Source organism: Heloderma suspectum, chromosome 1 (assembly GCF_057233095.1).
Source record: "Heloderma suspectum isolate Gila_16-S chromosome 1, 16-S_ref, whole genome shotgun sequence".
Classification (NCBI taxonomy): domain Eukaryota; kingdom Metazoa; phylum Chordata; class Lepidosauria; order Squamata; family Helodermatidae; genus Heloderma; species Heloderma suspectum.
In genome coordinates this window covers 287,429,479-287,673,271 of record NC_139458.1, presented here as the reverse complement: position 1 = coordinate 287,673,271, position 243,793 = coordinate 287,429,479, and the positions used below count along the sequence as shown (strand labels likewise).

Genomic DNA, 243,793 nt, shown 5'->3' with positions numbered 1-243,793 from the left:
ACTTGTGGGAATATGTTGTAGCCTATGAACCACAGGTACATAATTTACATAACTGGAGAACAGGGAGCACAGACTCTGCAAACTAAGTCTCCAGTGTCTCGGGCACCTGGGAGTACAGCTGCATCCAAGGAGTTTGTGTATGCGGTGCTGGCTATACTGGCTGCGGATGATGGGAAGTGTAGTCCAACTTCATCTGGGGACCCAAGATTGCCTTAAGCAAAAACAAGGCATCTGTCTTTGGGGAAAGATCTGATTAGGATGATAGGCCATCATATGCTATCCTGAAACAGTAACCTCAACAGATTGATACTCAACCTCACTGTAAATCAGTTTAGCCAGTTCTGAGAATATTCTCATCTCTAGGAGGATGACGAGAACACAAACCAGATAGTGCAGCAAGTTATCCTCACCAAGCAAATGCTGCCCCTGCTGGTCAATCATTCTGCTTCGCCAGCTCCTACGCTACGTCAAAAATAAAACCAGCCGACTCCTAGGCCGAATCTACACATAGCAGTTTTACCGTTAGCAAACTCCAATGATAGCTACTGGTGCTTGTGACACCAATGGGCCCCAATAGTTATTGCTGCAGTATGATATCGGTAAAACCGCTGTGTGTAGATTCCGCCCTAGATGTATCTCTCAGTTGCATCTCAGGCTGTGTGCGCGCGCAAACAGCATTCTTATTCCAAAGTCTAAGGTTCTCATTGAGTGTGCCTAGGCTGTACCACTTTAGACTACGTGTGTGTGTGTGGGGGGGGGGGTTTCACTTCCATGCCAAAGTCTCCTCCACATGGAAACTAGATATCAGAGAGAGCTTTCTCGCTTTCTCCCTGACTTATAGGGACTTGAACGCATTTATTTATTTCTGAACACAGGAGCATTCAATTATGTGAACTCCCACCTGAAATGGTACAGCCCAGAGACTTCATGAAGAACTAGACATGTGTGAAACCAAAAATCCACCGAAGCACCTATCCTGGTGGACAGTGGTTCTCCAGGTGCTTCCCAGGTCTATTACCTTCACTGTTTTAACAGGTGATTACCAAAGACTGAACTTTGAACTATAGACATACAAAGATTGTATAGATATACAAAGACTGAACCATGATCTATCAGAGGAAATGAATAATTTTTCTTTTTTAATAATTTTTCTTTTTTTAAAGGTTTGATTAATTTTTCAAATACAAAGACTAACATAAAAAAACCCAGAAAAAATACATCAAGTTTAAATGTAGTTATTGACAGAAGGTAGTATGTTTAACATGTCGCTCCCCACCCCACCCCCCACCCCCCACCCCCGCCACTTATTTTACAGGCAAAAATATGCATAGAATCCATTGATTGCTTGGAGATTTTTAAATGATTCTTCATAATAGTGAATTGTATTTTGCTTCCTTTCCACAGTCTGAGGAAAGGTTTTGATAAATATTGCTGAATACATCCCTGATTTCTATGTATGAATCATTTGTCTTATAAATATTTTACATCATCAGTGGTTAATTTCTAAGAAGAAAAGTGCCAAAGTTCAGCATGGCTAGAAGTATCATCTAGCCAGGAAGCAATTTTTCATGATCCTGGAAGTACTGCACATGGCAGTGGTTGGCTAGTAGATAAATGCACTCTGAACATGCTCAGAGACCCTTTTCCTTTATCATTATATGGTATGGTGCAGGCATTAAAAATATGTTCCAGAGCAGAGGCCTGGCGCTCCCTTGGCTGAAACTAAGTTCTACAAATTTCACTACACGCAGTTTGCCTGCTGTTATCATCAGAGATCTTACCTTTCAGTGGACATGGAATCTGAGGATGAGGGGGGAGTTAATCTTGTGAGGGATCATAGTCCACATTCCGAAAGCAGCAACTGCTGCTGTCACTCTTTTGACAATACTGCTTGCGTTGTAAATGCCAGAGAACAGAGTGAGATAACAAGGCACAGGGAATGAAAAGACATTACACACAGCATTGCATGCCTTATACTGCAGCTGCCTCTCGAGGAAGAGAATGACACGAACCTTGAGTGCTAAATATTCGCAATATGTCCGCCCCCCCGCCCCCGAAAGGAACCACTTGACACTGGCGTTTACGCTAAGCCTTGTTCTGACTTGAGCATAGAGGATGAAAGGTTCCCAGTATGAAATATGCATGTATTTTGTTACCACTTTGTGGCAAAAAGGCAGAATCATGTGTCAATGAAGTAAGCAGAAGTCGGAGTATGTTTCAGCGCTGGAGGATATGCCAGGAGATGAGGCCAGGTTGAGGCCTTTAAAAATAAAAGCTTAGCTTTGCATGCCTGGGGTGTCTCAATGCTTTGCAGGTGTAGCTGATAAAGTAAAAAAAAAAATGGAATAAAACGCAGTGCCAGCTCTGGGCTTCTGTGGGTCCTCGGGCAAGACACCCTCAATGGCCTCCTCCCTCAGTGAGTCACTACCATTGCCACCACCTGCTATTGCTCCTCCTCATCCTCATTTCTACCACTTGCCTGCTTGACGGGCAGAGAGCCAGTGAGCAAGCAGGCAGGGGCATCTGCTGCTCCTCCTTCTCACCACCACTGTCGTCTGGGCCAGAGCAAGAGGCAGGTGAACAAGCAGGCTGCGATGGTGAAGATGACAGGCAGCTCCAGGGGGCTCTTGTCAGTGAGCCCCTGCTGGGGTGGTGCCCTCAGCAGGTGCCCAACCATACCTACCGTTGAGGTTGGCCCTGACCAAAATTCTGGCCCCCACATCTCAAGAGACTGATAGTGGCTCGCCGTCTTTCATCAGTGATCACACTACCACATGGCAGAATTGGTAGAAGACAGTGGTGCAAAGAAGAATAGAAGAGCATAAATTAACCCATGCTCCAACGCAGGATAACACTTTATATATATTAGCACATGCATCACATTCTGATTTAGAACCAACAATGCAGACCGTGTCCGATGCCACCGCAAATACCTGTGGAGAATTTTGCAAGATGGGAGCGGGTGAAAGCAAGAGCTAGGGGATGGCATCATTGTGAAGAAAAGCTAGAACTAGTTCCAACTTCCCTGCAAGGTAGGACAGGCCACTTCTTGCCTTAAGTTCCCCAAAAGCACCCAGGAGCCAGCCACCCCGGCCAGAAGGCACTGAAAGTAGCACTGAGGTTACCTAGAAGAAAGTTCACAAACTTGAAATGTGTAAATGTTTATTTAAAAAGGAAAGGGTAGAGGGAAAGGGAAGGTGCGCGGTAGTAGATTGTACAGAGGTTTACAAGGCTCAAATAACCCAAAGGAAACCCCTTGAGAACAGAGAGCCTTTTAACAGAACACCCAAGCAAAATAGCAAAGCTGGCTATCCTATCCTTATATGTTACCAAGGTAAGGGCCCTCTGGGATAGAGACAAGCAATCCAAACAGGTCCAAAGACCGCCACAACGAGGGGAGACAACCCCACCTTTTCTCCAGCTCCTTTTAAGGCTTAGCCCTGGCAACCCAAGGCAGATTTCACCCAGCCAATCATCAACTCTGCCCCTGGGCTTGCCACCCTCACCCCAGGAGGAGGCAGGATCTTGCCACCAAGTCCAGCAGTTATCACTTTCCCAGTTAACGAAGGCTGAGCCTGGCTTTGAGCACCAGGACCAAGGAGCTGCACAGGTAACACACCCACAGGCGGTTATATCACACATGAGAGCAGGGCCTAGCTTCATGGTGGAAAAAGCTGGCCTGTGTTCTTGACATCCTGTAAAAACAGGAGAAGTCATGGGTACTGGTGAACATACACCTCTGTCCACCACCTTTGGCTTCTGCTTCTGCAGCTCAGCTGCCAATTCATCAGCTAGGGAGTATTTGGATGTAAACGTCTTTGGCACAGAGCGGCCTGGTGCTGGTGAGGGGTCTTAAGAAGCAAGTACCAGCAGTGGTACCAGCAGTGGGTAACGCTGATGGGGCAGTTGGAACCAATAGTCAAGACCAAGGTGAACAAGGATGGTACAGAAGCCGACGCCAGAGCCATTCTGAGAGATGGCTTAGAACCAATCTGGATTGGGCGCTTCACTGAATCCTCTGTTTGTAGAGCACATTCCCACAAGACCACATGAAGGTAGGAAGAACTGTTCCACAGTGCTTGTTGAGTAAACCCTTAACAATGTGTACATGACTCTACACATGCCTTTCACCCAAGCAGAACAGGCAGAGGTTGTGTCTGTCTATTGGTGGTAGCTTACTCCCACACATTTATGGAAAGGAACCATAAGCCACTGAAAAGGGGAACCACAAAGGTGGCAACATGCTACAAGAAAGAAAGACACCAAAATGTTGTAAAGGGTGAAAATGAAGAGAGAGAGGAAGGCGAAAATAACACTAGAGTAGAACAAGCTCAGCTCAATCACCAGAAGATAAGCAATTTAGGCTGCAATCCTATGCGTATTTAGACAGAAGAACGTTCTACAACTCCCAGTACTCCCTAGCCAGCATGGCTGGCTGGGGAATGCTGGGAGTTGTAGGACTTTCTTCTGTCTAAACATGCATAGGATTGAGCCCTTAGTTGACGAAGGCTCTCAGTGATGTTGCTCCTGCATCAGTTGAAGAGAAACTGAGGGGAAAGGCAAGAACACTGCCCCTAGGCGTGGGCAGGAGTGGGCTAGGGCGGGCTTCCCACCTAAAAGTCTCTACTCTAGAAGGTTCTGACGGAAGCTCTGTGCTAGTGCAGAACCCATGTGTGTGATGCACAAAGACCACAAAGAAGAACAGAAAAGTATTAACTAACCCATGCTCCAGTGGAGGACAACTCTTTATATTCAGCGCATGCATCACTTGGAAATACTTGATAGCATTGTGCACTTGTTCCACTCACTTCCAACACTTCAAAAGAAAGAGAAGTAGAACAACCATCTTACACCAACAGCAAATACTTCAAAATATACATCTCTGACCCTTTTAAGGGTGAAAACATAGATGCAGAGACCCTCGAGTGCTGCTGTCGTCACATGACAGAAGTTCCTTGTTCAGGTCCGTGGTGGTGACAGTTCTGCACAGACAAAAGTGTTCCTGCAATTTAAGGGCCAAAACAGACATTACTTTAAATCTGTGTCTAGCAGCTATGTATTTTGTTTATTTTTTATCCTAGAATAGTCACAGGAAGCCCAATCCAGATTGGGTCACTAGCTGTGGGCTAAGGGCCCCTGTAGAGTAAAGATGGGATGGGGAGACGTAGCTGCTAGACACAGATTTAAAGTAATGTCTGTTCTGGCCGTCCCTAAGTGAATAGTGAAAGCCTCGAGGGAACTAAAGCATATGCTTGCACCTAGGGGTGTCTGTTGCTGTGAAATCCAGCTCTTTGGGGGCTTGCTGGCTTGGCTTGCACCTGACTTGGCTTGCTTTTGTGAGCTGAGCCGCACGGTTTCCCCAAGTTCCTGGGACTTTTAACACATTTTGTTTTGGTCTTGGCTGTAATTTGTGGAAATAGAGGTTTGCGCACATTTTGGCTGCAAATGTTGGCCACATATTTGCACAATTTGCACAAATATCAGCTGTAAATTGCAAGAATTTGCGCAAACTATAACTTTTGCACAACTTGCAGCTGAAATTTGCGCAAATGTTCTTTTATGCAAAAATGATGGTAATAATTTACAGAGATTCCACCAGTTGGCCCAACTCATTGTGTGCCAAGTCGGGCCAGCTGTCAGAAGATGGAACGAAGTCCGGGGAGCCAAGCCAAGAAAAGCTCATAGAGTTTCACTCCGCAACCAGATTCCTCCAACATCCCTACTTGCACCTTCAGTTTCATCCCACTTCATTCCCTGAGAACATCATGGAATCAAACTTCTCTCCCCTCACTCCCCAGTTTTGTTTAAAAATACCCCAAACATTAGCATTCTTGTTTTTAAGTCCAGTATGGTGTAATTTAATTAAGATTACTGGCTTCCAAATAAATAAAATAAAATTCAGGGGAGCTCGGATCCGACCTGTCTTCTCATTTCTTTCTATGGTGAACCATCTGAAATCAGCTGAAAAGATGGGGAGAGGTGGGGCGAAGGGATGGGGCTCATGGACTTGTGCCCCCTGGACACTGTTCGGTATTGGTGGGGATATTTTCCGGCAGCATGAGTGGAGCGCATGCACACAAGCTTCGCTTATGGTGGTTTGGGGAGGAGCTGGTGGGGTGGCCACTGATCAATCACCACAAAAGAGGAAATGCATAAAAAAGAGGATGTCAATTTGCATAAAAATTGCATAAGCTTTTTTATGTTTAGATGCAAATTCAGAAATTCTTATAGTTTAAATAGAAATAAAGTACATCTCACCATAGTGCGGAAGACTGTGACCAGGTGACCTCCTGTGTGCCTTGCTCAGTCTGCTGTCCAGGTGCTCTTGATGGGCAGCTTCTAGGTCCTGCTCTCCCTTCTGATGTTTCTTTACGTTTGTTTGTTTATTTATTACATTTCTATCTCAACATTTTTTTCTGCCTTAAGGAACCCAAGGTGGCATACATACTCCTCCTCCTCCTCCTCCTCTCTATTTTATCCTCACAACAACAATCCTGTGAGGTAGGTTGGGCTGAGAGTCAGTGACTGGCCCAAAGTCACCCAGTGACCTTCCATGGCTAAGTGGGGACTAGAACCCAGATCTCCTGATTTCCTGTCCAACACTTTAGCCAATACACCAGACTGGCTGTCTTTTAAACTGGACTTAAATTGGACAGTCTTTCAAATAGAGGACTGTCTTCTGTAAAAGAGGACATGTGGCCACCCTCTGATCCCCAGAATTTTCCCACAAAGCTATAAAGGCCATCTCCTAACTTGGCTACTTCCCCAGTTTGCCACTATCAGTATCCAACACCAGTTTGCAACCCTCACCAGAGTTCTGTACTTTACAGATAGTTTCTTAGGCCTACACCACTGTTTGTTAACACAAGCATTCATCGTAGGTGCACATCTACAAAGGAACCCTGATTAATGCCTGTGAAATAACTTGCAATATGTTCAAACGTCAAAATGCTACAATATTTAGGAGAAAGAGCATTTTACTGCAGTGGAGCTTACTCCCAGGTAACTCTAACTACGCATAGAATTGCAGTCATGCCTTGTAACCATACATTTAGTTGTGAGATTTATTTTAGTGGTTTGTTTGTTTTGGATGTCTGTGGGCTAAACTACATGCTGCATTAAATGCTTAACATGAGGCTGACCCTAACCTTTTTTTCTTTTTTTTTAACTTTAATGCAAGCACATAAGGCCCCAATCTGGATTGGAACCACCACATGCAGGAAAGGGGTTTAAACCTTCCTACCCAATTATTTACTGATTCTCCCCTTGCTCTGCAGCATCCAGCATCACCTCCCCAATGACCCAGAAGGTCCTGCAAGCATCCAGAACAGATTTTTGGCGGGGAGTTAGGGGACTACTCGGATGAGAAGCCTTCCATCCATGGAAGTAGCCCTTCCGTCCACAGAAGGAAGATTCTGGATCCAAGCCACTTCAAGTAAACTTTCAAATCTCTTCATTGATAAATTTCTCAAAGTAACTTGTTTACAGTTGAGTATTTCAGGTTTTAAATCCTAACCACATAAAGGTCAAGGCACATGGTTTGGAATATACCAGTAGATTTTTGACAGCTGAAATTCAACTCCATTCTATTGATTGTGACTGTCCAGATGTTTTGGCCTACAGATCCCATCATGCCTCAACCATCGGCTATGCTTGCTAGGGTTGATGGGAGTTGTAGGCCAAAACATCTGAAGGGCCACAAATTGCCCACCCCTGGTTTAAACTATGAATAGGGCAGGCCAGTTCATGAACTACATTCAATGTAACAGAAAAGCAGCAAGAAATACCATGAGATTGGGTTTTGTTTTCCTATAAATAATATTTTATTAAGGAGGATAAAAAGCATTGTTTAAACAGTCTGAATAGAGATGAGTTTCTGTCTCTTCAGGCTCAGAATCATCAGGGTCTTCTGTTAACTGGTCAATATCTTCATCTGAAGTGGAAGGGTGTGTTAGGATGATTCGAGGTATCTTGGGTACAATAGAGGCATGCAGAGGGAAAAAAGGGAAGTAAATGGCATGAGTGGATCTAGAAAGCAAAGCTAAAATGTGCTCCTTTGCCAAATGGCTAATTGTGCATATATGTGGAAGTTACCAATTAAAGATTTCATTTTACTTTTGCTCAGGTCAGCATTCATGGGACTCCCCACACATACACAGCTTTTCATACTCAACGACAACCCTTTGAGGTAGGTTAGACTGAGAGAGAATGACTGGTCCTACCCAGTGACATTCATTGCTGAGTAAGGATTTGAACGTAGTCGCCCCAGTCCTAGTATGACACTGTCACCACTACATTGGCTCCTATTAAATACCACATTCAGTTTTAATTGTGATTTAATATTTCTAATGTCATGCAAAAGGTTACACATTTATAGCCTTCTGTTTACAAATTTAAGGATTAAGTGAGGCCTAGAGCCCATCCTGGAAGATGAACCTACTCTCAGAGACATAATAGGAGGCACCCCCATGCTAGGCACAAAACATCATCACTGGACTCAGATCAAGGTATTAGACCTTGCAACAGACCTAAATGCCAACTGTGATCATTAATAAACACCAGTGACAAAGTCAGTGGACCCAATGGGGCTATCCACCACACTCAGGGCAAATATACCTGCGCATATTTTGGCCATAGAGGACTGTCTTTAAGACAAAGATTAAATGGGCATAAATCAGACAGCAAACATAAAAACATCAATAAGCCTGTCAGTGAACACCATAACCTCCCTGGACATATCATCAAGGACTTCAGGGTAGGGATGTCAGAGAAATGGGGGGGGGGGTGGAGTTCAATGTGTTTTCCTAGGCTTGCTTCCCCTGGACTTCATTTCAGTTCCCACTGTGGCGCCTTACTCGATCTGTAGTAAGCCAGGCCAGTTCACAGATTTTCTGGGAATTTTGGACTCTTTTGGAAAGTTCTGCAATTTGGGTAAATTTAGAGGAATTTGCACAAATTACAGCTGAATTTTCACAAATGTACTTTTGGCTGTAATATGCATAAATTTGGCTGTAATTTTTGCAGATTTAGCCGTAATTTGTGCAAATTGCTAAGAAATTTGCTCACATTACAGAACCTTCCAAAGAAAATGCGGAAAAAAGATCCCAGAGTTCAGGGAATAGCTTGCAGACACAAAGCAAGTTGTACACACCGTGAAACTTCATTGAGCTAAAAAAGAACCAGATTTCCCAGCAATGGACATCCCTACCTTATGTTGACAGTTTTAAAGAAATTGAAATCCGGGGCTCGCTTGGAATGTGAGATTGCAGAAGAAGAGATGACAAAGAAATTTGATTGTGTTAATCAGGGACTCAGTAGGGATTATGGTTTCTATCAACATTATAAAGACTGTTCATGCACCTTGTGGTTTATAACAGTTGCTTTAAGGGAATTGAATACTTGCTGCAGATCTACCTATTTAACTGTTTTTTGAGACTCAAAGCATCCAGTTCCACTTACAGGATCGGATGAAGTGGGTTGCAACCTACGAAAGCTCGTGCTAATTTATTGAAATATCTGAACAACTAAAATACCATCTATATGTGTTCTACACTGAACCCTTGAATACACAAAAGGTTGTTAGAGCAAATGTCACATAACGGTATATGTGGTTGACTTCATGCACAAGGCATGTAGCTTACCCTCAGCAGCAGCAAAGGGAACCAGTGTATTCACCCTGCTTTCTTTGTACACAACAGACAGTTTTGTACTTGAACACGACCAAGAAACAGAAGTGATACACTAGCCTTGGTGAGGCACTCAAGCCTCTAGCAATGAGATGAGCCTGTTTGTCCTGTCTCCTCCATTGCTTTCCTGCCACTGGCTCCTTCACCTTCCCCACTGCAGAAGTTCAGCCCCCAATGTGCAGATGGTGATAAAGCCAGCAATGGTGATGCAAGGGACGGGCGGGACCAGGACGCATGCCCTGGTTGTTATCCCTCATTCGCTTGGAATTCTTTTCCTCGTCCCACCTGGAGAACCCGGGGATCGAATGTGGCACCTTCTGCATGCAAAGCATGTGCTCTATCACACTGAGCTATTGCCCCTCCCATATTTGTTACTTGTCATCACATTTTATAGCCCCGCAATGGAACCGTACCCATGAAGCCACTAAGAGCTGTTCTTCTCCTTTCCTTATTTCGCTGAAGCATGGGATCCTCTTTTCCTCATTGTTTGTTTTCCAGATCTCACACTTCTTTAATATATGAGTGTGTTGATGTACTGGAGGTTTATCAGACTGAACCTGAGTCATACTGGTAAGATGTTTCTGGCTTGCGCTGTCTACACCAGCCTTCCCAGCCCGGTACCCTCGAGACGATGTGGACTTCAACACCCATCAGCCCGAACTGGCATGGACAATGGTCAGGAGTCCTGGGAGTTGTAGTCTGAGGGCACCAGATTGGGAAAGGCTGGAATACATTGATCATGTGTGTGAGCCAACGCAAGCATGGGATCATTATTTTGGAGATGGGACTAGTATGAACAGGAGCCAGCGTCCCTGCTTTGGTGTGTTGGGTTCCAAAGAAGGTACTATAATTATCTACTGTGCGTGGAGCCACTAATTCAGAGGTGGGGAACCTGTGGCCCTCCAGATGTTGTAGGACTCCAATCCCCATCAGCCCCAGCCAGCATGGCAAGTGGCTGGGGATGATTTGAGTTGAAGTCCAACAACATCTGGAGGGCCACAGGTTCTTCACTACCACACTAACTACTTGTTCACATCCTCCATTTCGAAACACAATATTCGTGTTTATGATTACAATAGGAAAGCGTCAGATAAAGGGGACAGTAGCAGAAAAAGCCACAGACAGCAATTTAATAACCTCATTTTAAATTCATTTGTTCATTCAATATGTGGGGAGCTGTGGGGAAGAGGACCAGCTGCACCAGGTGGACCCTGAGCCTGTTTCTGCCCCTGCCAAACAGGTACTTAGGCGGGGCTGCCAGAGCCAGCACCTCGGCGTTGCGCCAAGTGCGACACTAAGCGCACACTTAGCGTCGCACTTGGAGACGCATGGAGGAGCATATGAAGACCTACCCACTGCCTCTCCAGAGATACCAGCAACCAGAGATACCAGCAGCAAATAGCAGCAGCAGAGGGCAGCAGCTTTAAAGACCAGGAAGGAAGGGGCAAACACAGATCTGATCTGCTCCTTCTTAGCTGCTGCTCTCTTTTATATTCTTTTATAGTGTTTTATATTTTACATCTTGACATTTTAATATGTGCCTGGGAAGTCCATCAAGCAACTCAGGGGGTAGGGAAGGTGCCACCATAACTGTGGTCATGGGTAGGGGGAGGTATGGCATTGGGGGATTAACAGGCCAGCTGAGGAGAAGAGGAGCTAGACACCTTATGGCTATCCCCTCTTCTGGTTCTCCTCTCACCCTGATGGTTCCTGGCGGCCTTACCAGTTTGCCCTTGGGTCTGGTGCTGCTGATTGCCAGGTCCGTCCAAAATAAAATCTCCCTCATCCATGACTTGATTGTGGATGAGGGGGCTGACCTGATATATATTACTGAGACCTGGGTGGGGGAATTGAGAGGGGTCACTCTCTCCCCGCTGTGCCCTCCTGGGTACTCAGTGCAGCACCAACACCAACTTTAGGGTCGGGGATGGGCGTTGCCATGGTCTATAGGAATTCAATCCCTCTCTCCAGGCTTCCTGCTCATTCAAGTGCAGATCTTGAGTGCTTGAACCTTGTGTTGGGTACCCGGGACAGATTAGGGATTCTAATCTGCCCACCTCGCTGCCCATCAGACTCCCTGCCTGAGCTGACAGAGGTGGTCATGGACTTGGTGTTGAGAACCCCTAGGATGATGGTCCTGGGGGATCTCAACTTCCATGCCGAGGCCGCTGTATCCAGGGCGGCTCAGGACTTCATGGCCGCCATGACAACCATGGGGCTGTCCCAACATGTCATCAGCCCAACACATATAAAAGGACACACGCTTGATCTGGTTTTCTCAGCTGAGCAGGAGGATGGTGATCTGAAAGTGGAGGAATTGACATCTGTCCCTTTGTCATGGTCAGATCACTTCCTGCTGAGGTTTAGACTTCTGGCAGCCTTTCCCCTCTGCAAGGGTGGGGGACCTATTAAAATGGTCCGCCCCCGGAGGCTAATGGATTCCGATGGATTCCAGAGGGCTCTGGGGGATTTTCCTGCTGGTATGGCTGGTGCTCCTGTCGAAGCCCAGGTCACTCTGTGGAATGCAGAGATGACTCAGGCGATTGACATGATCGCACCCAAGCACCCTCTCCCTCTGAGCAGAGCCCAGCCAGTGTCTTGGTATACACCTGAGCTGAGGTCAGTGAAGCAAGAGGGGAGACGGCTAGAACGCAGGTGGAGGAACACTCGTGCTGAGTCTGACCAAACACAGGTAAGAGCTCACTATTGAGCCTACTGTGTGGCAGTGAGGGTGGAAAAGAGACAGTTCTTTTCCACCAGCATTGCATCTTCCCGGTGTCATTCAGCGGAGCTTTTCCGACTGGTTCACAGGCTGTTACATTCTGGGCCAGGGAGAGAGACTGTGGAACCCTCAGTTGCACATTGTGATGAGTTTGCACAGCCCTCTGAAGACAAAGTTGCTCAGATTCGACATGAATTGGACACCTCGATTAATGCAGTTCCATTGGAAGGGGCGTTCAGAGCACTGTCTGCTCCAGTTTTATTGGATGAGTTTCAGTTATTGAGGCCTGAGGATGCGGACAAGGTGCTTGGCCAAGTCCAATTGACCATTTCTGTGCTTGACCCTTGCTCTTCATGGCTTATTAAATCAAACAAGGAGGGGACATCTGGCTGGGTCCAGGAGGTTGTAAATTCCTCCTTGAGTGGTGCAGGCCACTTTAAAAAAGGTGGTAATCAGACCACTCCGGAAAAAGCCTAACCTGGACCTGGAGGACATTAACAATTATAGGCCAGTGGCCAACATCCCCTTCCTGGGCAAGATGCTTGAGCGGGTGGTTGCAAGACAGCTCCAGGCACTCTTGAATGAAATGGATTATTTAGATGCATTTCAGTCGGGCTTCAGGTCTGGTTTTGGAACGGAAACTGCCTTGGTCGCCCTGTGGGATGACCTCTGCCGGGAGAGGGACAAGGGGAGTGCGACCCTGTTGATTCTCCTGGATCTCTCAGTGGCTTTCAATACCATTGACCGTGGTATCCTTGGGGATAGGTTGTCTGGGTTGGGAGCTGGAGGCACTGCATCGCAGTGGTTCCACTCCTACTTGGATAGCTGATCCCAGAAGGTGGTGCTGGGGGATTATTGCTCTGTGCCATGGCAATTATGCCATGGGGTTCCATAGGGCTCTATCTCCCATGCTGTTTAACATCTACATGAAACTGCTGGGGGAGGTTATCTGGAGGAGTGGACTGAGGTGCCATCGATATGCGGATGACCCCCAGCTCTACCTCTCTTTCTCATCAAACCCAGGTGAGGCAGCGGCTGTTCTGAATCAGGGACTGGGCACGGTAATGGACTGGATGGGGGCCAATAAACTGAAACTCAATCCAGACAAGACGGAGGTACTGTTCGCAGGTGGTTCGTCTGCCCGGCTAGGTGATATTCAACCTGTTCTGGAGGGGGTTGGACTCCCCCTAAAGGATCACGTTTGTAGTTTGCGGTGCTCTTAGATCCAGAACTGTCACTTGAGGCACAGGTGGACTCAGTGGCATGGAGCACTTTTTATCAGCTTAGGCTGGTATACCAACTACGCCCTTATCTGGACAGAGATAGCCTAGCTACAGTTACCCATGCTCTGATAACTGCAATGTGTTATATGTGGGGGCTGCCTTTGAAAACGGTCCGGAAACTTCAGCTGGTCCAAAATAGGGTGGCAATATTGTTAACAGGGACTGGCCAATGAGCTCATATTACACCAGTACTTTTCCAGCTGCACTGGCTGCCAGTCCATTTCTGGGCCCAATTCAAAGTGCTGGTAAAAGCCTTAAATGGCTTGGGGCCAGGTTATCTGAAGGATTGCCTCCTCCCATATGTGCCTGCCCAGACCTTAAGATCATCCTCAGTGGCCCTTCTCCATGAGCCCCTGCCAAAGGAAGTGAGGTGGGCGGCTACTAGGAGGAGGACCTTTTCTGCTGTGGCACCCCGGCTGTGGAATGAGCTTCCTAGTGAGGTTCACCTGGCACCTACATGTATTATTTCTGGCGCCAGGTGAAGACCTTTTTATTTTCCCAGGCATTTTAGCATTTTAGTTTCTAGACTTTTAGCTTTGTTGTTTTAAATCTGTATTTTAAATCCCTGCATTGCTGCTAGGTTTCATTCTGGTTGTATTGTTATACTGTGGTTTTAATGTTTTATATATTTCACATTGTTTTATTGCGTGCTCTTTGGTTTTAATTTTTGTGAACCGCCCAGAGAGCTTCAGCTATTGGGCGGTATAGAAATGAAAAGAATGAATGAATAAATGAATGAATGAATGAATGAATGAATAAATAAATAAATGTGAATCAGATGCCAGGAGACAAACATAGAAAAGCCAGGGGAGGGATTTAACTATATTTTACAAAAATTCAGATGGTAGCAATCCATCTTCAGACCCTATTGTTAATGCATTGTTAACTTCATCTTCCATTACTTACTGTTCTAACATGATTTATTGTCTGGAATGGGCCACTTTTAGATGGTGTCTCAGCAGGACCAGAATTGGGTGTGCTGGGTTCTGAAATAAGGGCATCCTTAAGAAGGAAAGAAAAGAAAAGAAAAGAAAAGCTAATTTAACTTTTCAGGCATTATTAAAACAAGTAACAATATTTGTAACTGTAACCTTCCCCCTGCGAGAGGGGATTTTTACTGAAGAAAATGTTCAAATTAAGGGGGAAAGGTAGCAGGAGGGTGGCCATTTATACATCTTCCCCCAAAAGGACACGCATCACCCAAATAGAGGGCAAAATAGGACATCAATTTGCATAAATACTTCACACCTTCGTTATAGAGATCCTGGGCAGCATTGGGTTAGAAAGGAGGCTAGTTTCCCATCCCTGTGTTCTCCCCCTCCCCCCGATTCCCAGCACAAGCATATGTGTGTCTGCTCAGAAGTAACTCCCATTGTGCTCAATGAGGTTTGTCCCCTGAATGCCCATATCAGAATTTACAGACATCCCGCTCAATTGAAATGGCACAGTTTGAAGCCCAATTCCCTAAGTGCTGTAAAGCACAATCTCGAGGCTCTGATTCTCCATTGTTTGGTTTATTGCCTTAGGAAGTAACTACTTCGACCCTTCGTTATAGAGATCCTGTGCAGCATTGGGTTATCATGGGGGCTGGTTCCTTGTCTTTCTGCTTACTGCTCTCTTTCTCACAACAAACCCATTAGTATCTCCTCAGAAGTAACTCCCATTGTGCGCAATGAGGCTTGCCCTCTGAATGCCCATAACAGAATTTACAGTGATCCCCCTGAATTGAATACAGAGTTTAAAGCACTGATTCCCTGAAGCCTGTAAAACGCTTTACTGAACCTGCAATTATCCGTTGTTTGGTTTATTGCCTTAGAAAGTAACTACTTCACACCTTTGTTATAGAGATCCTGCACATAGAAAGGGGGCTGGTTTCCCATCCTGGTGCCCCCCCTTTCCCAGCACAAGCATATGTGTGTCTACTCCAAAGTAACTCCCACTGTGCTCAATGAGGCTTGCTCCTGAAATGCAGGTGCATCTGGAGTTTCAGGGGAAAGGAAAAAGTGGGGGAGAGGGGGGAAGCCTCTCTTATTGGTTGAGCAGCCCCTGCCAGTCAGGCAACATTCACTCCAACCCCCACCCCCACCAGGAAGTATGTTCTATGAAGCGATTTTTACTGCTGTGGAGCGCTTGCTCATGGAGCCCTGCATGGACCAAAGAGCAGCAAAGCTGATGCCTTAAAAAAAAAAATCAAAATCAGCACTCCTCCATTCGCTTCTCCTTCCGTTGTTGCGGAGACACACTCCCAGTTGTCAGACATAAACCACTTCTTAAAAACCAGTGGATTAGAGGAGATGCCTTCTACTACATCAGACCATCAGTTTATCTAACCTAAAAATTTTTCCAATCCCACTACCAAGAATCGTTAACCGGATATGCCAGGAATGGAATCAAGGGCTTTACATACACATGGGCATGAGCTCTGTCACTAAGCTGTGGATCCCTCCCCAGGTTGCTTCAAAACAAATGCTTTTGTCCCGTGTTCATGTTGATCATATTTGTCTTGCATATTTATCTTGCTTATGTTTTGTTTCCACTTCAGAAAAATATACTACTACTGCTAACAGTGCCACCTCATGGAACTAAAGAAAATGCAATCATTTATAGAGTGAATGCTGAAGGCCATTGAAATCAGTGGTGCCTAAGGCTGCAATCCTATACCCACTTACCTGGGAGTGAGCTCCATTGAATTCAATGTGACTTAGTTCTGAGTAGGCATGCACTGTACCTTGACCTGTTGATTTGAATGGGACTTAGCGAGAGCCTTTTTCTGGATAGTCTTTGAAGTGGTATCCTAAATCGCATCGCTTTTTTCTAGGGGTGTACGAACCCCAGTCACCCGAGTCTGCTGGGGGGTCTGCAGGGGGGGAGGCGATCCGTTCCTGCCCTTGGAATCCTCCCCGACCAGCTCCACTCCACGGCGAGTCCGCAGAGCTGCCAGCCAGGTCCGCCCACTGCCGGACTTCTGTCCAGTGCCGGTCTGTGGACCCAAAAGGCGTCCAGCATAGCAGACGCCATTTGCATCCCTGCTCTTTGCCATGATAGGCTACGTAAATCTTTACGTAGCCTATCACGGCAAAGAGCAGGGACGCAAATGGCGTAGCGAACCCCACTTGCGTCCCTGTCCCTTCGTGCAATAGGCTACATAAAGATTTACATAACGTATCACGGCAAAGAGCAGGGACGCAAATGGTGTCCACTATGCCGGACTCCATCTGGGTCCGCAGACCGGCAGTGGACGGCAGCGGAGTGAGCGGATGGACCTGGACCCAGCCAGCGACAGGTAGGATCCGACTGGTGTGAACTTCGCGGGGTGGCGGAGGTGAGTGGTCCGTTCCGCCACGGACTCCAGAGGGCCAGATTCTTTAGAATCCAGCCTCATTGGAGTCCGTGGTGGAATTCTCCGCCATCCCTACTTTTTTCTAGTCACTTTTACATACTCCCAATCAGCTCAAAACACTTGTTCATGCTCTACACGAAATGTTGTTTACCTTTTACAACGGGAGTTGTTCCACTAAACTTTAGTGACTAAGGGTGCAATGCTAGGGATGTTTAGACAGAAAAAAAAGTCTTACAACTTCCAGCATACTGAGAGTTGTGGGACTTCTTTCTGTCTAAAGATGCATAGGATTGTGCCCTAAAGGATGGAGTGACGTGATTTTAAAAAACGATATTTATAAATAATGTGTTTTTAAACAACCTGCAATTAAACACACAGTTGGACCCCTGTTATAAGACATGCACAGTCCAATCTAATGAATGTTTACTTCATGGGCCACAGGTCTGAAAAAAGAGCAATCATTACTATCTGGAATGAATAAACGGGGAAGCTTTTTTTTATAGCCTATGATGCTAGTAAAATTATTAGCCATGATGGCCATCGGTAATGAGTAGCTTTTACTGAAAAAACACCTTAATTGTGTAAAAAGCCAAAAATGCATAATATTTGTTTGGGGCCCTTCCCGCTCATGGACTGTACTCAGAACCATGTCCACCTACTCACAAGTCGGCAGCATAGTACTGCTATCCATAATCACCAGGTAAATGAGATCCCTGTTGCTGTTTTGAATTCTCAAGGGCACTATCTAGATAGGCAGCCGCTTCCGAACTCAGAGGCAACCACCTATCCAAAGCAGGGCAGGAGAAGCATGGAGGGGATCATTCCCGCCGTGCTCTTCCTGCTCTGCTTCTTCGGCTAGGCAGCTGATTGCGGCTATCTAGCCACAGGAGCACAGAGCAGGGAAGGAGGCTGCTGTACGACACATTGGATGTGTCGTACAGGCAGCTACGATCTCCCCACCCCAGAATGCCCCCAGCCATGCCCCTTTTCCAGCCCCTCCGTGCTCCTCTTGCGAGCATGGAGGATGGGGCTCTTCTGCACTGCCTCGGAGGCAGCGCGGAAGTGGGGGGAGATCAGTTTTCCAGGAACCGACCTCGGAGTGTGGGATCCAAGAACAGTTCCCAGAAAACAGCATATCCTATGGCTGGCTAGCCGCTAACTAGCGGCCATAGGATTGCTCCCTCCATAACTAAAAGCCCTCCTCTATCTTATTTACATTTGATTTTTTTTTGTTCCAAGTTACTATTTAGTTTTAATCTTTTTTTAAAAAAAATGCAAAATCTAAATGGTCAGATGGCAACCCATAATTTATACAAATCAATATGCGGAATTAAATTTTGTGAACATAGTTTAGTAAGTTGAATACAGTACACTCTCGCAGGCAGATTCTTCCCTACACCAGTCTTTGCAGATAGTTTTCTGGGAGAAATTCCACTGAAAATATTATCATAAAAAGAGATAGGCATTTTCTTTCAGTATAGACCACCTGCTAGAATACAGTGCTGGAAGAAGGTAGACCAGGACTACAGCCAAGGATACCCTGATTATTCAGACGATGATGTTTTCTGTCTCTCCCAGTGTTCTTTCAGACCCAGGTCCAATACTGAGTGGCCTTCAATGATAACAATTCACAATGCGAAATATGAAACCAAAGACTCTTATACCCCCAACTCTTTGTCTTCAGACTGCACCCCAGCCAAACCAACTGGACCATCTTTGGACACATGTGCCATTAAGGTTTCCTGGGGAGAAAGAAGGCAACACTTCAGACCTAAGAGGTTACTGTGTTAGCTAGAAGTTACAAAGTGCATAGGAAGAAATGGCCTCAAATGACATGGCAACCAATTATTTGGTTGGCACATAAACAGGCAAACAAAATGAACCCAACCTCCATGGATTAATAAGATCAAGCGATAAATGCAACAGCAGATTACCCTGCATGTGGAAAGGAGGGACATGATTTGAGAATACGAATAGACATGTTCTGTGGTATAATCTCTCCCTCTCCCTCTCTCTCTCTCTCTCTCTCACACACACACACACACACACTGCCATAAAGAGGAAGGGACAACTGTAAAGTGAACAGATGGGATAGAAAGTAGTTGCATTAGTATGTTAGCCTCAAATGGAGTCACCTTCAATTTAGCCAGAAAGCGACAAATAACAACAACAACAACAACAACAACAACATGGCTTTAAGCTTTCCTATTTTATATAGTTTTATGCTGCACTTTGTAGTTTAAATTTTTGTGAACCTCCCTGAGAGCTTTGGCTATTGGGCGGTATAGAAATAAATACATACATACATACATACATACATAATCTTTTAGCCATCTAACAAAAAGCTGCAACCAATTTGATTATCCTGGGGTTCAGCACAAGCCAAGCTTGTTAAGGCTACCATAAGACACCACTAATGACTTCCAAAGAGACGAAGGCAGGATAGGACAAGCTTCCACAAATGACTGTTTTGGTCTCTCACAAAAACGATTAGCTGAGAAATGTGTGAATAATGAAATGCACCTCATCATTTTCTTTACATGAAGATGAGCCCTTTCCACCAGCAATGCTAATACCAAGACTCCCCATTTGAGTGCACACTGTAATCGTTATCTGGAAGAGAATTATAGTTAATATTGAATGGCCAGTTTCAAGGAAACACAGCAGCTTATTCATTCCTATTAGACAGGTAACAGTTAATGAAAACCATGTAGAAGAACACACATGTGCAATGAATGAACTAACCACAGAGACTGCGCTGCAGTCATTAGGAAAGAACACACACACACACACATAGAACCAGAAGGATAACTTCTACAATATGAATGGTAGGCCAACTAAATTAATCCTAAACACATATCTGGTTATGATTACAATGGCACTGAAGTCATGGAAGCAGTGTCAAGGAATCAGAGATAGCCCATCAGCAGTTATGCTCAGCCCAACACCTCCCCGCCTCCTGCCCCCAAGTTGGCCCTCTCTCCTGTTCTCCCTCCACTTTCCTACATCTTGTGAACTGTGATGCAGTGCAATGGAACGTTTGTCAACTCCTCCTCCTCGGCTGGCAGACTCACTGATCTGTCAACACAAAGATATAGATGACAATTGTACAGGTTTGGTTTAGGATGGCATGAGGACAAGGACCGTATATATCAGGGGTGGGGAACATGTGGCCCTCTAAAATAAGGCATCCACCGGCATGATCACATCACTCTGGTGCTGAAGGAGTTGCACTGGTTACCAGTTGTTTTCCAGGCCAAATTTAAGGTGTTGGTTTTGACCTTTAAAACCCTATATGGTTCCGGCCCAGCCTATCTCAAGGAGCGCCTCCAGCAACACCAGACAGGCCGCTCAACAAGATCAGCCTTGGATGGCCTTCTCTCTGTCCCATCAGCCAAGACAGCTATGCTGGTGAGGGAAAGGGCCTTCTCTGTGGTGGCCCCCACTCTGTGGAACTCCCTCCCTAGGGAACTCCACCATGCCCCCTCTTTAATGAGCTTCCGCCACACATTGAAAACTTGGTTGTTCAGGCAGGCATTTGGGGTGGGTTAAGGTATTTTTAAATGATGTCTTAATGTGTAATTTTACTGTTTTAAATTGTACTGTTGTACATCACCCAGAATGGCTGGGTGACCGGCCAGATGGGCGATTAAGAAATTTAATTAATAATTAAAAAATAAATAAATACAATATAGAGTCTAGATATTGTTGGACTACAGCTCCCATCATCCCAGACAATTGGCCATGCTGGCCAGGGGTAATGGGAATTGAAGTCCAACAGCATCCTAGGCATCACAGGTTCCTCATCCCTGCTATGTATGATTATATTGATGTATTATTGAATAAACTGCCATGAGATGGCAACTTGTTCTAATTCAAATGTACTGAAAATGTGTAGATGGTAAACTACGCTTGATTTATATAAAAGCAATGAAATTCAGAGTTAATAGTGGCATTCTAAATTTAAACCCATTCTTCATCAATGTAACACAAATGTCCGCTGCAGCTACTCAACCGCCATCTGAATTTAAATTTTCTGAAACACAGACCCTGTGAAGTTAGCTTAGACAAAATAAGGACCCTGAAAGAAAAGATGGAATGGAATATTTTTATCCTAGGTATTTGGATATACATATATTAGTGGAACTTTATATATACAGTATATATTAGTGGAACTTTCAGTTCCACTAATATTCAAAAGAAGCAGCCTGGAGCACCATTTTGTTTTTTTCAGCCACATTGGAGGCCTTTGGGTCAAAAAGCAGCCTATAGCATAAAACATAATAATAATTTAGGGAGGACAAAAAATGGAGAGTCCATTTTTTAGACCACATGCAACAATTCCTCAAAAACATCTCTTTGACCAACTCACTAGTTCTACATCCAGAGCAATTAAATGGTGGTGTGTACTAGCTTATGCAAGCCAAAGGGATAAAACTGCTCTGCTAAAACACATGTGTGACTGTTTCCCCTGTTTTAATAGCATTGCTAGACCAATTATAAACTTTTTTAAAGCAAATACAAACATATTTTCAATATACAGTGTTGTTGGTTGGTTGGTTTTGTTTGGGGTGGGGTGCAATTTAATGTTTAGTATTTACAAGAGCAAGTTTTTTTCAAACCTCGCTGAGAATCAATACTGAAATCACCACCCCACCACCACCAAAAAAAGAATTGAAAAAAGGAGCACCTTTCAGAATGAAAGCTGGCTTTAATTTTTAAAAAGATGCATAGTTTGACCAAGACATTTAAAGCACGGGTCTCTAGTACTCTTTTCTATAAGGGTAATAATAGGACTTCCACTACATCTGTGTCCTATACTTAGGCAATGCTTAATGCAAGTTACAATTTCTGGTAAATTAATCCATGCATATTTTTCCTGAATTTAATCTAATGAAAATAAACTAGGAAGATATGTATGCCCAAGGTTATGTCTCCCTGCCTATGTTCGGACAATCTGCATCTAAGCCCAGTTGTGCTGAGGCACTCCCTCAAGATGAACAGTCTGGTTTTTGTCTGGTGATGCCAGCTATTAGGAAGCAACATAAACACACTTAACTTCCATCCTATATTTGTTATATTTTAGACTTGCAACTTCATACAAAAATGTAGTTATAAAATGGGTTGTTGTCTGAAGCAGCCTGGGATTCTATGTTTATGTGGGAAAGTGTTACCTCAGAACAGTAACACGGGAATAAGCAGCTCTAAATCTTGGGTGTGTAATCCATGCCTTCCCTAGCCTGGTGCCCACCAGACAAGCTGTAGCCCAACACATCTGGAGGGCACCAAATTTGGGGTGATTGCTCTAGGCCAATATGTAGTATGATGGGTGCAATAAATGACCCCTGGAAATAGTGTGATCCGGGCTTCCTAATCTAAGATTTTCTAACTATTCCTAATTTATAAAGCAATACTTAGGCTTGAACAGCTACAAGAACAGAAGCAGAAATGAGTTAGGTTAACCCCTGACCAAAAAAAAAGAAAAGAAAAAAGGAGAGGTCTGCCTTGATCCTTGAGTCCCAGTATTGGGAAAAAGGCGGGATATAAATATAATAATAATAATAATAATAATAATAATAATAATAATAATAATAATTGATCCTATGCATTTTTTCAGACATAAGCAGGATAAATAACACCGCCACACCATGAAGAGCTACATCTTCTAATTCATGCAGTTCAAACTACTCCTAAAATGAGGGAGGTACATCAGCTAATTCAGATGCTGGAAACTTTAGAACAGCTTCCCCAAGATGCTGTGTTATGATAGCGCTCTTCAAGTACTTGAGAGGCTGTCACAGAGAAGAAGGCCAGGATCTCTTCTCGATCATCCCAGAGTGCAGGACATGGAATAATGGGCTCGAGTTACAGGAATCCAGATTCCAGCTGAACATCAGGAAAAACTTCCTGACTGTTAGAGCCACACGACAATGAGACCAATTACCTAGGGAGGTGGTGGGCTCTCCCCACTGGAGACATTCAAGATGAAGCTGGACAGCCACTTGTCAGGGATGCTTTGACTTGGATTCCTGCACTGAGCAAGGGGTTGGACTCAATGGTCTTATAGGCCCCTTCCAACCCTACTATTCTGTGATTCTATGTCTTGGACAACAACTCCCATCACTGGCCCTGCTGGCTGGGAGATGATGGCAGTTGTAATCCAACACATCTGGGGAGTGCCAGTTTGGGAAAGGCTGGCTGCAGTATCCTCCAAACTTCTCTGTCTTCCCCATCAGCACAGGAAGGCACAAAAGCTCATCCAGGATTATTCCCCAACCTTAGTTGTCAAATCCATTTTTAAAAAAATTGCCCCCATTGCCTTAAAGAAAACGGTGCTTGGCTTTGTCAAATTGCCTTGTAAGTCATTGAGAACCTGATTGGGCATGCTTTGTGGGCCTGGTAATCAGGAGTGGACTTTGTATACGTGAATTTTCCTCCTATGAACATGCACTTCTAGAAAGTGAAGATGCAGCCGCTTCTTCATCCTAATGAGTTACCTTCAAGGGGGGCTGGGATACATCTGCAGCTCCTGAGATCTGGTCTTTGTTTTCATTTGAAAACCTGCTCGCATCTGTTGGGAAGCTCTTCGTGGCCACAGCTGGAACCTGCGCCTTATTGTTGCCCACTGGAAAGGGTTTCCCCTTCATTGCAACTTTCTGTCTCTCCTTTTGAAGAGTGACCCTAAGATTTCTTGGATCTCGAACATTATCACTGGAATCAAAGAGACTCCCAGAGAATTTGGATACAGGCTCCTGTTTTGTTTAGGAAAACAAAGAACAGCAGAAAAAATAATTGTTAAAGGCAGCAAATAAATACCCCGGAATTGGAAGCGAAGCGCTTCAAATAAAATGGGGAGGGGTGGAATCTTGAATCATGTTGAGCATGCCTGAAAAATACCATTGGCGCACCAAGTTCCATCCGCCTCCCCAAATTACAGTTGGCTCATATTAAAAAGCAAACTGTATTTCTGTATAGGGTGGCCACTTACACATCACCACAAAATGCATTGAGAGAAAAAAAAAAGACAAAGGGGGATACAGATTTTCATAACATTTGCCTAATTTAATTTACATGTTTAGGCACAAATAAAAACTATTAGTGTAATTCAAATAGAAATACAGTACATCTCATCATAGTGGGGAAGACCATGACCAGGTGACCTGTGTGCCTTGCTCAGTCTGCTGTCCAGGTGCTCACTGCTGATGGGTGACTTCAAGGCCCCTGAGCTCCCACTTCTTCTGGTTCTTTATCTTTAAACTGAACTTGGCCTGGACAGCTCTTTAAAAAGAGGACTATCCTCTGACAGTCCTTCAAATAGAGGACAGTCCTCTGTAAAGTAGGGCACATGGCCACCCTATAACTATATACGTTGGCTGTATTCCCATGTAATGCAAAACCATGATTTAGCTTTATGAGCACAAGCCACAGTGAACCTCAGGCTTGTACACTCCCTCTCCTTTCCTGGTGCAGGTGTGAGAAGGACTTCAGAAATGTTCACTTCTGTTTCAGAGTAACCACAGCTTGCCATGACATATTATCCCAGACAAACTACAGCTAGTCTTAACTATGGTTCATGGAAACAGGCCAACTTCAAACCATAGTTTATGAAGCTGGCTTATTTTCAATAACCCTAGTTGAACATAACCAGAATGTAGAGTTCAGACACCATGCTAAACAGTAGTTAATCTAAAACTGAAGCATATAGCCAGGAATGTATGTATTCCACAAATCCTGCAAAGCTGGAGGATGAGCTATTTCCTTCAGAAACTCAGGTATATTTGCATTACTGTGTGGAAGTCACAAGTGAGTGTTGGCATTTTCGTATTCCTCCATCTGAACTGAAAACAAAACTATATTTTCTGGAAATACACATGTCAAAATGGCTCCTCAACACACATCAGAATGGGCTGGTGGATGTTGCAAACATAAGCTCCTACATCAAAAGTCAACAGTCCAATCTCAGAATCAGCCTGTGAATGCCTTGGGGGTGGCGGGGGCGGGGGGATATACTGATTTCCAGATTTCCTAAGACACTGCAGAGGTATTGTCAGTCACCAAAATGTGCAGTAATACAGTAGTGACAGAACAACTGGCCTTTCAGGCAGCACTTGACTGAGACATGCCAAGGCACCTCAAGAACACAGTTGTCACAGCTGAGAATGTTTGCAACACTACCAGGCTGGTGGGAGGATGGGGGCATGGAGGAGACACTCTGAGTGGCAGAAAAGCAGCGTGTAAGTCTTGTTATTATTGCTATCTTGATTTCATCAAGCCTGAATATAGATGCAGGAGGGCACAGAACACCCTGGACCAGCTTGGCACTTACATCCTCATTAGGATCCTCCAACTCCTCAGCTTCTTGTTCAGGACTGATTCGGCCTTCCTTCCATTTTTCAGTGGCGGAGCTGAATTTGTACAGACTGCAACCTTGGGCACTCTCCTTTCCTTTCAGAGAAGCCCAGTGAGAGCCCTGCACATTCCAGTTATGACTGCCATGTAGCTTAGGAGATTTGGGAAGCCACTTAACCGAGTCCTGAAAGGAATGCAAACACAGAAGATTTAATTCAGCACACAAATAAACACAGGAGCACAGGAAGCTGCCTCTACTGAGTCAGACATCAGCCTATCTAGCCCAGTACTGTTGACCCTGACTGGCAGCAGCTCTCCAGGGTTTCATCTAGGAATTTTCCAACCCTACCTGGAGATGCCAAGGATTGAACTTGGAATCTTCTGCATGTGCTCTACCACTGAGCTATGGCCCTTCAAAATCAGTGCCTACCGAGTGGACATAAGCTAGAATGGATGACTTCCTACGCAGGCTAGCCTGTGGCCCAGCCAAGCAATAGGTTTGTCTGACTTGTTGAGGAGCCAGCCAATCACCAACTGTGGCAACTGAATGGGATCACTAACGACTAAACATTTGGCCAAGTGAGCAAAAATGGAAGACGCTAAAGCCTACTGGACTGAAAGGACCACAAAAACAGGAAAGATTGGCACACTTTCATCTGTCGTTATTGGTAATCCCATTTTGTGGGACAGAGAGGTGCCGGTTACAAGCCCAGCTATCAAGGCCAGCTATCAAGCCCACCTCATGCTTGGTTTCCATCATCCTGCCCCAGCCCCTCTGCCCTAAAGTTCCACCACTGGCACAACCCATATATGAGAATAGCAGTCTGGATGCTGCTTTGTGGTTTCTCCACCCCAATATGAGTTGTGAAAAAGGCGGCTTGCAATTGCATGGCATGGATGAATTCACTGGAACCACCTGGGCTTGTTACATCCTCCCAAGAGCAACCTGCCAGTTTTCCTGGCTCTGAGTTAAGTTGACTATGTGCCCTACTAGAGGACACTTCTCTATTTGAAGGGCTGTCGGAGGGCAGTCCTCTGTCTGAATGCATTCCCATATTTGCCCAGTCCAAGTTGGGTTTAAAGAGAATTATTTTGTTGTTGTTGCTGTTGTTATTATTATTATCATCATCATTTCTATACCACCCAACTGCCAAAGCACTCTGGGCAGTTCACAAAAGTTGCCAACCACAAATACAAGATAATAAAAACATAATATAAAATCCCATCATATGCTGTCAAATGCCTGGGAGTAGAGAACCAGTCTTAACCTGGTGCCAAAAAGATGACAATGTTGGCTCCAGGTAGACCTCAGTGAGGAGAGCATTCCTTCATGGGGGGGGCACCACTGAGAAGGCGCTCTCCCTTGTTGCCAGCTTGTTGCCACTTTCTGAGCCTCCCTGAGAGGAGGCACTTGGAGGAAGTGCTGGCTGCCAATTTTGCACAAGCTGCAGCTTCTGAACAGTTTTCAAGGGGAGCCCTGCATAGAGCATATTGGAGTACTCTGACTTAGAAGTTACCAGAGCATAGACTACTGAAGCCAAGTTATCCCTGTCCAGATAGGGGTGTAGCTGGGCCACCAGCCAAAGCTGGTGGAAGGCACTCCGTGCCTTTGCATGGAGTGCATCCAACAACTCTACTGCCTGTTGCTCTTGTTTAAATACAGGGGAGTGGCTTCTGAAGATTGCTATCAGACCTTCGATCCTAGAAAGGAAGCCTAGTTTGCAGACACACTAGGTCTCACCAGATGCCTTTTCCCCGCCCTCTTAAGCTGACGTCGCATGTCGCATCCTAGGATAAACTGCAGAAGCACCTTCCCCTGCAGAGTCTTCCCCCTGCTGCTCCATTCCCATGGAAGACGTCCCTTGTGAAGAAGAAGCAGCCTCTGTCAAGGTCAGGTCTCCTAGCTGTGGAAGATAGGTCGTATGTATCCCCATCCTGAGACTCATCCCCTCCCAGCTCATAACCAGGTGGGAGGCCTGGGAGAACTGAATTGTCAGGCATCTGGCTTCCCACAGCTGAGTTTGGTTCCACAACATTCCCCCTCTGACTCAGAATTGGTGTCACAGGGTATATATGTCCCCCCTGGGACATATATACCCTGCCTGACAATGGGGGACAAGCCTGACAATGGGGGAGTTAATGAACAAATATGACAGACTATTTGTTCGATATCTTCAGATTAGAATGTAAGCCTTTGGGGTGTTTTATTCTGTACAGTACCATGTGCATTGATGGCACAATAATAATAATAATAATGAAAAACAGCTAAATATAGTTCATTAAAGGACTGCACTAAGTTTGAAATGGTAATTACAAGTAATTTATCCAAAGGAACCCTATGTCAATATTATAAAATATTGGCTAATCTAAATGTAAGAAAGAATCCTTATCAGGATAAATGGGGAAAGGATCTAGTATTGCTCAGGAAGTATGGCAGTAGATACCATACTTTTGGGAAGTTTAATCCCAAAAGCTCACTTTGTATGATGATTAAGGATTTTGTTTATATAAGCTAGTTTTAGCGGGTATATTATTTAACACCATCAGACTCAGTAAAATCTACACCCAATGGATAAAAGTTAGGGTGGCCGGTTGTCCTACCTTACAGGGGACAGCCCTCTATTTTGGAGAGCTGGCAGAGGACAGTTCTCTATTTGAACGTGTCCTCTGATGAGCTCGTTTAAAATCAAAGAATCATAAGGAGGGAGCACAGTGGCCTTGAATTTTCCCATCAATACTTAGCACGTGGGCAGTGGACTGAACAAGCACCCAGGCCACCTGGGCGGTCTTCTCAACTATGGTGAGATGTATTTCTATTTAAATTATAGTAATTATTTATACATTTACACCTACAGATATAAATGTGCATATGCAAATGTCATGCAAATTAGCATCTTCTTTTGTCCTCTTTTTTTTGGTAATAAGTGGGCACCCTATGGAAGAGTGGCTTTGGTAGGGCAAAGAGTTTTCGTATCTTCTGGCCTTGCCCTAAAATAATGAGATTTGGGATTCTAGCATTAGATGAGCTTGAATTAATTTAGGACCATGTGCTCCCTAGAGATTCAGTAGTTGTTCTTTTTGGATGACCACTGACCCGCCCACCGACCCGGCCTATAAAGCTCTATTTTTGTATTTATTATTCAAATGTATATACCATTTTCCACAAAGATATCAAAGCAGTGAACAGAAAATACAATGATGTAAAAACAGCAATAAATATAACCTTAAAAACAACACAATACAAATTAATCAGCAATAAAAACACACACTCTACTGTGTACTACAAACCAGAGTTGGCTAGGGCTAGATCTATACTACTGCTTTATAGCGGTATCGAAGTGCACTGATAACCGTTCAGGCACTTTATACATTTGATATACTGCTTTTGTAGTGTTATTTCCTGCTTTTTATTCCACATTATCCAATATACCACAACAAATGTCATTGTGTGTCCTATGAGGTATAAACGCGCAAGAGGGATATAGCGTTACCATGATGGGATTGTAGTGATATGACACAAGGTGTAGATCTGGCCCGGGTCATACTTCAGGGAAAGCCTGTGTAAGGAGATGAGTTTTAAGTCAGAACTGTGGTGGCCGGTCTGTCAATTGGTAAAATATTCCAGGCTGTGGATGCTGCAACACTAAATGCTTTACTGCTAGTGCTCCTGAGGAAAACCTCAGGAGCATGTTGCACTCTCAGAAGTGTTCCCTCTGATGATCGTAAATATTGGGCAGAGATATAAGGGGTGAGGTTGCTAAGGTAATAGGGAAACTATGGTCCCAAGTTGTTTAGGGCTTTGTATGTTACAACAAGCTTGGGCCCCTACCTTGTGTTCCATCTTGTCCTCCCAAGATGGAGTAAAAACATCCTCGTAACAATACTTCATGTGTTCCATCCATGTTCAGACAGCAAAAGGTATCTGGGAAGGGTTATGAGTAGGGTTGGCGGAGAATTTCCCCCCGAAACTTCGGGGGGCCGAGCGCCAACGTGTTCGGCCCCCCGAAGAAGTTTCGGGGAGAAATTCTCTGCACCCCCCTGCCCCCCGCACCCCCCCCGGGGCGGGACTTACCTTTCCTGAATGTCCCTCCCGGCGGCGGGTCCCAGTGGCGGTTCGTCGGGTCTTCGTCAGGGGCGGGGGCGGCAGCCGATCTTTCGACCGGCTGCCGCCGCCGCCATTCCAATAAAACTAAAAAAAAAACAAAACGCCCCCGTGATAGGCTACGTGACGATTAACGTAGCCTATCACAGCTAGATTTGCAAAGTCAGCCATGATAGGCTACGTAAACCGTCACGTAGCCTATCACGGGTGACTTAAAAAAAAAAAGCGCATACGGCTAATGGCGGCACCCATAGGGAGCTGCCATTCACGTTCCTTATTTGGTCGCTGTAGTCTATGTAAAGATTACGTAGACTACGGCGAAAATAAGGGCAACGCTATTTGCGTTGCCCTTATTTTTGCCGTAGTCTACGTAAAGATTTACGTAGACTACAGCGACCAAATAAGGAACGCGAATGGCAGCTCCCTATGGGGGCCGCCATTAGCCATACGCGCTTTTTTTTTTTTTTTAAATTCACCCGTGATAGGCTACGTGACGATTTACGTAGCCTATCACGGCTGACTTTGCAGATCTAGCCGTGATAGGCTACATTAATCGTCACGTAGCCTATCACGGGGGTGTGTTTTTTTTTTTAACTTTTTATTTCGCGGCCGGGCGAGGCGGGAAGCCTCCTCCCCGGCCTGAATTTCGGCCGGGCGAGGCAGGAAGCCTCCCCCCTGGCCTGAACTTCGGGGGAAGAGCAGAGAAGCACCTCCCCCCCACCGCGAAAAGCTGCGAGACCACATAAGTGGCTTTCGTGCACCCCTAGTTATGAGCAGCTGCCTCACAAGCATGGAGCCCTCTTCTCTTGGAAACTCAAAGCCAAAGACTCTTTCAGGAACATGGTAAGGCCTGCCCCTCATGGCACCCAGCCTTATTATTCTAGCTCCTAGGAAGTGAAGAATTTCAGCCCCATATCAATACTTTTATGCTGTACTCTAACTGAAATTTCAATTGGGCATTTTACATTTTTCTTCCTTGTTTAACCCACCCATAGCACTGGAGTGGGCTATAGAATAAATTTAGGATATCTGGGAACCACAACCCAGAACTTTAAAAGGTTTTAGTCTGTATGAATAAGATACACACACTCAGAAAATCAGCAAACCTCTGATAGGAGAAAAAAAAATTGGCATGTGTGTGTGTGTGTGTGTGTGTGTATGTGTGTGTGTGTATATATATATATATATACACACATACACACATACACACATACATGCATGCCACCGTCTTCTGCAAGGATTGAATCAGATTTATGTTCAATGTCCTTGATTTATATATTCTTGTTTTTTAATGGTGCTTCCGGCATTTCTGACTGTAATGGCACCATCTAGTGGTTTCTGTTGTATACTGTTTAATCTGTGCATGAAACATCCCAGTTTTTCCCTAGTTTGTCTCCAACTCCTGGGTGTCATCACATCTACTAAATCCTATTAGCCATTTATTGGCCCTGTATGCCAGAAACAGAGGCACTATAGAGCACTGTTGTTCCCCTCTAGCAAACAGACTGTGGGCCAAAATAGACACTACTCAATTGTAAGGCACCTTACAGGAGGTCCTATTAAGGCCAAAAAGTGATAAATGTATGTATGAATGAATGAATGAATGAATGAATAAAAATCCATACCTAACAGCTATGTCTTTTTCATTTTTATTCTAGAGTAGGTGCAGAGAGCCCAATCTAGATCTTAAAAGCCACCCTACTCTCCAGATTAGGATCCAGATCAGGGCAGGAGGGGGGCTACAGCTACTCTAGAATAAAGATGGGGGGGGAGAAGATGATTCTAGATACAGATTTAAATGTCTGTTTTGGCACTGAGAGGCAAGGTAAGCTGTTTCTGGCCAACACCCTCAAGAGAAAATAGACTATTATATGCTTTAAATCTTACACAAAAAATAGAATAAGGATCCACATGTTATTTACAGGTTGGTTCAAGTCCCAGTGGTTAAAAGATTCACATACTGTGTACAGTAGACTCAAAATCTGGTTTTCAAACAGCCAATGACCCTGCTAGGATTCAATGCTATGTAAGAAGTGATTATCTAGTGATAGCTGAAGGACTTTCAATTAGCAATTAAGGAAAACAAGAACTCTCATTAGCACCACTGGGAGGTTTACTCTTGAGGCAAATAGAAAGTGCAGGGGCCCTGATCAGGACCAGGACTGCAACAGAGGGCAAAGGGTTAACCCCTCCTACCCCCGCCAGGATCCTAATCCACATCAGAGCCTCATACCTGCAATTTACACTTAAAAAAACATTAACACAACTGCTAATTGCAAGAATGGTGTAAGGTCTAGCTTGGCTCTGACAGTCCTCCCCATATTATGATGATCTGTATATATCGCAAACAAGAGGAACAGTATTCGGACCATGCAAAATCTTTGCCGTGTTATGGCATCAGATTGTGACACAATGCATGTTAAGGGGCAGAATCTGAAGACGGAATGGATCTCAATCAAGTTCAAAGGTCAGGCAGCTTTGAAGTAACCCAACTCTGAAAAGTCAGAGAGGGCTTGGCCTGGGATGTCAAATGGCTGGGCTGCACACAGGCACCTTTCAGCCGGTACAGAGCAGTTGCAATCATCTCCGTTTAGGAACTTGAATGACACTGAATGACAGAATTCATATGGTACACAAAGCAGAACACTGGGATCACTGAGCGTTTTTGTTGGAGGCTTCCAGCACACATAATCAATAGATCGGGGGGGGGATCTTCATAACAATGGAATGAGAAGCATGTTGGAATATTATCTGGATTTTCATGGAATTAGCATTGGTCCGTCAGTGACACAGGAAGCAAGAAAAGCCAAGTGTAGCATACCTTTAAAATCCAGTTTTCACAGGTCACACAGTGCTTGAAAGGAACATACTTCCGGGTTGGGGGGGGGGAGTAGAATAGAATGTCATCAATCTGGTGCGGGCTGCTCAACAAATGAGAGGGGCTTGTTTCCCAGCCCATGTCCAGGCTCCCCCCTGCTACTACATTATTATGAATAGAGGGTAACTATTGCACAATTCCATTCCAGCAAACTGTCACAGAGTTAGAGTTTCCCCACGTTTCCCCCAATGTGCACACTTTTGCATGAAGAAGCCCAAATTCCCAAGTCTCCAATGCAGCGTCTGAAAGCTTCCTATGAGAGCATCCCCCCACCTACCAATTTCACCCCATTCCAGCAAACTGTTATGGAGTAATTCCTCTTCCCTCCTTTTCCCCAATATGCACACTTTTGCCTGAAGAAGCCAAAATCCCTGATTCTCCAGTGCAGCATCTGAAGGCTCCTGCTGAGAGCAGCCCACCCACTCCCAATTTCACCCCATTCCAGCAAACTGTTGCGGTGTTATAGCTCCAATCACCCCACCCACCCTTCCTCCTTGTCTAGGTACTTTCTCCCTGCTTGCAATGACAGGCTCCCATGATCCTGAGCTCTCACCAGATTGCTACTGTGATAAAGCTCTTATGCGACTTTACATAACATTGGAGAAGCAATTTAACACAACATCAAAGAAGCAAAGTAACAAACATCAGGGAAGTGCCTAATCATTGAGGCTAATTCCTCGCACTGGTGAAAAGGAAGTGCAGGGCAATTCTGAAGGCTTGAAAGAGCACTCTAGAGCTTTGATATGTTAGAAAGGCAGGCAAGTTACTCTAGTTTCCTAGGTTACTGAGGTCATGGCTAGGTGAAAGACACACCCCTAGGAATGCCCCGATCATACCAAATTTAAAGCGGAGGGATATGCACACAGCACCTGAACTGTGGGGGAGCTGAATTAAAAAAAAAAACAATGGAGTAAAAGTACTCTGCAAAAATGCAGCTTCCCCCCAGGTAAATCCCGGGATGGCTGCAGAGTGGCCATGACATCATGTATCCCTGATAACTTTAAACCACAGCAGCATCAGAGAAAACCTCCTTTGTAGACAGGCCCCAGGTAATATTTCTAATGTGACTACAATTTGCATTACTTGGCTATATATCGCACACCTCATCTGGCTTTGGGGGGAAATTCATGTACGATGCTGCTGTCATTACAGTGACAGACATGCAAGTGATGACTTCCATATGTGAAGCAGCCATTGCAGACTGAGATGACGTGAAAGTTCTACTCCAGGGGTAGGCAACTCGGCGCCCTCCAGATGTTTTAGACTACAACTCCCATAATGCCAGACCTATCAAAACATCTGGAGGGCAGTACTTTCAATGGAGGTTGCTCGCAGGTTTATTCATTTATTACATATATATATCCCACCTTTCTTTCATTGTGGAACTCAAGGTGGCTACATGTGGTTCCCAGGTGGTCTCCCCTCCAAGCACTGACCAGTCCCAGACTTGCTTAGCTTCAGAAAGGTGGCTGCCTCATGTGCCTTCAGGCTATGCCCTGGTTTAGCTGAAACATTACGCACTAATAACAAACACAGATGTACCAGCAGTAAGAGCTTTCAGCTACAATATGCTGGTATTTTGGGTACCACTCCCTTTTATCTTGCAGCCCCACCCCACCCCACTGGAATGTGGCATCTGAGACCTTCTCCAAAAGGGAATTCAGCCCTTGGGCTGAAAGGTGTTCAACACCCCTGCAATAGGCCTATCAGTCCGTCCCCCCCCCCCCCGCGCCCACCTAATCACATGCACTGCTGTCACAGCGCAACAGCCTGAATCTAGTATTCGGCCATTTTATAGATTTTGGGGAAGCAATGTGACACAGACTTTATTAATTTTGAAACAATATGTCATTTCAGCCTGTAGAATGGACCGCACAGGGAAATTAGCATGGTATCTGCTACGTAGGAGAACGTTGGTATTAAAATGTATTGGCTACTCTGGAGGGCAAAAGACTGCCAGGTACGCACATTTTACTGTCCAACACATCTGCTTCTTTAGTACTTCAAATCTTATAAAAAATATTTGTTGCTATGCCCATGAGCCACAACTGCTGTGAAGCAGCTGGAAAAGGCATAACAGACAGCAGTACTGAATTTGAGCACAGTACAGAAGGTCTTGGCTGCCAATTTTTAATGTATGTCGTTCCGAGGCATTCTGTTCCAGAGTAATTAGTTGGTAGGTACACCAGGCAAGGTTAATTAAGTGCATGTATGTCCTCCCTCATGAGGAGATACTCAAGAGCTGCAGAGGGAGGTTGCCAGTCCTTATAATAGAATGCCTTTCAGTTGACTTTGTACTTAACTCTTTAAAATACACATTCCTTATTGCTCAGTAATTTACAAGCAATAAGGAAGCCACAGCAGATAAGCTAGTGTCTTAGTCTGAAAACTATGCTTGGTGTAGCCATTTAAGAGGTTCAGAATAAGGACTGATTCACATATGCAGATAGCCTCCATGTATTTCCTTTCCAATTCTCCATGGATGCCAACCCTGCAATTCCAGGATTTTAGCAGCACATTTTTGTAGAGAGTTGTTGTTCAGTCGTTCAGTCGTGTCCGACTCTTCGTGACCCCATGGACCATAGCACGCCAGGCCTTCCTGTCCTGCGCTCTCTCCCGGAGCATGCTCAAGTTCATATTCATTGCATCCGTGATGCTATCTAGCCATCTCATCCTCTGCCGTCCCCTTCTCCTTTTGCCTTCAGTCTTTCCCAGCATCAGGGTCTTTTCCAGAGAGTTTTCTCTTTGCATTAGGTGGCCAAAATATTTCAGCTTCAGCTTCAGGATCTGTCCTTCCAATGAGCACTCAGGGTTGATTTCCTTTAGGATGGACTGATTTGACCTCCTTGCAGTCCAGGGGACTCGTAAGAGTCTTCTCCAGCACCACAGTTCGAAAGCATCAATTCTTCGGCGCTCAGCCTTCCTTATAGTCCAGCTCTCACAGCCATACATTACTACTGGGAAAACCATAGCTTTGATTAGACGGACCTTTGTCGGCAAGGTGATGTCTCTGCTTCTTCCTATGCTGTCTAGGTTTGCCATAGCTTTCCTCCCAAGGAGCAAGCGTCTTTTAATTTCATGGCTACAGTCACCATCAGCAGTGATCTTGGAGCCCAAGAAAGTAAAATCTGTCACTGCTTCCATTTCTTCCCCTTCTATATGCCAGGAAGTGATGGGGCCAGATGCCATGATCTTAGTTTTTTTAATGTTGAGTTTCAAACCAGCTTTTGCACTCTCCTCTTTCACCCTCAACAAGAGGCTCTTGAGATCCTCTTCGCTTTCTGCCATTAGGGTGGTATCGTCTGCATATCGGAGGTTGTTGATAATTCTCCCAGCAATCTTAATTCCGACCTCTGATTCATCCAACCCAGCATTTCTCATGATGTACTCTGCATATAAGTTAAATAAGCAGGGTGACAATATGCAGCCTTGTCGTACTCCTTTCCCAATTTTGAACCAATCGGTTGTTCCATGTCTGGTTCTTACTGTTGCTTCTTGACCCTCGTACAGGTTTCTCAGGAGACAGGTAAGGTGGTCTGGTACTCCCATCACTTTAAGAATTTGCCACAGTTTGTTGTGATCCACACAATCAAAGGCTTTAGCGTAGTCAATGAAGCAGAAATAGACATTTTTCTGGAATTCTCTTGCTTTCTCCATGATGCAGCGAATGTTGGCGATTTGATCTCTAGTTCCTCTGCCTCTTCGAAACCCAGCTTGTACTTCCGGTAGTTCTCGGTTCGCATACTGCTGAAGCCTAGCTTGTAGGATTTTGAGCATCACCTTGCTGGCATGTGAAATGAGCGCAATTGTGCGGTAGTTTGAACACTCTTTGGCGTTGCCCTTCTTTGGAATTGGAATGTAAACTGACCTTTTCCAGTCTTGTGGCCACTGTTGAGTGTTCCAGATTTGTTGGCATATTGAATGCAGCACTTTAACAGCATCATCTTTTAGGATTTTAAATAGCTCAGCTGGAATACTGTTATCTCCGCTAGCTTTGTTGTTACTAATGCTTCCTAAGGCCCACTTGACTTCACTCTCGAGGATGTCTGGCTCAAGTTCAGTGACCGCACTCTCATGGCTATCAGGGACATTCAGATCTTTCCTGTATAGTTCTTCTGTGTATTCTTGCCACCTCTTCTTAATCTCATCTGCTTCTGTTAGGTCCCTGCCTTCTTTGTCCTTTATCATGCCTGTCTTTGCACAAAACGTTCCCTTGAGATCTCCAATTTTCTTGAAGAGATCTCTAGTCTTTCCCATTCTGTTGTTTTCCTCGATTTCTTTGCATTGTTCATTTAATAAGGCCTTCTTGTCTCTCCTTGCTATTTTCTGGAACTCTGCATTCAGCTGGGTATATCTTCCCCTTTCTCCCTTGCTTTTCGCTTCCCTTCTTTCGTGAGCTACTTGTAAAGCCTCATCAGACAGCCACTTTGCTTTCTTGCATTTTTTTTCTTTGGGATGGATTGAGTTGCTGCCTCCTGAACAATGTTACGGACCTCCGTCCATAGTTCCTCAGGCACTCTGTCTATCAGGTCTAATCCCTGAAATCTATTCCTCACCTCCACTGTATATTCATCAGGGATATGATTTAGGTCATACCTGAACGGTTTAGTGGTTTTCCCGACGTTCTTCAATTTAAGCCAAAATTTTGCAAGAAGCAGCTCATGATCTGAGCCACAGTCAGCTCCAGGTCTTGTTTTGACTGACTGTATGGAGCTTCTCCATCTTTGGCTGCAAAGGACATAATCAATCTGATTTCGATATTGACCATCTGGTGACGTCCATGTGTAGAGTCGCCTCTTGTGCTGTTGGAAAAGAGTGTTTGCTATGATCAGCATGTTCTCTTGGCAAAACTCTATTAGCTTTTGTCCTGCTTCATTTTGTACACCAAGGCCATGCCTGCCTGTTATCCTGGTGATTTCTTGACTTCCTACTTTAGCATTCCAATCCCCTATGATGAAGAGGACATCTTTTTTTGGTGTTAGTTCTAGAAGGTGTTGTAGGTCTTCATAGAACCGATCACCCTCAGCTTCTTCGGCCTCAGTGGTTGGGGCATAGACTTGAATTACTGTGATGTTGAATGGTTTGCCTTGGATTCGTACTGAGATCATTCTATCATTTTTAAGATTGTACCCCAGTACTGCTTTTCCCACCCTTTTGTTGACTATGAGTGCTACTCCATTTCTTCTAAGGGATTCTTGCCCACAATAGTAGATATGATGGTCACCTGAATTAAATTCGCCCATGCCTGTCCATTTTAGTTCGCTGATTCCCAAGATGTCGATGTTCAATCTTGCCATCTCATGTTTGACCACCTCCAGCTTACCTTGATTCATTGATCTGACATTCCAGGTTCCTAAACAATATTGTTCTTTACAGCATCGGATTTTCTTTTCACCACCAGACACATCCACAGCTGAGTGTCCTTTCGGCTTTGGCCCAGCCGCTTCACTCTTTCTGGCGCTACTTGGAAATTCCCTCTGCTCTTCCCCACTAGTATATTGGACACCTTCCGACCTGAGGGGCTCATCTTCCGGCATCATCTCTTTTAGCCTTGTGATACGTTCCATAGGGTTTTCTTGGCAAGAATACTGGAGTGGGTTGCCATTTCCTTCTCCAGTGGACCACATTTTGTCAGAACTCTCTGCCATGACCTGTCCGTCTTGGGTGGCCCTGCACGGCATAGCTTATGGCTTCACTGAGTTACGCAAGCCCCTTCGCCACAACAAGGCAGTGATCCATGAAGGGGTTTGTAGAGAGTGGAGAGGGTTTATTCACACAATGCTCTTCAAACAATACCTGCACATGGTGACTGTTGGGGTGGACTGAGGTATACACCAAATTTCATTCTGATACATCACCAACATAATTCTCCATTTGTTATTCCAACAGCCGATCAACCCTCCTGTCTGTTTTCAAGGAGGGATAGAAAATATGCAAGATGGATTGTAATGGAGTACCTGAAGTAAGGCCTCTAATAGTGTGCATTCTGTCAGAATATGGGGTTCAAACCTGCATTAACTAGTGCTGTGCCGAAAATTTCAATTTTCTCTTTGGGGAGGGGGACAGGGTTTCCACATACCTTTTTAAGGGTAGTTGATTCTTGAAGGGTCTTTCTATTTTTTTTTTTTTTTAAAATTAAACACCCCCTGCACTTGCAGAAGGCCAAGCCTCTTCTCCAGCCAGGAGTTCTTCCTGAATGCCTATTGGAGAGGGCAAGGTCACATGGTCTCCTGAGAGTTCAGAAAGAGCTGTCAGGCTGGAGAAGAGTCTTTGGCTCCTGCGAGTGCAGGGGGTGCTTTAGACAGACAGACAGACAGACAGATAGATAGAAGCTTAAGCTCCACAAACTGGAAACTAAGGCTAATTCCTTAACATACGTGCCCCATGTTCAGTAATGACGTTGTGCAATGTCACAAATTGTGCTTGCCTATAACTTGCCTTCCATGCATCCACACTTTTTCTGGATCTTTCAGGCCCAAATCCAGATGGGGAGGATGGAGCGCCTGAGACGAGAAAAGATGCCTGACATTGTCCTGGTATTGCTTTATGAAACATCTGAACCTTACTGCATTGCTAGAGAAATCCTCCTGTGAGTTGATCCATGCCTGTTTGTTGCTTGTAAGCAAGCATAATTCATGACATTACACAACATCACAGGCCATGTTAAGGCATCAGCCTTAGTTTCCAGCTTCCTGGCTTTTTGGAGCTTGAGCCAACATGAGATAGCCTTAACTCTGGTCTTAAACTGGCAGGTTTTTGATAATTGAATTATCCTGGTTTTCAAAAAGAAAATGTATTATTACAGCATCCTGAAAAGATCAAAAACTAAAAAGCAAAACACTTACAAGTCATTAACTGAGTAGATGTGTACAAATGAAAAGCGATGTCCCTGTATGTTCAGAAAGATTTACTTCTGAGTAAGCCTGCAGAGGATTCCAACATACCTTTTCCTTCCCTATCCCATTTTCATTAGTGCTCTATCAATCAGTGAGTGATTCCCCCAGCCTTCAAAATTACCTCACTCTTACTATCAGAATGCTGACAGGAACACTGGAATTCCTTTCAAAACACTGGAGTACTGGCAGCATTCTAGCTTCAGATTAAAACTGAGCATGCCTGAAACAACTTTGCTAGCAGTTGCTACCATAGACTTTCATGGGGCAGGAAAACGTTATTAACTTTGAACTGCTGCTCAGAAATTCATCATGCCAATGAAAGGCACATATCCTCAACAAGCCTGTGTAAAGTACACCAGTAGTTTTCACACCAAATTTGAATGAAATATATATGCCAAGCCACAGCTTCAAATAAATAGTACAAATGTGTCAATTTCCAGCACTTTTTAACTTGCTGGACCTGTGGCAGTTTTTATCAGTCTGACATTTTGCACAGCTATAGACCTCATCTGGTATATCATGGATACCAAGTTTCACATTATTAGCTTAACAGGTGTCATTTTTATAAGCAGTAGAATTTTGAGGCTTATAATGACAGAACTTTTTTTTTTTTTGCAACTGACCTTAACTGAAGAGGCACTCGTGTGCCCCTTTAACACAAGCAACTTCCTTTATGAAAGTGGCATGGGAAACATGAACAATAATTGGATGATATCAGGTTAAAATTCCTGCCATTTATTTGCTTAGCTTGAACTGTCATGAGGTTTTCTCAGAAGGAATAATCAAATCTGCCTATCTGGAAGTTCAGAGAATGGGCAATTCTATGATGGATCTAATGGGTTGGATCCAGTCATGTAATTCTGCAGACAGGGGGTGATTCCCCATTCCCCCTCCCCCACAGCCTCTCAAAATTTACTCCAGATGGCTGGAAAACCCTCTTGAGATTTTTTGGGTGGCGCGAAGGCTTCAGGGTGTGCTGAGAGGGATGAAGTCCCACTACTAGGGGACCCCCACTAGCATGATGTTGGATTTAATCCAATGTCTCCGGTATTTTGGAAAGATATTTTATATCAATGCACACGCCACCTCATAGGGCATTTCAGTGAAAGCTGGTAGTAGCTCTGCCAAGCATACTCCATGCATCAGAATTTCACTCTACCACCCAGGTTGCACGTCATGGCACAATTCCTTGGTTGTTTAACACACAAAATGTGGGGATAAGAGGAATGCATGAGCCTCATATGAACGATTTCTATTTTTAATCAACAACCCAGGAACATCCAATTCCTCGGTTGTTTTATGACATGCAAACCCAGAGACTCTGGGTTATTTATGGGTTGAACAACCCAGAGTTAAACCAACTATAAACCCTGGCTGATTGTTGGGTCAACTCTGGGTTTTTTAACCTGTAAACAACCCAGACTTTCCAGGTTCACATATTATGAAACAACCCAGGTACAAGGTGCCCCTGGGTTAATTAAAAGTGGAAATGCCTTGCACATGGCTTGCATGCTTCATTTCCCCCCAGCAATTCCTAGGTTAAACAACCCAAGAAAGGATGCAGTGATGTGTGAACTGGGTCTACACATTACCGGTATGATGGGATGATACAAAAATACACTGCATCCCTGTATTGTATTTCCCCCTTCTTCTCCATAATGCTTAGGAATGTTTGTCCATGTTGTGACATCCCATTGTGCATTTTCCCACCCCACATTACTGGCTGTCACTGGAAATGCACTACTAGATCAAATGGTATAGACCTGGAGCTGGTTGAAGCAAGTACAAAAAGAGGGAGGACAACAAACCATGAATGATGTGTTTCTTCTTCCCTTGCTCCTACTGCAGCACCCACTGTTAGACTCAAAATGTGTAGGACTCAAAAGATAATATCAGTGGTGAGATCCAAGAGTTTATGGCTTACGGATCTCTCCATGGGGGAGATTTACAAGACCCACATACTACAGGAGAAGTAGGGAAAGAAGAAACGTAATGTACTCATGCTTGTGCTTCCCTATTTTTTGGTAACTATAAAGCAACTTGGATGCAAATATGACCAAATACAAAGGGGCGGGGGGAGAGATGTCTTACTCTTGATCTACAGTGTAGATTCTAAATAGTAAAATCACAAGACCATGAACATTTACAGGGGAGTTAAAGCCCAGTTTGCAATCTTCTGGCATAACCACCATACTTCTTGGTTTCCAAGACTGCCTGTGCTGAATTAGCTGTGGAGCATCTAACTGATCACTCAGTAGAAGCCATATTTGAGGGCAAGGGATCAAGCATTTCCTCCTTAAAAGCAGACACCAGTTCTTATGTTGGACCTGACACATCAGAGCAGTGTACATTATAGTGTACATTATGTACATTACATCCTGCCAGGCTGCCGTGATAGGCTACGTAAGAAAACATTTTATAAGCAACACCTGGCAGAAGCAGAGAATTTAACACATCTTGAGCAACACACTGCAGGATCTAACCGCTAAACCATCATGTTCACAAGGTACAAAAAGTACCCTTTTCTTTTACTGACTGGGATGGGTCACACATAGGGATGGCGGAGAATTCCGCCACAGATTTCAGTGAGGCCGAATGCACTGGCATTCGGCCCACCGAAACCTGTGGTGGAATGGCCTCCCACCCCCCGCCACCCCGCGGAATCGCCCCCAGGACGAAGCTTACCTGGGGCAGATGTTCCAGTGGCAGTGGCTCCAGCGGCGGCTCCAGCGGCGGTGGCAGCTGGTCTCTCGGCTGGCTGCTGCGGACGCAAATGGCAGCCGCCATAGCGGCCGCCATTTGCATCTTGCCAGGCTGCCATGATAGGCTACGTAAATTACGGCAAAGAGCAGGGGCACAAACGGTGGCCACTACACCGTTTGCTCTGCTGCTGTTTCCGTGATAGGCTATGTGAGTATTTACGTAGCCTATCACGGCAAAGGCAGCCATGCAAGTGGCGGCCACCACGCCATTTGCGTAGCTGCCTTTGCCACCGCTATGGTGGCCGCCATTTGCGTCCGCAGCAGACGGCCGTGGCCAGAACTCCGGCTGCGGATGGCCCTGGCCGGCGGCTCCACGGAGCTGCTGCAGAGCAGAGCCGGCCCAGGGAGGATTCCGGGGGGAGGGACGGAGCGCCTCCCCCCCCACGAATCCAAGCTGCGAAAAGGTAAGTGACTTTCGTACACCCCTACACATACATGAACATTACTTAATTCTTCAGGGATTAAGTAGCAACCTGTGTTAATGAATCTTCACAGATCTTACTTCCATACACCATCAAACACAACAGGTCTACTCCTAAGATAAGTTAACTTAAGGAAGTTAACAGAAGGAAAGTTTCCCATCCTTCCTCCCCTCTGGAGCCAGCTGCACCCCCTGCCCAAAGTCTCCCTGGAGGATCAAGGCCGCTCCTGAACAATGGTCACTGGGGGCTGCTGCAGGGAGGAAACGATGGGAAATGTTGTCTGTGAATTACCTTAAGGGCGCAATCTTATTGGGATAGCTGTGAGCCTCCAAACTCGGAGGCTTACAAACATCCAATGCTGAGCAGGAGGAGCAGCAGAGGCAATCCTCCCACTCTGCATTTTGGCTATACAGGTTTTTCCGCCCATCTAGCTGGGGCTCTGCAGAGCGGGAGGGAAGGAGACAGAGGAGGCCCGAGGATACAGCACTGTCTCCAACCTCAAATCCAGGAATCCAGACTATCTTATCCCCCCTGCCCCCAGACTCTGTCTAGGAGCCATAGGACTGCTCCCTAAGTTAATTTACCTTAGGATCCAAGCTAGTACTTAATGTAGTCAGTGCATAGATTCAGCTCCTAGTCTTCAAGTGTTGAGAGACCAAGTGATAACACAAGGAATAGATATGCATTATGAAATCATTCCTTAACACAATTATAACAGGCCAACTGAAAACCATATTTAGTGAGGTTCACTTTACTGTCTGATTCCCACTCAGGTGCAGGAAAGTTATTTTTCTAGAATTTTTAAAATGTAGTGTCAGTTTCCTCATCTGACTTTACGAACTGTTTGTTTGGATTATCCAGGGTGGCCCCCTGCAAGTCCACCTTAAATTAAAAACCTTACCACGCAACACAAAGCTGGAAAAGCTTCCGACCCAGACTCATGCAGTCATGAGTTTTACCATACATATAATGAGAAAACAATGAAAAAGGAACTAAGCTCCCTTTGAAATAAGTAGGTTTCATTTTTGCTCCCTGCTTGTGATGGGAGCCCTTTGTAGAAGACTTCCTATCACAGCCCTGGTATTCCAAAGCTGCTTCTCCTGAAGAACATATAGCACGTTAACGTGCAGAACTTTTAACAGATGCTTTTGTAACTATAATCGACCTACATAGTCTTATTCTTAATACACTTACACTCATGTCAACACAGATATTTTATAGATAAAAACATCTATAGAAAGATTTGGATGTTGGTTTCCCCTAGGTAACCTCAGTCCTCTCGTTTCTTACTGAGGTAGAGAGATGGGTGGGGAAAGATAAAGAGATGGTGATCTATATTAAGATACTAGGAATTTTCTGTGTCCTCTCACCTTAAGTTCCAATTGCACTCAATTACAGCACACATTCAGTCATATGCATTCCCACCCCCCAGATACATGATTTCATAAGGACTTAAATAAGAGCTCCAGAGAGGGACAGTATACTAGGAAATGTACAGTTAATTCACAAAAGTAATTTAGTTGGTTGCTTGAAGGCTTGTAGAACACTACACTGTTATGTTTTTAAGATTTTCCATTTGCCTATGCAATCCAGTCAGCAGCTATGGGTCACTTTTCATATGTCACAACCAAGAACACAGAATGAGCGTTGTTCAAACATAACAAGAATTTAAGTTTGTCTAGAAACTGTCTTCTTATCCATTCTTTGGTCAGGCTGCTGGAACTAACTACCTTGTAAAGCAACATCTGCTATACTTGAGTCTGAAAGCAGCAGATTTATCCAGCAAATTAACACTTGGTATCACCACCATTAATTTACTGCTTACGTTTCAAAATAAATCTGAGTCACATTTAAAAGCAATAGTATTTGGGGTCAACTGAGCAGTGGGTAGTGTGAAATACAACTCAAATGAATTAAAATATACATCCTTTTTAGTAGCAACTTTAGTACTAGAATAAAAAGTTACTGAATCATCAAGATTTTTTTTTAGTGTTTTATTAGGTTTTATAGAGATATAAAACCTTCCCAGTATGCTTGAGAATATCATGCCTGTATAGTACATAACATTCATTTTCACAACTTACGCACTTGCTGCTGTGCATTTTGTTCAATTTTTAGAATTTCTTTACAAATGGCACATTTAAAGGTGGGCACCTGAAATTCTAATGACTGCAATGCTTCTGCAGCCAAAATGATTTCTTCATGAACAGATATATTTCTTTTAAAAGTGTGTGAGTGCATATCATAAGGCAGTGGCAATTTGAGCATCTAGTGTTATCACCATAATCGAATGAGATAATTTTTTTAAAAAAACAACACAGTTTTTTTTCCCAAAGGGAAGTTAAAAGTTAACTGTTTGCAAAATAGCACATCTAAAGAGGCACCCTTCTTTAAACTAATCTCACTGTTCCTAAATTTTTGTTTAATCTCATATAGGTTGTATTAAGGCACATGTAGATATAACAAACATGGAATTCATCTTGCACAAATACTAAAATGTACCATTTAAAATTTCTTTTAAAAAATGAAATACATCATTTTTGTTATGAAACTCCTATACAAAATTATAAAATTTACACCATCTGAGCTGCCAGAGACGTAAAAACATATCAGTTCTCCATATAACTACCTTTTTTCATTGTAGGTCAAAACAGGGGAATATAAATACCCCAGCCCTTAAGGGCAAAAAACAAAAACAAAAAACCCCGCAGACAACTCCTGTGCATACAAGATGCATGATTGTATAATAGTGTATTCCCCTTGTTCGAAAAAGAAACAAACAACTTAAAATCTATTAAAATGACAACACTGGAAAATTATGGGAACGATTCACCAGCAAACAAACAGGAGCTGTGCAAGCAAAGAACAAGACTGTGGGAGGCATTTCTCAGTGCGCTGCGCCCTCTGTGTTCAAATGCTTGGACTGAAATAAGGCACTTTTCTTCCAATGAGAAGCACCTTCCAAAGAAATGACACAAGGACGAGATGAGTCGGATCAGATTTCTGGTTAAACACATGAGAGTTGATTGAATGATATCCCAGGATGCAACAGTAACGATTCAACAGCAGGGGGAAGACACAGGAGGCAAAAATCTGGAGGACGTGAGTCTCTACACAGAAGTGGTCACTCTGTCATTGGCATTATTGACCTCATTTTTGTTTGAATCCAGTCCTTTAGCAGCATTCATATCATTCCGTAAATTCTCCACTGTCTTTTTCATGTTCTTTAATTCCCCAGGGTGAGGAGTGGCTCGCCTTAGAAGTGTCCTCTAAAAACAAACAGTGGAGTAAATGATTTTTCTTGTGTCTCCCTTATTTATATATATATATATATATATATATATATATATATATATAGGCTTTTCAGACTTAGTGACTAAATACCAATTATTAGGTTTACATGAAATGTAGATATAGGTTATCAACTTTTTAATAGTTGCTTGGTCTAACAACAAATGTAGCAGGGGATATATCTTTAACCGCTCAAGCGACACTAGCCATGATGTAGAGAAGCAATACGCATGAAGGGGAGAACCACAAGCACAACTCGTACGTTGCTTTCACACACAACACAAGGCTCATGATTCTTCTACCAAATGCATAACTTCTATGGATATCAGGGTTGGATTGGATCCATATTAAATTAGCTGTACCTAGTTGAAATCAATGGGACTTAAGTCATGACTAGCTTGTCCCACTGATTTCAGTGGGAACCAAGTTCAACTTAGTCGGGATCCAACATATTGACTTTGTTCACATGATCAAATCAGCCCACCATGGGTTGTTTAAGCCATGGTTGGCTGTGGTCCTGCCAGGCAGGATTTGCATATTCAGTGCCTGACAGCGATCTGTTGTGTTGTGCAAACCCAGGGACTGCGAGTTATGCAAGGGTTAAACAGTCCATGGGTTATGTGAGTGTAGTTTAACCCTCACATAACCCATGCTCTCCAGGTTCACATGACATGACAAGATGCAGGTGGGCACTGAATATTCAAAATGGCTGCCTGCCCACAACACAGCCCACCATGGCTTAAATAAGCCATGATGGGTTGTTCAATTATGCAAACTGGCCCATTGCATTGGAAATCCACAAGAAGAGTTATTCCCAGTTTAAGCATTTATAGAACTGGTACCTCTCCCACGACATTTTTTCTTGCTGGCCATTTTAATTAGTGGGTTTCATATGGCTATCTATTCTTCTACCTCCAAGAGATTATTAGTCCTATTTCACAAGAAAGGAATAAAAGAATGTTCCCAAGGAATTATCAAGTCACCTTGCTTCTCTTGAATGTGCCCGGTCACTATGGCACATGACAAACTGCTTTTAAAACAGGGGACTTTCAAAAATAGATTTATGCTAAAGCAAGGGGTTTGCTGCTTGGAGGGACAGGGAGAAGGGGGCCGCAACTGTTAAACTACATTGCCCTACACCTCATGTTTCATGATGAATCACTGCCCATCATGAAAATGAAGCATATTTTGAAAAGATGAATTTCTTACAAATTTCATGTGCTTTTAAAAGTAGCTGGGGTCTCTGTCTTCTTTACCACTATGAATTACATGTGTTATTTGGGCTACTTCATGCTGTACATGGCAAATATGTCAACACTAATGTTTGAAGAGGAGATACACATCTAAACGCAGGGGACACATGCTGAAGATGTTGCAGCCAATGTTTCAATATGCTTCTGCTCTTCAAAATTCTGTAGCGTGTACTGTGGGAACGTGGGGAACATGAGCTCATGTACGAATAGCCGTGGCCGCTAACATTCAGAAGCCTTGAGTATGTGAAAGTTCTATTTTGCATATGCAGATGTGAAATGTAATAATGCTTAGAAAAGTGACTGTAGCACCTTTGTGAAAAAGTATCCACCACCATATGCATTCTGACTCATGGCAGCTGCCGTTAGTTATGCAATGGTATTTTATCTGCTTTTAATTTTAGTTGCTTCTTTAAAATAAAAATAGGTGAAGTAAGGGGGTGGCAAGTTTTGTGTCTTCTATGCTCTGAGAGAAGTGTGTTATCAAATAATTTAATCTGAGAGCATAAGAACATGAGCCCTGCTGGATCAGACCAAGGGTCCAGCTAGTCCAGCATTCTGTTCACACAGCGGCCAATGAGTTGTTGATTTGGCACCCACAAGCAGGACACAAGTGCAACAGCACCCTCCCGTCCATGTACCCCAGCAACTGGTGTACATAGGCATATTGCCTCTGGTACTGGACTTGTACAGCAGGGGTGGGCAGAAGGTAGATCTCCAGATGTTTTGGACTTCAACTCTCAGAAGCCCCTGGCAGCATGACCAGTGGTCAGGAATGCTGGAAGTTGAAGTCAAAAAGACCTGGAGATCTACCTTCTACCTACCCTTGTTGTACAGGATGCATGTCCCCACCCCACCCCAGTTTACCCATATTACATGTCATGTGGCCAGCATCTCATTTAAATACAGTTGTCATCCCCTACATTATCTATCCCCAACCTGGTGCCCTCTTGACGATTTGGACTACAACTCTCATCAGCCCCAGCTAGCATGGCTAATGGTCAGGCATGATGCAAGTTGTATAGGCCAAAACATTTGGAAGGCAGCAGGTTGAGGAAAGCTGCCGTACATGCACAGTGTTAGCTGCGTAGAGCATCAGATCCATGGCCTGAGAAAACATTGGAGGTTCTGGCTATGCAATTTAAGCAAGACACTTGCTGAGTGGAATCCTACACAGGTTAAGTTCTCTCTCTCTCTCCCCCACACACACATGCCCGTCGTAATATTTTAATCTGTCCTAAGAAACATAACGTTTTAGGCAAACAATATATGTTTTTAAAGCACTTTTTATGTGAAAGTGGTTCACTGTAAACACACTGGGAATGGAATTGTTTCAAGTAAACCCTTGTACACCCATAAGAATGTATTGCTATTATATCAGGGTGTTAGGCAGAATAGGAAGAACAGGCATTTCTGATGTAGGCCGACCCTGATTAAGGATACAGTTGCTCTTTTTGCAAACATGTAAAGACTTCACATAATCTCATAGTACTGAGAGAGAGAGAGAGAGAGAGAGAGAGAGAGAGAGAGAGAGAATTAAGATCTAACATGGAAGTGGCAAAGCTTAAATGAGAATCATTAGTTGTCACATATACAATTGGCAAGACAGTCAGGACAATTGAAATGTGTTTTCTGCACTGCCAACCAAATATTAAGCTTGATGACAATGCCAACCTTGATGGCAACTGAGTATTACTATGGCCTCAGCATTTTTCCTGCCAAAGCTTCGTTGAAGGCTAAGAAAACCAAGACTAATGAAACTCATTCTCATTTTAATGGCACCTCTCCCACCCCTGCTTTGTGCAGTCTGACTTTTTGTTCCCTACTTTAGCCACCAGTCTCCTCTACAAATAATTTCATTAAGCTATATATCTATTTTTAAGTTTGTTATTATTAGTTAAGTAATAAAATTGCACAATTCAGGGAGCAATACTATGGCCACTAGACACTGTCTGGAAGACCATAGGATATGCTCATTTCTGGGAACTGACCTCCCCCCTTGTCCGCACTGCCTCGGAGGCAGCACAGAGAAGCCCCATCCTCCGCTCTTGGAAGAGGAGCGCGGAGTGACTGCAAAGGGGCGTTCCGGGGGGGGGCATTCTGGGGTGGGGAGAGCAGAGCTGCATGTAGGACACATCCAATGTGTCGTACGGCAGCTTCCTCTCCCGGTCGGCCACCCCACCGCCAGACAGCCGAAAACGTCTGTCTAGCGAAAAATAGCAAGGCAGGAGAGGCATGGAGGGAACGATCCCCCCCATGCCTCTCCTGCCTTGCTTTGGATAAGCGGTTGCCTCCGAGTTCGGAGGCAGCCACCTATCTACTTAGGATTGCGCCCTAAATTGGGAGTATCTCAGACAAATGATGCCGCACTGAATCTGGGCAGCAAATTGCTGCTTTTGCTCTAGCAAGGGCTAATGACATTAGACTAGTGGTGGTTTACCCAAGCGCAATCCTAACTAGATGCCACCTTTGGATACTACCCCAGGTTATGGGACTAGGGAGGTAGAACCATCTTTTGTATTTTGTGGTTCAGCTGGCCAATTGTACAGGAACACCTATTTTCTACTTCCAAAAAAGTCACTTTTCAAAGCAGTACCATTTCTTTAATGTATGTTTTAGGCTCATTCTCAGGACCATTTCACACATTATAGCCAGCCTCACCAATTCTGTTCTGCAAGCAGCCCTACAGCTTGCAGAATGGTGATTTAGCACTTCTGGGGGCAAGCCCCCAAATGAGCAGAAACATTCATTTCTGGAGGGGGGCAGGTCGGCAGAGCTAGCATAAGGGAGCCTCAGAAGCGCTAAATTGTTATCCCACATGCGGTAGGGTTTACTTGCGGAACGGAATTGGCGGGGCTGGCCACACACAGACCAGAATCAGTGTCCAGCTCCACTAGCAGATGGGCAGCATTGGATTCTGCCCTATGTAAGGGGTGGGCAACTTGTGGCCCTGGCCCACATTTCTCCCGACAGTCCCAGCTGGTATAGCCAATGGTGAGGGATGATGGCAATTATAGGGCAAAACATCTGGAGGGCCACAAATTGTCCACCCTGAGTTAGGTGTATACCTAAAAATATCTTAAGTATGAATGCAACAAACATATATTATATAGTTACACTGATCTGGGAGCTAGGACTGGCTGCAGTTCGGTATCTTTTATTAATCAACAGTAATCATGTACGTGGGGCTTACTTCCACAGAGCATTTGAAAGGAGTGGGTGTATATTTTAGTGGAGGTCTCATAAGTACAGTGACAGATGCTCCCACTAGACCCTCCTTCATTTGAGCAGAACATCGAGCATTTCCTGCCAGCTCATAGGTACATATTCAGGTTTCAATGCAAATGGTTATGAAATGAAGGAGGGGCAATGGAAATGATTGTGAGGAAGGTGACAGTGAGATGGGGTAGGAGACAATCCAGTGGAAACCCCCCTCAAAGGGGTTACTGCCTACAAAACACAGGGTCCAAATCTTCCACCTTCCACAGAAGTCCCTACCTCTATTTTGCTTTTAGCAAACTGAAGGGGACCACCTTAAAGAAGCAAAAAGGAGAGAAAACTAGCCATAGAAACATCAAGTAGATCTACGTTTAAATAGCAATATTGTGCTATTTGTTTCTCTAAACAGAAGGGGCTTTGACGCCCGCACCCCCTGCCATAGGTAGTATCTGATCAGAAGCATTTAACAACATTGGCACATAGTACAGTCTGCTGGTACCATATGAATTAACTCCACAATAATCAGTTGTCCAATAAGCCACACCTAGCACCCTGCTTTTGCATTTGCTTTCTGAGAAACATACCATTTCATTATCCTCTTCATCTTTTTCATCTTCTAAAAAGCGGATTGCACTGACTCTGTTTACTGCCCGTTCATTCCATGTTTCATCTGACATTTCATTTACCAAGCTCTCCAGTGCACCGCATCGGGGCAGGTTATCTATTATGACAGCAGACAACAAGCGAAGACAGCAAGTTTGTAGGTTAGAGGTTAACAATGCTGCACATTCAACAGCTCAGGTGTCAAGGTTTTTCATGATGAAAACTAGTAATGGAAAACAATGTTTGACAAAAGCATACAATGCTCACCTGAGAGGTTAGCTGCCAAGGACTGCACTTATATTTAGTTAAGTATTCATATCATATTTGCAATGAGACCAATGATACACCTTCATGCAGTAACTGTTTGTGTCCTTATATCTAAATAGTCAGACCAAAGGTTGATGCACCAAGCCTGTAGAACTGCTACATTTGGACTGTTTTCCCCACAATTTACATTGCCCAAATGCCCACAGCAGTTACGTTACAAATGGAAATAAATAATCTCATAGACTCTTGTCCTCGCTTGTGGTAAGGATTATGAACATCCAGCATACTGAAATATAATTTAGAAAAACTGTTCCAGGATTAAACTGAAGATCTGCATGTATTCAGCAAGATTTTAGAAGTAAAATTATAGGGGGAGGGTAGTCAGTAAGCCATCCTTCTAATCATCTGGTAGAAACTATGCAATACTTAATAACCTTAAAATTACCATTTCTTGAAAACCTAACATCTTTAGTAGTTTAAACATATAAAATATTTTGTACACTTGAATGATACTATACAGGCAGTTTGTTTTTAGTTTGTTTTTCTCATTACCCTGACTGAAACCATCTTACTTCACATGAAAATGATCTCCAAATATATTTACCTTGGCAACCAGGCTCAGAAGGCATTTGAGGAAGTAGAACACATGTTAAAATCTTTTCTCCTATTTCGGGATCTGTGTCTGTCTGGAACGTAAGCAGAGGCTGGGACTGGTTATCAGACAGCCACAGTGCTTTCAGCTTCAAACTAGTGAGTGACATGGGAAGATGTAGCAACCTAGTAGAGAAAACAAGGAAAAATTCTGGAAGTTCTGAAAAAGTTAGAAAAGAAAGTGGCCGGGGGGACACCAAGAAGCCTTGTGCCACCTCTTTTGTTTTTCCTGCAGAATAACATGGCTACGCCTCTGGGAAGAGAATAAAACATTACAGTGTAAAAATTCTGCTCTTTCCCCTTTTTGTAGATGCTCCAAGTAACTTGATTCTCTTGCAATGTCACTGAAATTTTGAACTTCTTACATACTTTTTACAGCATTTAGCATATCTTCCCAAGACAAGTTCAGCTTTATTATTTATTATGTGTAGGAAGATAAAAAAAGAAACATATTTGTGCTCAACTAAGATCCTGGAATTTATACAGGTCCAGTGTTTAGTGCTGAAAACTTTACTTGTCTGAGGAAGTGCTCTCCTCTCATCTAGACTACTGTAACATGCTCTACGTGGGGTTACCACTGAAGATGGTTTGGAAGCTGCAGCTGGTTCAGAACACAGCAGCTTGCCTGATTAAAGGCAGCCGCCAGCGTGATCACATCACTCTGGTGCTGAAGAGGTTGCAGTGGTTACCAGTTGTTCTCGGGGCCAAATTCAAGGTGTTGGTTTTGACCTTTAAAACCCTATATGGTTCCGGCCCAGCCTATTTCAAGGAGCGCCTCCAGCAACACCAGATGAGTTGCTCAACAAGATCAGCCTCGGATGGCCTTCTCTCTGTCCCATCAGCCAGGAGAAGCTAGGTTGGTGAGGACGAGGTAGAGGGCTTTCTCTGCGGTGGCCCCCACTCTGTGGAACTCCCTCTCTAGGGAACTCTGCCATGCCCCCTCTTTAATGAGCTTCCGCCATGCATTGAAAACATGGTTGTTCAGGCAGGCATTTGGGGTGGGTTAGGGTATTTTTAGAAATAAGATGTTTTAATGTGGAATTTTATTGTTTTAAACTGTTGTATTATTGTACATCGCCCAGAGTGGCCGGGTGACTGGCCAGATAAGAAAATAAATAAGTAAGTAAGTAAGTAAATAAGTAAGTAAGGAGGAAGGGCTAATTTTTCCCCTTTAACTGGTACCCACTTTATACTCTGTGTATTTTTTTATGGTATTGTAGTGAGAACTGATATTAGAGTAGGCTAGAGAGAAATAAGTGGTATATGTACTGATATTAAGTTAGACTCAGGTGAATGGGAAGGGAGGAACTGAACACTACAAACCAAGGTACTGATGGTCTAAATGACCACACACACACACCCCAAAACCCCACCAGCATAGAGACTCACATCCCATCACAACAGCTGCTTTATATTAGTGCAGCACTTCAGGTAAGGAGATTAACATTTTGGTACAATTTTTTCCTTTTTCACAGGGAAAGAAGAGTCTGAACTTAAAAGACATTAAGAGAAAAATTCTATGGGGGAAGGAGAGGGAGAATCAGAGGCAGAGGAACCGTCAGGTCACGGGCCTGCTGGACTCATGGCAGCAGAGCAGAAGGTGGGAGGGGTGGCATTTTTCATTTGTTTTCTTTTCTGGCAACTTTGTTCTTTTAAGATTCCCCCTCTCACTAGTCCAATGGGAAGAAAAGTAAGTAAGCCTGCTCCAGGGTTGGCATAATTCACGCCCCCCCCCTCCATTCTGGGGATGTGTCATGTGAAGGGGGAAGGGCTTTGGATCCAGCAGATCCAAAGCCTCCCCTGATCTGCCCCTAGCTTGCTTCCTTTTTGCCATTACTGATGGTAGAGTGGCGCAGGTGGTGGCAGGGAGGCTTCCAAGGGCAGAACTACTTCTCGGCAAGTGGAAAGGGAGATCCGCTATATCAGGGTTAGGCAATCTAGTGCCCTCCAGAAGTTTTGGACTACAACTCTCAGAATCTCTGACCTCTGGCCATGCTAGCTGGGGCTGATAGGACCTGTAGACCAAAACACCTGGAAGGCACTGGGTTGCCTACCCCTGTGCTGTATCCTATGGCCCCTGAGACACCCTCCCAGGGACAGTAGGACTGCAGCCTAAGATGTCTGGGGTCTTTGTTTTTAAAATATCAGTTTCATTAAAGATCTGATACCATTCTACAGAGCTTTAGATAGTCCTTAGGAAAAAAAATTAAAATTGAATTCGAATCATTGTCCAACATTGCTTTACTAACATTGACCTTAACACCAGATTAAAATAGCCCCCCACACATATCACCACAACCGCCAAATGTAGGAAGGTTAACGAAGCTGCCAAATTCCACAAATCCCTTTCAAAGATGCACCACAAAAATGATTTGGATTTATGGTACAAAGGAGTACTTGCCTGTTTCCAGCTACATCTAGGACATGAAGTTCTGTGGCTTGTGATATCTCAGGAGGAATCCTAGATAAGCGGTTGTCCCGTACTGAAAAAACATTTAGACTGCAACATCCACCAATCTGTTTTATGAAAAAAGGGAGAATGCAGGATTAGTGCAGATACAGTTTAATGAAGTATGCATATGAAACATATAATCTGAGTATTAATGGTATTAAGTTATCAAATCCCAAGAAGTTAGTAGGATAGTGAAGTCTGCTTTAGCAGTCAGTTTGTGCAACAACTCATTCCTCTAAGGGGCAGTCTTGGGATTCTTATTCTAATGTCTTCTCAGGGTCAAACGTATGCACATAGCAGGCTTTTTTTCCTATGCAAATTGCAGGTGCAGAGGGCAGATCGGGATTGGGACCACAGTGGGATACAAAGAATTAAAGCCCCCCTACCCCCTGATGCTAAAGTCCCAATCCAGATCAGGTCCCCCACGCTTACGTTTGAGTCGGTACGAAGAACTGACACAGTTGTATGCTATGTGTTAAACGTAATGTGTAGATTGACCCTCAAACCTATCACCCCTTTAGGTGATCTTTCAGACAGTGTTTTGTTTTGTTTTTAAGTTCTCTTGTTTAGTTACTAGAGAGAGCTAAAAGTAATCAATTTAACACAAAGTTAGAGAGCTCATTAAGGCTGCAATCTTGGGAATAAGCCCCACTGAACTCAGTGGGGTTACTTCTGAGCAGACAAGCACAGGATTGCACTCTAAATGTTTTAATAGCTGGTTTGACAGTGCTGCTACTGCTTTTAAATAGCTTTCCCAATGTAATTTCTTCTTCCCATATTCTACTGTGGATCAGGTGCTAAGAAGAATCTTTGCATTTATGTCAATGCAGCTTCAAAGCTCAAACAGAACAGGCAAACCTACTCACCCAAGGCAAGATGCATTGCCAAAAGCACTTGCTTCTTCAGTTCACTCTACTTGCAGTCCAGGTATTTAAGCAGAATGGCTTATAGTAGCTGAACATCCATAAATTTGCTAAGTAGCAAGTATTGAGTCTCCTGGCCATAGAAATGACACAAACTGAGTTCTTATACTAAAGATATAATAACTCAATTTGTGTTATTGTATGAGCAGGAGTGCACTGTCAGACACCCCTTGCTCCAATAATCAACAATTTACATGAACTCCAAAGTTTAACTCAACAGCACAACTGCAAGCAACAGATACCATTTTTCTACAGGAAGAAATACAAAGCACCCTACTGTGTGTTTTCTAAGTTGCACAGAATCACAATCACTATTTCTAAGTAAGCAGTCCTAGACACATTTACTTTAACATGTAAATACATTAAATAAGTGCCATAGAAATGCATACGGTTTTATCCAAGTAAACATGTATATGATTGAAGAACAAATCTTTTCAATTTACTTTGTCAATTTTCCCATTTCCTCTTATTCCCAATTGTGAATTTTCCTAAAATTAATGTAGCTAACTCCATGCATCTTGAACTCAAGGGGTCACCTAACACCCAGGTTCCATTCCGTTCAAAACCTTATTTCAAGACAGTCTATGATAAAGGATTTCAATAATACATACCTCTATATATAGTCTATTAAACATACACTTGACTATATGGATGGTATTTCTCTTTTTAGGTTCAACTGTTGCTACCATGAATGCCAACCACCAACATAAAAGGAATGGTACTGTTTGATGACGAGTACAATGCTTGTATCAACAAGCCACTTGAAAGCCCCTTCTCAGCCTTGGTTATATAAGTCTAAAAATACAGTTTCAAATGACTCATTAAATGCTAGCCTAGCTACTGGAGTCAGTTCAATTTTGGTTGAAACTAATTTCATATTCTTTTTTTCCTTTATAACAGAAGTTCTTTTCACTACCCACCCCCAAAACTACCCTTTTCATCACATTTCAATCTTTATGTAAAATTTCTGCCAACATAAATATTTTCACTGTATTCTCTTCCATAAGAAACAGGCACACTTTCCTATTTTCATGCAAGGAATTGGTAGTGAAAGCATGAGCAAGATGATTATATATTGTATTTTTAAGTTTCAGACCCTTCCCCGGAGTGAGAAACCATGCACTAAAATTTCTGTAAGTGCTCTGACAAGTTCACAGGATAGGAGGTGCTTTAACAAAGGTATCCATTGTCTGCCTAATTGGTGCATCTCTAAAATGAAAAACTGAGAACAATTATTCTGGTTAGTAAATGCTAGATGAGCTGGCAAATGATGCCCTGTTGTACACAAGGAGTGCTTGCTCTGAACAATTCTGTCTCAGGAACATAAGCAAGAATGAGTTTTGGCCATGCAGCCTTCTTGAGAGCATCCCACCCCTTAAGCTAGAAAATCCCAGACTTTGGGGGCAATGAAAGTGCAGTGGTGGAGGCAGCCAGCTTGAATCATCATGCATTGAAAGCAGTCGGATGAAAGGAACTAGTGCGACTGTGGACTGAACAATACTTACAAGGTTACAAGAGTTTACCTGACTCAATTTTCCAAGCAGCTAACAATTAAGAAAAACACAAGAGACAGTTGTTTGATTTTAACACACACTATTATTTATGTGGACTGGACAGTACCATTCACACACACACAAATCCCATGAGACTATTTTCCCCCACCAGAGAACTCAACATTTTCACTAAGTTTATTTTTACTTAGCTGAAGCTGGTCTCCAGATAGCCCAATATGGACCAGCCTTGAGCAATTTGATATTTGCCTGGAAAACTGACCACTGTTTGCCACATTGGGGCCACCTGTAAACTTAACACAGGAAACCATAAGGGAAACCAGCTGAGTATCGTGTGGATAGTTAAGCTTGCCACATCTCTGCACCCAATAAAAAATGTGGGGTAGTACAGCCATCGTAAAAATGTTCCCTTATCATGGGATCAGATAAGATCACCAACTCCCCATGTGGCTAGATGCATTTTGTAGTGAGTTTACTAAGTACTATTACGCAGTAAGTGGCTGCTTGTCACCCATTGTGTCTGTCACATCCAACACCATGCAAGCAGACTTCTGCTTGCACAATGGGACTTCCCTGTCCTGCAGCCCTGCCTGCCCCCCCCCCGGTGTCTCAAATCTGCTCCGGAGGGTCCCCCAACCCTCTAGAGCAAATCTGGGGTCTATGCAGAAGGGGCTGCAAGGGGAGGGAGGAATCTATTCTGCTAGCAGTTTCTGCTAGTGGATGACCAGCACTGGATCCAACCCAATGTATTCATAAAAGAATCAAGTGACACGTGAGCATGCCTTAAGGGCTCTCTAGGCTTTTATATGCAAATTTACTATCCAGGGACCAAAATCTGCCACATACTGGCAAATGATGCACTCTGAATATCAGCCATATTTATATTTACAATGTCATGGTAGGCAGTTGATTTAACAGTACAAGTTGAATGATAAACTACCATTCATCTATGCCCAAGTTATTAAGTGAAGATGGAATATCCATTCAAAACAAGTAAGCCATCAACTGTGAACTGATAACCTTAGTTGTAACACATTACTTCAACCTTTCTTTTTAAAAAATGAATACCTTTGCTTTGAAAGATAAGAGCTCCTCAGGGATGAATGAATCCCAGGTGCAACAAAATTTTGATCCTGATACCCACAAACTTTGCCTGTAAGTGTTAGGTGCATACCTGGGAATTTTAATGGGGGTTGCAGGGGGAGGATTAACGCTTCTTTTATTCTCATTTTGTAGTCTGAGCCCACACATTCCTGAAATACCTGTTTAGTGCCTTAAATTAAAATGGTGTCTGGAAAGAATTCACCTTGCTATCAGAATATTTTGAACTTTGTGAAGGGGAAAACAGCCACAAACAGTGGTAAAGATAGTTTGCAAAAACATTTATCTACATAAAACAATTAACAGACAATGAGAATTAGCGAAATTATTTTAGTTCTAGAAAGGGGGGGTCTATTCCATCCTTGCAAAAACCCTGTAAAATGGAGTCCAAAAGGACTAGGTGATAGAAGACAAAAAAGGTTACAAATACTAAAGAGCATGCATGTTTTGAAAATCTGGAGTATTTTTGCCATAATACAAATCCAGAATACTTCTCCTGGCAACGCTCCATGTTAACTGACAAATAGCCGGCCACACAGTTCAAGCTATATTTATCAAAATTCCATTAGTTATAGATATAACTGATATATTTGCCACTACATAAACATTTGTCATTTAAATAAATAAATAAATAAATAAATAAATAAATGTAGAGTGGTAGAGATATAAGATCTCAGAAAATGGAAAAATCAATGCAAAGGCAAGGGAAGAAAAGCCAAGAGCAACAGACATTTGAACCTGGGCGGCACAGATGCTTTGATCTGAGTGGGGAGTGTTGTGTCCATTTGTGCATTATACGTTGCATTCCAAATAGCTTTAGGTGCTCGAGCAGGTTCCAAACTTGTACTCCTCAATGTTTCGGGAAAATTGCATCTTGCCATTTGTGCTTAATGCTCACTATTAAGCTATATATTTGTTATATTTTTTTTTAATTCCTGAAATTCTTCTAGATATGCAAGTGAAATACCTTGTGCATGTACGTTTCGATGGATGCTGAAGCTTAGGGACCCAGGAACCTGCAGTCCTGTCGTATTCCTCATTGTGTTCTGCACTGTTCCAAATTTTGGGAAGGGGGTCATTTCCTCTATTTAAGGGCTCAGAAGCTTAGCATGTGGCTTGCTCCTGCCACCACTGCAAACAGCCTCTTAATTTTAATCCCTCCTTTCCTCCTACCCCAAGTCAGCTAGTACAGACATAGTACAATTTTAATTCTGTAGTGTAAGAACATGACCTTTTATAACACAGAATGGAAAGAGACATGCTAAATTATTTTTTGCCCTTCATAAAGATATCCATTAACAGAAGAGGGGGCAAGAAAACAATGTGACAATACAGCAGAGTAATTTCATATATACATATACATGTGTTCACCACTCAATGACAGCAACATTAAGTGATGATTTGCATATGGTAAAACAGCCACCAGAGTTTAAACACCACAACTTTTTTTTTATCAGTGTACATCGCCTCAGAAATACCCTTATGAAAAGAGACTGCCTCATATCAAATGCTGGCCAGTGATGAAATAAAAGAACTGTACATTTGTGTGTGAATCAGTTCTTATTTCCTAATGAGAACTCAAATAGGTAGGAGTCAAAGAACCTGACCATTACTTCATCAAACCCAACTGCCTACATGAGGCTGCCTGCTGAGATCCACCCACTAATCCCCTGCACCTCCTTATCAAACCCTTTTGCAATCAAGGAAACCTAAACCCCCTGCCTTTGATCTCACCTGTCAGAATTTTGTCAGGGTTCTGTCCAGCACGTTATAGTAGAGGTTCTCATTAATACACTTGACAGTTCACTTTGTCATATTTCTGCAGGTGGCACTGATGGCTATGATTAGCTACAGAGCAGCCTGAATAGCTGGTTTATGTAATACCAGACACACCATTTGCCAGTGGCAGATGGGATTCCAGTCTCTGAAGCAGCCACTTATGACATACAAAATATACTTAAGAGGGTACAGAGACGTAACATGTGTGTGTGAACATCGAAGATAGCAAACAAAATTAACAGAAGCAGTTTAACCCATCTGCAGCACAAGTGGCACACGGAGGGTTTTTTTCTGAAATTCCTGGACAGAAGCAGGAGAGGGCTCCTGGGCCTGGCTAAGGCATTAAGAGTGCAATTGTATGCAGGTTTAGATAGAAAAAAGTCCTACAACTCTCAGCATCCCCCAGCCGGGAGTTCTAGGATGATTTTCTGTCTGAAAATGCATAGGGCTGTGAGGCTAACACAACCCTGCCTGCCTCTGCAGTGCTTCATTCCTGTTTGCTCCACAGCCCAGTAGACCGGATGGAAAACCACCCCAAGGTAGTGAGGGTAGGGGAAAAGATATGTACTCTTGTGCATGCTGATGTAGCATTCATAGACTTGAATTGTGTCCCTTGAAGAGTGGAGAAGGAAGAGGAAGGGAGTTATAAGCCCGAGCTTTTCGCTAAGCTGAATCATATTTCTTAACAATATCATGGGATGTCCTATGCAAAGTTTTGCACAGCTCATGTTGGAATATTTTAAGCCCAATGCCATTATTTTCCCTGGTTTCTCTGGACAAAGCAATTATGCCTTTATAACACAAGTCAACCTCCTGTTCCAGCTAATTCTGTAGAGTCTAGAATGCACATTTGATCTTTAGCTTTCACAGGAAAATGATAAAGTGGATCTATAGCCCCACTGTCCCAATTCATTGCACTTAGAAAAGGTCCCCCATATATTCTTAAAATGCAAAGAGACACAGAAAGAGAGCTAATCTCACCAGGAAAAAAACACTTTCATATCAGATCCTGGCATACATGTGGTGCACATTAAGGGTAGTATCCAATGCTAGTCCTTGTTAATCTGGTACTAAAAGGGTTAACAAAGAGTAAAGATGGTTAATTTGATCTGGGGGAGGCCTATAAGAAGAGCCCCTAGTAGACCCCAGATTCGTAACCAGCTTTATATTCCAGACTCTTGATCCTTGGGTAAGAAGACCGTGAAGTTTGATTCTATGCTAAATGATATTATTTCACTAACTGAGACTCTGAGATTTTGCAGGACTGTCTTTGCAGAAAGGAAAAAAAATGCAGCTGTCTTTACAAGCGGCTTCACAGATCTTGCTCAAGGCCACGACATGCTGGCAGAGTGTCTAAGTGAGATGAACAGCAGAACTGAGCATGCTCAGATGCCTACTAAGAGGAGGAAAAGTACTGCTTTGACATCTCGTGGTATACACCTGCTGGTAAGAGAATGTCCTTACTCGATGCTAGTTGGGCGGGGAAGTGTAGCCCTGAGCACGAGCGAGAACTAGGAGGAGGTGTTTGGGTGGATATGACCAAAAATGGCCAAAGATGACTGGGAGTTCAAAGAAGTTATACCAAAGAAAAATGCATCAAATCAAGATAACATGCCCAGATGGCAGACTTTGGGTCATATTTTTGGACATTTCAAAGTAACCCGTTTGTAATAGTGCCAGACACGTTCTCCAGACACATGAAATTGTGGGAGACAGATGAGACACCTTGTTTCTGATTAGTCAGCAAATGCTCTAACCACGTGGACCCCATTTTGATTGGAGGCTAATCGTCTCATTGTTCATGGGCCCCACCTTTGACCAGAGCAAGGGTATAAAAGCTCAGGGAATGGGAGCTCTGGGGGTGGTGCTTTTGTTCCTGTTCCTCTGGTTCCTGCTGCTGCTGCTACTCCACTTCCCTCTTTCTGCCATGCCACCAGACCCAAGGATTTGGGTAACTATGGACCTCTTTAGACTCTTAGACTTTGGAACTTCGGCTGTTACTGAAAGTAGAACTTAGAATTATTTCTGAGTTTAGGACTTAGGGTGCTTTCTAAGCTTGAGACTTGGAGATTATTCCTGAGGAGGGGATTTGGAATCCCATCTTCAGAGGTGGCACATGGAATTATTTCCAGGTCTTGAGTTTTCCATTCACTCTAACTCCTACCCCTATTCTTCACATGCCTAGAGGAATTTAGTAATGCTTTAGCATAGCTTTTGTATTCAAGTAAGACGCAGGAGGAAGTTAACAGGAGGGTTAACACTTAGTTTAGGTTGCGTTAGTTTAGCTTTGAACCGCAAGTAGTAAACAGGAGGAAGTTGGAAAGAGGAGTCATAACAATGTTAGAAGTTCAAGCCACTATCTTATTGGCCAAATTCATAATACCAGCTTTGGCAATTGCAATCCTTTTGATTAATCTTCTATTTTCGTTGCATTCTCTTTCCCTGTAATTATAGAGAAAGTTTCTAACACTCATATAACCACCATGCCACTTTCTTGATTTTGTATTTTTCTGAAATAAAGCCTTGAATAGATTTCAATCTATGCTTCTGTCTGTAGTGACATTTGTCCATTGAGATTAGCTTGGTTACCCACTGGGGTGCTTCGGACCCATTTGTTGCAGGTTCTCAGGTTAAACGGGACCGAATTTACAGTCCTAAGTAGAGTAGACCCATTCAAATGAATGAGACTAGTTAGTCACAACTAACTTAAGTGTCATTCATTTCAATGGGCCTACTCTATGTAGGACTAGGGATGTACGAAAGGTACTTACCTTTCGCGAATTCTGTTTATGGTTGGGGGGGAGGCGTTCTGTCCCTTCCCCCGGAATCCTCGCCGGGGGGGGAGGTGCTCCGTTCCCCCGCCCCCGGAATCCTGGCCGGCCGGCTGTGCTCCGCAGCAATTCTGCGGAGCAGCCGGCCGGCTCCGCCAGCAGCCGGACATCTGGCCAGTGGCTAGCAGGGACGCAAATGGTGGCAGCCATAGCCGCCACCATTTGCGTCCCTGCAGTCAGCCGTGATAGGCTACATAAATGTTTACGTAGCCTATCACGGCTTATAGAAAAAAAAAACACGCGCGTACACAAATGGCGGTGGCCATGGCCGCCACCATTTGCGTTCCTTATTTTGGCACGTCTTAGTCTACATAAACATTTACCTAGACTAAGATGGCGAAAATAAGGGGAACGCAAATAGCGTAGCGTCTACGCTATTTGCGTTCCCCTTATTTTCGCCGTCTTAGTCTATGTAAATGTTTACGTAGACTAAGACGTGCCAAAATAAGGAACGCAAATGGCGGCGGCCATGGCCACCGCCATTTGCATACGCATGTTTTTTTGTTTTTGTTTTTAAAGTCAGCCGTGATAGGCTTCGTAACGATTTACGTAGCCTATCACGTTTTTTTTTAAAAACCTAGCCATGATAGGCTACGTAAATCTTTACGTAGCCTATCATGTTTTTTTGTTTTGGGGGGTTTTTTAAACTGGAAATGGCGGCAGCAGCACCGGTCGGAAGACCGGCCGCTGCAACCACCGCCACCGCACCGCCGCCGGAGCTGCCGGCGGAGTCACCGCCGCCACCGCCACCAGGAAGATCCGCCCAAGGTAAGTCTCTTCCTGGGGGGGGGGGCGGGCTGTTCCACCACCGATTTCAGGGTCTCCCCGAGATCCGTGGCGGAACTTTCGTACATCCCTATGTAGGACTAACAGTGGATACTACCCTAAGGCAGAGACAATATTCTCTTAGTTCGGCATCCATAATTCAATTTTATCCAGTTTTGAATACTACTTTCAGAAAACACGAGTCACCACAAACATCACCCATATCCTACCACTGAAGTACTGCACTACACCACACACACACACACACACACCCCAAATAACATTCCTATAGGTGTTACTGATGGGTGGCTATGGGTGTAATTGCCACTGAACCAATGCATACAAGCACTTACTACTTCAGAATTTCACACTCTCTTTGCACCCACTCCATCATTTCCCAATTACAACTACGGAAGGCATTTGTTACTCATACACGTGTTCTTGGAAGGTTATAACAGTGAGAGGAGTAAAATTCAAGAATAAACTCATTCTCCACTTACTCTTATTAAGAGGATGATTTGCTTTGCTTTCAGTACCTGTTCTCTGATACTGTAGTCATTCCCAAAATACTTGTAGGAAAAAGGATTGCACCATATTGGCCAGATATGCTAAATTGCCCAACATCTTCAGAATAATCACATTTGATTGAATTCACAAGGAGGAAATAGAATGTACGGCCCTTGAGGAAGGGCTCTAGCTCAGAGTTAGGGTACCTGCTTTGCATCACAGAACCAGTCCCTGGCTTCTCCAGGTAGAGCTGGGAAAGACCCCTGTCTGAAAACCTGAAGAGCCAGTGCCAATCAGTGTTGACAATGCTAAGCTAGATAGAGCAATTATGTCTAAGTATAAGCCTATGTAAAAAGTATGGGTACTCTTATCTAGGGTTACCTGGTTGGACTCTGTACCTTTTCAGGATTTCTAACATGTGGAGCTGTTTAGGGCTGGCGCGCTCCCTAACTCAGAGGCTGCCCTGATCAGAGTGCTCATGGGAGCCTGTGATTAATTAAAGCAACGAGTCTCCTTTCTCCTTGAGAGGCAAGCAGAGACTAATAAGACTAAAAAAATGTTTACAACAATGTGGCATTTGTCCAGTTGAGCACTGATAACCAAGATGAAGCCTTTGGGTGATGGGAACAAACCAAACTGACTTCCAGTGCCAATGCTCCCGCCACCACTGCTCAGTCTGCAGAATTTATATGCCTGTCAACTCGATGACTCCCCAACTTCCTGCTCTTATCCCTGCACATTCTTTCAGTCTCTGAATGCAGTAAACTGGATTTCTTTTTGAATTTGACTTTCACACCATGTGTGGCTTTTCTTATTTATAGTACATGTGAATATTTTGCTTAAAGCAAATGTTAGCAATCAAACAGCTACATTGGCAGCAAAAAAAACACCACCAGAAGCCTGTCTGCTAACATCTTTTCCCCCAACTGCTTCAAGTCGGTGACAGAATTAAAGAGAAGCAAGAAGACTGGATGTGCCCAGAAGAGCTTCTCCACAGATTGAAGAATGACAGACATGTTTAGAAGAGTAACCGGGTGCTATCTAAAGGCGATTTTTACCAATTTCTCCCTCACTCTGCAGCTCCTGGGACTACATCCTATCCTGTTCCAGAGGGTCTATTGCCGTTCTGAAGCAGCTTGGCGGGGGGGGGGGGGCAGTGGAATAGGAGAAAGAGGGAATCTCCAGAGAATCCCCCATCCTTCTTCCAGCAGGAACTTCCAATGGGTCAGAGTGCCTTCCATGAATGAAAGGAGCCCTTCCATTTGTGGAAATGCATGTCTGCATCCAACCTACTGAGTCTATAATAACAACCCACATCATCATCTTGTTGCAATGTAAAGTGTACCAAATATGTGGCTCTGTAACAGCCTATCATGGCTCCCTCTCTGGAACTGTAACCTATGAAAATCATGCCATAATAAATTTATTAGCCTAGGCATACACAAACAATTCAGATGACAGAATCCAAAACTACATCTAATTCCCACAGCTACAACTTCAAGACAAAGGGACACAGACATGCAGCAAGGATGTACAATGTCCACTAAGCTTTGAAAACTAGCAACAGTAAAGGACAGGATAATGTTCCCAAGCAGGTTACTGCATAGTATTCATATTGATCATATTGGTCCTCAGTCTCAGTTTCTATCTGAGCAGGAACACAAGCATTCTGCAGCAGTGCAGAACCTGCCCCAGTTACACGGAATACCAGATTAACACCTATAATAACACACACTGTCAGTATTGTACTCTCACTGGGGTAACACTGAAGATGCTGTTTTGTAGACCTGAGAAAAGGGACATCTTCAATGGTTACAACCACTCAATGCCATTTTAGAACTTGTGACCTTGAGATGAACTTTTGCATAGTAATTTTAGCCATAAAAAGCTGAATAGCTAAGCAGTAATACTCATAACTGCCTGAGATTTTCAAGGGTATTTTGATGGAGCACCACACATTTATCTGCAGTTAGCATTCCAGAACACTGCCCTAGTAAAGGAGCTTGCCTTCAACTTTCTTGTAACTTAGGCCCCATCTACACCGGGCTTCTACTCCAGGGTGGGTGCGAATCAAGGTCCCTCATGATAGATGACACAGTCACGACTTCGCAGCCATCTGTGGTTTTTGCCCAGAAAAAGTGGAGATCCAAGGAGTCGTTTTACTGCGATTTTTTGGTTTTGCTGTGGGTTCCCCGCAGTTGCGGGCTGTCTGTTCCTTCCCCGACAGACTTTGCATCTTACAGTGGATGTGTTGCAAGCGTGCATAGTGCCTCCGTCACTCTGTGATGCCCCTTTACTCCCCCATCCCTTCGCAGCTGCGCAGTTACAGACACACAGAGGGGCATTTTCATTTATTTAATCACACTGTCGCACATTTTTGCAGCTTCATATCTTCGCAACGGTTGCTTTTGGACTTGGTGCCCAAGGGCTGGGAAGGGTCATGGGGGTGGAAAAACATTGCTCTGGGCACCATTTCAGAGTGATGGCTAGGCACATAGCACTCACATTTGTGAGTGCGAACCATAGCGAGACTCTCAGCATGGGGAACTGACAAACTGATGGTGTGGAAATGAAGGAGCACAAAACACCTGATTTTTACCTAAAACAGGGTCAGAAAGACACAGCAGAGCCCCTCAAATATAAAACAACCACTGAAGTGTTGCACCCCACGTTCATGGAACTGCACAGCTGCGCGCTTCAGTATAATGGCAAAAAAAGAGGGCATGGCGAGTCTCTTAGGGAAGCGCGCAGTATATCGTGAGTGTATTGCAAGGCATGGTGATTTGAAGCCACATTGCTGTGCAGTTGTGATGGGGTGGGGGGGGGTCAAAGCAGTGCCAAATAGATGGGGCCCTAGAGGATACTTCAGTATTTCATGTACAGCGTGAGAAGAAGCTGACAGAAGTAAAAGCTATCATCCTTTCATATCTGGGATATTCAAGGCTGGGAGGTGAAGTCTAATTATTTGGGCTAAACCTCCCAACAGACATCAGCCACAACATGCTTGACAGTAAACCTAAAGCTCCAATTTCAGTCCTACACTGTCATAACTCACCATGCTGACATCCTTATGTCGACTTCATTCCACTAACTGAAGTCTAGTTATTTCAGATTTTACTAGCCATTCCATTCCATTCCATTCTAGCTGAATGAAAAATAAATACCTTACATACCACTCAGTTTCCCCAGCATAAATAAAGGAAAGGGATACTGCTTACCTCTTTGGGTAAATACACTAGTTTGTTTCTGTCAACATTCAATATATTCAGCTTCTTTAGCCTTCCAATGCTCTTCGGCAAAGTCTGTATCAGATCCAAACAAAGCAAAATCAGCAATTAATACCATCGGGGGTTTTAAAAAAAAAGTTTACTTCAGAAAGCAAACAATATGGAAGTTCCAAATACTGCTAGGGTCATAGCTGACAAAGATGCTGGACTTTTCTAAGACGATCATCCTTTGAAGTCAGCATTGTGGAGAATTACATCGTGAGCTGTCAGTAGGCCTACAACTCTGCACTAAAAAGGGTTATAATTATGTGACTAAGTCATCCAGATTTTTGAGACTCAAGGGCTTGGAAGAAACTTCACAGAAAGAAAGTTTTCCCTCTCCTCTGCAGCCATCTGTACCCCCAAATCCTCTGGAGAGTTGGGGGGCTGAATAATGTGAGGTATTAGTTGCAGGAGTCTGCAAGGAAAAGAGGGAATCACCCAAAAGATGCTTCCACCCAATTTTGGGCAATTCCATCCTCCTTCAGCAGTCCCCATCCTACACTGAAGCTCCGGGAGGGGGGGCTCTCTGGCCCTCCAGAGAGGCTTTTCGTGGGGTTAAATGGGAATTTAAAAAACTTTCCTTCCATTAACTTATTTTAGAATCCAAGCCAAATACCATGCATACTTTTCCCTGGCAACACATGCTGCCATGTGTTCATTCAGTTGTGGTCTTTGCAACTTAACAGGTTGTGAAAGGCAAAAAGCCCTCTCAGCTTTCCTACACATGGTGACAAGCAATCAAGCAAGTGGAAAGGGGATACTATTTCTTTCTTTCTTATCCCACCTTTCCACCAAAAATGGCACCCAAGGTAGTCAACGATAGTAAAATAAGATGAAAAACAATCTCAATTAAAACAAAACAAAAAATCAATTAAACAGACAATTAAAAACACAGCAATAAAAAGAAATAGACAGCATCCAACCAGTTAAAAACACTTCAATAACAAAGGAGCTTATATGCCAAACGTCTTGACAATAAAACATCTTTGTATGCAGGTGGAAGGAGAACAAAGAGGGAGCCAACCTAGTCTCGCTTTGCAGGGAGTTCCAAAGCTTGGGAGCAGCCACTGAGATGCCCTTTTTCATGTCCCTATCAAACATGCCTCTGATGGTGATGGGATAGGGAGAAGGGCCTCCTCCAAAGATGTTTACACTATGTGGTTCTCTGCCCCTATATACTTGGCATTTCTTGTGGTGGAACACTGACCATGTGAACAGTCCCTGACTGAAGCGACACATAACAAGAACCCACTAGGGTGTGAGCTAGGCTATTGGGCGGTATAGAAATAAATAAATAAATAAATAAATTTATATTAGTATCTGGCTCTAGCATACCAACAAATCAAACTGCTGATTGTGTCATTCTTGCCCTTCCCCACCTCCCCACCTGCCCAGTCACTGCTGCTCTGCCTTCTCCTTCCCTGGTTGGAAAACAAAGCACCCTATAGCCAAGTGCTATGGAAGTGGTACAATTACTAGTTTATTCAGGCGCCTACCTGAGGGCAGCAGAAGCAGCCACAGCAATTGGGCAAGAGCACGATTGCATTCAATTTGCTGGTATGATTGAGAGAGATGGTGATATTTATTTTATTTATTGGGCAGTATATATATATATACTGCCCAATATATATACTGCCCAATAGCTGAAGCTCTCTGGGCGGTTCACAAACATTACGATTTAATAAATTTTGATATAAAGAGCTGACAACAGAGTGAGCTCTGTTTATATATTAACTGCAGCCATTCCAGCAGGCCGTACTGAAGGAGATGAAAGGGGGAAGCAGGGCCATTCCACCAGCCCTACTGAGGGTGCAATCCTATGGCTGCTAGAGAGTGGCTAGATGGCCACAGAATTTTTCATTCTCTGGGAATTGAGCTCGGAGCCAATGCTCCGAGGTTGGTTCCCAGAAAACCGCCTCCCCACCGCCTCGTAGACAGCATGGCTCATCCCCAGCTCTGTGCTCATAACAGCAGCACAAAGCAGGGGGAAAGGGGGTGTTCCTGGGGCAGAGAGAGGAGGGGACAGCAGAAGCGTGGTTATGACACTTCCTATGCACCGTCCGGCCTCCTCCCCATCCTGCTCTGAGGCGCCCCGGCTAGATAGCCAAAATTGGCCATGTAACCACAAATGCAGGGCAGCCAGAGCGCAGAGGAGAAGATCCCCTCCATGTTCCACCCACCCTGCATGGGATAGTTGGTTGCCTGCAAGTTCAGAGGTGGCCAGCTACCCCCATAGGACTGCGCCTTGAAACACTTAACTTTTTTTCCTGTTCTCTCCCCATTCCTTTTCCTCTGTGTGTTGTGATTGTAAGCCTGTGAGCCAGGACTGTCTTGTTGTACTGATTATATGTAAGCTGCTCCAGCCTTTTTGGCTAAGGAGCAGAATAAAAATATTGTAAATAAATAAATAATATGTGAATCTTCAATATTAGAAATCATGGTGAGCAAATCTCAAGGTTACTTTCTTTTTAGGGTCTAGGGACTTTTTCTTTTTAGTTATAGGGACTATCAAGTCCCTATACCTAACATCAGACACCAAAGTAAGTGGTGCATTCATTTTTTGCATTCTGAATTACTTTTCCCTTGTTCAAAATGCCTTTAAAACACCTCGCTAAATCTAAGAGACCCATCAGTTTAGACAAGCTCTCATTTCAAAAGAACTTGGAAGGTTTTAAATTAAAGTCTCTCTCCCTCCGAAATCAGATAGGATAGTTTTATCTAACTGCAGCTATCACCACCCTCCACTACACCACATTTCCAACCAGCTATTCTTTTTGGAAATAGTAGAACAAAGCTATTGGCAATTTTAAAAATTATTTAAGTTGACTGAAGCTTTCCATTACGAAATATTATGCAATTTGGGGATGGGGTGTTGGAGAGGGAGATTGTAGTGAAGTACAACCACCCAAACCTGCCTCACTGTATCATACAGACATCATATATCTGCCTCTACTCACCGCTACAAGCTCTAACCAAGGCAGCAGTAAGCTTTTCTAGCACCATGGTTTCTCATATATGCCAAATATATTTGCTGGATAATTTGTTACAAGCTAGATTCAAGCTACATCTGCTTAAAGCTGAAATCCATGCAGTTTCTCATTCCCTTAATAGTGAAGCCAATATTTTTCCAAGACTGTAACATCCATAGTATGCAATATTGCCTTTAAGAAAGCATACTGAAGGGTAGTAATTCAGCTGTCTTATATTTCAGTGTAGTCATCATGAGATAGTAAAATAAAGATGCTGCAGTCAAAATGAGTCAGGACATGGCAAAAGGCTTAATTACTGCCATGAATTTGAAGAGCTAAAACCATACTTACCAGCAGCTGGTTTTCTGTGAGAACTAATTCAGTAAGGCTTTCACAGTCTCCTACCGCTTCTGTTAACTGAACAAGCCGGTTCTGGTCGACCTTCAAGATGGATAGCTTTTTTAATTTTCCTATAGACAAAAGAGAGCAGTTTAGGCTAGTACCCTAAAGAGCACCAGTATCAAATTATGCAGTATAAAGGTAACACAAAGGCATCACTAGTGAACGTTCCCAAAAATATTTAAATGTACCTGCCAAATTCTATGGGATTTTTAAACTTCTCTTTTCTAGTAAGGTCTGGATACCTTTCAAAAGATAACTATTTCAGAGTGGGGTTTTAATAATAAAAAATAGAGAAACAAATTTGTCTAAGTGCTATTATCAGCCTTGCCCCTGACATGATCTTGCCAGCATAGGGACCTGGGAGCAAACTTGCCCCCAGACCCAAAATGGCTTTCCACACCTATTTTGAAAACTTTTAAAATAAAGAAATAAAATTAAAAGTTATGCATCTTTTGTTCAGAATGGTCTAAAATACCACACTGCTGGAAGAGATCTGACAGTGATTACAATACTTTGCTTTGCCCAGCAATTATCAATAATGCGTATAGAGGCTTCACCACCCTTCAGGTGGTGCCCACTCTTCCTTCACCCTCCTTTAAGGCTGGCCTAGGATCTCTTTGTTCCCCAGTTAACAGAGCAAGTCAAAGTTATGCCAATATATAAATGCACTAAAGGGAACATTACTATAGAACACTGAACGGGTGTTTTATTAAAATGGGGACCTAAGTGTGGTGGCCCCCTTCCTTTGGAACTCCCTGCCCTTGGAGGTCAGGCAGGCACCAACACTGTGTTGTTTCCAGCACCTCCTGAAAACAGCACTGTTCCAGGAGGCATTCCTTAATTGACCAGTCATGGTTTCTATTGGCAGTCTGTTTTTCTTTTTGTCCCTTTTTTTTAAAGCATGATTTTAAGGTGGTTTTTAATCTTTTTATTCTTTTACTGCTTTATCTTTTGTGTTCACCGCTCCAAAATCTGTTTTAGTTATGGAGCAGTATACAAATATTGTAAATAAATAAATAAATGTACAATGGGCAAGAACTGAGGCTGTTTCTCATCAGTGAATTATTATGAAGAATTAACTGAACTCAAAAGGAACAACCAGGTAGCCAAAGCAAGTGAAGATATACTGAGTTAAACATATTAGAATAGGGGTGGGCAATACACAGACCTCATGCTCTGGTGTGGTCACCACCCCCTGCCAAAATTCATGGAGGCAAAAAAAAAATGACAGCAAACCACTATGGAGGGTTATAAAGGGCAAATTTAGCTTGAATACAAGTTACATTTCTCCTTTTTAACCCTCCATAGGAGTCTGCCACCAATATTCAGCAGCAAACACCAATTTGCTGCTGCCACCACATTCAGCAATGCAAAGGCAGGAATGCAGCCTGTGTTAGGATCTAGGGGTGGAAAGTGGCCCCCAGGCCAGAAATTGCCCACAATGGCAATGGCATCAGGGTGACAATGGCATCAGGCAGAACTACAGCATCAATTGGTAGGGCAGAGCTGAAAGGGAAAGACTAACAAGGAAAGTAAACTGAGTGAAGTACTGTTGCTTGGGAATTTTGTCTGCCTTGACATCAAAACTGATAAAGGCGCACAAGGGGGTATATTTTGCAAAAATGTTCAGCAGTGTGTGTGTGTTTGTGTGGATGCATACACACACAGTGTAATTTTAGCGACTTTTCATGGACCTCTTCAAATGGAGTGGTGTGTGTGTGTGTGTGTGTGTGTGTAGGAGTGAGGATGGGGTTCACCTATTCAGAGTGAGAGAAACATGGTGGCCTGAGTTGCAATTGGTTTTCTCTTAGTGATGTTATAATATAAGCAAGTCTGATTGGCTAATGGCATTGTGATGTCATCTTATCCCCTATATTATCAACGATTAGTTGGGATCACTTAAGGAAGGACAGAGCATGGGGAGTGAAGGAAATGGTATTTAAGCAGCAGTAGAATGTGGAAAGAATAGTGTAGGATATCTACAAATGAAGTAGAAGCAAAAGATTTTTCAGGAGACATTTTGGCCCACCCAAAAGCACAACTAAAACCTCTAAAATGGGTTAATATTCTGCACAGCCCTAATTATCAGCAGTATACTCCCAGTTTTTTGCTCTCTGACCTAATGCCCTGCTATTGACTGAGATCCAGAAAAGCACAGGGGAAGGCAGGAAGAGAGTAATATGACATGCCATAAAGAGACACTCACATTCTATTGTAAGGATATGATATTCACAGGAGGTGCATGTCATAATGACAGATCTTGCCTTTGGCAAGAAAGCAAAACCTTGAGCAAGTTGTTCACATGCTCTGCATGTACGGAAGAGCTACAGCAACATGCACTAAAGCCTGCAGAACACATTATCATTACAGATAGGATGCTCAACTGTATGGGTCATCAATGCAATTTAACTTAACAGCAAAAAAACTGTATCCATAAACTATTATTTTCTGTAAAGCAAAGTACTGTTTTATGTATTAAAGGCGATTGCCTCTTCTGGGAAAACACATCAGTAGAGACACTCAATGCAAAAAAGTACCAGAGCTACACTGTTGTTTAAAGTATATGCCTAAGAAGCATTAAAAAGCACAAGTTTAAAGTATGCACCTGAGCACATTTTAAATGTATGTTTGTTGGGGCAGGGAACTGCTGTTTGACTAAAATACCCTCAAGATATTTAATATTTGTCCAGCTGTTGGGGGGGAAACTTTTGACAAATCCAGCCAAACACCAGCTAGAACTTATTTTTAGTGACTATTGTGGCAGTGAGGGCAGTATCATAGAACAGACCGCACATTGGGGTTTCCACCACATGTATGCATCCCAACAGAGGCATGCAGATTCATTACATATGACAGTACATATACAGCACATACAATCACCTAAAGTATTATCTATCACATTTGTATCCCACCATTCCTGTCATGGGGGCATTCACTGCGTAACCTCAATTTATGCTCAACAACCCTTTGAGGTATGCTAGGCTAAGAGAGACTGGCTTCCCAGCAGCACCACTGAGTGCCATAAGAGAAAAGAGATTTGAACCCAGGACTGAGTCCATCATTCCATCCACTGGTGTAGAACATTAGTCATGCATGCTGCACTCAGAATGCAGTGTTAGGATGTTTGTTTGTTGTTAATGCTGTGGCCACTCTGTTAGAGAGACATTTGGAGCCTAACTAATGGCTATATTCATATGCCTCTAGTTGTTCTCTCAATAATGGGTAATAGCTGCATACCAATTAAAAGATTTAGTTACTGCAACATGCAGTGAATGAAAATAAAACTGCTGACTGGCTGCTGTGAGCTATATCATCAAGAATAGGAGAACTAAAGGCGGCAGCCAGGATGTTTAGCAAGTGGGAGGAAGATAAGGACAAAGAGGGAGAGGTTTGGGCAGTACCAGACAGGATAAGGCAATCAAAATACTGCTTACGTAAATAGAGATATTTCACCTGGGGGAATCACATGTCAGATGTTTCCTTAAGAATATTCTCTTACCTGAGCACCACTGTATTTAAATTAATGTTATTTATACAGTAATCAATGTATCTGGTGCTTTACAGATAAGCAGAAAGAGACAGGTCCCTGCCAGATAAAGCATGCCATCTCACTTTCAACACTGGGGGAGACAGAAAGAAAGGATGGATGCAAGCACATGAATGTACAAATATTACAGTTCTTTTAAGATGGATGTGAGGACTAAGAAGTTAAAACCAGGAGTAGGCAACCTGGTGCACTTCAGATGTTTTAGACTACAACTCTCATAAGCCTCAGCCAGCATGGCCAATGGTCAGGCATTATGGGAGTTACGGTTCAAAACATTTGGAGGATGCCTAGTTACCTACCACTGGATTAAACTAAAGGTTTTACTGAAAAGATGGGTTTGAGAAGGAATTTGAAGAAAAGGAGAGAGGGGAGGAACCAGGTCAGTGTTCTCAGAAAAAGCCTCAGGCATACACAGGAGCATGAGAGAATGGGCTGCCACGTAAGGAGCTAGGAGTAATAGAGCTGGAAGAGTGCAAGTCATCAGCAGGGATAAAACATGATATACAACAGAAAGATGCATGAATGCAGTTGTGGAGAGGTTTAAATGGATGCAGAAAGATATGAGGTAAAGTGTAGGATTTGAGGAGGAATACCACTTTTTCCAAACAAGAGAGGAGTGAATGACTTTGGTGGTAAAATTTTAGATAGAAGTGAATGTATTGAGGCACTGGAGAGAAAGGCCAAAGTGAACGTTGTAGTCAAGGTGGAAGGAGCCCAATTAAAGCATGAACGCAGAGGAAACCAAAACAGTGATCTCACCTATAGTTTAAACTTTATCTCCCCAAACAGGCAAACTATTGCACTGTGGAACAGTCCCCAAACCTCATCACTTAATGCCTATAACATTCTGGCTTACATTTTGTGAAAAGCTGCAACCCTTCTTTGTACACCTAGTCACTGACAAGATCATATCAAAGCATCAGTCTGAGAGAATGTTGAGAAGTTCTTTTATTAAAGTGCAGCATAGCAGCATAGCAGAGGAACAGAGAGCTACCGTTTGGGTCATATATGTATGTATGTATCATTATATTCTCCTTTACTTTTATATACACTAGCCTCTTGAATAGTAGGTGTAAGACCCATGCAACAGCGCAGCCAAAAATGATTTACCAGCAAAATAACAGAGAAGTCCAAGTGTGGCAAGGACCCTCTGGATATCAAAAAGCAAATTAAAGGAAATGTTCTGGGAAGGGTGACGACACACACCAGAATGTGGACAAAACTATATATTATGAGAAACACAGGGCTGCCTCATGTCCATTTCTCCCTCTCCCTCTCTGTAACGTATAGCATGACTTAGCTCATACCACATTATTATTTCCCCACCCCTTCCAGCAGAGGCAAGGAGGACTGCATGAGTCTGAGGCTTGCACACACTCATTCTTGTAATGCTCAACCATGGTTTAGTGCAGGGGTGGGCAACTTGTTAGCCAAAACATCTGGAGGGCCACAACTCCCATCAGCCCTTCCCAGCACAGCCAATGGTGAGGGATCATGGGAGCTGTAGGGTAAAGCATCTGGAGGGTCACAAGTCGCCAATCCCTGGATTAGTGTTACATGCAAACAGACCTAATGTGTAGTTCTGCCCTTTATCAGCAGCAGCACCAAAACAACAATTTATTCCTGAGAACAAATTTAATGCACACAAGAAAGTATTAAGAACTCAGCACTCATCTACTTCTTACTTGGACTGGATGGAAGACCTCCCTTTTAATATTTTTTAGCTTTTCACTTACCTACACCATCTGGTAGCACCTCAAGAAGATTCTGAGAGATGAGTAGGTCAGTTAGAGATGTCAGACCGCTGATCTCTTCAGGGAGCGTTTCCAGTTTGTTTTCAGAGATATCCAGACACAGCAGGTTTTTCAGGCTTCCTATTTCCTATAGGGCAAAACTCTAAGTCACGTCTCAACATGCAACATGCAGAGATCTGACAACTGTCCCATTACAAAACTCTTAAGAGCAGAAGACTGCAACTCGTCCTTGCCAGACGACAACCTGTTTGTGATGATATCACAAGTGAGTCACCAGTAAATCTATGTGTGCAACACCTAACATGTGCTAACAGTCCAAGTTAATTTACTCTCAGACTTATGGGTGCAACCCAACATTGCCATCGAGTCATTCAGTGTAAAGCAACACCCAATTTTAAGTCCTAACTCAAGGTCAAATGGCATAATCATGAAAAAGCGAAGTATGTGAATGCTTCTCCTTTCAAGTGACCTTAGCAAATTTGTTCTTGCTGACTCATGGTTCAATACTAGCATATGTGGATTTTGTGTCCTGCATTTCTTGTATCACGAAAAACTTCTAATCAGGCAATATTTAATCTATTTTATCTAATCTATTTAAACTCACTGAATTATATACCAAGTACTGCCACTATACAATCAAAGATTTCTATTTAGATTATAATTAGCAGAAGACATGGATGACTGAGATCTGATTGTAAAATTAACACCATTTATTTTTAATACTGTTCACATACAAGCACACCCTCATCATAAATTCACACCTACACACATTCTGTCATGGATCAGCTCTTCAATTATCAAAACACTCCACACTGCTGAATCAACACAGCTGAAAAGATGGCGAAAAGCAGACATTCCAAAACTGCAGCTCACTCCTGCTATGTAGAATGTCTCCTCATTCTCCAGCTTCCAAACAATGAATTGGGTAGAGCATTACTTCACAAAAAAATATTATTTATTACATTTCTATACTGCCCCATAGCCAAAGCTCTCTGGGCAGTTTACAAGATATGAGGAACTTCTTCATACAGTCACATACACATACTTAAGTGTTAGGAGGAGTCTCCAGTGTGGTGCCTGCAGGCACCACTGCACCAACGAGGCCAGGCTGAGGTGCCCACCAGGCTATTTCCTCCCTCTGCAAGTGAATGGAACAATTTCTCCATCCACTTGGTTAGGGGGAGGGGAAGTCTTCCATGCTTAAAAAAAACACCTGGAGGGGGGGCAAAGTGCACCCCCACCAAGGATCCTTAGGGCAACAGGGTCCTTGGTGGTGGTGGGGTGACGGTTGCCTCTCCTCCAGCCAATTTTCAGTGGGGAGGTGTCCCCCCCCCCACATTCAAGCAAATGAACTGATCAGTCTATTAACATAGGGAGGGGGGAAATTCTTCAGTGCTGAAAAATGACTGGAGGGGAGGGGTGAAGTGCACCACCCATGAAGAACCCTTGGGGCAACAGGGTCTTTGGTGGGGGGTGACCTTTTACCCCCCCCCCAGCAGATTTTCAACAGGAGGCTTTCCCCCTCCCTATTCAAGCACATGAACTGATCAGTCCATTAACTTAAATAGGGAGGGAGAAACATCCTCCATGCTGAAAAACGGCTGGGGTGTGTGAAGTGCAACCCCTACCAAACACCTTGGTGGGCAACAAGGGCTTCGGTGGTACTGAGGTTTCTCGCCCCATGCAAATGAATGCAAGATTGCTCCATTCTCTTGCATGGGGATGGGAGACAAGGAGGAGAGAAAGAAGGAGGAGAAAGATTGAAAGGAAAAGAGAGAGACAGACAGACAGAGAGAGAGACTGACTGACTGACTTACTAGAGGGAGGGAGAGAGGGAAGGACGGAAATAGATTGAGAGAGAAAGAAGCCAGAGTGAGTAGCACACATACAAACATAAGATAGCAGGGGTGCTCCCACCATTTCTGTGGTTGGCCCCAGCCCCCTACCACATCCAATTTGTGGTGGTACCCAGGGAAACTTTTCAAAATGCCAAATGTGCCCACAGGCCTAAAAAGGTTGGCGATCCCTGTGTCAGACGGGTGGGGAAATTAATTTCTTCCATGCATAGTGCCCTCCCAATTTCCAAGTTAAGAAAATATTTCGACTGTACTTTGTATTCTATTCTTTTTAACTCTAGGGTTTTTTTTTTATAACCTCTGTTTCTAAATCTTTTTTATAGCATCTTGAAAGTGTCAGGTCAGGAGGGCTGTCACTTGTTAATACAGCAAGTTTGTGCAAAAGGTATGCTCGTATCTGCCTTCCCCCCAAACCTGGAAGCATTAACACCACTCCTTGTTCCAATCAGACCTGCCTATGTAATTTTGTGGATATAAACACCTTCCTCAATGTTTCTCTGCTTTCATCCAATCCCTGGAAATCTAATGGCAGATTCTCTGCTAATCAGAAAAAAATGTCTTATCCTTGGTACCACACACATAAGTTCCGTTTACCTACAAATCCATGTAAGGTGTATCAGATTTCCAAACTTATCAGTCAGACTGACCATCCTAAAAAGCCTGGGTAAAGTCTTCACCTGGCACTGAAAAAATTACAGAGATAGTACACGGCAAGCTTCTCTGCAGAGTGAGTTCCAAAGGCTGGCACCATAACAGAAGAAGCCCTATCTATCTCAAATAGAGTAGAGACCCAATCAGAAGAGCCTCTGATCAGGATCTTACTATCCCAGGAAGGTGTCTGTGGAAAGAGGCAGTTCTTTACATGTCCTAGTCCTAAACTGTCTAGGGCTTTGTAAGTTAAAACCAGTATCTTGAACGGAGTCTGGTAATGGATTGAGACACGGTGGCTGCATTCAGATGATCGCAGGGGTGAAAGAACCCATTGTGGGTTCTTTCCCTGCCCCCCGTACGTCCCGGTCATGTGACTGCAATTTGCATAATTACCCACAACGCAGCATGGATTGCCATGTTGTCTAAACCTGATACATGGCGTGGTGGGGGTGCCTTCTCACCCACCCTACAGCCCCTACTGCAAGTCATGGGTTGTAGGGTAAGAACCCACCCCCACCACGCTGTGCCATGTTCCGATGACATGGCAACACATACTGCATCATGGGTAATTATATAAATCATGGCCGCGTGGCCGCCACATGCAGGGGAGAGGAAAGAACCCACAATGGGTTCTTTCGACCCTGTGATTATCCGAACCCAGTCTGTAAAACTATTTCATTGAAATGTGTGTCCAGCCCAGTTGTGTAACCTGAGTCTTAACCACCATGTTCTGTACTAACTTTAGCTTCTGGGGTGTCTTCAAAGGCAGCCCCACATACATCACTTTTCAATAGTCCAAACACGAGTTACCAGAGCTTGGCCATCATTTAGGGGCTTTAATAACTTTTAGTGCCAACCTATGCTATCTATCTCCCCTCTTGATTTTCACAGCCCCTTCTGCTTCCTTGTAGTCTCTCTTGCCACCTTAATGATCTCTCTGCTGTAAGCTGGAGGAGAAAATAGATCCAGGTCACAAAATATGTTTCTGGCATCACATCCCTTCCCCAGTGCTTCTTCGACTTCAAAATGCACATGCAACTCATATAAATGTGAAAAGGTATGGACAGGCTGAAAATAAAATACGTAACCTTAAAAAAAGATAAGTTGTCTTTTAAACAGTGGGACATAAAATCTTACATTTTCACTTCAACCATTCATAGAATCATAGAATCATAGAATAGTAGGGTTGGAAGGGCCTACAAGGCCATCGAGTCCAACCCCCTGCTCAATGCAGGAATCCAAGTCAGAGCATCCCTGACAAATGGCTGTCCAGCCTCATCTTGAAGGCCTCGAGTGTGGGAGAGCCCACCACCTCCCCAGGTAATTGGTTCCATTGTCGTATTGCTCTTACAGTCAGGAAGTTTTTCCTGATTCAATATAATAAGTGTTCAAAGCAGATTAATTTATTTACACATTTATGAGAGGTGCCTCTTACCTGAGGTAATTCAGCCAGCTGGTTTCCATCCAGCCAGAGGTCTTTAAGATTATACAGTGCACCTATAGTTTCTGGCTGTAACATACAAAACAAAATGTATTGTGAATAGCATTATAAAATATAACACTATAGCACTCATGGGAATCAAAAGCAACTTTATTTACTTCAGTGAAATATCCTAGACAGCCAATTCAGGAATGCAGAAATTACACAACTATTAATTAGGTTTGGACAAAGCTATGTAAAAAAGAAGCACAAAAGGTGTGTATCCTTCCAGTTCTTGACTACTCAGCAATCCTGCCAATCTTTCCAATCTGCTGACAGTTCAGAACTTTGGAGGGAGGGGAAGAAACAGCAGAGCTCAGCATGTTACAACTTCTTCAGTTCTAGGTCAACTCCTGATAACCTCACACACACCAAGACAGTCCAATAGAAGTACAAAGGCACTTTCTTCCATCCAAGAAAGAGAAATCGTTTCCAGCCAACAACCACACCTACAAAGCTTCTTCATAGAGGTATAACCTATTTCTATAGCCGACAAACGAGAGCCAGAGTTGTGGAATAAGTTTCCAATTATTTGCTTGCTCATTTTATCTTTTCACACTCAATTCTAGTTGGTTTGATCTACTGGTGCAAAGGCAGAATTATAATACACTTTCTATGACTAGCAACTTCTTTTCCAGTTTATGCAATTAATTGTGATTTGGCCATACAGAAGAACACCACGACACAAATGCATTTGCAGACCAAACAATTGGAAACACTCTTTTCAAAGTTTTATTATTTAGCCCATCCTCATAACTGAAGAGAGGCATATATTTTCCTCCATTTCTTCAGCTTCCAAAAGTGAAAGCACATGGATTTTGGGCACCCTTTGAGGAAAAATGGACTTGGGTCTCCCATGCTGGTAGCTTGAAGTCACTCAATTGAACAGTACACTCCACGTTAAACGATATACAAATTACAAAAATTGCATGTTTGAACACACACCAGGCTTCTTGTTTGCTTGCCTTAAGAAATAAGTTACAGATTTTGCAGCAACTGTAACTCATTCTTTTCCACACCATGCATTGTCCTTTGTACTTCTGTAAGGGGTTTATAAAAAAAATGCTTCCAGTACAAGGATCGTATATATATAGCACAGAGTTAAAAGGAGGATGTTCAGGGTTCTCTCAACAGATTTTTAAGTTTTAAGTTATATCTAAGCCAATTGTATGTATTTTGGGTAGTCTTGCCCTAAAATTACAAGACCCAAGTGTAACATGCTTGGGGCCTCTGGTTCTTTTCCTAGGATTTGTTGAAAATTACCCTATACTACAATGGAACCACACACCCACTTCTTCTCTTTTTTTTGTTTTTATAGAGCACTTTCAAAACCATTATAACATGAACTACCGTTATTAGGAATTTAACCTCAGAATATTTTTAGTTGCCATAGTCTGCCTTCTATATACAATTTGTGGTTATGAAATGATAGCTTCTGCTGTTTTTCATTCTTTCATATGCTGTCTTCCAGTGGTACAGTATTGGGGTGGGGGTGGGGGTGGGGAGAAGCAAGTGAGAAGAGCAGCAGTTTTAATTTTAATCTTTCCTAGATTTGGGGGAAATTTATTTTGGTGTTTCATATTTTTGAAGATTCATCTGTTCTGTAAGTGTTGGTCTGTAGGTTAAGGAAGCAATCCCATTAATTGCACCATTTATGAATGGAAGCCTCTGAACCCAGAGGGTTCCAATCACCCAGTGCAGGACAGGAGGAGTGGTGGAGGTGATCTTTGCCTCCCTGTCCTCTCACCTGCATTTTTCCCTAGACAGGCTTTTTTTCTGTTTCTTTTTTGCCGGTCTAGTAATGGCACTTCAGAAAGAAAGGGAAGGAGCCTAGAGAGGCCTCAGAATCATATCCTGGCCTCTCTGGTCTCCTCCCCTCCCAACCCACCAAAATGCCATTTTCCCCCTCTCCAAGGTTGCTTTTCCGACCTTAGAGGGCAGTTAGCGCTGTTCTTTCTGTGCTGGCTGCGAGGGGGAGGGAGTGGTCAGGTCTCTGACCTTGAACTGGGAAATCCCCAATATCTTATGCCCCTCTGAAAATGTCTAGGGGCCATAGGATTGCTCCCTAATTGGTTTAAGTTTGGTATAATATGTATTTTTAAAAATACTGTTTAACATTAATTGTGATAAGCTTAGAAGTTCTGGGTGCTTTATAAATCATATTTATCTCATTATCTTAATAAAAAAAATAAAAAAAAATCTTAACCCACACCAAGTTATCACAGTTAAAAAGTAGGATATAAATAAAAAACAAATTGTGCCATTATCTTAAGATAATATCATGCTGGAGATGTAGCTATAGGAAACCACACTTTTCCCCGTGTGGAAAAGTAGTTCAGCACTACTAATTACACCCTACCCCCACCCCCATCTCTCTGCACACACTCCAAGCCTTAAAAGAGTTCATGCAAAGTAGGTGGGAAGGCAGCAAGATGTCAGGTGAGAATTTTCCTTACTACGTAGTTGCCATTTCTGTTACTCCTGAAAACAACTAAAAAAATTAAAAATTAAAACAACAAATCACAAGTGGTTTAAAGTGGGTCTTAAGATGAGAAGCAAGTCCATAAAAGGGGAAAGAAAAAATATGGTCATGGAAAGCAGAAGACTGAGGTTGGTAGAAATGAGGGAGGGGAAGAAGAGTTTCAAAGTCAGGACTTCACGAACAAGTGACGAGGAAGTGTCACTAGACAGTGACAAATTTCTCATTCTTCTATAGTGATATAAATATTTGCATATTTTTACACACTACCTGCATAGTAAAAACATTCTACAAGTGGAGAGGCAACACTAATTTTAAATGAATTTCACCTGGTTATCTCTCTCTTTCAAAGGATGGTGAGAAATTACATGGATGAGAATATGTGGCCATGGAAGAATTTCAGGGAAACTACTTCGGAGTGACAATTTTCTGTAAAAAGTGATCATCCTAGCTGGTGGTCTTAATAACCCGCAGTGACACAAAGCAGGGTAATAGAGGAATTTGATTTTTCAGGCTCTTTCCAAAGTGTATTTGAAGGGCTCCTACCCATATTTTATTATTATCCTATTTCTGAGGAATGCAAGAACAGAAATAGGAGGTGCAATGGCTTTCTTCGTACATTTTAAGAAGGTGGTCCAATGGAGGATAGCTATTCCCAACAGGAGATTGGTTGCTGTTCTCCTCTAGAGGTGGAAGCAGAACACAATCTTCCTCCCCAAGGCTACTTTTGCTCTATGTTTGAATGGGATGGCAGCTAGGAAGCCCCTTCTACAAACCGTCATTATCCATCAAAGCTACTGACACATGCCCCAAGTAGATTAGATCTTCTCATCCAGTTTCTACATCAGCAATAGCTGCTGCATGCATGCCACCAAGATGAAGCTACATTCACAAGAACTTTCTACAGCCCCCAACTCAAGTTTCTTACCTACCTCTGTAATCCATTGGAGAGCCCTTTCAGCAAAACCATGATCACACACATCCATGAGCAGTACAGAAAAACAACCACCACCCATTTGTGCCAATTTCTAACTGCCACGCAAGTGGGCTGGGGGGAGGGCAATTGTGACCGGGGAGTACGGCATTCAACATGCCCTTTCCCATTTGCTGCAGTTGCAATCTGGGCCAGCACCCCACACTTACTTTGGAGTAAGAAATATATACACAGGAAGCTGCATACTATATCTTTAACATGGAAGGGGGAGACATGCGGCCCGCAGACTGCATGAGGCATCCACTGCCCTCAATGCAGCCCCCGCCACTCCCCACTACCCCCCACTCCCCTCAAACAAGTTTTTTAAAATATTTATTGGGGGGGGGGAATGGCATCCAGACCATTGCACTGTGCTCTGGAGCCCATTTTTCTTCTTTCTTTTTTTTTAAAAAAGAATTTGTAACTTTTTCCGGGTTGCCCGGCAAACTGCAGCCTGCAGGGGGCGAAAATGGTCCCCAGACCTCCTGAAGCTGCCCACCCCCTTTTTAACATAACATATAGTTGACCTTCAGCTATCCAATAAGCAGATTGTTCCAAAAGCTGATAGAAAACAATATAAGTACAATCAGTGCAAGAACCACCAGGTGGAAGCCCTGCCTTTTTCAAATGTCACTGTTGACAGTTTGGGAATTTGCTTAGTCACACATGTGCTGCTATATTATAAACCAATGAAACATGGGAAAAGCTTACCAAATTATAAAGTTCATTGTTCCCTAGGTCCAGCTCTTCTAATCTCTGCAGCTGGGCAACTGACCTAGAAAATCAAGAAAGTGTTTTTTGTACACATGTCTTTAAAAGCAGCCTATTAGTATTTGGCTCAGGTATTTTTACTTTAACTATCTAATCATAACATTAAAACAAATGAAGTTTAAAAGCTGCTAATTAAAGCATGTCACTCTAGTGACATCCATCTTGTAAGGAACCACTCATTTAAAAGTATTGGTGGAAGGGGAAAAGAGAAAGATTGCAACTAACACTGTCAAAACAAGAAATGAAAAAACTTACTCCGGTAAATACGTCAGCAAATTCTCTCTTAATTCCAGTGATGCCAGGTTATATAGGCTAAAAAGATAAAAGGAATCCTACTGAATCTTTGTGATTTAAAAGAACTTTAAAAATAAAAGTGATAGAAAAGACATGAAGAGTATACATTGCAAAATACAAGATGCACCACATTAACCAAAAAAGCTTTAGCTTTAGGAAGTGATCCTCTTTTGGCAGGAGCGGGCAACTTTGTAGATCCAGAGGCCATTCTCTCTCTCTCTCTCTCTCTCTCTCACACACACACACACACATACACACACACCCCCCACAGCTGCTGAAAAGGGGGGGGGAAATAACATATAATAAAAATAAAGTGACATCCAGAGCTACTACAGAGTGCCCAAAGGGTCGAAATTAGATGGTTTGCAAGCTATGGAGAGCCAAAAATGTCAAAATGAGCTTGCAAACAAGCTAACTTGATCCTTATGGCACTCTGTAGCAGTTCTGGATGCCATTTTGTTCCCCTCCCAAAATATGTTTTAGGCTCCCACCCAAATTTCAGGGGGTGGCAGGGGCTGCACTGGGGGGCTGCAGGAGGTGCATATGGCCTATCCCTGTTTATGATCATATACATCATTACCCCCTTACCTCATGCTGTTGAGATACATTGCTAAGAAGGTATTGTTCATACTTGCAAAAAACACTGATCCAACCTGAACTATCAGTACCCAAGAGGTAATACTAAAAGAATACTAAACCATTCAATTAATCTGAGCTGACAGATAAAATCCAGAACTTCTTGATGAGACAAATTCTTGCAAAACTAACATGTTACATTCAGGAGGCAAATGAAGAATTATTTTAACAGGATTAGAGGCTGTTAAATGGATATTTGGACAACACACATGCACAAGCAGTACACACATAAATGAAAAAAATGGTTGAGAATTAGAAATGCAAGAGGAAAGAGAGGAAGTCTGAGGTGTTTGCTTGCATCATGCAATGATTGTATGGCAATATAAAAAAGTTCGCTCCAATAGTATTAAGAAAAATATACTTATTTTCTAATTTGAATATAATTGTACTTATTGGTTTTATAATTATGGTGTAAGGGGTTAGAGGAATTATGGAATGCTCAGTTAAGCACATTTCTAGCTAGTCATAATTTCGCACTTATGGCCTGTTCATCATCATAAGTGACATTACACTACTAAGCTTTTCACTTGCACCCCATCATAGTAAAAGCCTATCATCACCATAGTAACATTCACTCTCCCCCCCACCCCTCCACCCAGTTTTAATTTAGGACTAAATGGAACACAAGAAATCAGACATTATCCCAATGCTGTAATCTGCTTTAATCCTCCAATCTCTTAGAACATAAAAGCAGAAATATGCTCATATTTTCTACATCATAGCAACCTCTGCTTTACATAGCAATGAATTCCAGAGAGGTGGTCATGCTCATCACTTGTAGAAACTCTGAAGCTCTGAAGCATCTTAAAGACTAACAGTTTTACTATGGCACCAGTTTTCATGGACTAGAGCCAGGTTTGTGAGATGCACAGAGTATTAGTGGGCAGATATACACATGTACAGGGGAAAAGACTGCCAGTATTGCAGTCCAGAAGCTATAAGATGAAAGGGTAGCGGTTTGTCTGCCACATTATCATGCAGAGGCCAAATGCATGCAAGGTAAGAACAGAGTAACCCATTTACAGAATATGACTTTTCTTGCTATGCTAATGTAACTCTTAAAGAAAAATAATTATGTCCTGTACCAGGAAATATATCCCATAGTCCCTACTAAATAGAATCAAATTTGATAATTAAATTTATTTCATCAATTTCACACCAAAGAGTCCCTTTGAAGTCTGTTGTCATTATACTTTAAAGCAGGGGTGCAAAATGTGCAGCCTGTGAGCAGTTCCCAAGCCCTCCAGCATCTGCCACAGCCACCAAAAAAGCCAAAAGAAATAAAGTTCATTGTAAAGCTTCATTTCCCAGTGTCTTCCTGCTGCCAGAGATGCTCTAGGAACTGGTCTTCTATAGCACGAACCATACAGCCCTCTTAGACTGTCTCCGAGATTTGTCTCTTAGAAGGTGATTTGCCACACACAGACTTATTTCTACTGCCAAGAGGTGGAGCAAGCTTTTATTTCCTCAGGAAAAATAAGAATCGAAGAGGAGGAGGAGGAGGAGGAGGAGGAGGAGGAGGCGGCGGCTGAAATGAAATGTTCTTTATAAAAAAAGATGGGATGGGATAACACAAATAAAAAGGGAATAAAATAAATATATGATGAAAAATAGATGGGATGGGATGGGATGAGATGAGATGAAATCTATGTGGATGAAGTGTGTGTGTGTGTGTGTGTGTGCACACGTGCATGCACATGAGTATGTGGGGGGGGAAGTATGTGTGTATATGTCTGGGGGGCGGGGGAGAGATTGCATGCATGTGGTGTGTACAGCCCTCAGGAGCAAAAAGGTTGTTCACCCATTTTGGAGTGAGAAAAAAGTTAAATAATATATCTAGGCCTGCCATGCCCTGTTCTGCTGCCTGTTGATAGTATTCCACCATAACCCCTTGCTATACTCATACATAGGACTGCACTATCATCATTGTCACCATAGCTGCCAAGGAAACTTCGGATGAGACTTGATGCCTCCCCAGTCCAATCCCAGCTCCGCCCTCCTTTATCCATTTCAATGCCACTTAACAGCCGGTGATATCTCTGATATCATCTGTAGAAAGCAGAGTGGTGTTAATTCAGGCAGCTATGCTGGCACATCTCGCTAGGTCAATCTGCAACACCAGCAGAATCAATAGCACTAGCAACACTAGCACCAGACCTGCCTTATTACTTGTGCAACAATTCATAGGGCTGGACATGAATTTCCTTTTCACCATAGACAGAACAGCTTTCCCCAACCTAGTGCCCTCTATATATGTTGAACTACAACTCCCATCATTCCCCAGTCAGCCACATAGAATTATGAATTTAGAACACTGGTCTATTCCACAGTAACCTTCACAGTGTAATCCATTTTTTAAAAATTTACCTCAGAAAGAAATGTTACACATTTTGAATACCGTAATGGAAATAACTGAACAGTGTTCCAGCCAAACTTTAAAAACTGTGTTTTAAGAGAGTTTACAAATACCATGCAAGAAAGTAGCCAAACCAATGCAGAGGAGGATGCAATTTCTTAAGTAATTACAATTGTTGTTTTTCTTCCCTCAGCATTCCAGATGTCTGCTCTGCTTGAAGTATGGGACCAATTAGATGCCTGAGGGGATTACATTCCAAAACATGCCCTTTCAGTAGAACCAACTTGTTGGCTCAGTTTCAAATCAGAGCTGGGCTTAAATATGGCCACTTCTCATTCAAATGTGAATGTTTTTAAAGTAGCAGAGGCTACATGTTAATACAGCTAAACAGTATCAAGAATTTGAAGTGCATCAATGTTACATATGTGTAGAAAATGCACAGCCCTATCCATTTCCTATTGAGTGCAACATACTCCTATTTCTGACAACTATATTTCAGTCTCTCAGCTTCTCAAAAGTAGCCTATGTTCTGCTGAGCAAAATCTAACTTTACCTCCTGGATGATATTTCCCATTACCATAAGTAATATACATATTGGAAACTGGATGCACAGTGACTACTCCAATTAAAATACCTTTTTGTAGGTAAAGTATATCTCTGACCAGTTGAGACCAGATGTGACTACAGTACATTACAAGGATCCATGAATCTGATTAAGAGATTGGCCTTCCTTAGCTTTTTTCACCTGGAAGCTTGCTTATGCACCAGCTTATCTATGGTCATAATACATTCTGGAGATGCTTCACTTCCAGTATGAAGAGGACTTCCAGATATTTGTGATTGCGAATATTCAGCATGATTTTATTCAGCATAATTGTACCATGCACCTTAATCATCAGTTCATTACTGCAGTGATTTTAGTGTAGTCATGAGAAAAGTCCTATAAGCCATTAATACAGCAGTTTGGGCATAATATGATAGGTATAAACGAGAAGTACACTGCAGTTATAGGCTTCCTACAACATTTCCAGAGGCAGAGAATTGCTAGATTCAGGGGCAAAATTAACTAAAAAGGGGGGGGGGTGGAAGAGAAAAACGTACGGATTTAAAACTTTTTTCACTTTTACAAACACAGTTTTTCTTCTTTTGCAATTTTTGCCACATTATATTTAACATTTATCTGTCAACCTATATTTGCCTAAATAATTGGCATTTGAGTACAACTACATTTTTCCAGCCAAATGTTAAAACTGTGTGTAGGGCTGGGGTGGAGATGGGGGTGCTTTGGGGTCATTATTGTCATTATTTTTATTTTATTTTATACTCTCTATGAAATTCCGGTATCATGACTACACAATTTAGTATGGGCCCAGCCCTATACATTCACATGCATTGCCAAGTAGACCTTTTAGCCACCAGCACCTCTTAGTTTGGAAGGTGCTTGCTTAACTGAGGTTATGTGAAGCTTGTTTTGTATTGACCCTGCCTTGCAGGCTCAAAGTGATCTAACTCTTCTGGAAACTCTTGCTCCCTGTGGGTAAACAACTCCTTGCTAGCCTTGCATGTTCTGAACAGAAAAAACAGCCAATGACTTGCAACATCACTGGAAGCAGTGTGATCATTAGTGCTGCCACTTGTAATTAGTGGAGGTGGACGGCTCCCCATTGAAGTAGGAGCCACCAGCCTCCACTGCTTGTAATGCTCTAAATGGGAGCACCATACCCCCACACGAGGGAAAACTCTTGTTCAGAATTGTTTCATCAAATATTCAGCTTGAACAGCTGTCGTACCTTCTAAGAAAGTTGCACAACTAAGGGTAAATGCAGCCAAAAGCAGCTACAAAAGCAGCTTCCCCTCACCTCTGAGCTCACCAACATAGCTATTACAAGTTTGTGTCATCAGTCTTCCTCTCTCTCTCTCTCTCTCTCTCTCTCTCTCTCACACACACACACACACACAATCCATTAGTTCACTATAAGGAACTAGCCTTTCTGCCAGTTAACACTGCCAGCAAAGCACAGCTACTAAGCAGCTACTGTACATGCATTCAGCATTCTTTGTGTACCACTCTAATAGCTGAATTCTTTCTTTCTTTTCTTTCTCTGTCTTTTTTCTTTTCTTTGTTTGCCAATATCAGAGAAAGTCTGGGAAGCTTCTTTGAAGCTAATACACAGATAACACCTCATCCCAGTGAAACTTCGCCACATTAATAGCAGTCTCTCACCCTGGTGTTGGAGAAAATGCAGGGAGTGGGCAGTCCTCATTCATATGTGGAGGTTGGTTTTTGACTTTTCAGAAGTAACACAGTCCATCCTTTTGGAAACTTTATCAGCACTTTTGTTAATTTTTGTAGGCCACCCAAACAGAATCCTTCACAAGGATCTTATTTTATTCAGGTTAGTTACAGCTAGAATGGTGATAGTGAGAAATTGAAAATCAGCAGCACGCTAATCAATTGAGCTCTGGTTCTCAAAGGTCTGGCAGATCATGCTTGCAGAAAAGTTGAAATACCACAGCAGACTAATTAGACTCTATTAGAAGGATAGTAAAGCAGGATTTATTGTCAGTGAAAATTCATTTGTCGCCTATATAAGAAACTGAAGATATGAGCAGCATCTTTAGTTACAGCAGTTCAGCAAAGCCATCATGTTTGTATGTAGGTATAGGCATTAATTCAGGACCCAGAGAGAAGCCACAACTTGTTTTAAAAATCATTTCATTGTGAGTTACAGCAACTTTGAAAGATGTATAATATGTATTATTAATTGTACTGTCCTCATGTAAAACACACCTGGTAAATTTCCAGGCATGTATCCAGGACAAGCCATCACACAACCAAACCCATTCTCAACTAATGATGTGTCATGTAAAACATCTAGAAACCTGATCATACAAGCAGTTTCAGCATACTGAATATAAGGAAGTCAAGGATCTATCCCACTTAATTTTACCCAGTATCCAATTTCCTCTACAAATAGACAGGGAACTGCAGCTAGAGAACAAGATGTAATTGAATATAATGTATGGAATGTGTTTTGAGTGTATGACCCCGAAAACTACTCTTTTTTTCCTAGTATGGTTTATTGCCTTGTTTCCCCTTGTCAGTGTTCAATACTACATGCTTATGTGCAGGTATAACTTATGTTTAACACCACACACACATAGTTATTCATGCTTGAATTCTAGTTCACTGTACATTGTCACACATACACTGAACTATTGACTCATGCCCATTGTACAATTGATACTAAAAGTTACCAAGTAGAACTTAACTACTTCCTGAAGATCAGGGGGTTGTGTTATTTATTTATTTTTTACAGAGGTTTAGAATCAGGCACCCTCAGCTTGTATGTGGGCATAACAGCATGCATGTTATATAAAAGAAAACATTCACGAAGGAGGAAAGCAAATAGACTCAAAAGGGTTTTTTTTAATGTTCCCTCTCCTCCACCTATGGAGAAAGACTAATTATATAGCACTGCATTCTATTCAATAATCTCTAAACTCAACAATTGTAATAGGGGGTTGAAAAGTGCTTTGACTTTTGAGCTTTCAAAAGGTAGCATTATTATTTTTGAGGTGTGATATATTAAAAATGCTGGCTAGCTTTATTTATAGCACTTTTCTCTACATATGATGATTGCCAGGTCCAAGCTTCTATCTAGGCCAGGGCTAGGCAACCTGGCACCCTCCAGATATTTTGGAATATAACTCCTATATTCCCCGCTATTGGCTGGGGCTTATGAGAGTTGTAGTCCAAAACATCTGGAAGGCACTAGGTTGTTCAGCCCGATCTATATTATATACCATTTAACATCAAACAAATTGAAACAAAAGCATTTCTTATACCAGAATGTTCAGAAGGATCGATTCTATTGCAGCCTCTCCCATTCTGGTACCTTCCAGAGTTTTTTGAACAACAACTCCCAAGATTCCTGACCATTGGCCATGCTGGCTGTGGCTCATGGAAGTTGAAGTCTAAAACATCTGGAGGGCAGCAGGTTGGGGAAAGCATATACTACATATTAAAAGTGCCTCAAAATTGCCTCTCCAAAGCATCCTCCTCCACCCCTTTTTATGTATCTTTCTTCCTTTTCTATACAAATTACTCCCTTGAAATAATTAACATAAAAATGAACAAAAAGCCATTTGAAAGAACACATCTCAAGCTTCAAATCAAAACATAATTCTTTGAATTTACATGCAAGTGAAGATATACCATGACTAAAAATAAGCTAATTCTTTCACAGAATGATTTTAGATACCACTTGTCTTTAAATGCTGAACATGGGGGTGATGGGAGTTGTAGTCCAGCGCGACTGGAGGGTGCTGGGTTTTTAGAGTACACTTTTATGCATATTTTTATACATAAAGGATAATCCTAACTATAACTTTTCCCCAAACGTCCAAGTTTTACATCTGTATGCATTTTATTGTAGTAAACGGTTATATAATTTCATAACAAAGGATATAACATACCTACTGATACCACTTTGAGTTTAGATCAATGTTATTTATTTATGTATTTGTTTATTTTGTGCCCTGCCTTTCTATCAAAAAATGGCACTCAAGGCAGCCTATAGAACTGGAACAAACTGTTTTAGCCAAATCATGCCCACATAGCCTGGAGTCACTCTTACCCCCTGCCCCAGTGGAATTTAAGCACTGCATTTTAAGGCTTGGAATGTCATATTTTCAAGACTGTTCAAGAGAGGATAAGTACACTAGTGTCCAAATAAGAGGGGTGATAACTTAAGCATTGCTCCCTATTTAAACATTGTTAAATAAAATTAAAAACTTACATACACATTAACAGCAGCTCTACAGCTCATGATATTTTTCCACAGAGGTTTACAGTACTAAAACCAGGCCCACCCTTGTCTTCCTCTGTGTGATACATCACAGAAATAATGAAACAGCAGCTCAGGAATACCACAAACACTGCTCTGCTTGAAAAACCCACAGATATACATTCCATAGCACAGCAAGGCACAGATCATCATTCCCATGCAATGCCTCAAGGGTTGCTGCTGAACATATTAGCATAGGAAACCAAAGTGTATTCCTCAAGTTGGCATCTTTATGGAGATATTCTCTTACAATAATTTTTCCCAAAAATGATGACATATTTATAGAAATGCAAGCTGAGAAGTTAAAAGAACAACCTAGTGAACTCTCTGCTGGCATGCTTGATGAGCTCTAGAGAACTGGAGATTAAGGGCACCAGCCTAAAATCCTGCATTTAAAATGGGGTTTTCTGTTCTGTTTTAAATGCAGGATCACAACTGACTCCCTTTTTCACCCACTTCCTTTCCCCCCACCCCCTTCCCCCCTTTCTCCCCACATCTGACTCTTCCATTATCTTTCATTGATCTTACTCCTCTTCTTATGGCTTTTCCTCTTTTCACGGCACTACATGGGGTACTTTGATAGCTCATTATCTGCAATCTATTTACAAACGAAACAAAGGGCATCTAGTGCAGGAGATGACTTGAATGATCATGGTGTCATGTAAAGAGCCCACAAACTTCCGTGAAGGAGCAATCTCAATAGCAGGATAAAAGCTCAGTGTGAAGGAGCCCAAAAGTTTTCAAGAACACATGTAATTCACCACCGTTTGGTAATAGGCCTTGTTTTCGACAGGACTTCTCAGTGCCAGAGTTAAGACTGTTGGGAATTTAAATGTACAATACTCAAAATGACCCTAAAGATAGTCTTCTCCAACTGGTCCCTTCCAGATGTTTTAGACTACAACTTCCATCATGCCTGACCATTGGCCATGCTGGCTGGAGCTGACGGGATATGGCTTCCAAAACATCTGGAAGGCACCAAGTTGAGGAAGGCTGGACCAGGGTTACAGAGGCAGTGGCAGAATTCGAAGAACATCAGGGTAGAGATAATACAAAGTGCTCATCCAGCAGCTGCAGTTCCAGCTGCAGCCACTTGCCAGTGCTATCAATGGTGCTATGCCTGTGATCAAGGTCATACCCTATCTTCCCTCCCCATTTGTCTTTCTGTAGTGCCACCTATGAATAAAAGAAGAGAGCTTTGGAGGAGCAGCCTGTACATTAGTTCCTACTCCCAACAGACCAATCCTCAGATATTTTAATAAGGATAAAAATAGATCTCACAAGGAAAACATCAAGTCCAGTGGGACCTATTCAGATCATCACAAAGAGACTAAGAATGCAAAGCCTGTGTGTGTGTGTAGGGTAGGGGGGTGGGGGTGGGAGTGGATGGGAGAGCAGAACCCCTCCAGCACTTCATTTGCAATAAGCCTGGATGGCAGCATTTTTTGTAATTATCTCAGATATTGAACTCTACGCACATAATAAAGTACTTGTGTTGTAGCTTTTTGGTGAGCAGCTCCCCTTGCTCCAACACAAACATACATTTTAACAGTCTGTTCATTGACAGGGGGATTAAACAAAAAGCACCCACTTGCATAACAGAATTGGCAGAGCGGGAAATCAACAGGGACAAAAGTGCCATATTGGATACTGTCCTTGGGCCCAGTTCAGATGTTACAAAAACCATGGTTTGTTGGCAGGAAGATGCACAGGCAAAAGCTTCAGACTCATTTATTTCTCACTCTCTCCTTTTCATGCAAGTAGGAGGAAGAACTTTAAAGCTTTCCATTCTGGCTTTGAATAGACCAGTTTCCCATTACATCTGAATACAGGAAACGGTGGTTTGTTCTAACCACAGTTAGTTAACAAACCAGGACCTGAAACCACAGATTAATCAAAGTTTCTGAATCAGCCGTGGTTACAAGACATGGGTTCCTGTATTAAATACAGGATATGTGCAATGCATTAAGTGTATTTTAATACAGTGTACTGAAAAATAACAGGTACTACAGTCTGTTCAAAACCACAGTAGGAAGCTTTAAACCTACTCCTCTTTCGTGCATGAAGGAAGGAAAAGCTCATCTTCATAATGCTAAACATGGTTCACCATTTGTCTGAACTGGGACAGTCTCCAACAGACTAAACGTCAATTGCATATACTCTGTTCTGTGTATTCAGTTCTGCCTCACACATGACATAACACACACACCCTACCCTGATATAAGAAAAGTATCATATATAAAATAAGCTCTCATAGAAGATGATTCTACACTGATTTAGTGCTTAAACATGAGTTGATGGCTGAATGGAGATTTGAGTTGGGGACTTGCCAACTTGCTTTTAGCAACCATATAACCCCATGGTCAGGCTGTTGCAACTATCTAGATCACCTAGGATACCCGCAACAGCCTTAAAATGTTTTCTGTGCACTGTTCACAGGATAAAATGGAGAGGAGGGGGATTTGTAAGTCACCTTGGGTTCCTTGCAGGAGGAAAAAAGGTGGGATATAAATACGATAAATAAAATAAAAATAAATCATTGACGCATTTCCGACATCAAATATCTCATTTAAAAAATGTAACTTACTTTCCAATATTTTCAGGTAATGCTTGTAGAGAGATATCATTCACAGAGAGACATGTTAGATTCTGCAATTCAGGAAAGCTTTCAGGCAACCTATATACAAAGAAAGCTCAGAATCAGTCAGGGACAGCAAAAAAGGACAGATTATGTTCTCCGCAGCATCTTGCTACAGAGAAGCCCAGCATGATTACTGTTTCAGCAGCTACAAGCTGAACTTTGCTCTCCTATTCTTTAGTTATTACTTCTTTAATTTAAAATACTTTTCTACCATCTTTCAAAGCAGTTTACAAAGTAGAAAGCATTAAATATAAATATAAACGAATTAAAGCAGCATAAACCTTTCATTTTAACAGAAAAAAATAAAAAATATTCACAGCTGTTAAAACTACAGCTTATACCACATAGACCAGCATCAATATTTATTCTTCTAATGCAATACTTAACACCAGGACACCAGTTGGTGTTAGTCTATACACACTACCGAAGAAAGTATAAGCTTGAGTTAGCACAAGAAGCTGTGAATAAATGGCTCAGTATTGTTCACTGCATGATTTTAAAGGACATTTTCTTCTCAAATGTGACATTTCTTTTGTTGGAGGGGTTTTCCTTCCCCTTTTCTTTGAATTGTTTTCTCCACAGAACTGTTTTCCCAAGGACAAAGAAACCGAGAGACTTCCTCTCTCTTACAACCAGGCCACTTGGCCTATAGTGCATCACTACATGCTGTTTGAAAAAGCAAATCAATAGTTTATTAAAGTGGATCAGAGCCACAACACTGAATTCAACCAGACCAACAAAAATCAGCTTCAGGGGCTTGTCTTCTTGGTCCTGCATGTGAGAAAAACGGCCTTCATCCATGGGAGCTCATTTGGAAACAAGAACCTGTTACAGACTGGGTATCCTCTTTTAAGCTTTTGTAAAATAACGAAGGCTTAATTGGATTGAAAGCAAAGATTTAACAGCTCACTTTCTACATGGGCACATTGCCTCTAAGGGGTTGCTTAAACAGACGGTTCCCTTCTATCTATCTATCTATCTATCTATCTATATATGTTGTGTGTTAAACAGGAAGCAGCTAGTTGTTGATAGGATCGATAGTTTGAATAGGAAATACTATAACTTTGCTAAAGCTATGCTTTAGTGACTGGAAAAGCAATGAGGTAGCATATTAGACCAGCAAAGGGACAATATCATCTGCCTGCCACCTGTCACTTCAGATTTTGTACTCTACAACAGCCAAAATTCATCCCTCATGTCTGTTCTCAGCAGCCCATGCACATTTAAATTGCTATTTTTCTTGGTAAAATATATGGGAGCAGCAAATCATTGAACCCCTACTCTCCATATATACATACACTTCCCTGCCTTCTTCTAAGAACAGCACACATATATCATTCAGAACTGTCACACAAGGTGCATTTCTTTTGTGTTAAGTACAATGTCAAACACAAAGCAGCTCAGAGGCTTCTAAGAAATCCCATCAACTTTCCTTCAGCCTTTTTGATACTCTCTAACCATCTCTCTAGATGTCACAGAATCATCATGTTTCAGCCAGCTGCTGCAGAAGAAATAATAGCCTCTGTAAAAATAATGTGTGTCCATGTGTTTGAGCAGCCTCACAAATCAGTAATAGCTCTTCAACTGCTCCCCACCTCATCCCAGTCTTTTTCGGTATAATTCAAGGTTCTACATCATTGTGGGGATTCAGGTCTATAGCAGAGATAACTGAAATACAGTTTCCACAAGCCAAGCACTGCCTTAGTACAAGCAGACAGCAGGGATGTGCATCAGATTTGGACAAAGTGGGCTTCCCTCCAAAGCCACCAGAAAAGAAGATAGGACAGAACGAAGCTTCATTACTGATTTGTATTCAGAGATACAGAAATTCTTTGTCCTCCCCAAATAGCATCTTTTGGTTTTGTTTCTCTAAAACACTGATGAGCAGGGAAAGGGGAGGGAGGAAAGGAGCTGTATTGGCCCCAGGAGTGTAACCAAGTCACTTGTAGTTTTAAAGGGGCCTAGAGATCCATAATGCTTGGCTTAGATTCATTGTAAGCACAATTTCCTTGCTAGTGGGCCTCTGAGAACGTGCGATGAGTCAAAGGTCGATAGTGCGGCCTCAGCACATTCCATGCTAATGAAGGCTAGTATCTTATAAGGGCCTAGGATGTGCCTAACAAGTTAGGCTATGTTTATGCCAAGTTACAGGTGACTGTTCTGGGAAAGTTCTGATTGTTTTCCTTCTGGACAAGCGCTGTTAGCCTATGCTGGGAAAGTTGCAGATGAACTAATTAATGCTTGCTGCTGTCATGCTGCCTTACTGCTAACATGTATGGTATAAAACTAATTGTACCCCATAGCTCTGGGTTCAGAGAAGCTGTCTGATCCAACCATTGGGTATGCCTATGTGCTGTAAGTACTCAATAAAGTCTCCTTGTAAGCAAACCTGGGTCTGGCTTATCATTATCTCAGCACCTCCAAACCTTAGCAGCCCACGGCCGGGGCATACAGGAACGCAGTTGAGTGACTAACAGATGCAGCTTCTAATGCTAGGGCACATTTTACAAGGGGCTCCAGTTTCTGCACAAGCAATCGGACTGTGCACCAAAGGCTAATTGCCGCTGGAAGTAAACATCAATAAGTAGCACAGAAATGTCACATTTTAAAATTGGCTTTTGCCGAAGGATTAATGACTTTCCTATCATTTTGAATTCTGTCTTCAAAGCAGTGACCACTTTAATTTGCCTGTAAAACAACTTAGTCCATCAGGAGGAGTGGACAGAGACAAATCTCATAATTAAAACAATCATGTAGAAGAAGCCAAAGACATGATCTTCTTTACACTCATACTTGTAAGACTTCACAATTTTTGCAGTTCCACAAGAATTCATTCAATTTTTTTTTAAGACTACCTGGTGAGGGGATTCCCACTGAAGTCGGCTACCTGCAATGATTTGCAAAAGGAGATGCTTTCAGGTATTTCAGGAATATCTGCAGGAAAGAAAACAGTCTAGTCAGAAATAGCAATTGAAAATCTACCATACAATCTTTACTTTAAGCATCAATGCATTTTAAAAGCCCACAAAGCAAAACTATTTTGTAAGATACAGTCTAGTAATCATCTTTCTAAAAGCAATGACAAATGTTGGCTTGCATTTATATACAGACCCATAATTTAGAGATTTCTGTGGAATCCCAAAAAAGTCCAGCATGATTCTATGTCCATTGCATTTAACATCTTCCTATTCTCTCCTGCTCCTGTCCCTTACCCCTCATGTAACATCCTTGGCTTTTTGCAGTATTGAACTCATAGTTAAAGTAGCATACAGTTCCTCCTTGTTAAAAAAACACACACAAAAACTATTTTTATAGGGAAATATATAACTTCTCTGAAGTAAAAAGAACTATCCTCTACTTTAGTCATTTTGGAAGAGGAACATGGCACATCAACATCACAAAGAAGAATGTCAGTTTATGAAACAGACCTCAAAAGTAAAGTCAACACCACTGTAGATTCCAGAAGGTGGGGAGAGGGAAGAGAAATGGCAATGAGATTCAGCAACTTTAAATGTCAGCTGTTTGATATATTCAATATTGCTCTTAAAACAACTGAACTGCAAAAAAAAATGTTATAAAGTAAAGTGAAAAGTAACTACAACTATAGCAGCAATATCTCTGTTTGCCCCACCCCCAAGCAGAAGTATTTGTACGTTTATCATGCATACCTAGCAAATAAGCCATTCACAGTTTTAACACCAATTACTCACAGATCTAGTGAGTTGATTAGAAACAGGCTGGTTCGCATGATCAAATAAGCCACCGTTCCAGTGTGTGCAGCTGGCCATTATGAATATTCAAGCCACAGCTTGTCGTGTCATCCAAATCTAGGCAGCAGGGGTTGTGCAAGGGTTAAGCAACCCTTGTTTAACCTATGGCCTGTTCAAGGGTTATGTGAGGGTTGTTTAACCCTCGTGCAACCCCCACCACCCAGGTTCACACAACACGACAAGCCATGGCTGCAGCTTGAATATTCAAAAACGGCCCTGCACAAGCAATGGTGGGCTGCTGTGGTAACAGAAAATGGGTCATAATAATTTTCCTCAGTTTTCACCTCACATCGGGTGAAAACTGAGGAGAAGGCAGAGACTCTGCCATCCATAAATGGCACTCCTGTATTTGTATGTCTGTATACTGTCGACACACAGACATGCTTATGATCGAAAGAGAACACTTTGTAGTCACTAGGAACCAATCATATTTAAGGTGCTTAGTTAACCGGACAGCAGCGCCTTTTATAACCCTGGGTATCGATGAATTCCCCAGCGAATGTGTTGATTATCACTATGTTACAAGATGTGGTGGGACATGAAAACACAAGACAAGATTCATGGAGTTAGTGGGCTGTGTATACTACTACACTGAGAACTAGAAATGCTCCTACACCTCTGAAGTTTGCACACATCAGGCTTTTAAGTGGCAGCCTTAAATATTTTGAACTAGCACTAGAAGATGCAACATGTTCCCCTGGAGAGTTTCTACAATGGAAAAAAAGTGTGGACACACCTGCTATTGAGCCCAATACATTTTACTTTGCCATGGCAGAAAATTAGTAGCAAAAGAATCTCAACTGAACACTAGAATTTAGTGTTTGGAGAAAAGGGGTGAAGCAAGTCTGGTAAGTGGGAAGGGGGAAGTTCGTAAACAGGCATGGGGAACCTCTGGCCCACGAGCTGAATACAGCCTGTGGGGGTTCCCCATCCAGTTAGCCAGCTTCCTCCCCATGCCCTGCCCACTCTCCTGGTGGGGAAACAGTCTTGCTGGAACTGAAAAAGGCTCTTATCTCTGATCAGTTGCTGACTGGAGATAAGAGTTTTTCCTTGCCAGGAAAAGGAAGCAGGGCCTGGAGAGGAAGCTGCTAAGTAATTCTGTCCTGCTTACTTCTGAGGCTTGTCCTGCTTACTTGTAAACAGGCATGGTGCCATGCTTACTTCTGAGTAGACTCGCAGAGGCTTGGTATTTGGAATTCTATTTGAAAGTGCTGCTGAGTGATCCAGTCCTGCTTACTTCTGAGTAGACATGGAGAGGCTTGTCCTGCTTGCCTCTGAGTAAGCTTAAAATCAGTAAGAAGCACATTTTGGATCAGCCCACAGATGGAATGCGGCCCCCTGAGACCTTTCCTAGATTGGAATTTGGCCCTTGGACTTCGGTCCCATACCTGTTTTTTAAAAAGGAAGGGATACCATTTTAGGCTCTTCTTCCAGACTCTTCAGTTTTCAGGTTAGATACATCTGTAGAAAGAACTCTGTGCATCTGTCACAGAGCAATACAGTCAGCTTCCTCACTTTAAATTAGTCATAGTCAGCACTACGCATCATTTTTTTCCTTTAAGTGGTACTAGGAACCAAGTGCAGCATTTATATAGCTCTAGATATTCTAACAGTTTCACATACATTATCTTGATAATCCTTTCAACTAACCTGTGTAGTAGTATACATATATTGATAATGGGAGTGGCACTGCAGCAAAGAGATATGGCGTGCAAAGGTGCATAGTGCCTTCATGGCTACAGAGAAACAGCATGTAAAAATACATGCGGGAAAAATAGGACAAAGTTTAAAATTCTCTTAAGGTGAAAGGCTTTTATGCCCGCACAGAAATTGCCATCCTTTGCCCCCTGCTAAATACCTTTTCTCCCAAACATATATGAATCCCTTTTTGCCCTGCACAGTTCCAGTCATCTCCAAAATGATGGAAATTTTGACAAAGTTTGGAAACGTTTACATAAATAAGGAAATGTTCAAATTTCCTTAACACACAATGGAAGAGGAAGAGAACTTAAACAATTCCATCTGTATAACAATTGACATCAGGAGAAGAATCTTCAAAAATGTGAATCCTGAAAGTCAATCTTGCTGACTTGTACTAACAAACACTTGAATGCCCTACTTTCATTTAACTAATGGCATTTTTTTAAAGTGCAACACATTAAGAATGATATTTTGGCAAGTTCTCCCAAATATTGGTAGCTGGGAGGAACACTAAATAAGGCAATGGACAAAATCCCTTATTAACTGTGCAGACGTGTATTTGTTTACAAAGCTCTGTGGTTGATTTATATGGACATCTGTGCCTGTACAATAGTTAACTAGGTAGGATAATTCCGAATGCTGCTGGTTAATTAATTCAGTCCTCTTGAATATCCAGGATCTTTCTGACTCTGCACACCAATGAATGCTTATATATATATATATATATATATATATTCATTCTATATACACATGTGATGCCCAGATGCTCTGGCAGACAGACTATACACAGGCATAGCTAAACAATAAGGCTATGAAGTATAAGCTCTTATGATGTAGGACAGTGCAAACAGGAACACTGTCAAGTGACAGGCCAGCTGAAGTGGAGAAATCCAAGCTAGCTGTGCTGTAAGCAAGAGAATATACTTTCCCCTCCCAGGCAGGATTGTTCTCTCATTATTTTTTGTCAGTGCTTAAATATGAATTGTACCCAGAGCTGATAGTCTGGCCACAGTACAGTGTACAAGTGTAATTAGGAAGACAATTTGACACTAATTTTTTGCATTGCCTCAGTAAAATGCTACCAGATTTGATACAGCTTTGTTTTATTTACTACAAGTGAAATGTCGGTCAATATGAGTCAAGGCAATGGGGGAGGGGGGGTAAATACATCTGTATGCTCCATGCACAGAGATGTATTGTGCTTCATACTCTCCCCCCACCCACTCTGCCAGCTCCTCCTGTGAGGTTCCTGTAAACAGAAGCAGAACTGGAATTTAAGGAAGGCAGAAAATCTCCTTTCCTTTGCATAGCTCCTCTGCCCTGGCAGAAGATTGAGACTGCATTTAAATTTTTAGCTAATTTAGAAAGCAAAATTACAGAAAGATGGAACACCAAGAATTCGTTACATTCATCATCAAGAATTCGTTGAATTCGTTACATTCATCATCAAGAATGAATGACAGCAAGGTTCAAAGAAGGAGAAGAGGAAGAAGAGGAAGAAGATTAGAGTCTGTTGACTTTTCCAAGCTGCCATCATAATTAAATTAGGCATTTTTAAGCAGAAAGAAGTGTACGATAGTTAAACAGGTAGGATAATTTCTAATGCTGTTGGTTATCTGATTCAATCCTCTTGAATATCCAGGATCTTTCTGACACTGCACACCAATGAATGCTCTATATACACACATGATGCCCAGATTCTCTAGCAGACAGACTATACACAGGCACAGCTAAACAATAAGGCTATGAAGTATAAGCTCTTATGACGTAGGACAGTGCAAACAGAAACATTGTCAAGTGAAAGTTAGGCCAGCTGAAGTGGAGAAAGCCAAGCTAGCTGTGCTGTAAGTAAGAGGATATACTTTCCCCGCCCTCCCAGGCAGGATTGTTCTCTCATTATTTATTGCCGGAGCTTAAATATGAAATGTACCCAGAGTGGATAGTTATCAAAAATGAACCCAATATAGTTAAACTAGGATGTGTAGCTGTTGCTTCCCAGAATGGAGGAGTTTTGTTTAGGCATAAGAGCTTTGCAACCTCCTCCAAACAACTGCAGGCACTGTCATCTCTAACATTAGAAGGGTGGGAATGGTAATTTGGGTTTGTCAACAGGAACTGTAAAGTAGTTACTTACTAACTCACCCTTAAACTAGTGAGTAAATCTTGTTTAAAGCCTGCAAGGCCTATTCCTGGAATGGAGAATAAGTGATAAATGAGCTGGTTTGCACATAACGACAACCCATTGGTTTAAAAACCAATGGGTTGTCACATAAATGAGTGAGAAAGAGTCAGTGCTCTGCCTGCAGTATGCCATCTCTTCTGCTTTTACTCAGCAACCCATGATTGGCTCCTGCTGAGCGTGATGTCTGAACCCAGGCCACTGGTTAACCCATGGTTTGTTGTTGGGTTAACTGCTGGTTTATTTAGCCTCTAAACAGCAGTCTGGGTTCAGATGTCACACTCAGCAGGAGCCAATCATGGATTGCTCAGTAAAAGCGGGAGAGGCGGGCGGTCTTCCCTGACAACCAATCTGTTTTACATGCAAACAGCAGTATGGCCAGGCAGCATAAGTTCGTGCTCAATGAGAAGCAACTGTCCACATGGTCTCCGACCAGCTCTTTGCAAATAATCTGTAAGCAGCCTCATTAAGGGAGAAGTATTTTAACCAGCACAGTGATTTACATTAAAGGACAGAGGGGGCCTTGTCCACTTCATGATGGTATCCCAACTGTATCCATAACCCTTGTCTTTTAAGCCTTAGCTTCTACAACAGTGGTGGAGAATGTGTGGCCCTCCAGAAGTTACTGGACCGCAACTCCCATCAGCCCCAGGCAGCATAGCCAATGCTGAAGGATGATGGGAATGGCCGTCCAACAACATCTGGAGGGCCACATGTCCCTCATCTTTGTTCTATATGATACACAGACTCTGCACAAGTCCCAAGACATTTCTGATCCCAATTGGCCTCATCTGCTCCCCCACCCCTTCCAGCTGCTAAATTCCAGATTAAAACTTTTGAGAATATGCCTCTGAGTCCAGGCACTAATTCTGAATTCTCGGATCCCACTCTTGGGGAACTGCATTTTTATCTACCATCCAAGGCCTTTGCCCAGAAGTCTCACACAAATATTACCTTTGGCAGAATGAACATGTACCAAATGAAGAAGTCCAATACATCTTTCTGCAAGGCAAGTTCATTCACATGTGCACAGCACACCCACACCAGATCACATCATGCCAAATACAGAAGAGCACCATACTACACTATGGAACTTAACTAGAACTGTTTGCTGTGTAACTCAAGCAGGTGGTTGTTGCATGTTATACTGAATGACAAATGGAACTAAATCATTAGAGGGTCACTAGGCACTCTGACTTACAGGGATAATCCTTCCTAACCCAAGTGTGTCAATCAGATCCAGAGAACAAGCAAAACCTATTAGTCTCACTATGGCAAAAGTACAATTTTGTAGTCTTTTAAAGATTATTTAACAATTGAAAGTTACACAAGATATTAAGCCATACTAGGCAGTATGTACAGTTATCCAGGGAAAGAGCTAGTTAGAACAAATACTGATAGCTATACTGGAAATGCCATCCTTACATGTGTTCAATTTAGAACTGAACAGCATTTCAGATACTGCTGTAGCTGTTTGCAATGTGTACATTTTGCATATCATTTTTAAATGTGGTTGGATAATAAGAAATATATCCAGGTTTTGATACCACTTCCTCAGTTCTAATGAACCATAATGCTACCTGAGAAGCCCACAAAGAATGAGCCAATTTCAGTTTTAAAAAGAATAACTGAAAGATGAGGGAAGTTATTAATGCACGTTATGTACTACTGCATCTTCTATATTTACACTGAACAGCAAATCTATGAAACAATCTGTATGCTGCCGCATTTCAGCTGAGGAGCTGATCTGCTAAGAAACTTACTACAGCAACTTTAAGTGCATGACAACAGTCCCGCTGAAGTGGAAATACAGATCAATAAGTTTATAATGGAATATCTGGCTACTGAAAGATTCCAGAATGCCTACATCAAGGAACTGCTTAGCATGGGAAAGACTTACAGCAAGAGAGAGAAACAAGCAATATAGCAAATGTTCAACAAAAATGGCATGGATCTACAATTTTAACTGTTCATACAGTTTTGCTCACTGCTTAACTATCTACAGAAAAATGCCCATAATACTAAAAGAGAGCAATAGGATTACCAGTATGAGGTTCACGGTAAACAGGGGATATACAACACTATATCCACCAGAGCAAGCAAACACCCTTTCAGCTGTCAGAAGCTCAGAGAACTTATGGCTGGGTTCCCTCCCAAATGTAGACACTTTGTTAGAGAATGAATAAATGGAAGCTGCACTTCAGTTATAACAAATTCTAACCCAGGCTATCTGGATAACCAAATGGGAGACACAATAGTTATGCTACAGCAGTGGCTCTAGGAAGACACAGCCTTTAGGCTAGGCAAACACTGTTGATCTCAAAGTATAAAGGAAAACACTTAAACAGAACAATAAAGTGCATCTTTAATCATGCAGGCACTTGAGGTAAAGGAACAGGTTGCACAGCCAAGAATCTAAAGAGCAGCTTTTATTCCCCTTAATTACGTATTAAGGGGAATAATTCCAGGACCTGAGCCTTTTCACACATGCATGTATAAGTCCTGCTATTGCCATTGCTTCTGTAAGCAGCAGCAGCAGCAGTTAGTTGCCAAGAACAAGAAAGAAACAGACCTATTTTGTTTTATCATGAGGGGTGTGGCAGCTTCCTACAGCTGGCTTGGCTTAGCTTGAACCTCAAATCTGAGGAGACCCTTTACAGAATGATCCACTGAACATATGACTTAGTGTCAAACTACACATTAAAGATGTAGCTAGCAGCCATTTCCTTTTTTTCTACTTTACTCAAAAGTAAGCGCAGAGGCCCTGATCCAGATTGGGGCCCTAGTGTGGGGGGTGGGGCACTTTAGCCCTTTGCTCCCTGCTGTGGTCCCAAGCTGGACCAGGCCACCACTCCTGCAATTTACATTTATATTTTTTCAACGTATTATTTTTTAGCAATGTGAATTACTACAAAAAATTACACTGTTGCACATACTGCTTTTTAGAAATGTCAATTGTAGGTGCCAAGGACCCAATCTGGAACAGAACCATAGGGATGGGCAAAATGTTAAAGCCCCCTACCTCCCCTCACTAGGGTCACAACCCAGATTGGATCCCCTGCACTTACTTCAGAGTAGGAAAAAGAGATGTAGCGGCTACAGTAGCTACATCTTTAAAGTAATGTGGAGTTTGACCCATAGAACCTTCTGGCCAATTCCTCCATTCTTAAGAACATTTCTCCTCCAGAGGTCTGTCTGCGTCTATAATAATACCTTACAGTAATACTTAATATATGTATAGTGTGTTCAAAGTACTTCATGTTTTATCTAGTTGTAATCCTTTATCTAGTTATAAGCCAAAACAACTTGGAACTCCGGGCTCATCGACAGTATGTGCTTCACAAAGATAGCTGAAACTCATAATTTATGTGATGTTTTGCCCTTGCCTACACTGTAATACTAGAGGCAGTCAAGGCATTGTATGTCTGCATCACATGAAGCTTCTTCACGCCAGTATCTCAAACTTCCAGGAGCAGCCAGTGTTCCACATTACATGGATATGTGACATCCTCTATGCACCACAGTGGCAGTATGCCAACACAACAAGGAAAAAAAGGAAAGGTTCCTCCTGTGCAAGCATTGAGTCATTACTGACTCCTAGAGGGATGCTGCTTGCGCTGCCGTTTTCATGGCAGATTATAGCAGGGTGGTTTGCCATTGCCTTCCCCAGTCGTGACTACCTTTCCCCCAGCAAGCTGGGTACTCATTTTACCGACCTCGGAAGGATGGAAGGCAGTTTCAGTGCCTAGACCAATCCTAATAGCCTGTTCAAACACTGAGGAAGGACACTATATCACATCAATGGGTGACAGAAGTTGCATATTAAGGTAACTTGTTAGGGAGGGGAAAAGTCTATTGTGCTACCCTAGCCCTTCATCTGCATATGTTTAACTTCCCGGTACAAACATGCAATCCTCTACATTTCCAGGCAGGGAGAGAGCCAGAGCATGCCCACAACTGTGTTTGGCAATGCAGTTCTATATTGAAATAAGTTAACTTTACTCATCTTGAACCATGCTGTAAAAGAATTCCATAAAATAGATCTATACATACTCAAGCTTACCATTTCGAGACAAATCAAGTTCTACCAACTGCATGAAGTTCGCTATCTCTGGAGGAAGTCGCTGAATTTCGTTATCACTAAGCCCAAGTTTTCGTAACTTTAAAAGCTGGAAAAAAGGCTGAAAGAGAAAATAATTTTCCATTAAATACATACACAAATTGTAGGCAGACATGTAAAAATACAAAACAAAAAACGAGCCAGAGACTTCAATAGGAACCAACTAAAGCAGGGGTAGGCAACCTGGTGCTTTCCAGACGTTTTCGACTTCAACTCCCATAACCTGACCACTGGCCATGCAGGCTGGGGCCTACCCATGAACTAAAGTGTCACAAACTAGTGAAGATTAAGTGACATTATCATGTTACTTGAGTCTATCATAGTCAGACCATCTCTCATCTTGATTAGGAAAAGGCAGATCAACTCCATGATCAATACAGGGACAACACCGTAGATGTTATTTCTGCACCATTCCCATAATCTTCCACCCATTCACATGCATCAGGGAAAAGTGACATGCACATACAAGAGTGCTTAAAGATGTATGTACATCACCCTCACTTTAACACTAGTGACCTGCCACTTTCAGAAACGGGCATTTTCGTACGTGTTGGGGCTTGCCCCCAGAAGCGCAATATCACAGCTGCACACAGACCTGGGCTGGCCGCACATGCACACCCCTATAGGATACTACCTCAGAATGCTGGACTACATTTGCCTTTGGTCTGATCCTGTAGAGCTCTTCTTAGATTCTTGTATCCAAATTTTTTCCAATAACTGATTAATGAAGAACCATTACTTCATTTACAGTCAGGGCCAGAAATATTGGAACAAGGATAACTGTTTTGGCAGTTGGCCTCTGTACACCACCACATTGAAGTTCAAAGGAAACACACCCAGATGGGAGCGAAGTCAGGGTTTTCAGCTGTAATTCAAGGGGTGTGACAGAAGTGGGGCACCAACCATTAGGGAAGTACAGCCAGTGGCATACACACACACCCATCGTTGGTGGCTCATAAGTAATGGAACAAACCAACATCATTTCAAACTGAGGGATCGCCTTTGATACTGGGATGAACATCCTCTGCAGTCAATGACTGCCTGAAGTCTGGAACCCATGGACATGACCCAATGCTGAGTTTCCTCCCTCGAGATGCTTTGCTAGGCCTTTACTGCAGCTGCCTTCTGCTGCTGCTTGTTTGTGGGTCTTTCTGCCTTCAGTCTTGTCTTCAGTAAGTGAAAAGCATGCTCTACTGGGTTGAGATCAGGTGAATGACTTGGCCATTGAAGAACATCCCACTTCTTTGCCTTCAGAAACTCTTGGATAGCTTTTGCTGTATGTTTTGGGTCATCATCCATCTGCAATATGAAGCAGCGTCCTCTCAGTTTGGCAGCATTCGGCTGAATATGAGCAGAAAGTATAGCCCTATACACTTCAGAATTCATCCTGCTGCTTTTATCAGCAGTCAGGTCATCAATAAACACCAGTGACCCGGTTCCATTGGCAGCCATACATGCCCATGCCATAACACTGCCTCCACCATGTTTGACAGATGATGTGGTATGCTTGGATCATGAGCTGTTCCTTTCCTTCTCCATACTTTTCTCTTCCCATCATTCTGGTACAAGGTAATCTTGGTTTCATCAGTCCAAAGAATCTTATTCCAGAACTGGGCAGGTTTTTTAGGTGTTTGCTGGCAAAGGCTAATCTGGCCTGTCTGTTCTTGAGCGTTACCAGTGGTTTGCACCTTGCTGTGAATGCTCTGTATTCATAAAGCCGTCTCTTGACTGTAGATGTTGACAATGACATGCCTACCTCTGCAAGAGTGTTCTTGACCTGGCTAGATGTTGTGAAAGAGTTCCTCTTCACCATGAGCAGAATTCTGCAGTCATCCACTTTAGTTGCCTTCTGTGGTCTTCCAGGCCTTTTGCTGTTGCTGAGCTTGCCAGTTAATTCCTTCTTTGTCAGGATGTTCCAAACTATTGTGTTGGCCACTCCCACTGTTTTTGCTATCTCTCTGATGGGTTTATTTTGTTTCCTTAGCCTAATGATGGCCTCCTTCACTCGCATGGACACCTCTTTGGACCTCATGTTGGGAGTTTCAGTGAACAGCTACCAAATGCAAATGTAACACTCAGAACCACCTCCAGGCCTTTTATCTGCTTGATTGGTCATGGGGTACCCACGAAACAGGCCACATGTGGCCATGCAGCTGCTTGTCAGCCATTTCTTCCATTACTTATGAGCCACCAAGGATGGGGGGGGGAATGTATGCCACTGGCTGTCCTTCCTGAATGGTTAGTGCCCCCCTTTTGTCAAACCCCTTGAATTACAGCTGAAAGTCCTGACTTCGCTCCTATCTGGGTGTGTTTCCTTTCAACTTCAATGTGGTGGTATACAGAGGCCAACTGCCAAAACAGTTATCCTTGTTCCAATATTTCTGGCGCTGACTGTACATGTCTAGGTCCTCTGTTACCAAAACCTTTTTTCTTTATTCTCACATTCTAAATCACCCTAACTGAATGTGTAGAGGTGCAAGTAGGATCATACCAATTAGCCCTGCCTCCAGCATCTGGATGGACAGTCAATGCTGTGAAAAAGGTCTCTACATACAAATGTATACACATGAGTAGGTTCCATTGAAATCAGTGGGACTCATATCCAAATAGATGTTCTTTAAAAAATAGGTGGATAAGATATGTCAGCATTTAATTCACCAAGACTGATTTTATGGAGTGATTTTTGACATTAGCATGCAAACCAAGAACTAGAAATCTATTGGTACCAGACACTGTCCATTTCAGGTTTCGATTTGGCATACAACAAAATGCTTGCTTATAATTCTCATATGATTAATACTTTATGCTGACCCCAAGGGACCTGCAGCACTTGGCAAAATTGTTAACACTAGTAAAAACTGTTAGTAGGAGGTGCTGGGAACAACCTGAACAATTGAAAGCTAGAGTGGGCAACTTAGTGATGACAGTCTTGAAAATATAATGTGTAAGGTAGGTGTGGGTGGGCTGGGGATCTTGACTGGAGTTATTGCTCTGGGTTGTTGTTGTTGTTGTTTTTTTAACTAATAAAAACTTTAAATACAAAAGGAAATGTATCATGTACCCAAGAATTGCAACTAATCTGCACACAGTTTAGAAGTCTGTGGCATTGGTCAAAATGTCATCACTGGTGGGCACAACACATTTACTCTGCTTCATCACACACACACAGAGATGTCAATTATACAAAGCAATAATTAAGCAGTCTCAATTTGCCAAATTATATGAACAGCCAAAGCTGTAATCGGACAACAAATAAAAGCTAACACCACCTGTCTTTATTAGTCCCTCGAGCAAACAAGGCATGCCTGTCTTGAATACCTATAAGATGTGGAGGTGTAACATTTCAATAAGTTGAAATGTTCAATAAGTTGATTTGGAGCCTTTTACGAGCTTATCAGAAGAAAGATCTAATTCAGGGGTGGGCAACTTTGGGATATCTGGTGACTCACCCCTGATCTAATTACACCCTTGACTGCTTGTTGTGTGTTGTGCAGTACACTTTGAGGATAAAGTCACTCAGATCCACTATGATATGGACTCCATAGGCAATGCAAACCAGATGGTGGAGGTGTCTAGTGTACCATCTTGTCCAGTTTTATGGAATAAGTTTCAGTTGCTGAGGTCTGACAATGTAGACAGAGTGCTTGGATCTGTCCTTTCAACCACCTGTGTACCTGACCCCCTGCCCAGTAGATCTGGCCTGAGGACCTGTATCCAGGAAATGATCAGCACTTCTTTGAGGGATGGCTTTAAAAGAATCAGTGGTTTGGCCTCTCCTGAAGAATCTGGAGTTAGATCCAGAGTACCTGAATAATTTTAGCGCAGTAGCCAATCTTCCATGTTGGGGCAAGGTGATTTGAGCAGATGGTTGCTGGTCAACTTCAGGAACTTCTGGATGATACTGATTATCTGGACCAATTTCAACTAGGTTTTAGTTCTGGTTTCAGGGTGGAGACTGCCTCCACAGGTTGATCTTTACTGGGAGAAAGACAGGAGGAATGCATCCCTGTTGGTGGCAAAAGCCACTGATAGCTTGGCTATCATTATCCATGGTAACCTCCTGCCTGGATTATTGTTAAGTGTTATATATGGGGGCTACCTCAGAAGATGGTATGGAAACTTCAGTTTTTACATAATAGAGCAGCAAGTCTGCTTACTGGGACTGGCCATTCTGAACATATTAGTCCAGTGCTGTGTCAACTGCACTGGCTGCCAGTCAGTTTCTGGGCCCGGTTTAAAGTGTTGGTGCTGACCTTTAAAGCCCAAACAACTTAGGACCAGTCTAGCTAAAGGAGTGCCTTTTCCAATATGTTCCTGCCCAATTGCTAAGATTGTCTTTGAAGGCTGTCCTTTGCGTGCCACTGCCCAGAATGGTGCAACAGGTAGCTACCAAGGGAAGAGCCTTCTCTATCGTGGCCCCTCTCTATGGAATGCCCTTCCCCAGGAGATCCAACTGTCATCTTCACTGTATATGTTTAGGCACCAGGCTAAGACTTTCTTCTTCCAGCAGGCATTTAATTTCCAATCTGTCATTCTCAGTATTAACTTTATTGCTGACTCTTTAATATTTTTAATGTTTTAATATTTTGAGTACCAGACCACCTTACCTGTCTCCTGAGAAACCTGTATGAGGGTCAAGAAGCAACAGTAAGAACCGGGCATGGAACAACCGATTGGTTCAAAATTGGGAAAGGAATATGACAAGGCTGCATATTGTCACCCTGCTTATTTAATTTATATGCAGAGTACATCATGAGAAACGCCGGGTTGGATGAATCACAGGTCGGAATTAAGATTGCCGGGAGAATTATCAACAACTTCAGATACGCAGACAATACCACTCTAATGGCAGAAAGCGAAGAGGATCTAAAGAGCCTCTTGTTGAGGGTGAAAGTGGAAAGTGCAACAGCTGGTTTGAAACTCAACATTAAAAAAACTAAGATCATGGCATCTGGCCCCATCACTTTCTGGCAAATAGAAGGGGAAGAAATGGAAGCAGTGACAGATTTTACTTTCTTGGGCTCCAAGATCACCGCAGATGGTGATAAAAGATGCTTGCTCCTTGGGAGGAAAGCTATGGCACACCTAGACAGCATAGTAAGAAGCAGAGACATCACTTTGCCGACAAAGTTTGGTATAATTAAAGCTATTTATTTCCCAGTAGTAATGTATGGCTGTGAGAGCTGGACTATAAGGAAGGCTGAGCACCGAAGAATTGATGCGTTCAAACTGTGGTGCTGGAGAAGACTCTTACGAGTCCCCTGGATTGCAAGGAGGTCAAGTCAGTCCATCCTAAAGGAAATCAACCCTTACTCTCATTGGAAGGACAGATACTGAAGCTGAAGCTCAAATATTTTGGCCGCCTAATGCGAAGAGAAAACTCCCTGGAAAAGACCCTGATGCTGGGAAAGATTGAAGGCAAAAGGGAAAGGGGACGGCAGAGGATGAGATGGCTAGATAGCATCACCGATGCAATGAGTATGAACTTGAGCACACTCCGGGAGAAAGCGGAGGACAGGAAAGCCTGGCGTGCTATGGTCCATGGGGTCACGAAGAGTCGGACACAACTTAACGACTGAACAACAACATTTTAATATTTTATATTTTCATTGTTATATTTATTGCTTGGATTCTTATTTTATTGTTCTGTTGGGTTTTTTATGATTGTAAACTGACTGAGGGCATCTGCCAGTTGGGCAGTATATAATAAATATATGAATAAAATAAAGATATGAATAAAATCCAGGCGTCCATGCATCGTCTCTTATATGCATGGATCCTATGCAAAATACATCCCACACAAGCCATCCAGTAGCCTTGAAGATAATACAGGTGTGACCTCACTCCCCCACCATGCAAAGCGTAGGATCGTCATATGAACCAGGCAGCAGTCTTTCAGACTCAAGATGTAGTTTCTTCTCATGAGCCATCTGTCTTAAGTGTTTTGCCTGCAGGATGCTCTATTTTCAGAAAACCTTTCCTGGCAAGAGGGAAACATGAAATCAGTTCTTACGATAAGCTGAGGGCTGTAACCATATAGCTAAGAACCAGTGATCTTTAAGAACCAAACTAACCGTACTCATAATAAGCATCATTATGAGTACTACTACTTCAGCTCTCTACATAATGACTTCTAATCAGAACCCTTATACCCAAGATTCTAGGAATCTGCAAGGCCGTGAAAGTACAGCCTGAAATTCAAAATGTTGTTCTTAAATCAATAACTAATAATGTGCAAAACAAATCTCGCAGCCCCGAAATTCTCATTTCTAATAGGTTTATACGATACAGAAATAGAGACGTAAAATTTCTGGAAATTTTGCGGTCACGGGAAAAAAACATTTTTTCGGGGGTGGGGGGGATAGGGAAGAACGGAAATTATGGGGAAAATGGGAAAATAAGCAGTACTTATTTGTAGTGCTCTTTACAGATCTAAGGTGACTTCGTTGATTTAAGACAGCCTTCCCCAACCTGATGCCCTCCAGATATTTTTGACTTCATCTCCCATGAGCCTCAGGTAGCATGGCCAATAGTCAGGAATGCTGGGCATTGTAATCTGGAGGGCACCAGGTTGGGGAGGGCTGCTTTAGGAACATAAAGCAACTTCTCTGTTCCTAAAGGTATTTTATGTATATCTTTGTTTGCTCATAAAATTATCATTATATAAACTTTTAAAAGTAAACTCAGTAAATGTGCAATTATTGTCTGAATAAACTATTGTTGTTGTTGTTCAGTCGTTCAGTCGTGTCCGACTCTTCGTGACCCCATGGACCATAGCACGCCAGGCCTTCCTGTCCTGCGCTCTCTCCCGGAGCGTGCTCAAGTTCATATTCATTGCATCCGTGATGCTATCTAGCCATCTCATCCTCTGCCGTCCCCTTCTCCTTTTGCCTTCAGTCTTTCCCAGCATCAGGGAATAAACTATACTTACTTACTTACTTACTTATTTATTTATTTTCTATACCGCCTAATAGCCGAAGCTCTCTGGGCAGTTCACAAAAATTAAAACCAAACAACACACAATAAAACAATTTAAAATATATAGAACATTAAAACCACAATATAACAATACAACCACAATAAAACCTAGCAGCAGTGCAGGAGTTTAAAATACAGATTTAAAACAACAAATCTAAAAATTTAGAAAGCTAAAATGCTAAAATGCCTGGGAAAATAAAAAGGTCTTCACCTGGCGCCGAAAGGAATACAATGTAGGTGCCAGGCAAACCTCACTAGGGAGCCCATTCCACAGCCAGGGTGCCACAGCAGAAAAAGCCCTCCTCCTAGTAGCCACCCGCCTCACTTCCTTTGGCAGGGGCTCACGGAGAAGGGCCGCTGACGATGATCTTAAGGTCCGGGCAGGCATATATGGGAGGAGGCGATCCTTCAGGTAACCTGGCCCCAAGCCGTTAAGGGCTTTGAATGTTAATACCAGCACTTTGAATCGGGCCCGGAAATGGACTGGCAGCCAGTGCAGCTGGAAAAGTACTGGCGTAATATGAGCTCGCAGGCCAGTCCCTGTTAACAATCTTGCTGCCCTATTTTGGACCAGCTGAAGTTTCTGGACCGTTTCCAAAGGCAGCCCCACGTATAACGCATTGCAGTAATCCAGACGAGAAGTTATCAGAGCATGAATAACTGTAGCTAGGCTATCTCTGTCCAGATAAGGGCATAGTTGGTATACCACCCTAAGCTGATAAAAAGTGCTCCATGCCACTGAGTCCACCTGTGCCTCAAGTGACAGTTCTGGATCCAAGAGCACCGCAAACTACTAACGTGATCCTTTAGGGGGAGTGCAACCCCCTCCAGAACAGGTTGAATACCACCTAGCCGGGCAGATGAACCACCTGCGAACAGTACCTCTGTCTTGTCTGGATTGAGTTTCAGTTTACTGGCCCTCATCCAGTCCATTACTGTGCCCAGGCACTGATTCAGAACAGCCACTGCCTCACCTGGTTTTGATGAGAAAGAGAGGTAGAGCTGGGTGTCATCCGCATATTGATGGCACCTCAGCCCACACCTCCGGATAACCTCCCCCAGCGGTTTCATGTAGATGTTAAACAGCATGGGGGATAAAATAGAGCCCTGTGGAACCCCATGGCACAATTGCCATGGCACAGAGCAATAATCCCCCAGCACCACCTTCTGGAATCGGCCATCCAAGTAGGAGCGGAACCACTGTAGTGCAGTGCCTCCAACTCCCAACCCAGACAACCTATCCAGAAGGATACCATGGTTGATGGTATCGAAAGCCACTGAGAGGTCCAGGAGAATCAACAGGGTCGCACTCCCCCTGTCCCTTTCCCGGCAGAGGTCATCCCACATCCCGACCAAGACAGTTTCCGTTCCAAAACCAGGCCTGAAGCCCGACTGAAATGGATCTAGATCTAGATTTTTACTTTTATATTTTACTTTTATATTTAATGTACCAAACATGATAATTTTACAAGCAAACCAAGATGTACCGAACGTATTTTAGGTTCCTATTTAATATCTGACCAGAGGGAACATCAGCAAGTAGTCCCTGAAACATCTGAATCATCCTAGAAGCTGGATGAACTGGAGGCAGAGGAAGACTGGTGTCCAGCATCTCTTCCTATTTGTAGGGAAGTTTAGGGAAATCCCTAAACCTGTTCCTGTTTGTGGGTAGAGCTTAGGGAAATCTGATCCCTAAGAAAAAGCTACTGAGGTTTTATTTAGCCAGGAAAGGCACAGCTTAGGAATGGTAAGCAATCATATTTAATTTAAGAACCTTAAAGCAATCTCAGCCTATTACTTGAAGAGTGACGTTTTATTCACTTTTGTATTTCTGTTAATGAACATCTTATTTTTTGTTCATTTTGAAAAATTGTCTCAAGTGGTAGTGTCAATCCCATTCCTATGCCATAGGAATCAGGCTATAGAGTTTCTTTTAGTTAGAGAGGGTTTATTCTAATGGCAGCAGTTAAAAAGTTTTATTGCTGAGGCAGCATTCCCTAGTAGTGAGATCTAATTGAGAACTTTATTAAAAACTGTGGCAGTGAGTTCTATAGCCCCAAGCCTCAAAGTTGCTTTTTTAAAAAGAAATATAGGTGAGATAACCTACATGCTGTTCCGTCGCATCTGGCAGACAGCAGCTGGATAACCTGCAGTATTTTTTTCACATGTGGGTTTTAGATTAGAACTACATCTAACCAGAATAAGCCCAGAAACTCAGAACTCTATAGAACAAAACCCAAACTGTCAAGAATGCACATTTATTGTCAAGAATGCACAATGGCAACTCTACTCACAGGTTGGGAAACCGAGCATAAATGTCTATCAGTAAAATATACTTTAGATCAATAATTTTAGTAAGGAATGAAAGAAATAACTATGCTGGGAATCTTACAGAGAGGCGTAAAAACATTTTCCCCCATGGCTTCATTATTTCCAGACATTTTACATCTCTGGTCTTTCTATAAAAGTGTTCTTGTTACATAGTTCTTAGAAATAATTTTACAGGGAGCAAAGGCTGGGTAACAATATATAAACACTTTGTATTTAATTCTAAAAGAAAATATTTCATAATCCAAAGCTGTTCAGTTTTTTTGGAAAAAACAAAAATGGTCCTCGGAAAAAAAACGGAAAAAACATTTTTTCCTGAATGTTTCCGGGTTTTTCCCAGGTCTCCACCTCTCCACACAGAAAACACTGATAAGCAGTTTCTGTTACTACAAGTTTAGGAAATAGTGTTCTACTTGGAGATTCTAGCAGTTAATGAGCAACTCTCCAAACAAAAAAATATTGCCATGATTCTTGAGCCGCCCACCCAAACCATCTTCCTTACATTCTAACACAAACATTGTAAGATACTGCACACTTACAATGAATGTGATACAATCTACAATGGATGTGATATAATCTACATAAAATTACTTGCCAAATCTGGAAATTTAGGAATCATTAATTATAATGCCAATTCCAAATAACTGAAACCCCAAGATGCAGAAAAAGAGAGATTTATGCTCTAATACTATGCATGTTTAGACAACTCTCAGCAGTCCTCACCAACCATGGACTTTTTCTGACTAAATGTGCATAGGATTACACCTTTAGGGCGCAATCCTATGCAGATAGATGGCTGCCTCTGAACTCAGGGGTGACCACCTATCCAAAGCAGGGCAGGAGAAGCATGGAGGGGATCATTCCCTCTGCGCTTCTCCTGCCCTGCATTTTTGGCTAGACAGCTGATTGCAGCTGTCTAGCCACAGGAGGGCAGAGTGGGGGAGGAGGCTGCTGTATGACACATTGGATGTGTCGTACAGGCATTTCTGCCCTCCCTGCCCTGGAACACCCCCCTGGAAACACCCCATCTCAGCCACTCCATTCTCCTCTTGCGAGTGGGGCTTTCCATGCTGCCTGCAAGGCAGTGCGGAAGTGGGGGAAAGTCGGTTCCCGGCAAACCAGATATCCCATGGCCATCTAGCCGCTGACCAGCAGCCATAGGATTGCTTCCTTAAAGTTTGTTCAACTCTGACACAATATTGTCACCAGAGCTCCTCCTGAAAGCTAACATTTCAGGATACTCACAAGAACCCTTTTCAAGGTGCTCTAAAGCTACACATTATCAGTCTGGAATTGGACAGAGATGCTGTATCAATTAATATCCCAAACCCTAGGTTTAGAGAGTAGTTTTCTTTTTAAAAAAAAATAGGGAACGTATATGTAAAGGCAGGAGACAGAGCAGTAACTGACTATCTGTTTAACATGAAGGGCATTATGAATCAGGAACAAAAACAGTTTATCATTTTCACCTGCTATCAGACCACAAGAAGAGGCTGCAAACACACAAACTACTAATTAAGTACTCTTACAAAACAGAAAACAAAACCTTGTTCAAACACTAGTAAACAGTGCAAGTTACCACCACGCTGAATGCAAACACGAAAATCAAGCTGCAGGTCAAACAATATATATCTCTCTTCTCTCAGATAAGAGAGAAGAGATATATAGATAAGAGACCCAACACCGAACTATAACTTGGAGTTACATGAACAAGCAGCCAAGAGCCTTGGGCTCATGTGCTTCCTCTTCCTCTTGTGCGTGGCAATTCCCTGCCTCTGATTTCAGGCAAACTATCTGTCAAGGGCTCCTTGGAGGGCTCTCTCAGTCTAATCCAGTAGCTAAGTCCAGACACAGACAAAGGGATTCTTTTCAAAGCTTTATTCTTCTTTTACAACTTAACAACTATACCGTTTGCAACTAGATCTGAGCAGCAAAGTACCTATGCCCTAAGTTGGAACAGTTGGTCCCCGTTTGAAAGGGAATTACTGGCAGACCCCTGAACTTAAGGACTAGGGAGAGTCCCTCCCCTTTTCCCTTGGAGCCTCTGGGCGCAGCCGTTGTTTGTGTGCCAACCTGGCACTTCGCCTCCTTTCCGCGCCCTCCATCTGGCGCCGCTCTCTGCATCTGCGTCGCGCATCCACCAAGTCTGCTATCTGTGCTTGGTCACTCCCTGGACTGCTAACTAAACTAGGAATGCTGGTGGGAGGAATCTCCGTCAGCTGTTGGTCCTGGGAAAGAAGAGCGCACTCCTCTCCCAGGAGCGACTGCTCTTCCTCAGAATCAGAACTACTCTGGGATTCCATGGGCTCAGTGTCCACCCTGACATCATCCCCGCTCCAATGAGGCCCCCCCTCATGCTCCTCCCCTGGGGCCCCAGGTTTGTGGGGGTACAGCTGGTGGAAGCGCCTCAGCAGCAATGGAACATGCACATTTTCCGCAGGTTCCCAGGATCGCTCATCAGGCCTGTCCCAAGAATGAGGCACTGTAGCTGCCGCCAGGCCTTGAGGGGGAAGAATCGGGGGGGGGGAGGTTTCCTCACTCCCTGGCTGGAGGTCAGGCTTACAAGAAAGAGCATCCACTTGTAGGTTGTCTGAGGCCTTCACATGGCAAATCTTAAGGTGGAACCGAGAAAAAAAAAGCGACCACCTAATCTGCCGCTGGTTTAAGGCACGGGCTGTCTGAAGATGTTCGAGGTTGCGATGGTCGGTTCTAACTTCGACTGGGTGCTGTGCCCCCTCCAGGAGATGACACCAGGTCTCCAAAGCGGACTTGATGGCCAACAGTTCCTTCTCCCAGATGGTATAATTCCTCTCAGACATGGTCAGTTTCCTGGAGTGGTAGGCGCAGGGTTGCAGCCCGCCGCCCTCCCGATCAGGCTGAAAGAGCACCGCCCCCACCGCGAAGTCAGAGGCATCAGTTTGCACTACAAAAGGCTTCCTCGGGTCAGGATGTAACAGGATCGGCTCAGAACTGAAAAGCCTCTTAAGTTCCTCGAAAGCTTGTTGGGCAGATGCCGTCCAATGAAAAGGAGATTTCTTGCCCTTAAGGAGGTCCGTGAGAGGAGAAGTGATCCGAGCAAAACTGGGCAGGAACTTTCTGTAAAAATTAGCAAAACCCAGAAAATGTTGCAAGTCCTTCTTGGTGGACGGAGCCTGCCAGGAGAGGACAGCCTGGACCTTTGCAGGATCCATCCTGATACCATCAGCTGAGATAATGTAGCCAAGAAAGTCCAAAGAGGTTAGGTCAAACACACATTTTTCCAGCTTGGCATAAAGATGGTTCTCGTGGAGGCGCTGGAGTATGGCAGAGACATGGAGCTGATGGGCACCGGAGTCCTCAGAAAATATAAGTAAATCATCGAGATAAACAATGAGGAAAGTGTCCAAATAGTCCCTGAAGATGGCATTCATAAAACGCAAAAAAGTGGGAGGGGCGCAGGCGAGCCCAAAGGGCATTACTAGGTATTCATACGCTCTGTACCGGGTCCCGAAACAGGTCTTTCTGTTACCCCCTCCCGGATGCGAATGAGATTATATGCGTTACGCAGGTCCAACTTTGTGAAAATCTTGGCTCACCCCAGGCGCTCCAGCATTTCTGGTATGAGGGGTAGGGGGTACTTGTCAGGGATGGAAACGGAATTTAGACTTCTGAAATCATGCACCGGCCTGAGTTCTCCAAATCTCTTGGCCACAAAGAAGGTAGGAGCGCAGGCAGGGGAGGAGGAGGGGCGACTGAAACCGCGTTTGAGATTTGTGTCCAAAAACTCCCGCAGAGCTCGAAGTTCCGGCTCCGACATCGGATACAGCCGGCCAGCAGGGATGGTCGCCCCCGGAATGAGGTTAATGGCACAGTCAAAAGGGCGGTGGGGGGGAAGCCGGTCAGCCTCCGTCTTGTCAAACACATCCCAAAAAGCTGCATATTTCTCTGGGAGGATGACGGTCGCTGAAGGACTGCCAGAACCAGACAAGGAGGGGGAGGAAAGGGTTAAGGCCTGGGCTGGGACTGGCGCCTCCTCCGGGAGGCAATGCTCCCGGCAGTAGGGAGACACAAACTCCACTTGCTGAAGTCCCCAAGAAATCTGAGGGTTGTGCTTAGAGAGCCAGGAAACACCCAGCACGATTGGGTATAAGGGAACCTTGGCTAAGTGAAACTGAATCTGCTCAATGTGGGACTGGGTGCGCATAGTGAGCGGAACTGTAATCCGGGTCACCGTGCCTGAAGAGAAAGGACGCCCATCAATGGTCTCCACTGCCAAGGGGGCAGGAAGGGGCAGGGTAGGAATCTTGTGGAAAAGGGCGAAGGTCTCATCCATGAAACTGGTCGTCGCCCCCGAGTCCACTAACGCTAGGGCCTCCACCCCCCCCGAGAGGAGCAGAGGTGAACATCCAATAGCAGATGGGAGGGTGGGGGGGGTTGGGGAAGGCACCCACCCAGTGGGGAACTGGCCCCCACAACGGAGGCCCCCAACAAGCCTGGGGGGCAGCCTAGTCAGGCCTGGGGACGAGGAGGAGGGGGAAGGAGAGGAGGAGGAGGGGGAGGCAGCGGAGCAGTGGATTTCACTCGGCAGGTCTTGGCGAAATGCCCCAGCTTTCCACATCGAAAACATCGGCGCTCAGCACGGCGGCGCTCAAACTCCCCTGGCGGCAGTGAGGCTCGAGTAGTTCCCAGCTGCATCGGGGTCTCCTCTACCCCCAAGCGCTGGAGCGGGGGGCGGGGGAGGAGGCAGGAAATGTGGGGGAATAGGAGGAGGGAAATACCGGCCCCCGGCGCCCTGCCGGGTCTGCCGGCGCCCCTCCAGCCGACCATCTATCTGAAGGTAGGTCTGGATGAGCTCCTCCAAAGTAGGCGGGCTGGGCGTGCGCGCTAACTCATCTAAAATCTCGTCGTTTAAACCATCCAAAAACTGAGCCACTAGCGCAGCATCATTCCATTGTAAATCCTGCATCAGCAAGCGAAAGGTTGTCGCGTAGCTGGAAACTGAGTCCTTACCCTGCCGGAGGCGGCAAATCTCCCGAGAAGCCGTCTGCGTGCGCAGGGGGTCACCGAAAAAACGTGCCATGGCTGTCATGAAACCTTGATAGTCCCCGAGCAGGGGGTCATTAGCGAGCAGGAGCCCCGAAGCCCATTTAGCTGCCATGCCTGACAGTAGGTTAATGATGAAACCCACACGAACCTGTTCCGTCTGGAAATCCTCAGGCCTAAGATGCACGTACAGCTCTGATTGGGCCCTGAAAATCTGAAGAAGTCCTTTCTCACCAGAAAACTTCTCTGGCAACGCCACCGGGCACTTGCGGCGTGGGGGAAGCGGAGGTGGGGGGGTTGAAACACAGCCTGTAGATTTTGCACGGCCGCCGTCAGTTGAGCCATCTGATCACGGAGCAACTGGTTCTCTTGTACCAGAGCTTGCACCGCTGGGTCCCCGGCGCCCTCCATAAGGCAATCGGAGAGAGAGAGAGAGGAGAGAAAGAAAAAAAAAAGAGGAATGGGGACCAAGCTGTCAAGGGCTCCTTGGAGGGCTCTCTCAGTCTAATCCAGTAGCTAAGTCCAGACACAGACAAAGGGATTCTTTTCAAAGCTTTATTCTTCTTTTACAACTTAACAACTATACCGTTTGCAACTAGATCTGAGCAGCAAAGTACCTATGCCCTAAGTTGGAACAATTGGTCCCCGTTTGAAAGGGAATTACTGGCAGACCCCTTAACTTAAGGACTAGGGAGAGTCCCTCCCCTTTTCCCTTGGAGCCTCTGGGCGCAGCCGTTGTTTGCGCGCCAACCTGGCACTTCGCCTCCTTTCCGCGCCCTCCATCTGGCGCCGCTCTCTGCGTCTGCGTCGCGCATCCACCAAGTCTGCTATCTGTGCTTGGTCACTCCCTGGACTGCTAACTAAACTAGGAATGCTGGTGGGAGGAATCTCCATCAGCTGTTGGTCCTGGGAAAGAGGAGCGCGCTCCTCTCCCAGGCGCGACTGCTCTTCCTCAGAATCAGAACTACTCTGGGATTCTATGGGCTCAGTGTCCACCCTGACACTATCCTGAATTGCATGGAAAGTCAGTACGAACTAGGGCTGGCCCTCCCATGAAGTGGGGTGCCTGAGCCCCCACCTCAGGCAGCGGAGTGGCAAATTGTGCCACTCCCACCCCACCCTACTCCTACCCCCAGGGCCAGGATTGTCTGCCACTACCTCTAGAAGGTACTCCAGAGAGCCCTGCCAGCCACTCTCCCGCCATGGCATTTGACACAACGACAGAGCCAGGCATTGAGGGAGGGGTATCCCAGTAATTGCCTGTATCCATGACCTCCTGGGACACCCCTACCATGCCTGGATCTGAAGAAGGACCCCTCAGAGCCAGATATTCACCCGGACCAGCTCTCTGAAGAGCTGCACGAGCTGCTTTCTCCAGCATCATGGCTGGCGGCAAAAAAGGTAAGAGGTAGGTGGGTGCAATGCAGTAAAGGGAAGGCAGCATGATATGGCAGTGATAAGGGGAAGGGGGCACGGTGCAGGAAGGGGAAAGCGACAGGGTGGGAGGGCGCGACGCAGTGGTGCATGTGCTTTCTTGCCTGAGGCCGCAAAAGAGCTTGCGCCAGGGCTGCTGTGAACTCCCTGGCTGGAGAGAATGGCAAACGATGGCTTGCCTCAAACTGGGATCAGCTCCATTGAATGAGAGGAGGAGGGACCACATGAGCCCAAGGCGCAAGACCGTCCATACCATGGTTTGGCATTATGACTGAACCACCTCTGTGTGTTTACACAGTAGTCAATATAATATCTGAGAATTCTGGTTTTATGATCACAGCAAGCCCTAATTAAAAATGTAGAATCACAAAGCAGGAGATTCAATGAAAGAGAAATTAATGAGTGTGCATCTGTATTTCAAATGCATGCAAACATAAAGCTGACATGCAATTCCTTCTCACGGTGTTCACAAAAACTGGTGTACCATAACCCCACCAGCCCAATTTGGCTTGCAATTTACCACACGCCCCCCGCCCCCTGGTCTTATCACAAATGACTCAAAACTAGAGAACAGTATGCCGAAGAACACGAGACAAGCAGACTAGTTTCTTTACAGTATAATTTAACTAGGAAGTCTGTGATTTCTTACTTATGGTAGTACAAGAAAAAAAATGTCACTTGAAGATCTAGTTTAATCCTAGCATAAAACTGTATATGTGTGTTAGACACACATTTGGACACTAACACAGCTTAATTTTTTTTAGCTATAGCTAAATAGGCAGAGAAAAGTTGTGCGGATGGTTTTACTGCAATGGAGACTATTTTGCATGGAGATGTGGACCTCCACATGGTGAGCCTAATCTAAGCCCTGAAAAATTTGGGATCCCATTTTACGAATGATATTTCTTCATCCTTTTCCCCAAATTCCATGCAATCTAATAGGGGTTCAAGAGCCATAACTATGCATTCTTGCTCATAATCCAAATAATCTACTCATAATCTACTTTCCCCAGAACACTTGGCAAGCCATTCTCAATGCCAAGTATTTAGAATCTTTTGCCTAGTCCAGCCTAAAATTTTGCTGAGCTTTAGCACTCTGTGCATGACCCATCATTTCAAGTTAGCTCACACCTGTGTGTAGGTGGCATGGGGTTTAAACATTTTTGTAATTACCGGTTAAGACTTTAAAAATATATAATTACACCCAAATGCCTGTGAGCACTGGATGCAACTTATAAATGTTACTACATCAAATGTAAGCTTTCCTCAACTTATCTAAAGGCAAATCGGTGAGCACTAAACAGTAGGGAGAACAGGTACCTTTACTGTCTATCAATTGATTAAGTATTAAGTGAAGGCACAGTAGGAACCTGTAGAGGCATTGTTAAGTTTTACATCAAATCTCAAGTTAAAATTATCTCTCCAAGAATTGAATTGGGTTGCTACAAATTCACAAAGTCACTGGGGACTGTTGCTGAAATAACATTAATGGGCTGAATGTGCCTCCATGCTCCACCCAATTCACACAGCAGGTTTACCTGCATACTGGAAAGGAGGGGTTCGTGCCACTCCCCCACTAAGCTATTTCAGCATTATCCCAAGGCTGAATGTATAAATCAGGACTATTTTTCACCCAGCAAACACTGAACAATTCTCCATTATTTCCAAGATTACAGTTTGAGAATGTTAAGTGTTTCTATAGGAGGAATGGTAACAAAAGGCACTGGTATTCAGATATAGCTACTGTTAAATGGGGCTGCAGCAGCCCTAGTAAAGAAATATAACTGGTTAATCATATTTGTTTTAATCAGTTAACCTATTGATTTAGGTTATATATGAGTGAAATTTATATACGAGTACACACAGTATTTCTGAAGCAAGAAGCACAGATGTTTTAGGAGGCATCATCATCTGCAGTTTTTATAAGCACATGAAATATATAATTGGGAGCACCGTTTTATCTGATTAGACTTTTCCCCCCAAAAATCAATTAATCAAACCAATCAATTAATCAATTAAACATTATAGCCCTACTGTTAATGTGACATAACAATCATTGGAAGATAGCAAACCGCTGAGCAGCTTGATCTTATTTTTACACAGTAAATCTCACTGCAATTTACAATGAAATTTACTTCCCTCTAAGTTGGCACAGAGTTGCATCCTTACATGCCAATGCACGAATCAATCCTATTTGCCTTAGAACAATAAGCAGAACTACGTGCTGAAACGAGAAAATCCATCTCCCAACTCTCTTTACAGACTCGGTTTTAAATCTCTGTTAAGACAGGCAAGAAACGGGTTCTATTTCGACCAGCAGTTTGAAGGTATCTGCAACTAACAGGCAGTTCTTAAATAAATCTTGACACAGAACTGGATGGAATTAGGCATTTCAAAGAATTATTAAGTTGTGATTGTTTTCCTCCTCTTAATAAGGCCAAGTAGGTAGATCAGAGGTTCTGGTACAGCAGCTAGGCCATATTTTTAACAAGGAAAAATATATTTCTGTCTCACCTATGCAATAAAAGCACCTGCTTCCTTTATGAAGGAGAACCAGATCTGTCATCCACTCTTAAGTCACCTTTGTTTTAATTAGCGGGTGAGCCCTAACCCAACAACTGAGTACAAAAAAAGGCGCTCTTAACACCTCCCACCCACAGTTCATTTTGGATGTCAATCAGTTTAAAAGATGGAGTCACAGAAACAGGAACTGTCCTTTGTTCTTCTTGTTTTATATAAATGGGACCAACCCCTGCATGAAACATCCAAACAGAAAAGAAGTTTCGGCTTCTTAGGAGCCTGCCCTGCACAGGATTGAGAAAAACAAAAACAAATTCCTAACTACACCAGAAGCAAATTTCTAGGTCCCTAGTATTTTTCCAGCCATGTCCAAGAATACAGTGCAATTCTGCTACCAGGGAAGGAAGCGGGGGGATGTCTCACAGGGTCACAGCACTCACCCTTAACATACACAGTAACAAAAGGACTGTTGATTGTAGAGTCAATTAGTGTTCCACTTCTGGATTTGGTTGAGATAGGTCTCAACTTTTTCAAGTCATTCATAGAGCATTAACGGTGGGGAAGAGATTCTAATCCATGACACTATTACAACATTCCAAGTTAATCTTTTCAGAGCCTTTATTCAAAAAGGATTTGGACTGACATAAGATTGTGGGAATACACCCAATGCCTATTTAGGAAACAATGGAAGAATCCATGCCCTTATCCTGTTTTCAAATCATGCTGATCAATCATGTAAAATTTGAATGGTTAAGGCATGCTAGTTAAGGGCTACCAAATGGGCACCACTTTAGCATAGAATGGCTGCTCATGTGGATAGGTGGCTTTCTCTACGCCAACAGAGGCTTTACACTGGAGAGCTACTCTCCTTCTGTGCCTTTTTGCACTGGGCCGGTCTGGACAATGAAATCACCCACTGTGCCTTATTTAAGGGTGCCGTTTCATATAACCAACCCCTGTGCTGGGGGATTGTTCTGTTGTGGAACCTGGCAGGGTTGGCTTATGTGAGGGTTAAACAACCCTTGCATAACCCACAGGCAGGATTCTTTCCCAGCCCCACTACCTGGAGATGCCAGGAATTGAACCTGGGACCTTGTGCACGCAAAGCATGTGCTTTACCACTGAGCTACAGCCCCTCTCCAGCAAAAGCAAGGGCCTTCTGCCACAGATATGTCAAAATTACTGCTAGAGCTTAACTTCTATGTTTTCACCTCAGTAATGCAATACACTAAAATGGTTGCTTTGTTTCATTTTCCTGTGGGCAGGGATTTACTACATACGCGCACGCACACACACTATGTCGAATGAGCAGCAATAGCAGTAAAGATTAAAGAGCATCTGCTAGGAGGCTCATCAGATCACAGGAGAGAGGGGGAAAGCTTTCACCTCCAGCTGCTGAAGAGGAAACCTATAATCATACATTATTACTGGATGCTACTGAATCTGGGGAACACAGCTCTTTGCCAAGGGCTGGGACATGCACTGATCAAGCTGGATAGTCATGCTTCACAGAAAAAAAATGTACACAAATAAGATCATTTATCTTCTACTAGAAGTGGTGGTTTCTGAAATTTGGGGTTGTGTTTGAAGAAGTGTTTCTCCCCTTGAACAGCTAGTGTAGTTCGTACTGCACCCTGGGTAGAGTGCTCCTCTTCTGGATTTGATTGCGGAAAAGCAAGATCCTCAACAGAGATGTCCAGGCTCCATTTCTATGGCTGAATAGACACTGCAAGCAACATTGGATCTGCTCTAGGGCACTACTGGCTGGAAAGATGGGTTCAAAGAACAGACTAAAGTGCTGCCAGTAGATATCATCTTCAGCAGCCTTCCTTAACCTGGTGCCCTCCAGATGTGTTGTACTACAACTCCCATCAGCCAGCCATGCTTGCTCATTATGATGGTAGTTGTAATCCAATACAGCTGGAGGGCATCAGGATGGGGAAGGCCGCTCTTAGCAACCCAGCTTGCTACTCCACACAGGAAGCAAGTAATTTGCTTGCATTTTTCAGGTGAAAACTGCACAACCACAAAAAGCAAAAGCAGACTTACTGGGAAAAGGAGGGACGCCATGGAACACCTTGTCCCTCCTTTATCTAGAAATTAGCTGAATACCAGCTCTACTATATACCATTATCAATATGTAGTTTAAAGTTCGGCATTTTTATATGGCATGTGTCTTTAAAGAATCATTTGGAACTTTTTAGCAAATAAAGATAGAGAGCTAAATGGTTATACCGCAGTTTCCTAACCACAGGAATAGATATTTTCTATGAAGGCATATTTAAAATTGTACCTCTACTTATAAACCACCAAAATGTGCATTTCTAACTCTGTATATGTATGTTTAAACAGATGTTTTTCCTCAAAATAGCAAGCATCCACAAAAATGAGCAATAACTGAGTTAGTGTTCTACATTAAGCAATTACAGCTTAAATAAGGAAGGCATTAAAATTTGATTATTTATTGCAGCTATTTTCAAGGACCAAATTACATCCAAGGAGAGAAAGGTATGGGGCCTTCCACTCACCTATTCTCCCTCACACTAATCTCCATGCTGCTATCCACTCATGTCTGCATATGAGAAGCCTGTGAAGAATAGAGCTGGTTCACACATCACAGTGGCAAGTCCTGGGTTATTTAACCCAGGAATTGTGGGGACAAGAGGAACACACAAGCTGCACATTGGTCGCTTCCACTTTTAATTAACAACCCAGGAACGTCCATTCCTGGGTTGTTTTGTGACATGTGAACCCAGAACTCTCGGTCATTTATGGGTTGAGCAACCCAGAGTTAACCCAACAACAAACCATGGGCAATTGCTGATTTAACTCTGGATTGTTTAACCCATAAACTACCCAGAGTTTTCAGGTTCACATGTCACAAAACAACACTGGAATAGGGTGTTCCTGGGTTGTTAATGAAAAGCACAAATGATGAGCACACTCTGCTCATTCCCACAATTCTTGGGTTAAACAACTCAGGAACTGCTGCCGTCACGTGCAAAGTGTCCCAAGTACAGATGAGAACTTTGATAGGTTTCTTTCAGTACTGGAGAGTCCCTTAGATAGTGGAAAAGAATACCATTTTAATTTATGTTTAAGAATCCAAGATTGCTAAGAAGCTCTGTATAAATATACAGACATAAACTGGAGGTGAATAACTTGGAACAGTGATCCCACAAGAAAAATGCAATTGATCCTCCACTGATCTCCATGCAAACTGGTCCTATTGTGCTATGCCCATTTCTAGTTGTATCACCCAGAGTTCATTTCTTCTCTTTGGACTCCGAAGATTTCCCTTACTATTACTATCTCTTATATGTCCAGTCATACTCCTAACCCAGCCTTCCCCAACTTGGTGCCCTCCAGATGTTTTGGACTGCAACTCCCAAAATTCCTGACAATTAGCCATGCTACCTACGGCTGATCGGAGTTGAAGTCCAAAACATCTGGAGGGTCAGGGAAGACTGTAAATCAATCTCTTTCTCCAATATTCCCCCATTTAAACCCACAGTTGCTGACTGCAAACCGTCCTCTGTCAAGACTGGTTCACTTCACTACAAGAAGGGATTAAATGTCTGTAGTAGAAAATAAATTGTTTGTCATAATATGTGAAAGTGCAGCTATTCAGTTACCAGATCACAGATGTTACTGAAAGCAATTAGATGTAACTGGGTGCAGGCCTGGACCCTGTAGATTTAAGATGTTTGAGATCCAGTTTTACACTTCAGATTAACAGAGAGAAGGTTTAAGGTACTGCATTCTAATAACAGAAAAGAATGACAGGACAGGACAGCTAAATTCAGAATTTCGTCAGATTTCTGAAGACCTGCACTTCTGTCTATCTGACTTAGCATCAGAGGTATGTCATGTGCATTCAGATTGCTTTGGATAATGCTAGGATACGTTACTTAGGCTGCAATCCTTTATAAACTTTCCTGGAAGTAAGCCCCATTGAACTCAATGAAGTTTACTTCTGAGTAGCCCTGCATAGGAATGCACTTGAAGATTATTGGACCAATGGCTAACCAGTGGTCTAAACTATAAGCACTTACAGTCCTTTTAATAATAGGCACATATTTTAGAAAGCCCGCAAGAAAAAAAAAAACCCCATACCCTCACATACAAAAGCATCCTTTAAAGAGAGTGTAAATCTTTGTTTTAAACAGTGACAATGATCTACAGTGTAAGTCTTTGTTTAAAACAATGACCTAGTTCGCACAATGAAACCCAGTTGTTTGGGAGCACATAGGAGCAAGCGAGCATGCTGGCTCCCAACCACTTGCCCACTTCCAGTGTGCTAAACAACCCAGAGATACTCTGTCCCTGGGTTTTTCTCTATGACGTCCAAACCCAGGACTCTGGGCTGTTGAGGGAGAAACAACCCAGAGTTATAACCCATAGTTTGTTCTTGGGTTATAATTCTGAATTGTCTAGCACACTGGGAGTGGGCATTCCCTCTTTATTATTATTTATTGCATTTATACCCCGCCTTTTTTCCTCTTGCAAGGAACCCAAGGCGGCTTACATTATCTTCCTCCTCTCCATTTTATCCTCACAACAACAACCTTGTGAGGTGGGTTGGGCTGAGAGTCTGTGACTGGCCCAAAGTCACCCAGTGAGCTTCCGTGGCTGAGTGGGGACTAGAACCCGGATCTCCCGGGTCCTAGTCCAACACTCTTGCCACTGCACCACACTGGCTCTAAGCCAAAGAGTTCCAAGAATGTTAGAATATAATGAAAAGATACTGGTTAACTTGTTTAAGTTTTGGGGGGGAGGAATTTGTTTTAGGATACTACAAGTTAGAAACAAATTTGATTTGTAAAAGAAATATTAAAACAAGGAATTTAAGGCAACTAGTGGCTTACCAATTACTACTTTTACAGAAAATTCAAGTGGAAAAAACAAGTGTGAGTCATCACTATCAAATCATCACAAAACATCTGTAAATATATCTAACATTACGGCGCTACTCATGACTGACTGTGATATCTAAGAAGTACTTGCTCAATATGTGCTCTCCTCTCTAACCTCCCCATGCTTTTCTTCCATTTACCAAGCATTTTTCCAAAAGTGACACTGTCACATAATCAAATCAGGATTAGTTATAAATTATCTCACGCTTACTGTGGGAACAGAGTTGGACACAGTAACATCCTGCAAGAAGAACAGAAGCCAAAAGGTGACTAATCACCTGTGAAAACATCATTAGGAACTGTTAAAGCAACAACAAGACCAATGATCCTTTAGTCACAGGATATTCCTTGGGGGTTCCAGAGATAATTGACATGCTAATCACACCGTGTTTCTCATAGAAATTTCTACATCCCAAAAAATAAAACAGCAGCAAGGAACAGTCAACACAGCAGTGACCTACAGCTGGGGTAGACACCTATCACCCTCCAGATATTTTGGACTACATTTCCCATCATCCCCAGCCAACATGACCAAAGGTCAGGAGTTATGGGAGTTATAGTCCAAAGCATCTGGAGGGCACTGGGTTGCCTACCCCTGGCCTAGAGAATGTCAGAAGATATATGACACAGTTCTATTACTGAAGCTAAACTGGTTTGGCTGTAAGCTGCCTGAGTGGGAGACCACCAGGGAAATATAAGCAAAGGGTGCTCAGGTCCTTTGAGAAAGAGTAGTATACAAGTATAGTAGCTACAATTACCTAGTTTCACATATGTAAGGCCTTACTCATAGCACAGTATCAGTTACATACCCATGCTTTAAACCTGCTATTCCAGAGAATCTAGATATTTCAAAAGAGAATGCTCAGACAAAAAGCCATCCACTCCAGCAGTAAAACTTGCTGGATGAAAATTTACTGGTTTTGTTCAAATAAGCCTAAGTAAATGAGAGTTCCATTATGCATAGACAATTCTCAAAATACAATTTAGTAACACATCCATATACACAAAGCAGTATTGTTTTGCTAGAATGAAGCCAAAATGCATCAGTTTTCTCTACATGGAAACAAAGCACTGTATTAGATTAGGTTTCCCCAACCTAGGGCCTTCCAGATGTTTTGGACTATAACTCCATATCTTCCCTTACCACTGGCTATGGTGGCTGGGGCTAATCGGAGTTGTAGCCCAATTGTGATCTTCAGGGGAAGAGCGATGACTACAATTCTCAATTTGGACATCATACCACAGGCTTTGTGTGTGTTATTCATGTGAAGAGGGCGCCATACATAAAAGGAGCAGCAGGACCACACAGTCTGGCCCCAACCCCAACATCCATGTGGATGTCTGCACAGGGAAAGCCTATGCATGTAGACTTCTACACATGTAGGCTCCCACGTGTTCTGGAATTCCATGTGATAAGGGTCCTAGAATGGAGAGAAGCCTATGTGAGCAGACCCTCTACGTGTGAAGGCTTCCCCCATACAGAAAAACACACACAATACATGGACATCAGGAGGCACAGCTAGGGACCAATGCTACTTTGGAGCCAGCAGTGCTGCCTTGCTGGCCATTCTACACATGGAACCCCTTTACACAAACAACTTATAAAGAGGGCTCAAATCAGAGTTTGCACAAACCATGGTTCGAACACCCACTTCAAGCCATGAGCCCAGTTCGCATATCACAAAACCCAGACTTTAAAAAACAAAAACAAAACTGGGTTGTTGTGAATGTAGCAGAATGCTGGTACACGCTGCCCAATCACACCCTTCGAAAACAAGAGCATCTAAACAACCTGACTTGTCTCTCCCACAACAAACCAGAGCTCCTGGTTTGCACATCATGTCAAACAATCCAGGGATGGCACATCCCTAGGTTCTTTGGCCACTCCCGCTTGCGGTGGAAGTGAAAAAAAAAAACCTGGGTTGTAGTTCCGTGTGAACTGTTTCTTATTTTGGTATTGCTGGCCAGTGGGAAACTATGGTTTGTCAATTCAGACAGCCTCCTTAACCATGTTTTGCTGTGATGTCTTCAGAGTCTCTGTAAACAGAAAGTACTATATAAATAAGATTAATTATTTAAAACACAGGATGTGGAAGTTAAAGACATTACATCTCCAAAAGGTAAAATGCATGTATGGAAAGATAAACATATGTAGCAGTTTTTAAAAATATTTGCCATTGATAAAGATTTTACCCATACAAGAGGAAGAGCAATGTTGATGGTGTTTGAATGCTGCTTCCAGTAGGATGCATGTATGGATACAATACAGTGCAGACAAAAGTGCATTCTGAGGCACATTTGATTTACAGCAGTATTTCCTGATTCTATAAGCCTTAACACACATGCAAATCTTCTTGGCTACATAGGGGTGCAAGCCTGGAAGTAGCTATTAGGATGAGGTAAGTGTTTTTGGTAGGCAGTACTGATCACTTCATTGAACTGGTCATCTGCAAATGTTTTTTATAAGTGCATCTATAGCTCGATATGGGTGAGAGGGTTTTCTCAAAGTGCGGGCTATGCTGATTCAGCACAGATATCTGCAAGTCACAAGGAAACTGGACCAAAACCCATGCTGATACCCAGTTGCCAAAACTCCGAAATGTGAGGCTACATATATCAGCACAGCCAATGACAGGAAAAACTTTACTGCAAAAATCATGCACACCTTGCTAATGTGGCTTATTCATGCACTTGCACATGCACATCCCTCCAGTTTAATACAATGTTACTAAATTAAGGAGAAACTGCTGCCTGGACACTACCTAGGTTAATGTTACTATTTCAGTTTCCATCATTTGGAGAAGGACAGGTCACATATATTGCATCCTGAGGCAAACTATTTCTTAACTGAATGAACATAATTGCAAGACTGTGGGCTTCTTCACATGGAGCTTTTATCCTATTGAGATTGGTTACTCACGGAAGTTTGTGGCCCTTTAGATCATTAACCCCCAGGGCGGCTCCCACACTATATGACCCGTATCCCATTTTTTAAAAGAGTGCAGATAATGTGCTATCAAATTACCACGCTTGAGTTCCGCTTCAGTTCCCTTGTGAGAAAGGAAAATCTGCAATAAGAGGAGCTGGACCACAGCTCCATCTAGCAGCTGTATAATGAAACATATGGAAGACTCAGATAAGGGGGGAAAGGAGTGGGAAAAGTGGGAGAATGAAGCACATGTAAGGGGAGTCAGCTGTGATCCTGCATTTAAAACAAACGCAGAAAGCCCTGTTTTAAATGAAGGATTTTAGGCTGGTGTAGACATGCTCTGATAATTTCTTCCCGTATGTAAATAATTCTTCAGTAACTCCTTAACTTAGATGAAGTAACTTAAAATGAAAAACAACTCATCTTGATAGTTACATGATCGACAAGACATACACAAAGCTAAGCTACGGCCTTGAGGCTTCTATGTATACATAATAAATCATACCTGTTTCACCTAAGGATAGAGACATTTTTGAGCAATAGCTGGAATTTATATTTTTAAAAATGGGGTACATGGGGTCAACCATTGATTGTTTCTTCTTCCAGCAACCCTTGAGAGGGTCCCAGGTACAACCTGAAACCATCTCTATATCTGGTTTGAATTTTAATTTGAATGCCTGCAGCCTTCTTTCACTTTCCATCTTCAGGCTGTAACCAAATGCAGACTCCATAGCTTTAACATTAGCCACTTTTCCTCCTCCCACCACCTTTTTTGCTATGTTCACCACCTTACCTGATGAAAAGTTCTGAAAAACTTGACCTTTGAATTAGCCTAATAAAAGTATTATGGTGATATAGATTTTCGAATTTTTATTTTAGCCAACACAGCTCCCTTCGCTTTCAGTAATCCAAGACACACTCATCCCAAAGGCAAGAGACTGCCCTAGAAGCCAATATTAAACCAACCAAAATACTTTGATGATTCTTTACTTATTACATTTATATTCCATCCTTCCTACAAGGAGCTCAAGGTAGAAACTTTGTCCTCTCCCCCAATTTTATCCCCACAACAATGCTGTGAGGTAGGTTAGGCTGGGAGATAGTAACTGGCCCGAAGACATCTAGTAAACTTCATGGCTGAATGGAGATTTGAACCTGGGTCTCCCCAGCCTTAGCCTGACACAGGAGGTATTATCTTGTTACACCCTTGAATGTAAGAGGTTCACTGAACATGTAGGGAACAAGATCCATCACTGCTTAGATGCCTTGATATTTTGCATCCTACAACAGTAAGCTACAGATCCAAGTAAAACTTACCTATAAATCCCCCACCAGCTATCCTAAATCCACAATATACAGGACCACTTTTTAATATAGTTGTTACACTTAACTAGTTTCAAATTTTTAGGTGCCCAAACAGATGGGATTTTTTCAGGCCCAAGAATACTACTATCGGTGTTATTAAAAACCACAGCGTTCATAGTCAAAGTTAAGATGTTTGTGATCGTAACTTCTTTTCCCATCACAAACTCTGAAGTTGTAAAAGAGTCAGGATGCCCTGTTAGGTCACTTAGGGCAAAATCCTATGCATGTTTAGGCAGAGAAAAGGCCTGCAACTCCCAGCATTCCCCAGCCAGGGGAATGCTGGGAGTTGTAGGCCTTTTCTCTGTCTAAACATGCATAGGATTGCACCCTTATACATGCAATTCCTGCATTCTACTTTTGGAGAATAAGCTGCAAGACGAACCTATGTGGGGTTTCACTTGCAAGCACTGGGAAGGCTGCAGGGCCCTACAGATTGTTCCGTGCAGTTTTACCCCAAGGTAATAATAGGGGCAGCAGAAAGAACAGAGCAACAAATAGATAGGAAGTGGCAAGGAGGCAGGCATGATGGGAAAACCGACAACATTAAGGCACTTAATGTTAACAGGGCACTTGTCCAGGCCCTGTTGTCCCAGGAGCCAAGGCACGGCACAAAAACACTGGTCATTCTAATATGATTCCACTGGGAGCTTGCAGACAAAGAATTGGCTGATTAGCTCAAATCAATGTGAGAAATTTAACCCTCTTCCCACTTTACAAGCCTCATTGCTACAGCTTTGTCAGGTCACAATGCTGCAGTGAAGGAATTCTGCCAGTTGTGACTTCTACTCTTGACAGATGGTAAACCTCATACCCCAATAATCCCTTGCCTGCCCACATCTAACAGTGCACAGAGTCCCTTGTCTCTAGGCCCCATCTGTGTAGTTTGTCCCAGTCCGACTTTCTTCTTGCCTCCTCTTTTTTTTCAACTCCAGGTGTCCACCACACAGTGTTTCCTCAGGTTCCCAATTTCCAGGCCACTGCTTACTTTGCCACCTTATCACTAAACCAGCCACTCAAGCACCCTTGTATCCTCCTGTCCATAGCACATGGCCTCTCCTGATCTTAAACACTACAAAGTTTCTTCAGAATAGCCTTTTCTTGCCCCAGTAGCCTGCCTCCTCTTGTCTGTTCCTCAAGCATAATTCTTCACCTTCAGATTCTTCACAGTCCCTTGCCTATTCTGTACTTTACCTCCAGCCTCCCTAATTCTGGGCAACTTGCCACTTACTTCCCTATATCTGCAAAATCCGCTGTGTACACCCAATGCCTATGTAGGGCTTTAATCCAGCCATGACAACTTCCTCTTCCCTCATAGAAACTGGACTACAAACTGCTAAATTCCCTAAGCAGCTGAACATTCCACACCACCACATCAGCTCAATCTGTGCCAGAAGTTTCACTATCAGAAATGCAGTGCAATGTAGATGGGGTGGTATTTACTCCATGAACTTGTGTAAAGAAAGGGGAAGTAAGTGCAATAAGGAAAGCCATTAGTGGTGGGAGGAGACTTGAGGTTATAAAGAATGTTTTGAAGCTGCACGTTTCGGCATATCTAAATACTAGTTTGAGAATCACTGGTATAATTAGTGAAGCAGCACATAGTGATACTATTGTTGCATCTGTTGACTACATCGTTCACATACACAGAGGCCTTGCCCTACAGGCTCAGCCCCAGGTATCCTTCAGAAGAAATGTAAGATTATTTGGACTAGCTCCTGGTTAATGTGACAGTTTGGCAGTCCACTTTATATGTGCCGCATGTGTATTTTAAAAGCATAAAATAACTGAGTATCTTGGATTGGATGGACTAAACAAAATCAAAATAAAGCACCACAGGAGGCTAGAAATGCATATAAACAGTGTTGACAATAGTCCCTGTGTAAAAGGGACAGTTCACAAACTCATTTTCTCCCCATGCAAATCCAAACCATGTATTTTCATGAGGAAAGGATACATGGACCAATATGATCACAGATACAGCTACTGGCAAACAATAAGCAGAAATCCCTATGACCACAGTGGCTGGGCATAAAAAGTCATATCCGCAAATACCCTGGAGGCTACAACTGTCTATTGGAGGGGATCCTCGGGTCTATATCAGGATTACTGAGGACCCAAGTGCTAACTCAACCAGAGCAAGACTCCAGAACAGTCACTAAACTGATGCCTCAGGAAGACAGTCAACACACTCATGCTGAACAACCAGATACTGGACAAGACCATAACCCCACCTCCCTTATCCTTATCCTCCTGTATGGGTTTCAGGATGAGTTTGTACAAGCTCATTTGTAGCTGGCATTGGCTGTGAAACGTAATAGTTTTTACTATGCAAACAGGCTGCCACAAATGGAAAAGCAGGTCTTGCAAGACTTGAGACTCACGGCTGTTGTCGGGAAGGCCGGCCCGAGGCAGGGGCAGCTGTGTTTGGTCACTTTTCCCTGCCTGACTCCTGCCTTTCTCCTCTTCTCTCCTCCACCCCTCGCCACACCCCATGTGGTCCCCAAATAGTGGAGTATGTGGGGATAGGCTTTTGCCAGCGCCCTGCCAGAAATCTGTGCAGGAAAAATAGGCCTTGAAAGTTTAAGGATGTGGTTCAAACAACCCTTGCGAGTGTGTACACGTGAATTCAGCGGGTCTTCCCGCTGAGTAAAAGCCCGGAGAGGCCGGTAAGTAGCGAGACTGACAGGTAGCCACGGAAAGATTAGAACTCCGTCGGTGGACCGTCCGCCTCTGTTGCGGAGAGAAAGCGTCCGCCGCTCTCGGTCCTAATGGCTGCGCCCATTAGGGCAAGGCGCCTTTGAGGGCCACTTCACCTCTAGGGCGGGGAGGGAGATGCGAGCGGCGGTCAACTCCTGACCTACCTGCGACCTCGAGGAAGTTCCCCTTCCGTCTCCCGCCGCCCGCTTTCTTCTCCTTCCCACCCAATTCTCCTCCGGCGCTCTCGCTCACCTTGGGCAGCTCGCGGAGCTGGTTGGCGTCCAGCAGGAGCTCTTCCAAGCTGCGGCTGTAGCGGTAGATTTCCTCAGGCACGGCGGCCAGCGAGCAGTGGCGCTTATCGATGATCTCCACATGACGGTTGCACCGCCACAACGGGATGCAATGAAACATAGCAGAGGCGGCGGCGGCAGCAACACTCGCTCGCCTGCCTGCCTGCCAGCCACCCGCCGCAGCCGCGCAGGGCTCTGGCGGCCACTCGGGGCAGGGGCGGCGCGCGGCGCCTCAGCCTTTCAGCTGCCCCCCCTTCTCTCGCGCCCGCCCGCGTTCCTCCTCTTCTGGGCGAGTTCCAGTGAAGCTCCTGCCTGCCAAACCCGCGCTGCTGTTGCCCTCAGAAAGCCACGGGGGCCGCGCGCGCAACCCGCCCCTTAGCAACCTTCGCCGGGCTCCGAAGCGCGTCCCCACGGCTGGCTTGTTTGCCAGCCACCGCCTTCCACGGCGCCCTCTTCTCTGTCTCCTGCTGTTCTTCCCTCAGCAAGTCCTGGGGGCGGCGGCGGCGGCTCCTATAAACATTCGACTGGGACACAAGGAAACACTTTCCTCCGCTTCAGTTCCAGAAAGAAAAGAGGAGCGACTACTATGCGCAAAAGAGAACGGGGTGGGGGGGGACCCCTTCTCCCTTTTATTGTCTCTTATTGGGTCCCCGCTGTCCAATGAGTTGCCTCGAGATCTCGCTAGTGGCGGACTCCGGCGGAGCGCGGCTCGCTGCTGGCTCGGGCACCTTTTCTCTTTCTTTCATTCCTGTGCCTGACCCGGAACCCTCGCTCGCCCTCCCCTTCTCCGGCGCGCTCGCTCGCTCCTTCTTTCCCGGCTGACATCATCAGCCCCAGATCCCTCCCTCTTCTCCGACTCTGGTATCTGACCCTTGGGCTGTGCGACACACCGACGGGGAGGGGAAAAAGAGCACCTCGCCTGCCTTTGCAGCCGGGAGCCTTGGCGGAAAAAAAGGGGGGGTAGAGAGGGGGGAGAACAGGAAGTGGGGGCAAAGGCGGGCAGGGGGTGTGTGGGAGGGAAGTCTTTCCAAAGTTTCCTCTTTGTTGGGAAAGATTCCAGCTGCACACGCCGCCGCCGCGCCCCCGCGCTCTTCTTGCAAATCATAGTTTCGGCAATCGAGTGTGATCCTCTCTGCATACTTACTCGGAAGTAAGTTCTACGGAGTTCGATGTGCGGCACGGCACCGCACTCAGCAACTGCTTCTCGCACGAATGTGGGTGTCAGATGTCGCTAAATGCCAGATTTTTTAAAAAAATGTTAGATTTAAAGGGGAAAACCTTAGTATAAATGATTTTTTTCCCCATATGGGAAAATCTCCCGAGTGCCAAGCTCAAATTCAAATCTTGCACAAAGGCAGCTTAAATACCTTTGGCTTCAATTCTTTTATTATATTTTTATCCAACACTTCTTTCAAGGAGTTCAGAGGTCATAACAATCCTGAGAGGTAGGTAAGGAGTAGAGGAGGCAACAGGCCAAGGAACACAAATTATATCCAAGTTTGGTAGGGAAACATTATTTCTCCTAGCCAACAGAAATATATTCATAGGAACATTGGAAGTTGCCTTATGCTGAGTCAGTCCCTGGGTCCATCTAGCCCAGTATTGTCGACACTGACTGGCAGCAGCTCTCGAGGGCTTCAGGCAGGATTCCTCCTATGGCCCCTCCCTATTCAAAGCGCCTCTGAGCACATGCAGCATGTCTTTCCTTTTCCACTGAGGAAAGGCCCCTCCCAACTCAAAAAGGAGGAGGAGGGATGATAGAACAGGCAGTGTTGCTCCTGCATAATTCTAGAGATTAAAAACTACCCTCACCTCCCTAGCAAATATACCACACATAAAAAACAATGACTCTTTTCCCAAAAAATTCAGCCCTACTTTCCCCCTCCCCCCACTCCTAAGTGCTTCACAATTAATATTGCCACACATGTACTCAAACTTTTCAGCTCTCTTGCCATCACTTCAGCGACCAGCCCAGAGTCACCAGGTAAGCTTTGCAAGCGAGCAGGGATTTGACCTGGATCTCCCCAGTCTAGGCCCAACACTTGAGCTACAACGATGGCACGCTGGCCTTCATCCATGGAATTTAAGCAGGGTCGCAGTATTGTGCACATGTACCATACATAAGGTAGAAAATGAGCAAAGGACTGGATGTGTCTGATCTCGGAAGCTAAGTAGGGTCCGAGATCAGACACATCCTGGTTAATACTTGGATGGGAGACCGCCTGGTAATCAGGCTTCCTGCACTGAGCAGGGGGATGGACTCGATGGTCTTGTAGGACCCTTCCAGCCCTATGATTCTATGACACAGGCTCCTTCTCCCCAACATCCAGTCCTTTACCAATATAATTCACATGCAGCTCTTCTTCAAGGTATTTCTTAGCCAACGTCCTGTGCTGGTGATATAGTGGCCGGCCAAGCACTCACATGCCTGTGAGAACATAGGGAACTGTCTTATACCAAGTCAGACCAAGGGCCCATCTAGCTCACTATTGTCTACACTGGCAGTAGCTCTGCAGGGTTTCAGACAAGGGTCTTTCCCAGCCCTAACTCAAGATGCTACACATTGAACCTGGGACCTTTTGCATGCTCTACCACTGAGCTACAGCCCCTCACATAGGAGTACATTCAAGCCAAGTGATGGAAGCTCATCAACACCCTGTGGTCTGTTTGAGCTATGGGCCCCGAAACTTGTGTTTGTTGTCAAAGTGTTTGGCAAGTTCTTAATAATGTAGACAGGATTAAGGTTAGTGCTGGCACGCCCTCATCCTGCCACATCACACTGTCATCTGCTTACATCTGACTCATACAAGGCCTTATGCAGTGCTATTGCACCAGCATAATTGTAATGCCCTGAATCACTACAGCATTGCAAAGTCTATACAGTATAGACTACACTGATAGTAGTCTAGCCCCTGCCATGGAATAACTGAGTGATTGCAGCAGTCACTGAGGACAGTAACAGTTTGCAGTCCAGCTTCTGAGAGGGAAGGGAAAGCTGCCAGTTTAGCTGGCACTAAACTTTACATTGGGAATGACCAAGGACTGTGATAAGGTCCTGCAATTTATGAAAGCTAAGTGACAAATTGCCCAAAGGAACTGAGAAAGAGGAACCAGAAGGAAGGTGGAGGATGAGACTTGAGGAACAAAAGAAGAGGAGGTGGGGAACTGAGGCAACAAGAGGCTAATCACAGAGAGGTAAAGATAGGCGGAGCAGGGGTGGAGGCTGCCAGACAACACATAGGATGTGTCGTACCAGCATTTCCACCTTCCCTGCCCTGCAACTCCCTACTTGGGCCTCTCTGGGGCTGTTCCACGTGGAAGGGGGGGAGGTCGGTTCTTTGGGAACTGACCTCGGAGCGTGGGCTCCGAGGTCGGTTCCTGGAAAACCACATATCCTATGGCTGTCTAGCTGCTGACTAGCAGCCATATGATTGCTCCCTAATGGAAGTAGCACAAAAGGTAAGGAAATGGGGGCCCTCTCCTCCACCCCATAGTTCAAGCACTGGAAGAAACTTCACAACACTTAAAATCAGGAGGGGCTGTATGCTATGGGGTGGGTAAGAGGGAGGAGTCTAAAGAGTGGTCAAGTGCCAAGGTGGCTATAGAAATGGGGCAAAGTGGAACTGGAGGATACATTGAATTGTGGAGTGGAAGAAAGAAGGAGCCAAGGGTAAGAGAGCACTGGACTGAAAGTACACAGAGATCGGGCCTAGACAGATGGGGCTGTGCACTCTAATCAGGAAGGACACAGCTGAGGGAGCCAGCACCAGGGTGCCAAGCCTAGAATCTGTCATGGGAATTCTGCCAGTTATGGCTTTTGCTATCACAGCTGCATTGTGAGCAGCCTTAAGGTAGGTAACAAAGGTCAAAATAAGTAGGGGGAAAGGCTGGATTTCACATATTCGTTTGAACTAGCCTGCCAGTTCTTTGCCTACAGGATCCAAGTCCTGGGCGTGCTGCTGCACACGAGCAACATTACAACTAGGGATGTATGGATTAGGTAAAATCCATTCTGTCTGTGTTTCATGGATTGTCAGGTGCCTTTCATGCCATCATCTGCCTATCAACAGAATGGGGGGGGGTCTGAATTTGAGCAAATTTGCCATTGTGCAAATTTACACATGTGAAAATGCTCAAATTTTCCCCCAAATGCATGCTTTCATGCTTTAGCCTATGGAGGAAATGCACATTTTTGGCCAGTTTTTTTTTTTTAATTTTGCATATTTTTCCATGACAACATTCGTGCAAAATTTGGGAAAGTTAGAAAAAACAATCCACAAGCCCACAGAATCTCCTGACAGGGGAAAAGCTGGTTCACTATGGAATCCGCCGGGTGAATTCATGAAAATCGAACTCCTTTGGTTCCACTGCAGATTTCTCCAACACCCCTAATTACAACTCATGATGATGCCTTGGTGTAAAACAGGGATGGACAACCTGCTGCCCTAGGTCCACTCAGCCTAATTTCATGCAGCCCGCAGCCTAATTTCAAAAGTCCTCTATATACAATCAGTTCACACCTCTGTTGAGAGGTATCTGTCCCTTCCCTGGCCACCCACTAGGTGGGGAGGAAAAGGGGAGAGGGTAGTTGAGGAAAGAGAGAAAAGGGGTGACCTTTTGGGGCTCTGACCCTGCCCACCCCTGGCTTCGGCCTTGCCCACTACCATGTGGCCTCCAACAGATTACCTGCAAGGTAATGCATCCCTTGACAGAAGAAAGGTTGCCCATTCTGGGTGTAAAGGTTCTTGCACCTGATCCAACCCACTTTTTTAAAACATTTAAATTAAAAATGAGTAGTTACATTAAATAACTTACGTTGTATTAAAAAAAAAATTACAATTCTGAGAATGTGAAGAGACGAATGTTATAATTATATTTACCATTTTAGTGATGAAAAAAGGACAGTTCTCAGTAACATAGGCAACAATCATCTGCACATACTTACCAAACATTGGGAGATGTTTTTCCAAGTAAACCTGCATAGGTTAACACTGCATGTCTTTTAACAGACATTCTTCTCTACCCCAATAGCGAGCTTTTGTACATGAGGCTGTTAATTGGATGTTAATCCGCTATATCTACTTTTGATTTTGTGGCAGAATTGAGATCCAAGTACTACATGAGGAGTGTTTCGTTTCCTGCTTTAACACTACATAATCTCTAGGTGGCAACATGGTATAGCGGAATAGTGCAAATACACAAGAAGAAATCACTCTTTCACTTTCACACATAAATGACACATTTTCCATGACCTAAAAAACCTCACCGAAAGTGCTTGTTAGACACAGAAGTGTAACTGGAGGGTCACAACGTCATCTAAAGAGCCCATAAACAACTCTGAATAACAAATGACAAGTGCATGATAAATGCCTTCTATAGAAAAGTCCTTAGTCAAAAGGCAGATCAGGGAATAGGGATTCAGTCTGTGTTGGGTGGGGTTACACTCCCCCTGAAGACTTAGGTTTGCAGCTTGGGGGTGCTCCTGGATTCAGCCCTAAGCCTGGATGCTCAAGTTTCAGTGGTGGCCAGGAGTGCTTTTGCACAGTTAAAACTAGTGTGCCAGCTGCACCCGTTCCTGGAGATGTCTGATCTGGCCACAGTGACACATGCCTTAGTTACATCCTGTTTGGATTACTGCAATGCGCTGTACGTGGGGCTGCCTATGAAGAGTGTTCGGAAACCAGTTGGTTTAAAGAGCTGCTGCCAGACTGTTGACTGGGGCTGGTTACAGGGAGCATACAACTCCCTTGTTAAAACAGCTTCACTGGCTTCCAGTCTGTTTCCAGGCACAATTCAAAGTGCTGACTATGACCTATTAAGCCCTATACGGCTCTGGTCCAGGTTATCTGAAAGACCGTATCCTCCCTTATGAACCTGCCCATGTTCTGAGATCTTCTGTGGAGGCCCTTCTCTCAGTCCCACCACTGTCACTGGCACATTTGGTGGGAACCCAGGAGAAGGCCTTCTCGGTGGCTGCCCCACAGCTGTGGAACACCCTTCCCAGGGAGGCTAGGATGGCTCCCTCCTTGATGCGTTTCCGGAGGCAGACTAAAACATTCTTGTTCCAGCAGGCCTTTGGAACATAGTTGGAACCTGGGGGTAAGCTGATAAAATGCTGTTTTAATGTTTAATATAATTTTAATTATATTGTTGTTTAATTTATATTTTAACTTTTGTATATTTTAATATGTTTTAATTTTTGTAAGCCGCCTTGTGTCCCAGTACTGGGGAAAAGGTGGGGTATAAATAGAAGAAGTTAGTCAATTTCATCACTTTGACTGTTCTAATACTTCAATCAGGCAATTGTAAGTACTGGGAGTTGTACAGCTTTTCCATTTGGCTTCCGCATTAATCCTCACTGTGCAAATCATGTATGACATTTTCCAGTTTTCCCATTTAGGGCACCTAAATTAAGGGTTACTGGATCCCACAAAACCTTGTGCCATAATAAATTTATTAGCCTCTAAGGTGCCACATAACTTGTTGTTTTTGCAACAACGCAGTAACATAGCTACTCCTCTGGAAATAGACCCCAAGGTAATTCACAACCCACAAGTGCAGAGATCACAATATTTTCAAACCATGTTATGCCTTGCTCGATAACCCATAGTGCTGAGTTCTCCAGAATATGCTTACTAAGAAGTAAATCAATTGAGTTTTATCAAGGTTACTCCCAAGTACCTGTGCATTCATTGGATTACAGTCTCAGTCAGATTTGCATTGATTTCAATGCACCAGGATAAAGTTCTCTGTCGTCTTTATGAGGCATAATAATATATGCATTGAAAAATGAAATGTATAATCAAAGAAAAGAAACACAGGTTTTCTCAGTAGGGTGTGCATGCACTTTTTTGTGTTCCTCCAAGGATTTAAAAACAACAACAGCCCATCAATCAGAAACCCTGATGGAGTGAGCAGATCTCATTATAGATAAAACAGGTTAGACCAATCCTCAACTTTCTATTTGAAAGCTGTAGAAGATAAAACAGCATTACTCTAAATTGCCACCTGTCCTTTGTAGAAAATTTTTCAAAAAGAACCCCTTTCTTCTCTTCCAAAACGCATGCAGGGAATGCAGCACTTGTTTGTTATACAAAGCCAGTGACATAATATAAGGAGAGCTTTAAACACTGACCAGTTAATAAGAAGCAATAAATCCATAAAACCCATAGTAGTTATTTGTTTAAAAAATGGAGGAGGAGGTCTCTGCCTCAAAATAAAATGTTCTGGCAGGTAACTGAATGCAGCCGATGATGTTGCTCAGATACCAGTTGTTAATATCTGAGGCTGTGTCCACATGATACCTTTTTTGGAGACTTTGAATTGGTATTGTAGACCAGCCTTCCCCAACTTCCAGATGCTTTGGTCTACAAGTCCTGTAATTCCCAACCAGCATGGGAGTTGTAGTCCAACACATCTGGAGGGCATCAGGTTGGGGAAGGTTTTTATAGACTTTTTTTTCATGCAGTACATGTAACAATGAATATCCAAAATTTTGTAGGATGTTAATGTTGTGCATGTAGTGCTGACAAGCTCAATTTTGCTAATGTCCGAAAATCAAATATAATTTTAGGTCATGCACCTGTGAATGCTAACAATCGCATCAAGTTGACTGTCAACATTTTATTGGTGTATCTCTACATCTTTGGATATTCATAACATTTGAATGGTTTGTCAACAATCACATGAATGCTGACATTCATTATATGTTAGTCACTGAAAATGCTCTCTCTCTTATTTCTGTGCTGCTAAGATCTCTAGTCAAACTGGTTTTGTATCTGCAATGCCTTAAGTACCTAGGACAAGGTGGATCTAGCTCCCAACAAGACAATCAAAACTGCTGCAACAGAACCTGAATATTTGTATGTGACTGACATGGGCACCTTTTGCCCATAAGTAACACCCCCCACCTGCATGGAGAGCAATAGCTTTTTTACTGCTCTGAGCAAAGGTTGCTGCAAAAGAAACTAAGCAATAACTTTTAAAAGGTACATCCACTTCAAACAAAGTTTTATATACAGGTCTTAAAAAATCAGTAATGCAAATATTTCTGCTCTGTAGTCAACACTTGCAGAATTGATTCAGACTTAACATTTTACCCATTGGTATAGTCATGCTCTGATTTATTTTTGTTATTTTTGCCACAGCCAAGCAAGGGCTGCCTCACGCACATGCAGAAAGTAGTTTTGAAAGTATCCTAATGAAAATTAAGGGTGAATGCTTACATATACCACTTCCTTAAGGAGAAAAGTGAAGCAAATCTCCTCTCCCTCAGCAATGCTCCACCATTCAAGAATATTTTCCTTCTTCCTTAGCTCTTAGTAGTGGAACTGACAGGACCAATAGGGGCTTGCAATCTAGTTTAGTCAGTTTCACAGCTCTTGTATGGGATGCATGGGTCTAAAGTAGCTACAATTATGATAGCAAGGTTCTCACTTCCCCTGTTACATTTGCTCAGCTCACACTGACATTACTGTAACTTTAAGAGGGAAGTAGCTCCCATTACTCTTAATCTTCAGGACTGATCCTTTGTGGTCAGCCTGACAAATACAAAACAGGTAATTTATGTACCAAATGCATCTTATAGTGTGATCCTAAGCATGTATGTTCAGTGGAGGTTACTCCCAGGCAAGGAAATATGCATAGGATTGCAGCCTAGCACTGCAATCCTAAGCATATTTGCCTGGATGTATGTCTCATTGAACTCAGTAAGATTTACTTCTGAATAAGCTTGCTTAGGGTTAGGCTATTAATTTGTTACATTCTATTGCCACTGTGATGGTGCAGAGAGCAAATAAATATGAAATAATTTATGCAGATACACCAGCATGGACAGAGGAATTAGTGGGCTCAATTTATATTGGTCTAAGAGAATGCAAACATTTCAGTTTCATAGAAACCTTTGTCAGGTAGCATCCAAAACTAGCTCTTCAGGATGAAAAGATCTTCAAGACCAACAGAGAAGTCAATGCACTGTTTGTTAGTTTATTTACTGCATTTCTATACTGCCCAACAGCCAAAGCTCTGGGTGGTTTACAAAACAAAGGCTAAAACCATAAAATAAATAAATATAAAACAATGTAAAACCTAAAACATCCACAGAATAACACCATAAGTTAATAAAACCCAAATATAGATTGTCTATTCAAGTGAAGTATAACAATTTTCTTTGCATAGATGAAGTGAAATGTTCTGTAATTCAGCAGTAAGTATTTTCCTGAAGTTAACCCTGCAAAAGATATCACTTTATATCTGTTTTGTATTTAAAACAAATGTGTGTTGATTTTGGTACCACTAACTGGGAAGACTCCAATGTGCCTGAGCTGGTAGAATGTGTGTTGCTATATATAGCCCATTGTTCTCGGTGTGTTCCAGTATTATGGGAATGTATCCCTGCACTCCTATCTGTATTGCTGTTTCTGCTTATCAGCATTTGCCCATTATGTTGCTACAAGTAAGGTGCCAGGAGTGATGGGAGACTGTAGTATTGTTTTCCCTGATAATGGTACATTTAGAGAGCATTACACAGATCAGTATTGGGCCCTGGTTGCAGAATTGCACACCTTGCGAATCTTGACATTTTTTAAAAAACAAGCTTCTAGTCCTTATGTCTACACAGGTAATATGACCAATGCTTAAATCTCAGGAGTCAGAGTGTGTGTGAGTAGGATTTCCAGCAGTCAAGGGGAACAGCTCCACTGCCCTGCATAGCACTTTGTCCTTCCCTATTGCAGGATGGGAATCAATTATCCAAAAAACACCTGAATATATTATGCAAATATATTTCATTGAATTTGCATAGTGTATACAGGCTGTAGACTATATTCATTTCAATACAAGGTAATACTGCATTGCCCTATGGATGCAGGGATTGGCATATTCATCATCTGACAGATTACAGCCTCTTCTAATTGACCATTTGCTCATTCCAAGCAGATAGTAAAGTTTATATTATTAGAAAAACATTCATACCTCAGCTTATCTCAATGGCCAGATACCTCAGTATTTACCAAACAAACTTAGCGATAAAGCCTTGGAAATTGCTGGAGGCAAAATTTGGCAGATTTCCAGAGTTAATTAACAAACATAATCTCCTTTCTTTACTTTTCTAGCTGACTACTACAAACATGTTCACTCAAAAACCTTGTCAACCTTTTTTTTTTTGGTGCGGTGTGCGTGTAATACGTTACTCCAAAACCAGCCCATGCAATTTTAATATATACCTCTGTTTGGTTTTCAGCACTACATATAGCCCACCAGGCTTTACCAGCGCTATTGATTATCCTCAGGCATCAAGCCCTTAATTTACTTCATTTATTTACATGACTGGGAACCATTTCAGGATTGTGGTCAGTTGACCAGATGCCATTGAGAACAGGGATCCTGTGAAATCTGGTTGATGGATCTCAGTGTTCTAGTAAAAAAAAAAAAAAAGTAGATCGCACAAACCTGAAGTCTGCCCACATCTTTTCTGTGACCCTATGGTGCAACAAGCTGCAATTTCCAAAATCCCCCCTTCTATGTAGCTGCGATAGGTGCAGGCACCCTATCTGGGCACTTTAGATCAGAGGTAGGCAAAAAGTAGATCTGCAGATGTTTTGTACTTCTACTCCCCATGCTGGAAGAGCCTTCTGGGAGTTGAAGTCCAAAACATCTGGAGATTACTTTCTGCCCACCCCTGCCCTAGATTCCTTAAGGGAGAGAGGGAGACTTGTGCAGCACAATCCTAAGCATGTTTACTCAGAGGTAAATACAGTTGTATTTGATGGGGGACTCCTTCCCTGATAAGTGTGTATAGATTTGCAACTCTACAGTTCAATCCTATGTAGGTTTACTCAGAAATAATCCTCACTGAGCACAATGGGACTTATTCCCAAGCACCAGCACTACATGTGTCTTCTCAGAAGCCAGCCCAATTGGGTTCAATGGGGCTTACTCCCAGGTAAAATGGATATAGGATTGTAGCCTGAATGTGCATAGGACTGCAGCCCTAGTACAGTAGCCTGAACTATCTGAGACCTTGTTATCACGCATTAGGGGAAGGAAGAGGGTGGCATGGCTAAGCTATTTGAAGTCTGGAATTTCCCAGTGGGATGGGAAATGAAGAAATGGGTAGATGAGTCTGCGAAGCCAAGGGTGAGGAGCTGATGTAATGATCAGCTGTCTAGAATGTGGCCAGAGGGGAACTACATATAGCTTTGGGTAGGTTATCACTTTTTTATACTGGACTTCCATGCCTGTAAATTCAACTGGCATATTTCCCCCCATAGTTCCACCTGTTGAATATCTGTCCATTCATAGCTGTTGAAGTCCTGCCATAAAAAGGTGGCAATGCAACCAGTGGAGAGTGTGTGTGTTGCATGGCATACCTAGAAAGGAGATTAGGATGGGCTGGCCATTTGGTTCTCCGTTGTCCAGCACAACTGATGCTGAACAGGACAGGTGACAATAATTCAGTGCAAATGTGCCCTATTTCACCTCTGAAAAGGTTAATCTGAAACTGATTTAAAATATGAAAGCCCCCAGAACACTAAAGGCTCTGATGATTCCTGTTTAACCCCAGGAGAAGTTGCTTATTATCTTAGGTATGCAGTAAATGGTTGCTAACGGATCAAGAAGAAGAAAAAAGCTTTACTGACTCCTATGCTATTAACAGCAGCTTAATCTGCAGAACCCATTTCAGACCACGGAGATGAGCAATATCTCATGCTGATCTCCATAGATAACACCACTCTTAAAAACAACAAAGAGTCTTGCAGCACCTTAAAGACTAACAAATTTATTCTGGGATCATCTTTAATTGACTATAGCCTGCTTCATCTGAGTCCACGAAAGCTTCGGCCAGAATAAATTTCTTCATCTTCAAGGTGCCATAAGACTCATTTTCGGGGGGTGGGGGGTTGGCTGCAATAGACTAATACAGCTACCCTCTGGAAACTGTTACAATGGAAGGCATCACTATCAAAGACATAGGAACAAAAGCCAACAAAAACATTGGCAACCTAAATGGAGCGGTTTTCAGGAGCTCATGGTTTGCCCTGCATAAATAGTGGCCTGAGAATATAACTTGAAATATTAAGTGAGGAGGTGTGAATAACCATCCCGGGATATCCTGCCTCTATAAACAATGGTTGTTGGTTCAGGTTAATTATTCAGAAACAATCTCTGCTATTCCGGCTGTGTGTGAATTCAGTTAACAGGCCCCAGGAAGCCTTTTCAAAAGGTCACATGTGCCCAAACCTGGCAGCACTTAATTGAACAGGTTGTATGAATTCTAACAACTGTGTACACTGTGTGTGTGTGTTTTTAAAGTCCATCGAGGGATCCTGGTGACATAATAAGCCCCACAGCAAAACTGGTGTGGCCAGTGCTGTTAACCATTGCATTTAAGGCTATAAATAGGAATAGTATTGAACCAATGTAAAGCATCTCTTTTCTTGTCCTCTCTACAGAGGGAGTGATTGTTCATAAGTAGCACTGGTGTTTGTGTTGTGGTAGGGAGGATTTGTGAACCCCTTCAGGAAGCTAGTCTCGTATTTATTCTAATTTAAATTTGATTCATGGAGAAAGGAAAGGGAAAATGCATGCCTCATGCATGGCCTTCTGTGTTTTGTTAAATCACATGTACTTTAAAAGGTGTCATTTCTTCAGTTCAATGGCTGTGAGCAAAGGTGGAATGAGGCTCGCAATTTCAGCACACAAGGGTGGTGATTTCTCTTTGGGGCACCTGCACAACTGTTGTCTGGAGCCCTAATGAGGATTCAAGGAGACAAATGACCAACAGTCAAGCTAAGGGTGCAATCCTATGTGAACTGACCTGGGAGTAAGGGAGAAAACAGGCATTGCCTTACAAATCTGTATCTAGCAGCTATGCCTCTCTTCTTTTTTTAAGGTGTGTGTTTTTACTCTAGCGTAGGCACAAGGGCCCAATCCAGATCTTAAAAGTCCCACCTCTACCCATGTGCTGGGGTCCTGATCCAGACTGTGGGCCCTGCACCTACTCTAGAGTAAAAATGAAAACAAGGTGTAGCTGCTAGACACAGATTTAAAGTAATGTTTGTTTTGGCCCCAAGTTCCACTGAACTCCGTGGTTCTTATTTCTCAGTAGACATGGACAGAATTGCAATGGAAGAGGCATATCTAGTGGTTCTCTAACTCTACCCCCAATACACATTGCATTTATATTCCTTTTAATAAGTGCAGCCTGTTAAGAAAAACAGCAACTTCTAAACAAAAGCATTCTCCTTGCTGTGGGATGAATACATTGAACGTGCAATCCTGTGCATGTCTCCTTAGAAGTAAATCCCATTGAGTTCAGTGGGACTCCTGGGGGAGTGGGTGTAGAATTGCAGCCTGCTCCAAGACGTCCATCTTGTCTCCTCACCTCTCCCTTGCATGTATAGTTTTAAAAAAAAGTTACATCCAGTCACCAGGGTATTGAAGCTCTTTCAGCCTGAGGTTTTCAAGATGTTCTCCAGGGCTGCATTCCAGTCATGGGTGATGCAAAAACACCAGTGTGTTTTAGCTTAAAGCACTTACTAAGTCTCAGGAGAGCTTCCCCAATCCCCTTGTTATCTATGATGGGAGATAGCAAAGGGATTCCACTCCTCTGCCTCCTGCCCAAGACTCCAGTAGCCTCCAGGCCAGGGGTGGAGCTTGTGAGTGGGCAGGCAGGGCCCACAGAGGAGCCCAAGCCTTTGCGGGGCAGATGGGCAACCTCTCTAGGCTGGATTAGGTTCATGGGCTGGAGTTTGCCCTCCCCTGGCATGGACCCATTGAAATCCATGGGACTTACGTTAGTCATGATTCATTTAACGCCATTGCATCTAAGTACAACTAAGTGTAGATCCAACCCACTAAGAGAGTTTGCATGTGTGGAATATGTAACCAAATCATAGTCAGAAAAAAAGATGCATCTATATTTGATTGGAATGCAGTCAGAAACTTGAAGGGCTTCCACATAGGATATAAAGAGAAATCTTGGCAGCATAACATTAAAAAAAAATGGAATTCTTTCCTTGTTTCAAATCCCCCCCCCCAAACTGGTATGAGTTTTGGGGGGGCGGAGGGGAAATTTGGACCAGTCAAATATGGAAACTGGAATGGTAGAGATGACTCTAGATGTCTGGGGAGTCGATGTAAATTCATCTCTGCTGGATGGAAGCTGCAAGCACAGGGATTGTGGCTTCTTGCTGGAGCAGCTTGAACAGCTTGACATGCAGGGGAGGCTGGTGGATCCAATTGCGTTGGGGCAGACATTCCATTCTGGGTTTTAGTTACAACCAGCCAGAAGTCTGAAGGAGCTGTCCAAGGTGCTGAACATTATCCCCCAAATAGGCCCAGAACCTTGGATAGTTCTTTAGATGCCTGGCTCATTGTAACTAAAACCCAGAATGGAATCTCCACCCCACCAAACTCAGATCCACCAGCCTCCTTTGTCCTTACAGCCACAGTTGGGTCACTGGCAGAAGCTGGAGCACAGCAGCAGGGCCATTTCTGGACTTCGGCTGTGGCTGGAGGTTGACGCTAAGGGACAGGGCCACCATCAGCAGTCAGCGTTATCAGGCACGTGCAGGGGCCCACTCCACATCAAGAGGCCCGCCATAACAATCCCTGCTGCTACTCCTGCGCCTTGCTGCTGCTATTTCTTGTTCTACAGTCTCTGCAGGAGCAAGCAGCAAGAGAAACAAGGAGAAGTGGCAGGCAGGCAGGCAGACACACACACACACCCTGCCTTGTTCTCTTTCTCTGGGAGTGGGTGGGGCAGACTGGGCCCAGAGAAAGAGGCAAGCAAATGGGCATGTAGTAGGGTGGCCATATGTCCTGCTTCACAGAGGACAGTCCTCTAACTGTAGGGCTATCCAGGCCAAATCCAATGTAAAGATAAAGACTCATAAGGCAGGGGGTGCAGCAGCCTTAACATTGCCCATCAGCAGCTGGACAGCACATCAAGTAGGCCCTCCTGCAGGTCACCTGGCCACGGTCTTCTCCACTGTATTTCTATTTAAATTGATAAACCATGGCTGGTCACTCAAGGAAGGCTTCCCAACATAACAATGTCTTCAGGAGGCGCTGGAGGTGCCTGCTTGACCACCAAAGGCAGGGAGTTCCACAGGAAGGGGGCCACTACACTGAAGGTTCTTTTCCTGGTGAACTCCAGCCGGGCCATAGGTCCATGTGGAACTACCAGGAACATGCCCTCTGATGACCTCAGTGACCGGGCAGGTTGGTAAGGGAGGAGGCGCTCTCTCAGGTATCCTGGTCCCAAGTTGTTTAGGGCTTTGTACACTAGTACTAATACCTTAAACCTGGCCCAGTAGCAAATAGGCAGCCAGCGCAGTTCCCTCAGCAAAGGAGTTGCATGCTGAAAAGGGGCATTCTGCACTAGTTCCAGCTTCCAGTCCAGCCTTAAGGGCAGCTCCACATAGAGCGTGTTGCAGTAATCCAGTCTTGAGGTTACTAATGCCTGTGCCACCATGGCCAAGCTATCCTGTCCAGGAGAAGCCATAGCTGGCAAACCAACCCAAACTGGTAAAAGGCATTATTCAATGGAGGCTGGTGGATCTGATGTCAGTGGGGCAGTGATCCATTTCGGGTTTCAGTCAGAACAGCCCCTTTAGAGTTCTGACCGGTTCTGACTGAAGCCCAGATCGGATTCACCACCCCACTGACATTGGACCCACCAGCCTCCACTGCATATATTCATTTTGGTTTTCCCTTTTGCTCCTCACCACCGTATTTACTGAGTTAATACAATGCAGTCTAAAAATACCTTAATACAGATTACTGCATTTTCACTGAAGCTAAATCTCTCCCAAAAGGCAGCATTTTGTTGGTGGCCTTTTTAATAGCAAAATATCCTGGCATTCACTGAGGATGAAAGCATTATTTAAAAAGCAGGGAAAGAGATTTTCCCTTTTGAGAAGAAGGGCAGATTGTGAAACTTGTGGAGTTAATGAATGTTCGTGGTAAGACAAAAGGAATCTAATCTGGAACATTTGATAGTAAATGAACAAAAGCAAATTGTGACTGCATTACAGAAAGAAGTATTTACGCTGCCCCAAAATTACTGAAATAGGATAAAAACGGAGAACTAGTATTGGTGATACTTTGGGTACTGAAATTCTGCGCTAAGGAAAGCTAGATTCTGAGTTTTGCTGGAGTGGCATATAAATGCTGAGGAAGGCTATTCTGAGGGAATTTCTGAGGAAATTCTGCACTAAGGAATTCTGCACTTCCCATTGGGAAGAAGCTCTTAGGGGCCACATTCCAGTGGTGGGTGGGGCTGATGCCAAAAGGAGTGGGACCAAAGTACAAAACAAATGCAGCATAGTTTAGCTTAACGCTCTCATAGCAAGTAACTAAGCCTTCAGAGAGGCATTCTAACCTTTTAGAATGGGGGGGGGGGGTTTGCAGAAAAGCCAGGAAGCCACCAGACACTTGGCTGGGGGAAAGGGGGCGGCCTTTTGGGGACCCCTAGAGAGCAGGATTGGCCCCTTGCCTGAAGTTCTGCACCCCTGATTTAGTAGTTAGAGTATCAAGACTAGCTCTGGAGAGAGACAGATTCAAATCATTCTGCCACGAAGCTCACCAGGTGACCTTGACCCATCACCATCACTATCCTTAACCTTCCTCACAGGCTTGTTGCGATGATAAAATGAAGCAGAGGATAACTACATAATGCCTTGAGTTCCTTGGAGAATGCATGGGAAATAATGTATTAAATACAATTAAAACAATGTTCATATACAGTCGTCTGCATATGTATTCTGCTTTGTTCACAGAGTGGAATAATGAAGCAAGTAGTGCCCTGAACCTGTGGCCTTTGGAAATCCAAGTGAATCTCTCTCTCTGGCTTTGGTGATTTCACCAGGCATTGCACAAACATTTTACAGCCTATCTTTGCAACCATACGGACCAGAAACTTGGTGTTTTTTTTTCAAAATGAAAGCTGAAATTCTCAGGATGATATGTTTTGCAGCCAATTCCAAGTGATGTGACTTTTCTGCAGGTTTGCAGGAGAGAGGGATGATAGAGATAGAGAGCACTGTCTGACTTCTTAACTTTAAGCCTCCTCAGTTTACCTGCCTTGGAAGTCAGAGATGGTCACTTCCAGGTCATTGTCTGCTGGGTGAGACATTCCCATGTACAGCTCTCACTCAGCACTTGGAAATGGACCCCAAACCCAAGGTCACAGCAAGGTCCATACTGCCCACCTTTGGATAGTCCCCTAGCAGCAAGAGGGCTGGGTGAGAGTTGGCCGCTGAATTGCTCCTGGCTTTTTCCTTGAACCATGGATGGTGGGGGGTGGTTTGGGGCCAGATCAAATTGATTAGCAGGCCAGATGCGGCCTGCAGGTTCCCTACCTCAAGTTTTAAAGAGATGTAGGGCTTTTCTACATGAGGCTTTTAACCCGCCACTTTCCCAAGGCTTTTGTTTCTGAATTCTTTGATTGACTCATTTACACATGCATTTTTCCAGGGGGTTTCTTTCTCTTCCTTTCCTTATGTTCCATTACATAAGCACTAGGTGGAGCTATGATACAGCAGAATTGTACTATTACACTAGGCTTTATCCTGCTATTCACAAATAATACCAGACTTTCCTCTTTAGGAAAAAAAAAAACCCTGCTAAAATGGTTGCAAAGCATGAGATAGGCCCTGGAGGATGACCATGTCATGTAAATGACCTGCAAACTAGCATAACTGAAGAATCACACAATACATGCCTGTAATAGAAGGGTGTAGTTCTAAGCCTGTTTACTCAAATGTCCCAGTGGGTTCAGTGGGGTGTACTCCCAAGTAAGCATGCATAGGTTTGCAGCCCAAGCATTCATTCAAACCTGGGTGCAGAGTAGGCAAAATCCACATGCCCCAGACAGAAACATGCCACAGTTCACAACATTCTCTAGAAAGAAATAAACCAATCTAAATAAGCATCTACTAACCACACATATCCCTGTTCCTTAATATTCTAAAAGTCAGGTTGAAAAATACTTTTACATCCCACTGATTTAAACTGGGAAAGAATGAAGCATGTGCTGAATTTTGTAATCCTAAACACAATTATTAGGGAGTAAGACCCATTGAATGCAGTGAGACTTACTCCCAAGTAAAGATGCTTAGGAGTGCACTGCAAGCATCTCTCTCTAACTGAAATCAGTGGAATATAGTAATGGTTAACTTTGGCTGGATCACACCCATTGCTCTTGTGGTAAGATGTACAACTGCCAATGGTAATAGTTTGTGTGGACCTGCCTTTTGTTTTTTACCAGCTTCTTTGTACTTATTTTAAAAATATATCAATCAGAGTGCATCTTGCCAACTATACTGTCATTATATAGTTGCACATTTTCCAATAACAGATTTCAAGAAACCTCTCCAGAACCCTTAATTGTTTGTTTCTCTCTCCTATTGCACTTATCAGCCAGGTTAACTATATACCTGGTATATTGGAGGAAGTCTCTGTTGTAACCTTTGGTAAGCCTCTGCAATATCTAATCAAAACTAGCAGAGAACACAAGCCAATTATAAAACTGTACTATTGACAACGGTTGAGGAATCATATAAACACTGAAATGAACTGACATGCGCAATGCATAGTGTATTGTGTACACATTGCCAATTTGTACTGGCAGCGCATATTGAATGACATCCAAGCATAACTTCTAGTAAATCTCCAAATTACAAAGCCCTACAGGTAGGTAATCATTAATGGTTATGCATAAGTAGAAAGGGCCTTGTCTTATGGTCAGAGTTAATCTAGGAATATCAATGGAAAGCGCTCCTGCCTCTGACCACGCTTACTAAATTCTTCATCCTTTGTGGAGAATACTCATATTCCAGTTTCCATTCTCTCTTCCCGCCTTTTCTGGTAACAAACTTGCAGCTTGAATCATGTTATGTGCACAATTTATGGTGCAGGCATAGCCAGTTTCTTTGCTTTGCATTGTGCTACAGGTCAATTGTACATTGGATATGCTGCTATGCTGAAGACATTTTGCTTCCTGAAGCAAAGGACAAGATGGCACCCTCTCTTCCACATACATGAGCTGGCCAGATTGCCACTGGAATCTTACTTCAGTGCTAACAATGAGACAGTATTTCCCACCACACCTGATGGCAGCAGGCTAGCTTTGGGCAGGCACCTCTGTCCTCCAAGCAACTCCCTACCCCACAGCATCTGCTGCCTGAGGCAGCTGCCTCACTCTGCCTTATATTGGGGCTGGTCCTGTGTGGTCTCCTCATGGTGTCAGAAGTTATCTGATAGCATCAGACCATCCTTTCCAGACCACATCATTCTTGATTAAAGTTAAAATGTATACCTCCTGCTTCCTGTCATGCTGAAACTGTGACTCTGATGCGAAGATGAGCTGCAATGCAGCTGCATAGGCAGAAAAAATAAAGCACCCCTAAAATAGATTTCCCCTCCTAAATATTCCACTTTCAAAATGACGATTGCTTTGTTTTTGAAGAGCTGGAGCACAATGGCAGAGCACATACTTGGTATGCAGGAGGTCCCAATCCCTGATCCCAATCCCTGGCATCTCCAGTTTTTTTTAAAAAAGGTAACAGGTAGCTGGTGATGGGGGAAACTCTACCTGAAACCCTGGAGAACTGTGGGCCAGGGTAAACAAGGCCCTGGATGGACAAAATGGAAAACTATGCTTAACAGTTTTGGAACAAGCCACATTATTAAACCATGGTTTGAAGTTGGTCTTAAGATCTTCTACTGAGGTCCTGCTCCTTTCCCATCAGAACTGTGCTATGTCATTACAAAGGAGAGGGCTTTTTCAGTGGTGGCACCCTAGCTTTGGAATACCCTTCCTAACGAGCTGTGCTGGCACTGACTTTAAAAGCTTCTACTTGCCAGGTTCAGAGACTGTCATTTATCCAAGCATTTTGAAGTGCCTCAATGTTTTCTGCTTTTTTATTGTTGCCTTCTTATGATGTTCAGGTTATTGTTTTATTGTATTATGATTTGCATAGGTTGTACACTGCCCTGAAATCTTATTCAAGGAGGTCTGGTGTTAATGTGTTTGAAATCACATACGGGCAGCCCATGGTCCACAGGCCACGTGCAGATCTTGGCCATGCTCTGCATGGTTCACAAAGCCCCATAGTGCCCTTCCCACTTTTTTCCACTGCCCAGCTGATCAGCCATCACCTTGGTGGCAGGAACATAGTACTGTTTTCCCGCTGTTAATAGCAGTGGGGGGGACAGTTATCTTCAGCAGGATTTTGCTGGGGGCGGGGCGGGTGGAGGCTCTAACCTTGCCCCCCTCATGATCCCAGTGAGAAGGGGAAGAGAGTGTGAGTGGGGGGGGCACTTCCAGACAGAGGGCTCCTAGCACTACCAATCAGAAGGCATTGTGCAGCTATTCAGACTTTCTCTTTAACAGATTTTCTGCAGTAAGTAAAAAGACAGAAGAAATGGTAGGAAGACACAGGAGGATTACGAGTGGAAGATAATGACATCTGGGCGCGTGCGCACACGCACGCACGCACATGCACGTAAAATTCTGTGAATGAAGCAGGGTGATGGTCTGGAGACACAGACAGAATGAGTGTGTGTTGGTGTGTGAATGGGGGGGTGTCTTGGTCCAACCCACTTCCGCCCCTCTCACCAGTCGTATAGCCCAAAGGGCTCCTGCAGGGGCCAAATCTGGCCCCCAACCCCAAAAAGGTTGCCACCCCGTTTTAAATAAATGCATACATGGATAACCATAGTTTCCTAGATAGGATGAAAGTTCATTTTAATTATTTAAAATGATTTTTAGGCCACCTTAAAAGGTAGAACACTCTGAAGACAACATACAAGATAAAAACAATGCCAAAAACAATTAGAAAAGCCAGAAATGCATGTTCAATAAAATATAATAAAAACATTATTAAAATAGCTAAATAATGGGAGACTTCCTGCTTTGTTCGCTCGCTTGCACAAAGGGAGAAGCAAAGGGCTCTGTGTGTGCAGTTAAACGGCTCATTCACCTCTCAGCTTATTAAACTGAGATATGATCATCTAAACCCTCCCCTGTGTCCAGTGCAGGCAAAAATCTTCATTCCAAGAGCCAACATGATGCCAGTAAAGCCATTTTCCATCCCAATTCACCTTATTATTCCTGGGTGTTGGGGAAAGAAATCTCTCGAGTTCACAAAAACTATGGCAGTTTTGTTGCCTTGCAGAAACTACCAGTACCAGCAGCATTCAAATTAGTCATGAATATGTTCTAGCTTGAACAAAGGAGCAACCTACAGAGGTTTATTAATTGTCAGTTAAACCTTGTTTGAATCCATATTTCACCTCGATATGAATACTCTTCAAAGGGACTGAGAGGGTTGGGGTGAGTTTAAGTTTTTCTTAACCAGCATTTGCGTTCAGTTTGGGGGTGGGGTGGGGTGGGGGAAGAGGACTGATTTTAACCACCAATACAAGTTTGCAGCCCTTAATAAAGGCCACTTCTAATGCTGATTATTTGAACTGGCAACCCCTAGACCTCAGTGGGCCTTACTTCTGAATAGATATGAACAGGGTTGTATTGTAAAAAAAAAAAAAAACTCACTTCAAGTCAGTTAACAACTGAAATCATAAAATACCTATGCCATCATTTAAACAAAAATAACAAAATATAAGACAAACCAACAAAAATAGCCAGCTGGCAAATAAAAACGACAGGAGTAAAAATGTCACAGAGAGACGCAAGGTTTACATGCCAATTTTGGCAAGGCTGGGCCATACTGGCCAACTTCTAATGTGCAGTTTGATCTACATCAGGGGTCTCCAACCTTTTTTGGTCAGTGGGCATATTTGGAATTTTGAGAGCATGTTGTGGTTGCTCTCACAAAAGGGCTGCCATGGGGAGCTTGCCCATTCATAAAATGGTTATCATGGTGGGCATGGCTGGACACAAAGCACTTATTTCCCAGAAGGCAAACTGGTGGAACTAAAAGAAAAGTAACTTGCCCAAGAACCTAAGTACAAAGCAGAAGTGGGGTCTGAGCTCCAAAATACAAAACCAGTCTTTTGAACCCAAAGAAAGAAGGCATTGGAGGGCAGCACTTTGCTTGGCAGCATGTCAGCATCCCCATTAATAATTAATTTTAGAAATGGTAAGAATCAAAATAGAAATCAAGAAAGGCAAGGAGCTAAGAGAGGTTTCAAGAGAAATGTCTGTGGTTACATTGGCACCGACAGGTACCATGTTGGAGACCAGAGATCTACATGAATCTGAAGATCTATGTCTTAAGACACATGTCAGCAGTCAGAGATAGAATCCAGAAAAAGAGGTGCAATAGTCCCACACCCTTGCATCAAATGGGTCATCAGTCAGCCCTTTCGAAGCTGACAGGGTAGCCCAGCTTTTAAAAATGGGGATCCAATCCTTGAATGCTCGCAAGGATCTGTAAAGTGGGGCAGATCTGTCTGAGTTTCTTAAAGAGTCAACATGTTATCTTGTCGAAGGCAACATATTATTCTATCCATATGGCGCAGGTGGAATACACTGTAATATATAATGCAGTCATTTCCCCTCAGTTTAACAGAGACATGTCTTAGGCTTACAGTACATGCTGTACAAAAACCAGCAGGGACCTGCGAACAGAATGCTATCTGTGAATGATTGGAACCAGCTGACTAGAGTCTAAATCCAGCTCAGCCAAAGCCTCACTCAGTAACCATAGAGAAATCACCCTCTCACAGCCTTAGTTTCCCATTTGTAAAGTGGAAAGTAATATCAGAGAATTAAAAATCAAAAATAAAAGTGACAAATGCATTCATGACCTCTCCCCTGAACGTTTCTGTTGCAAAGCATCCTCAGGGGGTTTCCTGTGACTTCAGCAACAGCCTGACATGCAGAAATTAAGCAGAAGAAGTTTTCCTGACCATGCACAGTTAAAAGGGAGTAATTGTACATAAGTCCCTACAGGAATAAAATCCCTTTATTTTAGCAATTTTATGAAGCTTTTCACCTCAGGGAAAGGCTGTCTTTCCTTCTACCCCGCCCCTTTTCCTTTATATAAAGCAGGTGTGGGGGAGAACCTCTTTCAACCAGACAGCTGAATTTAACTTCAGAGAAGCTCTCCGGGGCCTCTTTCCAGTTGGGGGCAGGTTGAAGTCAAAAGGGGTTCAGCCAAAATACCAGCATATTGTAGCTTCAAGCACTTACAGCAACTAAGCCTTGGGAGAGGCATTTCCTCATTTTAGAATGGGGAAAAAACTGCAGAAGAGCCAGAAAACCACCAAATGATTAGTGGTCAGGGAAGGGGGGTGGAGCCAGGGAAAGGGGTGGGGACATCTGGGGAGCCCCAGAAGCCAGATTTGGCCCTTGAGCCTGAGATTCTCTGCCTCTGCTTAATCTGTACATTTGCTAGGATGCAACTCAACATCTCCTACCTGTTCCTTCCATGGTCTTTTTGTCTGCCCCTCCCCTACCTGCTCTGCAGTGAAGTTCTCCTCACAACAAAAGCAGGAGACAAAAGTGCCAGGAGAAAAACTGTCAGGAGAAGCCATAGCTGCTTTCATCTCCCACTTCATCCATAGATTAGGAGCATCTTTACACCAGCCTAAAACCTTCATTTAAAACGGGGCCTGCTGCTTCTGTTTCAAATGCAAGATCACAACAGACTCCCTTGACTGTTGACACGTGCTTCCTCCCTGCCCCCGCTTTCCCCCTCCTTTCCCCCCTTATCTGAGTCTTCCATATGTTTCATTACACAGCCACTAGATGGCGCTGTGGTCTAGCTCCTCTTATTGCGGGGTTTCCTCTTCTCATGGGGGGAAATCAAGCGGAACTCAAGAACAGTAAATTGATAGCTCATTATCTCTAATCTTTTTGAAAATGCAATAAAGTCATTTAGTGCAGGAGACTTCCGGGAGGTTGATGACATCATCTAAAGGACCCACAAACGTCCGTGAGTAACCAGTCTCAATAACAGGATTAAAGCTCTGTGTGAAGAAGCCCCTAAAAGTGAAGACTGAATCACCAGGCTGCAACCTGGCACCTTTATTTACCAATTGCAATGAACAAGAGAAGACGTAATCAAACAGAACCATAACTTGGCTTATTATTGTTGTTATTGTTATTGTTATTGTTATTGTTGTTATTATATTTATTTATACCCTGCCTTTTCCCCAGTACTGGGACACAAGGCATCTTACAAAAATTAAAACATATACAATTAAAACATATGAAAATATACAAAAGTTAAAATATAATTAAACAACAATACAATTAAAATTATATTAAAACATTAAAACAGCATTTTAAAACAGCATTTTAGCAGCTTACCCCCAGGTTCCAACTATGTCCCAAAGGCCTGCTGGAACAAGAATGTTTTAGCCTGCCTCTGGAAAAGCATCAAGGAGGGAGCCATCCTAGCCTCCCTGGGAAGGGTGTATCACAGCTGTGGGGCAGCCACTGAGAAGGTCTTCTCCTGGGTTCCCACCAAACATGCCAGTGACAGTGGTGGGACTGAGAGAAGGGCCTCCACAGAAGATCTCAGGACACAGGCAGGTTCATAAGGGAGGATATGGTCTTTCAGATAACCTGGACTGGAGCCGTATAGGGCTTTATAGGTCATAGCCAGCACTTTGAATTGTGCCTGGAAACAGACTGGAAGCCAGTGAAGCTGTTTTAACAAGGGAGTTGTATGCTCCCTGTAGCCAGCCCCAGTCAACAGTCTGGCAGCAGCTCTTTGAACCAACTGCAGTTTCTGAACACTTGTCATAGGCAGCCCCACATAGAGCGCATTGCAGTAATCCAAATGCGATGTAACTAAGGCATGTGTCACTGTGGCCAGATCAGACATCTCCAAGAACAGAGATGTCCATCTCCATATCTACTAACTGGGATTGTGATCAAAGGAGATCAGAGGTCAGAGCACAACTAGGGCCTTTTTTTGTGGCAGGGTGGTGGTGGTGGTTTGTTGTTGTTGTTTTTAAAAAAGAAGACACACACCCTGCTGGATGGAAGTTAGGCAATTTATTTTTGTGTTGGTTTGTGGTGGGGGAGGGTTCTAGATGCTTCCAGCAGTGTTTAAAACCATTAAGCAAAAGGTGGTCAGAAGCCCATCATGATCCTGCCTTTAAAACGGAAGCAGAAAGCCCCAGTAAAGTTGTGGGATTTTAGCCTGGTGTCGAAATGCTCGTAGAGCACCTGCTTCACACGCAGAAAGTCCCAAGTTCAATTGCCGGTGTTTCCAGCCAGATCTAGGAAAGGCACCTGCCTGAAACCCTGGAGAGTCTGAGCTCAATGGACAAAGGTCTGGCTTAAGGCGGCTTCCTATTCGTGAGAAAGGGCCATGTCAGCCAGCCTCCATTTCAGATGGCAACTCACTTTTCTGTGTAACTTTTAAAGGTACAGGACTCCTTGGATTTGGTTCCACCACGACTTTCCATCTCTGATCATGATCACACACACAAAAAAATCTAGTGGAAATACCCTTTATTTATTGTTTTAAGAAACTAATAATTTCCAAAACAAAGTTAATAGATCAAAAAACTCAAATACGCAATCAAATACACAAATCAAGAAGCAAAAGAAATTATAAGTTCTACACAGTTCCTAAAGTTGTAGAATGCCTAACTTATGGGGAGGGCTGTGTTTCACACTCCCTGCTTTCAACAGAGCAGCCAACTGCAGAGGGAACCAGGCAAGGGAAACGTTGGCCTGGCTCACTCCAAGCACACTTCCTCAGCAGAGCACGAGGGTTGGGTGTGCTAGGCGGTGGCTCCGGACCCAGGTTTTGATTTTCTTTGTATTTTATTGCTGCTGCAGCTCTATCTTGTGTGAGGTTAACAGCAGTGGTGGTAGCAGCAAAAGAGCAATTCAAAGTCCTACTGCTCTATGGAGAGTAGGGTAGGAAAGGTTAATCACCTTCCATAATCTTTGGAAATGATGGCATCTAGTGGCAAAACACGGTAACTAAGCACATTTTATGAAAGACACACCAGTGCACAACTACAGCACATTGTCTTCTTCTACCAGACTTCTCACTATAGATGTTATGACAGAGAGTGAGCTTTTATTTTATAGGAATGACTATGTAATGATCTGCTTAGGTAGGATTGTTGTTGTTTATTCATTCAGTCGCTTCTGACTCTTCGCGACTTCATGGACCAGCCCATGCCAGAGCTTCCTGTCGGCCGTTGCCACCCCCAGCTCCCCCAAGGTGAAGTCCATCACCTCCAGAATATCATCCATCCATCTTGCCCTTGGTCGGCCCCTCTTCCTTTTGCCTTCCACTTTCCCTAGCATCAGCATCTTCTCCAGGGTATCCTGTCTTCTCATTATGTGGTCAAAGTACTTCAGTTTTGCCTTTAATATCATTCCCTCAAGTGAGCAGTCTGGCTTTATTTCCTGGAGTATGGACTGGTTTGATCTTCTTGCAGTCCAAGGCACTCTCAGAATTTTCCTCCAACACCACAGTTCAAAAACATCTATCTTCCTTCGCTCAGCCTTCCTTACGGTCCAGCTCTTGCAGCCATAGGTTACTATGGGGAATACCATTGCTTTAACTATGCGGACCTTTGTTGTCAGTGTGATGTCTCTGCTCTTAACTATTTTATCAAGATTTGTCATTGCTCTCCTCCCAAGAAGTAAACGTCTTCTGATTTCCTGGATGCAGTCAGCATCTGCAGTAATCTTTGCGCCTAGAAAGACAAAGTCTGTCACTGCCTCCACATTTTCTCCCTCTATTTGCCAGTTATCAGTCAAGCTGGTTGCCATAATCTTGGTGGGTTTTTTTAGGTTTAACTGCAAGCCAGCTTTTGCACCTTCCTCTTTCACCTTTGTCATAAGGTTCCTCAGCTCCTCCTCGCTTTCAGTCATCAAAGTGGTATCATCTGCATATCTGAGATTGTTAATGTTTCTTCCAGCGATTTTAACTCCAGCCTTGGATTCATCAAGCCCAGCACGTCGCATGATGTGTTCTGCATACAGGTTGAATAGGTAGGGTGAGAGTATACAACCCTGCTGTACTCCTTTCCCAATCTTAAACCAGTCTGTTGATCCGTGGTCTGTTCTTACCGTTGCTACTTGGTCGTTACATAGATTCCTCAGGAGGCAGACAAGATGACTTGGTATCCCCATACCACCAAGAACTTGCCACAATTTGTTATGATGCACACAGTCAAAGGCTTTAGAATAGTCAATAAAGCAGAAATAGATGTTTTTCTGAAACTCCCTGGCTTTCTCCTTTATCCAGCGGATATTGGCAATTTGGTCTCTAGTTCCTCTGCCTTTTCTAAACCCAGCTTGTACATCTGGCAATTCTCGTCCATGAATTGCTGGAGTCTACCTTGCAAGATCTTGAGCATTACCTTACTGGCATGTGAAATAAGTGCCACTGTTCGATAGTTTGAACATTCTTTAGTGTTACCCTTTTTTGGTATGGGGATATAAGTTGATTTTTTCCAATCTGCTGGCCATTCTTGTGTTTTCCAAATTTGCTGGCATATGGCATGCATCACCTTGACAGCATCATCTTGCAAGATTTTAAACAGTTCAGCTGGGATACTGTCATCTCCTGCTGCCTTGTTATTAGCAATGCTTCTTAAGGCCCATTCGACCTCACTCTTCAGGATGTCTGGCTCTAGCTCACTGACCACACCGTCAAATCTATCCCCGATATTATTATCCTTCCTATACAGATCTTCCGTATATTCTTGCCACCTTTTCTTGATCTCTTCTGCTTCTGTTAGGTCCTTGCCATCTTTGTTTTTTATCATACCCATTTTTGCCTGGAATTTACCTCCGATGTTTCTAATTTTCTGGAAGAGGTCTCTTGTCCTTCCTATTCTATTATCTTCTTCCACTTCCGTGCATTGCTTGTTTAAAAATAATTCCTTATTTAAGAGTTTACTTGTTTAAACTGTTTTTTGTCAAATGTATCTTCTCTTGCATTCCTACTTTGGAGCCAAGTATTCTGGAAGTAGATAAGTCCTTATAGCTATACATGGCTAGGACAAATATTTCAAGCCATTCAGGTATGTTTGAGCCATTTGTCATAGTTATTACCTTGCTCTTCATCCCAAGGGCTCCCAGACTGGCGTATAATATAATGGCAACAAAACATTTAAAGCAGAACAGTATAAACATTCCAGTGCTAAAACAATCTAAAAGGCTTGGGGAAAGGTTTCATCTGGCACTTAGAAGGCAAAACAGACTCAATGCTAGGCAAATCTCTCCCTAGAGAGAGTTCAAGAGTCAGATGCCAAAACCAAGGTCATACCCTCCCTCCTCACCCAACTTATGTTGTATGTTATGTTGAATCACAAATGTGTCAGTGAGCAACAAGTCTTCTTTTGGGTCCTTGAGGCCCAAATCCAGATAGGCAGGATGGAGTGCCCGAGGCCAGCAAAAATGTTCCCATGTTGTCCTGGTCCTGTATTGCCTTATAAAGCATCTGAGCCTTAATGCATTGCGGGAGGAATCCTCCTGTGAGTTGACCCATGCCTATTTGTTGCTTACATCAGTAGCTGGCAGGATGGGCTAAACTGTGGGAGATGGAGGTCTCCTCTGATGCAGCAGGTCTGGGAGTGGTACTACTGCTAATGATTTGGGGTGTGGTGCTTATAGCCATGTTTCCTAGCATCGTTATGATTAATGATAGTGCCAGTAATGAAAAATGTCAAAGCAAGTTTTGAAAGTAATCTGCTTCATAGTTGTTGTTTTTAAGGGGCACCAAGAAACAGAGCATCTTGGCAGTGTGGGGTTGAGGAATGTACTGATTTTGTGCATGACTGGGTTGCTCAGTTGTTTATATTTCAGTGAATTTGTAGACCAGTGCCTCTTGCACTCTGAAAGCTTCTCACAGTGACTTACATAGAATATCCAGTTACACAACTGAGCTTACAACCCTTAGCTTGTTTCTGTTGTAAAGGATGCTGGAAGAGTGTGCTTGACTTCTTTTCAATTGCAGCACCATACCACCCAGCTCATTTTGTCCCCACCAAACATCTCAGGTTCTTAAACAAGATGCGTTGCAACGTGTCTGCTGGTGGAAATCTCAACATGGCAGTGAATGAATATTTTTCTCTCATTTATCATGTTTCAGTTCCAAATCCAGAATAAGAAGCTTGAACTCAGATATCATTCAGTCTTACTTCACTGCCACACAAAAACCTCCTCTGTCTTGAACCAGCACAAGGATGGGGATGGGGACAAGAAGAGGCCACTCTCCCACTGTCCAACCCAGTGGGGAGGAAACTCTGATCTGTGGGCCTAAACTACCCATGGACATTCCCCATCCAGTCCACAGAGGCTTTGGCTCCCTCTGTAGGACCGAGCCCTTGCTCAAGCCCTACCCCCAGGAGTCTACTACTACATTAAAAATGTTTTAACTTTTTAAACTCTTTTAACCATTGTTTTATTCTTATCATGTTGTTCACCGCTCCAAAATCTTCTGATGAGTAGCAGTATATAAATATTGTAAATAAAAATAAAATAAATAAATAAATATGCAGGGGCTTGGAAAATGAGCAGAATCCCCCTGTTATCTCCAGTCATTGACTTAGAGGCTTGGGGATCAATGGTCAGAGATAACAGTGGTATTCCCAGTGGAGGGTGGTGGCTGTGATTTGAGTGGGGCCATGAATCTATTCTGGGATTTAGCTAGAACCATCCAGAACTCTAAAAGAACTATCCAAGGTGCTGAGCCTGGTTTGGGGCTGGGGTTCAGCATGTTGGATCGCTCCTTTCGAAGTCTGACTGGTTCTGACTACAACCCAGAATGGATGCATAGTCCCACCAAAATCAGAGCCACCAGCCTCCACTGGGTATTCCCTTTGGCACCCCCTCCCCCTCCCCAATTGGCAGGGCAAGTGTCACACAAAATGCTTTGCCTGCACTGTGCCTTCCCCCTCAAGGGTGGTGGTTCCCAGTATGTCTATTTATATAGCTCCCAGAATGTACTGTGAGACACGGTGAGGAGTTATTGGTAGGTCCTTTGTAGTAACACATTCCATGGGGTTGAAAGATGCATATTTGCCATGAAAATCTTGAAGTGTTTATTCCTTGCATCACACTTGATGCGTTCCAGGTGTCAAGTGGAATAGATTAAGTGAATCTCAAATGGTACATATTTCACAATTCAGAAGTAGCAGAAGGAAAGAAAAGATGTTCTATATAATGTTGAAGAAAACCCATTAGGAACATTCCTGATTTTAAGCAAAACAAAAAACAAAACATCACTCCAAAAGGAAGGGTGACGTAGTAAAGGTTCAGCCTTTAAAAAAAATACCGTAAGATACCAAGCCAAAAAACCTTCCGTTCCTCATTCCACTGAACAGGGATACTGTGATGCTCATTTAAATCTGGCATAAATGCATCATTCCTGCCCTAAGTGTTCATTCACCGTGGCCCAACTCTGTTTTTGAAGGCTCTCAGCGATTTTCTCATAATTGGAGCAATATCTGTGGTAAAACAGAAAACAAGCACACAGAAAGAGTTTATTTGGAAAGGCGATCCTGAATGAAATTAGAAAGAACGGGCCCCTGAAAAAGTAGTCCAGCAGCAAACTGAACACTTGGGGGTAGTTCTCAGTGGGTTGGATCAAAGGAGGGCTGGTAGAAGCTCACCTCCCTGCACCTCTGCCCTGGCCTGGGCAACCTCCCAGCCTCAGTCTGAAACACCTCTCTCATGGATCGGGAAACCCAGCTAAATGGGGGTTGAGGGGATCCTTAAAAATCCAGGAGAGGCAGCTCCCATGAGCACAGCCTTGTTGACTGGACGAGCTGGGTCAGTTTATTAGTTCAGTCTTAAAAAGTGAGTCCAAGGGGGAAAGTAACTGAAGTATATCAAGCTGGGAGAAATGATTGGCTAACAAGAGAGTGCAGGTACAGGCTTGCCCACTAATAACCACTCAGTCAGAAGGTTCCTAATGAAAGGTGCACTCCCCTAATGGCGCAATCCTATGCATATTTAGACAGAAAAAAGTCCTACAACTCCCAGCATTCCCCAGCGAGCATGAATGGCTGGGGAAGACTGGGGGCCGATCTACATTGCGCCCGCCATCGCAATGAATTTGGTGTCCCGTCAGGTTAAATGCTCTCGCATTAAAACATGATTATTCACACTCACCCATTTTCCCCATTGCAGTGCTTCATCGAATGTGTGAGCTCGGTTCACACTCGAGCGCTGTGCTGTTTTCCTGCTGTTTTCCTGCACGCACCTGTCTGATCTCGGATGCTAAGCAGGGTCGGCCCTGGTCAGTAGTTGGATGGGCGACCGCCTGGGAATCAGGCTTCCTGCACTTAACAGGGCATTGTTCTATCCCTTCAAATGAGACTAAGTTTTACCCTCCCCATCCCCTGCTCCGGATGTTCTTTTTTTTTAATTAAGGTGTTATCCTCTAAGAATCGGGGCTTCTCCGCGATATTTTTTTTTCTAATTCAGGCATGATCTTTGAAGCTTCGAAGTTGTGAAGCTTCACAGCTTTGAAGATCATGCCAGAATTAGAAAAAAAAACATTGCAGAGAAGCCCCGATTCTGCGAGGATAATGCCTTAATTTTTTTTAAAAAAACATCCTGAGTGGGGGATAGGAGGGGGTAAAACATAGTCTCATTTGAAGGGATAGAACACCCCCCTGCTCAGTGCAGGAAGCCTGATTCACAGGCGGCCGCCCATCCAACTACTGACCGGGGCTGACCCCGCTTAGCTTCCGAGATCAGACAAGCGCACGCACATCCAGCCCTTTGCTTGTTGCTGAGGAAACAGGGGCTGCTGAGGAAGCTATGCAATCAGTAGCCGGAAGAAGACATGGGGCCGTTGAGAGCTGTGATTGGACAGGAGGGAAATACAAACACTGCCGTATATGGACAGGCGGGGGAGGGGACTACAACCGGATACGGTAGCAAAGGCGGAAAATCAGAGCACATTAAGGGGAAATACCGGGATATTTGGGTATTGAAAGCGGGAGCACGGAAGTGGGAAATTCCGGTTCCAATTCGAGGCGGGTACTGAGTAGTGTGAAAGGCGGGCGGTGAAACCTCATTGGAAGCGAAGAAAGGCGGTAAGTGTAGATCCAGCCTGGGAGTTGTAGGACTGTCTGCTGTCTAAACATGCATAGGACTGTGCCCTAAAAGAATCACGGGTGCAAAGGATGACACTGATTTTGAAACAGAGGGAAGGAAGCAATTCTTCAAACTGTGGACCACCAGTGGGCTTTCAGGTCAACAAAACAATAAAACAGAGAAACAGTGAAATAGAGAGTGAATTAAGGTCTCTTTGGAGATCTCTCTCTCTCTCTCTTTCTCCTTCTCCCTCTCTTTATCTGCTCCTTCTGCACTCTATTGAACATCTAAGGAGAAGGGAAGCTTTGACATTCTTGGCCTTTAGGGTCAAACTAACGGCAATATTAATTGTGTGAATGCAATTAATGCGCTTTTTTTCCCCCCACACACACAATAATGTAAATAGCCTGGTGAGGGGGAGAAGCAGCAGCAGGACTTCAGGGATGGAGAGGAGACAGCAGTGGGAAAGCGTTAACTCCCCCCGCCCCAGATGGACACACACCCATGAGGTCCTGCTGCCACTCAGTCCCCCACTCCCCGATCACCACCCAGGGCTGCTATTTTCTTCTTTTTTTAATGTGCACGTTCACTTCTAGCTTGGATCCTGTTTGGGAGCAAATCAGTCTCATGTGGGAATGATCAGGGATGGAAAACCTTTACTTTGGGATATAGTCTCACTGAATCCGGGCTTCCTTGGGCTCCTTGTGAGAAATGGTGCAATAATAATAATAATAATAATAATAAACATACTGCTAAGCAAATCAAAGCAGTATTTGGGACACTCAGTACCACCAGTGGCAAATGCTTAAGAGGCCATTAGAGACAGAACTATCCTCTCTCTCTCTCTCTCTCTCTCTCTCTCTCTCTCTCATATAAAGCAATTTAAACAATAGCTTTACTTACTTTTAAGATTATTCTTCTTCGCGTTCTGAGCTGGTCCATTACTATGAATGGACGAACCAGTTGATGCTACATTGCTGCCTTTGTTGATGCTCAAACCTGAAGAGGAATGACTTCTCTCTTGCTTTTCTGGATTCTTTGATCTACCAAAGAGCAATGCCATAGACCGTTTATTGCAAACTCAATGAGCTTTTAAAGAAGTGTCAACTTGATTTAGATATTTACGAACAGAAGCAATGTCACAGGAACAGGGGTGTGGGGGGAGGATTAGCAAGTCATATTGACATTTTTAACACGCACATAAGTCACAAGAATGTAGCTGAAGCCACTGGAATGTCTGCTATCCTTTATGCACATACATTTCCTCTGGCTATAAATAAATGGTTATGAACAATGGCAGCCACTGGCCATGCTGGCTGGGGATGATGGGAGTTGCAGACAAACACATCTGGAGGGCAGGTTGGGAGAGGCTGCCAGGGAGAATTCTGGAGCTCTGGGCCAACAGCTCCTCTTCCTCTAGAGCAGGGCTGCCCTCCCAGTCAGACAAGCCACAGAGCTACCAGGTTGACAGAATCTACCCCATGTTAATCCTGAACAGCAGATACATAAGCACAGCCTTGTTGCTATAAGAGTAATCCTGCTGCTGCCTACAAAATCCTTCCCTAGCAGCTGCCTAATGTGAAGGATCCCTACTAACAGCGCCGAAAATCTGGCAGAGAACATAAGAAGAGCCGTGCTGGATCAGACCAAGGCTCCATCCAGTCCAGCATTCTTTTCATACAGTGGCCAAACAGCTGCCCATGGGAAACCCACAAGCAGGACATGAGTGCAACAGCACCCTCCCACCCATGTTCCCCAGCAATTGGTGTACATAGGCTCACTGCCTCTGATACCGGAGGTAGGAAGAGAGGAGAAAGATAAACGTGCTTTTCCTGTTAAATCAGGAGTGGGGATAGACGAGCAAGAGAGAAAAGTGATATAGAATGCATTTTCTCCACTAAAGACTTAAACTGGTTTAACAGTATTATTTTTTCTTCCAAGGAACTCTCAAAACTGTAGTTTAGTGAGGGGAACAGGCTACAGGTCTAACAGAATTGGAAGCACCCTCGCCAAAGGGTGCTTCAGTATCCAGGATTCTTTGGAGAAAGCCTAGTACAAATCCCAAATAAGTTTATAGCATAGATATACCAAGAGCTGAAGCCTGCATTTGTTTCAAAAGCACTGGAATATTAGGACTGGAAGGTCGGTCAGTTTTAGAGAGGGATTAGCCGTGATAGGAGCAGCAGAGCTGTGTCTTCAAGCGCAGGTCCTGCTGAACGACTTGCAATTCATGGGGCTGGGGATCCAACCAAGCAGAAAACCAGTCCTCTATCCAAAGGTGTCCTCCATCTGATGGGCTGCCCAGTCCAAGTCTGGTTTAAAATCAATGAACCAGAGGCGTTGCTACGCCTGAGCCCCATTATTGCCCACAGCCCTGGAGCTATTCCATTGGTGCCAATGGGGGGGGGGTTCTTAGCTTAATGCTCATGTGGGGCTTGCTTCTCAAGGGGGATTGCAGCTGCACCCCTCCCCACAGTGCAACACACACACACACACACACCCAACACAGAGCACTTTTGGATTAGCATTTTTCAAACTCCATTTTAATGCAAACATTGCCATTTTTAAAGGAGGGGAGGGTGAATTGCTCCTGCAAATAAAACACTTTCCCCCCACTATTGCAAATTAATTATAACTGAAGAGGAACTACTGATCTGGGATGATCTGGGGTAGGGTGCAAGTTAATTGAAGTTATTTTATTTGTGTTTCTATTTTTATTATAGTTATTATTTGTAAATATGCATTTATATGTATGCATTAGCATTTGCAAATGCCATACAAATTGGTGTCCTCTTTTGTGGTGCTACATTTCCTTTTTGGGGAGGGAGGGAGGGCAATGCATAAGTGACCACCCAATAGGTGTGACATAGATGCTACAATCCTTTTTCTACACACCACTTTGCACCCTCACAACCCGCCCCCTACAGCCAATTTTCTCCTAGACCACCTCCAAGATCAGAAAAAGGCAGGCTAGGAGGAAAACAAGAGTGGGGGTGGGGTTGCAGGGGCAATTGAGGCAGGAAGGGTTCACCAGACCCACCAAGTTCAGTTGCCACTTCTCTGCTTGAAAAATAAATTGCTCCACCCCATACCACAGCAGAAATTCAGACGTTGAAGACATGGGCCTGCCACCACCATATCTTGCTCCACCCTAATAGGACACATTAAAAGGTACTTACTCAGACCGAAGTTGAACAACAGGCCCTGATGTCCCGTATTTTTCCTGCTGACGGCGGACATTTCTGGGTGGCTTTACCACGCCATGTATGAATGCCAATTTAATTTGGTGGCCTAGCCAAAGAACAAAAATGTCTTCAAACATAAGTTTGTTTATTACATTTCTATACCATCCAATAGCTGAAGCTCTCTGGGCAGTTCACAAAAATTTAAACCACAAGTACAGCATGAAAACAATATAAAATATAAAAGCAGTAAAAAGACAGTATAAAAGTATAACCAGCATAAAGCCTAGCAGCAATGCAGAGATTTAAAATACAGTAACAATTTTTTAAAAAACAATGCTATGCTAAAATTCCTGGGAAAACAAAAAGGGCTTTCACTTAGTACTAGAAAGAGTACAATGTGGGCACCAGGTGAACCATTCTAGGGAGCTCATTCCACAACCAGCAAGCCACAGCAGAAGGCCCTCTTCCTGGTAGCGACCTGCCTCACTTCCTTTGGCAGGGGCTCCTAGAGAAGGACCCATGAAGAGGATCTTAGGGTCCGGGCAGGTACATATGGGAGGAGATAATCCTTCAGGTAACCTGACCCCAAGCCATTTAGGGTTCTGAATATTAATACTAGCACTTTGAATCGGGCCCAGACAAAAAGTCTGTCCATTGTACCAAAAGTCTGTCCATTGTACCAAAAGAGGACTCCTAACATTCTCAGGACTGTGCTCAAAGTTTCAAACAGACCCCCCCTAAAAGCAATTAATACTAGGACTGTGATCTTATTTTCAGAAGAGGTGAAAGTTTAAGCAGACAGTGAGATGGTAGAGATATAATGCCAAACCATGGTTTGCAGCAATGTCCAAGTCAACACCAGGTAACCCATGGACTGTGTGAGTAGCAAGCCAGGATCTGAAATCATGCTTTCAAAATGATTTGTAAAGAATAGTTTGGGCAAACTGTCATTTGGAATTACATCCAAGCTGACAAACCATGATTTTGGACATTGCTTCATCTTCAGAGATTGCTGTTGGGAAAACAGCTGTTAGGGATTTCTCAGGAAAGGTAGGAGAAGAAGTAAAGCCATGGTTTGTCTGTATGTCTGGAATACAAGTCATGGTTTGGAGTCTGAACTAAAGTTAATGCAAACCATGGTTTGGTAGAACTTCTGAACCAACCCAGTTTATTACTTAGTTTCCAAATTAATTGTTGTTGGAGTTCATGGATACCTTTAATCTTTTCAGATTGAGCTGAAAGAATGCTTTTGGTGAGAGACTTCAGTTTTTCTTCTCTTTGATTGAGGAGCCTCAAATACATTTCACGCCATGATTCATATTCCAAGAGCTGTTCATTTCTAAAGTCTTTTTGACAATGTTTCTTCCATAAGTGGTCAGACTCTTCTACAAATGTCTATTTTAGGCAAAGCAAAGTGCATTAAGACTTTCCAGAGGAGGGCCGAACACACATGCACCATGGAGAAGTAGGAATCTTAGCCAGTGCAGCTGATCACCCAGTAAAACAAGCTGCATCTGCCCCCCCCCCCTTCTATACAACTTCCGGAGTCCTATCATCCTTTGCAGTTAGAGGTCCTGCCTTTCTCACTGTTGCTTTAAATCAGAGCTTTCCAAACTTTTTGTGTTGGTGACACACTTTTTAGACATGCATCATTTCGTGACACGGTAACTCAGTTTTACTAGCAAACCGGAGGTTAAACTAACCCGTTATAAGAGATATGGACACATACATAAATTGTAATAACGAAATGTATGGGGATACAACATATCTCATGAAAACCTTTCATTTATATTTTTAAAGATATATGATTTGTAAGATAATAACATACATTGTTGTCATTTATGAGTAACAGTATGTAAATATGTGCAAGAATTTAAAAAAGTTGAATAACACCAATAACTACTTACCATTTTAATGGGATGTATGAGGTTGATGGGATGAACACAGCTTTTCAATATTTGGTGGAATATTAGATAAAGACACTTGCATTTCGTCATCGAGCATTTTTAAGCTTCCACGTTTCAGTGTCTTTAAGTTTGCCATCGTTGAAAAGGATACTTCACAAATGTATGTAGTACAAAACTGCAGAAGAATTTTTAACGCTTTTTTAGCTATGTTTGGATGCATTTTTGAAATGTGAATCCAAAAGCTGTCTAAGTCACCCTGTTCATGCATCATTAACAGATTTCGATCATTTTTTATGTCAGCTAATTCTTCTTCTTCTTCAATAAGTGAAAAATTCCTCATTGCAGTTGAAAGAAATGGATTTCTAATCCAATCATAGTCTTGGATTTCAACATTTGGGAAGTAATGATGAACTTTCTCTCCAAGCAATGTTAAATGGTCAACAATTAGTGAGCTGATATCACATTTTAGCTGGCACTCAGCAGTTTTGGAAAACATTTCAAAATTTCCTTCTTTCACTTTCCTTTTCCAAATTGCTATTTTGTCTCTCATAGCACAAATTTTATCTACCGCTGTTAAGATATTTTCTCCTTTTCCCTGCATACTGGTGTTTATTTTATTCAAATTTTCAAATATGTCAGCAAGATATGCCAATTTTGTGCACCAAGGTTTGCTTTGAATTAGATCGCAGAATTCATTCTGCTGATTTTCCTCAAAAAGTTTAAGCATCATTTCCCTCAATTCATATACACGACAAAGCACTCGATCTCTTGAGAGCCGATAAACTTCTGTGTGTATTAGAAGCTTTTTAAACCTTGCCCCCATGTCTTCACAAATATGAGCAAATAATCTTGATTGAAGAGGTCTACTTTTAATGTAATTGACCATTTGAACCACTTTGTCCAAAACTTTTCTTAATTCATTTCCAATGGTTTGCGCGACTAGTGCTTCGCGATGTAAAAAGCAATGAGTAATTATAAGATTTTCATTCTCTTTCTTTGCTAAAGCTATAAAACCTTTTGTTGAACCAACCATTGAGGGTGCGCCATCTGTGCATATTCCTACACAATTTAACCATTGCAAATTATTTTCCTTCATGAAGCAATCAAAAGTTTTAAATATACCTTCACCTCTAGTTCTCATTGGAAGTTCTAGACAACACAAGAATTGCTCAATAATTCTGTCAGTATGAATGAAGCGTATAAAAACCAATAATTGTGCTATCCCACTGACATCTGTTGCTTCATCTAATTGCAATGTAAAGATCATATTATCGTCTTGAAAAATATCCTTCATTTGCTGCTTAAATGTCATCAGACATGTCTTGAATACGTCTTCCGATTGTGTTATCTGCCAAAGGGATTTTATTAACTTATTTCAAATTCGTGCCCAAACACTGTTTGAACAATAGCACAGCAAGATTCCTTTATGGTAGTGTCAGCAATAGCATGTGGGTCCTTGTTTTTGGCAATTATTTGAGCAACCAAGTAACTTGCCTTTTGAGCTTTCTCTGATGTCTTCATTCTCTTTGTGAATGATGCAGACTGCTTCTTTATAGATTTTGAAAGCTCAGTAAAGTATCCTACTGGTTTTTCTGACAAATGACAGTGTTTTGAGGTAAAATTACACTTTAATTTATTTGGTACCATACTTTCATGTTTTTAGTGCTTATCTTTCTCTGTTTTTTCTTATGAAAATAACAGCACCTGCGCTCCACTCCCACAGCGATAAAGTGAGATAAAGATAGGAATCAGGACCAGGAGAAAATGTGAAAAATAAACAAAAATTAACTAAAGTATTTACAATACATATTAGGACGCATAGGCCCAGGTAGGAGCTCAGCTGCAAAAACACATGAAGTTGCGAAGCAAAAGTCCAACAAAAATGGTGTAAATATATATGTCTCACTACAAGGCTATACTACTGTAAATATTTGCAATGCCTATGTCCAGAGTCCAGTTCCAGCACTCTCCGGTGGTACACTGCCAGTGGGTGGTTAATCCACAATTACAGCAGAGTAAAAATAAAAATAAATGGCAGAAATCAACTGAGCTCCGTTCCGACTGGCCAAGATGGCGGACGGCCCGCTCGGTGCAGTCCCAGGTGGCGTTTCCACCTGTGTGGTACTTTGGCCAGAAGTCCGCGAAGGGCACGCCCGAAACCACGCAGGGCTGGTGGCCGCTACCAGTTCTCCACGCCGGTGTCGGCCGAGCTCTGCTCCCAGGGCAGTGCCTCCCTTCCCCTCTCTTCGCCCCGCGCCTCTACCTTTCTGGGGAGCACAGGCTCGAAGATCCTCGCCTGCGCGGCGCAGCCCTCCCTGCTCTGGGGGCGTCCAGCGGGCCGTTGTTCTCCCCCGCTGCCCTGCAGCCGCACCGAGGACGTGGGGAAGCCACTCGCCCGAGCTGATTGCAAATTGCTCGACTAATTGCTCTGCTAACTTGGAATTCTCGTGCAGCCAGAGTTTCCACACTCCTCGTGCAGCCAGCGTTACCACACTCCTTGCCGTACCGCTCCAACATCGCCAATCACGTGCGTCCTGCATCAAGACGCCACGTGATCCTAAAGCAGCTAATGTTAAAGCACCTAAGCCTTAGCAGCTAAGCTGCTTTAACATTAGCTGCTTTAGGAAGTTCCGGGGGAGGGACCAAGCGAAGCAAACGTGAGTAAGGGAACTCCGCGGTGCCCTTCCGCACAATTTTCGCGCGACACACACACACTGCCGGCGACACACTAATGTGTCGCGACACACAGTTTGGACAGCTCTGCTTTAAATTGTTCAAAAGTTAAGGAACTGCTGTCAATATCTTTTTTTTAACATAGGCACAACCAGTACAAGGCATTAGATTCACTCATGTTCTCTTCTGCTTTAACAATCTAGCTTAAAATTCTGAGCAAATTTCCCTATTTGGAGGGAGAAAGCAGGGTATACATTCCACCATAAATGAAATAAAATCAAGCTACAGCATTTCTAAAGCAGAATTTAATGATGTGTTTACAAAAAGATTCCTCTGCTGCAGAATGGAATAGAACAGAGCAACACCAAAACTTGCTAAGCTCTATGTGAACTCAATAGTTTTGGTAGGGGTAGCCAATGTGGTGGCTGCAGGCGCCAATGTGCCCCTGGACAGCTTTCTTGGCACCTGTCAAGGTCTCATACCCCTCCCGCTTAAAAAACAAACAAAACACACATTTTGTTACTGGCAGCTGGGATGGATTCAAAGCAAAGCGACGGCCTCCAGCCGCTGCTCTCTTCATTTCCCACGAATGCCTCTGGGTTACATGGTGGGGCTCAGAGACATTCTTAGGAAATGAAGATGGTGGACAGCCATGGCAGCCATTTTGTGGAGGTGCCCAAGACAGGTTCTCAAATTGCCACGTGTGCCCATGGGCCAGAAAAGGTTGCCTGCCTCTGCTTTGGGGGTATTTGCAAAGTTCATCCAGGACTGTCTGTCACATGTGAATGATGACATTCACTGTACAAGAGTAGTCAGTGTACAGTGTACATTGACTACTCTTGTACACTGGCTACTCAATGCTGACTGTTCTCTCCAACTGCCCTTTCATGTGTGGACCTACAGAAGAGAAACCAGAACCCTGCTCACACACCGACAGCATAGCATACCTACGTAGGTGGGGCCAGGGAGATCAGATTGTGCCTACTGGCCGCACCTGTGATCTCCATGAATTCATCTGAAGGTAGAGATTGCTCTGACAGAGCTGATGCATGCATAGTTTGTATGCATGTAGCCAGTGCTCTCAAATTACAGGGGAAGGCAGAGGTGCCCCCCTTATGCTTTGCGACAGTCACCTTGTCTACTCTTTTTAGAAGACTACAGGGAAGGGCATGCAGTGGCTAAAATGGGGAGGGGAGGAGTCAGGAAAGAAACTGTGGATTTCATCAAAAGCCCCCTACCTTCCCATCCACCCATTTCAAGCACTGCACGTAGCCTCTCATGAGACCTTGAGATGAATGTGTGAAGGCTGGCAGTGAGACCCATGGGTATAATCTCAGCCCCCTCCACATCCATTCTACATGACTTGTTGTGTCAACAGAACTCAGAACACAACATAACTCCAATGAATGACAAGCATCCAGACATAAGCATCACGAGGACAACAGTAACTTTATCCACATTAACAGTTCATACAGTCCTATGGATTGTGGCCTATGGCGGTCGTATTCTAAAAGCCCCGTATTTTCTGCAACAGGGACATCCCTACATACTATTGCCATGTTTAGGCCTTAGTTAAGAGTACCGGGGGATGTATTCAGAGAACAATGGGTAAATATTGCTGTGGGGGAGAGAGGAGGAGGAGGAGGAGGAAGATCTGTGCACTGGTAGTCCTGCTCCCATACCAAGAACTTCACCATCTCTGCAAAGGAGTCCAGGATACCCCTGCATCTGGCAGAGGAGCAAACAGAAAATCAGATAGTAGACTGTGTGTATGGACACCTTGATGAGCTCAGGTATGCTGGATTAGGTTGGGAAAACCTTCCAGAAGCATAAATACACTTAAAGGTAAAATGGAGTCTTGGGCTGCATTAACATGTACATAGCCCAACAGCTTGAAATACTTACTGTTTATGTAGGAGGGCAGGCATGGCTTGCTTTCAGACTATTCGTATACATTTTAAAGCAAGAGTTAATAAAATAATGTCCTGGTTTGAATACTAATGTTAAACCATAGTTTAGAGAAGGGTAGGCAACCTTTCTTGGCACCTGGACTCTCAGAATCCCTGACCATTGGCCATGCTAGGGTTAATGGAGGTTGCAGTCCAAAACATCTGGAGGGCACCCAGTTGCCTACCCCTGGTTTAGAGCTACGTGAACGGAGCCTCAGACTAATGTGCTCCCCCTCTCCTCTCCTCATCTGGTGTGCCTTCCTGGTTGGAATTAATTGCAGCTCATCATTACACCTGAAAAGGACACACACTGGATAGTTTATAATTGAAACCGTAGTTTACAATCCTGGCTTGTTTCAACAAACCATAGCTTGGTTTGTTGAAACCAAGTAACCAGAGTTCCTAGTTCAGGTATAAGAAGGAACTCCAGTTAAATCAGGTGATTAACTCCAGTTAATCTCCTCAGGTCCTGCTCCTGTAATGGTCACATACTCAAGGGAAGGAAGGGTGCATAAGCTGGAGGCTCACTGCTGTGTGTTCATGCAATAGTAAACCACACTTTAGCATTATGTCCAAACTCAGTCACTGTATTTCCTCCTCCCACCCCCACCCCAGTGCTTCAAAAGGAAAATCATGTGACTATTCCTTGTCACATGACTATTCCTAGAGTTCTTAACTCTGGGATCCATCTAAGGAAAGTAGCCATACTCCATTTACCACAAACACACCATAAAAAGAGAAAGAAGAGGTCCTAGTCCTGTTATGCTCACGCTGAAAAACAGTACAGGAGTTGGGCTATTACTCTTCTTCAAAGGGGAATCTGTACTCCTATTGCTTCCTCTTAGTGTAAACGCTGCAGAACCTATTGAGAATTAAGGGCCGCTTCTTCTCTAAGGAACAATGTAAAAAACAACACTTACATGTATCTGTACTTCCGAAAGTGGCCTTAAACATCTTTTTCCAAATAATAAACAGAATTCACTTTAAAAGCACAGATAACCATGCCATTTAAACAGGGGGGAATCATGGTTTACCGGATTGTAGTCCTCTATTCGAAACAACTGTTCTGGTGTACAACGAGTCAGAACTGGCTCAAGGATTTCGAAAGGTAGTCCTCCAACTTCGTGCAAGGCTACAAAGGAAGAATACCGTCCAGGCTATTTCGCTCTGTCATGGTGTCTCCCCACTCATGCCACAGTACAAATCAAACTCTTTACAGTGCAATCCTAAGAACGTATCTAATGTCAGCCTAACATACGTCCCATTCAGTTCAATGGTCTGCTCCAAGAAGGGCAAACACTGGGTACAACCCAATTTTTGTTAGAAATAAATCCCAGCGTGTTCAATGAAATTTATTATTATTTATATATTTATTAGTGTGTGTGGCACTTCACAAATGATAAGAGGACAGGAGCCTACACTCTAAAATTCAACATGGGGGAAGCAGAAGAAGGGAAAGGATTTGGGGTGCTTCCAGAAAAGTGGCTCCTAGTGCTACCAAAAGACACCCACCTTAACGGATTTTCAGTAGTAAGAAACAAAGATGGAAGAACTGATGACAAAACACGAGAAGGGTATAAATGGAAGTTGACAACATCTGGATCCCCTGTAAAATTCCATGACTGAAGCAGGGTGCCTACACAGTAAAAGGCTCCTCTTGGAAGCACCCGTGCAGTTGTTTTTAGTCACAGATGCCCCCTCATGAGCAACTTTGGGATTGCAGCCTTCATGTGTCACCCTCTAATCATTCAAATCAGTGGGAGTTTCGCTCTTGTTTCTGGATGCATACTGATTCCAGCCTTATTCACACATTCATAAGGAATAAATTGACATCACCAACATGATTTGTGTTTTTCATACTTTATGCTGTCTGTCTGTCTGTCTGTCATGCAAGGTAGCAGATCTGCTGCCTTGAAGAAGTCTGGAAGCTCCATTCTGTCATCCAAACCCTAAACTGTAGTTAAATCTGGCTATGGTTAGTGAAAACAAGCCACATTCCAAAACTAGGGTTTGAAGTTGGCTTGTTTTCACTAACCAAAATTAAGATTATCTGCAATTTCTCAAGATTTGGATGACACACGAAACTGTGGTTAATCAAAAATGGAAGCAAAGTCTTCCCAAATCCTTCTCACAGCCACACGCTGGGTGGGGGTTGAAGTTATTTATTTTATACCCTGCCTTTCCACCCAAAAACCGGTGCTCAAGGCAGTTTGTTCTTATATCACCACCGGTGCGATCCTATACATGTTTAGACAGAAAGAAGTCCTAAATATGTTTAGACAGAAAAATGTCCCACAATTCCCAGCATGCCCCAACCAGCCCACTGGCACTTGCAAGACATTTCCCTGTCTAAACATGCATGGGATTGCACCCTAAATGGTGGCATACATCTGAACTAGCCCCTTTTTTTCAACTCATGCTCTACTGCAAGGGTGCAGAACCCATCTTCGGGGAGGCATTACCCCCACCAGGCCTTCTGTGGGCCAGATGAATGAGCATGGCCATGCCTACTGATGTCATCACCCACCCGGGTCCATTCTCACTCTTCCTGTGATGAGGACAGGCAGGGAGTTCCATGCCTCTCTCACCAGCGTGAAAGGGGCTCTGTTGGCACGGGGAGGAGCAGCTCCTCCTGGTGCTGGCTGAGTTGTGAAACAGTTGGCCAACACTGGGAAGGCTGGCTGCTCTACCCAGAGCTGCCTGAGTACCTCACCTCCCGCATCCCCACTGTTATCTCCAACCTCAGATCGGAGATAGCAGTGGGGATACCCCTGTGTACCGCTCCTCCTCCCAATTGGGAGATGGAAGCGTTGCACAGGGAAATCCTTGCTGCCACCTCTGATCTCAAATCAGAGATAACAGTGGGGATTCCTCCAGGAGAAAACCAAGGAGACAGATTAAGCCCGTGGAGGCTGGTGGCTCCAATTTCAGTGGGGTTATGAATCCACTCCAGCCTTCAGCCAGAACCAGCCAAAAGTCTAAAGGAGTTATCCAAGGTGCTGAACCCCATTCCCAAAATAGATTCAGCTCCTTGGATAGCTCCTTTAGACTTCTGACTGGTTCTGACTGAAACCCAGAATGGATTTAGAGCCCCACCAAAATCGGAGCCACCAGCCTCCACTGGATTAAGCCCACAGGCCTGGGGTTCTGTGCCCCTGCTCTGCTGGCTTATTTGTAAAGTCAGCAAATATAGCAGACACACAAGTTTCCATTGCTTTCTTATAGAAAGGAAACCATACACAGGTAGCGCTAGCCCCATGGGGAGCACATAGTATAATAAAAAGGCAAAGAACCAAAAGTCAACTGTACAAGCATTTCCATTACTTACAGTTAATGTTATTTTGAAGTACACGGATGCACTGTTCGTACAGTGTTAGCATTTTTGAAAGACAGACAACTTTAAAACCGGAGTACATTCGTATCTTGGCGTTTAACCTCTGTCCCGTGAACTGAACGGTTTCCCTTTTTTGCTGGGGTTTTTCCAGAGCTGGTGGAGCTGCAAAAGAAGGCAAACAGAATTCAAAGATCTGTTGTTGTTTCTAAATGTTACAGTTTTCCTCCAATAGGCTTCAGAGCTATAAAGAAAAGACAGTCCTCCTTCCACAGACTGACTGACACACTTCTTCAGCTTCATTATCTGTATGTGTCGTGTTTTCAAAAGTTTTATGGTAACTTTTTGTTTGATATTGTTATGTGTGTACACCCCACTTCTCAATGGTGAGAAGTTTCTGGGTTTCCAATGCTCACACAGGGTTCAGTTTCCATGGAAGGAGGTCGCAAGATGCTCATGACACTTGTGATATATAGTTTATTTACTCATATATGCAGGCAAAGCACAGAATGGGAGTTCACAGCATTAGGACTCCCAACAGATTCCTGTTCCTCATTAGATTGCCAGGGGAACCTATGATGCCACAGGATATCCTCTAGAGTAAAGTCAGCTCTCTGCCTCCTTTTCAGACCCAGTTCCAGCATAGACTAACTTCCTACTGCACACCAGGCCTCACTTGCCCCCTGCCCTCGTCTAGGGTGGAGAGAGAAAGGTGAGTCATCTCCACCCATCACCTATACCTTCTTGGGCCATCCTAGCTCCCATTCAAAACCCATCAGGAAAACTGTACTGCCAATTAACTGTCTTTTATCAGGCCTTAAGAGGTATTGCCTCAGGGCACCCACACTGATATGGCTCTACTTACAGAAATCTTAGAGTCAAGAATTAGAGGGTTTGAAGAAATCCTGTGGGGTCATGTTGATCAAACCCATACACTGTATTAAATTTTCCACTCCTTAGTGTCTCTATCTTTCAGAGACAATGAACCTCTCCTAGTAAGAAAGTAAAGGTTACATATTTCATAAGGTGTCTTTAAAATCACTTTCCTTGGATATATCATAGGAGCACCTGATATAATCCACATTTCACCTTAGGTGCTTAGGGAACCAGTTCTGGGGTTTCTTGCAAGGAGGTCAGGAATCCATTCAAACATTAATAATGTCCCCCATAACACTGCTCACAGCTCACCCCTTGAAAAGGCAAGCTAGTATGCCTACATGGAGGTGGATCTTTTCACAAGAACCCCAGCTTGCTGTTGCAAGTGGCAGCTGGCCCACCTATTCATGAGTTGTTTTACTTGCCAATAAGCACCCTGGACTACAGCTTGACAAGGCAAGTTAGCACACCTACCCACAGACAGATTTACTTGCAAGTAAACACCATGGCCTTCCACTTAAAACATCCTGGTGTTTACTAGTGGATGCTAAACACACAAAGAGCCATGTAGGGATATATGGGACACGGATGGGAAAATGTAGGACAGAAAAGGATGTGGATATGCGGATGACACACAGTTCCACCTCTCCTTCAAACCTTCACCAAGGTTGGCCGTAGAATCCCTGTCCAAATGTCTGGAGACGGTGAGTAGCTGGATGGGGAGGAATAAGCTGAAGCTGAACCCTGACAAGACTGAGGTACTTTTGGTGGGAGACAAGAGGAGGCTGGGGATGCTGACCTGGTGTTGAATGGGGTATGGCTACCCTTGAAAGACCAGGTCCACAGCCTGGGGGTCATTTTAGACTCCCAGCTGTCCATGGAGGCTCAGCTGTCAGCTGTAAGCCGGACAGCACTGTACCAACTCCATCTGATACAGCGGCTGCGCCCCTACTTTCCCGACCATCGGCTCCCATCGGTAGCACATGCCCTGGTCTCCTCTCGTCTAGACTACTGTAATGCGGTCTACGTGGGGTTACCCTTGAGGACGGTTCGGAAGCTGCAGCTGATGCAGAACGCGGTGGCTCACCTGATTAACGGCAGCTGCCAGCATGATCACATCACTCCGGTGCTGAAGGAGTTACCAGTTGTTTTCCAGGCCAAATTCAAGGTGTTGGTTTTGACCTTTAAAACCCTATACGGTTCCGGCCAGCCTATCTCAAGGAGTGCCTCCAGCAACACCAGAGAGTGTTGAGTGGCCACTCAATAAGATCAGCCTTGGATGGCCTTCTCTCTGTCTCATCAGCCAGGACAGCTAGGCTGGTGAGGACGAGGGAGAGGGCCCTCTCTGTGGTGGCCCCCACTCTGTGGAACTCCCTCCCTAGGGAACTCTGCCATGCCCCCTCTTTAATGAGCTTCCGCCGTGCATTAAAAACATGGTTGTTCAGGCAGGCATTTGGGGTGGGTTAAGGTATTTTTAGAAATAAGATATTTTAATGTGGATTTTATTGTTTTAAACTGTTGTATTATTGTACATCACCCAGAGTGGCTGGGTGACCAGCCAGATGGGCGATTAAGAAAATACATACATGCATACATACATGTATGTATGTATGTATACATACATACCTCAACTGAAGTTCTTTTGAGTCTATCCAAACAATGGCTTCATGTGCTTATGGGTAGGTGCTCAGGAGTGAAGGAGTCTCCAGGAAAGGCAGACCTATACACCCTGCCAAGAAGGACTCCTTGATCACAAATAGGTGAGCAAGGAGCTAAGGAGCAAGGAGCTAAGTGCACAGGCAATTTTGATTTCTGCGCACCTTTGCACATTGTGGAACACTGGCACAGGCTGGACTGTGGGCACTAGGAGCCATCCTGATCCCTGGAATTAATGCTATTGGGAAGTGCTCTCAAAGGACAGTCTGTTGGGAGGATCCATGTCTCAGTGGTGGAGCACATGATTTGAATGAACAAGGTCCCAGGTTCAATCTCCAGGTAGGGCTGGAAAAACTCCTGCTTGAAACCCTGGAGAGCCACTGCTGCCAGTCAGTGTTGAGAATACTGGGCTAGATGGACCAAGGCTCTGACTCAGTATAATGCGGCTTCCTAAATTCCTGTGTTTAAAACTACATGGGATTATTCCCCTCCCATCCCCAACACAGAGAGCCTGATTTGAGCCCACACTGCTATTCAAGGCAGGCATGGAGTAACATACTGTCAGCAGTAGAGCTTTATTTGCCCCAACACTAGATATCTGTTTAATCAGAGAGACAATATTCATTCATATAATCCATCACAGATGAGTTTACATTTGTAATCAGCTAATTTCCCTGTGTTCGATAGGTAGCATTAGAGATGTTTCACTTGCAAACAATGATGATGACTAGAAGTATTGAACAAAATTCCCCGATTCCTGTAAGAGTGCATGCTAATGTAAAGATTTTAAGGATGGATGGATGGATGGAATAGGAGGGCCCAGGATTCCCCCAGTCAGGAACAAATATTGAGTAGCAACCAATTCTCCCAGAGCAATTGCAAAGGAATTATGGGAGCTTTCCACAGTGGACCTCTCAAAAGTTACTTTTCTGTTGTTTGACTGGGAAGAATCCCCCGCCTGACAAATACTCCAGATCACCACTGATCCATGGATCACAGGTGTCTAGAGGGCTGGCTTCCATTAGTGCCATAAATCTATTAGGAGGTTAAAGGAATGTAGGAACCTACCTTATACCAGTTCAGACCATATGTCCATCTAGCTCAGGATGGTCTGCTCTGACTGACAGCGGCTTTTCAAGGTCATAGGCGAGCAGGCTTTCACATCCTCTGCTGTCAGGTTTTTTGTTTGTTTGTTTGTTTAATCTGGAGATATGCGGACCTTCTGCATGCAAAGCATGTGCCCAACCACTGAGCCACAGCCCCTTCCCTGATTACAGGCTCTGGCGTGATCACAATGGCTAAAAGCAGCTTCTTTCGACACTCTGCTCATTCGCTTTCTCAGGGGACAATGTGGCAAGGCAGAACCCATGAGTGATGGACTGGGGGAGGATGCTGGCTAGTTAATCTCAGAAGCGGCTGGAACGAACACCTGTCAGTGTTTTTTTAAAAAGCAAACCTGGGGGGGCAACGACTCTGCCAGTTTTGCTCGTGGTATTGCTTCACCTGGAGATGATTATGGCGTTCTGGAAATGGGTGGGGCGGGATACCAGCAGGAGGCAGTGCGGCAGCTGCTACAGAAATGGTGTGGGAGAGGCAGAGAGGCGGAGGCAGTGACGAGTGAGAGCTGAAGTCCGTGCTGTGAGGAATGACGTGGACGAAGGCAAGTGTTGTTTCCTGGGGATTGCGGGAGGTTAGGGAGCTAGAGGGTAGATTTATGGAGCTGGGGAGGGGGAGACAGTGAAAGCTGTGACCTCTGTGATGAGTTAGCCCTCTCTAAGCCAAGGTCGAAGCTGGGAGGTAGTTAGCTCTCTCACGGATTGCTGAGGCACTAAATTGGCTCTGAGGGCCTTATCAGTAAGGGAGTTTCTTACACACCTATTATTATTATTATCATCATCATCATCATCATCATCATCACCCGTAACCAACACTGTTCAGTTACCTTTAAATTCTATAGCATAAGGAGTAGAAGATATTGATATCTCTGGCAAAACTTTAGGAAGTGGTGTATTCAGTAGGTCTTGGAGTGATGCCTTGGCCTATATATGATCACAGAAATACCATTAACACCGCATCTTTACACTTTCAGAAACATGTGTTACACCACACAGAAATTCATAAAGCACTACACTATCATTCTGTGGGCTGAATGCGACAGTGTTTAATCCCATCTAATATTCAGCATTTTAATGGTCATTGGGCATAGCCTCTCATTGTAATATTTCTTTTAAAAAAACGAAGACAAAGAAAAGAATGTGGTTCTACACCTTCATGGTCCTGGAATACATTTCACTTTTGCCTTTTATACCCCATAGTTTGAATCCTGCAGTTGTGCCAGGAAACCTTAAGAGCATCAACACCACACTACTGGAAAAGGCCAAAAAGCATTTATCCAGTCCATCATTGCATTTCCAACAGTCAGTGGTGCAGCTACATAATTTTAGACCCCGGACGTAATGGTCTGGCGGGGTTACATGGCCATGTGTATTACGTCACCTGTCAAACACACAACTGATGTTTCTCTCCCATCCACCGCCACTGCTTTGCAAGTACTTCTCTATTCATGGCATGCTAGAAAAAACAACAAAACTGTTTGCCAACCCTGATTTAGATTAGATAGATAGATAGATAGATAGATAGATAGATAGATAGATAGATGATAGATAGATAGATAGATAGATAGATAACCTAAGAAGAGCCCTGCTGGATCAGAACAAGGGTCCATCTAGTCCAGCATTCCCTTCACACAGTGGTCAACCAGCTGCCCACAGGAAACCCACAAGCAGGACAAGAATGCAACAGCACCCTCCTGCCCATGTTCCCCAGCAACTGGTGTACGTAGGCTCACTGCTTCTGGTTATGGAGGTAGCATAGAGGCATCAGGACTAGTAGCCAGTGATAGCCTCCCCCCACCCCAGGAATTTGTCTAACCCCCTTTTAAAGCCATCCAAATTATACTTTGAGCAGGTGCAGTTTTGCATTTTAAACTCACTTAAGTCATAGTACCATCATGACTCCCAGAATAAAATGCAGTCTGCATGTGCTGCCCTGATGGCCTCATCTCCTGCCTCTCTCTGGGGGGTCATTGGGGAGGGGGGAGTCCAGGCTTTTGCCCCAAGGTCCAGTCCCCTAGTTGCCACACTGCCAACAGGGGCCAGTCCAACGCTTCTGTATATACCAGGCATCCGCTTTTCATGCTGCTCAGGAGATAGGCTGCCTCCCTCGATACACGCAAGTTCCATGCAGCTATTAGGGGTGACAGCTGCTGGTAGAACCATCATTCATGAATTTATTTTGACCCTTTAAAAATGCCACCCAAGCTGGTGGTCATTACTACAGCATAGTGGACACAGGGCGGAACCAGACAATACCCTTAGCCAGATCCATTCCGGTACATTCCCCACCTGTCCACTCAGTACACCTGTTGTATCTCCCATACCCCTGGACATCCACATGTGGGTTTAATGTTTGAACAGGCATACCCTCATGAAATCCCATACACATAGTCCAAGATTACACAGTCAATATCCCAGGTAAAACTGAGGAATCAACTGCATGATCCGGGTGTAGGTGCATTGGAGTTTGCACATATAAGTCCAAGAAAGTTAGGCCCACATGTGGATGTTTTGTGGCATCCAAAGTGGAAATAGGTGTGCCAGGTGGGCAAGAAGGGAAAGCAAGTTCTTGCTCCCCACTAGGTACAGGGGAGTCGAAACAGGTACAGGTATTGTCCAATCCAGCCCACAAACAGATTTAGTTGCAGATACAGGTTCAGTTTCCCCACCTAATTTACTTGTCTTTAAAAGGAAGACATTGTTAGCATAAGCGGCTGAATAACTGAGTCCACAAAGTCAAGGCTTGGTATGTGGTTATAAAGGGCATTTCTACATGAGGCTTTTTACCCGCCACTTTACCGAGGCTTCTGTTTCCAGATTCTTTATAGGATTCAGATCAGCTCCATTTTTCTGGGGCTTTTCTTTCTCGGCCTTTCTATGCATTCCCTCCCTTGCATAACCACTACATGGCACTGTGGTACAGTGGAATTCCACAAAGCCACAAAGGGTTTCATGGTCCCATTCCAGACTTTCCTCATCAGGGAAAAAAAAAAACCTACTAAAATTATTGCAAAGCACTGGAAAGGCCCTAGACGACATCACGTAAAGGGCTCGCAAGCTACCGTGAGTGAGGAAGCACAAGCACACAATAAATGCCTCACGTAGAAAGGCTCAAAGGTACACAACATGCTGAATAGAACTGAACTTTTATACACAAGAAGCCCTACTTATGAAGCAAACCTCTTTGGCTCTACCTGGCCATTAGGCAACTTTCCCAGTCCTTGTGACCAGTGTTTGCACCCAGGGCTCCCTGCCTGCATCCAGAGCAGTTAACTAGCTCTGCACCCTGGGGGACTCCTGTCTCTGCTATTACATCATTACAACCCTAACAACAAGCTAACCCTTAGGTGCACCTCTTTCTTGCTGTGAACCCCTGCCATCGCTGTTACCCCAGATAATTGCATAGAAACATAACACTATCAGCAATGTCTCTTTTTAGCCTATATTTCCAGAGCCCCATTCTCCAAAGCTTGAACATAAAGATACTGAGGTAAATTTTTAAAACAATGAATTAAAATAATCTCAAAGTGTACTTCACACAGTGGAGGCTGGCGGCCCCGATTTTGCTGGGGCTGTGCATCCACTCTGGGTTTCAGTCAGAACCAGCCAGAACAGTAAAGGTAAAGTAAATCCCCAAAAGAGGTTTAGCACTCTGCATAGTTCCTTTAGAGTTCTGGCTGATTCTGACTGAAAGCCAGAGTGGATTCACAGCCCCAACAAAATTGGAGCCACCAGCCTCCACTGACTCCACATCAGTCTACCAGTTTACCTTTTTACTAGGAGTTTCCAAGTACGCTTCTGATTTGAGTTTTCTTCCCTTTTCTTCATCAGTGGCTGACATCACACTTTCCTGAGACACCAGGCTGCTGTTTCCATTTGCCACCCGTCTGCCTGTAAGGCAAGCCTTCCCCTTTCTTCTACACGGAGCCTGGTCATAACTAAGGTACAATTCAAAAGGCATAGTGGGGGGCTCAAAATATCCACCAGTGGGTGACTTGAATGGGCTTTGGGAACTTGAATTACATTTTGGTGTTTCTTTTTGAATGTCTGCTTGCTTGGTTGATGGATCCTTCCCAGGTTTCGCTATTTCTAAAGCTGAAGAATCTTTTCTGCTGGATGTAGATGGAAGGTTCTTTTTGGAACTTTTGTTGACTGCTATAGAGAAGCTGTGCTTTTCTGAAGACTTCTGTCTGTCATTACATCCTTTGCAGATGTGTTCGGAATGATTTCTTTGCTTATCTTTTAAGCTCTGTGCTTTCTTCTGCTTATCCGATGAAAAATAAATTTTGCAGCTTGATTCAGAAGACCGAGACTTCTCAGAGGGTTTATTGTCCTTTGATCTCAGGGTTCTTATCTTTTTATTTGACGTTTCCTTTTCATCTTTAATGTTATGTTTTATTTTAGGGGGTTCACTATAATGCAAAGCACAAAAATCTGAACTAATGTAAACATCAAGTGTAAGGATCTTCCATTATACATTTTTAACATGTGCCAATGCCAGGGCATTAGATTAACACAGCTTTCCCCAACCTGGTGCCCTCCAGAGGTGTTGGACTACAACTTCCATCATCATCACTCAGAATGGCCATTCACTCTAAGAAAGGCACTCTTATTGGAATCCACATCAGCGGGTCACAAAGCATAGATGACCCAAGCCACTCAACAGTCAGCTCACACATACTGGCCATGTCCCACTGCTGTGACACCACCATTTATCAGCTGTATCAAAAACTATCCAAAGTGTTAGTACAACTTCCCCTGTTGCCTCCAAATAAGCAAGAGCATTCTACATCAAGCATATTTCTTTAATCCATCATCACAATTGTAGATACAGAATCTGAAAGAAAGGTTTGTAGCTTCCTACCACATGCACTTGGTGGAAAACACTCTAGATCAGGGGTGGGCAGGAAATAGATCTTCAGATGGTTTGGGCTTCAATTCACAGCATTCCTGACCATTAGCCATGCTGGTTGGGGCTTTGGGGAGTTGAAGTCTAAAACGTCTGGAGATCTACCTTCTACCCACCCCACCTCTAGATCATTGCAAAATCTCCATTGGGAAACCCCAAAGCTGCATGCAGAAGATGGGAATCATTACTTTCTCTCTTTCTCCAGACACATCCCTCACCAGCATCACTGGCTGAACAAAATTGCTAAGCTGCTTGGCATGTTGTTTATAGCACAACTTTCCTGGGCCCCATGTACACAAGCCTTTTACTCTGGGGTGGCTGCGAGTCAAGGTCCTTCGGGACAGATGACACAGTCGCCACTTCACAGCCATCCATGGTTTTCTCTTGGAAAATGCGGATTTCCAAGGAGGCATTTTGCTGTGATGTTTTTCATTTGCTGCGGGTTTCCCCGTGGTTATGAGCTGTCTGTCCCTTCCCCAAACAGACTTCATATTTTGCAGTGGGCATTCTGTAGGCGTGCGTAGTGCTTGTGATGCCCCTTTACTCCCCCCATCCCTTCACAGCTGCGCAGTTACAGAGGCACAGAGAGGCATTCTCATCTATTTAATCACACTTTCGCACATTTCTGCAGCTTCGTATCTTTGCAATGGTTGTTTTTGGACTCAGTGCCCAAGGGCCGGGGGGGGGGGGAGGTCTTGGGGGAGGACCAACTTCGCTCCGACCACCATTTCAGAGCAATGGCTAGGCACATACCGCTCACACTTTGTGAGTGCGAACCATTGCAAGAGTCTCAGACTGGGGAACTGACAAACAGATGGCATGGAAATGAAGGAACACAAGAACACCCACTTTTTACCTAACGAGGGATGGAAAGACACAGCAGAGCCCCTAAAATAACAGCCACTGAAGTGTCGCACCCTGAGATATCAGAATGAAATGTTGCAAAGAGGGAAGGAAATGCAAAATATGTTGCAATGGGATGTCTGCCATGATATTTGAATGAAATATAGTATGTCCATTTAAGAGAGGGAAGTCTCCATTTGAACATGTGCTCAAGCCCTGTACCCTTTTCAAGGCAGGAGAGGGAACATGCAAAATGGATCAGAGTGCTATAGTTGAACAGATAAGTCAGGAACACTGTACTTTACTAAACTAGTTTGGTCTTCTCTGACTTAGCAAATTCAGATCCTGTTCCCAGGCATATGCCATGTAAGTAATGAAAATATAATGCACAGTGAGAACTGAAACAAGTGGATTCCTTTTAAACAATCAGCATATGGGTGGCAAAGCGTATCACTCCAGCTTGTCTTTGCTCAGTGACTTCAACACCACAATGAAGTGAAGAGAAGATATAGAACTTGCTGGGTTCCACAAGGAAATCTTCAAGAGAAAGTAAGCAGCCACCCATTTCATTTCAATTAAAATATTTGCTCTTTGTTTGAAGTGGCATACAACAAAAATAAACTTCCAGAAGACAATTAGGCTCACCAATCCATCACCACACCCCTGAAGTTGTCTGGGACAGATGAGCCAAGTCATCCAATGGATGTCCCACAACACTTGTCAAGTCCTACAGCTGCAACATCAGCATGGATCCACTGCATCAAAAACTTTCCAAAGGTTTAATGCAACTTCCCCTCGTGGCTTCTTGGCATGTAGACTGTCAACTGAGGCCAAACGTATGGAATGTCTCATGCCCAAGAGTAGCAGTGCCAGGGAAGAGATTCCATCTTGCCCTGTGTGGAATATGTGGACACCTTCCACAGTCCTATCTAAAAAGGGAAGGTTACATATAATGCCACAGCTGTTTTAATAACCAGCATCAGAATTCGAGTTCTTAAGCAGCGGCCCTACCTCCAAAGCAGAGGACTCCTACTACAGGAGGGAATATTTAGGAAAAACATGAATTAAAAATGTGTTTCCTGCAGAGGGCAGCAGTGCTTGAATTGTCAATAGGATATCTCTGCTGTTTATTATAGCTGCAGCCTGGAAAGAATAAAGTAGCCAAGTTCCTCCTGTTCTCTGGCTCAATACAGAGTAGCTGATATACAAGTACAGATAAATATTTATGGCAGACTTTCCTGAACCTGGCACCCTCCAGATGTGTTGGAATACAGCTTCCATCATCCTGAGCCAGTGCAGCCTTTGCCACACTAGCTGGGGATGGTGGGAGTTGTATTCAAACACATCTGGAGGGTGCCAGATTGAGGGAAAGATGGTTTGTGCATTTATGAAGAGGAGTTTGGGGCTATGTAGTTCTGACATGTGTTAGCTTGTAGCCTAACACAGACAAACATGGAAGAAAGCCTGTATATGTGTGTTTGCAATTATGCGTGTGTGTCAGTTTATGTCTTCTATTTGATCTGAAGAAGCTTGTAACTTAGAAAACAATCCTATGGTCCCTAGAAATGTGTCCCAGGAACTATAGGATTGCTTGTAAAATCCTTCTGAGGTTGGAGACAGCACTCTGACATCAGAAAGGGAAGCTGGAGACCCAACCCCCAACCCTGACCCCTTGCACTGCAGCCAGCATGGAAAGAACCACGTTGGCTGCTTCTCCAAGGACAGAAAAGCGACCATGGAGGAGGAAAGGGAGCAATCCAGTTGGTAGGGAGGGGAGGAGACTGGAGAGGCCAGGATATGAGTTATCTGGAATCTCTTCCAGCCTCTTTCCCTCCCCCTCTGAAGAGCCTTAGCTAGATGGGCTGAAAAGCAAAGCATCTGCAGGGGGGGAGGATGGGGAGGGAGAGATTTCTTCTGCTGCTCCTCCCACTCTGCCCTGGATGATCGGACACCTCCAACTTTGGGGCCTTCGGTCACCAAGGGTGCAAGTAATAGGATTGCACCCACTGCCCTTAAGAGAGCAATCCTATGGTCCCTAGACAGCATCTGAGAGGCCATAGGATAGTGATCCAGACCTCCCACTCCAGAGTATTCATTGAAAATGCAGTAGGGAACACTAAATGAGATTACTTTGTGCAAATATATTTTTGTAATATGATTGACACAAATTATTGCTGTCATCTCTTATTTCTCTCAGAACAATGTTGTCATTTTAAAAAATGATTCATTAAATGCTCCCATGATAATTAACAATAAAAGACAAAAATAAATAAGACCATGAATACTGACATCTGTGGAAGCTCCTAATAATTACATGATGTCACAGTCGCTAGCTATTTCATCTCTGCAAATCTCAGTCTGGTCTTCTGCGTTTTGGTCCAGGTAACTAAGATACATATCTGCCCAGAGAGCTTTGGCTATTGAGCGGTATAGAAAAGTAAGTAAGTAAGTTAGTAAATAAATAAATAACTTTGCATTAATATATTTACAGTGCAATCCTATGCAAGTCTATTCAGAAGTAAATTCCATTGAGTTTAATGGGGTTTATTCCCAGGTAAGTGGGTATAGGATTGCGGCTCATCATTTTAAGGCCCAATCCTAACTGGATGTCACTCAGCCTCAGACCCCGGAGGCTGATGGAGATCCTATGCAGAGCAGGAGGATCAGGGGGGCAAACTTTGCCTCCACCCTCCTCCTGCTCTGCATTTCAGCTAGATGGGTGTTTTCACCCCTCTAGCTAAGGCATCGGGGAGGAGGAGGGAAGGAGGCTGGGGAGGGTTGGGGAGGCAGGGTAATCTGTCCCCTCCCTGCCCCCCTGCATGCCTTTGCACCCTCAGAGAGGCAGCTGGCGCAGTTCTCTCCATGCTGGCTGTGAGGGGGAGGGAAGCTCGGACTCCTGGGTCTGAGCTCTATCTCTGACCTTGGATCCAAGAATCCAAACTATCCTATGGCCTCTTAGATGCTGTCTAGGGACCATAAGATTGCTCTCTTAAGGGCTTTACTTTTTTCGGTGTCCATCATGGATTTCTATATTGTGTGTGTAAGTCACTTTGAGACTGCTTTTTGTGGTGGGAACAACACATACATCATTATCGTCATCACTGCAGTTATCTTTAATAGGTATGAATTAAGACCATATTTAATCTGAAATAACAGAGACAGTCATATTAGTTTAACCTCATTTCTAGTTTTACATTTCACCTACCTTGCCTTATCTTGACAGAGAAGTTTTTTCCATTGATTTATCAGGGATTGTGCTAGATGACCCACAGTAGCACGTTTCCTAAAACCATTCACCGTTTTCCGCACTTGTGTTTCCTAGTTAAAAACAGGGGGGAAAGCACAACCACCACACTGCCTGTGTTTTAAACTAGTCAAGCTTTTCTACTCCAAATTCCTTGCAAAGTATGAGGCATGATGCACCGAGTTAAAGCAAACATGTTTGTTTCCCTCCCCCAGAATCACTCCACCTTCTCGTGCCCATCTGACTTGAGGCCATGAGTAGAAGAGAACTAACTCAGGGTTTAATCATAATCTACTACATTTTTGAGTTGATGAGTGAAATGCCTCCCTCTCACTTCAATAGGTCATGCTGGGATGGGGTAGGGAAACAGAGGCAGAGAGAAGAGATTGCCATGCCAGATAGCCATGGAGAGAGGGAAGGGCTGGTCTACACCCACACCTCGCTTGCTGTACAGCAACAGCATTGCTGCCAACAGGGACCCTTCAAAAGGAGGGAGCAATGCTGTCTGGAATCAGAGTGCACACAGAGCAATTATCCTCCCTATGCCTCGAGACTCTGCCCCTGCCGTACTGGCAAAGTGGAAGATCTGCCTCATTACTTATTCTATTGCCCTATTTATTCCTAAATTCGTTCTAAATATTTGCATCATTTTCTTGAAAAAAAGTCCAGCTGGTCTGATTTAGACAGAATACACTTTTTGTTTATTTCCAAAAGTAAGACAATCTTATTGGCATTGGCCAATATTGCTCTCACAGCCCAATCGCATAGAGCTAATTTTATGACCTTTATTTATTTATTTATTTATTTATTTATTTATTTATTTATTATTAAATTTATTAATCGCCCATCTGACTGGTCACCCAGTTTCCTGACCTTGCAGGAAATTAAAAATTAATATGATTTGTTTGATTTCTTTTATGTATGTTTTATCTTTGTTATTATTTTGCTTGTTGTAACCTCTGGATGAAAAAATAAAAGCTTTGATTGATTGATTGATTGATTGACAGAGCAATTATCTCCTCCTTGTCTCTTGGACAGACTTGGGGCCAAACTAGATGCAATGTTTGCCAAGTGGTTCCTCGTTGCATAGTTGATCTTTTAAAAATAAATAACAGGTGCCCACAGGTGCTTTGTTTTCACTGCAAAGAGCAGACATGGAAGGCTGATTCCCATCAGGCCAACAGTAGCGGCAAATGCCTTAAAAAAAAAAAAAAAAGCCCTCTCCTGTAAGCTCAACCCCCAACACCGGGTATTTATTTATTAACACTCAGTGCAGGGGCAAACAGTGGGACAAATATCACATCCAGGTTGGCCCAAGCATTCCAATGGCCCAGTTCAAAGTAACATTAAGGATCTAGTGCAGCCTTCCCCAACCTGTGCCCTCCAGATGTTTTGGGTTGCAGCTCTCAACATTTCTGACTATAGAAGCTGAAATCCAAAACACCTGGAGGGCACCAGCTTGGGGAAGGCTGATTTAGGACTTCATCATCACACAGAGCTTTTATCCTGCGATTGAGATTGCTCCTTGTTCCGTTTTTAAATAGATCGCAGATAATGAGCTATCAAATTACCCCATTGTGTTCCACTTCAGTTTCCTCTGGGAAAAGAGTAAAAGCAGCAAGAAGAGGAGCGAGATCAATGAAAGATAATGGAAGGCTCAGATACGGGGAGGAAGGGCGGAGGGGGGAGAAAGGAAGCGCATATAAAGGGAGTCAATGGTGATCCTGCATTTAAAATGGAAGCAGAAAGCCCCGTTTTAAATGCAGGATTTTAGGTTGGTGTAGAAATGTCCTTAGTGCTACAAGGACAAGCTTCTGCAACCTTGAGTGAAGTCTCGGGTTCCATGCTCTCCCCTCCCTCTGTGGGGCCAAGAGGAGGACTCATGCCAAGGTTCGTTTCAGCTTCCCCAAATCCTGACTTGTCATTACATATGAATCAGGAATTGTGATTTAAAACAAGGAAAGGAAGGGTTCCTCCTGTGCAAGCACTCAGTCATTACTGAACCCTAGAGGGACGCTGCTTTCGCTGGCGTTTTCATGGCAGACTATAGCGGGGTGGTTTGCCATTGCCTTCCCCAGTCGTGACTACCTTTCCTCAGCAAGCTGGGTACTCATTTTACCGACCTCGGAAGGATGGAGGGCTGAGTCGACCTGAGCCGGCTACCCGGGACCCAGCTTCTGCTGGGATCGAACTCAGGTCGTGGGGAGAGTTTCGGTTGCAATACTGCCACCTACTACTCTGCACCACTCAAGGCTCATTTAAAACAAACTCTAGTCAATTGCTTAACAAGCCAACTACAAATCCTGGTTTGTTTGGCTGGCTTGTTTAACAAAATAGGGTTTGTTTTAAACCATGATTCCTGGTTCATACATAATGACAAGCCAGGAATCAGGGAAAGTCGAACTAAAGTCAGCAGGAGCCATCCTCCTAGCCATGCAGCAGGAGGTGGAGGGAGCAGGCAAACCCAGCACTTCACTCAGGCTTGCAGAGGCTCATCCACAAAGTGCTAAACCATGTTTTAGCATTACATGAATGTGACAATTCTGTGGATACCCACTAAAGGGCAGGGAGAACATTGCACAAGACCACAGCCTGAACAAGTGGCCAAAGCCCTGAACTGTCAATACAGAGCAAATGATTGCTCATGGGTGGCTTTGTGTGGCAAAAAAATGCCTTGTAACACACAAGAGTTTGGGGAAACTTTGGGTAGGATACTGTGGTTCATGATGCATGTGTGTCATGTTCTCCTTTCTCTCATACACCCACGCAATCAGCAACTGGGAAAGAAGTGGGTGCAGTTTAGAGACACAAGCAGCTAAAGATATACAGGTGCACTTTTCAAATATGGTGAATGACACATGTATTTTTTGGTCTGCTCTGACACCAGAGTACAAAAGCTGTCAGTTGAAGTGATCTAAAGAGAAAACAGGCCTTGTCTTGGAATTTGAGGACCTAGTGCATGTTATACACAAACACCCATAACTGGACCTCACCCTCCTCCCAGGAAAAGCTACTTAGGGAGAGGAAATATTGAGCTGAGAGTTGGCAAGGCAGGAAGGTGCTTATTTTTCCTCACCTGCCACCCTTCTGCTACACAGAAAGCACACCATGATAGGAACAAAAGCCTTCTTAGAACCAGTGACCGCACATGTCCATTTAAACACTTACCACTAGGATGTCTAGGGATAGTTCCAAATCCTGAAGTCTCTTAAGTGCCTTTCGAATCTGAAAACAGAAATAATCCACACATGGGGATTATTAGTATATTGCTTGGTGTTCCCCACTGCCCCAATGGGCAGGAAATCCAGAGCAGCTTTACAAAGTTTCCTTTCGAAGAGGGAGAATGGAGATTTAAATGGCATTTTGTAATACCGCTTTACAAATTCACATTTTGGGCAAGCTGGTACAGGAACAGAGAGACAGCACTAGAGCCAAAGCAGAAGTTGTGCCCCACAGCAAGAAGAGGACCAGCATCCAAAATCCTTGTGTCAGCCTGAAGCCTCTCAGAGGCTTTTCCCAGCCAGCCCAGAAACTCAAAATTCTTCTCTGGCCAAATTAAAGTCAGTCGACTTCCCAGGTAGGTGGATGATGCAACACATTCTAAGACAGCCTCCCGGGTGCCCTCCTGATGTTTTGGCTAACATGGCCAATGGTCAGGAATTCTGGGAGTTGCAGTCCAAAACATCTGGAGGGCAACAGGTTGGGGAAGGCTGTTCTAAGAGCTTGCAGTAGCCACCAGGGCTTATTCCCCACCGGGACCAGACTGCTCCGCATCAAGTGCCAGCTGTCCCAAACCCTAGAGGGCCAGCAGCCATTTGTCTAACCAAGTAGTTGGTTGGCAACATAATTATCAGAGTGAGCAATCCTATGGCCACTAAACAGCAGCTAGATGGCCATAGGATATCTGGTTTTCCAGGAACTGACCTCGGAGCCTGCACTCCAAGGTTGGTTCCAGGAGAACTGACCTCCTTCCACTTCCACGTGGCAGCGTGGAACAGCCCCATCCTCCGCGCTCACAAGAGGAGCACGGAGGGGCCGGAAAGGGGCATGGCTGGGGACTTTCCGGGGCAGGGAGATCATAGCTGCCTGTACAACACATCCAATGTGTTGTACAGCAGCCTCCTTCCCCATTCTGTGCTCCTGCGGCTAAACAGCCGCAATCGGCTGTCTAGCTGAAAAAGCAGGGCAGGAGAAGCATGGAGGGAACGATCCTGTCCATGCTTCTCCTCCCCTGCTTTGGATAGGCTGTCGCCTCTGAGTTTGGAGGCGGCCGCCTATCTCGATAGGATTGCACCCTTAATCCGTAACTGCGTATGGTAAAGGATTTACCTGTCTTCCCCATTTGAGAGAGAACTTTGAAAAATCTCAGTGGTATTTTGAAGATTATATCCCCCGAAGCACCCTTTACCCCTCACTCATACCCACAGGAACAAAGCAGAGCAGGGCTCCATTGTTACAGCTCAGCACATTGCATGTATACTCCCTTGCGAAACAAGAATATAATGTAAAACAAAATGATCAACACCTTAAAAGCTTTTCATACTGTGATCTCTCCTTAAAGTTAAGCTGATGCTGCTCTTCCCCTTTCCCTCCCTTCTGGATCTTGGGAGTTGTTCTTTGTGTCTTTTATACAGCAGCCAGGATACTACTAGGCACCTGATAAAGCATTATAAGCACTCACCCAAGCATATATATTTTTTAAAGTGTGGAAAACTCGGGGGTAGTTAGATACACCCATCCAGCAGTGCTTGGAACACTGCCACGACAGCCAAGTGAGCCCAGTAGAGACCAGTTTTCCCAGGGTCCCCTTAAACCTGGAGTTGGCCCCGGTATGACCTAGAGAATTGTTTTTTTAAAGCAAGGCTCCCGGCCCTTCCCACTACCCCCCTGACCTATCCAAACAGGCTACAAAGAATGGGCCCAGCTCATACAGTGTTTGTTTGTTTGTTTATTTATTTATTTATTTATTTATTGCATTTATACCCCGCCTTTTTTCCTCTTGCAAGGAACCCAAGGCGGCTTACATTATCCTCCTCCTCTCCATTTTATCCTCACAACAACAACCCTGTGAGGTGGGTTGGGCTGAGAGTCTGTGACTGGCCCAAAGTCACCCAGTGAGCTTCCATGGCCGAGCGGGGACTAGAACCCGGATCTCCCAGCTCCTAGTCCAACACTCTTGCCACTTCACCACACAATGCTGTGTGCAGAGGTAAGCTAAGTGGAAAAGCCAAGAGTGAACCAGTCTGTAGGATCCATTTGGCAGAAGCCCGGTGTTGATCTAGGGTGGCCACTTACACATAGTTTAAAAAGTGGAAGTGTATCACCAAGAGAGAAAAAGGACAGCTCTGCATAAAATTTGCATATATTGATGTATAGATGCAGATTTGGAAATAGTTACCATATTTTACAATACATCTCACCGTAATGGGGAGATAGTGAGCAGGTAAACTGCACCTGATCATTCTGCTGTCCATGTGCTCACGGCTGATGGGCAGCTTCAAAAGCACAGCTCTCCCTTCTTAGGGTTCTCTAGCTTGAAACCAGACTTGGACTGGGTAGCCTTCAGATAGAGGGGGCATGGGCAACTTGTGGCCCTCCAGATGTTTTGGCCAGCATGGCCAATGGTGAGGGATCATGAGAATTGTAGGCTGAAACATCTGGAGGGCCACAAGTTGCCCATGCCTGGAATAGAAGTCTGTTCTCTAAAATTAGGCACTTGGACATCCTATATCTATCAAGAACATTGTCTCAAAACATTGACATCAGCACATTAAAATTAAGTGTATTTATTAATTGCTGAAATTTGAGAGAACATACAAAAAAAAAGGTCTATGGAACCATGTTTCTGTTTGGAATGGCAATTTCTGAATACAGTTCTAGGAAACTTTCTCCATCATTTGCAGTTTGCTTAATTTTTCTCTCAGAATGTAATTTTGCATAGCTATTTTTATATTGGCTAGCTATAAAAGAGAGAAATGTTTTCCGCATAGATTTTTTTTACAGTAAATAAAATAATAAATTGGGGGCAGGGGGAGAGAAGAGCCAATTCTTTAAAATGTAGATATTTGTAAAATGTCAATAGCAAGCGGCAGCCTAGGACAGGTGGATTCCTAATCATTATTGTGCGATTTAAGAAGTCTTGAGAGGAGTCTGTGTTTCCTAGCTGCAGTTACTTTTGCGATGACTGCAGAGACAAAGCTGAACTTCTAATTAGTTCCAGTCTATAAATAAGATTTTCCTAGAGCCAGCAGAAGTTCCAGGTATAGATGGCATTTACATTTTAGAGCATGAAAGTATGAAACCTGCATTCTGAAAGGTTTTACCTTCTCCACCAGACAATCTGTACTACTGCTAGCTGAGTAGAGAGAAAGTTTCCCCTTAGGAAGATTAAGCTTTGTTTGAATCTAGTTCAGCATTTCTAAACACCCCTGTGGTCAGCATACACAAGGGGTCAGCAACTGGTGGCTCCTGGCTTAACCTGGCCCTCTGAGGTACCATCTGGTCCCAAACTACCAATCTGAGAGGCAAAATAGGGGAGAGCTCATCTGGACTGGTATTTTTCCAATTGCTTTTGTCTTGTGGAAGTATGAACAATGATCAGTTTTCCTTTTGTATATTTAAACAAATTAGTAAGAAGAGGGGAAATGAGGGATTACACTTTGGGCAACAGCAGCAGACTACTGGGTATGTGTATGTGAGATTTTGACCCTTACCCTGACTCCCTTCTCAAAGCCGTCCTCCGGCAAAGCTAGCTGCTGGCTTGGGGAAGGGGGCACATGGAGGAATACACTCTACACATATATGGACAAAGTTATTAGAACATAAGTTTGTATTCTGTTTCTCTTCAAGCTGTTGAATAACTCAACAACATTGTTCAGCCATTTCCATGAAGAAAGAGCTCCCTGGGCAAATCTCCTTGAACCCCAAGATAATTTGCCCCTCCTCTTTCCAGGAAAACTCTTCTCTCTATTATTTTAAAAAATGTTGGCTAGTTACTCGTATTGATTTGCTTGTTGAATTAGTAAGCCCCACGCAGAATAAAACAAGATTCTGTAGCCATCCTTTTATGGGAAGTGACTTCTGCTCCCTCACTCTCTCTAGAAAGCATGGAATAGCTGAATTGGCAATGAGATCAGCGCTATGTATGGGAACACCGCAGGACAGACAGCTCCATTTACTTTGTACTATAAATGGGCAGTGCAAATGCCAGTAGCTAGACTGGGCAAAAAAAAAAAAAAAGGCTGACCTCACCCTCCTGACATACAGGAGAGACACAAAACCTGAACAGTATCAACAGCACACTCAAGGGCCACTTCACATACATTTCCAACGCAGAAAGCACAGCCATGTAGGAAACAGAATGCAATCCGCACTTGGATGACCATGTGTGACAATGTATAGTTGGCTGCATATACAAGTGCTGGGGAACAGCGACTGGAAACAACTTTGTGTATGTACCTAACGGATAATAGGCAACCAGGTAACAGGACAAGTTCATGGAGGAGAAAGCTATCAATGGCTACTCATCCTGATGGCTATATGCTTCCTCCAGTACCTAGAATGTTCTGCATGCAAAGCATGTGCTCAGTCATTGAGATACTGCCCTTCCCTAGACATGGATGTTCAGCTGGTTTTACCAAGCTGTTCAGTAAGTTTATGTCCTGGTAAATATGTTTAAGATTGCATCCCCTAAGGAAAAAATGTTCTATGTACTATTTGGTGTGCTGAGAATATATTAGTGAAGGGGAAGCAGACAGGAGCTAGCTTGCTCCTGCCTGCTCTAAAACAACCCATGGTTAACAAACCATGGGTTGTGTTATCATGCAAAGCAGATCATTGAGTTAGAAAGGCAAAATTGATATAGGTTACGATCCAGCCAAATTGAATATATTCAGCTGGAAAAGCTACATGTGTGCTCCAAGCTTAACTTTGGCTAGATCATGTTCAATGTGACTAATCTCTGGAGACTTTGATTATAAAACCATCTGCATTTAATGGATTGCATATACATAGTGAGTGCTTTTGTGCTGGAAGGGGCTAGTTACACTTTGAAATTCAGATAGTCTGTAGAGGAAGAAAGTTCTTTTCTGGGTTATCCTATTATCATCTTGTGTAGCAGAACATACCTAATGATATGGTGAGATACAGAAGGTAAAGTAGGCTTGGGGTTTATCCTGAAGTTGCCACAGGTGGTACTTTCATTTCACCTCAGTCCCAATGCTTTTCCATACCATCATGAATACCATGTGGCAGCAAGCCATAGAGCAAGTGATAAGAAATCAGACAATTTCATATGAATATGAACAAATTTGTCCTGAGCAACCCTAAGTAGGCCTTAGCTGTAAAAACCTTTTTTTTCAACTATCATTATTTTAACAAATTCTCTATTTTATGGTTTATAGAAAGGGTAAGCCTTTCTTAATTCATTGGTGGGGGGGAACCCTTTCTAAGGACATCTCTACACCAGCCTAAAATCCTGCATTTCAAACACGGCTTTCTGCTTCCATTTTAAATGCAGGATCACAACTGACTCCCTTTTTCACCCGCTTCCTTCCCCCCCTTCCCCCCGTATCTGAGTCTTCCATTATCTTTCATTGATCTCACTCTTCTTCTTGCCGCTTTAACTCTTTTCACAGAGGAAACTGAAGTGCGACACAATGGGGTAATTCAATAGCTCATTATCTGTGATCTATTTAAAATGGAACAAAAGGCATTTAGTGCAAGAGACGCCTTGAATGATCACAACATCATGTAAAGAGCCCACAAACTTCCGTGAAGGAGCAATCTTAATTCCAGGATAAAAGCTCGGTGTGAAGGAGTCCTCAATCAGAATGTGAAGAATAGGGTTGTATCCAATGTTAGTCTAACTTAAGTCCCATTCATTTCAGTGGGTCTACTCTAAATAGGACTAACATTGGATACAAACCATGGCGGCTAACAAAGTCAGATATGAGATCTCCAGATTGCTTTATTGCACAGGAAATGTACAGATATTTAATAATGGCTATATGGAACCTCCATGTTCTGAGGGAGTGAACCACTGAATGGTGGGGAGCAACAACAGGAGAGGGCTAAATAAATCAATGAGAGCCATCAGTCTGGAAGCACTCAGATAGCGAATGACGTTACAGAACTATGGCTTCATCACATGGAACAAGTTACTTGTCTGCCACATTTCCTCCGAAGAGCCCACTGTCGCTTTTATACTCCTGCTTTGTCCCTGCCAGAAAGGTTAGGCAGACAGACAAGTCATATTACCCGAGTCCACCCAAAACATTGTATAGGGGAAGAAGGGACTGGAACTTGCATTTTCTACTTAGAAAATCAACACTTTAGCCACTGCAACATTAAAGTCCCTTCCTTGGACCCCCGAGATTGTTTCCTAAAGTTACTGAGTGGTAAGGGAAGTGTGGTCAGCACTTCCATTATTTTTAATTTGCCCAACCTGGGGCTGAGCCTTGGATTTATAAACACAAATGCCAGGTCTGAACCCTGGTACAGGCCAATGCCTGCCTGACTACAAAGCATGGCCACAGGAAAATAGGTTTACCTAGGCTACTCAAGGAAAATTGTGTCACCTAGGTTTGGGGGCAAGCAGAGTTGCAGGGGCTGGGAGAGCAGGACAGAACAGCTAAACTCAGTTTACAGGGCTGCTCAGTTCAAACTTGGCTGAAAGGTTTCACACAGTAAATAACCCATCAACAGAATACAGAAATTCTGATCATCTGCCAGGATACCACCTTCTACATTAAACCAACAGCACATTCTTACGACAGACAACATGTGAACATGTCACATGAACACAAGCCTTCCCCAGAACACTTTATTCATAGAGACCAAGATATGGCCTTTGGGGCATATAGATGGGAACTGATATCAAAGCAGCAGCAGCAATGTACCTTTTGGGGATCTTGAGTATGGCTGAGACATTCTTTCAGCTTTAAAACTCTTTGCAGCACACCCCCAGAGTCGGCCATACTAGTAAAGCTTCCAGGCCCTACCTAGAGGCCAGCTCACACAACTGGTGTAATCTGAGGAAGTTTCCATATCTCATGGGAAGCTCAACTGTTCTCCAGCTGACAGCTCTTATAGCAAGGGATTTAATACTATAGGGCAGCCTTCCCTAACCTGGTGGCCTCCAGATGCTTTGGACTTCAACTCCCATCAGCCCCTACCAGCATGCCAATAGTCAGGAATTCTGGGAGTTAAAAGTCCAAAACAGCTACAGGGCCCCAGGTTGGGGAAAGCTGCTATAGGGCCTTGTCTCAGCTTCTTGTGCACCCCTTTAATACTTGGGTAGAAGAAACAGAGGGGAGCATGTAAGTGTTTCTGTGTGATAGACATCAGTTAGCAGTGTAATCCTATACATAGCTACTCAGAAGTAAGCCCCATTGAGTTCAATGGGACTTACTCCCAGAAAAGTGTTATAGGATTACAGCCTATGCAAAAGATTCAGGACACTTATAGTCATCTGCCTCATGAGGCGTTGCTCTTGGACTTTTGTCTGCCATAGAGGAAACTCCAGAGTCAAATAAATGTTTGATATCTAGAAAATAGCCAGCTAAGGGTACAGTATTGCTTCCCCCTGCTTCTCAAACTTTTAACCTCTTTTGATATCTTTAAAAACAGCCACAACACAATCTTTCAGGCCATGATCCTCTAAAGACTTCACAGGAGCTTCACTGGGTTTTTGCAGGATTGAAGCCTACGCCTGTTGTTATACTATTTGAGCTCTTAAATTATCCACAGATACATCCTTTCCTGTTCCTAATTTAACCTCCCATTCTATTGTAGATCCTCTTCTACCATCATGTTAACAGGCAAAATACAAGCCCCTATCCTTTGCATTTTCTGAGCTAAAAGATCTCAAGATTATTCTTTTAGTGCATGAAGAATGCACAGTTACTCAATTGTTCTAGAGCTTTCAGGTACCCCTCCTCCAAACAAGCCAGTTCACATGACATGAGGGTGGATAATAAGCCAGATGGGTGCCACCTGATTGACCCAGTGACAGTGGCTGGCTGGGCTGTCTCCAGCTACTCAAGAAAGGGACTCTCCCCACTTTTCACAGCTCCCTTTTGCTGTAACTGCTCCGAATGGAAGCTGCGAAAAGCAGGGCTGCCTAGATCGCCCTTTTCTGGAGCAGCTGGAAACTCAGGGAAGTGTTGAATTGAAGCAGGACACTGACCAGTGTCAGTTCAGCACTTAAAACCCTGAGGATCGCCTTGCTAAGCAGCCCACCGCCTTTTTGGTGCACCTGCTTTTCCGACCAGTCACTGTCAACAGTGCAGTCATGTCTTGCCAATTTCTTTATATGTTTCCTACTATGCTTGTTCCCTTTGGCAGCTGAAACATACAAGGGCATTGACAAGGCAAAGCTATACATATTGGACAGCCATAAGTGTGCACTTGCACACCTTCAAAAGGCTGAGGAAAATAATATTTAAAAAAATTAGTTGTTGCCATTTGCACAAATCTCTGGGGCCAAAAAAAAAAAAACAGGATGGAAATGGAAAAGGAGCATGACCAGAGCAGGGAGGAGGATGGAACAGGCCAACAAGACAGCTTCTGCCATGAAGGACACTGGAAACCTGTTGGAGGTCTGATGGGGAAGGAAGGGAAGAACAACCCACGGTGAGCCCATCTTCTATTGGGCGCACCATGGGTTGTTCCAAAAATAACCCACACTGCATAGCTTATTTGCAGGGTGGGTTGTCATGTCATGTGAACCTGCCCACTGAGTGCCATTGTTCCAATGCGAGTGCTTATGTAGTCTTTTACAATTAGAAAAAAGGACAGTAAGAAAAGAATAAGAAAGAAGTAAGAAGTTTTTCTTTCCAAGTAAGAAAGAAAAGAAATTCAGCAAAGTTACCCCTAATCTCAGCATGGCTTTCTAATATGTTAATCTTTCTCCCCCAATTTAGTTCTGAGCTGTTTTTGTTGTTTGGGGGGAGCAATCCTATGACCACTAGACAGCAGCTAGATGGCCATAGGATATGTGGTTTTCCAGGAACTGACCTCCCCCCCCCTTCCACGCTGCCTTGCAGGCAGCACATTACGGCCCTGTGCTCCCCACTCAGAAGAGGAGCACAGAGTGGCCAAAATGGGGCATGCCAGGGGGCGTTCCGGGGAGGGGAAGGCGGAAATGCCAGTACAACACATCCTATGTGTCATCTGGCAGCCTCTTCCCCCGCTCCACCTTCCCACAGCTAGACAGCCGAAATCAGCTGTCTAGCCGCAAATGCAGGGCAGGCGAAGCGCAGAGGGAACAATCCCCTCTGTGCTTCTCCTGCCCTGCATTGGATAGGCGGTTGCCTCCAAGTTTGGAGGTGGCCGCCTATTGCCATAGGATTGAGCTCTAAATCTCTGAGGACACACTCCTATGTATATGAAGACAGAAAAAAGTCCTACAGCTCCCAGCATGCCCCAGCCAGCCATGCTGGGTGTTGTAGGATTTTTTTTTCCCCATCTAAACATACATAGGATTGCACCCTTATTGTATTTTAAATCTTTGCCTTGCTGCTAGGTTTTATTTTGGTTTTTACTTTTATTTGATACTGTAGTTTTAAGTTTTCAAATGTTTATATTGTATCTTATGTTGTATATTATAGTTTTAATTGTTATGAACCTCCTAGAGAATTTCAGATATTGGGCGGTATAGAAATGTAATAAATAAAATAAACTGCACACTTTTCTTCATAGCTGGTTGAATGTTCCTCTACATTGCTTAATAGTTTTGTATAACTTTTAAATTTTTAACATATTATTGAGAGACCACCTCATTCCTTACACACTCCTGTTTATCCCTTCAATTATTAGGAGAGGCCCTTCTGGTGGTTCTGCTTGCTCCTTGGATTAACTGGTGGCCACCCAAAAAAGGGCATTTACAGTGCAATCCTATGCTTGTCTACTCAGAAGTAAGTCTTTACTCTCCAGGTATGTGCTCATAGAATCGCAGCCTTAGTGTAGTTTTTCCTGCCCTCTAGAATATTCTGCACCTGGGATTAAGGCATGTGCCAACATTTGTGAGTTTTATGTGCATATAACAAATGTTTCTTTTCATCCAAGCTTTTCCACATTCATTTAGGGATGTATGAAAGTCACTTACCTTTTCGACAGGGTGATTCGCGGTGGGGGGGAGGCGCTCCGCACCTGCCCCCGAAATCCTAATCCGGCCGGCTCCGCTCCGTGGACATTCCGCAGAGCTGCCGGCCGGGGCCACCCACAGCCGGACAAAAAAGAATGCAAATAGCGCCCACTACCCTATTTGCGTTCCCCTTTTTTTCGCCATAATAGCTTACGTAAATATTTACGTAGGCTAAAACAGCTAAAAAAAGGGAACGCAAATGGCGGCCACCATAGCCGCTGCCATTTGCGTACGCTGTGTTGTTTTTTTTGGCTTGCCGTGATAGGCTACATAAGTATTTACGTAGCCTATCACGGCTATGATGAAGAAGCGAATGGTGGCCGCAGGGCAGCCGCCATTCGCAAGTCAGCGCGGATGGCAGCAGGTAAGTGCTCCATTTTGCGCACCTTTTGTGGGGTGGGGCTTCGTTCCGCCATGGATTTTGGGGGGCTGAATGCACTGGCATTCGGCCTCACTGAGATCCGTGGCAGAATTCTCTGACATCCCTACATTAATTTGTATTGATCAAGCAATACTTTAGAACAAGTTGAGAACAATGAATAATAGGCCTTTTTCTCATCTGAAAAGGCCCTTGATTGTGACATCCTTTACTTTTTCTCTGGCCAGAATGTTGCTTGCACATTGTATCCTAGTGATATTGTATTATACAATATTACAAATCCCTTTGAAGATGCAGCCACCAGAACCATACAAAGAATTCCACATGTGATGCGGTTGTTAAATGCACAAGAGGCCACCAGAAAAAAATGTAGTAAACCTAGTTATAAGAAAGGAAGGGGGTATTTTCTCCCCCTGGACACAAGGGTGTGATTAGTACTTCAGCCAAACAGACACGTCTCTGCCAAGCGGTATCATTCTTACTCTGAGGACACATGCTGTAGAGGTGAAAGCATTCTCTGTCCATTCAGTTTGCAAAATTACCAGCTGATGTCAACTCCAAGGCTGTTTTGTTTGTTTATGTTTAGGATACATGTCCACTGAAAATTAAATTCAGTTTACAGCAGTGGCTGAGAGAGTCAACAGTCCTCAGTAATTTGTAAGGAAATGGCCATGGTCTGAAGAAAAATGCACTTGACCTGTCTTGACCGATGAGAAACAAGGTGCTGCCAAGACCTCCTTAAGCGCTGGCTCACACCCTCTGCCATCGTCGTGATCATTTCTCAATGGTTTCTGTTAGCTGCTCAGAAGGCCTCAGCATCTGCTCCAAGGATTTGCAGCAACAACAAATTCTAAACAAATAAATCTGTCTTTGGATGTTTACATGCATATAGGGTAGACGTGTCCTCTTTTACTGAGGACAGTCCTTTATTTGAAGCAGTCCTGCCCAAGCCCAGTTTAAATAAAGAACCATTAGCGCTGGATAGCAGACTGAACAGGCAGATGCACGGGTCATCTGGTCACAGTCTTCCACACTATGGTGAGATGGACTGTATTTCTATTTAAATGATAATAATTTCTAAATTTGCATCTATATTTATCAATTAGCACATACACATTTTATGCAAATTGTTGTATTCTTTTGGTCTCTTTTTTGATTATGCATTTCTTCTTTTTTGGTGATTCAAGTGGCCATCCTACACACATAATATTTTTGGAACCATTTCCCCAAGAGCTAAAGAGGTTCAAGTTCTTCTTCAGCTGCTGCATAACCAAACAAATGGAGGAGAGAAGGATTCTCAGAAGACGAACACACTCCATGTGGGGGGTGGTGAGGGAAATTATCTGTAATAATACTGGCCCCTTTAAGACGTTGTTAGGTCTAAATGAACATGGCCTATACATCTTCATTAGAAAATGTGAATTGCGCCCCACAGAAAATTCCTTGGGTGCGTTCACACAGTCATGGTGTGGGTAGGTAGTGGAACCACGCTGAGGGGAGGGGTAAGAGAACCAGGACATGCATGCCACCCACATGACTGCAGACCTGTGCAGGACAGAGTGGTTCCCTTACCCATCCCTGCTCCATGGTTCTGTTGTCGTCCTTCCACCAGTGCTGCTGCCTATCCCAGCAGCCACCACGGCAGGAATGGGGTCACGCTGGCCACGCCAGCCATTGCTATGAAACCATGACCATAGAGTTCAGTCACTTGGGCTAGAGTGTCACTGGACCTCTGGGTGCTCTAGGCGGCCATCTCTGTAGTCACCTGGATTTATCAACGGAGCAGCCAAATTTATCCACGGGGAGCCCGGCACACAACACAGTAAGCCACTCTGGACCCCTGCACCCACTCTGCAGAGGGTGGGTAACTTACTAATGGTGGGTGGGCAAAACACCCCTCATACGACATGCTAACCCACCATGGGTCGATCCCGAATGCAACCCACAATGGGTTAGTGTGTTGTCTGAACTAGAGACCTTTTCACTTATGCTCCACGCATAGAACAAACATGTGGAGATAGCATGACTGGACACCATGTCTACACTTTGAGCAGGACATATGAAAAAGTGTGTTTATGCTCATACATGCATAGACGCTCCATGCAATTGGAACGTTTGTGCAATGAGGGACTATGCAGCTACACCTGCATACACGTAGGTGCTCCTTTTCACATGTCCCTCCCAGTGTGCAGGTCTTAAGACCAATATAGCAAAATCAGGGGCAGGGCCCGTGGCTTCTGGTCCAGCCTCCTCCATTCATTCATTTTACCTGTGAAGCACATGTGAAAAGGGTTCATACTTTTCCTGAATTCATCGGCCTTCACTCTTATTACACCCATGCTATGGAATGCCTTCCCAAAGGAAGTTCCCAGGAGTACTTCCCTGATGGTAATTTAGGGTGGCCATGTGTTCTCTTCTACAGAGGTCAGTCCTCTATTTGACAGTGTCCTCTATTTGAAGAGCTGCTACAGAACTGTCCTCTATTTGACAGTGTCCTCTATTTGAAGGGCTGCTAGAGAACCATCCTCTATTTGGCGCTGTCCTCTATTTGAAGGGCTGGACTGGCCAGTCCCATGATGAGCCACAGTGTGTGCAGGCAACATTTTGAATATGCAACCTCAAGCAGGGGTTGTCATGTCATGTGAACCTGCCCCCCAAAGGTTATTTGAGCATTAAAAAACCTTCACATCAAACCGAGGGTTATGCAAGGGTTGTCTAGCCCTCAAATAATCCGCAGTGGCTGGGATCTCATGGCATGACAACCCCAAGTGGGGGATGCACATTCAAAATGTCACCCACACACCCCATGACTTACCATGGGTTAAATAACCCCTGATGAGCCCACCACGTTGTACGAACCTTGCAGGTGGCCCCTTACAGCCCAGTGCCTATGGTTGCAAAGAAATTCAGGATTAGGGATGCTGGAGCAATTCGAGACAGACTAAAATGAGTTCAGATTTCTAAGAATCCAGCCTGCAGAATCTGCTGTAGACCGACCTCCTCAGACTGTGTGGAGTCTGTGGACTTTCGGATCTTTTTTTTTTTTTTTAAACTTTCCTGTAGGGATGTCAGAGAATTCCGCCACGGCCCCCCGGAATCCATGGCGGAACGGCCTCCTGCCCCCCACCCCCCCGCGTAATCCCCCCACGATGGAACTTACCTGGGGCAGATGCGGCAGCGGCTCCGGCGGCGGCTTCAGCAGCAGTGGTGGCAGCTGGTCTCCCGGCCACGGCCGGGCTGCTGCGGCCGCCATTTGCGTCCTTGCAGCCGTGATAGGCTACGTAAGTATTTATGTAGACTATCATGGCAAAGAGCGGAGATGCAAATGGTGGCCGCTACGCCATTTGCGCCCCTGCTCTTTGCCGTGATAGGCTACATAAATACTTACGTAGCCTATCACAGCTGCTTGCAAGGACACAAATGGTGGCCACTATGATGGCCACCATTTGCGGCCGCAGCAACCCAGAAATATGCAAGTTTCTGCTGAGACTGGTAAATACACACAGGGAAAATTTGTATGTAATGGGGGACAATACGCTAAATGTTACATATTAAGATAAATTATGTAAATTGTTGTGAACCCCCCTTATTTGTGAATTTTTCCACATAACAACAACAAAATTCTAATCCATCTGTGAATGTACACAACTGTACATCCCTATTCGGGATCTCTTCCAACTGTGTAATACTTGACTCTAAGATCTCTGTAAGTAAAGCTATTAGTCTGGGTGCTGTGAGGCAATATTCACACCCACAAAGATCTAAGATCCGACAAAGTTTGTTGAACCATGGGTTAGCATGTTGTCCGAACCCAGGACATTTTCTGCACGGTGGCTTCTTAACCATGAAGTGTGGCTTGTTAACCACCCAAGCAACCCAACAACAAACCGTGGGTTCTCAAGGTCTTTTGTTTTTTAGAAAAATAAGCCACCCTGTGGAAAATGTCCTGGGTTTGGACAACACATTAACACATGGTTCTCCAGACAACCCCATGGTTCAACAACTACCCACACTCAACCACTGAGTGTGGGTTGGTATGTTGTGTGAACCCAGCCAATCAGTTCTCCAGGCATTATTCAAAAAATTAAATCAAATTAAATATCACAGTTTCAATAAAACAAAAATTCTTTAAAGCAGCAGAAAAAATAACGAAAACACACACAAACCCCATCATTTTAAAGCAAAGTTCTAAACATTTCAACAACAATCAATACAGAAAGGCAAAGGAATAAAAATCACAAACGAAAGTATCACCCTAAAACAAAACACAAAGCTTTACTTCCAGGTGCATAAAACTGCAGCAGTTAAGCTGATGCTTGAATAAAGGAAGATGAAATATTTAATTGTCCAGGCCCAATATCTTTCAAATGCCTCCATTTTGTTGTTGTTGTTGTTTTCTTGGGGTGGGGGATGTAGTTACCCAAAGGGTGCACTATATTTTTAGCCATTTCAGGGGGGCTTGGGGGGGGATAATTCTCAAGACACTCTGGTATAAGACTGGTGTAATCGAAAGGGTGTAACATCTAGCTGTTCATCCCTCCTTTTATTGCATTTTTCATGTAGATGTCCAGTTAAGTTTACTTGAGATTCCAAGCTAAGCAAGCACAGGAAACATAAACCCCTCTGGGTGACGGAGAGGGAGGGGAGGAGGGGTCATTTTAAAGTGCTCCAGAGCGCAGGCTCCAGTCTCTCTCACCCACAGTGGCAGCTGGGTCACACTAGACACTTCAGTGGCTAGGACTTCCCAGGTGAAATCTGAACTGCCATTTCCCCCCTGTCTTTTCTCATTCTTTTCAAGAGATACTCTCGTAGACATTTGTGCTGGGCAGCCCTGGGAAGGCTCTTTCCTGAGAAGGGTAAGGCTACTCTAATCCTGTTCGTATTGATATTCATATCTCTGTTAGTGTTCCTAGGGAAGGGTTCTGGGTTTTTTTCTTCTCTCTAAGATCTGAAATGTCCTTTGACATGAATTACCTCCAAGTAATATAAAGTCAACATGACCGGTTATCGCTGTGAAAAGGCCCTAGAAAAATCAATATAGCTAAGACTTTTTTTTCCACTGTGTATTTCCCTGTACAGTGCCTGAAGTTTAACTTGATGGACCATTTATTTAAAGAAACTCCTCTCATTAGCCTCAAGGACATTTGCTACTAGAATTGTATGGCACCGGCATTTTGCCGTAAGCGTATCTTGACTTGTAGAAAAATGATGAATGAAAGGCAGCCCTCTAAAATATGGATAAAATTGGTATATTAAAAAACTAAACAACAACCCCTTCGATAGAACCCAGGTTTAGTTTTAAATTGTTAAAATAAGGGATATCTGGTTATATTTAAAAGTCCATTTTACTTTCCAAAGGAACATCAGCGTAGCTAAGAGAGGTTAAATGTTCTCAGCTGGTTAACAGTGAAATCAGGAACTTTTCATAACAGAAAGGGAGAGTTGTTGCAAATGTATGCCTGAAAAAAGGGGGGAAAGAATTATATCCCAAAGAAAGAAATGCACTTTAAACTGAACGTGTCTTAAAATGGCATGTGGCTTTGAGGCCGGAGAGCACTGCTATTCTTGGAAATGACGCTGATAGGCTTCAACAGATGCAAGCGCAAGGAATGTGGCTGGGGAGGGGGAAAGGGGAAGAGAGCAGCTGACCACCACTTCAGCAAAGCAGCGTTCTGGGATCTTGGCTCATTCCGGCTTGCGGGCAGCACTGACACTCCCAATACACACGTGGCCCCCTCACTTGCCTCGCACATAGCTGTCACCTAGCGGGAGGGGGAGTGGCGGGAACCATGCTTCTCAAAGAAGGCACTCACAGTTCCTTGCTATCCTTAAAATGCTGAAGGGTGCATGTTTTAAAACTCAGAATGAAGTGCTTCGACAAGAAAGCAGTAATGCCAACGTTACTGCATTGTATGCTATTTTATGGCCAAGGATATCCTTGCTTGTTTATAATATTGGGCACCACACCTCCTTGGGGCACATTTGTGCTTATTTGTGAGTACAGATGCACTCATAATATTTGTTTATTTAATGTATTAAATTCAAGCTATCGTTTTAAGTAAAACGTGTTTAATTTAATAGGCAGTAGCCAATCAGACATTAGTGGTTACGTAAATTATGTTGCGCTAGCGTAAGGGACCTAGCGCAATGCCAATAGCGTTTGCTGGCCTGATGGGTTTCTGGGGAATCTCATCATTCCAACTAAAGCTATTGGCATTGTGCTAGAGGTCCCTTACACTAGCACAACATCATTAATGTAGGTGGTTGGGTCCAAGTGGATACTGCCCAATGTCTTTATTCGATGTTTACTTTACCCTTCTACCAAAGAGTGCAAAGTATTTCCTTCCATCTGCCATTTTATCCTCACAATTGCCCTGCGAGGTAGTTTAGACTGGGCGAGAGTGATTGGTCCACCATCATCCAGTGAGCCATTGGCCTGGAGTCATCTGAGTGGGGATTTGAACCCAGGTTCTAGTCCAACACTTTAACCTCATGTAGGACATCCTGTGGGCCATACATGTGAATGCTTCAGTCTATTATTGGTCTTCTACCACTCCTACATGCCTGAGAAGGTGACAGAGAGACCAATGTGGACGTAAGAGCCTACATAGCTGACTTCCTGCTGTCGGCATAAGGGGAGAAGGTGCCTGCATTTTTTGTGAAATGTTTCCCATGCTTCTGGTTATATGAAAGAACATACAGCTTGGAGCCTGGTGCACACTCAGGGCGAGAGGTGGAATAAAAACCTGGTTTGATGAAAACCGAATGCACACATATACTGTACTTTGGGGTCAATTGGAAATTAGACCTATATAGAGTTACTCAGTCCTGTTGATTTCAGCGATATTTGGGTGGAAATAGATCAGGAGTTCAACCATAACCATTCTCCCCACCACCACAAATAGTTTGTTTCCCCCCACTCCACTGAATGGAGGTGTACATGCACCTACAAGTGGCGAGCGCAAAAAATGAAGGCTGTCCAGTTCAACGGAATGGAAACTGAACATGTATTGGATTCTGCATGTGGCGCTGTCCCATGTGGCTCTGGCGGCAGGCTAGTGGGGGGGGAGCGTCATTTGCAAGGGGGGAAATAGTTATCTGACTCCATTTGTAGTGATTCCTTTTCTCGTCCTTTCCTTGTTGTTATTGAATTTTTAAAGAAAAGAAAAGAAAAGAAAGGAAGCGCTTTTTCATATCAAACTGATTAAAAAGGCTACAGGGGCTTGTTCTACCCACTCCAATAGAAGTTAGAGCTAAAAGAGAGCAGGCATGGCCACAGCATTCAACAGTGTGTATTATTTTGAGATTGTATATGCTGCTTTTTCATCCTATGCTGGCATTCAAGGTGGCTAACCAAAAATAATGAAAGTAATAAAAAAGCAAATAAAAATCAAAAGGCACATTGCTACGTATAATTAAGGAGCCATAAAGCAAAAACAACTAATTCTTAAACAGGATAACCTACTAATGCAAGAAATTAGGTGAAATCAATGAAGTGTGGCTCTCAGCCTAACATACAGAGCCAGTTTGCACTTCACACAGCAGTTCCTGGTTTGTTTAACCCAGGAATTGCCGTGGACGAGCAAAGGAATAAGCGTGCTGCCTCCTGTGCATTTGCCGCTTCTGCTTTCAACCCTGTTCCTGGGTTTCATGATGCGAACCTGGAAACTCTGGGCTGTTCATGGGTTAAACAACCCAGAGTTAACCCAAGAACAAACACAAGTGGGTTCTTATAAGCAAGTGTCCGTTGTTGAATGTTCCAGCCATGTATTTCCCCCTCTTCAGAATCAACATTTTTAAAATGTCTGAATGTATATACCATCATTTCATTTACTGGAGGTAGGGAAATAATTTTGAGTGGAATTTCATGTAGCAAAATCTTATTTAGTAGGATGCAAAATAATAAAAGCATTTTAGAACTGCAGTTCTGGGAAGAACCAAAGTTATAGATGGGTAAGACCAGAAGATATTGTGGTGCAATCCAAGCAGTCAAAAAATTCAAGGTTTGGTATGATATAGATATTTGTAACAGGTAATATCCTATGCTACCTGGATGTCCACTATTAGCACAACAGGAAGCTGGCACTTCGTAAGTACCTGGAAAAAGTTTCTGGAATGGGGCGGGTCAGCACAGCTCACACGAAGGAGCTCCACTGACTGGTCCTGATCTGGAAATGAGAGTTTCCACTCATTTCCAGGTATCCTTTATGAAGTGCAAACTCCCCATTGTGTTAGTGGTGGGCCCCACTGGTGCAACAGAATGAGCAGGAGCGCAGCAGCAGTGTAGGATACCATCCAATAGCTCTCTATTCACATAATTATTTTATTTGTTTTTAGAACGTATCCTGCCTTTTCACCAAAAATAGTGGTCATGCATAAATCAAACAAAACCTTAATGTGTTACCAAGTGTGAGGGCATAGGACCAAGGTACGGAAATGTCAAGAGAGCAAATATTAATAATAGAACAATATGTACTCAGACAATGCATGCAAACAAGCTATGCCAGATATTACAATGGAAAATTAAGTAGGTTCTAGGACAGCCATCCAATCTGACATGGAGAACTAATTCCTGCATGACTTCAAATAGGGACTGTCATTACCCTTTGAACATGTAAATATAGGCAAGGCCTGAATCCCCTAACTTGTCTTCTCCAATATCTCCACCCTCGTAGTGATGTTTTGGAGGAAAGTAATTCCATCTCAGTAGGCTACTATGTCTACCCAGAAAGGAGAGGAGCAATCTGTCCTTACATATGAAGGACAGAGACAGCTTCAGATATAAGTGAATAAATATGCATATCACAATCCCTAAGCATGTTGACTTGGAACTAAATTCCATTTGAACTCAATGGGACTTGTTTCCAAATAAATGCAGTTATATTTTTCCAAACCATACCAAATACCATGGGCCGAGTGCAATATATCCTTTTCATAGGGATGCACAGCAGCCCTATGAAACAGATTAGTCTGAGAGATAGTGACCTGTCGAAGGCCACCCACCTAGTAAGCTTTGTGAGTGAACAGGGACTTGATATGAGATACTGTGTGAATACAAACTACCATTTACTAGTTAGCAATTAACCATGCATAAGGTACAGATAATGGTATTATCTGTACTGTGCATAAGGTACAGAAAGTGATATTCTGTATCCTCTTGCTGTTTTATATTTTCCTCATCTTCTGGTTCTGCAAGGATGCTTCATGGTCATTTTCAATCAGATGCTTAAATCCACAAAACTGAAATGTGGCTCTAAAAACGGTTTGTTGGTTTTTTATTGTTCTGTTTCTTAGCAAGCTCTTGGCTGTGATACTATATTGCAGTCATGGCGCCTAAGAAGAAGAACGTCAAAAAGAACAAAGCGGATATCAATGAGCTGACCATCTTAGTGGAGGATGGGCCCCTCAGCAAACTGAATGGTTTGAATGGCCTCTTGGAAGGAGGGAACGGCTTCAGCTGCGTTTCAACTGAGGTTTCTGATGCTCACTATAGTCCCAATCTCTTGGAAGGGCTGTGCAGAATGAGGCTGGAAAACTTCCTCTGTGATTTAGTTATTGGTACCAAAACCAAGTCCTTCGATGTCCACAAGGTGGTGATGGCTTCATGTAGCGATTACTTCCATAACATCTTAAAGAAAGATCCATCTACTCAAAGAGTGGACCTCAATGATGTATCTCCACTGGGCCTGGCTACTGTCATTGCATATGCTTACACTGGGAAGCTCACGCTGTCACTGTACACCATAGGTAGCATCATCTCCACAGCCATTTATCTTCAGATCCATACCCTTGTGAAGATGTGCAGTGATTTTTTGATGCAAGAAATCAACGTGGAGAATTGCATCTACATTGCCAACATTGCAGAGACATATGGACTAAAGACCGCCAAGGAAGCAGCACAGAAATTCATTAGAGACAACTTCATTGAGTTTTCCGAATCGGATCAGTTCTTAAAACTTACCTTTGACCGGATCAATGAACTTCTTGCAGATGACGACTTGCAGTTGCCTTCTGAACTTGTTGCATTCCAGATTGCAATGAGATGGCTGGAATCTGACCAAAAAAGAGCCAAATATGCTGCTGACCTTTTGAGCAACATTCGGTTTGGTACCATCTCTGCCCAAGACCTGGTGAATTATGTTCAGACTGTACCAAGAATGATGCAAGATTCAGACTGCCATAGGCTTCTGGTGGATGCCATGAATTACCACTTACTTCCCTACCACCAGAATACCCTGCAGTCCAGAAGAACAAGGATACGTGGAGGATTACGAGTCCTTGTTACAGTCGGGGGACGCCCAGCTTTAACAGAGAAATCCCTTAGTCGAGACATTTTATATAGAGATCCTGACAATGGATGGAAGAGGCTTACCGAGATGCCAGCTAAAAGCTTCAACCAGTGTGTCACCGTGATGGATGGATTCCTCTACATAGCAGGTGGTGAAGACCAGAATGATGCCAGAAATCAAGCTAAGCATGCAGTCAGCAATTTCTGCAGGTAACTGATTATTTATAGGGGTGGAGAGGCAGCATGCTAGGGATAGAACAGCTCCAGAGAGAGAAAGTGGGGAAGGAGAGAGACAGATACAGAACTACAGTCATACAGAAGGCAGAACAAGAGAAAAACATTATTTGTTTATTATTATTAACGTTTATATACGTTAATTTAAATTTAAATTAACAATAAAATCAATTTAAAACAATAAAATCTTAAAACAATAAAGATAAGAATATTAAAAACAGTAAAAATTAGAAAATTAAAACAACTACATAATTTATTATTTATGAAGGGTTTTGTTTGTTTTTTACATAAATGCCTGTGGCTGATAAAGCACCATACAACAAGGGAATACCTGCAAGGGTGCAATTTTTTAAGAAGAAAAATCAGCCTAAAAAGTATCCATTTGAAGGTGGTGTCTATACACGACCTGTTTAAATACTGAAAGTGTTGTAAGATCCTCAGTCCATTGCATTACAGGAGGTGAACATTTATCCCTCCGGTGTTGTAATATCAGTCTTTTAGCTGTCAAAAGAAAATCCATTTACGCTGACCATTCGTTAATTTCCAAGAAGCAGGTAGATAATTTAAAAGAGCATGTTGTTGAATTCTGCATTGTCATGTTGTGTGAATGTGCCCGCACTAACAAAACATGGCTTGTTAACCACAAGTAACCCAGAAAGAGAAGCCATAGTTTGGTGTTGGGTTGTGGACTCTAGGTTGTTTAAACCATGGGTTGTCATTACGTGTCAACTCAGAACCATCGATTGTTTGTGGGTTGTTTCACCAGGCTACAGAGGCAGTGGGCAAGAGCAGTGAAAAAAACCAGCCGCCCTACACACCAGTATTACAGCACCATGAAGGCATTTGGGATACAGGGAAGGGAGCAGACAAAGGAAGAGGGAAACAAACAACCCAGGGATTGAGAAAACAAACCATGGTTTGTTCATTCATCTTCTAGACAAACCCTGAGTGGGGCAACAAACCATGGGTTAAATAAACTACAGATTAGCGTTATGTGCGAACCAGGCCTGTGTCTTGGCCATGGAGGCTTCTTTGGATAGTGTTTGATGTGCAAATAACTGCCATGGGCTCAGTTGTGTTGCTTCCAAAGACATCAGCTCACTGCATTTAAAACAGAGACGCATCTCTAATAGCTGTGAATTTCCCTAGACCCAAATTAGACGTGATGTTAAACATGTCATTAGCAACCATGTCTGTATGTTTTAAACAATGAATACCAGGCATGGGGTGGGAGGGGCATTTTTTGTTGGGACCACAGCATGTAGGGAGGGAAAGTTTAACCCTTTCATCCTGAACCACGGTCCCAACAAAAGTACACACACATACAAGCTGCTATTAGCCATGGCATGACAGCTCCCAGTGACACCAGTGGGCATTAATGTTAATCCTGAGTTAATTCTACAGCAGCCTTCCCAAACCTGTCACTCTCCAGGTGTGTTGGACTACAACTTCCATAATTTCTAGTTGAGGTGATGGGAGTTGTGATCCAACCCATCTGGAGGGCTCCAGCTTCGGGAAGGCTGCTCTACAGATTTCCTAATGTCTTGTCTCCCTTTCTTTTCTTTAGCATACCAGTCCAGCTCACTAATAATGTTTTTGGAGGTGGAGAGCAAATAATAGATCAATACTAATAAATCAATAGGCTATGAGAGCCTATTATTGCAGTGGCATTGAGAGGGAAAGTAGCCCCATAGGTATCTAGGATCTGGTCAGAATGCTAGAAGATTGTGGTGGGGACTCCTAGCTCTGCTACACATGCAATGCTTTAACAGATCCAATTTGTCCTGCTTTTCCAACTGGCCTTCTCCCACCTCTTCCATCATGAAAAGTGTGTCCACTGCTTACCAGTGAGCTAGTGGAATAGCGAAGGGCCAGGCCAGATGCGACAGCAAGATACTCCTTGATTAGGATCTCCTGCTGATTTTGTTTTGCTAATTAACGACCCTTGGAGCTGCTTTGAAGGGTTTTTAATCCTCTCCTCCCATGCCCTTCCCTGGCAAGGCAACACCACCCCCTTTATGTTGTTATTAGCTCTGTGGTGGTGGTGGTGGTGGTAGCAGTGGGGGGTCAGCATCTGTACTGGAGTTACAAAGCAGGGAGCCCATGACTCAAATCTCACCTCCGCCATGCAGGTAACCTTAGGTAAGCTGATGTCTCTCAGCCTCACCCACTCCTCTTTTCAACTACTGAATCACAGTGGCTACCTATCTGAGCTCACCTATGCCATGAACTCACTTGCTGGCCTTAGGCAAGCCTTGTCTCTCTGCCTTGGGCTCCTATCTGCAATATGGGAATGATAATACTGACCTACCTTACGGCGTTGTTGCAAGGTTACTGAAATAATGGATGTGGAGTCCCTTGTGCACTCTATACTGCTATATGCATACTATTATGTACTGAGGGGAGCTTGAACTGACTTGCCCTCTTATCAGTCTCAAAGCCATGATCATTTATTATAAAATGATCACTCAATAGGCACTAAAGTTGAAGCAGTATAAGAGATTCTCTCCCCTGCCCCTCTGATTTTGGTTAATCCAGTATGAAAGAAATAAAACTAGATGTTAACTGTTGAATTGTGGCTACAAAATATAGCCACCATCTTTAGAACTCACCATTTCTATCATCACCACCCGACTTTGCTTCCTTTTAGTGCTGTCATTGTATTTTTCATTTTCAGCTCTTTTATCACCATCATGGGTTAATTGCATTGCGTAAATTGACAACATTTTGCTCATTTGGAAATTAGACGTGGTGCCAATTGGAGGGCAGGGTGTTCAGCCCCCCTGCCGCCAACCCGCCCCCTGCCAACCCATCCCCCCCCAGCCAAAACTTTGAGGAAAAAACCTTTCTTCTGTGCACCAGCTTCTTCCGTCGTGTCACTGCTCCTGTGTTGCTGCTGCAGACCAAGAAGGGGCACCCAGCGCCAAAGCATCACTCTTCACATTGCACTTGCACAAAGCCTTTCTCCTGCGGGATGGTTCCACCCCGGTGACCTGTCATCCACCCCACTGGCCACAGTGGCCATCAGCCCTCACTGGGAAACAATTCCAGTGAAGCCAATGTGAAACTCTCTCTTTGAGTCAGGACTCCTTGCATAAGCAGATTTGCCTGGTCAGCTCAGGCGCTCTACTTAACATTCTGAAAAAATCATGTGGCTAAGAATGCACACCTTGGTGAGAATTCCAGGGTTGATGCTGTAGAGTTTGGTTTCTTTTGGATGAGAAAGCACTGGAGAGTTTTAGGGTGCCTTTGTAATATCTGCTTATTTAGAAATATATAAGCAAATATATAAGTGGAGGTTCTCTTCTCCAACAGCCAGTAAAACTGCTCATCCTGCACCAGTTTCCCAAAGCAATAATAGAGTCATTCCCCCAGAGTTATTCCATTACAGCTAAAATCATCCCTCTTCCTTGCTCTCCTTCTCTATTTCTTCTCATACTAGCTGAAAATTGTCACCTTCCAAAGGCAGAAGAGAATTCTAGCCATCAAGGAACCCTAATTTTTGCTTCTAAAGTCCCCAGCTGCCCATACGTTGCCTGACTATAGGCTCTTGCCAGGTACCGAAAGCCATAACATCACACTTTAATCTGCCTGGCCATTACTTAAACAGGATGCTGTAACAGATGGACCCTTGCTTTGATCCAACGTCACTCTTACGTTCTTTTGAATAAATATATTTCCTCAGTTCCTATATTAACAACATAACTAATGAAATGAATATTCAAATTCTTTCTCACACTGCAAATTCTAGAGGGGTAGTCATGTTAGTCTGTTGCAGATAAAATAGCAGTCTTGTGGCACCTTTAAAGACTAACAGATTTATATGTAGCACAAGCTTTTGTGCACCGCAGTCCACAGCAAATGTTACAAATTAGATTGGCCAGAAACCATCTTTTAATTTGAAGGTTTGTTTGTTTATTTATTTATTTATTTCATTTCTATGCCGCCCAATAGCCGAAGCTCTCTGGGCGGTTCACAAAAACTAAAACCAAACAACACACAATAAAACAATTTAAAATATATAGAACATTAAAACCACAATATAACAATACAACCACAATAAAACCTAGCAGCAGTACAGGAGTTTAAAATACAGATTTAAAACAGCAAAGATAAAAATTTAGAAAGCTAAAATGCCTGGGAAAATAAAAAGGTCTTCACCTGGCACCGAAAGGAGTACAATGTAGGTGCCAGGCGAACCTCGCTAGGGAGCTCATTCCAGAACCAGGGTGCCACAGCAGAAAAAGCCCTCCTCCTAGTAGCCACCCGCCTCACCTCCTTTGGCAGGGGCTCACGGAGAAGGGCTGCTGCTGATGATCTTAAGGTCCGGGCAGGCACATATGGGAGGAGGCGATCCTTCAGGTAACCTGGCCCCAAGCCATTAAGGGCTTTGAATGTTAACACCAGCACTTTGAATCGGGCCCGGAAATGGACTGGCAGCCAGTGCAGCTGGAAAAGTACTGGCCTAATATGAGTTCGCAGGCCAGTCCCTGTTAACAATCTTGCTGCCCTATTTTGGACCAGCTGAAGTTTCTGGACCGTTTTCAAAGGCAGCCCCACGTATAACGCATTGCAGTAATCCAGACAAGAAGTTATCAGAGCATGGATAACTGTAGCTAGGCTATCTCTATCCAGATAAGGGCGTAGTTGGTATACCAGCCTAAGCTGATAAAAAGTGTTCCGTGCCGCTGAGTTCACCTGTGCCTCAAGTGACAGTTCTGGATCCAAGAGCACCCCCAAACTACGAACCTGATCCTTTAGGGGGAGTGCAACCCCCTCCAGAACAGGTTGAATATCACCTAGCCGGGCAGACGAACCACCCACTAACAATACCTCCGTCTTGTCTGGATTGAGTTTCAGTTTATTAGCCCTCATCCAGTCCATTACTGTGCCCAGGCACTGGTTCAGAACAGCCACTGCCTCACCTGGTTTTGATGAGAAAGAGAGGTAGAGCTGGGTGTCATCCGCATATTGATGGCACCTCAGCCCACACCTCCGGATAACCTCCCCCAGCGGTTTCATGTAGATGTTAAACAGCATGGGAGATAAAATAGAGCCCTGTGGAACCCCATGGCACAATTGCCATGGCACAGAGCAATAATCCCCCAGCACCACCTTCTGGAATCGGCCATCCAAGTAGGAGCAGAACCACTGTAGTGCAGTGCCTCCAACTCCCAACCCAGACAACCTATCCAGAAGGATACCATGGTCGATGGTATAGAAAGCCGCTGAGAGGTCCAGGAGAATCAACAGGGTCGCACTCCCCCTATCCCTCTCCTGGCAGAGGTCATCCCACAGGGCGACCAAGGCAGTTTCCGTTCCAAAACCAGGCCTGAAGCCCGATTGAAATGGATCTAGATAATCCGTTTCATTCAAGAGTGCCTGGAGCTGGCCTACAACCACCCGCTCAAGCACCTTGCCCAGGAAGGGGATGTTGGCCACTGGCCTATAATTGTTAACATCCTCTGGGTCCAGGTTAGGCTTTTTCAGGAGTGGTCTAATTACTGCCTCGTTTAAAGCAGCAGGCACCATTCCCTCTCTCAAGGAGGAATTTACAACCTCCTGGACCCAGCCGGACAACCCCTCCTTGTTTGATTTAATAAGCCATGAAAGGCAAGGGTCAAGCACACAAGTGGTCGATCGGACTTGGCCAAGCACCTTGTCCTCATCCTCAGGCCTCAGTAACTGAAACTCATCCAATAAAACTGGACCAGACAGTGCTCTGAACGCCTCTACCAATGGAACTGCATTAATGGTGGTGTCCAATTCATGACGAATCTGAGCGACTTTATCCTCAAAGTGCCGCGCAAACTCGTCACAGCATACTACCGAGGGTTCCACCGTCTCTCTCCCTGGCCCAGAATGTAACAGGCCGCAAACCAGTCGGAAAAGCTCCGCCGGACGACACTGAGAAGATGCAATGCTGGTGGAAAAGAACTGCCTCTTTGCCACCCTCACCCCCACAGAGTAGGCTCGATAGCGGGCTCTTACCTGTGTTCGGTCAGACTCAGCACAAGTTTTCCTCCACCTGCGTTCTAGCCGTCTCCCCTCTTGCTTCATTGCCCTCAGCTCAGGTGTATACCAAGGAGCTGGCCGGGCTCTGCTCAGAGGGAGAGGGTTCTTGGGTGCGATCGTGTCAACCGCCCGAGTCATCTCTGCATTCCACAGAGCGACCTGGGCTTCGACAGGAGCACCAGCCATACCAGCAGGAAAACCCCCCAGAGCCCTCTGGAATCCATCGGAATCCATTAATCTCTGGGGGCGGACCATTTTAATAGGTCCCCCACCCTTGCAGAGGGGAAAGGCCGCCAGAAGTCTAAACCTCAGCAGGAAGTGATCTGACCATGACAAAGGGACAGATGTCAATTCCTCCACTTTCAGATCACCATCCTCCTGCCCAGTCGAGAAAACCAGATCAAGCGTGTGTCCTTTTATATGCGTTGGGCCGATGACATGTTGGGACAGCCCCATGGTTGTCATGGCGGCCATGAAGTCCTGAGCCGCCCCGGATACAGCGGCCTCAGCATGGAAGTTGAGATCCCCCAGGACCATCATCCTGGGGGTCCTCAACACCAAGTCCGAGACCACCTCCGTCAGCTCAGGCAGGGAGTCCGATGGGCAGCGGGGTGGGCGGTACACCAACAGAATCCCTAATCTGTCCCGGGTACCCAACACAAGGTACAGACACTCAAGATCTGCACTCGAATGAGCAGGAAGCCTGGAGAGGGAGATTGAAGGTTCTCTTAGCCCAGTTCTAAACATTTGGGATATCGTATTTGCCTCCATTACTATAACGTCATCATTTTAACCTTACACTTGTGTCACTGCCATCCTAAGCATTATGGCTGGTTTAGGACATTTTAGGACTGGGATGAAGGCATGGTAAAAATGTGACTCAAGAGGTCAGCCTTGTTTACATTGATGGGGTATTGGTTAACCTCAGTGGCCACAAGAACGAGCTTTCAAATGCCAAGGTTGAAATCCTGATCCAACGAAGGCTAATAGAAATGCTCACTTCTATTTTGGTGTGATTCAGACTGTATTTCATATTATACGGAGAACATAACAAGGAATCCAGAATATGTTACTCCACAAAGGTCATTTCTAAATATTCCCAATGTTGGATTTTGAGTTATATACTTTTGGCCACCTTCACATATACTAAGAATAGTCCTCTGGGGGCAAATCCTCTCCTTTTTTTGCTTATGTACGTGCAGACTTTTATTTTGTCCAAGCATTCATGTAGTGCAGTCACGGGCTATTTTTCATTATCATCCATTTCTGGCAAATAGCATCCAGTGATAAATGAAATCAGTTTACCAGGAGTGGTCAGATTATATTAACTGGCAATTCAGTTTGATTCTGTTAGTGAGCTGGCAATTTAATTTTTCACATGTCTGCATTAAAAGACTGGATACAACACACATCCCAAACTCAGGTCATATCCAGTTCTCTCAATGAACTACTGAAATTCATTTTTAAAAAAATAAACAGTGAAGTACGTAATATATAAATAGTAGAAAATGTGCATATTATTAAATGTAACTATCTGGCTTTATAAATACAGAGCTGTTGCCAACGGAGGTGCAAACTTCTTACTGAGCCTAGCCCTGTATTTGTGTGTAACTGTTGCTCCACAAACACAGTAATTTTACACCACTGGTGTCAAACAGATGGTTGATTACCTTCTCATTGTGTTCATTGATGGAACTGTGATCCTGCCAAGCAGCCAACTTTCTTTAGCTTTACTTGAGACCATCCTTTCTGGTGCTGACTCCTTTTCCCCTTGATCTTTATACCTCCATACTAGCCATCAAAGTGGTGCTAGCCAGCTGAGATATGACCATAAACCGTTACAATTGGACATGAAGTAGGAAGTTTTCTCCGAAGGTAAAAGCAGCAGCAGTATGTACAAGTGGCTGAATCTGATTGGGAGTACAGTACTGGGGAAGGAAGGTTTAACTCTATCCCCCATGCCACTTTATGGATCTATTTCTTGCCCACCCCTGCCCTGAAGCGGCTCTTTGCCCCTTTGGAGAAACATCCAATTAACATATGAATTAAAGAGAAGCTTTAGAAGGGTTATTTCAACTGGGAGGAAAGAGAATTAGACAGCAGTCCCTGTGAGCACTGTGGCCTTGATTTGATTCAGGAGTGGGCAGGGGTGCTGCCTTTAGCGTTAGAAAAGCTATAATCCAATCATGGGAGCGCATCGAGTTTAGCCCTAAAAAAAAGATCACTCTTGACAGTGTTTGGGGGCCTTGGATTTTGAGAGATGTAGCCAGTCACTGAAGTTAGTCAATAATCAGTAATCCCTTGTTTCCCCTCCCTAATTCTTTCAGGTACGATCCTCGCTTCAACACGTGGATTCACCTAGCCAGTATGAATCAGAAGCGCACTCATTTCAGTCTGAATGTGTTCAATGGCCTCCTTTATGCTGTTGGTGGCCGCAACTCCGACGGGTGTCTCTCTTCAGTCGAATGTTATGTCCCTGCAGTTAATCAGTGGCAAATGAAAGCCCCATTGGAGGTGGCCAGGTGCTGCCATGCTAGTGCGGTAATCGATGGTAGGATTCTGGTCACAGGAGGTTACATAAACAATGCTTATTCCCGCTCTGTCTGTATGTATGATCCTGCTAGTGACAGCTGGCAAGACAAGGCCAGCCTTAGCACTCCGAGAGGCTGGCACTGTGCCATTTCCCTGGGGGAAAAGGTCTACGTCACGGGTGGGTCCCAGCTGGGAGGTCGAGGTGAACGCGTCGATGTGCTTCCTGTTGAGTGTTACAGCCCTTATCCCGGCCAGTGGAATTACGCTGCTCCTCTTCCAACGGGCGTGAGCACTGCTGGTGCTTCCACCCTTGGTGGGAAAATGTACTTAGTGGGAGGCTGGAATGAAGTAGAGAAGAAATACAAGAAGTGTATTCAGTGCTACAACCCTGACCTGAATGAATGGACTGATGAGGATGAGTTGCCTGAAGCCACCGTGGGCGTGTCGTGCTGCACCGTTGCCATGCCTAACACTAAGACCAGGGAATCCAGGGCTAGCTCAGTATCTTCAGTGCCAGTCAGTATTTAAGTATTTTAAAATGTAGGCATAGAAGAGCTAGATTTTTTTAAAAAAAATGTTTACTTCACACAACCATGCTGTAATCCCTGTAAAGAGCCATTTGTGCCTATAGGAAGGGATTGTGGGAGATGGGGAACATTTGCATGCCAATGGCATTTAATTTCAGTTTTGCAAAATTGGCCAATTTTCATGGTATTGAAAATACATGGTATGACCTAAGAAATTTAAAATGTAACAAATTTGCTTAGCACAAAACAAAGGCCTCTAATTTGTTCCTAGACCATGAAAATTACTATTTTTTGTTATTAATAGTTTTTTTTATTTGCCATTACAATACAAGCAGTAAAAACAAACCTCCCTGCCCCGTTCCCACCCATTTAAGTTTCCTCCTTCCTTCTTCATATCATCCTGTATTTAAAGGTTACATGTCTATAAGTTAAATTATTAAGCAAAAATTGGATAAATTAATAGTTACATTTGTGGTTCAGTCGTGTCTGACTCTTCATGACCCCATGGACCATAGCATGCCAGGCCTTCCTGTCCTCCTCTCTCTCCCAGAGTGTGCTCAAGTTCATTAATAGTTACATATGGTTAATTAATTACTTAATTAATTAAAATAAAAGGGCTGTGTCTATCACGTGTTTTTGCTGGCCTGCACTGGCATTGCGGTAGATCACATTACTCTGCATATAATTCAAGAAACTTTCCCCATATTAATTGGAATTTATTTCCTTTTACCAGTTTGATGTAATATACCTTTTCATGGGCAGCTAAGGTCAATAGATCTTGAATCCAATTGTGTATATTTGGACCCTGAACATCATTTAATCTTTAACCTCTCTTCTTTCAAGATCTATTCTCCAGGTTGCATTATTTTTGAGATCCTTACATTCAACAGATAGGCAAATATATCAGATCGGTATCTTACACATTTAGTACTAACATGCCACATAGACATAGAACTATCCACTTTGGGATATTTTTTGCCATGCATGGGGCAGTGTCAAACACTTTGCAAGCCAGACTGCCCCAAACACACTGGTTACTTGTGCATATCCTTAAAGCATTCACATGTGAGTTCCTTCCTGCCACAATTTCCAAACAGTGGAGAGAAAATACACCTACAGAGGTTCAATACACCTGACACCCAAACATCATCCTCTGAAAATTTTATGATTTGTTTTTAAATGACTATCTCTTTCCAGGTGTACAAATACACACACCAAATGCACTGTCCTGTCATACACTCTGAAGATCCATATAAACTCCCCACAGAATGCCCCATGCAGAAAGGTATACAGTAAAAAGCAAGGGCTATATTTTTATTTATGTATTTATTATTTTTATTTTATTATTACATTTCTATACTGCCCAATAGCTGAGGCTTTCTGGGCAGTTCACAACAATTAAAACCCTAAAATACAACATGATGAAACATGATATAAAACTTTACAAGTTTAAAAGTACCATGTAAAACCACAGTAAAACTCAGCTGTAGTTACAGCCCACGAAAAGCTTGGGTGAAAAGGTGTGTTTTCAGGAGGCATTTAAATTAGGTGTCACATTTTCTGCTTCCCGAACTGCACAAGGGAGGATTTTCCATAGGTGGGGTACAAAGCGTAGCTTTCAACAACCCAGAATGTGATGTGAGTCAAAATGTAATTGGTTCCCTTACAGCCTGCACAGCTGAAACAGACCCACACAACACAAAATTGTGGCGTCTGCATTGTTAAGAGTCCCATAGTAAGCAGGAGACAATCCTGGAAGGATCATAATGGACTTTCCTATGTACGTGCATGCATATACATGCTCACAGGATATGCTATAGCCAGGGCCGGCCCTGCCATTAGGCAAAGTGAGGCAGTTGTCTGTCTCAGGCAGCAGATGCTGGGAAGCAACAGCAAGGTTTGGATGAGAGAGCTGTGTACTATGCGGACTACTTCACAACCCCTAAGTTAGGCTTCTGCCTTCAGGTGCAATGGAGGACACTGTCCCATCATCAGTGTCGAAGACAGATTCATCGGCCAGTCCAGTTGGCTTTTGGTGCATGGAATGGGAAGTGGAGCCATCTTGTTCTTTCCCTCAGGCAGCACAATGTCTTTGGCCAGCTCTGGCTAAAGCATGGGAAAGTGCTGTCTGGGCTTGCCCTTGGAGAACAGGTAGGGGTTGCCAATCAAGACAGGCCCTTCACTGTGAAGGTACAACCCACAACCCATTGAGTCAATGGCACAGAGCAAAATCTAACATTGCTCAAACAACAGGACTCTCCCCTCCTCTCCTCTCCTCTCCTCTCCTCTCCTCTCCTCTCCTGCTGCACCCCTCCCAAAAACTAATCCAGATATTCATCTAACTCTCTGGAGCTGATTTTGAGAGCACAAAGGGGAAAGGGGAATCTGCCCTCCCTCCATTCCACTGGTAGAAACTATTCTGTCAGTGGGAGGGGTTAAGTGGATACCACCCAAAATCCATCACTGTTAATGTCTCTGGATTGTACTCTAATTGCTCAGTGCTATGCATGTCTGCTCAGAAGGAAGCTCCCTTGAGCTTAATGGGGCATATTTCTAAGTAAATATACATAGGATTGCAGCCTAAGTTTGCTTTTACATTCATCTTGATCATACCATGTAGCAAGATTTTTTGAAAACTGCAAAATGATTGCAGTATTTTCCTAAACGTTACTTCATTTCACCTATAACAAAAATTGTTTATACATTTATTTTTTTTTACCATTACCCTCGACATGGTATTTTGAGATATTACCCCCTAATGACTTATAGGAATAGATAAGCTGAAATTGGAAATATTCTTTGGTCCAATAAGTAGCTGAAGTTTAAGCACTGCTGTTTAGGGTAGAATGATGGGATTTTGGGGATCCAACACCTTAATGTTAATTTAATAAAGCATTACCACTTGAATTGCTTATATTATGTAGTATGGAAGAAGAATGTAATTAGGTGAGTTTGAAAAGCCTTTTCGGGCTTTTCAGGTGTAATTAGATGAGTCTTTTTTTGTTTCGTTTATATACTTGAATGGCCTGGTCAGTGTTGCTCAGTCATACTTCAAATCAATAATGTAAAAATAGAAATCATTTCGGTTTCTGCACAATCTGCAAGAAAACTGACCCAATTTGTTTGGGGGTTTTGTTTGTTTATGCGCGCGTGCGTGTGTGTGTAAGTGAATAAACCAGAAGCCTGTATGTCTCCGGGCCGATACAGATGTCCCACCGATCTTAAGTATCACAGTAGCCATGGGGCCGCGTGCCCTGGTGTGTTTAAAATAGGGGCAGTCAGAAGGAAGACTGCGGCTCACCAGTGGACTGATTGCCAATTTCTGGCAGGCAGGCCTTCTAATGCCTGCCGGTTGCTGGGATTCTTGCAAAGAATGCTGGATGAGAACCTTGGTTGGATCCAGCCAGGCACCATCTAAGGAAGCATCAAACCTGGCTTCAGTGGGCAGGTGCAGAAGGCCCATTGCTGCTGATGCCACTGCCCAGGGCCCCCGCTTCAAATGCTATATTTATTTATTTATTTATTTATTGCATTTATACCCCGCCTTTTTTCCTCTTGCAAGGAACCCAAGGTGGCATACATAATCCTCCTCCTACCCATGTTATCCTCACAACAACAACCCTGTGAGGTGGGTTGGGCTGAGAGTGTGTGACTGGCCCAAAGTCACCCAGTGAGCTTCCATGGCCGAGTGGGGACTAGAACCTGGATCTCCCGGCTCCCAGTCCAACACTCTTGCCACTACACCACACTGGCTTTGGTGAGTGCTGGGCAGCCAGTATTGTAATTGGCCAAGTGCCCTACAGCCCACTAGAGGGAGGGGAGCGGGAAATGGGCAACTCTGCAAATGCTGGAGTGCAACTCCCATCATCCCTTGCTTTTGTTGCTGCTGGCTATGGCTGATGGGAATTGCAGCCTGACAACGTCTGGATGACCACATGTCCTGACATACACACGCACTGTAGGGCATTGTGACCAGTTACGGTAGTACCTGCCTAATGCTCATCAGCAATGTACCACCAACATGCTCCTCCTGCAGCAAGCCCACTAACCTGTCACCGTGTCCAGGGAGAAGCGAATAAGAAGTAGAGAGGGGCTGCTTGTCACCATAGTGGATGCATGCTGATATTGGGAGCCCACTAGAAGGCTCCTTCGAAGCTGGGCCCTGGCGAGAAGACATACTTAGGATCACACAATATAGATGAGTTGTGCCTTAACTATGAAGAGATCCTGAGTAGGTACACTTGCACAGTGTGACTGGTGGATTACAGGGATTCTAGCAAGGAAAAAAAGCAGAGTGCGCAAGTCTGCCTGCTCCTGATCTAAATGGGGTGTATCTGTATAGGGCCTAAACACACAGTCACCCATGCCCCCCGCCTTTTGAGGATGAATGCTTGTATTATGAAAAAATTCACACATAGGATGTACATATGATTCCCCCTCTTGATGTTCCATTGAATGCAAGCGGGGAAGGGGTATGTGTACTCCTCACACTCTGTATACTCAGGTTTCCCGAAGAGGTGTGCACAGGCTTTTTGTCTATAAAGGATGTTTGAGGACAAGTGAAAGGAAAAGAAGCTGAATTTTGCAGTTAAGTCTCGAGTCTGGTGAGGCCGGTGGTCACTTTCATTTTGTGTCACTGCAAATTTCACTGTCCACTTCCAAATGCTATGAAATATACTGTATTCACTGGGTTTCTCTGTTTCGCCTTAGCTTAGCAATTTCACTAGGATAATGGCATATGGCTGCCCGCTGAAGTCGTGCAAAGTGAGAAGGTGAGGTCTTGAAAGGAAGACACTCTGAAAAGTGGCAGGTTACAAAGACAAGGTTTTGCATAACTGGCCACACCCTGTTTGCTGGGAAGTCAATGCAGAGGGAGTGGGGCCCTGGAAAAGAGTGCATTCTTGGCAGCTTCTATGGGCCACCGTGCTTGGTGTCCATTTTGAAGTTTATTAGGGTTGTAGTTATTATCACTATTAGCCATGAGGGCTTTATGGAGCTTCCATATTCAGAGGCAGTATACCTTTGAATACCAGTTGCTGAGGAACCTCAGTGGTAGTCGAATGTTGTCTTCAAGTCCCTGTGGACTTCCAAGAGGATCTGGCTCCTGCGGTAAGCAGGATGCTGGACTAGATAGACGATTGGTCTGATCCAGCAGGGCTCTTCTTATGTTCTTAGGTAACACTTTTTCTCATCAATCCTAGAGCACAACTGGTCCTTTGAAACTTCCAAGCACAGGATGTTTCTGAAGTCACAAGATGCTTCTAGATGAAGGACTCTTAGCTCTACCAATGAGAAGGCATTGTGCTGCTATTCCACCTTTTTCTCCTTAATGGATTTTCTGCATTAAGGAAAAAGTTGGAATGCACTGGGAAAACACAGGAGGGTTACAAGTGGAAGGTGACATCTGGACCCCTTGTAAAGTTCTGTGAATGCACAATAAAATCCTCATCTGGAAGCATCCCTAATGTAAGATTTTAGAAAACAATTTGTGACAACCCTTCTGAATATCACATTGAAAACAGAAGCCACTGATCTATATCAGTGGCTTTAGAAGTCTTGTATTATGGGCCACTACAGGTGTGGTGATATTTAAGCCAAATTCTGCACTGATAACTGCAATTTGAGTAACCCATCCATTTCAGTGGATATGCACTGATACAAAATTGTTTATGGTAGAGCTAACAATCTCCAAATGTGCAGCTTTCTGCCCACCTACTCCAGAGTCAAATCACTGGAGTTAATTATACTCTTCCCAATTAAATCATCGTAGGACTGTAGCTCAACATTGAATCCAAGCATGATTGTAATACTATTTGTAGAGGGTTACCAGCTTTTATATGGGTCCTGTCCCTGTGCCATTAAGGCAAGCCTGACATGCAGAAGGGCAGGTTAAGCTTTCTCAGGTTTGGAGATAAGTGGAAAGTGGGGAAGATTCCCCTGCTGAAGTCTGTGGGCAAGGCAGCAGTTAAAGGAAGACAAGCTGGAGTAATAAAGGAGGTAGCAACCCTGAGCCACAGAGAAGAAGCCTGCAACATGTTGGCAGATTGAAAGATGGTAAAAAATACTGACAATAAACAAGTGTTGCTCACAAGGCAGTGTGGAACGGTTTGCACTTTTCTATCCAAAAGATCTTGAAAGAATAAAGGCAAATGGATGTCAAACAAGATATCCAGCTAGTACATGTTGTATGAAAAGAGAGAAAGGCTACTGTCATTGGAAATTAAAAATTACACTAATAAACTTCTTGATGATTCACTGATTTACGATGTATTAGATTGTAGGGAATGAATTATTGTAGATTTCTATTAATGAGAATGTGAATGGGGAATGCACACTGCCTGGTGTAACTTCTTCATTGTAGATATCAAATTTAGGAATGGAAATTAACTGTACTGAGCAATTTCTCATATTGTGATGTCTATAAACACACCATAAAGAGATGGGTTTATTTTTTAAAAACACACACACACACACACACACACACTTTCAAGCAAGAATGCAATAGCTACAAGAGAAACACGTTTTCTTATAGGAAGTTGTACAAATTTAATATAAGAATTTTATTACTTCAAAATGTGAAATGCTACAGCAGAACAGAGGCTAGCAGAAAATATATTAGTAGCACAACACTATTTCCTGGTGTAACTTTCAGGATAATCTTTTTAAAAATTAAATAATGGGAAGTCAGTTTAACACAGTGTGAAACCTGTCTCCACAGAAGTAGTAAAAATAATCTAGCATCAACATTATTTTGCCCCTTGTAATTTCCCCACGTCTGATACCTGAAATATTTATTTCACACCTTAAATCTATACACATAATATGGTGAGCAGCGTGGGCTGGCAATCAAGTCCTGAATTTTCTCATTTCTTCTATGATCATACAGCCCACTGGTTTTTGGTTTTTTGAGGCTTTGGGGTGCTTTGATAACTACCAGTGCAAATAATTACTGCTTACATTGAAAGACTGCATAAGGCTGCAATCCAGTAACACTTACTTTGGAGTAAGTTCCACTGAACCCAATGGGACTTACTTTTGTCAGTAGACATGAATAGGATTGCACTGCAACATTTTAATTATTTTTCTCTGCGATGCCCAAGGAAAATACTTAGTAGCAAAGAAAATATCAAATGACAATGTATGTTTTTTACCTTTAAGCCTGGATTTAGCTAACATTATTTGTTAGCTAAACAACCAATAGAACAAGTTAGTAGTGACTAACTTAAGTCCCATTGCCTTTAATGGGATGCGCAGTGTAAAGCTAAGTCTATTTACCCAGAAGTAAGTCCTACTGAGTTGAATGAAACATATTCCCAGTAACAGCACAATCCTAAGCATATTTACTCAAACCTAAGACCCAGAAAGTTCAATGGGGCTTACTCACTAGTAAGTAGGTTTAGAATTGCAGCCCTAATCATCATGACTGACTTTAGTATACTTTTGGATTTCTGAAATGACTGACAGGCCATGCACTCTGAAGAAAATAGTGCTATATGTAATACTGAATATACTTTCTTGGAAGGAGACATTTCCAGTGATTTCAATGATATATCTACTTCCAAGTTTGGGACCGCAATCTCAGGGTCTTTTCAGAAGACAGGATTTATCAAGTGTCAGGCCATACTGACTTTTCCTGTGTAGATCCTAACTGGAACAAATGGCAGACCAGAACACTTGTGGTAGGGACAGCATAATCCAAAGAACTGGTTGTGGTGGAATTACCAAACTAAAGGTGCTTCCGGATGAGGCCTTTATGGTGCCATTGCCCAGTCTCATTCACAGCATTTTACAAGGGGTCCAGACAACGATGTCTTCTACGCATGACCCTCCCGTGTTTTCTTACCACTTCTTCCATCTTTTTCCTTAACATGGAAAATGCATTGAGGAGAAAAAGAAGAAACAGCTGCACAGTGCCTTCTGACTATTAGCGCTAGGAGCCTTCCATCTTAGTGGTATCCATCCAGTTTAGAGCAAAATCAACCAACCATATGCGAAGCTACTGCCTAGACACAGCTTAGTAGCCTGATGGTAAACATACTTGACTCCCATTGGATTCAATTACACTTACTCGCCAGTAAGTATGCTTAAGGCTGCAATGCTTAATGCACTTACAAGGGAGTCAGTTCCATTGAACTCAATGGGACTTACTTCTGAGTAAACAGGATTGCGCTATAAGGTCTAAGAGAGCTTTCTTTTGATACCCTTTCCCTATCACTGGGTGTTCTGTAGGGTTAATACTACAGCCCATGTAATGGCTAAGCAATATAAGCCCAACTCATGCTGGATTTTCAAGTTGGGAGATAGCAACAAAGGGCTAAATGACATATTGTCATTTAAACACTGTAGTTTGGCCTTAAATTTTTATTATTTTACTTCAACAGCTCAATCCTATAAATCTAGGATGGGAAATTCGAGATCCACATTCTATTGGTGGGAGGAGTCAAAGCCAAAGATGGGTAGGGACACCCCTTTCACACCCATCCCTCCTCACACTCCCCCCATTCTCCCCCTCTTCTCTTTCTCTTCATACCTCCCTGCACACAAGATTTCTCTTTCCCCAATTATTAGGGGTGTCAGCCTATGAGCTGCCACCTCCTGAATGTTTCCATCTGATGCAGCACTGAGGCTTAGGAAAAAGGGGTCCATTCAGGTGAATGGGATCTTTTTTTCTAAGCCTCCTTGCTGTGCAGTGGAGCCATTTTTCCAGGTAGCAGTGTGTGGTGAGGGAAGGATTAACCCTTCCCTGTCAAGCTGTCACACCCACATACACCCCCAAATCCCTCGGCACATGGCAATTTGGCTTAGGAATGGGACCTTTTCCCCTATGGCTAATTGCCACTGGGGGGGAGGGGCAAGGTGGGGAGAATGCAGGCCAGATCCAAAGGCTCCACAAGCTGGAGGTCACCTTCCCTTGCCATACATTTCTACTCAGAAGTAAGATCCATTGAGTTCAATGGGCTTAGTCTCAGGTAAGTGTATATAGGATTGCATCCTAAATAACAGCAGCAGGTTGCAGAAAAATTCAAAGCCCTTACCTCTCTGCCATGGTTACAATGAAAATGACCGCAAGCTGCTATTTGCATTACTTTCCAAAGCAAATACCAGCTTCAGGGTGCAGTTTTTATCAGGACCGTGGCATACTATTGCTGCTATTTAAAGTCATTTTTGAAAAAATTAATACAAGGCAAACCCATGTGTTTAATGTAACATGTCGTTTGGCCCTAGAACAATGGGACACTTTTCTTGGAAGATGAGCAGTCCAAATAGAGAGCACTCCAAAATGAAGCTCCCAAATCCCCAGGCAACATATCCACTTGCAAACGTTAGCTGCTCTCGCATCAGTGCACTGGCCCAGTTCACACTTAACGACTACCATGGGTTGTTTAAACCATAGGTAGTTGCGATCACTCGGAAACTACCATGCTGGCTCTCAACTGCTTCCGCTTTGTTGTTGGGTTAAAACTCTGGGTTGGGTTAAAACTCAGCAACCCAGAGTTCTGCATTCAGATGTCATGGTAAATAATCCAATTGTTTTGCAAAGCGGAAGCAGTCCAGAGGCAGCATGTTCACTCCTGCGCAGTCACAACTAACCCATGGTTTAAACCACCCTTGGGAGCTGTGACACGTGAACAGGGCCATGGTCATGACTCTGTCCCTGTTACTAGAGATTCAGACCTCTTGGCATTATCATATCTCACTTAGGGCATTTGCACGTTGTTGTTCAGTTGTTAAGTCGTGTCCGACTCTTCGTGACCCCAGCATTTGCACTACCGTCCATTAAAAATATATTGAATTCAAATTCTCCCCTCTTTATGCGGCGATAGCAGGAGTTACATCTAATTGTTTTATCTATTACATTTATATCCCACTGAAGAGCTCCAGTTATGCAAAGTTCTCTCCCCCTGCCCCTATTATTATCTCACAACAACCCTGTGAGGTAGATTAGGCTATGAAGAAGTGACTAGCCCAAGGTCACCCAGTGAGCTTCATGGCTGAGTGGGGTGTGGAACCCTGCTCTTCCCAACCTTACCTAGGCCCTCTAACCACCTCACCACACTGGTTCCCCAATGTCTGCCCATACACATGTCTGCTTCCTAGGAAATCAACTCTATTGAACAGAGTGGAACTTCCTTTCACATTAAGATTGTCCAGGACTGAGCTAAACCAGGGATGGAGAACCTCCAGGTCTCTCAGTCCTGAGCTCCAGACTCTCACCAGGCCACACCCTTCATGCTATTTATTCCCTCCCACTCTGTCCCCCAACTGCAAAGCTGATGGATGAAACCTTGCACAAACTGAGAAAGGAGAATGCTTGGAAGCAGATGTCTTCTTCTTGTTGTTATAGACTGAACAAAGGTAAGAGTCACATCTAACTCCACCCACTTTTGGCTCTGGCCACACCATCACTAGATGCAGACCCCAAGATAATGTGGACCTCAACAGGAAAAAGGTTCCTCACTCCTGGGCTAAACATTGAATGGATCCCAAAATATAAATGATTTTTAAAACTTAACCCACACACACACATACACATCTATTCAAAAGTAAGCCCCACTGAGTTCAATGGGATTTAATCCAAAGGAAGGGGGTATAGGATTACATCCTTAAACAATCAATGAACTAGCCCCCATTATGCATGCACTGTGTTAGGGGCCATCACAAGTAGAATGGGGCTACAGGGCCCTGCCCTACACCCAAACGACCTCATTAGTAGGCCCACAGGCAGAGCCCTGCAGCTATGTTCTACATGCACCCTGCAGCTATGTTCTACATGCACCGTATAAAGGCCTTTCACACATTCTGAAGCCCTGTTTGTCCAGGGTTTGAATTTTACTACAGTCTTGTCCTTCTCACCTTGCGATGACTTTCTACATTTATTAAACTTGTACAACTAATCATGCTGGGTTCCAACTGGGTTGCTTTATTTAACATTTCAGCTGCAATCCTAAACACTCTTACCTGGCAGAAAGTCCCATTGAACTCAATATACTTACTCCTGAGTAGTCATGTATGGAATTGCACTATGAATAGGTAATTTTTGTAAACCTTTTCTCCAAAGAAAACATTTTATTGCATTTTAAAACATGTACTCAGTTTAAAAGTGCCCTGTGCAGTAGAGTTTGTGCATTTTCTTGTTTAACAATCTGTGTCCTCATTAAAGCAAGATCCAGTCATGAATAATTTGATTGTACAATATGCAGATGATGTTTTCATATTATCCTTATTGTATATTCTTTGTGCTTCTATGCTAATTTTCTTTTGGAAAAGGATGGCAATGAAGAAGATGAGGCCGAACTACATCTCCTCTACAAGGGAGTAAAATGATATTAAACTGGAAAACACAGAGATCAAGAAATACTGTTATAATTAAAGCCCCCAAATATATTACTCTCTGCCACACTGTGTGGCAGAATTATCAACTAAGTGCTGAAACAATAAAAGAAAAATGTCATCCAAATTCATATTATGAAGTCTGAAATAGGATATATTCACACAACCAGGCTCAAGCCTAGTCCAAGACATTATGCTACCTGAGATGAACAAGATGGCATCCCTTCCCATTCCATGCACAAAAGCCAACTCTGTCTTCAGCACTGATGAATCCTCCACTACACCTGAAGGTAGCAGGCTAACTTATGGAGTGCAGAGTAGGCCACGTGGCGCACAAGTCTCTCCTGCAACACCTTGCTGCTCCCTCCAGCATCTGTTGCCTGAGGCAACTACTTCAAGTGGTAGGGCCAGCCTTGGACAGGCTTTAATTTTGATAAGTACCGTAAGAGGGTTCCAAGCCTTACCATACTTTCCAGGAAGTAAGTCCCACGGAAATCAGACCAATGGAATGAACATGAACCAGCAGTGTGATGTAGCTGCTTAAAAAGCTAACCCAATTTTAAGCTGCGTAGTGACCAAACCACGAGAAGTAACAGATCCACTCTATTCTGCACTGGTCAGACTGCATCTGGAGAACTGTCCAGTTCTGGGCTCTACCATTTAAGGAGGACAATTCAGTGGTGCCGTTAGGGCAGGACTGTGGGGCAGAAGTCCAGTGTTCCATTCAGCAAAATGAGCAGAAGGGGCCCCAAATGCAAGAGGGCTGGGTTACCATATTTTGAAGCAAGTGAAGTAATATACATTACTATTGAAAGAGGTGAGCCCCCATTAGCCCATTTGATAAACAAAACACCATTTGGTTTAAAATGTTGTGTGAGGGCTTTCCGTGATCACTAAGGCTCCCAAATGCTGGGAAATTATGGCTTCTAAGGGCTGTGCCCTTAACAGATGTGTTATTTAGGCAAAATGCATATTGTATAGTATCCTATGCTGTGGATAGTTCCGGCTTCACCACTACCTTGGAGCTGGATAGCTGTCAGTGGCAGAGTAGTGAATCTAAGTCCCAGATCTGCCTGTTCACTGGAATACACACATGAGTCTTTGTGACTGATGCTCTAATGCAGCTGATGCTACCATTCCAGGTTACAAGTGCCCAAAGGACAACAAAAACTACTCACATTGCTGTAAAATGCATAATGAAGACAAGCTAGCTTTAGCCTTCACATGTTCAAGAGCATAATGTCAGCAGCATCTTCTCTGCCATGGAAGTATGGAACCTAATCTTAACATTATTTTCCCCAAATAACTGCTTGTGCTATGAATATGTAAGCCAGTTCTTCCCACAAAAATGTGCTAAGTCACTACTAAAATAAATGAACAGTAGAGGGCAGAAGAGGGATTCAAACACTCTGTGTTTTTGTTTTTGTTTTTGCACTTGTGGCCCTCAAGCCTCTGAAACAGATTAGTTCAGGTGAGGCTGGTAGGGAACAAAACAGATTGAAATCCGTCTTCTGTGAGGGGAGGAAAAGTTGTCAGCGTAGCTGTGATTAAAATCTCACACAGGAGCTGGCTGAGGACTGGGAAGAGATCCTGGGACACAGAGAAGCTTGCAAACAAGGATCCCAGATGAAAGCAAGCATTGAAAGCAGGCAACAGACTGAAAAAGAAAGAAAGCATTAGGCTTGAGGAAAGGGGCAAAAGAAACAAGGAACCGAGGCAAAAAGGGGGCTAATCAGAGAAGGGGCTTTGGAGAAATTGGTAGTGCTTAAGATCCAGAAGGACTGTATGCTGTGAAGGGAGAGGTGCATCAGAGAAGCTAGTCAGGATAGAAACAGCATTGCTAATCAAAGAGGGATAACAGTAGGCAGTTATCTGAAAAGCAGGTACTTTATGAAATGATTGGTGGTGGAAACAATGGCTGCATTCAATCAGTGGGGGAAACAAAGTAGTAGGGGTTGTTTCCCCAATCCCCATGGGTGTCGGTCATGTGACTGGCATTTGCCTAATTACCCATTCCACGTTGCATGTTGCTGTGTCATCTGAACATGGATGACACAACTTCTCACCACCCCACAACCCCTACTGCAACCCATGGGTTGTAAGGTGAGTAAGAAGCTACCCCCGCCACGCCATGTGTCAGGTTTGGATGACAGGGCAGCCTGCGATGTGGGTAATTAAGGAACAGCACTGGGGAAAGATAGCTGAGTAGCCTAAGCTCCAGGTAAGGCAGTTGGCCTCCGTCTGAAGGAGAATCATGGGAAGACCCTGAACTTATGGGCTAGGGAGAGCTCCTCCCTCTTTCCCTTGGGTCCTCAGGCTGCAACCATTGTTTGCGTGCCAAACGAGCGCTACGCCTCCTTTCTGCACCCTCCATCTGTTGTCAATCCCTGTGTCTGCGCCGAGCATCCAGCAAGCCCCCCTCCAGCGCTCTCTCACTGCCAGGGTCACTATCTATCCCAGGAATGCTGGCAGGAGGAATCTCTGCCAGCTGCTGTGCTTGTGAGAGATGAGCTGGCTCCTCTCCCACGGATTGCCATTCCTCCTCAGAATCAGAACTGCTCTGGGGCTCTATTGGCTCAGTTTCCACCCTGACACATCCCTAGCACTCAAGTCCTTTACTCCAGCTCTGTATTCAAGGCTAGTGAAGGTAGTTTGTTTCCCTTATCATTCTAATGACATAATTGGGGGCATGATGGTACCTAGAGGTTGTGCATCCTTCCCAGCATGGATGGAAAACTCCCTGCTCTCCTCTTAATTACTAGAGGTTGAACGGCACTATTGGAAAGGATCCCATCTGTGTCAGGAAGGTTACAAAGTGAAAGGAATCCTTGGATGCTGCCTGCCATGCATGCTTGGCTGTGGGATACTGGGAACTTCATTTTCCATCATTCCCGGCATCCTTGGACACTGCATGTCCAATTGTCTTTGCCGTGACGTTATGGCAGGAGTGGGCCTCTGTCTGCTGTCCCCATCCCATCCAAACATTCCCACAAAGTGTGGGCCAGTGGCTGGGTTGTTTTTGCTGCAGGAACATGAACAGAAATCTATCTGGGCTGGGCTGGTTGGATCCTGGGTAGCCTCAGGTCCTGGGCTGGTTGGATCCTGGGCAGCCTCAGAGAATTGACAGGGAGACACTTAAAATCTGGTGTCTGAACTACCAGCTCTATTTGTGAACTCAACCACCTTTTTAATACTTCTTGAGCTGTTTTTAATGACATACCTTTTCCATCTAGATATCAATTTCTCTTCATTCTAAAAGTCCATTGCTGCACAAATAGCTGCCCTGGCTGCCTATTAGCTACCAGGCCATGTACAAGGTCATGTTGTCATACAAAGCCCTAAACTACCTGGACCAGGGTACCCAGCAGACCACCTTGCCTTATATATACCCAAGCAACATTTAAGATTGTCAGAGGAGGCCTTGCTGGTCATTCCGAAACTAATGGTGCAGTTTGGGAGGCAGAAAATGTGGCATCTTTCAAACGCCTCCTGAAAACATACTTGCTTGCCCAGGCTTTTCCCGGGCTGTAATTAAATCAATCATGCTGCGCCATCTCACTGCTCCTTGTATTGCTTTTATTGTAATTGGAATTGTTTTTAATGTTGTGTTTTTAATATTGCATTTTAAATGTGATTTTAATATTCGTATGTGAACTACTGAAGGATTTTAGTAGATTTAGTGGTATATAAATATCACAGAGAAATAGATAAATGGAAAGACAACTTTTTTTTCCAGATGAGAAGTGAGAAAGGTCTAGAAGTATGGATGGATGAGAATTCTGTTGCAGGTTGTTTTTGATAAGAATTTGCAAATGTCTCCATGTCTGAGATGAAAAGAACTTGAGAGTAAAATAAATAAATAAAACGAAATATGTGAGAAAGCGAAACTGGCAGATTCGTCCATCCAGGCCCAGGACTTTGAGTGCCTAGGCTTCAAAAAGCCTGGGCTTGGATCCCTGTGTATTAAACCGTGTTTGTGGTGCTGAGTTAATGTTTCCACCATTTTTTTTCTGACAGACTCCTCAGCTGTAACAGCTCCACGGCAGGCAGGTACAACATGGTCCTCTCCATGCTGGGAGTAGCACCTGTTGAATTCAGCCAGTGTAGGCTGGTGAGGATTGTAGTTCTGTTCATTTTGATAAGAATTCATGAAAACTCACACATTTCTTCATATTCAGGATGGAAAGAACTGGAGATCTAAAAAAAATGTTTTTGCATGTGGAAGAAAGTGAAACTGACAGATTTGTCCATCCCTACCTGGAAGGGTTTATGGGTGAGTATAGCAGCATACATAGAGAACTGATACACTCAACTACCATTACACTCAAATAGAGGTGAGCCAAAATGGGTGGGAGTGCTTTTGGGGGGATGAACATTCTCTCCTTTGAAACACACACACACACACACACACACGCCCTTTGAGGGAGTGTTATTTTGGAGGGCTTTATGTTTGAGTTTTTTTCCCCATGGAAGGTAATGCAGAGGTAATCACACATTTTCAAACAATCCACACACACACACACATACACTACCTGGTAAGCATGCAGAGGCTCTTTTGTGAGCACAGCCCTGATTGGCTACAGGATGAGCATTTTTTTTCCTTCCAGTCATCTGCCTTCTTCCTAATAACCATGGCACTGTGTAGCCAATCTGATTTGACTATGTGATTGCATAGTTAATTGAGAGTGAAGACAATGTTTTATTTAGACAATGTTGCGGCGATACGGGAATGGCAGCCATCATTGCCGTTTTGCTTTGAGAAAGACAGCCAAAAATGGCGTAGTGGATGCCACTTGCGGCTGTAAAGCCCTCGCAGCCATTTACGGCTTTATTTATGTAAAACTCCGGGCTTTACGGCTGTCTTTCTCAAAGCA

The 243,793-nt window shown here is 43.7% G+C and overlaps 3 protein-coding genes across 4 annotated transcripts; 1 reads left to right on the top strand and 2 right to left on the bottom strand.

Moving 5' to 3' along the window:
• Positions 1-7,808: 7,808 nt before the first annotated feature.
• Positions 7,809-136,980, bottom strand: LRRC1 (leucine rich repeat containing 1). 2 transcript variants are annotated; one of them, XM_084826832.1, is made up of 19 exons: positions 136,730-136,980; positions 106,232-106,349; positions 97,374-97,452; positions 94,465-94,554; positions 83,997-84,053; positions 83,682-83,745; positions 79,474-79,548; positions 75,514-75,658; positions 70,180-70,298; positions 66,809-66,892; positions 54,123-54,238; positions 51,675-51,847; positions 50,785-50,921; positions 25,358-25,564; positions 23,529-23,783; positions 19,555-19,644; positions 18,696-18,773; positions 14,598-14,693; positions 7,809-7,970 (listed from the first exon to the last, which is right to left on the bottom strand). In XM_084826832.1, exons 1-19 carry the CDS (start codon positions 136,886-136,888, stop codon positions 7,827-7,829), a joined length of 2,286 nt encoding a protein of 761 aa, XP_084682958.1. In that variant the 5' UTR covers positions 136,889-136,980; the 3' UTR covers positions 7,809-7,826. The 2 variants fall into 2 exon arrangements, with proteins under 2 accessions (XP_084682958.1, XP_084682957.1); XM_084826831.1 differs by lacking the exons at positions 7,809-7,970; positions 14,598-14,693; positions 18,696-18,773; ... (1 more) ...; positions 23,529-23,783; positions 25,358-25,564 and adding an exon at positions 44,428-45,709.
• Positions 136,981-166,752: 29,772 nt separating this feature from the next.
• LOC146359199 (elongin-A-like) lies at positions 166,753-204,443 on the bottom strand. The gene is made up of 12 exons (XM_084812086.1): positions 204,366-204,443; positions 201,180-201,257; positions 197,635-197,691; positions 194,428-194,540; positions 189,240-189,882; positions 186,298-186,394; positions 181,821-181,988; positions 179,527-179,624; positions 173,178-173,358; positions 171,958-172,069; positions 169,682-169,821; positions 166,753-167,178 (listed from the first exon to the last, which is right to left on the bottom strand). Exons 1-12 carry the CDS (start codon positions 204,441-204,443, stop codon positions 167,117-167,119), a joined length of 1,827 nt encoding a protein of 608 aa, XP_084668212.1. The 3' UTR covers positions 166,753-167,116.
• Positions 204,444-217,318: 12,875 nt separating this feature from the next.
• Positions 217,319-227,589, top strand: KLHL31 (kelch like family member 31). The gene is made up of 2 exons (XM_084830939.1): positions 217,319-218,490; positions 226,857-227,589. Exons 1-2 carry the CDS (start codon positions 217,319-217,321, stop codon positions 227,587-227,589), a joined length of 1,905 nt encoding a protein of 634 aa, XP_084687065.1.
• Positions 227,590-243,793: the final 16,204 nt, after the last annotated feature.

Coding starts and splice junctions, on each gene's coding strand:
- KLHL31 (XM_084830939.1), top strand. CDS start 217,319: ATGGCGCCTAAGAAGAAGAACGTCAAAAAGAACAAAGCGGATATCAAT. Junction 218,491..226,856: donor GCAGTCAGCAATTTCTGCAG/GTAACTGATTAT, acceptor TAATTCTTTCAG/GTACGATCCTCGCTTCAACA.
- LRRC1 (XM_084826832.1), bottom strand. CDS start 136,888: ATGTTTCATTGCATCCCGTTGTGGCGGTGCAACCGTCATGTGGAGATC. Junction 50,922..51,674: donor TTCTGAGCCTGGTTGCCAAG/GTAAATATATTT, acceptor CTGTCATAATAG/ATAACCTGCCCCGATGCGGT. Junction 18,774..19,554: donor CATGTAAAGAAAATGATGAG/GTGCATTTCATT, acceptor CTTTCTCCCCAG/GAAACCTTAATGGCACATGT.
- LOC146359199 (XM_084812086.1), bottom strand. CDS start 204,443: ATGGCCGACTCTGGGGGTGTGCTGCAAAGAGTTTTAAAGCTGAAAGAA. Junction 179,625..181,820: donor ACTTCAAAATAACATTAACT/GTAAGTAATGGA, acceptor CTTCCTTTGTAG/CCTTGCACGAAGTTGGAGGA. Junction 173,359..179,526: donor GAATAGAGGACTACAATCCG/GTAAACCATGAT, acceptor TGCCTAAAATAG/ACATTTGTAGAAGAGTCTGA.